General features: G+C 36.6%; 2 protein-coding genes and 1 long non-coding RNA gene across 3 annotated transcripts; 1 reads left to right on the top strand and 2 right to left on the bottom strand.

Annotated features, from left to right (window-relative positions):
- Positions 1-44338: 44338 nt before the first annotated feature.
- LOC135079242 (uncharacterized) lies at positions 44339-223450 on the bottom strand. Its single transcript, XM_063973836.1, has 7 exons — positions 223238-223450; positions 73151-73249; positions 70910-71262; positions 62073-62292; positions 61451-61625; positions 52935-53071; positions 44339-44595 (listed from the first exon to the last, which is right to left on the bottom strand). Exons 2-7 carry the CDS (start codon positions 73206-73208, stop codon positions 44396-44398), a joined length of 1143 nt encoding a protein of 380 aa, XP_063829906.1. The 5' UTR covers positions 73209-73249; positions 223238-223450; the 3' UTR covers positions 44339-44395.
- Positions 177642-178694, bottom strand: LOC135079509 (uncharacterized). The gene has a single exon (XM_063974166.1). It carries the CDS (start codon positions 178692-178694, stop codon positions 177642-177644), a length of 1053 nt encoding a protein of 350 aa, XP_063830236.1.
- A 9182-nt stretch (positions 223451-232632) lies between the features above and the next one.
- Positions 232633-234604, top strand: LOC135079084 (uncharacterized). The gene is made up of 3 exons (XR_010258725.1): positions 232633-232848; positions 233119-233305; positions 234227-234604. It is a non-coding gene; the product is annotated as an uncharacterized LOC135079084 (long non-coding RNA).
- The last annotated feature ends 53754 nt before the right edge of the window (positions 234605-288358 follow it).

Below are 288358 nucleotides of genomic sequence, written 5' to 3' on the forward strand. Positions count from 1 at the left end.
TGGTGGAATGTCGACAATGTAGGGATGGTACTCTAACCTGCGTCTGGTTCCCCGGTGATGGAAAGGGGCTGGTGGAATTAGGTCGTATAATTCCTTCGCACATTCTCCTTCACGGTTTTAGCAGCATAGTACAGGACCACTCCTACTCTTGCATGAACTTCAAATCTCACCGCTAATGGTAAAGCTAAAAAGTAACAACCACAACAATACACCGAAACGACAGAAAATTACCTTCCGCACCGCACTTCACATCCATCCCGGGTCTGCGACGATAGCGGCAGATGTCGTAAACTTGTCAATTATCACTCCCACCAGATAAGGGATTCGGAATCGCATCCCGGCTGCGGCCGAAACCGCCGCCGTACCGGATACACAAAGATACAGCCTAGGTAGAACAGCCAGACCGCTTTACCACTCAAAAGGGTGTCAAATGTGGAGATAGGTGCAAAGCTCAATATGTAGACCATAGCATCAACACAAGGCATCTGAATTTTTTCAGTCTCTGCTCTCCAGCATCAGTCATTATGCCCCGAATCAGTAGTAGTTTTTGCATTGGAAATGGCTTGCTTTCAGTAGTTTTTTGCTACTTTTATAAGGTCCATCGTCGTCATAGGTCATGTGTCTCTGGCAGTATACGAGTACCTACGCTATGTGAACTGGTGGTTTTATTACAACTGTGGCGGTGTACATCGCGTGTAACAGCTATATGAATTCGATGTATCCCATTTTATGGGCGCCGTCAAGCCTCGTCTCAACTCGCAGGGTTGTCACTAAAGAGACTCACTAAAACTAAGATGCATACGGGACATTAAGCAGCGGACAATCCTTTTATAATTAAGGATCTAGACTTCTTCTTCGTGTATCTAGCTCGTAGGAACTGGGATCATCGCATCATCACGATGGGATGTTGTCAATTTTGATTCCAGACTTAACGACAATAGCTCGATAACTTTACGCAACGACATTTACTGATGGCCTACATTACCTTAACATTCAGTTTAAAAACTAATCATAGAAACGCTTTCGATTGAAAAATTACTTACATATTAAGACTCTATTATATTTCCAGTTATTAATATTCAAAATGTGTCTTAAATTAGTTTTTTCATCAAATGATTTCAAGTACATTTTTATCAAAGGGGAAAATATTGTTCATGGCCAATCTCACTGTGTTTTATCCGGGTGCCCTCTCAGACGCATAACATTTTTCATCATAATTTAGTTTGGCATAACAGTATTTGCATAAAGTTTTTTCGCATAAACTTTGATATGCATAGTTTTCTAAATGCATAATTGTTTCTTAGGCATAATAATAACTTTCTCTAATTTTCAATACCATAATTTAAATAATCATAAATGTAAAGAACATAATTTTGATATTTCTAAAGTTTGTTTTTAATGAAATACGATAAGCATAATGTAATTATTTATAACATTTAAAGTTATAAATATCTATATATTATATAAAAGAAAGTCGTGTTAATAACTCAAGAACGGCTGAACCGATTTAGCTGAAAATTGTCAGGGAGGTAGTTTAGAGCCAGGAGAAGGACATAGGATACTTTTTATCCCGTTCGAAATTTAAAAAAAAGTCTGCTTATTTATTGCCATTAAGGCGGAACAAAGTTCGCCGGGTCAGCTAGTTGTCTATAAGAGCAACCAACATTGAAGAGTAAATAATTATGTATTTGTGATGTTGCGAACGATCCTCCTTCCACCTTTATAGGTAGGTACTCTTTCGGCCTATAGATTTGTAAAAACTAAATTTTCTGTGTCATTGTGATTTTTGTTCTTAATTTTTGACCTGTCTCTTAGAAAACATAAGCTCGTGAAAATACATTCTGTTTGATCTCGAATCCCTCTTATCTATTATAACGCACATATTATACAGTCCACATTTCTTTTACAACATTAAGCTTCCCTGGTCTGGAATTATGTAGATCTCGATTGGCCGTGGTCTCTTCCACGTGGTACTAGTCTGCCCTATACTAGAGTGTAATTTAAATAATAATAAATAATAATCTTTGGACAATTTCACACAGCGCCAGCTAGCCCCAAAGTAAGCAACTTAATGCTTGTGTTATGGGTGTTAGCTTAACGGATATACTACTTATATACTTTTTTTTTTTAAATACATAAATATTATACATAGTCACACCCAGACCCGTCAAAAAAATTAAAATTCATCATTTCAATTTCTGCCCGGCCGGGAATCGAACCCGGGACCTCTCGGCATAGTAGTCCGTTCTGAACCACTACACCAAACGGCCGACGGCATGCTTCCTTGCTGCTTGCTTGCTTGCTGCTTGCTTGCTTTCTGCTTGCTTGCATGCTTGCGCGCTTGCTGCTTGATTGCACGCTTGCTGTTTGCTTGCATGCTTGCTTGCTGCTTGCTTGCATGCTTGCTTGCTGCTTGCTTGCTTGCTGCTTGCTTGCTTTCTGCTTGCTTGCTTGCGTGCTTGCTATTTGATTGCATGCTTGCTGTTTGCTTGCATGCTTGTTTGCATGCTTGCTAACTTATATTTTATATGTATAACATTTTTATATTTCATATTTGTTAACATTATAGTATTTTGTATATTGTGAATGGTAATATTTATGGCATTGGTTTAGATGCCAATAAATGTTATGCCTAGAAATCGTTATTAAAAAAACACGAATACACAAAAAATATATTATTATTTATTATTATAATATAAGTGGTTATGGCAAAAAAAAATATGCCTTATGATTTATGAACGTTATGTATGAACGTTATGCGAAATGATGAGTATGCCAAAAAACTTTATGCACTCTTAAATTATGACAATATTTTTTATGCAACCGAATATGGACCCGTTTTATCCTGCCAAAATATAATTTAAATATATTTTAAGACCGCCAGCCCTGCTTCACTGCATATTGGTAACACATTTCGTTAAGCAAATACCACCGCGTATCCAAAGTTTACCGCCGGAGATTTCTTTGTTCGCCGTATATTACGCGGGCGTAAACGACTCTGTGTAAAGTCGACGTAATTTACGCTTGCATATAATTTGGGGATATATCTGCATATTATATTATATTGTATATTGGTTGCGATGTTTCGGAGGTGATAGGTCAATAAATAAGATGTGGGTGAATGGAGTTTATCTTATTGTGTTTGTAGGGTTACCTACGTGAGTGCGACAAACGTTACATCGAATTTTGTTTATTCGAAAACCTTTCTGCGAAGTTACTATACTGCGACACCTTGTTATATCGATGCCTTGTTACTGCGATGTTACGTTACATCGAAAAACTTTACTGCGAACGATTTTATAGTCGTATTTTATAATTTATTTATATTTATGTTTCTATTCTTATGTTATTTAATCAAGGATGTAACTGTTAAATATATGTAATAAGTAAATAAAATGTACTGTATTTATAATCTTATTTCATCTATAATTTTGTACCGCCCACTTTATTCTATGTATGTATGTATGTAATTTCATTTTTTTTATCTATCTGCTAAGTCAAATAAAGAAGGCTTCGCAGTAAAATCGTTCTCAGTAAAGTTTTTCGATGTAACGTAACATCGCAGTAACAAGGCATCGATATAACAAGGCGTCGCAGTATAATAACTTCGCAGAAAGGTTTTCGAAGAAACAAAATTCGATGTAACGTTTGTCGCACTCACGTAGGTAACCCGTATTAAACTGATGTAGCGGGCATAGAAATGCTTGTTCTGTGAGAATTTTAACTACTTGTTAGGTTTCATGAGATCCTACCTATTATACAGATAGACAGCGGAGGCCTACTTTTGTCTGTTTGTATTTAAAAGAAAAGTATTTATAAAGAAAGAAAGAAAATATTTTTATTTAGCCCAAACATCCTTGGACTACTTACAACATAGCTAAATTTGAACTAAAATGGCAGCCACTCAGCATGTGTTATGCTCTAGGTACTCTGATATTCTGTGGTAGCCATATTATGTGGATCGACACTAATATTTAAGTTTTACACAAAAAATAACACTGCACTTCAAGTGTGTGTTGCGTGTGTAATGTATGTATATGCATGCGTGTGTTAGTATTATTAATCCTACCTAGATCATATAAAAAGAACTAGTAGGTACTCATACAAGCTTTGCTTACTTTGGGATTAGATGGCGCAGTGTAAAATATCCAAGGATATTTATTTATTATTATTTATCTACTGAACCCTACATACACACTGTTCAATAGACTCCATTATTTCCTTTTACACGCCAAATATAACATTAAATCCGTAACATTATAAGCCGTTCAGCTTTTTTCACACGCAAAGAGCCAGAAAGGTGTTTTTATTCGCTAGTTCTCGGAAAAGTCTCGGAAAATAACGAAACATACTTCAATATCGTAAACTCGATGGAATTTCTCACAACGTAATCGGGTGACAATATACAATGTTCTTTTTGTTTACGGAATATTGAAATAAGGGGGAAGTCGTGTTGTCGCAAGGACAGGTGTTTATTCACTCCTTTGAATGTACCAGGTACCTACTTAGTTAAATTTGGGAAATAACGCTTCAGTTTTGTAAATAAAGAAACAAGAGTTTGTCTTAGAAGTTTGTCTATATCTTATCTACAGCGATAGGACTGCAGACTGTATTTTTTAGTTGAAAAATAACATCTATAGATGCCCTGCACTGTAGGGCTTAGGTACATTAGGTATTCAGCTTGCTGGGTTAGGGATTGTTCCCACGGACACATACCGTTTTTTGGAGGACCTGTTTTTTTGCAGGCTCCCGTTATTAGTATACGTGTTTTAATACTAACGTTCATATGAAGATCCCATTTGCAGTGTCCCGCAAAAAGCCGATCCGTTCGAATTTACTATAAAGCGAATTTCAAACAACGTGTGTTCACATGACCGTCCAATTACTGTATCCCGCAAAAACTGGATTGCCGTGGGAACGAACCCTTAGCTATAGGGGAGAGATCGAGGAAAGTTGTGACATTGTCGATATTTGGCAACCTTTAACTATCAGCGAGCTCGCAACAGCGCGTATTAGGTAATTATCATCTCGAGACTTGAACTAAAAAACGCGCACTGTTACGAGCTCGCTAGTAGTTCATCATCATCATCATCATCATTTCAGCCATAGGACTGCTCTGCACTGCACTGCTGAACATAGGCCTCCCCCAATGCTTTCCATGTTGATCAATTGGTAGCGGCCGGCGTTCCAGCGCTAGTAGTAAGTAAGTTCCAAAAATCGACAATGACACAACTCTTCTCGTGTCCCCTACGAATAGCCAACTTTCCCGCAGTTCAAACGTGACTTTTCTAATAAAATGTGACTGTAGTGGCGGCTTCAATTAGCCAACCGCTCGCCAATCAGTCGCCGTTCCGATATTTTCCCGAAAACAGCGGCTCCGAATTGAATGTTTCGGCGCTTTGACATGAAACAGCGTTTTTGCGTGGACAGTACACTGGAAATAGCGGGGTATCTGTAGATTTCGATAGTGGTCTCGATGTCAAGTAATGTGTACTTTAATTCAGTAACTGTTTACGATCGCTTTATTTTTCACTAGTTTCCCGCCCGCGGCTTCGCCCGCGTGGAATTTTGTCTGTCACAGAAAAACTTTATCGCGCGCGTCCCTGTTTAAAAAACCGGAATAAAACCTATCCTATGTCCTTTCCCGGGACTCAAACTATCTCTATGCCAAATTTAATCAAAATCGGTTTAGTGGTTTAGGCGTGAAAGCAAGACAGACAGACAACCAAACTGTGGAGTGGACTGTCGTCTGCGGTGTTTCCGGATAAATGCGACCTGCAAGCTTTCAAGAAGAGAGCGCATCTTCACCTTAAAGGCCGGCAACGCACCTGTAACGCCACTGGGTCTGCGGGTGTCTATGGGCGACGGTAACCACTTACCATCAGGTGATCCGTCTGCTCGTTTGCCTCCTGTCACATAAATAAAAATAAAAAACAGAGTTACTTTCGCATTTATAATATTAGTATAGATTTTCACCACCAGCTCATATTATGTTGTCCCGAAGTGGTGATAGATGGGTAGATACGAGACTTCAAATATTTTAATTACGAAATTGTAGTTTCAGAACTGTTATGCTATGCACTGAAAGGTCTCACAAATGAACATCCTGTTACAACTATTTTCAATTTTAATTAAAATTTGTAATATGCAAAATTATCTACACGTGAATGCTGCAACGAAAATAATAAACAACGATTTAGTTGAGAAAAAGTTGGACTCGAGCGCAAAGGAATTTTTAATAACGGAGCAAGCACATTTTAGTTTTAGTGTTTATTACTAAAGCCCGAAGTTGTGAACTATTTGTACTAATTACTTACTATGTTATTACTTTACATATTCGTGAATACTTCAACTTCATTAGATCGATCGTCACAATAATTTGATATTAGGCGTGAATATAGTTTGAATAATATTTCCCGTTTTTGCAATAAATTAGTGGTAGTCCTACACAATAGATGAAGATGAATGTTTATTTTGTGTTGCATATTTTGTAAATTTAAATTATATTGTAGGTACGAGTAAAAATAATAATATACACATAAAATGGACTAAACTAGGTGGTACACATAAAATACTAGGTGGACCGACGATCTGGTGAAGGTCGCGGGAAGAGCCTGGATGCGGGCAGCGCAGGACCGTTCATTGTGGAAAACCTTGGGGGAGGCCTTTGTCCAGCAGTGGACGTCATTTGGCTGAAAACGAAACGAACGAACACATAAAATGATCATTTTACAAAATAAAGAACCTCAAAAGGTGATCTCTTAATAAGAAATTCGTCCCAAAGTCAATAATAAATCGGACATTCAAAAGAGGTATTGTCAAAGCGAAAACCGACAAGATCATTATTTATCTTACAAATAGGATCCGCAAAGAGCCATCGTCAATATCTGAGGATCAAGGGCTTCTGTACATAAAACTTGTGTATTGTACTTGGGTAATGGGAATAAGCAATATTGGCACTTGACGCTACTGTTCTTTTGGATGTTTTAGGACCGTATTACAAAACAAGCTCAAATAACAATGCGAACAGCTAGAGACTGGAATTCGCTGCCGGCTGCTGTATTTCCTGAACACTATAATCCGGGCGTTTGCAAGGCGAGAGTGAATAGGCACTTACAGGGCAGATGTACCATCCTAGAATGCATCCCACTTAACACCAGGTGCGATTGCGGTCAAATACCTGCCTTGTCTAGCATAAAAAAAAATCTCAGTCATAGATTTTGTCCTTTGATTCGTCTGAATATTGTAATTAATTCAATCGAAAGTTTCTATTTAATGCTTGATACCGAATCAAGTTTTGCACTTTGTTCTATAAGACGCACCTTAGTGTTCTTGTTTCAGAAATAATCAAAATAAGTCTTAGGCTGGGTTGCACCATCTTACTTTAACTTTGACAAACGTCAAAAATCTGTCAAACTCCATACAAAAAGCACCGGATAACGTCATACTTACCGTTAAAGTTAGGTGGTGCAGCTCAGCCTTAGTATCATGCTAGGGTTTAATACCTCTCATATTTTCTTAAAAACTTTTTAACTTCAGTACTAGAACAAAAACAACAATTTTGAATTATTTGGGGTTGATTTGATTGCATGTACTTTACCTAAGATCTAATAATTTCATTTTATACACTTTTTCCCTAAAAAAAAAAACAGATTTGTACTAGCAGGTTTATTTTTAATTTAGAATTTATGTTCACAAATGCCTAACCCAATAGGTTAAGCCCGACTAAATCGCAAGTACTAAAGTATCAATCGTGCGAATCTAAACATCGGACTAATTATTGGGGTGGAAAAGAACGTAGTCGCAAATATGGCGGGGGACAGCCCAATTAGTGGCCCCACGTTCTCAATTAGCCCCGTCCCCAGCAGGGCGCCCACTTTGCCCCATCCGATAATACAGCTGAGGTCACTCGGTTTGGTATGATCGGTTTATTGAGTAATTTTTAAATTTATGATAAATATTATATTTATTTATTAGAGAATAAATTTTATAATATTACATTAACTTAAAATGACTAAAAACTAAAATTTAAAAATTACTAATGATAAAAACTATTTACAAAATAAAAAATACTTCACCCCCAGCGCCGCAGTCAGGAATCGTGCCCAAAAGGCTGGCAGCATTGCCACGTTGAATGGCCAGGCTAATCCTCTGATAAATATTATATATAAGTAAGTCATAATGTGGTATTAAAATAAAGTAAATACCTACCTGTACCGGAAAGCGCAGCGTAGGACGTCCACCCACAAGGTGGACCGACGACCTCGTAAAGGTAACGGGAAGGCGCTAGATGCAGACCGCCACCAACCGGTCATTGTGGAAATCATTGGGGGAGGCCTATGTTCAGCAGTGGACGTCATATGGCTGAAATGATGATGATGATGATGAAATACCTACCCATCAAAAGATTTTTTAATCATTTAATTCATATTATTTTTTAAACGACTCACGCTTTCCAAGCTTTCTGGAAAAAATAGCAAAAAGATTATTGTGCTTATTTTGTGTGGTATGCAAAAAAGTGTTCTAACAGTCTTTATCGTTGATTAGTATCGTATACAGGGTGTTATGTAAATGGGAATATGAGCCGACACTAGCCCGTGTTAACATGGGCATATAAATGGTATGGTGAAGTCAGAAATTTGATATCATGATTTTATTTTTTTAAATTTTCATACAAAGTAAATTTTATAAAATCCGATTTGTATGAAAATTTAAATAATTAAAATGAAGATATCAATTTTCTGACTTCACCATACCATTTATATGCCCATGTTAACATGGGCTAGTGTCGGCTCATATACCCATTTACCTAACACCCTGTATATGTTACGGTTAAAGTGATAAATGAAAAATTATTAATAATAACCGGTTATTATGAATAATTACCGACAGTCGCGGTAAAAGTGATAAATTAATCACATTTAACAGTGATTATTAAATAATTCAACCTTAGTATTAACAAATTTCATAAAAGAGAACAACATCTTGTGTACGTGCTCGTGTACAGCCAATCTTTTGAACGTTTTGATATCATATATTAATATAATTTGGCATAATGAGTTTGGAATGTTTACACTACAAAACAAACACGTTAGTAATTTTTAGAAATAAAAAAAATATTTACAGATAAAACAATAGCTGATCTTAAAACAACTTTTATTGAGTTTTTTAAGTCAAAAATTTACAGTTCAAATAGCAATGAACTTGTTAAGGGATGATATAATTTAGTTATCCAAGTTTTAATTAAAAAGCCTTAAAATTAAACTTTAAAACATCATTGAAAGGGTTTCAAAGTACAGGCTTACCATATTAATCTCTAAGAAAATTTTGTCGAACACACGTATGAATATTGCTAATGGCTACCTGTCCCCAATAATTCCCAAATAGCGGATTACAAACTTATCCATCCCAGCATAATAAGATATACATGAAAATCTGACTATGGGAGTACAATACATCATACTGTACTTATATTTTAGTTGCAAAATGACACCTATTACAAGGAGATAAGATGCCATAGTCTTAAGCTTGACACGCCGTTGTCTTGAGGGTACTTGCAAGTTCCCAGAACGACAATTATTAACGACTGGTCTTCTCGGAATCGAACCTGAAATTTAATATGCATCGTTAAAAATAGTGATGTTGATTGTTGACTGCTAAGTATATCGATAGTTTTGGGCATGAAGTGGCTGTATCCAGTCGAAGAAATCTATTTATTTATTAAAGACGCAAAACAAATTACAATAGGTTTCACAAATTGTATAGCAATCAGTTTTGGATTTATTTGATAAAGTACCTACGTAGCGAATCGATCACGATCGTAAATCGAATCGAACGATACAATGTGTACAGCTGTTGAACTTGGATGTCTAAGTTTAGATCTGAATCCTTAAAGGTTCAGCCAAAGCAAAGCGTGGTCTATGCATGCGCAGTGATCGTCATCGTCATCGTCATCACCGACACGAGCTGCACCATTTAACCAAACCAACGCGTGCAGCTCGCGTTGGTTTGGCTGAAGCTTAAATGCAATAATAATAATAAAGCCATTTATTCCATATTTCTATTTTTTACCTTTCAAATGTTGTTAAATGCAATGCAAAGTATAATCTATACTTATAATAAATCTGTAGAGAGGTCAATTCTGTACATGAAATATATTTTCAAAATAACTATCAGGGGGTGATTAGTGATCGATACTGATGCCAAAGATGCAATCAGTAAAATTTTTGTCTGTCTGTCTGTCTGTCTTTCTGTCTGTCTGTCTGTCCGTCTGTATGTTCCTTATAGAAACAAAAACTACTCGACGGATTTTAACGAAACTTGGTACAATTATTCTTCATACTCCTGGGCAGGTTATAGTATACTTAGAAATTCCCACGGGAACAGGAATTAGCGGAAAAATCCTTTTGTATGAACAATCTAAACCGCTTAAGTTAGACGCTTGAAATTTGGCATGCAGGTACCTTAGTAAACTTAAAGCTTAGTTACAACAGGATATTGCAAAATTCCCACGGGAACGGGAGTTAGCGGGAAAAAACATTTGTATGAAAAAATCTAAACCGCGTAAGATAGATGAAGGGGGTAAAACGGGATCCACGTGTACGAAGTCGCGGGCGGCCGCTAGTAAATAATAAACTTCATAGTTGTGTAATCTACAAAATACACAAAGTCATAGATTTCTACAGCGTTTTAACTTTACCACAGAATATTTAATAGTTTACTAAAGTCGTTATATTCAAAACTACACTTCCAAGTTCCAACTCGGTTCAAACGTTTATGTAATTGACTAGTTAAAACTACTTTAATAACCTCAGAAAACTCGGTTTCGTAGAGTTTTAAGTCTGGAATTAATATTTTGGAATCTGGTGTTCTAGTCTACATTTAAAATAGAGATTTTTTTTGGGAACTAAAGCTCAATCTAAAATAATGCTGAAAATGTAAGCTTAAAAACAAAATAATGCCTCACTAAGCTAAGCACGTCAATTGCATTTGATTGATTATGTTAAAGAGAGGTCTCCAAATTTTGCAGCTGATGGATCATTTTTGATTTAAGGCTGGTAGGTACTTAATTTCACTATTGACCCATGGAGGTCACCTGTACCCACATCAGACAAGCTTGAATATATTTTTCAGCAAAGACGCATATTGAACATCAATTCAGAAAGGTCTATTACAGTATCGATAAATCGTGTAGCGGAGTTTTGGGCTGACACTGTATACATTTGTTGTCGACACGACAAGAAGAAGTATCGATACAGTAATATTTAATGTGTCCATCACTAATGGAAACTATCAAATTCACGAAACTTGCTAAGCATCCGGGCATAAAGGACAGTAATGGCGATGTTAACGGGAACTTTTTATAGCACTTCCAGGAACTGGGAATTTATTTACTTTTTGTATAAAACCGCCGTTTATACGGCTACTTTGTTATTAAAAGGTTGAACACTTTTAATGTGATTTAATATTTCATTTGCTGATTATAGAGGCACATTGTTAAAAAATCATTAATTAAACTTTGAAGTTAAAGTTTTATAACTCAAAATGTTAAATGAGTCTTGTCATTAAATGTACTCGCTAGCGAGTGCGTCAAAGAATCTATGACCGATAGTTCTTGGAAGTAACCGCTATTTTATAATAAAATATTAAATGTATAATATTATTAATAGCATAAACTCCTCTATTTTTAGCAAATCTTGAATATTGAAATCTTCAAATATAATTATTTCTTTTTATATGTTATTAGCAAGCCCAAAGGGTTTATTCTGGCAATTCTTAGGGTCTGAAGTCTTTTTTTACATTTCCAGTAATGGCCCATAATCTCCTTGAAGTAAACAAAACACAATAATCCGTTTACCAAAGGAAAATATTTTTTAAGCGCCGATCTGACTGGTTTCTCTTTTACTTTGAGTGTTATTTATGTCAAAACTCGTGATTGTACAAAATCGCTAATCAGCTTTACTGAATCACTTCTGTCTGATGCTATAGATCGTTCTATGCACGAAAACGCGCCCCACCATTTTTCCGCTAATGTATGAGTGTTATCGGTACACGCTAAATTAATTATTTATTTATTTAAAGACTATTGCACACACAACAATGTTCCGTACAAAAAGGCGAGCTTAATGCCATACGTCATTCTCTACCAGCTGACCTTGATCCATGAGTGCACACGCACGCTACAATAATGACGCTCGGATTGCTCGGATCAAACTCCCCGCATTTCGCACTTCTCTCGACCAAAAATTGGTGGGGCGCGTCTTCGTGGATAGAACGCATACTTACGTTGTCCATTCCGGTTAGTTCCCCTATGCACCAGTTCTGCTATGCACTACTCATAAAATACAAAGAATGTAGCACATGGCAGCACTTTTTCGTGGGTCTTTTAAGAGTGATGCATAGCGGAACTAACCGGCTGATCGGTGTCTAGACCAGGGATGTTATGGATATCCGTAACCGTAACCGAAACATTCGGATATTCGAAATAAAAAAATATCCGAAACCGTAACCGAAACCAATGTTATAATATTATTCCTATATCCGTAACTTATCCATAACCGAAACTACATATACATAACATCCCTAGTCTAGAAGAGATTTATTTTTAGAGATAAGAGCAAAATTATGTCATAATAACTTTTAATCTTTAACTAAGTATCCTTAAAGTCTTGTTCTATTCTATTCTAAAAGCGGGATACAATGGGTAGGTTTCTTATTTCAAAACATGTTGGTGAACCCTCCAAAATGGCAATTAACATTATGATGCTGTGGAACCCTAAACCGAACTGACCACGACACATGTCGGATACTGAATCAGGGATTTGCGGACAAATCCCAATCTGTACACGGGAACCCTGCGGTAATCCCGGGAATTTAACCTTTGATCTACCTACGGTGTAGAAGGAATGCTTAATGATAAAAATAATGCATGCGAAACATTTTGGGGTTTAATAAAATTATGACATAACATACATTGTAGTTCTGATTCAAATGTTATGTACGCGTATATTAATTTATGAAGCTAGCAGCCAGACCAGATTAAAATATTTAGGTCCCATTCTAGGCAAAGTTACATCTCACCAAAAAAATTCTGTGAAAAACTAGCCAAGTCTCGATGGAGCTGCTTGTTTATCTCTAAAAAGTAATGAAATCTAGACAAAGTCGTGCCAAGTCTATGGTTCCTTACTGCGATTTCTTTATTATTGTAGTTAATGTTGTGTGACTTGGCCGTTGAAGGGTACAAAACCAAGTGCTCCATGACACCATTGCACCAATCTGTCGCCAGAACCGCCACCCATTGACGATAGAAAATTGCCACTTGGAAAACGTAACAGAAAACCTTAAAATACAAGTTTCAAGCAAAAACAAAAATTAACTTTATTGGCTCACCAAGCTAAGTGCTTTTTTCTTTATGCCCTAGGTATTTGAAAAAGACCGCTCATTCAACTTTATATTCGCTACAACACGAAAACGTTATTAGCCGTTATTGACCTTTATTTTTTTACACGACTATTGCACAGACGACGGCACGTCAACGTAACCACTGTGGGTTCTTGTGCAGTTGTAATAGGGGCGAGTTTGCAATAAAATGGGTAGCCTGATGTGCTGTCGTGTGTACGTCTTTTATATGACTTCTGTATGTTCATAACTCTAGCTAGAGTAAACACCCGCTGGATCAAACCTACAACCAATTGATGTTCTAGCGAAGTACAAGCTTACTTATTCTGTAGTTCTAGTCAAGTATGTGAACAACCAGACCAATATGATCTTTAAAGCTCATACAGCACCTTTATAGCACTCTAATAGAACTCCCCCATAAATCTTCTGGAGCCAATCGGCGTTTTTCAAGGTCCCGTAAATGAAGTTTCAATCTACACCGCTACATCGTCCCGTTTTTGTTTCCTGGAGAGGCCATTCGACCCTGGACCCTTTGTATCGGCGCTATCAATCAACGTGGATTGGATGCGACGCTATACACAGCTGCGGGAGAACAGCTAGTAAATGGTGAAGTAAAATTATCAAAGAAATAGGAAGAACAGTCATGTATAGAAATCTAACGCTTCTCTGCTTAATTGTTTATGCTAGACGGGGCAGTTATTTGACCGCAATCGCACCTGGTGTTAAGTGAGATGCAGTCTAGGGTGGTACATATCTGCCTTGTAAGTGCCTATTCACACTCGCCTTGAAAACGCCCGGATTATAGTTTTTTTATTGTGCCACTTATGTTGCTACAGAAACGTAACTTGGCGCAGTCAGGTAAAAAATAGAGTATCATTCGTTTGTCGATTTTGATTCGATAAAGTCGTACATTTAGGTACCGTTTTGTAAGGAGATACAACATTAAATCTTTCATAAATGTTGAGTTGAGAATCATGTCATGAATGCTGTGAGGTGACATAATGTTATTTTTATTTTAAATTAGGAAGATGAAAAACAGTTAATTAACATTTTAAAAATGGTACCTAAGTCTACCTTTGGCCATTGTTGTTGTGAGGAGTCAAGCTTTGGCTTCGACATTTACCAACATAATGGTAAAAGTCTTTTAAAGTTTAAAATGAGTTTGCTGTTCTATTTTGTCATCATGTTCTAATTCGGTATCACAAAAGCCAATGGCACTAAAGAAAAGTGTTAAATCGGCCAAAATTTTCGTCTAAGGCCCTAAAAGACCTTACTAGGAGCTTCTACGTAAGAATAAAGTAATAAAACGGGGTGGTTTGATCAGTACCGCCTTCTGGCTATCGCTCTGAGAGTTTTACTCCCAGAAGGGTTTTAGTTCGTAGTAAGTTTTATTCTAGATAGGCTGTAACAGGTTCTTACTACATAGGGTTATGTTGAAACTATTCATGTCCAAACGATGAAAACAGTGGAAAATACTTAGGACTGTCACCGATCATGCCATGCTGTCTTTTACAAAAAGTTTTCGTTTTACTTACTGTGGTTGTATGGTATAATTTGATTGTTTGCGAGATAACGGGTGGCAAGATCTTATCTTGCTAGGCAAATGCCTCCCCCAAGGATTTCCACAAAGACCGGTCCTGCGCCGCCTGCATCCAGGCACCTTCGCGCCTTCAGCAGATCGTCGGTCCACCTAGTGTGAGGCCTGCCCACACTACATCTTCCGGCTCTTGGTCGCCACTCGAGAACTTGTCTGCCCCAGCGGCTATCAGCTCTGCGAGCTATGTGCCCCGCCCACTGCCACTTGATTTAAGTGATTCTGCGGGCTATGTCAGTCACTTTGGTTCTCCTGCGGATCTCATTATTTCTGATTCAATCACACAGGGAAACTTCGAGCATAGCACGCTCCATCGCACTTTGGGTTACTGGAAGGATTTTGATGTCCCATCCCAACACAAGGGAAGACCCAGGGCCATGGGGAATCTCCCTGTGGCTTAACAGACCGCGTTCTGCCCTATAGCAAATTTTCAGGACAATGAATTGAAACAATAAACGCTAACATCCTACTGAAGTCAATATTTTTGTCAATTTCCTTACGAACTTACCATAATAAATTAACATTTTATTATTTTATGCTTCTTTAACCACGTTTATCTTTTAATTAAGCTTCGACCTTAAACTGCCGCTATATTTTTTCCCAGCCGTTATCCCGTCGCGGTCGTGCAAGCCGTTTCCCGGGCGTCGAACCTGGACCCTCGTATCGGTGTCGATCAAGTTATCGGGTACAGTTCTAGTTCAATGGGACGTAGAGCGAAGTTTATGGCTTTACTGGTTTTGTATTGAAGATTCAAGAGATTTTTTTGCAGTTTATTTGGTCAAAATTTAACTAGAAACTAGATTGCCAGGTTTGTGACAGTTTTTTCGATGGTAGGAGCGATTTTCAGTGTAATATGAATTGGATATTTGACACTAAGTATTTAGCGATAATTCCAAATCACATCTTCACTAATAGAACATTGTGCTGGTCTTAAAGTTCGTAAAAGCAATTGAGTAGTATTTTGACATAATAAAAACCTGTGTAATTAAAATAAAATAAATAAACAATCATTGTTTGTAATTATCATATTCATGATCATTTATTCCATAAACAAGAAGATATCGTTTTGAAAACTAGAAAAACATGAGAAATTCAAACAGATTGATATAAAATAACAAATTACATAACACAGCATAACTACTTGTACTATAAGATAAGCATTTAGCAAAATCTACACGAAAATCATTGTGTTTCGGTAGTAGATATTCCTAATATCTAAGAACATCGTCATTCTAATTGTATTTCTTTTACAAAAAGTCATCTTAATAATTGACAAACGCATTCAAAAGGGGATCCACGGGACAAATGTATAATTCAATTATTCATTCGTCTTTTGTTACTTTTTTAAAGGAGTATATTTTTAAGAAGCTTTTTGAAGTAAAAAGGGTTCAATATTTCATGAGACATAAAAAATATCATGAATATATCTTACACCCTAAGGTTAAATATATGCAAATGGCGGCGCTTTCTGGGCAAGTCAAGATTTCACCTAGACCATCAACGTCAGACAATAAGTTTTTGGGGTTCATTTGGAAAGGTTCTGGCGTTTTTGAGGGTTTTAAAATAATAAAAAAAACTTATAGAAATTAATATTCATGTTGTTCATCATCATCATCATCATCATCATCATCATCATCATCATCATTTAAGCGGTAGGACGTCCACTGCTGAACATAGGCCTCCCCCAATGATTTCCACGATGGCCGCTTGGTGGCGGCCTGCATCCACCGCCTTCCCGCTATCTTTATGAGGTCGTCGGTCCCCCTTGTGGGTGTCATTCATGTTGTTGCCTGGGGTAAATTAGAGAGGGTAGTGCTCCTGCTGTTTTTTGACGATAATGGTGATTATTTTTAGTGTTCGAAATTGTTTAGACGCCTTTGTGTATTTGTCATTACTTTTTCATTGCACTTGGAGTCATTACTGCATCAACGCATCATTTTTAAGTTGCATTTTAGCACCTTTTCCGAGAGATATGATCTAGAACGGTGGCACTAAAGCTTTAACCTAGGTGACCAATTTGACATTCGTTCGTTCGTTCCAGCCAAATGACGTCCACTGCTGGACAAAGGCCTCCCGTAAGGATTTCCATAACGACCGGTCCTGCGCTGCTCGCATCCAGGCTCTTCCCACGACCTTCACCAGATAGTTGGTCCACCTAGGTCGTCAATTTGACATTGTATAAGATACGAGTATAAGCCCTAAGGTTAACGGCATAGTGTCGAGCTGATTGAGGCATGTTAGACATTCAAACCAATTAATAAAGTTTGACAACAGAGTTCCAAAGATTGTAATCACAGATCACAGAAACTAAAGGGAGATGTGACAAGGGGGCGGGGCCGGTGTCGCAGCTATATGCCCAAAAATAGAACACATTGCTCGTGACAGCAATGATGACAGCAGCGACGCCATAATGTAAACAGTTTAAATTGCTTGCGTAGTACTAAAGATTATTCGAACGTTGAGTACTGATACTGGTAGCAGGTAGCGCTGGACGCAGGCTGCTGCCAATCGATCAACGTGGAAAGCATTGGGGGAGGCCTATGTTCAGCAGTGGACGTCCTATGGCTGAAATGATGATAATGAATGATGAGTACTGATACCGCAGTGATTTAATGAGCATATATTTTGATTACTTTGTGTGTGTGAATTTCTAATGCGACACTGAGTTTCGAACTCAGTGCATTAGTTGGCATCTTTCTATATCTCTATGATTGTAATCGATCTCAGCTATTATAACCCCACACGATAGCTATCATAAACCACACAATATTAGTAAATAACTGAATCAAGCAGGCGTTAATGTGGTAGTGCGTTTGATTGATACATTAGCCTACGGGCCCTCCTTATGGAAATCAATTCGGTCGTGATCGGTATATTTGTAGCCGCGTCATCAATCAAGTAAGATTGAGACCTTTTTCGGCGTACCTACTTCCTCGAATGAAACGGGAAGAGGAAAATGTACCTACCCAGTCTTAAGGGAAGACAAAAAGTTCGGATTACGGAGAAATTTTAGTAGCGATAGATTATGTTGGTTCTGGGATTCTTGGATGGCTCAAACTTGGAGTGCGGTTTTGTTCCCCAGTCGACGAAGCACCATGATGTCGTACCCTGCGTGCCCAAACAACTGCACGTAGGAAGATTTAATGAAGGCTACTGACAACGCCATTCTCGTGGCGGAGTTTTGGGCTGATGATGTGTAGGTTTGTTGTCGACACGACAAGAAGTATGTTGGTGAAATAGAGGTATAAATGATTTTTAACACGTCCGCATAAAGTTAGTCGTATTGTGGCATGCGCGGTGCGTCATACTTCGATCACACTAATATTATAAAGGCGAAAGTTTGTGAGTGTGTATGTTTGTTAAATCGCTCCAGCCGTTTAGCGATTTTAATAAAATTTGGCATACAGTTAGCTGACACCCTGGATTAACACATAGGCTACGTGTTATCGCGGGTAACACCGCGGAACACAGCTAGTTTCAAATACTCTCTAAAGTCACTAAAAAGAACCCCAAGCGCTATGAACATACCTCTAGTTTATGACAGCTTACAATGAACGTCTACAGACATCCTATGTCAAAAGAAAAAACAGTAGTATTATCTACGTAGTTTTTAAAGATCAGCACAGTACGATGCAATCAATAATGTACTTGAACGTATCTCTGATTCTATTGGTCGGGCTGTTTCCTATATTACTTATAAGTGACATATTATAATAGTTTCTTTAATATTTAAGTCTGTTGGCCGGTACCCATTACCCCCCATGCTCAGTTCGGGACAAGATAGTAAAATTCCAAGAACATTTACTTATGTGGGTCTCAGTATCATGGCCAACGTATAAGCCGTTTGTGGTAGAGACGCTTGGTCCGTGGTGGGTAGTATTCACCTGCAAAGGGAATAATATATTATGTGGTCTAATGGGTATTAAGGTACCATAAAGACCTTTAGTGATGGTTTTAAATATGCGTTCATTATTTACTTAATTCATACACATACAACAGATAGGTAAGTACTTATGCTACAAAATTCGGAATGTACTCGTAATTATCTCATGGTCACAAAAATGCGTCAAAGTTTTAAAATGATCATACCATAATTATAATCTAGAGTAATTAATTAAGTAACATTACAAATTAATGGTCCCAAACTAAATGCTATACTGTCCATGGCGTTTATCTTGTACATTTGTTACCACCATAAATATCTGACACTTTGCACTAAAGGGACGACGATCCTTAACCTCCAACTCCTCCTATTTTCTTCTGATTGATATTTTTGCGAGTCCAATGACAGTTTAACTTTGTCCCAGAGCCAGGACAGACTTGGCCTTCACTTTGAGTTTTATTGAATGTCAAGCTGTAAATGAATGGAGAAGTTTCGTGATGTTGAAAACATTAGATTTCACTGAATGGGATTAAAATATAGACCAAAACTAAAAAGCCGGTGAAGCTATTTTTGAAATCCATCAAGAAAATATGGCTGAGAAATTAATTAATTAAATTACCTCCATATTTTTGAAAAAAATTGGAAACTTGTCCATTGCAGTGATGAGAACTTCCTTCCTTTACTTACACAAAAAATGTGGGTCTCTTTTCGTTCACATTATTGAGCATTGACTTTCCGAAACAAAACCAAGATCCCATTGTCTTAAAATATTTCAATGCCAGCGGTTTTTTATCTATTTCGCGAAAAAATATCACGTACCACTCCCCAAAGGAAAATACCGTTTTATCTGTTAAAGATAAAAATTCCCGTCATAATGTGGTATATCATTTGTCATTTCTTTCCCTTTCAGTACGTGAGTGAGGGACGGAATGATATTTTGCAAGTTATTGCAGGTTTTTGTTTCGTGCACGGAATTTCTTAGGAGTTTTTTTCATTGAGTTGCGAAAACATTATGAATTCGTATTATATTTTTAGGATTTTATTGACTTCGGAATGAGTTTTTAAGATCCTCAGGCTCATATTTGCTCAAGTAACCGAAGTGTTTTCATATAATAATGTATTATTTTTGTAGGTTAAAGTTAACAGGAAAATTATCTTTCGATCTTTCGATCGTATGACATGCATAACAAGTAGGTACTTTGAGGGGCCAACATCATATATTTTCTTAATCAATTTTACCATAACTCGAGTCAAACTGAAGAATTGATGCCAATTTATTCAATTAATACTTATCCTTGAATCTTTAATAAACAAGTAGAGGTGCATTTTTGAGCCATGTTTCAGAATCCAAAGCCATGAACTAAAGGCCTTTACTACTCTACTTCAAATCTAGACACTGTCAAGTGTTATTTCCTAAGATATAAGAAGAAGATTTTTTTCTTATTGAAAAAGAAATGAATTGTTATAATTAAATTAATTTCTGGACTAACCATTGAACTTGGCACCCATTTAGATCTCACTTCTTTTGTCGTTGAAGTCAACAACCAAGGCACTTTGAACTTGGCTCTCATTTCACATTTATGTTTTTGATGTGATCTATATTCACGTCACATACTTTTCGTGAATACCCCAACGCACAGTATGTTATGAGACTGTATAATCGGACATTCTCATTTATTTGATGAACCGTATAGAGCTCAGTTATACAAACATGATAGTAAAACTCCCGTTTGAAAATTCCAAGTAGTTTTCGCGGTATGAAAATTCAAAGTTACCTATTTTTTTTCTTCAAAATTATGCAAAAATATTCTCACTCGTTAACTAGTAACATTTAATTCAGAATTGTTATAATACTTCATAGAGCTCTTAAAACTACACGTAATAAGCGTATTAACTGCTTCGTAAACGCATTCAGTTAATTAGGAAAAATGATTTTAGTGATTTTTGTTTTTATTTTTTTTCTCAATTAAACATTTTTAATTGCAAGATATAGTTTGATATTTAATCTAATTGTATAAAAAAATCAGCTTTAAATTCCGTGATATATTTGAGGAAAATCAAATTGAAAATATGCGCCATATAGAATTGTAAATTTCCCATCACTTTTTAATAGCAATATTTCTTTTGGATGTTTAAATATCATCAGCTCGATTGTACCAAATTAATGTATTGACATCCGATTTACATAGGTTTCAAATCGATGAGAAAATTATTAAAGGTAGGATAAATTCGACTTCCTAGATTTGTTTACATACTTTTTTAGTTAGTTACTTACACACAACTTAAGTTAATATAAGAGTGTTAAAAAAGAAAAAAAACTCGACTTGAGAACCTCCTCCTTTTTTTGAAGTCGGTTAAAAACAATGTGAATGTGACTTTTTAGAACCTTCAACACTATGCAGATAACAGGCGGGATTTGAAACTTTTTAGACATGAATTATTCCTTCCAAAATTGTCGACCTAGACGCGTAAAAATTTTATTAAGACGTTTTATGTTTTTTCTCAAATATATCACGGAGTTTAAAGCTGATTTTTTTAATACAATTAGATTAATTATCAGACTATATCTTGCAATTAAAAATGTTTGCATATATTAAGGTATAATTGAGAAAAAAAATAAAAACAAAAATCACTAAAATCATTTTTCCTAATTAACTGAATGCGTTTACGAAGCACTTAATACGCTTATTACGTGTAGTTTTAACAGCTCTATGAAGTATTATAACAATTCTGAATTAAATGTTATTAGTTGATTTAGTTTATAAGTTATAAACAACGAAAAATACCAACCATTCACTCTAATACGCCGAATATGCAGTCAATAAACAAATTGTTTAAAAGCCTTTAATCTTTCCAAATGTGCACATAAATGACAGCGAGGCATTTATTTATAAAGGCCGAAATGACCGTTGCACAGTATGTTATGAGACTGTATAATCGGACATTCTCATTTATTTGATGAACCGTATAGAGCTCAGTTATACAAACATGATAGTAAAACTCCCGTTTGAAAATTCCAAGTAGTTTTCGCGGTATGAAAATTCAAAGTTACCTATTTTTTTTCTTCAAAATTATGCAAAAATATTCTCACTTATAAATTATAAGTAACAATACCGTACTACAAACGTTGCTTATTAATTCAACTTAAATAACACTTAAATTAATAATTAGACAACTCTTACCGTAAAATCATTAAAATATTTATGTAATAAATAACAGTTACCTACTTATTCAAATGAAATTATTCAAACCTATAGATATTTATATTTGTCATCCAAGCATTGTAAAATAATTTTCAACGTAGTTTATTGAACTTATTGTTTTGACTTTTGATCTACTTACAAGATCTACGTTTCTGCATTATTTCGAGTTAATAATTCATAATAATAAAGTACCTTTTACTAAGTTGGAGTGTTTAGAACAATACAACACAAACGTCAATCATACTCAGTCTTAATACTATTGAATCTGAAGGCATTTGAAATTATTGTGAAAATAACAATAGTGATTTCGTAGATGTTACGGAAAGTTTACAAAATCAGTACTTTACATTTCAATCTGCTATGTTTTTTTGTAAGAAAAAGTATTTTTAACCTCAAACGCACCTCTACGTAATTTATGCGTAGGGTTTGTAAACTCTTCATAGCCTTGTTCTCCCTTATGAAAATTTGTCTTTACATAGTAAGGTAGTAATTTCAAAATGTCAACAGTCTCTCGGACAACCAAAATTGCAGGAAATAAAAAAAATCTCAAAAAACATAAACAAGAGATTTTTTATAAGACAAAGTACAGACAGACATGGTAGATAATTAAAATAATTTCATCAGTATTGTGACACGATTACTTTTGCTTCCAATTTTCTTACAATAAATTATTAATGGTCTCCTGCCACTAATGTCTTCAACCAAACGACCGATGTATTTTTTGAATTTTTAGACCACTATAGTCTTTTTCACCTAAGATGATCCGTATGACACTTCTAGGTTATCCATATTACGCATACTACATACGCAGAATATTCTTGAAAAAATATTTGTATTTTATTAGCAACATAATAAAAAAGAAATTAACTACTTGTCTTGAAATTTATAGTAAAATCTGAGTCTATTCATTATATTTTAATTAAATACGATGTAAAAATATTTTTTATTTAATGTCCGCAATGTGTGAAACGGAATAGATTTAGTGCTGGGGTATTTATTGTCTAACAAAATCGATTATTTCCGTGGTTCATTAATCGATTGTTGTGAATACTTAGTTATTAAAAATATCACAAAAATCAACTATATTTTTCGATTGTTGACTTTAATAAACGCATTGAAAATAAATTAATAGTTTTTAATTTAAAGAAATAGAACCAGTACTTTTTAGGAATCGTTTTTTTTAACATGAAGTCCATGGAATTTGAATATTATCAATAAAAAAATGTTACAATAATATGTGTAATTAAAAAAAACATGTTTTTTGTTAAATAACACCTATACAAAATATTTCTCTAAAAGTAGGTTTTACTAACTCTTAGAAAAAAATCGATAGATAAATCGCTATGGTTTAGTTATGTGACATCTCTATAACTTTCAAACTCGAAACGTCATACGAATCATCTTACGTGAAAAAGACTATAGGTACGTAACCGTGTTGAAAATTACTAGAGCGGCTGAATTTGACTGACCGTCATTTACGGTCTTACGGTCAAATTGGTCAAAAACAAATCATAAACTGTCAAAAACGGTCAATTTGATTTCAGTAATAGTTTAGAACTTTTTTAGTTTTTTCTTAGATTTTGTGATTGTTAAAAGTCTACAACATCTTAATTTAAATAAAAACGTGGTTTGTAGTTGTCTACGCCACAATGTATTAAATTATTATTCAATTATGTATTCAGTGGTAGTACAGTAATAGTGAGTCAAATTGACTGAATTTGACCGGTTATTTATGGTATTTGACCATCGTGACCGGTCAGATTCAGTCAATTTACATCTCTCTCATCATCATCATCATTTCAGTGCTGAACATAGGCCTCCCCCAATGCTTTCCTAGCCTGATGTGCTGTCGTGTGTACATAGTTGTTTTATTTTGAACTAAATTTGTAACTAGAATCTGTTCCTATTTTCTATGAATATTCAGTCAATTTACTAAAAGTTACCAAATATAGTAGACAAAGAGCGTTTTGCGTTAGAGAATAAATTGAATTGCATTTTGACGTTTCAGAGCCATTTGGAAATGCGCTAACAGTAAACTTAAATCTGCCTTATTTAAATGAAATAACATGTCAGCTGGATGCAGCGATAAATTTGGTTAATGGTTGCAGTTTATTTCGGTTTTATTTGCAGATATTTATTGTAATGGCTACTTGATAAACATGAAGCATGAAGATTTTTTATTAACTTTGAATCTGAAAATACTTGATTTAATCTATAAAAGCCAAAGGTCACTGATTGACTCACTCATCACGAAATCTCAAAAACTACAAGTGCTAGGAGTCTCAAATTTTTCATGGGGGTTCCTTTTAGAACGTAGGTGCTCACTGAGACGGGATTTTGAAAATTCAACCCCTAAGGTGGAAAAACGGGTTCCACCTCCACGCGTATGAAGTCGTGGGCGGCCTCTAGTATTAGAATAAACGTTTAATTTGACAATCGATCGAAAAGGGGATAAATCTGGCATTGAAGTACTACATCGAAACATAAAAACACTTCCCACTCCACTGTAATATCTGATTAAGTCAAAATATCGTAAAAAATCTCACTAGTTTTATAGAACTTTTAGATAACGATTTCTAACTCTGACTCTGCGAGCTAACTTTAAATTATAGTGATCGTTCATTAAATTATTCTGCAAGAAATGCAAATTGTATTATAAAAAGTAATCCATTCCAAGAGTGTCCCAAAATTAGCATGCAACAGTTAAAAAGGTATAAAACTATGAATAATGCAATGTTATGCATGCTACTGAAGCACGGTAGCATGCTTCAGTGCATTCGTGCATGTATTAGCATGAATTCGTATTTTATTTATCTGAAATAATCGGGTATTGTGTCTAGCCCTCTTATTTTCGCTTTTAACGGAAGGAATAATATGAAAGATTTATTTTTTTATGCGATATGTGGGGAGCCTTTAGGTATATTATGTAGTATCTTCGAAATACCTAGTATACTTAGTGGTAAGTATAGTAATTCTTCTTAAGTATATTGGGACTGTTTTATTGAGGGAGTCCTCTAAGTATTTTTGCGATTTTATTTTAAATTACCATTAAGTTTTTCTTCATTTGAATCATAATTATAAATAAATGTATGCCTTAACTAGGTAACTAAGTAATAAGCACACATTTATTAGTGATAACACCTATATGTACACTTAGGCTAGTTGCACCACCTTACTTTGACCGTAGCTATAAAGATAACCGTACCTCTAGTAGGAAAAACTTTCGAGTTCGTTTCGTTGCGTATTCAAAGTGTCATCGAAAAATTTTGTATGAAAAATTAAACAGCGCCCCCTATATTATAGCCGCCCTAGGGGGCGCTGTTTAATTTTTCATACAAAATTTTTCGATGACACTTTGAATACGCAACGAAACGAACTCGAAAGTTTTTCCTACTAGAGGTACCGGTGTTTTTTGTATAGAGTTTACCTGATTTTTGACGTTTGTCAAAGTCAAAGTAAGATGGTGCAACCCAGCCTTAGTATGCAAATAAACAATTTGGATTTAAATTTCAATACATGAGAATAAGAGTCTACCACACTCCCACCAGCACCGTCAACCACACGATTACGATACTACATACTAGTATTTAATATGGTCCTGGTCCCACCAGGTAACCTACAAAACCACTATGACAATATTGAAATCTAAATCTTAAAACAATGACTATTTATTATTACAAGAATTTAACCTAAATCGAAGTGTTTTCTTCAACACCTCGGTGATTAATTTTCAAAGAGGTAGAATCTGCCTGTCTGTCAAACGGTGTGAAGTGCCTTCAGAATATCTAGATATTTTCAAACGTCTTTGATCAACTGGAGTGTGATAAAATCTACTTAGTTCTGTATTGAAGATCATAAATTAACAAAGGTGAATTGTTTGTATTTCTATAAATAATAATGAAAACCTAGTGTGAGCAGGCCTTCCTAGACGATGGGAACAGGAAAGTTCTTGAATAACAACTAGGGACTAGAAGAAGTAATATAGAGTGTAGACCACCAGGTCACAAAATATAACAGAAGGTAAACTCATGTATGTACCTCGCTTTGCATACCTCTCTCGCTCGCACGCTCGGCCGTCGCGCTACGGTTGTCTTGTCATGTGTTGCGTTTATTTCGTTATGATAGAAAAATGTAACTCTTAATACTATGGAAGAAAGACAATAACAGATATCCACGTATAATTATGTAGTTATGTTTAGTACGTTATTAAAGTAATAGTTTGCAAACAAATACACGAGAAGGAAGTAGTATGTAGTTGAGTGGTTGACACTATTATCCAATAATTCCTAAAACCTCTTTAAAATAATTCGATATTCCTCATAATTGAGTTGGCTTTCAATTTGTCAACGTTAAACGAACTATTGAAATACAAATAAATACCTTACTTACCTCCCGGAATCAACTGGTAGTTTAAAAAACGAAAATTTAGTTTTTAATGTTGAGTGTAAGCAACCGTCTTAACAAATGTTATAATACCCCTTTTTTGTTGTTCACTCATTTTCGCACAAACAAAATAATTTCACAAACGCGTGAGCAGCGTCTCTCAAGCGAACGCAGTCGCGCCTCGCATTCGTCCAAGACAGTCTTGATAACGCGTACGTGAGCGGTGTCTATGTGTGCGTGGCTCGAGCGCGCTTAGTATGGAGTTTACCTTCTGTTATATTTTGTGACCAGGTGGACAGATGATTTGTAAAAGGTGGGATGCACCTGGATGCAGCAGCATATGACTGGTTGTTGTGAAAATCCGTGGAGTAGACCTGTCCAGCAGGGAACAGCTATTAATTTTGTTCGCATTTCATTTTCGTGGTTTGTAGTCATTTGCTTTGGTAATATTTATTATGAGAGTTTTATTATGTACTAGCTTTAGCTTTCCACCCGCGGCTTCGCCCGGGGTTTTCCCGGAAATGATTCGAATTTTTCTCGCCGTAAAAACCATCCTTGGACTTCAACGAACATTTAAAAAAAGAATCGGTAAAATGGGTCCAAAGCGTTGTTGAGTTATGCGCTTACCAACACATTTTGCGATTCATTTTTATATTATAGACTAGCGGCCGCCCGCGACTTCGTACGCGTGGATCCCGTTTTACTCCCTTAGGGGTGGAGTTTCGTCACATCTACCTGCATACCAAATTTCAGCCCGATCCGTCCAGCGGTTTGGGCTGTGCGTTGATAGATCACTATGTCAGTCAGTCAGTCAGTCTGTTACCTTTGAGTTATATATATTTAAATTTACAAGGCCATACGAGTATTGTCTACTATGAGTACATATTCTAGACTTTATCTTCATGTATCGAGCATAATTTTCGTTCCCCATTTATCCTATTTCGGTTCAATTCAAAATTCATAGCCGCACTTCCAGCAAACAAGAGCAAAATCCTGAAAATATCACATGACTGCTCCTCGTACTCGAGCTATACAGGCTGGTTTTGTAATCAGTATCCAAATTTTTAGGAGAGAATCAGAATCAGTAACTAAATCGATTTACGTAAAGAAAACGATAATGTATATTTTTTCATATTTAATTATTTTATCCGCTGCGCGCAGTTTCAAAACTGGCACACGTGTATAATTTGCTTCGTTCATAGAAAAATTCGTACACACAGTAACTGCAAAGCCTAATAGACATAAACCTAATAACTTAACCTTTAAAAATTAAGATATGGGCAACCGTGAATTAGATTTTAATTTTTTTTTGCAAAAACGATTAAAAATAATTGAGATAAAGTTGTATTATTAAATTGTGCTGTAGAGTTTAAAAAAAAAAATGATACTGATTACAAAATCACCCTGTATAATTTCGGAACTGCGTATTTATCTGCGATATTTACCCAGTCACAGGTGTTCCAGTCACGTGATATATGGCCGCGATTGGATCGGAATGTAGGTTTAGGTTTAAAGAACTTTATTCTCATAAGAAATTTACATTTCACTTATAATGAGATACTAAAATATTTAATAAATAAGTTACAAATTAGCCACTGGTACTAGTAGCTGCTAGCCTGCTATGTGTATCTTAAGTTTCTTTTTAAAAATATGTAAACTTTCACAATCCTTCAAGTCGTCAGGCAAACTGTTGAATAGCTGTGCTCCCTCAAACAGTACAGTTTTTGTTCCGTAATTGGTCCTTGGCGTTATTGTTTTGAGTTTAAATTTATTTCTTAAGTTATGTGTATTACTCTTTATGTTTATTTCTATATTAGTTTTAATAGTGTCAGTTATAATTTTTTTAATCAAAATGCATGTATTATATCTGTATAGCTGTGATAAATTAAATAATTTAGTTTTTACGTATAGTTCATTAGTGGGCGTGTGGAAAGGATAATGGAATAAGACTTTAACAATTTTATTTTGGGTTCTCTGTAATGGATGAATATTGGTTGGTGCAGCAGATCCCCAAATTTCAATAAGATAATCCAAATGAGATTTTACCAGGGAATTGTAGACAGTATGTTTAATTTGTTTCGGAATACAATGTGAAATCTTTCGAAGTGCTCCTAGTAATGATGTTAGTTTTGATTTAACATAGTCAATGTGCGGTCTCCAAGTTAATCTGTCATCTATAAGTAACCCTAAGTACTTTTCCTGGTAGGATCTTTTGATAGTTACGTTATTTATTCTCAGCGCATTATATTTGGGTATTACTTTATTTTTTGCAGATAAGATCATATATGACGTTTTTTGTGTATTAATTGTTAGCAAATTCTGCAGAAACCATTTATTTAGCAAGTCCAGGTCTTTTTGAGCGTCGGTGATGATTTCATGGATGGATTGACCAAAATAAAATAAGCATGTATCATCGGCGTATAGTGTGAGATAGCCGGTTAGGCCTATTTTATTGATGTTATTAACATATATCAGGAACAACAATGGCCCGAGTATGGATCCCTGGGGTATTCCAAATGAGATACCTTCAGAATTGCTCACGAAATCATCAAGTTTAACAATTTGACGCCTGTTTTGCAGATATGATTCAAATATATTTAGCGCTTTATTTCGGATACCTATGTCGTTTAGCTTTAGAAGTAGCTTTTGGTGACTTACAGTATCAAAAGCTTTTTTTAAATCAATAAATATACCTAACGCAATATTTCTTTTGTCAATATGAGTTTTAATTTTAGTTATTAGGTCTATGGCAGCTGTTAATGTACTTGATTTTGGGCGGAATCCGTATTGTTCGTCGATAAGAAAATGCTTTGAGGTAAGATAGTCATTAAGCCGATTGTACAAAAGTTTTTCAAATATTTTTGATATTACAGGTAACACTGATATCGGCCTGTAATTGCTGGGGTCAGTTTTTGGACCCGATTTATGTATAGGACTAACCTTAGCTAATTTAAGTGTATCAGGGAAAATACCTAGTCTAAGACAGGTGTTTATTGAAGATGCTAACTTTTCAACGATTAGACTCTTAATACATTTAATTGCTTTAGTGGAGATTCCATCTAAACCGGTGCTTGTGTTAGCATCCAAGTCATCTATTATCTTACTTATTTCGTCTGTACTACAAGCTTGGATTTCATTAAGCGTAATATCATGTGAGTGGTTTTGTCCATAGGTTAAAATATTTTCTGTGCAACTGTGATATTCATGTGGTATTTTACTAGCTAGTTCTGAACCAATTGAAGAGAAAAAACAGTTAAACAAGTTACATATTTCTTAGTATTAGTTACATATTTTGTTGTTTATACATGTGATATCTTCCACGTTATGTTATGTTATTTTATCATGTGTCTCTATTATTATGTTTCTACTTATTTGTGAAGTGAATTTGCGGCGTTATATTTTGTCAAAAGGAGAACACTTTTTTTTGTTAGTTATTTTTGACATCCATTTAAAGTTTTTTTTTTCATGATGAGTTCGAATTTCATAATATACAAGGTGTTTAGCGGAAAGTTAGACAAACTTCGTGGATGTATAGGTAAGGTCATTTTAAGAATACAAGTTCGCCCATTTGACCCTAAGTAATCTACTATTTTTAAAAATTGATTAGGGTTAAATGGGTGAATTTGTATTCTTAAAATGACCTTACCTATACACCCACGAAGTTTGTCTAACCTTCCGCCAAACACCCTGTATTTACGTACTATTCACTTATTTTTAATCTAATAACTATTATCCTTTTACATAAAATATAACAACGCAAGTTTACTTTGTGATAGATCTATTCTAAATCCACCCAAGCCAGACTAAGGACCCCTTAGTCAAAAGGCTAGCCGATCATAATAACGTAATATATGTCAGACGCAGTAACGAGTATCTGCCAGTAAGTACTTTAGTTCGCCCTTTAGTAGACCTTTCCTTCTTTGATATCCCTTTCTTGTGGAATATTTCTTTACTAACCCACAGATACCTGAATCCTAAAAAAAGTGCTCCTATTCCGAGAAATAGTTTTAAAAGAACTGACATTTTCTGTCTCTTTCTGTCGTGATATATGTGATAGAGACAGAGAGAGTCGATGTGTGGAGATGAGTTTTCGAAGTAGACACCCAGCTTAAGCAAATATCGAAGAGGTTGAACACATAGCACAGAATACAAACGAGACCGAAGTATTGTATTTACATTTCTCATCATTTGAGGCGCAAATCATTATTCGCAACGTTGCGTTATTTGAATTTTCACGCACATTCTGACGAATAAGGTGCAGGCACCAGTTTTGTAACAAGTTTATAAAATGTTTCTTACAATAGATATGAAATTGACCTAAATAACTAAAATAAATCTAAGACATCACGACAGTAGACTGGAATTATTCGGTGAATATTATAGAATTGTCCAAAAGGTCATAAAAGTATTGGGACTCCATTTAGGTACAAGACATTCAAGATAGAATCAAATGGCGGCGCACGATTGGGAAAGCCGACCCTACGTAACTGGATAAGGCGAGGCAGAAGAAGTAGGTGAATATTAATAAAAAAACTTAAAAATATTGCAACATAGAAGATACTCCAGCTCATCATCAAATATTTCGATAACTAACTGTTTTAGTAACTCTTTTATTAGGGTACTAGCTTTCCACCTACGGCTTCGCCCGCGTAAAATTTTGTCTGTCACAGAAAAACTTTATAGCGCGCGTCCCTGTTTCATAAACCGGGAAAAAACTATCCTGTGTCCTTTCCCGGGACTCAAACTATCTCAATGCCAAATTTCATCAAAATCGTTACTGTGGTTTAGGCGTGAAAGCGAGACAGGCAGACAGAGTTACATTCGTATTTATAATATTAGTTGCGAAGTTATGCTTATTCCTTAACGATAAATTCTATTTCTCACCAGCACTGGTGCGCTCACGTCAACATATTGTGTCCGTACGAGCGTAAATGATAAATGGAAATGTAATTGGCTGCGATACATTTGTTTGCCAGGTTCGATCGCTGTTTGTTTGAGGCTTGAGAAATAAATAAGGCAGCCATTATTATGCTCGTTTATTTATCATTTCATTGTCTTTTACACATAGGTAGGGGCTTTATTTAGTTGACAAGATAACAACGTCTAAAATTACTTACAATCTAGAAAGAAAAAATACTATTGGTACTACAATAAATTAACTTATTGCACAGTCAGAGTCAAGTAGATCGAAGCGTCTAAGATAGCCAAAATGACTGATAAGTATTCAATATTTCATACAACCAGTACCAGTCAAAGTAAGCATATTATTTGAAGCATCCAAAGTAGTCAATGTTATGATAGCAACACTGTTCTCAATTTTATATTATTATGATTAAATCTCTCTCAGTTTAAGAGTACTTTCCCTTCAGGTGGCATTACAAAATTCCACCCTGTATACTCTGATGTGTTATCTGTATAAAGTAAAAACAAATTACCTACTTTACTTCGTTCGCGGTTTGTAAGTGGTTCAAATTTACTTTAGCATAATTCTCTATGATATATCTTACGGTACATCTGCCTTGCTATAACGCGCGAAGTTCTAGCAATAAATCCCCGTAATCTATGTACATTTGTAGTACATTAGGAAAGTGGTGCAAAAAATAATATTGCCACGAAATAAGCAGCCGTTTCGAAAGTTTCAGACGTAATATACTAACAGGGTAATATGATATAACTCTGCTAGTAGATTGCCTACTTATTTTGCCACTTTGGGTGTAACTTTAACCACAGAATAAGTACTAGTACTTCTTTAATTAAATTCATATTAGGATGTGTTATGTAGTTGAACTGAACTATTCCGGTCTCTCGGTTCTACATGGTATTAATATGTATGTAAACTGAGAAGGCATTTTTTGTATTACTTTGACTTGCACCTTAGACTTTATGAAGCTAACATTTTCATTTGGATTTGATTGCTGCAAAATTATGTTTATTCTTAAATTCGTCTTTATCGAGATCTCGTGGAGCGCAGACGACTTTTTATAACACAAATAATTAAAATTGTCTCTGAAACTAGATAAAGCGACGCAGAGAAGAATGAAGCTCGTACCCTCATCTTTCAGCATGCAATAAAATTACAACTCGCACTTGACTTGTTTTTTTTCTTTCAGGTAAGTCCCACCGATCCCCGTTCCGATGTCACAGAAACCCATTATCATCGCACCTGTACGTGTCAAACGAGGCGTGGGAAACAAAATTGTGTCCAAATTCAATTTGTGGGCAGATGTGGATCCATTTTATGCTTCGACGCCGGCGCTTTAAAGCGGTAGGTGCGAATTTTTAAGGGAAAAGCAAGTTACGCTTTCTGAAAGCGATGTCCGTTTTATTGGCCAATGACTGTAAAGAAGCAAATCTTGTGGAAGCAAACTGGATTATGACTTACTTAGCAGCGAAAGCGTTGGACTTGAAGTGCAAGTTCTAGGTTCTAAGTACAACTTTGTATACCTTAATAGTAACATTAAACTCAAAGTTACTTTGCAGGTCATTTTAAGAGTTTAACTTTGACGTCCAATGTATTTACGAGTAGTAGTTATACAGACTGAGAGCGGTTTTGTACTACGTCAGCATTCGTAGAGCTATTTTGCATTCTCTGGTTAGTTTTCTAGACCCTAAATCTATATTTTGGCGGATTTGGATCAACTAAACAATATTTCAGTTAAATTAACTAAACAATATTTCGTTAATATCACTTTGTTTTCAGCTTTGTATACAGGAAGCGATCGTTTCAGTATCAAAACTTTCAAGACAGGTCAATAACGCTTAAACTTTGTTGACTTTTAAACCGTTACCTCAAACTTTTAATCCTTATCTTAACTCCGAAACACGGTAAAGCCGGCCTTTAACTGTCAAATAAATATAAACCAAAATGACCTCTTCCCCAAGTAACTGTAAGAGGCTATTCAGAACCTTGTAAATCTAGATCTAACGGTTAAGGGACCGTTTGCTGACGTCAGCATGGTCCTTTTTGTGTAATCCTGGAGAACACCTGACTGAGGACATAGGCGTTACATTGATCCCATTTTATTGGATGCCTTTTGTACACCGAAAGGGGCGGTGAGAACCAATATAAATACTTTTTATTGGTTCTGGTGAAGGCATTTGTTTTTAATAGCGTTACTTATATTCCTAGTTTTTTTAATAGTTTTATTTATGCAACAGGGTAGGTATTTGACCACAATCGCACCTGATGATAAGTGAGATGCAGTCTAGGATGGTAATGATAGATATTTTTGTCTTAAAATGTATGTACCTTTATGTAACCTACACCGTTACCACTTAGGCTGAGTTGCACCACCTAACTTTGTCCGTAACTATAACTATAACCGGTGCTTTTTGTATGGAGTTTGACAGATTTTTTACGTTTGTCAAAGTTAAAGTATGATGGTGCAACCTAGCCTTAGTCTACAATAAAGAATTTGAATCTGAAAAAGAGTGCTAATCATATAATTTATTTATTAATGAATAGAACAATTACACTATTCAAATAATTTCAGAATAACATTTAAATAACAATTCACTGCTGTTGATTGAACCTACCTATTTTAGTTTGGTTTCTATTCTAATTACCTAAGTAATCAAAAAACAAACTTAATAAAAAAATTTGCACATAAAACCAACTGTTTCGATATAAGCGTCTCTCTCACCCATATCACAGCTCCCAGATGAGTGAGAGAGACGTAATAGTCTGTTGTTAGTCTTGTTGGTCGTGCTGAATACATCTCACTTCAATAAAGTAAGAGGTAAGAGGCACAGAGGTTCCGCTCCACGAAACATACGTAAGTCGGTTATGTATTTGAACGTGAAGTTAAATTTATTTCGTATCAAAATATCGTTTCTTGTAATCTCTTGTAGAATTAAAATTCAAAATGATTAAAAAGTGAGTTCTAAATGAAAGAAATTTTAAGGACAGATTGCATGGATTTTAGCTGTTCATAATATTGTAGTGTCATTGTAGTGGAATCGTAAATTGCTTCAGTAACTAATTTGTTACTCATCATTTAATTTTGTTAGTCAGTACTCATAGAGGTAGCACCAGATGTGTTAACTCGGAATGGTGGAAGAGAGCAAGCTATATTTGGGACGTTTTAAAGTGTCGAAAAAACCCTAACTATTGCACAGAAAAATTAAACTTTCAGTATGTTTCTAGTTTCTTTTTGACAGTTTACGATCATTGCAAACACTTGTGAACCCAACTCATTCAACTTATGCTTCAACCACACCAACGCGTGCAGATCGCCATCGCTGGCGCGATCACGACGCGATCATAGGGAAATGACAGGTCGCGTGAACTGTCATGGGTCGCGCGACCTGTCATTGTCCTTTGATCGCGCCGGCGATGGCGATCTGTACGCGTTGGTGTGGTTGCAGCTTTACAACATTAATTTATAAACCTCGCGTTTTATTAACCGCCGCCTATCGGTGCAGTATTTCCTCCCGTATGTCCACAAGCGTGCAAGAGAAAGGAATCCAGCAGCGTAAACTTCAGTGGTCTTTTGTGTACCAGCTTTTGTACATGCGTGTGGCATGTCGTGAAATTTGCGAGAATATTCATTATGTTTACCGGCAAGAGCTAAACAGTTATATTTAGAGTTTGCATGATTAAGTTCGGTGCTTTGGTTTAACGAGTGTTTTTTGGAGCTGTGCTTGACAGTGTCGTTTCAAGATTTACTCGTATTCGTGCCTAAATGTGGTGAACTTTTCAGTTTGAACTGGGTTTTCGTCACATTATATTAGTACGAGTACGTCTTTCATAGTACATTGTTACTTTAAACTTCTTTCACGATACGGCATATTTATAAGCTGGGCTCAAAAGACTCATCATATATTAGATGTACTTGAGAAAGTATATTTGAATTTTGTATTAGTAATGTAGGGCTGTAGGCCCCTGTACTACGTCCTTAATACTATAGTTCTCATCGTTGTGGATCTGATAGTTTTAAAATAATTTAATTATTTATAGGTTTTATTATTTAGTCAGAGTTAGATACAGTATAAATAAATATTGCTTCTTCCTTTTAAATTTGGAAATCGCTAGATATTTACGCATCTGTTTCAGCAAATTGTACATACACCTTTACCATTCACGAGGTTTCAATAGCAGTGGATTGTACTTAATCAGAGTGAGAGGGTGTCACTAGATAACGAATCCAGTGGTCATACGAGGCGTTGTGCGCCCGTACGTGCCCCCGCATCCGATGGCTGGATCCAGTGATTACTCCACTCGTACCGTTTTACTGATTGCTAATGGACAGATGAATCGATCGGGAAGGGTTTCAGTGGGTTAACTGTAAAAAAAATAGTCACAGAGAGTCGAAAAAAATGTCACAAAGGCTAGAATGGAATGGGATAAACAATTGTCACAAAGGCTAGACTGAAATGGGATTCAAAATACTATATCGTTTGTTTATGGCACCCTTGTTTATGTTTTCTTCGTGTGTGCTGAGGGGAATATTATGATGTCAGAATTTATAAGCCGTAGGGGTCAGATACAGCAGATTCACCGTGACATATTGATCGATTGCCCTAAGCGAATTTCAAAAAATCGTCTCCTCAAAAAGTTGGGGACAAAGTGTTAGTAACATGGCACAATAATTTGATTAAGACTTTCAGTATATACCCAAACTGGTAATCAAATTTGTTTTTCAGTATTTTTACCCACCAGAGAATTGAATCAAGGTATCTAAATTAAAAGAGTTCTTAAAAAAAATCAAAAAAATCTGTTACACCACAGAAACTTGAGGTTTTATAGCACAGTACTTAATAATATTTCTTACCTACTAAGAGCCGTGCGAAGTTCTTCCTTACGTCTTATTTTCGCTAAATACAATTATTTCAAGAAAACCATTAAAAGTAGGAATTTTAGATCCGCTCCCGTTGGGAGTATCGATGCCATTAATTTGGCAAGGGACTTCTATCGGTAAGTGTAATTGAATCGACGTTAAAACCCTTAAGGATTCATGTTAATTGAGATATAATTTCACTCTGCATATTTTCTGGTGATCTGATCAAATTTCCGATATAAGGCGATTATCACACTGCGCCGCGCTCAGCCGCGGTCCGCGTGATTTCATATAAAAAATCCCGCACGCAGACGCGTTGTCAGTGTGTTGTGCCGCGCGTGTTTTCTATACAAACTGAGGACTTGCATACAATGATTAAATCTGTCGTCCCGTGTACCGCGGCGGAGCGCGGCGCAGTGTGATAATCGCCTAAGTAAGGGACTACCTCATAAAAAGGTAGCAGGAAGGCGCTGGATGCAGGCCGCTACCAACCGGCCATTGTGGAAATCATTGGAGGAGGCCTATGTTCAGCAGTGGACGTCCTATGGCTTAAAATAATGATGATGATGAGATCAAATTTTAAAAGTGTAGGCTACAAGTTTCTTGTTATTTTTTAAAATTGGTAATTCCATGGGCAAACTCATCAATTCATTAATTTTAATTACAAATTAAAAGTATTCTAATGAAAAAGGACAGTTAAATAAGAAGATACTTATCTATGAATTTTTTTTTATAATACAGACAATAGTTCGACTCTAATAAAACCAGTGTGAGCCGCAAGTAAACATCCGCACAGTGGGCCGGAAATTTTTTACCCCATCCAAAATATAAATTAATTGGAAAAACGTTTCTTCCGTTGAAAACGGCCGGACTGAAAATATAAAATGGGACCGTTTCAAAAGCGATTTATTAATACAAATTTTATTTAAACCCTTTGAGGGTTTACTAATTAAATGAGGCTTAATTAACCAGAGCGTATTAACTGTTTTATTGGCGTAAACAGAGTTAGGATTCGTTTAATGGGATACATTATTTACGTATGCGGTCGCCCTTTGTTACACAGGCCATTGCAGCAAAATAACGGTATCTAATTACAAAATAACATAACGTTATCGTTATGAGATTAGACTTTGTTGTTTTAACGTGTAACGGTATTTGAAAGTTATGTTTGGGGAGGTTTATATATGAAAATATTTTGTTACTTTCAACATGTTTATACCTAACTCTCGAACTAAGTACAAAACAGTAATAAAGTAATTTGCAACAAAAATTTACCTACATACTCTACTTTGGCTTTTAACAGAATATTTTTTACCATTGGTAACTCAATATCACTATGAACTATGCTATCGAATATGAAAATTCCTATGCGTTAGAATTTTTCATTGTAGATTGAAATGCACGAAAGAACATTTGAAAAATATTTTTGAATAAATTCCATACAAAAAAGCAATTGCCTATCTAGGCTATGCACGGGCACGGCAATCATTGAGAACTATTAATATTTCTAGGCAATAAAATGGTTTTTTTTATGAACCCCAGTACACGATGATGCGACTTTCTGATTGACTTTCTTTGTTTCGAATATGTCCAACAAATCTCAATTACGTCTCAATCGACCATCTTTAAAAAGAGAAATATTTTACTTACGAACTCACATGCGTACTCAAAAACCTGCTAGATTTTTGTCTTTTTTGTTTTTTAAATTAAATGCCTCCAATGTTTCAAACATTTTGGTTCCCAACAATTCGTCAAGCAACATTGAAGTGTGGTGGGAGTAGTTTGTAAGCATTCCATTTGTATTGCAAATAGCAACGTATCGCGCTGTAGTTAGTGATTCACGACGTCGTGTATTAGTTGTGTATTAAACTTGGCTATAAGCTACTTGTGGGCCAAGTTACGGAGGAATACGTTTTTAAACGATTAAAAATAACGTTTGAAAAACACTTCAAGTTATTATTATTTAAATTAGTATATTTGGGCTGTTATTTGCTTTTGGATGGATATTTTTAATATCTTGTTAAAATGCAAAACATCTTACAAAACTGTTTTAATAAGTTTTTAAGTAAATAATAAATAATAATAAATAAATAAATATCCTTAGACATTTTACACCGCGCTTCTAGTCCCAAACTAAGCAAAGCTTGTACTATGGGTACTAGACAACGGATATAAACATACTTAAATACTTTTTTTTTGTAAATACATTTACTTATTATACATAGAAAACAGCCAGTCCAATACAAACAAATATCTTCATGCACACAAATGTTTGTACTGTGCGGGAATCGAACCCGCTACCTCCGGAATAGTAGTCCATTTCGAACCACTACACCAAACGGCCGACGAAGTATTCACAGCAAATACTTTTTTTTAGAAATTGGGCCTAAATCTTTTTCCAAAACTTGCCAATGTGTAATTTCAATGTAACACTAAGGCTGAGTTGCCCCATCCGACTTTAACTTTGACAAACGTGAAAAATCTGTCAAACTCCATACAAATAGGCGATTATCACACTGCACCGCGCTCCGCCGCGGTCCGTGTGGCGACATATAACGAGTCCCGCGCGCAAACGCGTTTTCAGTGTGTTGTGCCGCGCGTGTCTTCTATACAAAATGAGGTACTTGCATACAATGATTAAATCTGTCGTCCCGCGTACCGCGGCGGAGCGCTTTGCAGTGTGATAATCGCCATACTCCGGTAATTGTTATAGTTATAGTTACGGTAAAAAGTAAGCTGGTGCAACTCAGTCTAAGAAAATTCGCTTTGTGTAACGTCACCTTATATTATTATCAAGAAATCGCTCCCATTATTGTGGTTCACACCACAGTTCTATCAAGGAAGCAAAGCTGCTTGCTTACCCATTTGCCGTCGTCAAAAGGGATACAATAAAGCGTGATCTGTATCTAGTTTAAGGACTGTCAAACTGTGTGACGTCATAATGTAATTAATAATGTCAAAATCGCTCTTAACTCGTACTTCACACTACAGCAGCATCAAGGCAAAGCTGCATCTTAGTGCAGCTGTTTGCCTTTCAAACAACCGCATTCAATACACCGTGCATTGGTAAAAGTATCAACTACACGCTTTCTATTAAGGCGACTTACATGTTTAACATGTTTGCTAATACATATATCAGAGACGTGTTGCTTGCATAAATTCTTTTATAAATTACTTCTGTAAAAGGAGGAAGTTAATACGGTTTGTACCATGTTTATGTGTTCAGTATTTCGTTTCTTAGAAGGAAATAGGATTTTATAGGATCACTCCGGTGTTCACCTGTCAGTCTTTAAAACCCCTTACTTAGAAGATGGAAAATACTCTGGAGTATAAATAATGAAAAAGTTTTGGACATGGCCTTTTTCCGACAAGTTCGTAATAGAATAGTCTCTTCTCTATCTTAAATTGTCTGTTCATTGGACATGTTAGTATTTATTTTTAAATAAAAGATACTAAGGCTGAGTTGCGGACCACCTTATTTTAACCGTAACAATAACCGGTGATTTTTGTATTGAGTTGGACAAATTGTCGTTTGTCAAAGTTAAAGTAAGATTAAAACTCATTAAAACTCATTTATTTCTGTAAATAGGCTTAAAAAAAGCACTTTTACACGTCCCAGTATTAACCCTACCACTGCTTCAGGACAATAAATGGGCCAGTGCTGAGAAGAAGCAGCGCAAGAAACTCAGTCACTATTGTCAGCCTCTTTTTCAAAGGTTTACATGCTTTAAAATGTACAAAGTTATAAATATTTATGCGAGCTAGGCAGTAACGTATCCCAAACATTTTTATCTTTTAAATAATCATCGACTTTATAGTAGCCCTTTTTCATTAAGGTACTTTTAATATGTGCTTTGAATTTATGAATGGGTAGTTCTACAACAGTTTGTGGTAATTTATTAAAGAATTTAATACATTTTCCCATAAATGAATTACCAATCTTATGCAATCTGAAATTTGGAACGGCAAGTTTATTTTTGTTTCTTGTATTAAAGTTATGCAAATCGCTCTTTTTCGTGAATTGCTCTATATTTTTGCGGACATATAAAAGGTTTTCATAAATGAACTGTGAAGCTACTGTCAGTATGTTTATTTATGTTTATTGGTGATGGAGATGGTGCAACTCAGTCTAATTGTCCCGGTAACCCCTCGTGGTAGGCTAACATGCTTGTGTTACGAGTAGGTTAAGCCACATAGTAAGTATAGTGGCGCGGTGGGGCTCGAACCCGTGTTCCTCGGATGTGCCTACCATGAGTTTACGTTAGGTGTGCTCGCTAGCGACTGTGTAAAAAAATGACATTTAAATGTATGACATATTGTGCAGCGCCCCTAGCGGCTACTTTCAAGAAATAAAATCTTCATAGAATTTTTTGACGTATTCGCTAGCGAGCTCACCTAACGTAAACTCATGGTAGGCACACATCTGTTTGTAGTATTTTAAAGAGCTTTGGTTTTCTGAATAAATAAAAATAAAATAAATCTCGATTTGGACAGCGCCGACACCATAGGGCTATGGTCGCATCACAGGTTAACATTTAAAGTAGTACAAACTGTACGTTTCTTTCCAACAATCCGCTTGCTTGTAACTTTTACTCATCGGATTTATTAGATTAGCGATGATATTTATTTTATTACCTAACTCGCTTCAATTCTGCTAATGGAATGATAACATACCTTCAGTTCAGTTTTCATTTAAATCTAAATATCTCGAACAAAAAATATATTACACGTGTTTGTATGCGAATGGAGCACGTGTAATTTAAAACAAAAATACTTGTAAAGCTTTGTTGTTTTACTTTGAACTGAATATTTTAGTGGGTATATATAGGATAGCATTGAATTCGAAATACAGTTGCTAAGTCTGTAATTATTAGACATTTTTGAGTAAATTATTTACACTTTGCTGGCAAAGGTAATAATTTAAGGAACAGTAGTTATTTTCAAGAGGTCACGAAAAAGTACCAACTGTCATTTTAAATTGTAATTAAAGTAGTAGATATTTTTTGTTGTACTTTAATTAATAACACTAATAAGGTGTGGTTTTGTTTGATACTGCCATATTTTTATGAGGAAAATAATAATTTTCATTACTGCATGAATGAAGGTGCTGTAAATAATTAAACAAACTACCTTAGTCGAAATATGTGGCTTGGGCTTGGCCGTTTCGTTACTAAGAGAACTATCTATCAGAAAAGTAATGAATAGTGAATATTTTTTTCACCGTACGGCCTTGTACTAATGTTGACTAACGTGTGGAGTTTTTTTGTAAGGGCTTGTAGAGTCAGGGCGTGTAGTGGAAATATTGGCTCTACATAAGATCTGATATTTTTTTTAGAAAGCGAGTGGCAAGATTTTACATGAAATGATTTTGAATTGTAGAATTCATAGTTCGCAATAGAAATTAGAAATGCTTCAAAAAATCACGAGCTTTGCTCGTACCAACAGGTGCGGGCGTAATTATAGCAATGTAGCCTTTATTCTAGGTTACTATGGAAAGTTTTGTAGATACCTACCTAATTCTTTCACTTGTTTATTATTCCAATTATTCCGATAATTCCAGATACTACTTAACTTATCACGGTAAAACTTTTGCCCTCAGATCATAGAAGGGAATAGATGTGAAACGGGGGCGTGGCGCGTGTCTCCGCGATATGCCCAGAAACGAACATCACCCGCGACGCCAGGTTAGTCGCGATTCAGTCGTACTGAGGAAATGTTCTCCGATATTGTTGGATAATGCGTCGTAACGTGCAATAACATAAGTGAAACGAAGAACTACAGGAACAATGAAGTCATTTACCACATGTAAGTATTGCAAATCCATTGGTATTTTGCTTATAAATAAAAAAAACTAAACATTTTTACGAACGAATTCAGTGCCGTGACATTTACTGCGATATCGAAATTAGTGGTGATAAAAATTCAAACACGTTGTACATTGACGATTTAGTTAGCAACCACTTTATGTCAAGCGTAACTACTGCGCAATGTATTTTATTTCTTCCGATATCCACTGACGCGTGAAAATACACAGTACGGCCGCATGTGCCGGTCGTAACATAGTGCAGGGCTCGTGTTCTAATACGGTTTCCTATTATCGATAAATAGAAGTAAATTATTAATAATAATAATAATAATAATTCATTTATTTCAACACACAGTCATAGGTTTAAGGTTACAGTTAATAATTATAATAATAATAAAATATTTAAATTTCATTTCAATTCACATTAAATTAAATTCAAACAATTCAAACAAGTCAATTTTTGCATTTTGCTATTTGTTCGTTAGTCAGTACATTAATCATAGAGCAATGATTAATGTACTGACAGTCAAATCTTGCGGAGAGTGCGTTTAAGATGATGTTGGGGCTGCCCCGGACCCTGCGCACTAGGGATGCGCACCGTTTCCGTAGCATCGTATAGAAACAGTCGACGCGCCACTCAGCAAACATCCCCGAAGCGCTGCAGTTATTATTTTCTATTTTCTAATTTTGAATGAAAAAATCATGAGTTGCTTGCGATTTTTAAGTTTTTACAAAAACAATAACAATAGTAGAAGGGATTAGTAACTGTCAACTATGTAATTACTATAAGAGCTAGTTGAAAGCCTAATATAGGCATTATTTTTGATAAACATAGGCGGTACGAATTTCGCCATAATTAAAAAGTTAATGCGCGATAGTAGTTAATAATAATTACAGTGATCCTGTTATTATTATTAAAGTAAATAATAATTATATTACCAATATTGTAAATACTGGTAAAAATCGCAAGTACCTAAAAGTCATGGGTTTTAAGCCCATGACTTTTCATACAAACTTTGTCAGTCTATAACTTCTATACTCCATCGATAACGACATTGAGCTTTGGTTGGGGTAAATTAATATAAGGTAACTTCATTTAGTCCCAATAATTGATTCTGAGTTTTTCGTCCATACAAAATGGAACTGATTCCTTTATGCAAAAATCGTTAAAGAACATAATAATAACGTATAATTATTAATAAAAAGGTTTTCATACAAGCATTTTTTAAACCAATTTCGAGCCTTGCCCCCAGGATTTAAAGTATCGATATCTTATCGACTCCATTTTATCTTTCTTCTCTCTAATTGCTTTTTTCAAAGTGTGCGTCACGTCACGCGGCCTTTGATTGGCCATAAGGCACGCCTTCTGGCCAATCACAGCGCTTTTAAGCCGGTTGCACATGTTGTCGTAGACTCTCAGTCGCTTTGTTTTTACACAGTTGAATGTGTGTGTGGGAGCTGTGGTGGGGGAAATGTGGGGACACTGGTTCTCGTTGTAGTTACGCGCGACTTCATATCTATTCTCTTTCTATGATCTGAGCTTTTGCCTAATAAATTATTTAGGAGTTCTTCTTAAGCGAAATAACTTTTGTATTGTATTTATCAGAAGAGTAAAGAAGTATTTACTCATAAAGAAACTAATTAGGTGGATAAAAGCTTGTAGTTACTTTTGGTATTTTCTTTCAAACTTGGTTAATCAAAATTTAAATTAGCTACTACTATTTTAGTTAGCGCTGTTTGTACATTATCCCAATAAAAAAATATTAAATTTTTTGACGCACTCGCTAGCGAGCTCACCTACGCAGCTACGTAAACTCAGGGTAAGCACTATTATAGAAGATTAATTTAAATAATGTTAATAGGTATTGGTTGGCAGGTAATATCTGTGAATCTTCGAATCTTCTTTCTTCTACTAGATCTTATACCTACTCAGGTTAATTACAAACAATTCCTTCTTTTTCTTTTCTCTCTTTTTTTTATCCTTTCTAGTTAAAAACTGGAAAATCCTTGAAATATTAATCTTCATAATTCATCTTTACTAGGTCATTGTCCTTCTGTAAAACAAGTCGACTGTCCTAAACCTACAAAAACATCGCGTCTAGGTCAACGAACTAATAACTCTGCTTTTTTTTATTGTAACAAAGTAGATGTCAGAAAAATACTTACCAAGTACTTACATTATTCTTTATCCGAAACTCGCTTGTAAACTATTGTTGTTTTCAGCCAGTAGCAACAAGAAAAAAAACTAATAATATATAATGAAATTTTATTTCACAGTAACTAATTATTATTAATAGTTTATTTTATCATCATTACATCGAACTTATTTACACAATCTAAACTTTTATATCACGTGGGTAACAACACAATGAAGTGATCGCGCGGGCCTTTGGCCAGTACCGTTACTTCGAAACAAAATAGTGCTGCTAGCAACATCACAGTGGGGAATAACGGTTTTTCCGTTATAACGATTAACAATAATAACGTTACTATCGTTATTGGCGACGACGGAATCTGATTTCCGCCGGCGTGGAGTTCCGCGAGGCTCTCTGGAACAAAAAGCGCTTGTTAGTGATGAACGAATTGAAATTTTTAAATGGGATTACGTGCTCCGTTTTGTTTTTAATTTCGTAGCTTTAACGTGGAAATAAAACATCACAAAATTCGACAAAACTATATTTAGTTCTCAGGATTTAAAATAGTGTGCTTTTAAAATAATACTTGTTTAAAATTAATTACTATAATTTTGATTCACAGCGGTTAACAATGTTTAGCATGAAATCCCGCTGTTTTGTTTTCATCATGATTTATTATTATGATGTCCTGATTAAAACTGTCTGTTTGTGGTCTCTCTGTGTGTGTAAGTGGGTTCTATCTCATTAATGTTTAGTTGTTAGGTTCATTTCTTGTGTTTAAAGCTTTTTAAGAACACATATCAATTTGAAGTTGTTCGATCTTTTTATTTCTCCTATTGTTTTTGAAAAATAATAGAACTCCAAGAATACAAGACAAACCTAAATAGGAATTCAAGAAGAAATGAAAACTTATACATAATTTTAGGCACTGTTCCAAAAAGTATCTTAAGGCAGTAGTTAAAAAAGTTGGCAAGCATTCTTCGTGATAATGATATTTGTGACTTTAGCGTTTCCTTCTAGAAAGAATTACGATGAATTCTTTTTAGATATTCAATTGGACGAAAGCAAGTTAGATAGCGAAAAGTTTATTGTCCGTTAACTGATAAAAGACCAGAATGGAGCGCCATTTCTAAATGTAGGTTCAACAATAACGTAGTGGGTGGAAGCAATTGTGAAAATTATTTTAGGAAAAATACTTCCATTTCAATTGAATGGCGAAACGTTTGCTGATAAACAAAATAACAGACTTCACAAATTGATAAAAAAATATAATAGCTCTATATCCTCCTGAGACCCAGACCCCTAAAAATTGTCGGATTGTCTTGAATTTTGGAAGGCAGGCTAAGTTTCATATGTACGTACAACTAACAAAAAATGCGAAAAAAAATCTAGCCCCCCTACATACGCCAAAATGGGGGGTGTCACCAGTGACACTACGGGTTTCAAAGACATTAAAACGGGCTTGAATTAATTAATATTTTAATTACTTCAGGTATGGTAAAATAGGAGTTTTTAGTTTCAAATTGATCTGCAATTGTTTAGAATCATAAGATTTACTTTTTAACAGCTTTTATTGAACTTGTTATTACAAACTTTAATTTAACTTGCAATAAATGTGTGAATGTATGTTTGAGTAAAATCTTAGAAGCTGAATTAGAGCTACTTCCTGCCAACCGATTGAGCTGAAATTTTGCATAGACATGTAACTCAGATGAAACTTCAATATAATGAGGTCATGGAGCTGATCTGATGATGGAGACGGAAGGTAGCCATAGAAACTCTGTGACTAAACCATGTAACTCTGTCGAGTTTTGACTCATTTGATTGGTATTGACAAGTACTCTGGTCTTGGATGATATCCAGGGTCTAATCTGAGGATGGAGCATCAATTTATTCATCATCTGTCTCATCAAAGTTGCATAACATTGACTTGACGTTACCATCAGACAATCCTAAAAAGGACAATATTTCAAGTCACAAGTGCCCAAAGTGTCACCAGTGACACTCGAATTAATTGACGAAAATACTTAATACAATAGAAACATTTTAATAGTTTTATCGCACAATCTGAGAGATATATTATCGTAGCACACAGAAAATACAAAAGAATACCAAAAAACTTGTTTTAAATAATATTTTCTTTTCTTGGAATGTGTCATGTCGGAGGTCGCGCGAATTCAAAATTTCAGTAAATGTTTGCAAAATCAAAACCCCTTTCGTGAGAGGCATAGTAATTTTTTGGATATGTGACATATTCCAACGTTTCACACACTTTTATTAATTTTCATAAATACCATTAAATGGCGCTGTAAAAAAAAAATATACTCAAGTGTCATGAGTGACACCGGGGGTCTCAGGAGGATATACTCTTCATACGAAAAGGCAAATTCATGGGTAAAATACCCATGGGAGAAAATATGCTGTACAGTTTTGTATAAATGGTTATAATAATTGAACTGTATAGTTCAATTATTATAACCATTTTTACGTGACAGTCGCACGGACCACGGCGCATAAAGTTTGCAACAAAAAAAGTGTGCTATATTAATTAAATTAATGGAAAGAACGGAGAAGAGAACATTAAAAATATATAATAATTTTACTCTGCACCAGGTGTTAGGGACAGGCAGGGAAAACTTTGCAAGTGAACTCTGATCACTTACTGAACTTATCATGTCTTTTTTCGGAAATGAAAAGCAAACTTTTTTTATTAATTTCTTTTTTAACGTTTCGATAAACGTAGGTACAGTCAATAGCTCATTATAGAGTATAAATTTTTATTACAAAATAACTTTTAAAATAGTAAGACACGGGTCAAAACGTGGCGTTTCGGCTGCTATGCTGCAGCCGTGGTCACAAGCAGATGTCAAGTCGTGAGTACATAATGTAACTCATTATAAAACGTCACGTTAAGACCCGTGTATTACTATTTTCGTTCAAATAAAACGCGAAAGTTTAAAATCTTATAAAATAACTTTTATTACTACAAAACATTTGTTACGTAAAAAGCACAGCGAAGTGATTCCAATCGAAAAAATATAATAGCATAGAATATATGTTTATATACCGGGTGTCCGTCTGCTCGTTTGCCTCCTTTCCCAACGGTACCTACTTCATTCTTTATTCTTAACCGTTTAATATTTTGCCAGTCACTACCTTACACCCTGTCTACTAAAGTTGTTTTGTTGTTTCGTAAAATTACAAATTTAACTAATTATCTTGTTTTCGACGTCCAATCAAGCGATGTTGTTATTAATCACAACCAGCGTTATTCATTACCAGATAACTAAGAACTAAGAATTAAACTAAGAACTAAGAATAATCAAGTCCAGACACAAAGTTCCAGAACTTCTGGATTTCAGATCATCCTCGATTACGGATTAAGAACTAAAATAACCGAAATTGCTTCAATATTTAACGAAAGTAATCCATTACGTTAGAGTTCAAAGTTGAAACTCTGTTAATGAGTTGTTAATTGAAATCTTGTACTAAAGCTGTTTAAGTTATTATACCGATAATATGTTAATCCAAATACCTTTAATATTGGTTTACGTTTTAATAAAATTGTGGGTAAAAATTTTACTTTTATTATTTTCATGGATTCAGAAAGTTACAAAATCACTGAATAAATGAATTCTTGGAAGCATAGAGATAAAAGGTGTTGTCGCGTACTCAAGCGAGATATTTGGATATTTTCAGCTGTGATTTTTTTGTGGTAACTACTTAATATCTCAGATATTTAAGTTTGTACCTTTATTTTTTTGGAAATAGGTATACACACACATAATTACATAAACACCCAAACAAATACATTCTTGATATGGACCATTGAAGTAATATTACTACGTATAGAACAGACATCGCGAACAAAATATGTGCAGTGCGGGGTGCGGGGCGGGAATTTGACGGACAGCTGTCAGTCAAATCCATGACTATCAAGTTTCATAATTTATGGCGATAAAATCTGCACCAGAAAATGTCGTACTTCATTGCTAGGATTGCGCGAATAGTGACGTTCCTGCGGTCGCCTCATCATAGACATTTTGAATCGATTTTGACAATAAACAAATCGACTAAATTGTGTTATTTATAATTTTCATGGTGCTCAATAGCAAAAATGTTCAGCTACTTACATTATTTTCTTTTATTATATTGTGCGTTTCCTGTAATGTAATCTAAGCTCCCCTCCCTTAGACTAATATTAGCCCTCCTAGACAAGTGACAAAACGTGGCAGTTGAAACGAAATCACTTCGCTCTGCCGTTTTTTGGTGTTAGTTACTTCACTCTGTGATGCGAATTTAAAATTACAACTGGCGATTCCGAATTCACAACTGAGGGGATTGTGGCTAATCGTGTTACTTGTGCTACAAGTACGTATGGGCTTCATACTGATGCTTAAGCCTTTAATAATTTTTCTTCCCGATTAAAATCTAATGTAATCGACAATCGCCTTGAGAATCGTTAACTGGTATTTTCTAATTCGATAAAAAAATGACCCATCTCTAGTTTAAAACTGTCATCCAACAGCGCACGAAATATCATGAGTTATAGATAATGATACCATTACAGAGGCGACACTTCGTTTACGTTTAGTTTCTGCCTATTGAATTGGATACTGTAAGGAAACATCGTCATCATCATTTTAGCTACTGGACGTCCACTTCTGAACAAAGGCCTCCTCCAATGATTTTCACGTCACCCAGTTGATAGTGGCCTGCACACAGCGTCTTCCTGCTATCTTTAGTCAGTCCATCTTGAGATTTTAGACTAATTCCCACTCGTCACGGTAGGGACAAAGCTAGGGATGACCCACGCCTCCACTCCGGAACCTTTCTGACGTTCAGTTATTTTATTGTCACTATTGTTAACTATTGAGCTCCTCAGCAGTGTTGCCAGTCGGGTCTAGTCAGAAATTACCAGAAATGTAAAAAAAAGTAACCTTTTTGAATAAAAAGTAACCTTCATACGGGGGGGGGGGGGGTGCGGAGCGATGATTGTGTAAGGTTGTTCATGGATGGAAAATGAATACAATTGATCATCTAAATTCGAAAAGTGACCAGTCGTATAAAAACGTTTCATGGATTTGCGTTTTATTATCGAAAAACATTCGCTAAAACTCATTTTTTTTAACAAATAATAAATCAAATTCAAGTTTAAATGCACTTTATGACATAATTTTTAAATTGTCACTATTAATATTTTTACTGAATAACCTGTAAAGTTAATTCTACAATTTCTGAAAAATCACCTAAAAGTAACCTTTTCATTAGTGTAACCTAAAAGTAACCACAGCAGTTCAAAAGTAACCTAAAAGGTTACAAAAGTAACCTTCTGGCAACACTGCTCCTCAGCGGTTGAGTACTCGTATAATAGCTGTACCTCAATTCTATACAAAGTGAGGTAGAAGTTACGGGACTATTCCCACCTCTCCTTTCCACCGCTGCATCTCCTGTGTAGCTAGCACTTAGATTAGGTTGATTTAAAGCCAAGGTATTATTTCAGTTTTTAGGTAATGACTTAGTGCATCTAAAAATAGAAAAAAGGTAAGTTCACTTTCTAATTTTTTTTGTTATGGAAGCAATAAACGTATTGAGTATTGAAATTTAAAAAGAAGCATCATTTTTTTTAACGTTCAAGTGTTCCTAAGAAATTTAAATGGGAGCTTTTGGTAAACTTTTTGATGACAACGTATTGCTTACTTTTTCAGCTGTCGAACGAATTCACTTTTATATTTATAGGTCGTGTACATCGGTAGATTTTGCTATATAAAAGAATCCATCCGGACTCAGAAATAAAAAAATTAAAATAGCTGTAATTTTTAAATAGTAGGGATAAAATGTTTTATCAGTAGATTTGTCGATAAAATTGATCATATTACTGCGCCCTAACGGGTCGGACACTGGTGACCAGACACACTGTATAATTATTATAATTTTAGCCTATCTCGTGAGCTAGGTGTCAATAATTAGGATGATTTACTAACTAACCAGTCGCATACGAACAACAGCAGTGAGATTCGAACAAGTTTGATCCATGATGCCGCACTATTGTGTGAGCCCACTCGTAACCCAAGCTTATTTAGCTTAATGCTTTATTTAACCTTCCTTTCGTATAGTAATTTATGAGTCAGTGTCAAGTCTGCGATTTTTAATCTTTGAAATTTTCGTAAAATGGCTGCCGCCGCGGTGCCGCCTTGTAATTGACAAATTAAAATTAAATTAGTGTTTTAAAGTGCATAAATGTACAACATAATGGTAAAAAGTCATTCCTTGATTTTTATTTAATATGTTTCTGGAGTTATTTGAACAGTATTTTCGTGTATAGGATGGTATAATTAAAAAAAAACAAAACTGCACCCAAGCGTGTTGTCACAGCAACCGCTGAGCACATACTAATTGAAATTCGGTCCACGGACCTATTTGCGTGCCAGAAACAATCTCGTTGACATGTCTTCTCTAGTACGTAGTAACATTATAACTCAATGATATGGACATGCAAATGTGTGTATTACCAGGCCTGTCCATCTCCGCGAGTTTACATCGAAAACAAATCACGCACGATGGCCCACCTACAGGATACTTACTATTCGACAAGGCCTCACATACGAGCGAACATTGACTCACGCACGCGTATTCTTGTGTATGATGGAAGAAAATAAAGAAAATGGTGTACTAAATACTGTGCAGTATTTAACTGCCTAAATAATAATAAAAACACAGAATGTACTTTTTTAAGTTGCCTTCTCCTGCCTGAGAGGTACATAAGTAGTTAATATTATTCATGATAATTCATGCTAAATCATGTATTTCCTCCGCCATTTTCCGCAGTTTGGCACCTCACGTCAGCCCTATAGCTTCGGCGCAGTGACGATCACTGACGTTTGTCAACAAAATTACACCATATTGTTAATGACATTGAGCATACATTTTTTTAAATACCTTCGCGAAGTAAAACTTCTGTCCGTAGTACTTATTGTTATTCTGTGGTATTACAACTTTTAGCCTGATAGTTACTTATATGTAGTACCTATGCATTATTATGAGAAATCTATTACCCCGTTCCGTCCAGTACTCAATTTATCGATTTTTTTATAAGGTCCTAATGATTCCTATCAAAATTCCAGTAAATACTTTAAGCTTTATTGGTTTCATCAGATTTAATTTTGAAAGGGTTCCACAATTTACCGGGGCCACACAAAAATCTGACCTTCTTTCTTTTTCCAGTCAGATTTATAGGCGTGGGAAGTCGACCCAAGTAATTGTTTGCTGTCATTATTCCTTATTTCTGGGGGCCTATTCTTAACTCTATTTTCGTATCTTCGACTTTTTCTGTCTCTTTCATTAACTAAGCATCCCTGACCGCAATGAAAAGAGACAGATAAAGTGTGAAGATAGATATGGAGTTGAATCGCGTTTGCTTAGTACCATTTCGGGAAATTAATATAAATAGAATCAGGATGTGTTATTTGTAAGATTGTTGGGCAATCTCCAGAAAATCAGATTTTATTTTTCAGCTGCAAAATCACACATATTTGGATTAGATAACGTGCAAAAGTGAAACATTTGATATGCCACTATCCATATTATGTACATTGTACAATAAGGGCTATACATATTTCACCGGGACACCATGGCGGCGCAACCAGTCGCCGCTACCAACTAAATGTATAGAGCTTTGCGCAACCAAACGGACACCAGGTGAGTAACTCTCTATAGAGCTGTATACATTTTGTTGGTAGCCGGCTAGTAAGTATATTTATTGGCAAGTATATTTCTTGGACCTGTCATTTTTAAACTATGACATTTTACGCTGCATCATCTAGTCCAAAACTAAGCAACATGTCTACTAAACCACAGTAAACTTAAACGTAGAAACACCCAGACTAATAAAAATAAGATGTTCTGTGTGGGAATCGAATCCGTGACCCCTGGCATATTAGTCCGGTATTCGAACCACTACACCAAACGTCCGTTTAAATTTGTATTAAGTGAATATCTGCCACCAGCGTATTCACCTGGGATTAGAAGGGTACCTTTAGATGCGGCAAGTCGTGGGCGATTTCACGCTGGAACTCTCTATAAAGACTTTCTGACCTTCGACCTACAAGCGTGACCTTTAGTATTAAAATTTGGAAACTTTTTCACCCTGTAAATTGTTTGCCTGTCAGTTTTAAGAATATTTTTCGGATATTTCAAGTTGCTACGTTTTTACTACTGATTGTGATGTTTTATTTCAGAGGTTATACGATTCAATTGTTAAGATAAGTAAGTATTATGCTCAATACTGAGAAAATAGGATAAGTAGGTAACTATTTTTTTTTGTAAATATTGTTTTTGCGCGAATTGTAGGCAAGGGGCATTTACCTAAAGTACGGCCAACGAGAAGCGATACCAAATGTAAACAAACCCAATGTCATGGGTGAACCCGTCTGACTTTGACATATCTTGGCGGAAAAACGAGACATTACGACAAATACACAAGATGGGAAGAGACAGAATATATTGTCAACTCGACAGCCGTACCTATCGTCCTTTTGTATCGCTGCTAGTTGGCCGTACTTTAAACTTAATAGCCCTTATTGTCAAAATAATTAACTTACAGAGACATACAAAGTGTCAAGCACGAAGTTGCTTGTGATAAATGCTACTAAATATGGTGAGGATGGGCTCAATCTAATAACGAGCGCATTATACGCTTTACTTTGATGATTGCCGTCACTGAGCTATTATATAAGAGTTAGGGATGTGCTTACCATTGAGCACATGCACAGAAACTGTGTGGGATTTCGCACCGCGCACAGCACAGGTGTAGTTGCCGGCGTCTGTGCTGTTCACTCGCGCCAGCCTCAGCAGGCTGTCCGCTCCTCCTGGCACTTGCTCTGTCTTCACGCTGGGGAAAGAGAAGGTGGAATTAGGAACTGAAATTGCTATAAGATGTCTATGTTACAAGAGGTAAAAACTACGACCACTGTGCACGTAGTTAAATAAATACTTGTTCGTTCCAGAAGAGGATTCTGGGGCTGGTTTTAAATCCTACTGTACTCGTATGTCGACCAACGATCTGGAGGTCGCGGGAGGTGCTGTTCGGGTGGAGCAGGACCGGTCTTTGTGGAAAACCTTGGGGGAGGCCGTTGTCCAGCAGTGAACGTCTTTCGGCTGAAACAAACGAACTGTATGTCGTCTTTCTTATAATGTCGGTACAGTACTACGATATACAGTTGCAAGCATAATAGCGCTTATTACAACAACTATTATGTATATTTAGATGAACACAATGTTTAGATGAATCGCCATCCCTTTTGAAATTAACGCTCAAGCACACATTTTCTGTTTGAAAAAGTTAACGTTAACCCTTCATTCGACGGAAATATTTTTTAGTTAAATTTATAAAACAGTTACTGATTTCGTTTCTTAGCTTGTATGGGACCCCAGAAAAAATACCCAAAAAAATCTAACTATTTCAATTTCCTGAAAAACCTATGTCCATTATACTGGACATTGCCAAGTTCGTAAGAAAGTGACGCTCTCTAACCATGTCCAGTATACTTCCCATTGTCGAAGAGACAGAAAAAAGAAACAAGTGGTTCCGTAATAAAATATTAATTATCATCATCATAATTTCAGCCTTATGACGTCCACTAATGAACATTGTCCTCCCCCAATGATTATCAGGTTGGCAAGTTGGCTAATAACCGGCCAATCTGATACTCATCCTGTAAACTGCGTTTTCCTGCTACCTTTATGGGGTCATCTGTCCACCTTGTAGGTGGACCTCCCACGCAGCGCTTGTCGGCACGTTGTCTCCATACTAGAACCTCGCTGTGGCCATCAGCCATTAGTTCTGCGTGATGTGTGCTCTGCCCATTGCCACTTCAGCATGCTAATCCATAATAATTTATCTGCGATTTTAGTTCTTTTACGGATCTTCTCATTAGATAATTCTTCAGTAAGGTGTTATCCCCTTTCTTGAATAAGGGTTCCACCACGCTTCTGTTCCATGCCTTTGGCGTTATTCCCTCGAGTAAGATAGAGTTAAAGATATAGCTGTCTATATTCATGCGCTCTATGCAAGAACTGATAGAAGAGCAGGGTGAGAAGGACCATTTTCTCATCAGAACCAGTATCTATATGAAAAGGAGTGGTTTTAGGCGGCACCAATGCTACTAAGGCTTGTCTTTTATACTTGAAACTCTGAAAAACGATACATAGTGAGGCAGAAAATATTTTTTGTGTGGATCCCTAAAATATTATTATGAAAACCCAAAAAAGTTAATTTTCTAATAATTTGGCAACGGGAAGAATACTGGACATAGTATTTAGCAGTTACTTTACTAGTAATTCGACGACGGGAAGTATACTGGACATGCAAGTTATAGGTGTCGTAAAACGAAAACAAAACTCTGTAAGACAATAAATACATTGTAAGTAACTTCACAGGTATGATATCTATAGTTTTCAATAATATTACAAGAATATAAGGCGTAAAATTATGGAATAAAATGCAATTTATCGAGAGCCCGCTCAGCGAGCCCTTCCTCCCCGTCATATTATTGGGGATTGCTCGCGTCCCATCGATATTGGTGCCTTGCTGATTTTTGGCAGCATAGTTAGATAGTTCAGGGAGCAAATAAACACATTAAGTTCAGGATGTACGGTCAATTTTTTTATGGAGATTTATTTTCGTTCAATGGGAAGTATATCGCACGTCGTCGAATTAAGGGTTAAAACATCAGCTACTGCCTTATTTTAAAACTGGTTTTCTTAAACACAGCGCATAAAGCCCCTTCCAGCTTTCTGTCTTTCTTTTAAGCCCATATTTATTACATGCGCAGTTTATTCTAGACATACCCCCGTCAAAGTGTTTGCCTCTTAACTTTCCTGGCGGTTTTGTGTTAAATATTTTAAGCGCCTACCGAACCATAAGGATGTACAGTCGATATCATAAAGAGTATAATCATGTTCTCATTTTTTTACGACTCTATTCGTAGTCATAAGTAGTAGTGTTCTCAAAAACTAATGTAAGATATGCTGCATCTGCTGAAATATTTACACTGATGCAGGTTGGCGTACCATCCCCACATTGTCGATATTCCACCAGCTCGCACTAAGCGTTTCGACGACTCGTTTATAATGCGAACAGCTAGGGACTGGAATTTGCTGCCTGCTGCTGTATTTCCTGAACACTATAATCCGGGCGTTTTCAAGGCGAGAGTGAATAGGCACTTACAGAGCAGATATGTACCATCCTAGACTGCATCTCACTTAACACCAGGTGCGATTGCGGTCAAATACCTGCCTCGTCCAGCATTAAAAAAAAGCGTAGGCTGAGACGTGTGGGATGTAGTTGGAGCTCATGTCTAGTTTTTATTCTATTGAGTGGGTTGTTACAACTGGCAGAGATCATGATCTTTATGGCAGACTTTATAGCAGCCATCAATATTACTGTCATTCCTTCTTTCAGTAATAGCGTTCTAAATCTCCCCACAGTTTTAGATGACATTATCAACCATCGTTCATTCATGCCAATCATAATTTACTTAGTTTTGGTCCGCTAACGAGTCGCTCTGCCCTAGCTAAAAGTATGACAAAGCTCAATTCAGCTAAACGAGTACCTGCTTGCACAGAATCATATTTTTCAGGCAAAAAGTTTCATCAAAATATAGGGTAATTTTGTTATCAGAATACTCAGAATCAGTACCTTAATCGATTTACGTAAAAAAAAAATATATTTTCATATTTTATTATTTTTATCCGCAGCGCGCGGTTTGATAATTGATTTGTTCATAGAAAAATACGTACTTAACTGCAAAGCTTAATAGACATAATGGTGCGCGAAAATAAGCCTTAACCTTTAAAAAATAAGATATGCCCACCCGATTTCAATTTTATTTTTCGGGAAAAATACACGATTAAAAACAATTACGATAAAGTTGTATTGTTAAATTGTTCTTTTTTTTTTTTTTTTTTTTATGCTTTTTTGTTCTATAGATCTTATTAGAAAAATTTGGATACTCATTGAAGTCACCCTGTATATTCTAACAAAACTGACCACAAAAAGCAAATGGAAAAGTAATTTCACACTATCCCTCGTCCCGTCCCTTCGAATAAGTACCGCACAATCGCAGCTGTGGCTTGGGTCTAAGGTAAGAACTTATTTTTAGTACTTAGTACACATGACTAGAGTTTTGAAACCTTTACATGCTTGACTATTTTTGACGCTGACTGTACGTGACGTGGAGCGTCTAGTCCGAAAGAACTTTTAGGTTTTAAGCTAACTTTTGAGGAAAGTTGAAGAAGTTTCAAAAGCTTATCTATGTCTAAAATAATATTATGAGGAGGCTTTTTTGTGTAAGCATGTGAGTGTAAGCTCTTTTACCGACAAAAAGTTAACAGATTCCCATTTCCTGAGTCACATTTAATTTGTTCTATTATTAAAGTTACCTACTCCTAATATCTATTTTCTGCTCAACTCAAAGGTTAACTATGGTCGAGAATGCCTTTGTGCATTAAGTTCGCCTTATGGCATTAAAGTTTTAAATAAATAAATTTACAGTGCCTATGTTAAAGACAAACGAATTTTTAGATTTAAAATAATGCAGTTTCACAGTTTCTTAAAGAAACTTACTACATATCTACGCTTAGCAGTTAAATGCAGTACTCTCCTCAACTTCGAAATTAGTTCTAAATCTTACTTTTTACAAACCTGTCAGTCATCATGTAAATGCTAGGTATCATGTAAATAATAGTACTAAAATACGAGTGTATTGGGATTTTTCATTCCATTTTTAGAATTTCCACTAATCTAGGTAATTTTTATTTCATTATGACGAACACGCTGGTTATACGTCAGCATTACAGGATTAGCTATACGAGTATATGTATATTTGTGACTTATTGCTATGTAATCCTGCTGTTCTGTATGCAAATGGATCGTTCCGCTTAATTGATGGGGTTCACTACTGACATTAACCCTAGGTGTTGCTGATGTCAGACATGCATTACAGCAAAGACAGACGTAACTAGACTAACTGTTCATTGTTCAAACCCCGTGCCCGTATGTGGTTACCTAAAATAACTTCCAATATATACTAATATTATAAATGCGAAAGTAACTCTGTCTGTCTGTCTTGCTTTCACGCCTAAACCACTGAATCGATTTTGATGAAATTTAGCATAGAGATATTTTAAGTCCCGGGAAAGGACATAGGATAGTTTTTATATCCCAGTTTTTGAAACAGGGATGCACGCGATAAAGTTTTTCTGTGACAGACAAAATTTCACGCGGGCGAAGCCGCGGCTGGAAAGCTAGTCACGTAATAATAAGTCTTTATTTATTCCACCAGGGACTGGAATTCGCTGCCTGCTTCTGTCTTTCCTGAACACTATAATCCGGGCCTTTTCAAGGCGAGAGTGAATGCACTTACAGGGCAGATATGTACCATCCTAGACTGCATCTCACTTAACACCAGGTGCGATTGCGGTCAAATAACTGCCTTTTTATGCTAAAAAAATGACACAAATAAACATAATAATGATAATATGAGGCACACAATAATGATACAAGCAAAAGGTGTTTGTATCAAAGAGGATACCCGCCTAGTATAATTATCCTAAGAGCGTGGTTGGACACTGATTCTCTGCGGGCTAAAGTTTAAGCGTGTGAAATTATGATAATAGCTTTTAATGCGTCTCATTAAATGGCATTAAAGATAGTTTGTTGACTACACCTTTGTGAACCCTGCAGCACATCTACTCGAGGTTGACAGCAATCACTAACATTGTAATCTTTAGGACAGCATGTCCAAATTAACGTTTTTATTATTAAAATGCTCCATAAAGATTCAATGCCTCTTGATTTCGACTATTAATGTAACAGATGAACCATTTTAATCACCACCGCTCCTGTATTTAACGAAAGCTAGCTAAATTATTAATAGATTTCAAACAATACAGGAGTATTGATTTCTTGGGACATCGTACCTTACAGTCGTGGGAAACGCCACCGGCCACTGTCTAGTCAAACAGTTACTATACAACACTTGGTTTGTCTTGCGCTAACTCAATGACGCTAGCGTTCAAGTTGAGTGTTGAGTTAATTCAAATTTGCGCTGTGGCGTTACAAAGTGGTACTATATTGGTTAAAAAAAAGTTTTCTTTATTATTTTTCTATTTAAAAACTAGAGCTGTCACACCATGTCTTACTACTGTAAACAAGTTTTTTGTAGTAGCCGTAAGACAGCATTACTGAAGAACTTTAGATGACATTAAATGTGTATAAAAATAAGCTTTTGAAGTCTTAGTTTGCAGATGAACATGAAATTAAATTCAAATTCAATAATTTATTTGCTAGAATACATTAGGTAAAATCCGTACAATGCGACAGTAACATTTTGGGGACAAAAAATATCATCTTCTTGACTTTTTTTCAAATTCACTCGGTCGTTGTCGCCCAACACCTTTGAAGAAGTACATTGACGAATCCTAATCTCTAAGCTAAAGTACATCATAAACTTCTACTATCATCATAATGAACAACTTTTGATAACAGAACAACAACAATTTCCAAAAAAAAACTCCAGTAATTATTTTCAAAAACCTCCTTCTCTTACATAAGTTATTCATAAAAATAACTACCCTCCGTAACCCTGTTCCTTTAAAATCACAGCCGTCCACCCTGAATAAACAATGAGCGCACTTTGACATTACTAGTTTATGGATGAAAACAGAATTGTATATCAACTGTATTGCGTAGTAAAACGTCTTCCCTCGGACTTAATAAACTTGTTCCAGGTCGTTCTACCGGGCAGGAGTGAATAAATTGACACTTGCGAATTAATTTCTTTTTGGGTTCCGTGTCATAAAATAAAAAATATACCCAAAGAGAATATACCTATATCGAAAACGTAAGGAAATGAAAAGCCCAATTGACAAAGGATCATGTGATTCGGAAAATATTAAGATCCTAAGCCCGCCCTCTATGCAAACCGCTACCAACCCGCCAATTTGGAAATCATTGGAGGAGGCCTATTTTCAGCAGTCTACGAGTCCTAAGAGTTTTCTAGTAGTAGAAAAGAAAGAAATACCAAAATAGTTCATTTGTATTTTTCCAAGATAGTAAATAATTATGAGAGTGAGTATTCATTCGAAAAAGGATTTTTTTATAATAAGACAAATATTTAGCACTATACATAAATAAATAGATTCATAAAGTGAAAATAAATAGATATCATTTATGTCTAACTAGGATACGGAACTCTCATTGCGCTAGTCCGACTCGCATTTGCCTATTTTTTTACTTTGATGTCATTCTAAAGTACTTCGCCATTATTTATTCAGTTACTTCCAACGGGAAATACGAGTTCTTTACTAGTAATTGCTTAATGTATATTTTATAGAATGAATTTTACTATTTCCCAGCAGTAAACAAACATCTGTGTTATAGAAGGTTATTTCACATGTTGAAAATTGAACTTAATTCCTTATGTTGTATGTTTAAAAGTTAAATCGATTGATTTCATATAACTGTTACTAAATCATACTTTTTTATGCAGGACAAGGTATTTGACGGCCAACGTACTTGGTTTTAAGTGAGATGCAGTCTAGGATGGTACATACTCGTATCTGCCCTGTAAGTGCCTATTCACTCTCGCCTTGAAAAGGTCCGGATTATAGTGTTCAGGAAAGACAGCAGCAGGCAGCGAATTCCAGTCCCTAGTTCTCATTATAAAAGAGTTATCGAAACGTTTAGTGCGAGCTGGTGGAATGTCGACAATGTCGGGATGGCACGCTAACCTGCGTCTGGTTCCCCGGTGATGGAAGGGGGCTGGTGGAATTAGGTCATGTAATTCCTTCGCACATCCTCTAAAGTGTAGCGTGACATTAGTGATAACTAGACCTCAAGTGGTGACCCCATAACCCACACAATAGAAGTATAATTTAGTTATTTAAAAGAAAGATGGGAAAAGTTGAAAAGATATTAACTTTTTGGACGTAATTCAAGTTATAACAACAGCCGGTCAGAAACAATCATCATTTATTCAGTATTTATTGAAGTACGAATTATTGTTGAAGCCATTCAAGATCAAAGTTACAAGTAATTTACATGTTTTTGCCTATTAAAAGCCTGTGTTACTTTAGAAATATCTAAACTTTCATGAAGTTTTGACTTGTTGTATTTTGAAGTTTCAAATTATTTGTGAGAGGCCTTAATAGGTTATTGTTTATTTACTTAGCTGTTATACTTAGGAATTTACTAGATAATATTATTATAATATTTACTAATTGTAGACTACTTGCAACACATAGTTCTGAGATTGGTGGATAAAGGACCTGATAAAAATGACTCCTATTTGACCATTGCAATTACTTGATTACCAAAGAAAAAGACATACGAACTAAAAAAGTGCTACGAATTACCTACAGGCCAGATTTACTCACTGTCTCACTGTTGAACATCGTCCTCCCTCAGTGATTTGTTAGCGGCCTGCATCCAGCACCTTTCTGCTACCTTTGTGAGCTCGTCTATACACCTTGTGGGTGGTTTTGTTTCATACCTGATCCCTCCTCTAGTAGTGTCAGCGTTCAGTGCCCTCCCTTCATGCAGCCAGTACCTCTAGCATGAACAACTTTCGTCTTCGAATCGTTTGCGTATTCGATAACATTCGATACTCAATCTTCGAATTAAACGATAACGTGACAATTTTGATTCTCAAAATAAGTTTCGTGCAACCACATCTCATACTAAGTTCACTTTACGACACGTTCACAAGGGCGCTGCTGTAGTTTTCTTACTAAGATTCGAGTACGCAGACGATTTGAACTCGAATGTTTTTCGTGCTAGCCGTACAGGTCAGCACAGCTGGTGTGCTCACATGACGCGCTCGGCAGACCAACGCAAGAGTGGATTCTGCTTCGTAGTACTTCTCTAAGAGTACCTTCATCCACCATGAGGTGGAGTCACGTTTTAACAGGTCATAAAAAGTATGTCAGATGACTACTGACGTCATTTGTTTCATACCTGATCCCTCCTCTAGTAGCGTCAGCGTTTAGTGCCCTCCCTTCATGCAGCCAGGTCAGCACAGCTGGCGTGTCCACGTGACGCGCTCGGTAGACCAGCGGAAGAGTGGATTCTGCCTCGCAGTACTTCTCTAAGAGAGGAGCACCTTCATCCACCACTCATGTGGTAGAGTCACGTTTTAACAAGTCATAAAAAGTACGCCAGATTATGTCAACTACCCTATTACGTCATCTGACGTCATTTGTTTCATACCTGATCCCTCCTCTAGTAGTGTCAGCGTTCAGTGCCCTCCCTTCATGCAGCCAGGTCAGCACAGCTGGCGTGTCCACGTGACGCGCTCGGCAGACCAACGCAAGAGTCGATTCTGCTTCATAGTACTTCTCTAAGAGAGGAGCACCAGCCTCGTCTACCACCCACACTTGGGGGGCTGGAACAAATGATGTAGTTAGGTTTTAGTTATTTAAGCGTTAGTTCTTTTTAATATTCATTTCTAAAATTATTTTGTGTGATTTGAAATACGCGTAGGTGAACTCCAGTAGAGTTTCAATACTTGCTTTTATGTATGATCATAAATAAACTGCACGCAAGCTGTAGAATATTAAAATAAGTGATTTTATAACATTTTGTGTTCATTTTGGGAGCCCAAAATAATTGCTTATGAAAATAGCTCCACTGAATTATTTTAATTAATTTCCTAATTAAAATAATTTAGTGGAACTATATTAATGGTCTTTATGGGAATTATCCAGCAGTGAATTTGTCGGTTAAATGAAGAAGAATAATTAATATTTGTAAAAAAATAAATCCTACTTGAATCTCATGAAAAAATATCTACTCATAGTAATATTTCTTGTAAATCCCAACTTATACTCACTGTTAATATGTAAATACGTCCTACTGACTCTCGGTGGGTGAGTGGATATCTGGCACTCGTAGACGCCTTCGTCATCAGGCTTCACTTCCCTGATGAGCAGCCTCCAGTTGCCAGGGTACCTCTTAGCCACCGACACCCTGTTGTCAGCCGCGTACGTGACAGCACCCACTGTGAGGAGTTCAGGCATCTCGTCTCTACCTCTTCGGCGGACCCATGACACCTAGGAAAAAGACAAGGTTAAAATAATTATTCATCATCATCATTCGCGGGTCAGACTGAAACTGAAGTCTCCACTGCAGAAAGAGCTCGTAGAATTGCTAAAATCAAGCGGCAGTGGGCGGGGCATATAGCTCATAGAGACGATGGACGTTGAAGCAGACAAGTTCTCGAGTAGCTGGAACGGGCTGGAAGACGTAGCGTGGGCAGGCCTCCTACTACAAGTCCTCTAGTTGTTCTATAAGATTCTTTTTGACATCTACAATTCTATCGTTTTTGACATTTAATTTTGACATTTAATTTTGACATTTCCTATAATTATACATATTAATGTTGTTTAATTTTTTATTTATTTTTCTATTTGTATTAATTTCTTCTACTACTTGACATTAAATTTGACATTTATAAAACTCATATCCTGATACACCGAGCAACTCAGACCACGGCCGCCGTCTGAAAATCAGCGTCATGTGGTATGCACTTGACACATGCTGAGACGGGGACCTTTTTGCTGCTGCAGCGCCGCCAAGTAACTGTCCCGATTAATTTTATATTTAATTATCATTCTTTTGACTGGTTCTGTAATGTTGACCGTTTGTTTTATGTATGTACTAGCTTTCCGCCCGCGGCTTCGCCCGCGTGGAATTTTGTCTGTCACAGAAAAACTTTATCGCGCGCGTCCCTGTTTCAAAAACCGGGATAAAAACTATCCTATGTTCTTTCTCGGGACTCAAACTATCTCTATGCCAAATTTCATCAAAATCGGTTGCGAGGTTTAAGCGGGAAAGCGTAACAGACAGACATACAGACAGACAGACAGACAGACAGAGTTACTTTCGCATTTATAATATTATATATAATATATAGTTGGGATGGGATGTGTATTCATGTGGCAGCAAAATAAACGTCATTCTATTCTATTCTATTCTATTCTACTAGGTGAAACGACGATCTCGTAAAGGTCGCGGGAAGAGCCTGGATGCGGGCAGCGCAGGAAAATTTTGGGGGAGGCCTTTCTCAATCCAATCTCAGGTCTGATTTTAGAATATTTTTCTCTTAGTCGCCTCTTACGATAGACTTAAGTGGGCCGAGGATCTGGTGAAGGTCGCGGAAGGTGCTTCGATCAAAGGGCAAAGCAGGACTGGTCGTTGTGGAAATCCTTGGGAGTGGGCTTTGTCCAGCAGTGGACGTCATTTGGCTAAAACGAAGGAACGCCTCTTACGACCTCAACGGTAAGAGTGAGAGTAGTCCTATTTTACAGACTATCTATCTATCTATCTATATAAATAAAAATGAATTGATGTTCGTTAGTCTGATTAAAACTCGAGAACGGCTGGACCGATTGAGCTGATTTTGGTTTTAAAATGTTTGTCGTAGTCCAGGGTAGGTCTAAACGGTGAGCAAATACGCGCGCGATATTGTTTTTCTGTGACAGACAAAATTCCACGCGGGCGAAGTCGCGGGCGGAAAGCTAGTAAGTAATGTAAGTATACGTAATGACTGCTCGTATGAATTCGTGGCTTACAAAATTTATCATACAGTCTATTATCTCTTTTAATCTCTCCACTAAACTATCAATGTACCAAAAGTGTACTTATCATACACAATTGACACCGGTCGTCGCAGTAATTCCAAATTTCGTTGTGCTCTGCAGATGGCGATACAATGTGTATTTTGTTATTTCCCTCGGGGCTAATTGGTGCTGCTGTTACCAAGTAAAAGTAACCATTATCGTTTATTGTTTACCATAAACAATAAATGTTATTTTAGATTAATTAACTTCCTAATGAAAGATGAATTTTTTGGTGTTTTCCTTAATGCTCATCTCTATTTTACGTCGTGGAATTATCTTCTCAAGTGACATCATGTGGAATAAACAGCTTTGGCTACCGTATCTTAGTTATTATAATAATATGTTTTATAATAAGATCTTAATTACCCGGGATAATATCAGGTACAACATAATTACCGTGTGTAATTTACCTCCGGATAAATTACAAGATTTAGCTTCATTTTAGTTTGTTTCGGTTTTCAGAAAAGTGCCTACCACACGTGGCGAAGAAACCCAATACTAATTTTCACGTCTCTTGTTCCTTTTTATCAACAAAATCTACGAAAAAAAATCGCGGTTTGCCAGCTTATACCTACTTATATCAATTTATTGGTGGTGTCGTACTGGGTTCTTATTATTATTCTATAGCACTACAAGAATATTTAAAAATCTTATTTGTCTACGGAAAAAACACAAAAATAATAATCGCGTTCGACACGAACTAGGCTTAGTGTGTGTTCATCTTAATAAAATTTAGCCTATGTTAGCACGAATCGATTTATTTATACCCTATTCATCAAAATCAGATAAATATAGTTTAGGCTCTATTACAGAGGAACATAAGTACGTACTCGTAAATAAAAACATTTCTACATACGTAGACGGCTAAAATCATAACCCTTCCTTTTGGATTCACCGTAATCTGGTAAAAAGGAGTAGTATTAGAGTACTCTAAAGTGCTACATAATGTGTGGGCGTTCAACTCGGTTAAGATCATCCTACGCGACGCGTTGGAACTCTTGCGACCGCAATCAAATGCGTCACGATTTTATCACTTCAAGAGACAAATTCTTCTTTACTTGATTTGCTCCATAATGTTGATTCTACTCGCTATTAAGATTCTTCTTGCGAATTGAATAAACTTTTTACGTTTTACTTTTTTACGCTGTCGGGTTCGAACTGGTCGTATCCGAGGAGCGCAGGCTTAAACCCTGTCGTTCGCTGAACTATTGTTGTGATCCACTCGTTACAGAAGAATATTTAGCTTTCCACAAAATATAAACTTTTTTTAGTCGACAATAGCCCAATGATGAAAGTATCGGACTAGCCGAATCGAGATTCGAGGAACGCTGGTTCGAACGTCATTCGCTGGACTTTTGTGGTGAACTCACTCGTAAGTCGTAACACAAGCATATTTAGCTTACCACGAGGAGTAAAAAGTCAAAAAAGTCAAAAGTCAAAATTTCTTTATTTCGTTTAGACTACTAAATAGTTCTAACAAATCGTCATTTTGCTCTTAAGGAGCCTCTACAAGTCTCATAATCTTTTTACCCTACCAGCGCTTCGAGACCAACATTTGGCAAGTGCTGAGAAGAAGCGCCGCAATAAACTCAGTCACCACTGTCTGCCGGTTAATATAAATAAATGGCCTCTAATAAAATTAAATGCCGGTACCGGTATAAATAAATGCCGGTTAATAAAAAAGGGACTATTCTTAATTTGTAGTCTTATAAAAAAGAATATTTAGCATAGCGCAAAGAATGACTTAAATTGCTTATTATAGTCAAAATTATCAAAGGAAACAAAATCAAATCCAAAGCCTGAAATATTCGTGGTAATGCCACAGATTACGCAAATTTCCCATTTGCTACATTCAGAAGCGGCCAAGTTCTAACTCTCAAAGGGTCTCTCGATTTCGAATACTCGTTATGATTTCAGTAATTACACGGAGAATGCCATAATTGGGGTGGGTTCTTTGTTATAAGTACACTGGAGGAAGATCCAGAAACTACGTTTATACAAAGAAATCATTAGGTAGCTACAACTTACTAAGTAGACAACTTACACCTGCGTATATTTCGGACAAATTAGCGTACCCTGAGTGGTTCAGTGGAACCATATTGTCCAAGCCAAAGCAACCTCAGTCTTTATAGTTTCAGGATCTACTCACGAATGCAGAGTAACTCATATGGTACTATGATTAGCACGAGCTTATAAGTAGGTACTCTGAATAGTTTTACAAAATCTAGCTAACAGCACATAACTGATTACATTTCTGTTGCAATAACGTTACTAATGATTAGTTGATTACTTAAGACACCAAGGTGCTCAGAATTAACGTGCTATTCGAATGTGCAAGCTTTGCCTAGTTTGAAGCCGGGCATTATGAGCTGAGGTATTTGTATTTAAATGTTATGAAACGTATGAGAATTTATGTTGATCATGATAGAGACCCTACTATTCACATCTTAAGTATTATAATTGCTCGAAGGATGCTTTAATTGGGGGTTCTTTGTAACAATGCCTCGCCATTATCGCTAGCTACTCTTATCCTGATAGCTGTAGTAATTATTGAGGTGAACAGTTAAATGGCATTTCACTGCACGCACCGATTTCAATGGGAACTTCGATTTGTCATTTGCTTTGATTGATTTTGGCCTTTATTGCCATGATAAACAGAGCTCTGATCATTACAATATTTCAAAAATATCAGTCACTGTTGAGAGCCCCACAAGGAGCAGTATTAAGGCCCGATTCGACCAAACTCCGAGAATAACTCATGGTATACTGTCTTAACCGGCACATTGCTAGTTTCAGTATAAGAAATACTTCAAAATGTGTGTTGAGATTAATATTGACTCTTGTTTGGTCGAATCCACCCTAAGCAAGTTTTATTTCACCCAGTTACTACGAGTTATTTTCTTAAGGTGCGTTTACTACTACGTTTGTTTTGCGACAGACATGATGGCCGACTTGCTGTCACTTTAGCTTGCTACATATTAGACAGACCGTCTGTGCTCGTCTAACTAAAGAGACAGATATACCAGTGCCAGTACAATTTATATGACATTGTTCATATTTAGACGGATGGATGGTCTAAGTGGAATTATCTAGTAGCCATTTTTATAAAAAAAAAAATACGTCAAAGGTTAAGTTTCTCGAGATAAATGCTAACAATTCCAGGGATGACATTAAAACATTTTTTGCTCCTCCAACGCTAAAAGGGAAATAAAATCTTCTCCCAGCGCTGGCAATTTTTCATGTTTTGTATCTGTTATCGGTATCCTGGTTTCATTTGACAAATGGCGTGGAAGGCGGCGGCGGCTAACGACGGGGCAAATTGTCTTTGGCGGGATGAATCGGCGGCTCTGGTAAAAACTGTTGTAAAAATGTATAGTTTCTCTTTGATCTGTTTTTACTTTTATTTAGGAGTTAGGATTTTCTATTAAGAAAACGGTTATGCCCGTTTTCACCATCAATCCCAAATTTTTAAGTGACCCCTATGACAGGAGTTTTGTTTTCATAGGAGTCATTTAAAAATTAGGCATTGATGGTGAAAACGGGCATTAGTCTTATTCGTAGGGGAGACCGAAAAGAGATGTGACAGAGGGAAGTTGTGACATTATAATTTTTGGAAACCTTCGAGTCTGGAATCTGCGAGTTTGCAACAGCGCGTATTTGTTAGCTCGAAACTTGAACTAAAAAACGCGCACTGTTACGAGCTCGCTAGTAGTTAATAAGTTCCAAATAATTGACAATGTCACAACTCTCCTCTGTCACTCACAACTCTCCTCGGTCTCCCCTACATTTGCGAGTTTCAGTATGAATAGTTAAGATAAAATTTTTGTTTTATTTTCAGTCATCATTTTACCCAAACTGAGCATTTTATTAACCTTTCTTTTCGCAAAAACATCTTAAAGTCGTTATCTGCAAATGTAATTTTTCATCCGTCTTGCGACTTTAAATACGCTGCATACTTTATTCCTCTCGAATGCGGGACGGTCGGTGTCGGTGTACTAACGATCGCAGACAAATTGTCGGTGAAGTGAGTCGGCGAATCTGGCACATGTCGAGCGAGCGTGTGACGCAGCGCCACATTATCTAGATTTTAGTCTCTGTCGGCGAAAAATTTAAAAGATGGAATTTTCGCTTGGAGACAGTAATTTTTACACCGACGTAATGGTACACAAGCTGCATGGTTTAATTCTTTGAGCTTCTTTGTGTTTAGTTTAGTTTTTGTCTGCAGTTTCTAAAGTTTTTAACAACTCCAAAAGACCAATTTTGATAAATTTCGGTTATGGAGAAATTGAAATGTGTTAAACTAATACAATAAGGCTAAGTTGCACCAACTTACTTTAACCGTAACTTTAAGAATGACCGGTGCTTTTTGTAAGGCTGGGTTGCACCATCTTACTTTAACTTTGACAAACGTCAAAAATCTGTCAAACTCCATACAAAAATGGCGCACTCAGCCTAAGTTGTTAAGATATTAGTGAAGGACCGATGTAACGAAAACTTTCAGTTTTTTCTTCAAACACAATTCTTTCTTACATAAGCGATGCTCTAGTAAGTGCCAAAATTTTATTTTCACATACAAAGTTAAGTTCCACTTAGTGCTTTACGATCTAAGAGTGGCTTGAAAATTTAACTTTAGTTTCACGAAAGTAGGCGACGAAAATACGCAGTTTATTTGAATACTTTCATCCTTTCAAAGTGACTTTGATAAATTCCCGAAACTTTCGTTTGGTGGCTAGGCACTAACAAAAAGATTTTAGTCGCTTTTAGAACATTAGGGGAGGTATTTTGTGTTCTTTGTTCTGTTTGTTAAACTTATTAGGCATCTATTATTTTGTATTTTCATATTGTATTGTGGTTATAATGAAACATTTTATAATTTGGTAGGGCGTTGATACGAAGCATGGGTAGATAAATGTCTTCTTTAGAAGTCAAATAAAGATTAAGGTATTTTTACTATATTTCAAGTGAACCACAATAGGAAAGGTTTAGGTCTATAAATACATACATATTCTCTTGATATAGGAATATAGAAAACACAATAGCATCATACTAGTCTACATAATATTTTTGTTGTATAAAATTTTATAAAAAAAATAAAACCGACTCCAAAAAACCTACACTAAAAAGTAGAAAAATAATTACTAATTACCTACTTATTTATTAGGACGAATTATTAATATTTATGTAGGTATACCATGATTGATACTTCTGGAGTCGGTGCCAAGATTATGAAACATGTAAAGTTTGCCTGCACCGACTCCAAAAGTATCAATCATGGTATACCTACATAAATATTAATAATTCGTCCTAATAAATAAGTAGGTAATTAGTAATTATTTTTCTACTTTTTAGTGTAGGTTTTTTGGAGTCGGTTTTATTTTTTTTATAAAATTTTACTTATTTCTTGCATTTTAGTTAACTAATTATTACCTTGATGTTACCACTGAAGGTAGGCAGTACATTGAGACCATATTTTTCATGTCTAGTGTAAAATAATATTCCCTACAAAATACAGGTTACCATATAGGAAACCGCATGAAACCACCCTTTTGATAATACCTATTCAACAAAAAAATAATCGTTCAAATTGGTTCATAATCGGCAGAGATATTTCGTATAAAAAAGTTCATCCCCAATTTTCCACCCTTGGGGGTGAAATATTTTCTTCAAATTCGCATGAAACCACCCTTTTGATAATACCTATTCAACAAAAAAATAATCGTTCAAATTGGTTTATAATCGACGGAGATATTGCGTATAAAAAAGTTCATCCCCAATTTTCCACCCTTGGGTGTTGTTTTTTTACTATTAAATTTAAATGGGACCACCCTTGAGGTATTACCTATACGCCGAAAAAAGATTTGTTCAAATCGGTTCATAATTGGCGGAGTTATCGCGTAACAAACTTAGAAAAAAAACATACGGGTCGAATTGAGAACCTCCTCCTTTTTTGAAGTCGGTTGAAAATAGCATTCATGTTAACATCGCATACTGTAAAATCTGTTGAACACACATCAACATTGAGTGACAGCGCACACAGGCGACAAAATTTTGTGGCCGCGTCTGTCACCGCGATTTGTCGCCCAGTGTGCGCTGTCTAAACTATAATTGCTGACGTTGTCTGAATCCAGCACATGTGGTCTCTCTCAACTTTTCCACTTCGCACGTGAATAGTTTATAATGCTTTTGGCTTAAGCGTCATACGTATGGTGCTTCATACAACACTTGTGTGTAGCACATGAAAGTTCATAAATTGACAGACATAGTGTGTGTTTACAGGAATTGCAGCATCGTTTAGTGACGAGTTCCCGCAATTGCATCGAAACGTAATATGGCTTTTAGATTCTGCAATTTCCCTAAAAGTTAATGCTGCATTTAGATACGGCTACTTATTTAGGTAGCCTAATTAAATATGAATGCACTATTTGTAAGTTTTCTAACTAAAGGGATACTCGGTTGAACGCTGAAAATAATGTAAACAACGCAAACTTAATAGAATGAGAGAGATAGCAAATTAGGTAGAAAATGCATGGTGGGAAGCCGCTTGCAACCTAAAAAGGAAATTTGTGTCTTAAAAAGTATTTTATTAGAAGGCAAAGAGGTTTGAAAACACTATCTTGCATAAAAAAACGATAGCAGTGGGATACATTCCCTTTATGAACAAATTGCTTAAGACATCTGTTTCAGGCCTAAATTGACGTGCGTCTCTTAAATAGGCAGCATTAGTTTTAAGTTTGCCTTTTCCTCTGCCTAAGTTAGGACACGAAACGTAGTCTACATCAATTTAGGTGTTTTTAAGTCCGCCCTGATGGCATTTTGATGGAGCCCTGCGATTGTAATCTAGACCTTTTTTGCCGCCAAAACGATTTTATAAATCGACCCCGCAGTAATTTGTAGTAATGGTTATGTTTGGACGTTCGGATACTTTATTTGCTTTTAATTGGCATTGCTATAAAATTTTGGTATCATTTTTGCTTGCTCTTTAGACCAGTCCAGTATTTTTTTTCATAGAACCCCATTTAGCATAAAATAGGTGCTACAAAACACTTACCGTTTTATCCAATAGCAGACTAATCCTACAGTTCAAATGTGCGTCTTCGCCCAACTGTACAGTGATTTTCGTTATGTTCCCTTCAGGCATATCTTCAAAGGTCGGGCCATACTTCCTATCATGGTCGAAGTATGTGTTCTTTAACACCACATGTGGCACCATTTCGACCTGCGGCTGTGACGTCACCGGCGCTGACGTAGGTTCTTGCGATGGTTGTGGCACTTTGAAAGATTTAGTGCTGTCGATGGTCGAGTTTCCTAAACGGAGTAGAACGGGTGCGGGGGCGATGCCTGTACTGAGCGCGTAGAATGACGTCACGGTTGTGTCTTCTTCAGTCGTTGATGAGGGGTTTTCTGGAAAAGAAAGATGTCATTATCATTTCTAGTAGAGGCTCGAGCTGCTAAAAACGTAATTATGTCTAATCTATTTGAGTTTGAATCACGAAACCATTGGAATTTGGGTTTCGCAAAACTTTTTTCACAATTTTCGCTCTTGTCACTTAGGAAAGTTTTTTGATAAAAAACCCTTATCTTGGGGGTTTTTATGTTTTTTTTTAACACAAAAAACGTTACTCAATTTATCAAAGTCAAACTAAATGACCCAAACGAAGCGGAGCAAGAAGATTGGACAATATGAAAATATTTTTTACGGGATAATTTTATAAAAATAATCCCTAATCATAACAAAATACTGTACACGATGAAAAACTGTGCTGTTTCGTTTAATTTAAAGTCAGCAGAGGTACGGTGAACCCTAGCGCCCCAGCTAAAATTAAACTTGTATTATGGCTGCCAGTTTATGAAGTCCAGGCTCCAGACTAGCATAATAGCGACTATAAACTACACAGCAAAGCTACACAGTGAATATAGAGTACCGAATCAGCAACGCCTTACGCAAATATTGTCATCTGCAAATGCAATGCAGTATACAGTTCGTATTAGAGCCAAAGCACACGATGCGTTGCGACGCCAAAATTTCACAGTATCGCGCGACGCGGCGACGCACCGCTCCTGTGCCCGCCACAGATATTTCTATTATCATCATCATCATCTCAGCCAAAGAACGTCCACTGCTGAACATAGACCTCCTCCAATGCCCTACATGTTGCCTGGTTGGTAGCGGCCTGCGTCCAGCGCCTTCCTGCTACGTTTACGGTACGATATTTCTATGTAAGGACTCTTTTCTACGACCATCCAGTTTTGCAAATCCAGTGATGCAGGATCCCGCAAAACTGGACTGTCGTGTGAACACACATAATGTGTGTTTAAAATTAGTATTACTAATTCAAATGGATGGGTTTTCTGCGACACCGGGATGTGTGAACGTTAATATTAAAACACGTATACACTGTGTAGGTTTGTTGTCGACACGAAAAGAAGAAGAAAACACGTATACATACTATTAAACGGGATCCTCCAAAAAACAGTTTCAGCAAATAACTTAGGTATCTCTGTGGGAACAAGTCCTAAGATGACGCAGTGACACCGCTCCTGCGTCGCACCATCGCCAACACATCGTGTGCTTTGGCTCTAAGGCAACGCATTAGCTTGGCTAGAAGTCATTACGGTTCATTCGTTGCAGATTTTTATAGCTTGTGCAGCTGGAAGCGACTGGAATAGCATTTACGGGCATTTACGGAGCGGTTTAGGAGCCACATAAATAGGTTGCCTACTTTGTTGAGACATGAGTGGCCCAGAAATTGTCAACAATTTGTACCGCAATACAAGTTAATCCATAAGTACGATGGAGACGTAAGAATTCTATATTAAAGGACTTTTTATCGTCTTATGCCTGTTTTCACCATCAATCCCTAATTTTTAAGTGACCTCTAGGGTAACACATAACAGGAATTTTGTTTTCATAGGGATCACTTAAAAAATAGGGATTGATGGTGAAAACAGGCATTAGGCTCGTAGGTACCTAATTCAAAATTACTTGAACTTAGTATTTCATTTACAATGGTTCATCATCATCATTATTTCTGCCACAGGACGTCCAACTGTGCCTTTGCCTATTCTGCCTGAAAGTGGTCCTCCCCTAATGTAATGTTTTTTCAGGCCAGCTGGTTCGTGGCACAATTCTACAATGGTTGAATTCCAGTATTTAGTTGCCAGACTGGTCTAGTCATAAGCTCCTGTCTCTTATCAGTCTATGCTTGAGTTTGGACAGAGTTTTGAGCGTCATTTCATGATTAATGTGTGACATTTGTTTATAGGTTAGGTAAACAGTATATCAACTTACCAGTAGCGAATTGACACACCACTATCTGTGTGAAAAAGAACACGCTCGCACTCCACATAGCGCCTGGACGAGGCCCTGCCCCGCTCGGGGCTTCATAATCTGGAACAAAAACAACGATCTATTAGTTCATTTGGCACCTTCGGATAGAAACAGTAGAGTAGGGGAGACCGAGGGGAGTTGTATATGTAATGTAATAGAGGTGAGTGGTAACAAAGTCAATTTCTCTGCACCTAATGACAGCCAACTGACATTTTCACGTAAAAGAGCAACGCACTCACTCGTGATGTTGCTAGCTCGATAAACTGTCATAGGTTTAGAAAAAACTATCTTTGTTACTTACAACTCGGAAACAACTTTCCTCGGCCTCCCCCACTAACTACACATTAAAGGTTCAGAGGGAAGTCAATTCATTGAACTTAGATCTCATTTTCCTTCTGATTGCTTTTATTTCGTGCGAGTCAGATTTCAGTTTTCCGGATGATTAAATAGGTCTTTATAGTAGTTGGGTCTTTATGGTCAGGCTGTAGGTAAGATCCTTGCTACACAGATGAGTATAGCAGTAAAAATGAGAGTGTACGAATACAGGCAATCTCGTTAGTTTTACTTAATAAGTTTGATTTTTACTGTCTACTTTAACCGTTTGCAATTATTTGGAACCCTTAACATAATTGTATCGTAAATAGGTTTGCTGTAATTTATAATCTCATTCAAAAGTTGCATAATATTCTCTAAGAAGGTGAATATCTATTTACTCGTGCTCCAAAGGTCTTGAAGCTGTATAAATTCCAAAACACTGACGTCAGGACATTCCATTCCCTCGCTATAAGCATTATAAAGGAGGAGCGCTTGTCGCGGATAGTTATTATGTAGCGAATATAATCTGAGCTCAGTGAAGTCACAGTTGCGTTGCCTCCAGCTAAAAGTATAATGTTGGCGCCATTGGGGGTGCGGGGGAGTCATTGTACGAGAGTCGCATGTTTTGTACTTACAAGTAATTTATAATTTATCATACATAAGAATGATTGTCTGTTCATCTAAGATAATGAATAGAAAATGGTAAACAGAGCAAGATTTAAATTGTGGTGCCTAGAAGTGTTTCTATTACGGGACTAAAGATTCAAAGCATAGTACATTAAAGTGTAGTATTTTTTTTTTAGATTCATAGAGAGAATTCAGAGACAACTTTTTACTTGCCTGAAAAGTATCAGAGTGCCGTTTACCTTGTGAAATTGTTGTTGTGATAAACAAATGATAAACTTATCGCAAAAGTTGTAATGATAATAGAAATAATATTTAACAGAAGTTTTGCAAAGATCTGCGCCGCAGGCCCATTTTTCTCACAAGTATTTTTTATTCTTAATAAACATAATAATTATTTATAGGCCTTTGAGTCAGCAGAACGAAATTGCTAATACTAATGTAGTAACGTAAGAAATTAGGGATTTTGCTTTAATGTTTAATTTCCTTACTTTGCCCAAAGATTTGTCAAAGAATTTTTACGGGCGTATAAGCACGTCCTAAACAAACTTGTTGCTTACGGAATAAGTGGGAAGTATTTTACCGTCGTTAATTTAAAATATTTTGATGTGTTTATCGTTATACTTTTTACGTTGAATAGTGCTGTTCTTTTTAAGTTTCATTTAATGGATATTTAGGTACTTTATTTTCCCAAATTTTGAGAAGATAGACGTGCATTTTGAGAAGACTAATTGAAATGTAAACAATTTGACATAAAACTTTGCATGATGATTCTGACACTTCAAAACTTTCAAAGGTTGATACTATAATGTTGTATCCCACTTGTCCAAATTGAATTCAAAAGATCTGAAAATGATACTGATATAACTATCATAGGGTAACTTATAAACTTATAAATAGGTAGTTCACAATATCTTAACAACTCTACAGATAGAATAGTAGCTCCTTTGTTACATTCATAACACCAGTAATACTTTCTTTGACAACTAGATAAGCTGAGAGCCTGTGTAATTGTGTCACGGTGGTACATTAATGTTATTCCGCGCCAAACTTCCGAGGTAGGCTCGCTTTAAGTTTATCTACTCATATTATAAGGCTGGTTGCCTGAGCAGGTTAAATATACCTACTTTCATACAGTTGATGACACAATACGTTTATCTATAACTATTTAGCTTTCCACCCGCGGCTTCGCCTGCGTGGAATTTTGTTTGTCACAGAAAAACTTTATCGCGCGCGTCCCTGTTTCAAAAACCGGGATAAAAACTATCCTATGTCCTTTCCCGGGACTCAAACTATCTCTATGCCAAATTTCATCAAAAACGGTTCAGTGGTTTAGGCATGAAAGCAAGACAGACAGAGTTACTTTCGCATTTAGAATATAAGTAAGATTAGTTAAATAAATAATAAATAAATAAATAAATAAATCTTTGGACAATTTCACACAGCGCCAGCTAGCCCCAAAGTAAGCAACTTAATGCTTGTGTTATGGGTGCTAGCTTAACGGATATACTACTTATATATATTTTATTTAAATACATAAATATTATACATAGTCACACCCAGACCCGTCACAGAAATTAAAATTCATCATTTCAATTTCTGCCCGGCCGGGAATCGAACCCGGGACCTCTCGGCATAGTAGTCCGTTCTGAACCACTACACCAAACGGCCGACGTTTAAGTGAAGATATTATAATTTATAAGCTTTCGTTATGTTTATTGCTTTATTGACAATCGTGCGCAATAAATGCCCTTACCACAAAAGACTTGAAATCAAATAAAAGTCTACAAGCATTACCATTCTCATGCCGCCAAAAGGACGGCTAAAGTGAAAAAACTTATAACGCTCGAATTTAAGTTCTCACGCGCTATAGGTCGCTCAACAAGAATTGAGGCCATCAATCTAAGCAAAGATTTGTATATGCGCTTTCTGTTGCAGATTAACAGGTGAGGTAGCTAGTGATTCGATATTTGAACTTGAATGTGTAATGTATTGTTTGTGTTCTTTACTCAAATATTACATCAATATAAGGACTTGTTCGCCTCAACTTTCGTTGAGCGACCTATCCTACCCTCCGGCGATCTCAAAGCTGTTCCCGTTCTTCTTAAAAACTCTAAACAGCTTTCATGTTTGTCGTAGCCGTGATGTTCTTATCTTGTTTGGGAGTTGGCGAGTTATTATCACAGTAGCCTGTATAAAGGCGAACTTTTATAAACGAGGTTTATAAAACATTGGCGGGAGGATAGAGTTACACCGGTGTGGTTTAGAATCTGTCTTTTTTATGGCGCGTATAAAATGTAACTGTCTCAAATATAAAGTTAAATTGTGTATTGACAACAGATTATTAGTTCATTTATTTGTTTCAATCAAAAGAAGTCCGCAGCTAGACAAAAACATCTCCACCAAAGATTTCTACACCGATCAATCCTGCCCTACCCGCATAGAGGCGCTTCCTGCGACCTTCACCCTATCGTCAGTCCACTGAAGCGAAATTCTTGCCCATACTACGACCGGTCAGAGATCGAAAGCAATAAATAATGTAACTGATACCATAGCTGATAGCAACATAATAGTATTTTACGTCAATCATAAAAATAACTTTTGTTACATTCGACAACAACATTCCTCCAATCATTAATTAGAAGATCAAACTTTATTGCAATCAATACTTATGAAACCTTATATTTGTTACAAAGGTTTCATTGATCATCGTTGTTAATTCTTCAAGGGCAGAGATACAGGAAAATGTTCTAGAAAAATATCACGAATCAATTCAATTCAGTATTGAAAATCTTAAAATACTTGGGCATGCGGAACAGTCGTTGTTACAATCTAAAAAAGTGGACAAGTACGAGTCGGACTCGCGTACCCAGGGTTCTGTACAAACTTGTAAGTACTACATAGTTTTTTCCTGAAATTAAGATTTTTCGAGCAAGAAAGGCAAAAAATTACAATAGGTGAATGGTGGCTCCACTTAAAAAGTTATTTTATTCTGTTTGGTTTTTAGTAGCTATGTTATGTTATAGCGGCAACAGAAATAAGCACATTATTTGTGAAAATTTCAACTGTCTAGCTATTATGGATCAGGAGATATTTACAGCGTGGTGAAAGTTAACGTCATATACGAGTAGTAGAGTCTTAGGCTGAGTTCCACCATCTAACTTTAACCGTAACTATAATTTTAATCGGTATTTTTTTTATGGAGTTTGATTTTTATTGTTATATAAAATGGTGCAACCCAGCTTTAGGATTTCCCGTTTTTACCCTTTGTGTACGGAACCCTAAAAACAGTTTTTCGTAAGGTCGGATGAGCTGAGGGACTTGTACCAACGTGTGCCGTCCTAAAGATTTTATGGGCAATATTTACTTTTTCGTTTTGTCGTAAATGTTGGAGTTTTTGCTTTTAGTAATTGAAATCCTTGAACGTTTGTCGAGGAAAGTGTGATACATTTTGGGAAACGTGTGTATCGTTTCAGATTTTAGGCTATTTGTATAAGTACGTAATTAATTTTGAGGTAGTAATTTCTAAGCGAGGTATCAAATGAATAATTGATTAGTGTTGTTACTTACCTACTTGATAGGCAAATCTCGATACTTTTTTAAATTATCAAAATATCTCAATAAAACTCAGCGTCGCGACAGAAAACCAGAACATCTTGATATTTCCAGGCAAATATCCTTATTTCACAAATTCTCACAAATAAACATCAAATGACGTATTTGAGATAAAATTTCCATTTTGATGACAACTTTGGCTTCAAACCACATATTATTCGATATCGATAGACGAATCACACAACGCTAGTGCTGACTTATTTATAAAGTAATACCATGTAATACTTACCTACTAAGTATATTTCATTAAATCAATATACGAGTAGGTACGTAAGGCACAACTCGGAATATTAATTTGATGCTTTGATTTTGGTTTGCTTATTGAAAACTTGTATTAAAGTTAACTTGTGTTAGAAACTACGGAATATTAATCAAATATTTTGACCTAGTGATGTATCTGTTAAAATAATTCGGTAGCTAAATTCGAGTGTTAGACTTGTGTCTCTTCTTGTATCTCAATACAAGAAAAAACTTATTTTTTTTTTAATAATTCTGCTTTTATTTAAGATATTGCAGGTTAACACTATCCTCAAGGCTTGCTTCCTTTCTAAGTATTTCCAATCAATATCAATCAGTGAATAGTAGTGTTTATCTATAACAATAGGAGAAAGACACTCTCTAATTTACCAGAGGCAAATGGAGGATTTGTCCTACACTTTACCAGAGGCAGATGTATGATTGAACTCCATTTCTCATACTTTGGGGAGGTTATGGCCACTGCCTTCTTTTTTTTAGTAAAGCTCGTAGGCTAATCTTTAATTCTTGCTTTCAAGAGGAAAGCGTATCTTCACCTTAAAGGCCGGCAACGCACCTGTAACGCCCCCGAGACTGCTGGTGTCTATGGGCGACGGTTATCACTTACCTTCAAGTGATCCGTTTGCTCGTTTGCCTCCTGTGACATAATAAAAAATCTAAATGGCCCTTATGTAGAAGACCGTATATCAGATGGACAGGACGTAAATACATTCTTGATCCTGTCCCAGCTAACGGAGACTGATACATAAACTACTTATCCAGGGTTCCCTAAAATTATTCAGCGGCAGACCACGTTTAAATGTAAAGCACAATAATATTATACGGTACCGAATACATGAATACATCGGGGACAGCTTCGGGCAATTTATCATAAGAATCTATATAACAACTGCTGGAGACATTGCGTTAAAGATTCTTGGGATATGGCTAGATATATTCGGAATATCTGAAATAGATATGAAAGTTCAAAGAAGAGGATACTATTGTAATACTTTGTCAATGTTATGATAGAAATGTGTATCTAAAAATAAAACGAAGTTCCGAAGAAATTAGAGAAAGTAAGTCTTAGCACAATAGTTACCTACTGTGTGAATCAGTATGTCATACACAGAAGGTTAAAAATATTATAGTAATAAAAAACGATCATATTTCATTTCTGGGATAAGGATCTGGAATTTGGGTTAGTGATCTGTAAACAAATGACGATACTCAAGCTAAACTTTTTCTGTCGTTGCAATAAGTACGCTGTTGATGTGCTCTTGTGTCGATGGTGCATGATCTCAGTTTTGCCTACTCAGGATCAAACTCACAAAAAAGTAATTTGTCTTTGTACGTCCTTCGATTCTCTCAACGAAGGTGTTTGCCATTCAAAAACGGCTCAAAGCTGCCCGTAATAGACGCACATGTCCCTTATTCACATCCATTCTCCCCAAAAACTGCCTGTATTTCACCTGTGACATCTACATACGGTAATTTATCACGCAATAGTCGGGTGTCAGGTGCAAACGAATGCCTTGAAAGGGCTGAAGTAGACTTGCTCCTTTTAGCATCGGTAATATGAGATCTTGCGAGGGCATCGATCTAAACTCTTGTAGCAGAGTTTTGGGCTGACACCAGTGTAGGTGTGTTGACAAGAAGAAGATCGATCTATGATATCAGGAAGAAGTGGGAATGGGTACTATGGGCAGAATAGAATGCTGGTAGATCTGACAAGGATTGGGTAAGAACAGGGATTAATCAACTGAGGCTCAGTGATAATCTACTTAGGATCACATGAAGCTAGGTGCAAAAACTCATTATTTTGGCATTTTATCGTAAAATGTCCAACAATGGACATCTCTCAGTTTGCTTGTATTATCAAAATCGTTGCAATAGTCATAGTAATTGCAATATGCACTTATGCAGTTGCATCATTGCTGTATTCCGGTTGTATCTTGCTTATTAGGTTTTGAACTCAATGTACTTTTCTAAAGTGACTCTATCGACGCAATACTGGACCACATTTGACCGTGAAGTCGTTGCATCTATACATTTTATGGCAAAAGTAGCATGTCTACATCATTTCCTGATATATCACGCAGTAGTCGAGTGTCGGGCGCAGACGAGCGCCATAACAGGCCGCGAAACGCCGATACGTTGTGAAATTTTACAATATGCGTTATGGTTGAACATCATGTAGGGTTGGTGCTATATCTTTTTATATTTTTCTTCGCTGATTTTTAGATATTGAGAAAATAATAGGAATGTATCATGAAAAAGAGATCCAACTAAAAATAAACCTGCAATGAGCAATTTCCTTTTGAAAGTGCTTTGTTCATTGTGTTTATTTATAGAAAAACAACAAAATTGAAGATAAAAGGGATAACAGCGCTTGTATCTTTCCATCGCGTAACGCCCACACAAAATGGTGACGTGAATAATTGACAACGTGTACCTGGCTTTGACAGGCTAATATCAGTTTTATTATAGCTTCCCATTAGTCATTGTCGTTGAAAGTCGATATTCTTTGTTCCCGATAATTATCAGCCATCAATACCGAAAGTATTTTTCCAAATCAGCTTTACGGAATTGTGTCTATTCTACCTCAATACGTCATTCGTCGAAACACATCAAAAGAACCGCCAGTCACCCAAATCCGCCATTAAAAAGGATCTGTTCCCCTCATCAGCATTTGTAAAGGTTTTTTTTTATCAGCAAACCGTTTTTGGGAGCCCTGCGTGAGCGTAATAACGGAATGCGAGACAGTTATTATTTGCTACGTCATGATGACAGATAAAATAATGACAACGTCACATTAGGCACGTTTTTGGTGGACGTACGCTTTTGTTGAAACTTTATTTGGTAAGTGATGGTTGGTAGATTGTGGAGTAATTCAATCAAATCGGCAGTAATAATAATGTAATTTGTGAGTGTCTATACACTATTTACAAAGACTATTTATTCATTTAACACAGGCTCAGGGCTTCGCTTACGTGGCTTTTGGTCTATCATAGAAATCCTATGATCGACCAAAAGATACCAAACAAAAAAAATGGTATTCCTAGAATGGCCCTAGGTTTGCTATATTTAGTGACCTATTTGGCATCTCTAGCTTAGCAAATTATAAAATATTTGCTATTAAAAATAAGGCCCATAATGTCAAGTAAAACGAACAAAAGGTTTATCCAACTAAAATCCCGCGTTAAAACCGCAATTAAAACTAACTATTTGCAATGTCACCGCGCCGTTTTCACTAACTCCACAATAGTGACGATACAAAAACAGTTAAGTGCTATTTGCGCCATTTTGCACTCGACTTTACACAGGTAATGGCGGGACTCTGACGCATGGAGGCGCCATTCAGCGTTCGCGACGTCATGACAGATAAGCGAATGGGGACGCTGAAGGTGGTACAAGGCATGAGCGCGAGCGGTTTACTGATATTTGGGACAACGTGCACCTACTTCAAGGCATTTTTATTGCTATGTGATGTCATTTTCACGCATGTCCATATCAAATATTAGATTTTTTCATCATCATCATCATTTCAGTCATAGGACGTCCACTGCTGAACATAGGCCTCCCCCAATGTTTTCCATGTTGATCGATTGGTAGCGGCCTGCGTCCAGCGCTTCCCTGCTGCCTTTATGATGTCGTCGTTAGATTTTTTACTTAGGGACATTATCATTTTATCATCACATACCATTTTGACATGTCAAAAGTCATAGAAAGTACAAGTCGTCGACATGATTCTTACGAAAGTAAGCCGTCGACACCAAGCCGCCGGGCTGTTGGTGGGCTTGATGTGTAGAGTCTATAAGCCTGCAACAACTGACGGTGAATTTTGGTACCACGTCTAAACCACCACTAACCCAAACGGCTCTAAAAAAAGATATGTGTCAGCCAGTTTGAAAGGTATCTACGCTACCTCTTGTCCCCTGTACCACAAAACAAGAAACATTATAAAGTAAAAGCTAGCGGTGAATGCAAATGTCTATATAGTTGTGTAATTGCCGATGCCATTGTGCGGGGGAAACTTTTTCCGACGATGGAAATGATACTTTATTACTACCTTTATCATTTGACATGCACGTTCGAGCAAATACATAAGGCATATCATTTGGGGGGTTAACGGACAATTGAACGATTCTACTTTTAGATGTGCTTCCCCTTATAAGGTTTTGAAAAAGAGTATACATTTGCAAAAGTTCGGTTTGGTTGGGACTGCATCAAATTATGTATATGATAAATGAAGATGATAGAGAAAAACGATTTTAACAAAATTTTAAATCGCTATTCTTGTAAATGGATGGAAGAGGGATTTGATAATTTAATTTTACATCAAAAACTCTTTTAACTCGTTTACCATTCCAACTAACAGTCAGCTAATTAAACAAGAGACTATAATCTGTATTATTTACGACTAGCTTTTGCCCGTGGCTTCACCCGCGTGAAATTTAGTTTGTCACAGATCGTCATAAAATATATTCTAGGTTATAAACAATAATACTGTAAAGTTTCATCAAAATCCGTTCAATGGTTTTTGCGTGAAAGAGTTAAAACATGTTGACATCCAGACATCCATACAAACTTTCGCATTTATAATATTAGTAAGATAGGTATCTATTGGTTCCGCCCAACCGATAACAAGGACAATTCAACAGCTAAAAAGGTTCTGTAGTTATCCTTAGGCGCCGAATCTCCCCCGTCACTCACTCAACGCATTAATCTAGTAGAAAGTCTCAAACTTTAGTCACAAAACTTGGATTTTTGCAACCAAAACTTGGCCTATAAAAACTCCGTATTAATGGATTTTTTAACAAAGCTATCATTACCGACCGCAAAAGTAACCATTAGCTAAAGTAAATTATGATAGTCCCATAAATATGTAAGGTTGATTCTTGAAACAATACTATGTTGTAGATAAGATAAATATTTTTAGGATTGTTTAAGACTTAGGCTGGGTTGCACCATCTTACTTTAACTTTGACAAACGTCAAAAATCTGTCAAACTCTATACAAAAAGCACCGGTAATAGTTATAGTTACGGTCAAAAATACGTAAAAGAAAACATAACATCTCACCTTATGAATAAAGCGTCTGTAGTAGCTCAATATCTATTGGTTTGTTTAATGTACGGGTAAAACGTGAATATTATTAATTACAATATTTACGAAATAATTTCGAGTTGAGAAAACGCTTGAACGTAGAAATGGAAAGTTGAGAGCTCGAGAAAAAACAAAAGAAAAACGATATTCGTCGATGAAAAAAAAAATGCAGGTTTCTTGGTGGTCAGTATCACGCGGTCAAGGAGGGCAGCGTTTATTTAATAAAACCTCTATTAATCTGCTTGGTCGCTTAAGGCCGTATACAGAAAGAAAGCAGGAAACTTATAAGCTCTTACCAGCGCTTGTCAGCGCTAGTCCGTTCGTTCACAAAGGAAGCAAGTTGAATGGCATTTTAGGCCGTATACTGAAGAAAGCTGGAAACTTATAAGCGCTTACTGGCGCTTGACAGCGCTGGTAACCCGCGCAGGAAAATATATGAACGCGCGCCGATCAAGACCGCGCCAGGGTTTGTCTCGAAACTGATTTTCAGCGAAAATTTTTAATCAATAAAATACTTAAGTAAACAATGTATGTAAATATGAAAACGTTCAATCGTTTTTATCATCCTCTTTTGCTAAAAGTAGTAAAGTAAAATACTTATCTGAAGTGTGTTACGACAGAAAGCATCAAATTCCAAGAGGTCTTCGGATTTTTCAAGTACCCTTGATAGAATATGGGCACAAGGAATGTTAAGTTAGGAATGCATACTTTGATAGCTGAGGTAGAAAGAATTTATATTTTAGTTCATATTTTTGTATAAAAACGTTAGAATATTTTGATGTTGGTTTTGGTATTGGATCAGTATTTGATGATACATAAATAAATTTAATCAAAATAACGTAATTGATTCAGAATTCTCATATTTGAAAATATCAATTCTCAGATATGAGACCCCTTGATTGAAAAATATCTTTATGCTTCTTGGACTAATTCAATTAGTTACTTCCAAATCTATACTAAGTAATGGTGTAAAGCTGAAGAGTTAGTTTGTTTGAACGCGCTAATCTCAGGAACTACTGGACCGATTTCAAAAATTCTTTCACTGTTGGATAATATGTACGCGATCTCTGAGTGCTATAGGCTATGATGTACCAAGGGCGAACCCGAGGCGGACCGCTAGTCGTCAATAAAGTTAAGCTCTTAAGTCGTATCATTGTCGTATTTTTTGAGAACCACTGGCTGACCCTAGGAAAGGCTTTTCTGCTGATTACACACGTTCGACCCGTTTCTTGTGCCCGGTACGCACTAATGGTGACCAGGTCTAGTTAATTGTTCGCTGAAAGGTATTTTGGATGGCCTTTATTGTAGGCCCGACCCTCCGTAATGAGAGATTGAATAATGGGCCGTGATGGACGGATGAAATAACTTCAAAAGGTTCCGAAAGGTTTAGTTTGGGTTAAGACTTGTTTATATTTAGAGATTCCCTTTTTTGGAACAGTTTTCGTAGTGGTCTTTGTTTGTAATTAAAATTGAATGTTTGGAGGTGTGGAATGGCTTTATCAACCTTATTCGAACAGTTTTTGAAGTACAGTTTTGAGTGTAACAGTGTTCTGGCCTTTTTTTAGTAGTATCAACATAAAAAGTGTCAAATTAGTTTAAATTGTACCCACATAACTTTTAGTAGGTAGGTACTTCTCATTTCTAATATCTAATCAGCAAAAACATACGAGTAAATGCCCTAAAACAAAGTTACTTAGAATCTCCAGAAGTTTCTATTTCGCTCCTGTTTAGTATTCTTTTTCAAATAATTATGACCTTAACAAACTGTTTGATATTAAAACTTTCAAACAAAACAACAAAATGCAAGAAATAACTCGTCGTTCGTCGTCGTTTCAGCCAAATGACGTCCACTGCTGGACAAAGGCCTCCCCCAAGGTTTTCCACAATGAACGGTCCTTGCTTAAGTGAAGAAATAACTTAACATGAATATTACATCGTATTTATTTAGCATACAACCTGACAAAATAAGAAAGAAAAAAGAAATTCTATCGACACCTAGGATGCTCGCCGAGATTGACTTTTATCTAGGCATTTTATCGATTGTGCACGATAAGTCCATGAATTTGTCGTCTGAAATTGTCGATAAGATTGATGCGCATATGAGCCAGGCTGATTTTCAACTTAAACTCACACCCGTATTTACAAACGATGCTTGCTTAAGTGAAGCAGCAAATCGAACGCATAGTTGAATAGAGCTCTGTGATTGGTTCGTGTATCACCCTTTGCGTTCACGCGCACTGTGAGACCTCATAGTAATGTTTGTGAATACGGGCATTAAATTTGGTGATTAAAATCGGTAACATAATACCAAAGGTAATTTATACCCTAACTAGATCATTAGATAGACTCAAACGTCTTATTGTAGAACCTGTTCGTTTAAGGTAATTAATTGCAAATCTGCGAGGAGCACAGCGATGAATGATTAATGGGCTCAGAGGGACCCAGTGCCTTTGGCCAGAGCTCGGGGAGGACCGCCAGGTAGCTAATGGAGTTATCGAGTAATTTTCGGCTTCATTGCTAGTTGCTAGAGTTGGAAAAGCTAGAACTTTACTATAGGCAGGCCTGTTCATCTCCGAGAGTTTGCATTGAAAACAAAACACGCGCGATTATCCCTCCTGCGGTACCTAATCGACAGGACAATCACGAGCGAGTATTGACGCACGCACGTGTATTCTTCACCCATTTGCACTGTAAAGACAGTAAACTATATGTAAAAACGGTGGTGTAATTAATACTATGCAGTATTTTTTAATTGCCTGAATAATAATACAACACAAAATATAATTCATGCTTATTCATGTATTTCCTCCGCCATTTTCCGCAGTTTGGCACCTTACGTCACACATCATTTTACCGAAGTCAGCCCTATGGCTTCGGCGCAGTACCGATCACTGACGTTTGTCAACAAAATGGTGCTCGACTCTTGAGACAAGCTAAATTACACCATATTGTTAACGACATTGAGCATACATTTTTTTTAATACCATTGCAAAGAAAATCTTCTGTACGTAGTACCAGGCTTGTTCATCTCCGCGAGTTTACATCGAAAACAAAACACGCACGATGGCCCACCTACAGGATACTATTCGACAAGGCCTCACATACGAGCGAACATTGACTCACGCACGCGTATTCTTGTGTATGACGGAAGAAAATAAAGAAAATGGTGTACTAAATACTGTGCAGTATTTAACTGCCTAAATAATAATAAAAACACAGAATGTACTTTTTTAAGTTGCCTCAAGACACTACGAAGTAAATAAGTAGTTAATATTATCATGATAATTCATGCTAAATCATGTATTTCCTCCGCCATTTTCCGCAGTTTGGCACCTCACGTCACATCATTTTACCGAAGTCAGCCCTATGGCTTCGGCGCAGTACCGATCACTGACGTTTGTCAACAAAATGGTGCTCGACTCTTGAGACAAGCTAAATTACACCATATTTTTAACGACATTGAGCATACATTGTTTTAAATACCTTCGCAAAGAAAATGTTCTGTACGTAGTACTTACTTATTATTATTCTGTGCTATATGACAGTGCTGGCCAAGAGGTCGACTGCGGTCTACCGGTCGACCGCGAAGACTGTTTTGGTAGCCCGCCAAAGTTAAATAAACTGAACAGAATGATTGAAAATGAAAAATGTTTTATTTCACTCTTCTAAACTGCATCTTGCAGTCTACCGCAAGAAATATCTTCGAGCATGGTAGACCTCACAGGTCAATAGTATGGCCAGCCCTGCTATAGGAGGTTAACTATGCATTTTTTTATTTTTATTTTTATCAACTACGAGGAAGCTCTTGGCCTGTATCTCACCTGATGGTAAGTGACGATCAGGCCGAAGGTGGAAGCGAGCTTCACCCGGAATCCTCAACCACGGAGGAACTGGCTATCTTACCTCTAACTGCCGGAACACAATAATGCTGTTAACATGTGATTGCATATAGTGGAATAATCAATTTTTAATCCCAAACAAAGTGTAATTAGGTAAGATATTAATTATAACAGATTGCAATATCATAAGTTAACATAGTTGATAGGTGACGTCAAAGCCATGTCAGCGCCACGCAGTTGAGATGACAGGGTTATTATGTTTTACCTTCGTATCTATTTCTAGACAATGTATTAATTTTGCTAAGTCCACTACATTAAACTTTTGTTTTGCACGTCTAAGATACATATGCCCGTTTTCACCATCAATCCCTAATTTTTAAGTGACCCCTATGGTAGTAACACATAACAGTAATTTTGTTTTCATTAACTAATGCCAGTTTTCACCATCAATTAATGATTAATGGTGAAAACTGGCATTCGTTAATGCAGATTTAGTGTCTATAACCTTCTACGATGAACTTGTAAATTCCAGTTTCTAAGCGAGTGCCTTAATAAGATTTTAAGCTCTTCTATTTTGGCTACAATTTGGATCTACATCAGACTGCAAATTAGGCGAGCAGTCTAGAAAACTGCACAATCAGGGTTGCCAATTGGGCTGTGAAATTTCGTGCCTACAACCCGTTTAGCTTACAGCGCGTTTATGAATACGCGGAGCTTAGCGCGGAGCGGAGATTAGCGGAGCGGGCAAAAGACAAATGCTGCTGGCTATGTGCTATTCGTCCTTTCGTTTTAGTCAAATGAAGCCCACTGCTGGACAAATGTCTCCCATAACGACTGGTTCTGCGCTCCTCATATCCAGGTGCTTCCCGCGACCTGCTACATAATGCTTTTACTACTTTGACATTTTCTACTTTGCTACTTGATTCTCAGACACTTTCACATAAATAAGTTTGAGAATGGATGGATTTTTGTAACTCTTTTACTTCTACGCAGAAATTACTGAATCGATGTTGATGAAACTATCATAATTCATAATGCTATTGAGTTAATTGGCCATTACATCAATAGCATTATTTTCATGTAGTAAATGACATAATATTTGTAATTTATTCTTGTAGAAATTATTTAAATATTTGTACGCTGACTAATTATACAGCAAATTTTGGCGATCTACTTATACTAGTTTTAAGACCACTATGTTTACCCAAAATTGTGCAAATAAATATTTGAATTTGAATTATATATTATGGTTTTTTTTTTATGTGACAGGAGGCAAACGAGCAGACGGATCACCTGATGGTAAGTGATGATAAGTGATGGTGTCAAGTAAGTCGGGTTTTCTGTGACAACCTGAATTTCACGCAACGGAAGTCGCGGGCAAAAGTTAGCACAAATTAATACTAATGATAAAGTGAATAACATTTTTACGCGATGCATAAAATATAATTTTCATAGAAGTGACGTCATAAAGTCGTTGGTATATAGGTTTCTTCCTAAGCCATAACATGGACGAAAAATGAGCACGAAAATCTATTTCACGGCCCACATCACGCCCGCTCCAGCGGCGTGTGAACTCGGCCTTATTCTGCTGTTGACTTATTATTTATTGCCTTTTGTTTTTAACTTGGCTGCCGATCAAATTATAAAAAGGCTTTTCCTTAAATAATGCGTATTTTGAGCACGAATTCATGAAAACATCCGCAAGTAACTCTAGGGTCTGTGTGTGTGGAATGAATTGCATACGCACAGCGTTGACTAGAGCTTTGTTCATGTGTCACCCGGTGCGTCCACGCGCACTGTGAGACCTCATAGTAATATTTGTAAATACGGGCGTTAGTATAGTGGACGAACTATCCAAAAGCAATGTGACATCTTCAGTAGTCATAATAAATGCTATTTTTCAACAAATGTGTTTAGTCTGGACTGTAACATGATAGAATCACAGAGGCAAATGTCATTTAATCTTCTCAAATGCTCACTTAAAATGTAAATGGGCCGGTCACGTTAGTCGCATACCTCAAGACCCCTGCAGGGTCCTGGAACGAAAAAGGTGAAGAAAATTACGCCTTTCGTCAGAGAAAGTACCACCATTATTTGACGTTATGACACGCGGTATAATTGACATGACTGTGCCAACAATTCTTACGCAGAGCATGTCAGAGAAAGAGTGTACCGAAAAATGTTTTAGTTTTGTCTTTCGCCCGTATTCACAAACATTACTATGAGGTCTCACAGAGCACATGGATGCACAGAGTGACACACAAACCAATCATAGAGCTTTATTTAACGCTGTGCGTTCGATTTGTTGCTTTACTTAAGCAAGCATCGTTTGTGAATACAAGCACAGAATACAAGCTTATATCTCTTTCCTAACAATAATGAATTCGATTTGATCATTATACTTACTTATGTGTTTGGATTAAAAAATAACATAAGGAATCCATAAGAAGTATGATTAAATTATTTCATTACTTTTAAATGAAACGACGCGTATCTACATCTATCTATATAAATAAAAATGAATTGATGTTCGTTAGTCTGATTAAAACTCTAGAACGGCTGGGCCGATTGAGCTGATTTTGGTTTTAAAATGTTTGTCGTAGTCCAGGGTAGGTCTAAACGGTGAGCAAATACGCGCGCGATATTGTTTTTCTGTGACAGACAAAATTCCACGCGGGCGAAGCCGCGGGCGGAAAGCTAGTCTTTTATAATTATGAACTTTAATTTGACTTCAGTCTGAATATGATAAATGAGAATGCAATAAATGATTTGAATGATTTGATTTGAATATTGTCCTTGCCAAGTTGAATAATAGCAAACGTGGAGTTAGTTTATTTTACCGGAGTAACTTTAAGGGTAGATTGCACCATCTTACTTTAACTTTGACAAACGTCAAAAATCTGTCTAACTCCATACAAAAAACATCGGCTATCGTCATAGTTACCGTCAAAAGTAGGTGGTGCAACTCAGCCTAAGAGCTTTTTTATTGTCTGAATTAATTACTTTGGTCAACGTTGGAACGAAATACTCGTAAGTAAGGTTTTCTGTAATTGCGTAAGCGCTTTAATCTTTTTTACAGAGTGGTTAATTTAATGTATAGTTGTTTGTCTCTGTGTTATCTTTGTGGAATACACTCCACATGACTTTACTTATTTAGGTAAATTTCATAATTATTCAAAACTAGCTTTTGCCCGCGGCTTCACCCGCGTGAAATTTAGTTTGTCACAGATCGTCATAAATTACGTATAGCCTTTATGTTATTCTGGGTTATAAACAATAATACTGTAAAGTTTCATCAAAATCCGTTTAGTAATTTTTGCGTGAAAGAGTAACAAACATTCATACAAACTTTCGCCTTTATAATATTAGTAGGATAAATAATAACTCTCCTGGCGCACGCAAAAATGGTCGGGTAAAAAAGTGCTCTGTACTAAGCTGCAGTAGTATTTCGTAGCAGCGATCGCCGCCTACGCGCTACGAAATTAGATGCTACGCGAACTTGCTACGGAATTCTTGTCTACGTGCTACAAACACAAGATGCTACGAAAATGCTACAGAACTGATCAATCAGAGGTGGAATTGTGTAAACTGTAAAGCAATCGTTCGTATCATTTGACAGTTCATAACGTACGACAAAGTCAGTTAAACAAAGCGTTTGAAAGAATAATCGTACGTTATGAACTGTCAAAACATAACGATTGCTTTACACAATTCCACCTCTGATCATACTATAATTAATTATTTTTATTACGTTTCAATGCAATTTTAGATCCTATATGAAAGATTTTCGCTTAAAATTTTCTATATTATTTTATATCTCTGTCCTTTTTATTCTTGCCGGAAAAGGCGCGAAAAAACTAGTGTAGATATCATATTATGATATTAAGTTTACCAATAAAGCGTTGATGGTGGTGCTAATGATGATTGCTTACCATCACTTCACTCATAATCTTATTTATCCCCTCTTATGTAAGAAAATGTAATAACATTCTTGTTTGCTTTTAGTACTGTACTAATGAATAAAGTTTTAATCTATCATAAATCTAGAATTTATACATCTCACATTCCATTGTGGACAGGATAGGTACTTAGAGAGAGCAAATTATATTCGACGCTATCTGACATTAACGAATATACGTCTTAACTCAAGACATAGGCATCATATCCAGATAATAAATGTCATATTATAATGCAATTGGCGGACTTGTTCAACTGAATTTATGGAATAGTCGACACGACGATAATGCGCGTATAAAATTTAACGTCTACCACGAAATGTGCGCGTTCACACAAATTATGTTCCCCTCGCAGTAAAGAAACTCATCCGAGACCGAATGGTGGTTATAGGTACCCGATTGGTTCACCCTACGGCATCCGATGGAGGATAGTTTATGGAGATAAGCTAGTCCATTAAATTTTGACAAAATTAGTAACTCTCCTTTATAACATCTCATCTGTGTCAACTGTTTGAAGGCAAGAATCAATAATTCAAATCGATCTAGAACCAAAAACGTTGTTTTAGTTGATTTTATACTTCTTCGTTGGGTATAAAAACTCAAACCAATATTCAGATAAACAACTAACTTTGCTTTGTTTAGATCCGGACTAGAGGCGCAGTGTGAAAATAATGTCCAAGGATGTTTATTTATTCAAAAACGAAGCAATCCAGCACTTTCACCTTCGACCTTATTATTTATTTATTTATTTAAGGATAATACACAGCACAATATCAATCTATGTTAATAATGTTTTTAGTAGATTTTGTAGGCCAATTATGACTATCCAACATTAAACATTTCTACATACCTTCTCGAGTGACAACATTATGGATTTAAATTTCCTACTTATTTCCATCTTGAGAGATTCATACCAAGAGCTTCATGTGGAGATTTTTTTTTAAAATTTGAAGAAAACGACGTTGACGCTAACTTGAACTTTCAATGCTTACGTATGGTAAACTTTACAGTTGAAATATCACAAACGTTTGTAGTTGACTTATCACTGGTGTATTTTCGTTGAACTAAAATCGTTGCGTGTATTATTTAAAATGCCAAAATTGCAACATTCAAAGTACTGGCTGTTCTCACAGCTCTGTGTCAGAGCCATTAGAGATATCTATAAAACCGGCAATCAAATTCCGATCCACCGATTTCTGACCCAAATTATGATGGCAGTCTGTAACGACCAGTCATTGACCGATGGTGCTCTTGACTTACCGATTTGCTTAGGGTGATTTGAACGTATAGAAAAAGTGTGTGTCATTTGATACTTAGGAAGTTGTAGCTTATTGATAAAACTTGGCTGAAGTACTATGTAAACTTAGTCTAGAATTACCACTTTTCAGATATTTAACTGTTTTTACTACTTTTACTATGAATCATACATAACTAAGCCTTGTCATATTTCTTGTCATCATCAGTGTTATGATTTATTGTTTGACTATAATTTAAAGAATTTCATAGTTTTACACCCGTATTCACTAACAATGCTTGCTTAAGTGAAGCAGCAAATCGAACGCACAGCGTTGGATAGAGCTCTGTGATTGGTTCGTGTGTGATCCTGTGCGTCCACGCGCACTGTGAGACGTCACAGTAATGTTTGATATTACGAGCGTTAGAAGTTACAAGTTTTGAACAGTATTGTTCATAACATGTAAGTACATATTCGAATCTGCATCATATAACTACCTACCTTCAGGAAGCAGCGAAGCGATCACGAAATCAAATCTCTACCGTATGTTACCCGATAATCAATCTCACACCAAACATTATAGTATAAACCTATATTAACAAAAAAAGCAAAATCACAACCAATTCCCTTTAAGCTCCAATTTCACACGCTCGCCTGAACCAATACGAAGGTGATATGCAAAACAAAGGCTAGGATTCAATACGTTTCGGGCCTTAAGTATCAATTTCGCACAATATCCGTGCTGCTCCGTTCGTGCCTCTTGCTTCCCAATCTCAAACGAACCACATCCGTTGTAAAGAAAAAAGACTGAGTAAGCCCCCTTTCGGAAAACTAAAAAGTCTTTTATTGTGAAGAATACAAAGGGTTTCATACATTAGGTTATTTCAGATACCTATGGCAGTTTAGTTTGATTTCAGGGTTTTGAACTCAATTGCTGTCACACGAGATTTTAAGTTATTTTATACTATATGAAAGTGACAAAGCAAAATGCCTCATAAGCGACCGTTGCAATTTGTGTACCTAAGTTTTACGATTATTTATACATAGTGGAACTTGTTTTTCATGCGATTAAACGACCTCTGGAGATCCGTTCTGAGAGCAAAAATTGTCGTTCTTGACAGTACCCACCCCCCTCTCCTAAGCTAGAATTCTCCCCTCTCCTAGGCTAGAATATTCCCCTATCTTGGACTAGAATGCCCAAAAGATGGCTACGCTCGTAAAAGTGGAGTACTGCGCGAGTAAATCCTACAGAATGAAAAAAAAAAACTGAGGGTGATTTTTCTCTGTAATATTTAGGTAACCTATCTCAAAAATATGCGTCTTTTTACTTTCCCATTTAGATATAGTAAATAAATCTTAAAATCTAAAATTAAAAGTAAATGTAACACTTTTGCAGATAATGTAACTGTAAAATAAAGGAAAGCTACTGTACATTCTTATAGTTTTCTATAGTTGGCAATCGCTGCCGGCACCAAACTGGTTTCAGATCTTCTGCTATTCAGCCTTTTGAACGAGATGAAGTTGCAATGTGAGAATTTTGGACTGAAAGCTATTTTCGTTCTTACACATTATATCAAAAAATATTTCATGAGTTACTTGTTTTACAATTGAGAACGTTTATTTCTAAAAATAATCTTATTTCGTTTTATGTAACAATGTGTTTGTGTAAAGATAGGTATACAGGGTGGAAACGATAAGTGATCTCACTCGGTTATTTCTAAACTATACAAGATATCGAAAAACTGGTTACTGATCCTGAAAGTGCTTCACGAGCTCTTTCAAACGGTATCAGTAATAGGTTACAGAATTAATTGGATCTATCCGAAAACTCAATGTTTTCAGCCTCCATACTAAATGTATGCCAGCTACACATTATTAGAAGTGGTATTTTTTTTTATTTAATAAACACTTTAAATGAACTCGTAAATTGCATTCTTATTTAAAATTATTTATGGAAAACATTGGTTTTAGGCTTTACTTGCTATAATATTATCAAGACATGAGTGCCATGACTGTGCCAGTACTAAATGTATGGAAGCTGGAAACTTTCAATTTTCGGATAGATCCAGTTTATTTTGTAACTTATTGTTGGTACTGTTGGATAGAGCTCATGAAGCACTTTCAGGATCAGTAACCAGTTTTTGGATATCTTGTATAGTTTTTAAAATTACGTGGTTTTACTAAATGTATGGAAGCTGGATACATTGAATTTTCGGATAGATCCAGTTTATTTTGTAACCTATTATTGGTACCGTTGGATAGAGCTCGTAAAGGACTTTCAGGATCATTAAACAGTTTTTGGATATCTTGTATAGTTTAGAAATAATCGAGTGAGATCACTTATCGTTTCCACCCTGTATTTACTTAGTATTTTTAAACTTTCGTTGTATTACTTCTCTTTATTGATACTTTTATAATCTAGTGATTGAAGAGTTAGAGGTCCTGGTTTGAATTTCACGATTTTAGCCAAAAAAACAATGTCTGTATTTTGCAGTTTGGATAAGGAGGTTTTGACTATGTCAGACGCCTTATAGGGGCTTATAGACTGACATTAGTAATTACAAAACATATGATAAAATATTTTTTTTAAGCAGAACAAGGTATTTTTGACCGCAACTGCAGCTGATGTGAAATGAATGCATACAAATATACTAATTAAATTTTAATTAAAGTTCATTCACCATTATGTTATGGAAAATCCTGCTTTATTGCTTTGACTATAGGCCAGAAAATTGGAATACATCCTATTATCATTTGTAAATTAGCTCGATGATAGCGATTAAAGTTAGAGAGAGGGTTATCGATGTTAATGTTATGAGCTCGGTTTAATCTATGGTTAATTTATAGCTCCATTATTGTCCGGGCCCGATTGTGTGGGATGTGTTGTTCAAATTGTTATAGAGATAATAGATATTCTAAGGTCGTGTTTCATTTGTTTACATGCTTTAAACGATAATTTTATTGCAGATAGACAACGTTCTCAAAGAGGAGTTGCTAAAATTTTAAGAACAATCTTTCGCAATCTTTAACAATGACGAATATGAATAATACAATAAAATATTTAAAAAATTCAAACATTTTTGGAATACAAAAACATCGTAATTTTTGTAAAAAAAAATTTTCTACAATGCACCTCTGAGACTGCATCTCGATTGATGGTAAGCGATGATCAGGCCGGAGGTGGAAGTGAGCTTCATCTAGAAGCTTTTTAGTTCGCGTTCTGTAATTTTTCCTATCAATTTTTAACTTTTATGAACAGAAGAGTAATTTCAGTCTCATAATTATCAAAATGAGGTAGTCACGACAACAACACGACCCCATAAAGGTAGCTGGAAGACGCTGGATGCAGGCCGCTACCAGCCGGCTTTTTTAGAAATCATTGGGGGAGGCCTATGTTCAGTAGTGGGCGTCCTATGGCTGAAATAATGATGATGATGATGAAAATTATCAACATTATTCGTGGTTTAATAATTAGTCATGTTGGTGTTTATGAACATTATTACCGTCGTGAAAAATTGACGTTTAACTGGCTCAGTAATATGATACGACAAGCTCCCATGGCAACGGGAGACAGCGACATATCACCCACTTAAGAGGAAGGGGGGCACTGTATGATGACAAATTGTACAATCCGTTCTAAGGAGAGAGGGGCGGCTGCGATAATGAGCAAGGCGCACGGTAGAGCAGAGCAAGATTTGTGTTTGTGAAAACTTACATTAAAAAAAATAAGAATTCCTTTAGCTTCAACAATATAAAAAATGATAAGTTTCCTAGGATGTTACAAATTGTCTAAATTGTCCCGATTTTGTTTTGTCATGTGAAATAAAGTATCTAATATTCTGTTCCATTCTATTCTAGGTAAGATCCCGAAGAAAACTATGATCGTCAAAATGTGCAGAATACAACACACGTGGTATTTCTGCTTTGTTTGGTAAGTTTTTTACATCCGACATAGAGACAAGAAGCAAAAAACTATACATGTTATTTTTATTGATTCCAAATAACATCTCGACACATTTTTTTTACGCCTATGATCAACACAGTCACAGTCAACTATACACACAAAATAGTGTTTAGATATTTAAAAATGTAGGAGAAAAAAAAACTGTTTTAAACATTGTTTTATTCTTATCAAAACCTTCCAACATGAGCCTACACTATAGCAACGGGGTAGACAGAGACACATAGCCCACTTAAAGCGAGACTGAGCTGTTGACAAATTGGAAATAAAAAGAGATCCCTAAAGTAATGAGAGTAATCCGACTTATGTAAACGAGGAGCACGGTAGAGCGATGCCAAGATTTTTTACTAAGCTGACCCCAAACTGCGCAATGCTTGTACGAGTATTGTGGTCTGGATGAGGGATAATTTACATTACAATCGCTTCATCTGATTCACAAAAAAAGCAGCATTCACGCTTTTGAATAACCCTTGTATTCGATAATTAGCTATTTAAATTGGACCTCAATTGGCGCGCGAATATTATTATACTTAATGACACATCATAGCCCTAGAGGGCATTAACCAATATTGCGTCCGTTATAATCAAAGGAACTAGACTATTCCCACCTATCGTTCCTACCGCTGCAACTCCTTTGTAGCCAGGATCTACAGCTTGACCGCCAATAAAAACCCAACCAGTGAAGGTCAAGTTTGTCCCGCGAGAAAGTTCAATTGTTATTAGACCCGTAACGAGGAGGAACGAAGTTCGAAGTTAAGGTTCGTATTCTCTCCAGTGCAAAGCGGATGACAAACAAAGGTTTAGAAACCGTTAAGAAAAGAATTTTAGTGCATAATCAAAGGAAGTCTCTGGTTCTTCACTGTCCTCATCCAGGTGCTTTCTGTGACCTATAATAGATTATATTGATCCAACGAATGGGAGGTAGAGACAAGCGCTAATTATTGCACGTTTTATGAAGTGCGAACAGTATAATAATGTAACGAAATATAAAAATGCTCTATGTTTTAGTAGTCGTTACCTTTTGATGCTAATGGATGACTGTCAGGGAAAATGACACTAGCGTTCCTCTGACAATATTGTAAGGGTTCCGTTTAACTTTATTACGTCGCTCATCTGTCTGTCACTCTGTCACACGTAATTTTTCTTAGAAAGTTCGTGATGGATAAATTTGAAATTACTAAAGCAAGAGGTGTTAATCGTAATTAAATATAATGTTATGCAGATAATGTTATGTGGTTTAAATAGCATTTTCATAACACACTAACTCAAAGTCAAAGTCAAAATTTCTTTATTTGTTTGGACTAATAAATAGTTCTTACAAATCGTCATTTTGCTCTTAAGGAGCCTCTACATGTCTCATAATCTTTTTACCCTACCAGCGCTTCGAGACCAACATTTGGCAAGTGCTGAGAAGAAGCGCCGCAACAAACTCAGTCACAACTGGAAACAGTTCTTTATAATGTTTCCTCCTTGTATATCGACATAACTAAATCTAATCAAGTGATACGTGAATGTACTGAACTCTCTAAACACAAGCTACACGCACTTGGCCAATCTACATTAACTGAAGACGCTCAGTGTGGCCACACCCTTAATCCTGTTCATCCTACCGAAAACGGGTCACAGTAATTTCAGCACTGGCTTATTTGAATGTATGTTTCATTCAGATCTCGCGGCATTGTATTGAGTGGCCCTCATTCCTTATCCATGCCACAGTGTATCGGAAGTCAGTAGACTCCATGGATAAAGCTCGACAAAGGCCTCTCCCAAAGATGTCCAGAATGCATTTGGTGGCAATTATCACAGGTATCTGGAGGGCTGACTACTTGAGATACAGGTGTCATTACCTAGTTCAGGTATCAGCCCATCATAGCCAATATTTTTTTTAGTCTAATGTAGTTTATGTGTGTGTGTATTTTATAAAGTACTAGCGGCCGCCCGCGACTTCGTACGCGTGGATCCCGTTTTACCCCTTTTGGGGTGGAGTTTCATAAAATCCTTCCTTAGCGGATGCCTATGTCGTAACATCTACCTGCATGCCAAATTTCAGCCCGATCCGTCCAGTGGTTTGGGCTGTGCGTTGATAGATCACTATGTTAGTCAGTCAGTCAGTCAGTACCTTGTTTGTATAACGGTTATGGTGAGAAATAAACGATATCTCTGTACTTTGGAAGACACATAGAGCTTGTCAAAATTGTTATAAATTGTTCCCAGTCAAAAATAATTGGTAATTTTACTCTAAATTTCACACTCACACTTATTATTATTTGCTTTTTTTTTATGAAAAATTACCATCTTGGTTTATGTTTCAATCACGTAGAGAGGATGAAAGAAACTGAACCTACTCTTCATTGCCTATTTTTACTATGGCCAAGCTTGGCGTATAATCAGGAGCGTGTATTCTCCAGACGTTTGTAATCTGTGTAGTACTCGTGATCTCAAATTTGTGGATATTTGTATAATTTGTGAAACTGTTTGCTTAATCCTTTATCCTAAATCAGAGTCCATATAAGACGATAGATGAAAGGTGACCCATAGATTGATTACTGTCTGGTCTGCTGGTTTACAAATTGTATTGTTCTGTGAAGACACTAACTAACCAGCTCAATGTTAAAATATGTTCATTCATCTATCTATACAGTGTGTCCGGGCATGTAGTGATCAAACGTTAAGGGCGTAATCTATGGACAATTTTATCGATGAAAATACTTCAAAGGACATCATCCATTTTGGTCCAAAATCAAAAGTGCCGGCCAAAAAATAAAAGTGCTGTATTCTGATAGAATACATCCGCCTTAGCATTTATTACTATGGCACCAAAGCTGTAGCACCACTGTGCATCGTAGTATTTGAGTTCTAAAAATATATGAAACGACTGACTTTGATCTCAAATATTACGACGCACTGTGGTGCTACAGCTTTGGTGTCATAGTAACAAATGCTAAGGCGGAGGTATTCTGTCAGAATACAGCACTTTTTTTTTATTGGCCGACATTTTTGATTTTGAACAAAAAATGTATGAATCGTCGATGAATTTTAGATCTCAAATACTCGACGCACAGTGGTGCTACAGCTTTGGTGCCATAGTAACAAATGCTAAGGCGGACGTATTCTGTCAGAAGACAGCACTTTTTTTTATTGGCCGACACTTTTGATTTTGAACAAAAAATGTATGAATCGTCGATGAATTTTAGATCTCAAATACTCGACGCACAGTGGTGCTACAGCTTTGGTGCCATAGTAACAAATGCTAAGGCGGACGTATTCTGTCAGAATACAGCACTTTTTTTTTTATTGGCCAACACTTTTGATTTTGAACAAAAAATGTATGAATAGTCGATGACTTTTAGATCTCAAATACTCGACGCACAGTGGAGCTACGGCTTTGGTGCCATAGTAACAAATGCTAAGGCAGACGTATTCTGTCAGAATACATCACTTTTTTTTGTTGGCCGGCACTTTTGATTTTGGACCAAAAATATATGAAACGTGGATGATGTCCTTTTGTTTGTAAAACGGGATTCACGCGTACGAAGTCGCGGGTGGCCGCTAGTTAAAATAAATAAGTTTTCTCTAGTCGTTGGAGCAAATTTCACTCATAACAGAACTCTACCAGCACTTTAAACTCTTTGTACGTTCTGATATTAAGTTTTTTTTCTTTAAAACTATTTTTTTCCTTGGCTTCCCTCTCCCGTTTCTACATTCTAATTTGCTTTATTGACATGGAAATGAAATCGTTGGCAACCTTTTAAGTTATTACTCTACTCATGATACACACACACAATACAGTCTCCAAATACAAGACAAATCCAAGGAGTTAAAATGGCAATAATTAGTAGGTACCTTGTAAAGTCGTTTTAAACTCTTTATAAGAGCACACTTACTTATACCAATAAATAGTAAGAACAGATCTAGTGTGTATCATGAGTTGAGTCTTATTTTAAAAGGATGCCAACGATTTCCATTTCATCTTATTTCTTCTTTCCTTGACTTTCCATTAACCTTTAACCGACGACGTGCGGTCTCACAGACCGCTCCGGTTTTTGAAATTTCTGGATTGCAATGTTCTACTTACTCCCGTGTCCCGAGCGTCTCAGTACCTTCGAGTTTAGTTACCCATACGCCATTACAGGTAGTGGTTACATCGATGAGGGCAGTTTTAATAAGATAATTCGATTCAAAGTTCAACAGCGGTCTGTGGGACCGCACGTCGCAGACTACGTAACATTTTTGTACTATACTAAAACTTGCGTTTTTGTTTTAGACGACTGATTTTGTGTAAAAATGATGGATCCTGGGCCATCACAACCCAGAGAAAGACATTTCCTACTGATATATTGATATTAGGACATAATATTATGTAAAAGATGGTAGTCTGTAAAAAAATACCGCGGAACGGGTGGTAAAGCAAACAGTGACATTATTATTGGCTCTGACATGCCAAATCAGCCTGATGTCATTGCACCAGCTGCAAAAACGACGTACATTTTAGTCCACCTAAATTGCAAACGAAATTATCTTACAGGTGTTACCTATGCATACCGAAAATGCTTGGCATGCGGTAAAAAAATATGTCCAGATTATGCCTAATGTTTACCCTACGTCAATTTTATTTTGTTCATGTAATGTACGTATCATTTATTTTTATTTTATTCATTATGTTCACTATATTTAGGAAGAAGTACAGTTTTTCTTGATTTGGTTAAAATTTACAAGTTTTAGAGGTATTATTGAGCTCTTGTGTAATTTCAATGAAATTAAGGGTCAAAAAAGTATTAGCCATATGTAAATTAATAATATACATTATTTCCTCAAAAATTATTAGTACGTTCATTTGTAATACTATAATGTTCTCAAAAAATATAAAACCAATATACTTTTATACAAAAAATGATTATTTTTTGAGTAAACAGTATAGCGGTCTCACAGACCGCACGTCGCAGACGACGTGACAAAAAAATCACGTCGTCGGTTAAAGGTTAAAATTACATCGCCGAATTTAACGAGTAATGTAATTCGACTATTCTTCGGAGTATCGATGTCACTATTGCCGTTATTCCTTGATTTCCCACGGCGAGAACGATTAATTCCTCCGAAGGTCTTCAGGGAAATTTATTTATTACGTATTACGTCTGTTCCAGACATCGTCGACTTTTGGCAACCCTAAGCTATTTGTTTTCCTGATTGTTTACTGTTCGGTGAGGGAAAGGTTAATATTGTATCACGTGTTAGACATTTGAAAGGAAATAAAGACCAAATAGAACTGCTTACCTAATATTAGGAAATAGAGTACAAAAATCCTGTATGAGGCTGCATTTTGCTAACGTATTTTGATCCTTATTGATGAGTCTCTGCACCAGTCATTCCATTTCGTATTGATGTATTTTACGTATTTTCTCGAGTCGGTGTACTGACGATTTGGTAAAAGGTCGCGGGAGGTACCTAGATGAAAGCGTTGTCTTATGTTTAAATTGCAGTCGTTGTCATATGTCTAGCAGTGGAAGGCATTAGTTTGAATCGAAAAATTATTATCTTCTCAACACAAAGAAATAAGTTACTTTTTCTTTGATATTTCAAATATTACCTAACAATAACAGTAATAACGACTTTTATCTTCCAGTTAAACGACTCGTGGTCAGCTGAAGCATATTAACTGACAACATAAAAGGCACAGTCTCTCATAACGACCCGTTTAAGCGAGCGTGGCAGTTCATATCTTTTAATTGATATTTATACCTTCCTCATAAAAGTTATGACACTAAAATACACTTAATATCAATGGATTTATAGTGTACTTTAGCTTGGTGACTATTATTTTATAACATTTATAAGTTTAATTTGAAAGAGGAAATCATTATATATGCGAAAGTTTGTCTGGAAGGAGGATGGATGTTAATCATTGAAGCTAAAAATAAAGGACAGATTTTACAGTTACTTTAGAGAATCACACCCGTATTCACTATCATTACTATGAGATCTCACAGGGCGCGTGGACGCACAGAGTCCCAAAAACCTATTCATAGACAATACTTGAGTGGCGGAGTGACAGACACGAACCAATCACAGAGCTCGTTTCAACGCTGTGCGTTCGACTTCGCCTAAGCAAGAATACGGGTGTAAGTTACTTAACAGAATTAGACATAGGCTGTAACTCAGATAACAGACAAGAGTTGCTAGAAATATTTGTATTTTATAGCCTACATAAAACTATTCTCCATTCTTCAGTCAAGGTCAGATCTTGGCGTGCGTATAACCCATGCCCAGACATGGTATGTCCCAGACATCGACCGGCAGACGTCTCTCCATGGTACCGTGGTTTACGATTACAATAAATCATGAATCGCTATGTTTTATTGTCGAAAAAACCCGGCTACATACGGATATTCAGTTACGACTTTTAATGGCGGCTTAAAGGTCTGGAAAGTGGGAGAACGATTCATTTTATACGATTGGAAAAAGGTACTTTCACCTTTCCTAAACGAAAAAGTTTTAAGTAAACCGGTTTTATGTGCCGCGTGCGGGATCCGCTTTGTTACAAAGACGTATGGGACTTGAGCAATTTTCTTTTTTCCTGGTCAAGAAGTTCTTTGACCATAGAGATATAGAGAGATATGCCAACTAATGCGCTGAGATCGAAACTCAGTGTCGGATTAGAAATTCACACACACAAAGTAATCAAAATATGTGCTCATTATCCACTGCGGTATCAGTACTCAACGTTCGAATAATCTTTAGTACTACGCAAGCAATGTAAACTGTTTACATTATGACGTCGCTGCTGCCATCATAGCTGTCACGAGCAATGTGTTCTGTTTTTGGGCATATTGCTGCGACACCGGCCCACGGTGGATCGAGCCCATACAAGGTGTTGGACATGGTGCTTTAAATGCAACTACTTAAAACAAGATTGATTTGCATATAAATTGAAAGATGAGACTTCATTCTATCAAATATCACTAATATCAAGTCATGATCTACTATCATAGTTATGTGGTGCGACCGTAAAGTGAACAAAGTCAAAATCATGGATTTTCTGACTTCTGTTTGTATTGTCAATTTATCCAATTTCGTTCACTGGTTTTATGTTATTACTTATTAATGTATTATCTTATACCTTTATCTTAATCTGTGTGTTAAAATGAGTGCCTAAAAAACTTCTAGCTTGGCTATTTTGACGTATTTTTAAAAGGTATTTTTTTTAATGAAAACTGCGTGTTTTAGTTGACATCTTGGGCGATCTTTAACAAACCATGAATGAGAGATGATAGATGACAACGTGGGCGATATTATTACTCAGTTTTTAGACCCTTATTCATCCCTATTTTCGAGAAAATCACAAAAAACTAAATAAAAGCGCCTCATTTTTCCGCATAGCAAAATTAACTTAGGTAAAATTCGTTACACTAAAATAATGTCAGGTAAACCAAAGATGTTTATTTTGGTTTATGAGTTGTTTATCGTGTGCAATTCAGTAAAAATACTCATTAAAATGAAAAACCTCAAGTCAAATAGAGATTTGTATGCATTATTAAAAACCACGATGAAAGATCGCGCTAGTTCTTTAGCTAGGATACTAGAGCTGTTTTCGCATACACTCTCTTCAGATAAACAGAGGTAAGTACTAACGTAGTTAATACTTTATGAACATAAAGAAATACTATAAAACAGATATAGTAAAAAAATCATATTGTCATCATCTCAAAAGATTGTCGTTGAATTTAGTACATACCATACATACATTTTGTATGTATTTTTTTCTTCATTTATGATTGTGTTAGGTAGGTACTGAGTTACACATTTTATTTATCAGATAACTATAAAAAAAAAACAATAATTTCATTGACATTGTTTGTCGCAAGAAGAAGTAGTGTCATTATAATGAGCACCAGTTTTTAGCTACAAACGTAGATTGGCTTAGGCAATCTGTTGATTGGAGTCAGTTTTGTAGTCCGCTAAGTCCCTATAAAATTGCATTAGTATGTATCTAACAGCTAACAGAATATAAAATCAAGCTCGACAAAATCGAACAAAGTGATTGTGTGCAATGAAAAATCAGGCGTTTGCAAAAACATTTCTTTCATAAGTTTAACACTTAATGAGAATAAATTTAGAGTATTGTTAGATTATGTATCTAACAGTTAACAGAATATGAAAACAAGCTCGACAAAATCGAACAAAGTGATTGTGTGCAATGAAAAATCAGGCGTTTACAAAAATATTTCTTTAATAATTTTAACACTTAATGAGAATAAATTTAGAGTATTGTTAGACTATGTTACTCTTTAAATATGGAAACAGACCAAAATGAGTGAGTATTTGCTTTTAATTGAACAATAAATACAAGTTTTTCATCACTATATTTTAAGATTTTTTTTCACTTATATTAATTGCCATCTAATAAGTAAAATCTATCACATTAGAAAGATAAACTTGTCAACCTTACACTGTAAAAATTTGAAGTTACTACGTTGACGCAATCTCATTTTATTTTAAAAACACTGAGTAAGGAAGCGATGTCCAACGCTTTGTATGGGCTCGATCCAGTGTGCGGCCCCGCCCCCTTGTCACGTCTCCCTTTACTTTCTATGATCTGGTACTTCGACATATTTTATTTACTTATTAGGTATAGCATTATTCTTCTTAGTCGGGCACTCTTGTCAGTTGTCTTGGTTGCGCTGACGAGGTACACGGTGGGGTGTTAGATGCCATCTCCGAGGGTAGCTCTCCTGGCGATGTGCTTTCATTGTGGACTCAGTAGCCTTTGTGATGGTCTATCCAGTCATAGTATTATTGGGTAGTATGAAACTCAAAACTTCCGGATCAAGAGTGTCTAACCACAGAGGCGACCATCATAAAGTTCCTATTTATTAGGTCACATGAGAGTTTCCCTGTGATGTATGCCATGCATAAGTTCTCGTACTACCTTCAATTCCAATTAAACTGATATAAACCCAATCGACCGTATGTTATTCTAAGTTATTAAATTGCTGAATTGTTCTCTCGAGAATTTGTTAATTAAATCCAGTTTACCGTACAATATTTACCCACATCAAGGCCTACGCAATCATATGGATATACTGCGTTTCATTTCACATAAAGGGCAATAAATAACACACGTTTGTCACAAGATAATATAATTTAATAGAGAATTCTGGTGAACGAAAAGAGCATAGAAGCCGAAACGTTTCTACTTTTTTAAAAACTCATTGGATTTGTCACATATTTGGGGAATTTAATACGTATTATGAGTCTTATTTTCCAATAATTTCAATATAATTATGCCATCCCTAAAAAAATTACATCCTCATACAAAATTGTCATCAGGAATCGCCCAATTCGTATGGGGGTGTCATTTGTTACTGTAGAAAAGTTGTTGCATTTGAGCAGTAGAATAAATCCTTCTTATTTGATCACCAATAAATAGATCAGCCTGTAAATTCCTTGTTTTCAAATATTTTAGGTATTATACACTCGAAAATTCTTATTTACTGCTGAATCTTGAAACTTCCGTGTTGAAGTTGACGCTGGGTTAGGTTTTTAGACTCGTTTAAGATTCTAGAAAAGAGTTAGTAATTTAAGAGAGGTTTTTCATAAATTTGCTTCTATACTTTAGTCTTTCACATTTGAACTCAGTATAATTTGGATACCTCGGATAGTTGGAGTCACACAGGTCGGGGTCAGAATACCGGAGTTATTGTGCCGTGAAATACACACTGTAAGTAAATTGAGTTTGAATTTTTGTCCCTGCGGCAAAATTTGCTTTTTTGCGCTTTATAATTTAGCCGTTTTGGTGAGAGCATTTTATTCAACTGTTTTGTTGAATGTGGAATTTTTTTTCAGGCTCTTTTGTGTGAAATCAAGCCCATATATTTTGTAATATCTCACTTTTAAATTGTAGGTACTTTGATTTGAAAGTTTTTACGTTACTTCATAATTTGTTTCTTTTTTTTCACATATTATTATTATATTGGGAACACCAGAGCTTAGTTAATTTTAGTTTTAAGGTCATTAGTACATGTTTTTATTTCTATTTAAAATTTTCCATGATATATTTTCATATTAGTATTAACTAATTTTAATAGGTAATTGTTTAGTAACTTGGAATTTGCTTCTAAATAATATATGTGATTGGCTGTAATCAATTTACTAATTAGCAAACGATATTATCCACACTAGATATAGTTAAATCCAAAAGCAGATTAATCAGATCGTTGAATGTTATAACAGGTTAAGCCATGTATTCATTAGGCAATATTTGTTGATAAACACTGTTTATAAACTGTTCATAAACAATGTTTCATAATGTTTCATCATCTCTGTAAACAGTTTAAAAACAGTCCATAAACATAGACAAACAAATGTAAACATTGTTTATGATACATGTTGCCGTGCTCCCCGTTATGAGTGGAGAGCAAGTGTGGACGGCCAAGTTTCAGAAACCTATGTTTATGGTAAACTTGTTTCACATTAGTCATAAACAGTTTTATCAACAAATGTTGCCTAATGAATACATGGCTTTATAATGTAACTAGCGGCCGCCCGCGACTTCGTACGCGTGGATCCCGTTTTAAACCCTTCATCTATCTTACGCGGTTTAGATATTTTCATACAAATGTTTTTTCCCGCTAACTCCCGTTCCCGTGGGAATTTTGCAATATCTGTTGTAACTAAGCTTTAAGTTTACTAAGGTACCTACATACCAAATTTCAAGCGTCTAACTTAAGCGGTTTAGATTTTTCATACAAAAGGATTTTCCCGCTAATTCCTTTTTCCGTGGGATTTCCAAAGTATACTATAACCTGCCCAGGAGTATGAAGAATAATTGTACCAAGTTTCGTTAAAATCCGTCGAGTAGTTTTTGTTTCTATAAGGAACATACAGACGGACAGACAGACAGACAGACAGACAGAAAGACAGACAGACAGACAGACAGACAGACAAAAATTTTTCTGATTGCATTTTTGGCATCAGTATCGATCACTAATCACCCCCTGATAGTTATTTTGAAAATATATTTCATGTACAGAATTGACCTCTGTACAGATTTATTATAAGTATAGATAATCAGTAAAGCGTTGCCGATAGTACTCTAATTGGAATAGGGGCTGAAGGGGTGTTTAATGTTGAATCGGTAAAATTAGTTGCTAGCTTCTGCACGCGGCTTTTCTCGTATAAACGGTATTTTCATGTAGTATGTCATAACAACTCTTTATGTCATTATGGGCAAAAAAAAAACTACAAAGTGCAATCTATGATAAAAAAAATTATAAAAATTTGCATAATAAATTTTTCTTCTTCTTTCAATGTTAGGTAGAGGCGTTTCATTTTACTTCAGCAAAATCATCATGTCACGTGTGAAGGCGATAAGACACAAAAGGAATTCTTCCAAAAATACATTTCACAAAATTAAATAATCTATGTATAAAAAAGCGAAAAGCTAACTGACTCACTCATCACGAAATCTCAGAAACTACAAGTGCTAGGAGTCTCAAATTTTGCATGGGGGTTCCTTTGAAAACGTAGCTGCTCACTCTACTAAAACGGGATTTTGAAAAATTCATCCCTTAATGGGGTGAAATGGGTTCCACGCGTAAGAAGTCGCGGGCGGGCGGTATATAAAAAGAGTGAGGGAGTGAGTAATCCTCAAAGTCCTCAACGACTTGATAGTGAAGAGTTTAAGAATAAGTTTTAAAAAGATAGGTCTCACTAGGCGAACCTATTTCAGCGGATAGACTTACAAATCTCAATATATTCGCACAACGATCGCGACGATGCGAGCAAAAAACCGTGTTCGTTTCAGCATTCGAGAACATTGCACACCTGGGCCCTCTCTCGGGTAAGTTACTAACGCGTGCGATTGAATTTTTTAACATTTTCCGGTTTTAGATGGCCGTTTCTAAAATAAGGTTTGCTACAAAAGAGGAGAGTGCAGTGGGCTCGTAGTTGCACTTGCAACGAGTTTTGGTGAAAATCACAAAGGATTTTTTTTGAAGGGACGCGCGCTGGTAGCTTGACGAGCTTTTCCAGCTTCACCGGGCAGAGTGGCGAGTACAGAAGGTACTCTAGCCGTTTGGCGATCGTCGGTGCGCGTGCCGACGAGGCAATTTACGCCCGTATTCACAAACGTTACTATGAGGTCCAACAGTAAGCGTGGATGCACAGGGTGACACACGAACCAATCACAGAGTTCCATTCAACGTTGTGCGTTGGATTTGCTACTTCACATAAGCAAGTTTCGTTTGTGAAAACGGGCGTTGATACTTTTTATTTTATTTTATGAAAGAAAATAAGTATGTAAGTAAACTATTTTTACCAATTTTAATTAAGATTTTTAATTAAAACCGTACATTCCAATTTTGTTTAAAAATTTCCTATAATGTAATTGTTATCAAAATAGTATTTAATTGACTGTTTAATATTACCTTACATATCATTTTGCCACTAGCTTAAAAGTAAAACTGTTTGTCCGACTGCTGCTGTAATTTACTTTTAGAGTTGTGTTATTATTTGGCAGCTGCGATACAAGCGTGAGCTTAGTGCAGAAGCCGCTGAAAATGTTAAGTCTGTACTACTTAATAGAAATAAAGCTATTATTTATTTAAACTTCTATATTGGTTTCTAACAGTTTAGAACGTTTATTTTGACGTGCTTCAACAAGGTTAATTTGGTAGCGGTCACTAAAGTAAAGCAATCTATGGTATGGAGCCATGACCATTTCAACTACATGTAGGCTGAGTTGCACCACCTTATTTTAACAGTAACAATAACAGTGACCGGTGCTTTTTGTATGGAGTTTGACAGATTTTTGACGTCTGTCAAAGTTAAAGTAAGATGGTGCAACTCAGCCTTAGTATCATTTGTCAAAAGCAGCTTGTACTTCGGAAAGCACGTGAAAAGCTGGATCCAGCTAATATGACACTTGATATTATTTGTTAACCCATCAATCTCCAAGCGGTCGAATATGGCCTCCTCGTAACAATTGATTAATATCTATTTTTTCTCTATTCGCGGGGCTTAAAAGTAGGCGCACACCGTTGATTTTTCGTCGGGCGATAGTTTAGTCGGGCAGTTGATCAGTATGGGCATGTAGGTATGGGAGAGCGCACACTACGCCGATTCGATTTGGCCGATTCTTCATACAAATTAAAATCGGGCACAACTATCGGCCAACTAATAATCAACGGTGTGCGCCTACTCTAAAGGGCTACGTATAGTTAAAGGTCTTAAGACGCCTTGCCATACGACTACCCCTTTAGCCCACTAGACCCACATAGAGAAATAGCCTAAGCCATCCCACAGCTTGAAGACTGTGACTTGCAATAGGACAATTATGGACTTACTTTTGTATGGGTCGTATACAGGGTGGAAAAGATAAGTGATCTCACTCGATGATTTGTAAACTTATACAAGTTATCGAAAAACTGGTTACTGATCCTGAAAGTGCTTCACGAGCTCTTTCAAACGGTATCAATTATTATATTACGGCTAACATTTAGTATGAAAGATTTTCGGAGAGATCCAGTTTATTCTGTAATATTATTGATACCGTTTGATAGACCTTCATGAAGCACTTTCAGGATCAGTAATTGGTTTTTTGATATCTTGTATAGTTTAGAATTAATTGAGTGAGATCACTTATCGTTTCCACCCTGTAGAAACTTATTAATCCAGATTCATAACTCCATTGTTTTAGTCGACACAAGTCTGCTAAAAGTTCAATGATCCGAGATAATCGAATAACGGATTTAAGCACTCGATTCAAATTCGCTGTGAGTTAATCCGTAAAGTTTGTTTTATTTTAATGTTGTTTGTGATCGCGTGAACTCATGAAAACGATAAGATTACTCATGAATAGAGTTATTAATTTATTGATGTAATACACTGTAACATTTTTATTGAAACCCTGGCTCCTAAACTAGTGTAAGCTGTATTTCAGGAGCCAGTGTCTTAGGCTGGGTTTTTTATATTTTTTATTTAGTGGCAACCAAACCTCTCTGGGAGGTTTATTTCTGCCAATGTCGAGTGAAAAATTGACATAATTATCAATAGAGCTTGGGTGTTTCAGTTCTATTAATTTTTCATTGAGTCCGTGGAGTTAAGTATGCAAACAGGTTTCAAGACGCCACCGGGTCCAAAGCGGGTTGTTCATACGACAACCCACTCGACACTCGATGCGCGCTCAAATTCGAAGTGTTTCAATGTTTTTTTATAATTTATCACTTCACTGCACTTAAGAACACAAAATAACACCAAATTTGTACACTAAAGTTCATTAAATAATAAATTGAAACCATTAAAACAGATTGACCATGCTTCCCGTTCAACTAATAACCTTTACGGAATCCCTTAGGCTGGGTTGCACCATCTTACTTTAACTTTGACAAACGTCAAAAATCTGTCAATCTCCATACAAAATACACCGGTTATTGTTATAGTTACTATCAAAGTTAGGTGGTGCAATTCAGCCTTAGTAATTATAAGCAACTTAATAATTAATTATAAGCAATTTTTACTCGCTTTTATAATACTACGAGTTTACTCGCGTTAAATTTTAGGTCCCCATTTCATCATTTGGGGGTGATTTTTAAAATTCCTTCCTTATTGGATGTCTACTATCTGCGTGCCTTTTAACGCAATCCGTTCAGTGGTTTGAGCTACGAGTATGTTGTTAAATCAGTGACACAGTAACGATTGCCTTTTATACAGGCTGTTATTTATTTGATCAAACAAAAAGAATTAATAAAATTGTACTATTGTTCGAATGCTGTAACTTTCCCGCGACGTTTAATACATATTCGTAAAGAAACCTTCATTAAGAAAATGTCATCAGCTGTCAGTTTGGGGACGATATTCTTTTTTTTGGGGAATTTTATATTGATCCTGTAGAACTAAGCAGCTGTTTTTTGCTTAATCAAAGCAGCAACCTTTTTTTGTTTGATCAACTATAAAAATATTGAAAATATGTGAATTCTCCGAGTTTATTCAAAAATCATATTTCACACACTCGAGTTCGATCCGGGCTCGGCATCGGAAGGATGACTGATATTCGAACCTTTTCACACCCCAATAACTTCGACCTGAAATACTAAATGTCACTCCAGGAAGGATTATCTGGAAAATTGTGCAGGTAAAGGGCTAGGGTAGAATGGAATGGATTTGAAAGAAAAGAATGAACATTAAACATCCAAATGGTCATGTAAAAAAAACAAAAAAATCCCCAAAAAATCTTATACTGTAGAATATTATTTAATAAAAGAAATAAAGTAACAAAAATACATAATATACGAGTAGTTAGGTAGTATAAAAAACATGCGCAGTCTCGTATGGTACCGATAGTACCTGGCTCTAGGAGCGTGTAGGTATGGCGATTACCTATACATATAACCAAAAAACTTACATAAATAGATAAAAACGATGCCAAAAATATAATCTCCGATAATAATCAAACCGCAAGCGCAAATGACTTAATACCTACTCGAACAATACCTAAGCTACTGCCTATTTGATAGGCTCTATTATATTTATTTTTTAACATGTTCCGTGCTGTCACTCCAAATAAACTTTTGATTCATTTAGTTTGCATTTAGCTCAAAATTGCGTTTAGTATTTCAATATATCGTATAATGTAAATATAAACGAAAAACCCGAATCCATTTTTTAGCACCTTTCACTCGGTTCGTGGAAAATTATTTTCTCTTTCAATGACTTTCACCTTCCAGAAACCGTAAAAGGAAATAAAATTAGAAAACACATTAAATTACTAAAGGGAGCGAAAGTAATCGTTTGAAAATCACGATATTCCATTAAGCATATTCCTTGCCGACATGTTTTGGCACTCACTTTTGTAAATTTTCGATCAGTCGGTTAAATATGCGGGGAGAAATGTGAGAGAAACAATGAACATTTTGTGTGGTTGAGTGATTTGCGTGTAAGGCGCCATCTTGAGATTCTGAAACGTTACGTCATTCATTAGTAGGCGTAAAGGCGGATTTATATTTGTCTAACGCCCGTATTCTCAAACATTACTATGATGCCTCACAGTGCGCGTGGACGCATAGGGTGACACACGAACCAATGACATAGCTCTATTTAACGCTGTGCGTTCGATTTGCTGCTTCACTTAGCAAGCATCGTTCGTTTGTAAATACGGGCGTAACGTGTGGTGTCGAGACAAATCAGAACGGAGTGGGAATTCTTCTACGTAAACAGCTTTAAATCATAGAACTAACCGAGGACCTTTAGGGTTACAAAAATTCTCTAGGTTTCTACTTATGTTGGCACTACCAGCTAAATTATAAAATACCTTATGTAATTTGGATTAGGACGATTTTACAATAAAAAAAAAACGATTTAGTAGTTAAACAAAAAAAAAACAATTTACTAGGAATTAGCCTCAAAAGTTACTCACACTACCTATAGAAGTATTTTTGAACTAGGGATCCAACGCTAGAAGTTTTCAGTTTTATTTTCAACTTCGTCCAGCTTAAAACTCTAACGTGACCCATTTTTTACATCCTTCTTAAAACTCTTGCCAAACTTTTAGTACATTGAAGATATTTGGCACATCGATCTTTCACGACGAAGTATAATAGTATGAAACTTTACGAAAGAAAAAGGAGACGCGACTAAAAGTTGTTGACCTTTTTCTAGGGATCGATGGTTCCAAGGTAGAGTACAGTCGACAGCATATTAGAGTTCAGATTTAGTTGCAAAATCGCATCTATTACAATGACGTAAGATGCCCCAAGCAGAAGTTTGATGTGTCGTTAGCTATACAAAGTTTGAGTTGTGTAATCAGCTCGCCTCGAAACGTTTTAGAACTTCTTCGTCTACCAATGAAAAACTATTTAGTTGTAGAAAACTATAGTACTGTCGTATTTAAGATGCGTTTCTTCAAGCAGGAAGATTTAATGAAGGCTACTGACAACGCCATTTTGTAGTGCCAGTAGCGGCCTGCATCCAGCGCCTTCCTGCTACCTTTATCAGGTCGTCGGTCCACTATGTGGGTAAACGTCCCACGCTGCGTTTTCCGGTACGTGGCCTACATTCCAGAACCTTGCTGCCCCATCGGCCGTCAGTTCTGCGTACTATGTGCCCTGCCCACTGCCACTTCAGCTTGCTAATCCGTCGGGCTATGTCAGCGACTTCAGTTCGTTTACGGATCTCCTCATTTCTGATTCGAATTCGAAGAATATTTACTTCTTGAAATACGTTATTGTTAGCTCACCAAGTTTTCATGCTTTTCCGTTCTCCATGTTCTGAATAAAAGTGTATTTTTCCCCGTACCAACAAATACACGATAGCTTTTACTGTTTCAAAAATGGCGGTACATGGCCAGTGTATTGTTCAATGTGTCTGTCCCCACTGTCAACTTCATTTTTCCTATCTCATTCATATTTTTGGAGGGGGCTTGGGGGAGCGCTCCATGTAAACGACCGCTCACCCTGTTAAGGCTCCCGTAACGTATGTTATAACGAATTTTCCGGGATACACCGCATTTTGTAGGGTTGCCATAGATATGTAAAATGTTTTAGAATATCAACTTTGAATAAGTAAGAAACTAAGTAAATAAGACAAAAATCTTTAAGTACACTGATTCCAAAATCATAATTACAAGGAACTAGTAAACATTTACTATCTTATGTCCGCGGCTTGACTGCGGTTAAATTCAGTTACTCAGTGAAAGACTTGACTTACTGTGTTTTGGCCAATTATTCGTTGTAAACTTTCTTCAAAATCCGTTAAGTTTTTGTGTGAAACAGTAGCAAACATCCATCCATATTCACGAAGTTTCACATTTTTAAGGAGGAAAGTTTACAGTAGGATTGTTTACACAATTTTAACAGTTATTTTACAATTGAAAGATATCACAGCTCAATGTGCCGTCAGTTACACAACTAGCAACAACCTATATTGTCTAAAGTTCCAGCCCTACCCTACAGTACTCTAGGGCAGGGAGCCGATCGTAGATAGGACACGGGTTTTATAGTTTATACGTCACACTGACGCGTAAACTGCCAACTTGAAGTGACTTGTTCGGCTGTTGTTGTCTTTTTGGGAATAACCTGTAATTTGGATATTTTGATAAGTTAGTTAACCCTAAAATGTTTGTAGAGTTACTACTATGAACCTTACTTACAAATAAAGAAAGGAATTTGAAAGAATGTTATTTTAAAGCCTAATAAAAGTATCACTTTCTGATAACTGATTGACGATGATTAAATTAGAAATTGCTTCGATAACTTTGATAACCACTATATTCAATATTTTTATTGCATTCCATGATGTACAAGTACATGGACTTAAACAATTTACTGGTATTCTTGGACCACTGGTTTAGATAGCCCTTAATTTATGTAAAATCTGGCTTTATTTTACTCAAAAACACTACATTACACTTAAGTTTAAATTTTCTTGTCTTTGCTTGAGTTGTGTGTGATTACAATTTGGCAATATATTCCACTATCACTGATAAGAGCACATCTATATATCAGATCATATCGCTGATGGTTCACAGCTATTATCTGTGTAGTTGGTAAAGTTTTCGGTCGGATATTACGAGAAGGGCGCGATGTATCACAGAATATCATACAACTGTAATATGCTGCCATTGCTTACAGTCTGGTGTAAATTATGAGGTTTGATGCAGAGATTTGTAGCGACTATGAGACAGGGTGAGATTATTGTGCTTACCATGAGTTTACGTTAGGTGTGCTCGATAGCGAGTGCGTCATAAAAATAGCCGCAATCAATATGTCATACATTTAATGTCATATTTTTACGCAGTCGCTAGCGAGCACACCTAACGTAAACTCATGGTAAGCGCACTGGCCGATTGAGTGAGAGTGTGTAAAAAGGGCAGAATAACAAGCTGAATGATTACATTTACTGATTTAGTATTACTTATATCAATTTTTCTATCTTAGACGAATTAAGATACTTCGAAAGGCTTTCAGTCTGATAGAGCCATGCCATACGGTAAGAACGGCCATGTCGCCTGTTCGCCATCGCCTATCCATTTGTGTTCAAACAACAAATCACTCTTTAAAAAAGTGGAAAACAGTTATGCTTATTATTGTTATTCTGTCTAATGGCTTCAATTGTGCGTATTTGAAGCAACACTTATTCTTATAGTGTCAACCCCATACATCCAAACATGCGATAATAATTACAATGTATTATTATGGTTATTAACACTAGAGTTATGGTTATCCTTATGGTTATTAACGACTGTTCTTTTGGACGCTGATAGACCTCAGGGTCATTCCCTGCAGCAGCCCTCGCTAACGTTGAAATATGTCATGTATGTGTTTTGCTAATTATCTCTCTCTACTTAGCAAAAAAACAAAGAATGTCAGTGACACTATTTACTTCTTCATCATCATCATTTCCAATGACTTTCATTCAACCGGTTGGTAGCGGCCTGCGTCCAGCGTCTTCTTGCTACCTTTATGATGTCGTCAGTCCACCTTGTTGGTGCTATTCTATTTAGTACTTCCTACCAGCCGCTCGATAAAATATTTAGGCTGAGTTGCACCACCCAACTTTGACCGTAACTACGACGATAACCGGTGCTTTTTGTATGGAGTTTGACAGATTTGTGACGTTTGTTTAGTTAAAGTAAGGCCTGTTATACACGGACAGCTTGAAGCAGTTAGTGTCGGCAGCTTCAAGCTGCTACTGCATAGCAAACTACGGAAACAGTTGTAACTGCTCGAGCGGTTCCGTGTATGTGTGTACATAGTGTACTGTAGTTTGCTATGCAGTCGCAGCTTGAAGCTGTCGGATAATAGCTGCTTCAAGCTGTCCGTGTATGGCGGGCCTAAGATGGTGCAACCCAGCCTTAGAGAGAACTTCTAACCCTCTAATGACTTTAAATTTTAAGATTAAGTACTTTATTCACCCCGGTATTATCTTATCTCGTTAATAACCCCGAGAACAAATGAAACGTTTCAAAAGTCGCCTTATAATTCTTGTGCAATTCGAAAGCACTAAAACCGAGATCTGATCAAGATATCAAAAACGTGTCCGGAATAATGATCTGTGTATTACGTAAAGGAATATCAACTCTAGGGGAATCGCCATGAAGTAGAATTTTCTTTGTTTGGATATAAACCGAATGTAAGTTATCGTCTTGTTGAGTTTGAATCTAATTTCATTGTAGTAGATGTACCTAATTCAGGTAATTGCTATCAAACAGTGTCAGTAAAATTAATTAAGTTCTGAGGGAATGTAAGTCTACAGGTACAAACATTGAAATTGAATTGAAATTTTAGGACTCCTGAAAAAAATCACTAATCATTCTACATTATCAAAAGTTCTACACCTTTGTTAAGATTTAGATATTTAATCATAAGGGTCAGTCTTGCCACGTGGAAAATGTTTATACACAAAAACAATATTATTTCAGCGTACAAGTATTCTAAAGACCTTTTTTCATAGTCGCTAATGCTTATCTATGGCAAGGGACATTAAAAACTAGTGATTTTTCTTACAGACCCCTTACACTCTCTTCCACCTTCGGCCTGATCATCACTTACCATCAGGTGAGATACAGGCCAAGAGCTTCCTCGTTCTGGATAAAAAAGAAACAAACTTTAACTGTAACAAACGTCAAAAGCCTGATAATCTCCATACAGAAAACACCGGTTGTGGTTATAGTCACGAATAAAATAATGTGGTGCAACTGAGCCTTAGAAGTTTGATAAATTTCTCTAGGTACGTGAATCTCTATCACTTTATGTAATAGTACCATCAGTTAGATAACAGGACCGTCTTTGCCAAGTTTGAACTGTAGTGTATTGCGGGTGTTTTCTTTTTACTGTATAAGTTCTACCTTGAATGTATCCACCTTGAATAAACAAAGTCTTGGAAGTAAAAATCACAGTAGATGTATCTTTTGTTTCATCTAAAAGTCAAACACGAATCTATTGTGTTGGTTACAGTTAGTCGTTTGACTCTTTTTTTCTTTTACATTATAATTGTGTAAGTTAAATAAACTGTTTAGTTTCCAAGCTAGTCTAAAAGAAAGAGTTTTAGAGTATGTAAAATCAACAGTATATCAGGTGGACCGACGACATCGTAAAGGTAGCAGGAACGCGCTGGACGCATGCCGCTACCAACCGGGCAACATGGAAAGCATTGGGGGAGGCCTATGTTCAGCAGTGGACGTCCTGTGGCTGAGATGATGATGACAAAATAGCGCATATTAATACTAGATGCATAAGATCCTTAGGTAAATTTAGTTAGTTTTGAAGGATATAAACTTTTAATAGTATAATCCAAACCCAAGGCAAAAAGACATGATATAAATTCATGAACCCAACTTTTAGGCTGGGTTCGACATATTACTTTAACTGAGACAATCGTCAAATATTAATTTTCAAACTCCATACAAAAAACACCGGTTATCGTTATAGTTACGGTCAAAGTTAGGTGGTGCAACTCTGCCTTAGATTGTAATTTAGTAAAGTTGGAGATTTTATCATACTAGCTCATATTTGCCGATTGCTAACACTCTGACTAAATTGATTTACCTATGCTATGTGCCGGTTAGATTTCCTTTATATTGTCACGGAGATTGTAATCGAATTAAATCTTGAACGCACTTTATTAGATTAACCTGGTTCCTAGAAAGGGTGCAGTTCTCGTATGGTAACGGATAACTAATTATTCAATAGTTTGTGACCTTATTATATGAGAGATTGATTTGTCAGATTATGAACATTTTTATTATAGATAGAAGATTGGAAGTGATAACGAATACATCCCCTCTTAACTCTGACATCTAATAATGCAGTCACACACCAAATGTACCCACCGATATGACGCGTCAACTTTTGACATGCAGTCAAAAGTCACCGAAAGTACACATGATTCTTTAGAAATAAGCCGCCGTCACTGAGCCACCGGGCTGTTGGCGGGCTTGGTGTGTAAAATCTTTTACCCTTAAAAATAATTTGGTCCAACAAATAAATATTAATAATTTTTACCAAAAATCCACACGGTAAAAATCAAAAGAAATAAAAATAAAATACAAAAATCTTTTCAACAGCGAACTTCCGTTTGATACAGGTTTCGTGTTGCTAGCAAATATTTTTCGACTAAAAATACATATTGGATATTCGAAATTTGTAGAACCATATTTTTAGGAGTTTTTTTATTTATTTGTTTGGGAGTTTATTTCTCTTTTTATTTATTTTCGATCACTCCTTTGAAATTGTATACAGTGTGAACAAAAAAGCCTGCCGTTTGTTCACTATTAAAAATTCACTCCGCGCAATAACGTCAATAGGTACCTACCTAACTGTGTCTCTTTTTGGTTTGAAACAATTATTTTGCGGTAAAAAAATCTGTGACTACGGTAGAAAGAAAGAAAGAAAGAAAGAAAGAAACATTTATTGCCATGGACATCACAAAAGAGGTAAAATAAAAAAAAAAGCAAATAAGACAGAGGTGACATAAAACATACAATGAAAGAGCAAGTAAACTAAGCAGTGCCACCCTGTCGCACAGCGATGCCCATCGCAATGGGACCCCACTCAGCATATGCCGTGGCCCCCGGTGAGGGAGGCGTTAGATGTTGGCATCTTCAAAAAATTTATTTGAACCTACACGATAGAAAAAGAAGAAAAACGTATGTAACGAGCTCTATTCAAATACTCAGATGCTTTAGCTGTTTGCTTTTACTTTGGATGTAAATTATTAAAGACCACCCGCATGAAATTTATTTTGATCGTCATAAATTATAGCCTATATTATGTTATTCTGGGTTATAAAAAATAATACTGTAAAGTTTCAACAAAATCCGTTCAGTAGTTTTTGCGGAAAGAGTAACAAACATCCAGACATCCAAACTTTCGCAGTTATAATATTAGTAGGATAACTAGTGTATAGTGTATATGTATACATATACTCAACATCAAATAAACCGCACCTTCCGCGACGCGAACTTTAACGATTTTCTTCTGACACAATCATGGTGACCCAACAATATTGGTGTTATTTGAAAGCCCAATAAATATCCTTAAAGAAAAACACATTTAATTTCTTAATAAATGATTAACATATACCATAAATGTGACTTGTAAAAATACCTCACTTTGGGCCCACCTATGGGATCAATTAGAACAATTTTTATGGTTATAAAACCAAATAATGATCTCACGTGTCCTCTTTAACAGATGGATAGCGATTAATCCCAACTTAACAGTTTTATAGCCATAAAAGTTGGCTCTAGCGTAACTACCTATTTTTTGAAGAAGTGACTCTGGATCCTTCTAAAGACACATTTTTGGGGTAAAAACCTTTCCTTTAATGAAATGAAGGTTAGAACTAGGCTTTTAAATGGTACCAATATTGGTGGTAAGTGGGGATGCATACGTTTGAAAATGCTTGTCGCGGAAGGTGCGATTTATTTGACGTCGAGTGTATATCTATGGCACACGAGCGCTCGAGCGGTGCGGCGCCGCGTCGCGCGATACGTCGATCGTATGCTTGGGCTCTTTATTATTTCAAAATTCCTTATTTTTTATCGAAGGAGATTTTTCAGGAGCTCGATCGCAGCAATTACATGATTTCTAGGAATTCATACTCAATCTTTACTATTAGTTAAGTAAGTTTCTATAGTGTGGATTGTAATAATTGAAGAAGAAAGCGATTTGAGACTAAAAAGAAGAAATTAATAAAATGTTTTTTCTGTTCTTATACAATCATGTAGTATGTACGTACAGGTGTATTATTAATAGGTAAGTAAGTACTATGTACACGTGAGTCTATTTACCTTCGTGATAGACTGACAGGATGACAGGTCTTAATAATAAGTGTCAGATATTGGATGATATGAATGAAACAAGAGAATAATAAGAAACACCAAATAATGCTAGGAATTCTTGAAAATTAGGTCAATTGAGGCACCTGATATACGATATTTTCCAAAGACTACGGTGTTATTGGAATTCAAAGTTATTTTCGAATACATACAATATTTTCCGTCATTTGATACGCCAAGGCTCTTTACCTGAAACAAAAATAGAAGCAGTTATTATTATTAATCAAATTTTGCATAAAAATATACATAAAAGACTAATGGGGCTAAATATTTTGGGTCTAAGGTGCTAAGTGCTTTTCTCTGACCTAACGTGGGGTAGGCAAGGAAACGCGAAGTGAAAAATTACTGCATAAGTAGTTTTATCCTTCAATACAGAAGGAAATCTTTAGTTAGATATAGAGTTCTACAGTAAACTGTACGATTTAATAATAAAATAAAATTGAAATCAGTAGCATACTCGTATCAGTTTTTATAAACCGATATTTTTATAAATCAAAACTTGCAGGGCAGATGTGTACCATCCTAGACTGCATCTTACTTAATAACACCAGATACAATTGCATGCCTTGTCTTGCATAAAAAAATGCAACTTTTACTCAATAAAACGAATGTCCACCATGCTTAGTGATGTGACCATCATATTTTCTCCCCCTGATTTTAATACAGGATCATCTTTTTCTTTCGTCTGTTTTAGTACAGAATGCCTCTCCAAAGCCTGATACAAAGCTTCATTGTTAACCCCATTCTAATCACTAGTATACAATCTCCGTCCAAAGGAAAAATGTCCGTGCTTTTAAGCGATTTTGTGAAAAATATTGTTGGCAGGTAGTTGCTAATTGCTCATAAGATAGGCCCCCTTAATTTAATTTATTGTCCGTGGTGCATAATCTTTTCTTAAAGATTTTAAACCTTTGTTTGTCACCTGTCATCCGCTTTGCAATGGAGGGAAGTCGAACCTTAATTTCGAACTCCTTCTATGTTCTTCTGACTAATTTCGTTGCGGGTCCAATGACAGTTTAACTTTCCCCCGGGACAAACTTGACCTTCATTGGTTGAGTTTTTGTGGCGGTCAAGCTGTAGATCCTGGCTACACAGGAGATGCAGTGGTGGGAACGAGAGGTGGGAATAGTCCCGTTTTGTATACAATCTCAATACCAACTCCAAATCTTTCACTAAACTAGTGAGACGAATAATGCCCATACATCAAAAGTGCCCCGAATATATTATCCAGTTCTGGAACTGGTTCAGCACTAAGTACTTTATTAACTGCTCGAATAACGTTTCATACGGAAACTTCGTATATTGTTGTGGTATCCAGTGAGCTCGTATAACTTTAACAATGAGGTGACTTAACTGAACTGTAAAGAGCATTACTGCTTAGTAAGCAGATAGGGCGAAGCCAGAAAAATATAAGAGGTCTAACTGTTAGGGTTGGCAACCCTACTGTAATGTATTCTGTATATTATACAGGGTGAGTCAACATAAAGTACACAAAAAAGCGTCTTAAACATGGTGAATTAGTATGAAGTGCACAAACAAAAAGTGTTGATTCTATTGTTCAAATACAACAACTTTTACTTCGGACTTAACATAAAATAACATAAACTTTCTTAAACTAAATAACTGACTGCTGCTTACGTTGTGTAAAGGTTTATTTTCTTTATATTTTTACGCCAATCTCATGCAGTACCTATTTGTAGTTAGCGCCGTCCAAGCAACCTTTCATAGTCTCATCTAAACTGAATTAATATTAATCCTATAAAAATAAAAGCCTAAAATACAATATTTTATTCCAACCCTCTTTGATGTTTGGACCATGCAAAAAATCCACTATATTTTTTGCACGAGTTTTTTTTGTAGTTGTATTCTACAATATTTTCATTTTCGAATATACATAATTAAAATGAATATACAAGGAGTTGGCAGCCCTACCGGTTATACACCTAAATATCTCTTCATTCATGCATTCACGAGGTTAAGCTCGGGCTGAGAAGCACGTAAAGGGACAAAATCGAAAGTATGGACCATACGTATGAATACGATAGTGTTATTGGTGTATACTGTTTGTATAAGTGACGTTTAAGTATTGGATAAGGGTATTTTTTATGTGTTAGGATTTTTTAAAATACTTTCTCGTATGTTAATTTGCAAGACTACGACGTGTTTGATCTAAAGATAGATAGAGATATTATTTTTTATTATTAACCTAGCTAGAGTCTAGGTTAATAATAAAAAAATCTAGATCCTAGACTATTAACAAGTCTATAAAAATACACTGGGATTTTTTATCAAGTAGAATGAAAACAGAAAAGGAACACCCTGTATTAGTGTACATGAGCTCAATAGTCTAATGCCCGTTTTCACCATCAACCCCTAACTTTTAAGTGACCCCTATGGTAACATTTAACAGGAATTTCGTTTTCAAAGGGTTCACTTAAAAATTAGGGATTGATGGTGAAAATGGGCATAAGTAACCTATAAAACAAAACGCTCAATTCGAATCTCAAAGAAAAACTACCTCCAACAAAATAGCAGGTATACGTAGCTTGAAATACGTCAAAACGAATTCCAACAAAAGGTGAAATTCAAACAATCTGCCCCTTTTCCAATTTATTCCCATGTAGAGTCCAAAGCACATTAGGCTTTACATTTTTGTTGCAAAATAGCTCTTATTGCTACGAGATAAGGTGCCACTGTGTAAAGCTTGATGTGCTACCGTAGAACGGGACACGTATTGAAATACTGGAGCCGCGGAAGTTCGCAACTTGGCCTTTGTTGGCCGTGCCTGTCTTTCCCACGACGAGCCCATTTATAGGTACCGAAAGTCAGCGGTTCTCAAATTAATAAAAACAAACCAGGTTTATTGATTAAGGGGTCAAAGAGTTTATGCAAAAATCCGAAGATTTAAAATATGGAGACAGGCTGTGCTGAACTCTTAAGTACATTATAGGCTTAAGATACTTTCAAACTTGGTAACTTCTTTTCTATTTTTGTTTATTGATAAACAAGCATTACTCAGGCTCTAAATGAGAAAACATGTTAATGGTTATAAGTTTTCTAAAATGTTTGTCTGCATAGTTTTTACACTGTATTGTTTTCATTGTAAAATAAAAATAAAATAAGTAAATAAAACGGATTGACTCGATTACGAGTGAGTGAGAGATGCATTTGCTGCTAGACCCTCAAAGGTTAACCAAAATGGTATAAAAAACTCATAAAACTCATTATATTTTTACAAGTAGGCTTTTAAAAATCACTTTTACACGTCCCAGTATTAACCCTACCACTGCTTCGGGACAATAAATGGGCCAGTGCTGAGAAGTGCGGTGACATATTCACAATCGTAATTATACCCCGTGTGCGATTTAAACGATTGTGTCAACTAGTAATACCAGTTCGCACTAAGCGTTTCGACGACTCGTTTATAATGCGAACAGCTAGGGACTGGAATCCGCTGCCTGCTGCTGTATTTCCTGAACACTATAATCCGGGCGTTTTCAAGGCGAGAGTGAATAGGCACTTACAGGGAAGATATTTTATGTACCATCCTAGACTGCATCTCACTTAACACTAGGTGCGATTGCGGTCAAATACCTGCCTTGTCTAGCATAAAAAAAATAGGTACGTAGATGAGCGAATAGTTATCAAATTGAATTACATCTACAGTTCCATACAGACACTAAATAAAGTTGGGGTCCCTTCACACAGATAATATGGTTCGAACTCAAAACAATGGAGCCGATCGAAAAAGGTTAGTATCCACTGGCCCACGTAATGACAGTCCGTACGCAGGATCCATCCTAACTGGATATTTTTCGGGCACCATTAATAAAACTCTTACCTCACCCGGTTGATAATTTTTCAACCAGGATACCCTGGTACGGTGTATTTTTCTCGAATAATTTTCTCGTTTTCAACTTGATCTGAAGTGTCTATTTGTCATTGTTGGAAACGTGATTTGAAAGTTTATTCCGAGAGGAAAGGGCTTGTTTCTGCCATTTTTCAGAAGCACCAGAATATTTGTGGTGTATAGAATTCTGATCACATTGTACGGTTCGGAGCTTAGGCGTAAGTAACTGGGAATTCTGGGAAAAAGTCGTACGGCCTTTTTGTTTTCCGCTTTGTGCTTTTTATGGCCGTTTTCACCATCAATCACTAATTTTAAGTGACCCCTATATACATAACAGGAATTTCGTTCTCACGGGGATTACTTAAAAATTAGGGATTGTTGGTGAAAACGGTTTATTCTTCTATTCAGTTTAAAATAAGTTATTTTACACAACCCTAAATGGATTGTAATTTGAACCCTTCACTGGTTCGGGTCAATAATGTCTATTTCTAAGAAGAAGCAGTTTGAAAATTGCATGTCTATTGTCAGTATTTCCTTTTATTAAAAGTATAAATAAATATAATTTGCTAGGAGTATGCCCGTTATACAAAACTAAATACATAAGATACAAAGCTTTTCAGACAAAGTCATCGACGATGAAACTAAAATCCTTTAAACCCGGAGTTTGCTCCGTGCATGCTCTTTCAAATGCTTGAGCATCTATTGAGTGTCGCGGAACACACTTCTACCGTACTCCTTTGAGCTCGTTATACCACTATGTTCGAGGTATGAAGTAGGCTTGTTCAATAAATATGTCTATAGTGAGTTAGTGACAATAGTCCAACGGTGTCGGTGTCAATGCGGCTCGATGAGCAGGGTACTCATCTAGCCGTGTAGCATGTAATGTATCAGCTCGCTATGTAGCTCGCGCGTGGTTCGCAGTGAGATCGCAGCGACCCGCCGAGTGGCGGTATCACTGCGAGCACAAAGGCGGCTCGCAGTAGGATCCAGGAGCTCGCAGCTAGATACGCGATGACCGTGGACGAGACGTACTCACTTGAAGGTTGGATACGTTACCTGCTACGTTACGTGCTACATGGCAGGTTCCTGTCAGCCGCTGGACTATTTGTGGTGAACTCACTCCTAGTATAGCACAAGCATTCTTAGCTGGAAGGGTTAACTTGAATTACTAACATTCCCGACATTATCTAACTACTTGGCTCTACTACAGACTCAACCCGATCTCTATCCAAATTGAATCCAAAAGTTGAGCTTGATCTTAATAATCATGCCATTTTCCACTTGTTATTCAAATGTTAACTTTCAAGTCATTTGACAGCATAAAAACTAAGGCTGGGTTGTACCATCAGTGTTACTTAAACTTTCACAAATGTCAAAAATCTGTCAAACTCCATACAAAAAGCACTGGTTATCGTCATGGTTACGATCAAAGTTAGGTGATGCAACTCAGCGTAAGATAGTAGTTAGTAGTTTAAGCCTAGGCGCAGACCATCGATTTTTCGTCGACCGGTAGTTATTTTAGATGATTAGTATGGGCATGTATGGAAGTGCGCACATTACATGGATTTGATTTGGCCGATTCTTCATTCAATTTAAAATCGGGCACAATAATCGGCCAACTAAAAATCGGTGGTCTGCGCTTAGTCTTACCTTTTTAGTGTTACTACCGTTAGGACATTATTCTACAGCACCAAAACGCCCAAATAAAAGTAGGATTTACACCTTCTGAATCTTCTCGTATTGCCTACGAAGTCGACTTTGAATTTGCTCAACTTTCTATTCAGAGAGCTCTTAAAATCTCCGCGTTCTTTGGCGTCTGTCACTTAATTAAAACGAGACCGTTATCTCGTTTCTTTTTCTCAAATTTTCGAAGTGCATTAAGAAAATTGCATTTAAAATGTAACGTTGGAGTGCGAAATGTATTTAAACGAAAATTTTTGGGGAATTTTAAAATAAAACTTTCTTTCATTTATGTTTAGACGACTAGTTAAGGACTGTGGCATGTAATAGGAGAGATGTGTCTCTCATCATCATCATTTTAGCTACAGGACGTCCACTGCTGCATAGGCCTCCCCCAATGACTTCTACATCGCACGGTTGATAGCGGTTGGAATTGTCTCTATTTTATCTAAAAGTCACAAGGTAGAGTCATTTTGAGATTTTTTTAAATCAAGTAAAAATTATCAAATGAATAACAACATCATATAATTAAATTGTGCAAGTGATATACAACTTTAAGATTCTGTTTAGAAAAAATATTGAGAAGTTAAGATTCAGCATTCAAAGCTTTCTATTTACAATCAATATTCTTAGTGCTAATGTTATGTGTTTTATATTTTAATGTGTGTTTAATATTAAAATTCTTTAATGATAAAAAAATTTAATTAAACTTTATGTTGATTTTCCCAAAACTACATACAGCACATAGAATTAAGAAACCGGGTAAAACTAACCCGGTTACAATGTCCCCGTGATATAACTTTGTTATACCCATAAGAACCGTATTCGACACGGCTTATTGCCTTCATAAATAATTCAAGTTTGAACGTCTGATGTCCTATTCTGTGGCAGGATGGATCGTCGTACACAAACGAGGGAAATGCAGTGGATTTGGTTATTATAATTTGAATTATATTTGATCAGGTTAAGGTTCATCTATAATATATAAAGCTCGATTATTTATAATCTAAAGCCGGGTTTTCACAGTACGAGTTTGCTCGGACCGAGTGGACTCGTACGAGTTAGGTCGTATAGGAGTACACTCGTATAGTGGTTTTCACATAGAGTGTTCACTGCGGTCCGAGTGGCATTCGTATCCTTCCATCCGAGTTGACGTCGAGTGATTTGCTGCTGATAGGTGTAGAAGTTGTAGCAGATATGTTAATAGAACAAGTTCAGAATCACGAAAGGGAAAAAGAACGAAGAAAGAGACAAATTTGGACCCGAAAATAGGTTTTAAGACGTAATGAATTTGGTGCATCAGATAATTTTGCGTCTTTATTTTTATAATCAATTAGCATCACATTCCACAACACTTCCTCCGCTTCATATAGCTCCACAAACCGCAAAGTATCGCGTTCACTCCACTTTTTCTTAGTTGTCGCCATTTTGTTTTTCTGAAAACCATCCGAGTCAACTCGAAAAGTTGAGTAAGATCCGAGTCCGCTCGGATTGAGTACCGACGTCCGAGTGCACTCGGTTTTGGTGTTTACACGATACGAGTAGCGTCCGAGTAGTCATCCGAGCCGACTCGGTCCGAGCCAACTCGTACTGTGAAAACCCGGCTTAAGGCAACAATAGCCCAACAGTGAAGGTGTCTCAAGGTGGACCGACGACCTGATAAAGGTAGCAAGAAGGAGCTGGATGCAGGCCGCTACCAACCGCGCGATGTGGAAATCATTGGGGGGAGGCTTATGTTAAGCAGTGGACGCCCTGCGGCTAAAATAATAATGATGATGATGAAGGTGTTGGACTGGCCGACTCAAGATCCAAGAAATTCTGGTTCTATTGCACTGTTAATTAATATATTATTCAACTTAACACGAGGGGTGAACTTATTAGTTTTTTAAAACGTTTCTTTTGTGCCATTGGCTTCAACTATGGTGCCATGTGCCATGGGTTTTGTCTATCATACATTTTATGGGAACATCAGGCCTCCTCAACCTATCTGGCCGGCGTTGCGATTGTAGGCCAAATCTTCATTGCTTCTGATAAATTAGAGAGGGTCATGCTCCTGCAATGGAGACAATATGAATTGATGATGATGATGATGATGCAACATGTGTAACTTGCTATAGATCGTTTCATCCACGAAGACGCGCCCCAGCATTCTTCCGCTAATGTTTGAGTGTTATCGGTACACGCTAAATTATCCATGAGTGCACACGCACATTACAATAATGACGCTTGGATTGCTCGGATCAAACTCCCCGCACCCCGCGCGTCACTCGACCAACAATTGGTGGGGCGCGTCTTCGTGGATGAAATGATCTATAGACGATTAGCGGCCGCCCGCGACTTCGTACGCGTGGACTTTGTTTAATTACTAATGATGTTGATAGATGGCGTTTCATGGCTTCCCCCGCATGAATATTTACGAATGTCAAAAATGTTTATCCAGCGCTGTAGATTTTTTAAAATGGCGCTTTTTACCCACGTCTTATTTATTTATTGAAATTTAGTTTGTCACATATCGTCATAAATTATAGCCTATATGTTAATTTGGTTTATAAACAACAATACCTACTGTAAAGTTTCTACAAAATCCGTTCAGTAGTTTTTGCGCGAAAGAGTAACAAACATCCAGACATCCACACAAACTTTCGCATTTATAATATTAGTAGGATAATATTAGTAGGATACTTCTGCTCCATTCTTAACTGTGGCTCTATCTACTTCGTCTCTATGAATAGCAAATTTAACCGCGTCTGCTACGTAGAATTTAAAATTGTCAAGCGAATGTCGAGTTATCTTGCAATAAAAGAATAAAGGAGGTTGGATAACTAATTGAACGTCGCGACGCTTTGTAGGTTTAGATATTTCTATTTATATTTCTAAAGAAAAGGCTAAAGATGACTGGGAGGCAAACATTTTGTAATGGAGCCAGAAAAACAGTATTGCTCATTAGAGAAAGAAAGAAAAATGTTTTGTTTATTATAATAATATTTGCTCCCAGCAGGATTTAAACCCACACACAATCGGAGACTATATTCTTTGTAGTTGCTTGATTTATACAATCATGTATCACCGATATTGCAGTCACCTACGTGAGCTTATGACAATATAAACGTAAGAGGCATTAGGTACTTTGTAGACTTGGAAAGTGGACAAAATTGACGAAAGACTCAGGCCTATTTGATGGACTGACGATCTAATAAAGGTCACAGGAAGCTGGATATAGGAAGCGCAGGACAAGTCGTTATGAAAAGCCTTGAGGTAGGCCTTAGTTGCCTTAGGGTGGATTCGTCCAAACAACAGTAAATATTATAATCTCAGAATAAACTTGTCATTTTAACATATGTTCCCATACTGAAACTTTCAATACGCCAGTTATACCAAGAGTTATTCTCGGAAAAAAAGTTTGGTCGAATCGGGCCTTAGTCCAACAGTGGACGCCCTTTGTTTTTTTTGTTAGTTAATGTTATTGAAATGCACGGTTGGTAGCGGCCTGCATCCAGCGCCTTCCTGCTACCTTTATCAGGTCGTCGGTCCACCTTGTGGGTGGACGTCCCACGCTGCGTTTTCCGGTACGTGGCCTCCATTCCAGAACCTTGCTGCCCCATCGGCCGTCAGTTCTGCGTACTATGTGCCCAGCCCACTGCCAGTTCAGCTTGCTGATCCGTCGGGCTATGTCAGCGACTTTAGTTCGTTTACGGATCTCCTCATTTCTGATTCGTCTCGTAAAGAAACACCGAGCATAGCCCTCTCCATAGCACGCTGTGCAACTTTGAGCTTCTGTATAAGGCCTATAGTGAGGGGCCACGTTTCCGAGCCATAAGTCATCACAGGTAACACACATTGGTTGTAGACTTTCGTCTTCAGGCACTGGGGTATTTTGGACGAAAAGATGTTGCGTAGTTTCCCGAAAGTTGTTTTAATTTAATCAAAAGTTTAATATTTCAGAAATTAGCACTAAGGTGGGTATTAATCCGGCTTCACAGACACGGGGGCATCGTTATTCAGCGGAATGACGTCACGGATCGGATTTGTCAATGGAACGAACGGCCGGAACACCCGGCGTTCACGCTTCCGGAATATACGATCAAGTTTGTTTTAACACGGGGCTTTCGTTCAGATTTGTATTTGTAGTTAATGGGTTCAGGTGTATTTTAATGAATTTATATTTGTGGTTGAATTTTGTTTCTATATGTATTTTCCAAATTAATTTGTGAATAGGTGAAGACTTTTATTATGAAGAGAGTTGAAATATTTCAACATTATTCTTTCAGGCAAATTCGAAACGGGAATTTATTAGTGAAAACGAGGAAGCATTCGGTTTTCAAGTAACATTTACACAATTTTCTATTTGAAAAAGTGACTAAGTACATAATTAGTTGGGGCGCTGGCATTTTCAATGCATAGAATTCTAATAATCTCGTAAATAATGCTACAAATGTGTGTTTATTTAATAATCTCTTTTATGTTCACGTTTCTCGCGGTGTTGAGGTTGTTCCATCATTCAAATGATAGATTAGACAAGCCTCCGTAATAAATCAACTGGTAGGTATACTTCTTATTTTGCCTTGTCTTGACTAATTCTTGACTAAGATTGAAGGATTAGCTCAAATTATTGTAGTAGTATGCTGCTTATTTCATACAACGCTAAATTAACAAATTCACTCTATTAGGGTGAGTTGCACCACCCGAGTATGACGGTAACTATAACGATAACCGATGTTTTTTGTATGGAGCCTTGACAGATTTATGACGTTTGTTAAAGTTAAAGTACGATGGTGCACCCCAGCCTTAAACCCGGATGTGACATCTGCATTCTTCGGGTGAGATAAGTATTTCTGATTAGAGTTAAGTATGTATCTGATTTTAATATTATTTATAAGTCCCCTTAGATACTAATGAACAACCTACTCGTACAAATAAAGGGGCAACGTCTTTCCGCCTTAAAGCTGAAAGCAGTAAAATTGTTATCCAAACCAATTTAATACTCCATATTATTTTAATTCAATAATACCATCAAGGTTCAGTTACTAATGAAAATCCCATAACCCCATGCTATCCTCATCCAAAAACCTTTTTCTTTCCGCCCAAGAGAACCCAAACATAAATAATGTACAGTTTCAAAGCGTTCCCGATTGCGCCAATCTACTCTATCGTATCATAAAACAGTTAAATGTAGTAAACAGAGCCACAGTACAGAAACGCCCCTCATCTTAGCTAATAGGCAACGTGATCCGACTGTGGGTCCACTCCGGTTTATTGCAAGTTTATTTTCTATTTCCCAGTCTGTGACACAGTAAAAAGAAACAGTAAAACGTCTTCTCATTAGTGAACCAATGTTTTTTTTTTGCTTCAACGCAACTAATACACGAATTTTTGTAGGAAATATCCGAGATTAATCAATAATTTCGTTCCAGAAGTCGTTAATTCTCCCATTCATCGGCTCTCCAATAAATATGGCTGGTCTTTTTTCATTTTTGCTTACAATTTTTTGAACTTTGTTCATTATTTTGATCTACTATTGGGTTGTCAGTATTGCGATTATGGAACCAACTCATAGATTCCATAGTCATAATGAAAAAATGTTTATTCACCCGTTTGTAGGTAGTAGTTTGATGTTAAAAATACGGCATATGCTGAGTGGGGTCCCGTTGCAGTGGGCATCTTGTTGGTGAATGGGTGGCACTGCGCAGTTTACTCTTGTTTTTATTTTTTTCTTCTTCCATTATTATGTGCCACTGTCATGTCCATGTAACTGTCTGTATTTGTGTGATGTCCATTGTAATAAATGTATTTTTCTTACTTTCTTTCTTTCAAAAATAGTTCGAAAGTCACAGTGGTGTTGTTTAGATTTACTCTTTCCTTTTACTATGGTATGGACTATGAGAGGTTAGTTGAAGGAAATGGAAGTGGTTTAGAAGGTAGCTTTGTTACTTTATTACTGGTTTTATGACCTGATGTCGATTGATCTCTGCTTTTATGGTATCGATGCGACTTTGTCCAGCGTTATCTAAAGTATATTGCAATCCACGTGGTTTCTTCGTGCAAACACTAAAAAGAAATAAAGATAAATCATTTGATATTGCTTTCTTTACGTCGAAAACAATTGCAACTTATTGATTGTATATTATTAGAATTTAACGTATTTTAAACGCCCCTAGGACTGTGGGTATCTATGGGCGACGGTAATCATTTACCTCAGGTGACCCGTCTGCTCGTTTGCCTCCTATCATATAAAAAAACTTCACGAACAAAGTTTTCAATCATTTACTTTTTCCAAATTTTATCAACTCCGCCCCAATTTTGATCCACAAAATTGAACGCATTTCCATTTCGGCCGAAACTTCTTAAAAATTCCAACCATCAACTGGAACACAGATTGGTTTAATTTCAAAGCAGCAAACGAAAAAGAAATAAACGATCAGAAGATCAATAAAATAAAAGGGTTTAGTTTTATTAAAGCTTTATTCTGTAAAATCACGCGAGACGCTCATTTCAGTGGCCAATTTATTGCATACCCCAGCACTCCAGGTGAAAATGTACCTACCTTTATGTAGGTAGAGGAGACTAAGGAGATTTGCAACAGAGGATAGTTGTGACATTGCCGATTTTTTTGAACTTACTAACAATTTGCGAGCTCGTAACAGTGCACGTTTTTAGTTCAAGTCTCGAGCTAACAATATACACGCTGGTGTGTGCTCGCTGATAGTAAATAGGCTTCCAAAAATCGACAATATCACAACTCTCCTCGGTCTCCCCTACTATGTCGTAAGAGAGTTCAAAGAAAGTATGCGGAAAATGTTCCGCGACACGCACTTTTTCATAGTTTCCTCGTATTTAGGTGAAGTTATTGTTAGGTCATTCGTATTTGTTTTATATAACCGCAATCTCGACAAATATGTTGGTGTGAAACCTAGTAAGTACCTACCTACTGTATGAAATAAAATATAGAAGATAGGATCAGTGAGAACAAAGGATATAGGCATCCACAGGGATGTTGTAATAACCTTAGCAAGTTATTTAAATAATATTTTTTATCTCGGACACAACCACAACGTACTTTTTCGGCGTTTATTTTCGTATTTTTTTTTATTTAGAAACAAAAATCTGTAGACTCTAGGTTTGCACTTTTTTAGTTTAAAAATTTTTGAACTTTACATAACATTTCGCTCCTTAGGTGGTTTCAGAGATGGTGGTTTGTTTTATCAATATTTTTGCATTACGATCTGTAACTATTTCAGTGAATATTTGTTCTTTATTACGATTGTGATTACGATCTAAGAACTTAATGGCCCTTAAAACCATTCTCCCTGTAATATTCATGAACAAAACCAAACTATCACGTTCACGTGTGCATATTATCAGGAAATGGAGTAATCTTGAGCAAATGACTGTAGTCGCTGAAGAAGTTCCTTGCACAGCTGACATCAAGGATAAGAGTAAAGGATTGGCTACACTGGATGCAATCTGCGCTCAGGTCAACGTGAACGCCACCCGCATCATGTATTGTGAATTGTGAAAAATCTAAAACGTTAATTAACGGTATCGTTGTGGCCAATGAGCTGTTGTTATAGTGAAATTGACGTCACACGGGCAAACGTTGGAATAGAGAGACTCACGGTGACGACTCTCCGCGCTTTCGTGCTAAGTGATGAACTGCATTTAAAAATAAGGCAATAATAATTTGAAAATTGAGTATTCAGTGTTTTATATGAGAATAGATTTACCGGCTTCTAACAGTATGAACAACTTTACTAGTCTCTATACATTTTGTATTGATTCGGTCTGGCCGTCCGAGCAGAGAACGCTAACCGCACTGCTGACAGATTGCCTTGTCACGACCGCTCACTCGCCGCATTTTTTCAGGCGTTTTTAAGTGTGGATGTGGAATATGTGGTCGCTGCATTCAGCTTCTAAAAAGCTAAGAAGCGTGACGTATGCTGTGGCTCTACATGATGTGGGATTTTTTTTCGTCGTTAGGAAAATGCGTAAAGTTGCATACCCACCAGCCACGGGGGCAGTTAGTAGATTATTTGGGGCTCACACTACCAAAAGAGTAGGGCATACCCACTAATAACCCGACTGGACTGTTTCCGCCATGAGCCATATGAGCGGGAAACGCAGGACATCGCCATTGGCTGTTGCCTGTAGCATTGCTCGGCTCGCTTAGTGTAGCCGCTGGGGATCCGCGTTCACTTTGACCAGATCGCAAAACGCATCCAGTGTGTCAAGCCCTTAAGACTAAAAGTCGGCAGTAAAACCGAACGACGCTACTAGCTTAATGACGAGAGCGTTAAGCACGTAATACAGTACGAGGGTATGTGCACCCGGGTTAAAGGTTAAGTAAAAGTAAAAAGTGATAGTAACTACACCATTTTATGGCTGTCTTAAGACTATGTTAGATTAGGCTCTTACTTTGGGTAAATGAGACATTATAGGCGATCCGGTGGCTTACTACAAGATAAAAGTCAGAAAGTTCTTAGATATTCTGAGTATTTTAATAAAACTTGTTAAGGGTGGATTCGACCAAACAAGAGTATTTGTCATTTTGACATATTTCTCATGCAGAAACTGACAATGTGCCGGTTATACCAGGAGTTATTCTCGGATAAAAGTTTGGTCGAATCGGGTTTGGTTTTAAATGTCTGTCTATGACGTTTTCATTCTAATCTTTATGAATTTTCTTATAGAGACTGGTGAGGTTTTGGAAAAGGGCATCAGCAAAATCAAACGTTAAGATTTGTTTAGTGATTTGGGGAAGTTATCATTTCTCGCGTTAGTCGTACATGAATATTGCATTTTAAGCTATTGGGAACAAAATACTTTAGTGATACTAAAAAACACGGGACTATTCCCACCTCTCGTTCCCACCACTACAACTCCTGTGTAGCCAGGATCTACAGCTTGACCGCCACAAAAACCCAACAAATGAAGGTCAAGTTTGTCCCGGGGGAAAGTTAAACTGTCATTGGACCCGCAACGAAATTATTATGCTCGTTGTTGTCTCGTCCTCGATGATGAAAGATAACTAGTGTAGTCCCGGCTTACATCCTCTGGCGTCACACAATTTTAAAGCTAAAATAAAATATTTCTGAACGCAGTCGTACCTAGGTCCCACCACGCCATCTATACCTGTCAACTCATTCGGTTTTCCGTGTTTAATGGCGTCACGTTTGCGGTCGTGAAAAATTTGTTATTTAGAGTGTTTTTTGTACTGAATATTCGAAATAATGGAAATAAAAAGGAAAGGAGAACATAAACTTCCTCTACTGAAAAAGATTCGACGGTTGGAAAAGAAAATAATCAGTTTACCGGAATCCGATGACGAAGGTGAGGTTATGAAAAAATGAAGAATCTGTTCGAGGCTCTGGTTTATTGGTAATAAACTTACTTATAGCAACCATGGGGGTGTTCTGTGGGAACACACGAGGTTGGCGATATAAGTAGAGCACTTTTTTTGCGGCGATGTACGCATTTGTTGCATGACGCAATATGGCGGCAAGGCACGCTACGACAAAACAATACTTGTCTATTTATGCAACCACTGGGGTGTTCTGTGGGAACACACACGGTTGGCAATAATTACCAAGGGCATTCTTCGGGAATGCACGCAACTTTTATGCATGACAAGCTATGCAACTATGTTTTCTATGACGGACGCACACGTCGGCAAACCTCGATGCATCCGGAGGGAATGCATGTAAATTTCGCGGTACAATGCAGCACAGTACCGGGAGCTTCCATTCAATAGTGTTTCTTTTACAGTTAAGGAGATTGAAGGTGAAATTGAAAGTGAAAATGATCATCCTGAAACAGAATTCCTTGAGGATCTTATCCTTGACAAGGATTACAACAAAAAGGAGGAATTAGGGGATGAAGTACTGAATATACTAGGAGTGGCTCCCGCTCCAACCCCTAAGAATGCACTTCTGCTCAAACAAATTGCTGAGAGATGGTGCGAGATCCTGGAGAAAGGACTGAAAAAAGATGAAAAAGAAACAGTTACAAAAGACAATCCAGCCTTCCAGAATGTACTCAAGATGTGTGCTCAAAAACATAATAAGGAAGTTGCCGCTGCTCTAAATGACAGGGCTAAGAGAAGGGATCAAGTAATTGAAACCCGACAGAAACAAATGTCCACAGCCTTGGCCTGTGTAGGCCATGCTGTACAGATGTGTATCGGAGATCATTAACAACTAAAACTGTATTAAGAAGCTGAATAAAGCGGGTTAGCAGCTAAGTGATTTTATATGTTCCGGAAACCAATCGATGTAGAAACTCGGCACTCTCAACAATAAAATATAACAATCTAAGGACTCATTACTTGAAACTGAGAATGGAGATTATTTGTTTGGTAATAATCTGATTGAAAAAATAAAAACTGCAAGGGCAGTTCAATAATCATGAAAGGAATTAAAGGTGATAGTGAATGAGAAAAAGAAGAACTTCATAAGGTGACCTGAAATCAGTGCTAAGAACGAGAACAATCGTGCTTCAAACTGGTGGGGCCCTCCTCGGATGTGATCACAGAGGTTCCAGAGGTCAGGCGGGCCGACATACAATCGTCAAAACCAGCCAGCAAGGAGACGAGGGTAAAAATAATGCTAAGGTAGGCAGAATCAGGTTTTATTCTTAACAATTGGAAGCAAATCACTAGTGATCCTGTGATATTATATTGTGTCCAGGGTTATAAATAATTACCTCAACAGGGGTCTCTACCCCTAAACAATAATTTGCTATTGGTAGACCAACGGCAGATTAAATTAAAATTTAAATTGTTACTCAGTACGAATGCCATTGAAACATGATGGTTACAAGTGATCGATTCTGTTCTCCAGTCTTTGTTATAAGAAACCAAATGGTACCTATGTTTCATTTTGAATTTGAAAAACTTAACACTTTTGTGAATACTGATCATTTTAAACTAGAGGATTATCGCACAGTATGTAAGCTTATACAGAATAATTATTACCTATTTAGTAACTTTAGATCACAAAGATGCATATTACCTGACTAATATAAATGACTGTTGTTAAAAAGTATTTAAGGTAAAGTATTTATTTATTTTTATGAAGGAAAACATTACTAGGTAAATGTTGTTGGACTTTAGAAAATTACAGCAAATTACAGCTGCTCTATGAGAGAAAAGTTGCATTTCAATTATTTATAATTGACAATTATCTGGGTATTGGTAAAGACTATATATTATGTTTTAATAATATGAACATGATTTTAGATCTTATCCACATAAAGTTTTATTGTTAACAAAGAAAAGTGTGATCTGATTCTCAAACAGTAACGGTAACTTCAGTAAGGTTTCTTTAATACAGTACAAATGACATTAATGTATATTATCTAACTAAAAGAAAGTAAATTCTTTAAATTGATTAAAGAGTTATAGTCAAAGGTGATGTTCACAATAAGTTCATGTGCCAAGTAAGCTTGAAGCTATATGTCTAGCCATAAAATATGGTATTTTATACACCAAATAATTAACTAAAATTTCTTGCAGTTAAAAAGTATAATGATAAAAATGAATACAAAATTTCTTTTAACAATCAATGTAGAGAGGCGGAGCAATAGTGTAAATGAATCTAAGAATACTATTAGAAAAAATACTTAAATATCCGAGATATTTAGTGATGCTTCTATGACAGTATGGGGAGCTTCATGTGGTACAAGTCTTACAGGCGTAGTATGGTCAGAGGACAAACTAGGCTCTCATATAAATGCTTTTGAGTTAAAAGCTGCCTGCATCAAAGTTAACAAAATACCAAATACTTCTTAGAATAGACAATGTTACTGCTATCCATATGTATAAACAGACTAGGTGGTATTCAATATCTACATTTACATGGCCTTGCAAAACAAATATGGCAATGGTGTGAATTAAGAGATATTTATAATCAGTTTATGTACATAAACACCAAAATTAATGTAATTGCAGTTTTTTGAATCAAGGAAACCACCAGGTAACATAGAGTGGGAAATTAATTACATTTTGAACAAATAACTTCAACCTTAGGAACACCATCCATAGATCTCTTCGCAACAAAGACTAACAAGAAATGTCATTGTTTTGTATCACCGAGTCCTGACCTGGATGCATTTGCAATTGATGCATTTACACTTTGTTGATATCAACTGAAGTTTTATATTAGTTTCCAACATGATCCTTAAAACCGTGGAAAAAAAAAAAAAAAAAAAAAAAGTTTTCAGATAAAGGGCATAGGGGTAGTTCCATATTGGAACACCATATTATGTTCATGAGATAGCTAGTTCACAAACCATCAATTTTGAAACTTACTAAAGATTTACTTATATTACAAAATTCCAAAGAACCACACCCTGTGCACAAGAACCTAGACTGATGGCAGGAGTATTATCAGGCAGGCTTTCATAAAATCTGGAATCAGTGAGATTATGAGATCCGAGATCATGTCAGTTTCTATATCTGTTAATACATTAAAACAATACCAACCATGTATTGTAGCATGGACTAAGTATGCACAAGAATTATGGCTATTAACAAATAAGCCAAGCTTTCCAGATGTTATTACTTATTTAACTAAAAAGTTTCATGAGGTATTGTCATAAGGTAGTTTGAATTATATTAGATCAGCATTGTCATTAATTTTATAGGTACTCACCTCGACGAAACAGATGAAAATATCAAAAGATTGTTTAAAGGATTCTCTAAGTTAAGACCTAGTGCTCCTAAATATAATGATACATGGGATGTATCCACAGTTCTTAAGTATAGGTATTGAAATGGAATATAAAAATAGACTGCTATATTGTAATTTTAGCCACATGTCAAAGAATGCGAACATTACATTTAATTGAAATAAACAACATAGTTATTAAGGATGATTGTGTAACAATTAAAATTGATAAATTAAATTAAAATTAATAAATTTATCAAGACCTCTGGTCAAGTCTGATACGTGTCAGCCATTTACATTACCTTTCTTTAGGGATAAAGTAGAGATCTGTCCTGCTCAAGCACTTAGTGAGTAGTTTGGTGCAATAAAACATCTTAGAAAACCACACAAAAAGGTTTCCTCCAGCACAATCAGCTGTTGGATAGAGAAGTGCATGACAGAAAGTGGTATAGACACATCAATCTTTACCATACATTCATAGCATTAGGCATGCTACAACATCTGCAATGTTTAAAAAAAAAAAAAAAAAGGTGTTAATATTGATGTTATACGGAGAACAGCTGCTTGGTCTGGGGAATCCACAAACAGTATTTTGAAGGTGTTACAATAAACTCATTATAAATAATAGTTACTTTGCAGTGAACATTTTTAGAAATTAATAATTCTATATGAATGCTATTTAGCTCATAAGAAAAATATGTCTGATTAAGTAGTGATAAGGGTAATACTTACTAATTAATGAAAGTTTGAATAAAACAATACTTTTTTTACTTGAACATGTTTGTTTAATTTTACAATTTGAACATGTTTGTTTAATTTTTACAATTTGAACATGTTTGTTTAATTTTACAATTTGAACATGTTTGTTTAATTTTACAACTTTTATCTTTGAACATCTACACTAGTTATCTTTCATCATCGAGGACGAGACAACAACGAGCATAATTAATAGTCAAACGAACTTACCTGTACGTGAAGTTCGACTGTAATTATGCGAAGTTGTTGTCTCGTCCGAAGATGATGAGTCCCACCCAAACCCTTGGTTATTGTAATAATTAAGAGTAAGTAATTACAAAACGCCCCAGTTGTAAAATTAAACCTAATTACTTTAAACTTGAATGAGTTGACAGGTATAGATGGCGTGGTGGGACCTAGGTACGACTGCGTTCAGAAATATTTTATTTTAGCTTTAAAATTGTGTGACGCCAGAGGATGTAAGCCGGGACTACACTAGTTATCTTTCATCATCTTCGGACGAGACAACAACTTCGCATAATTACAGTCGAACTTCACGTACAGGTAAGTTCGTTTGACTATTAAATCAGAAGAATAGAGGAGGAGTTCGAAATTAAGGTTCGACTTTAGTGATACTAGTACAAGTCTTCGTGGTGGAAATTGCGAGCTAAAGCTTCATGCTGAAACAATTAGGCTGGGTTGTACCATCTTATTTTAGCTTTAACAAACGTCAAAATCTGTCATACTCCATATAAAAAACACCGGTTATCGTTTTAGTAACGGTCAAAATTTGATGTTACAACTCAGCCTTATTGTTGTGTATTTACCATGATTTTGTTAACCTTATATCATTCAGATATTCAATTTATAAATGAATAATCAAATCCAAAAACTCTTGAATGACAAACATTGATTATCGTCTCGAACATGAAACAATTTGTTCAGCAAAATGGCCTGAAAACTGTTTACGGATTTCAGGATTCAATTTGATTATTTTAACTTCAGCCGGCCCTTTCTACAAACCTAATTTGAAATTCGACGGGCGGATGCTAACCTTATTATTTAAATCATTTTTCATTGAACGACAACAATAAGCTGTCATTTATTGTCATTGAAATCGGTTCAGCCCATTACGTTTCAATGGATGCCTAGGCAAGTTCATTTGTATTCTGATTGGTTTTGTAGCTTACCATTTGCTGGAATTCTAGAAAATGTAGGTAACTCTATTTTGTAATTTAAGTCACTCATCTTATTTAAGCTTAGCTATTTACTAGAATCTTATTTCAAAGGTATTTTGTGAAATTCTCAATCACTCGTTAAAGCGTATTTATGCCTTAAGTGTATTTTTCTTCAACTTCATTGTAGTAAGTAAACAACTTACGAACAAAATTTTGGTTTCAAATAGACAGATACAAATAAGGCACACGCATCCATTTATAAATGATCACACATCACAAAAGATATTCTCCCAATGGGAATCGATTTTGCAACAGTTGGCTGATTTTTATCTAGTAGTACACGATCTACTGCTCTTCACTATGCATCGTGTGACTTCAGGTCTAGCGCATAGCTGAGTGAGTGCCTGAGTTATAGGAGTAGCTCAAGAAGGGTGTATGTTTACATATGACATGTCAGAGCGTACAAATCAGAAGCTCATGAAGTGTCACTGACGTCATTGACGTCACAAAAACACCCACTCGTGTTGCTACTGTGCCTTATGGCTGATTTACACGTATTAAGTAGATAAGTAGGTAACTAAATTTTTACTTAATTTTTCTGTCAAATTGGTGGGCGGGGCTTGTCACTTGACACGCAGACACGTTTTGACAAGCAATGAAGAATGTTCACTAATTTTGTTTTTTAGCTTTCTGTATTCTCTGTTAAAAATAAAAAATACACGTGAAAGAATTATTTCGATACGTCAATTAGTTTCCAAGATATTGAATTTTAAAAGTGCGGGCGGCGGCCGGCCCGCCATTTTATGCGCGTGACGTCATATTACAGTGACTGGCTCATATTTGTATGGGTGGAATCTTGCAAGCTGAATTAAGACCCACTTCCAGGCAACCGATTAAGCTGAAATTTCGCAAACACATGTGATTTGGATGACCATGCAATATTATGATGACATGGAGCTGATCTGATGATGGAGCTGGAAGGTGGCCATAGGAACTCTATAATAAAACGACTTAAATCCATCGAGTTTGGGTTCGTTCGTTTTGTATTGACGAGTACTTTAATTCTATATAGTAATCAGGGTCTAATGATGGAGCTGGAAGGTAATTCGCAATAAAACGACACAATCGCATCAAGTTTGGGTTTGGTTGAATTTTAATTTCTGTGATGGGTCTGGGTGTAAATATGTATAATAAGTTTGTATTTACAAAAAAAAATGTATTTAAGTATGTTTATATCCGTTTTCTAGTGAGCGGATACTGTGAATGTACGTCACGCGGGGTCACGTGACCGTCGGCGGCACTCAATATTTAAGCGAACTTTGAATGCCTATAAAATCATAACTACTGGGTATTTTTGAATGAAATAAAAACTAATGTATTTGTAAATGTAAAAGCCTAACTGTAACATAGGTTTCAAGTGATTTTGCATACCTAGTAACATTCTCAATTTTATAGTAAACAAGAGCTTGACGTTTGGAATTAGGTTAAAATTTAGTTACGATGCAACGTCTTTCCGTTCTATAGGTACATAGACAGAACGCACCCATTTGATCACTTAAAATTAAAATTTAGTTAAATACTTTACTACGTATTACGTGTAAATCAGCCTTTAGGCATTGACTTAGTATTTAAAGCGCTAAGCCTTACAAACTTTTCGCTTTTCATACGAAGCTCTTACTCAGTCAATCCAGATATAACTGAATGAGACTTGATTCAGTTACAATTAAATAGGTTAAAAACATCTGGTCTCGGGCACATAAACTATCTTTTGTTTGTGGAACTTCTGCCGTTTCCCAGGGGCTGTTTTATCTTTGTGTTTATACAGTTTAGTGTTGTACTTAACTGATGAATTGATTTGAAAAAATAAAAAGGTATTTTTTGTTTAAGTTTTGTATCGAACATACGAGTAAACACAAGCTATTGGATGTACCTCTACTAATTTATTGAAAATAAATTAAAATAATTTCTTTCTTTTCTCGAAATGTCGAATTTTTTTATACGTTCAGTGCTATTAACAAAGTTTTTTTATAGTAATTATTTCGCAATTGCAGATATCGGTTCAAATTATTGCAGCATTGAGTCAAAATGACTTAAAAAACACACAGAGAGCATGCTAAGATGTTCTCGGTCCAAATAAATAGGTTAGAAAAAGCCAATGGTGGCTCATAAAATCTACATCAGTATTGTCTGTAGAAAAAATAAACATCTGCAAAATAGTCGATAACTCAATTTTACGTTACCTACTACAGCCCTAATCCCCACGTCACTTGTTCCGATTGGCAGAACAAATAAAAGTACCACCTGACAAATAATACCGCAACGTACTATCGAGATCCACGAACCAGTATTAACTGGTTTCGAGATACTCTCTTGAGTGACATAGTGTACTGTGGGAAGAGTGTTCCCACTTTCATTAAAGTAAATTTAAGAACAAACACACAAAGAATTATGTAATCGTAAATGTCAAATTAACTACTTATTTCTACTGCTAAGGGATCCCTAATAATCAATCATACGACAATAGTGATCCAGTTTAATGTCCTTAAACAGCAGTAGGATTAAAGTGAGACTGGGGCGTGTAGAAGCGCATTTTAAAAGCTTATTTCTACGAAAAAAATATTTTATAACTTAATAAATTCGAAAACTTTTAACTTAGCTTTTACACCGTCTCTCAACCTAGTTTTCAAGTTTAGAGACACAATAAAAATTGTGTCTTGTATTTTATCTGGCAAAGATCAAACTTGCAACCCGTAGTCAAATTACAATAATAATAATATTATTATGGTTAAAATTGAAATGAAAATAACTAAATACCCAACCTAGTCAAAAAATAACAGTAGGCGCTTCTGCGACTTCTTATTTTAGGTAATAATCGACCTACTTCGAAGGTGCGATAGGGATAAATACGTTTGATCGCCGAAGAAGAATTGTGTCAACTCTGTCTTTATAAGGTAACTAGGTAATTTGGGAGTGTGTATGAGACAACGTTGTACGCATGTGAGTGAACACGATGATCAAAGTAATATAATATAAAATGAGTTATTATTTTTGTGTAATTAAGTGACAGGATATCGTTTGATGTTTTATGAAAATTGTTATTTTTTTTTTTGAGAGCGTCAAATTATTGCCTTTAACCTGGTTAATAAAGCACACACATTAAAAAGTAGAAAATTATTTTTCAATATGTAAATGTTTTGTTTTTGGGAAAAAAACTTTGCCGAAATCTAATTCTCTGGATTACGTTCGCATATTTTTTTAAAAACAATTCCCGTTTCCATACTGTTGTTAATGAAGACTTACAAAAATAATGATATGACCGTTACCAATATTTGATCTTAAGACGTCTCATTAAAGGTCATAGCTGACTTATCAACTCGGAAAGGGATCAATACCGTATCGCGTTTCACAATGTGTCATCGCCTTATTAGTGCGTTTCTGTATGGAGTTTCATACAAAGAATACTGACCGCCGCGAGTTGATACGGTTACGATCCCTTTTCGGTTTGATAAATATGCGAAGTCCTTAAATCTGACACGTGTTTTATGATAAAATATTGATTACATGCCAAAATATTGGGAGAAATGGCTCTAAAACCATTAATCGGTTTCATTTGACTTCCCCATCCAACGTTTGCTTAACCTGGGTTTAAAATTACTCAAATTCAAACTACTTAACTGTTTAATAACATTTAGATTGAGGGTAGTAACTTCCACACAAACTTGCAAAGCAGGATTGAGTAATTACGCGTTATTTGTGTTTGGCAAACATTTTGGTAGATTTGAACCGAGCTTTGTCACTCGCTGGTAAACTGATGTACACACAAACATAACATGTTATGATTGACGCAGTAACTTGGAACTTTTGGTGTACATTATTAGTTATACAGGGTGTCCCAAAAAGTAGTGTCAAGCCGAAGCCCAGAGTATACCTATGTTCCGCGATTTTTGATAGTTTTCGAGTTATGATTGTTTTAAACTGTTCTTAGGCACTTTTTTGGTCACTGTAGCGCGAATAGTCAAGTTACATGCCTGATTTTTCATTATTATTAGATTCAATACTAGGCCTAGCTGATTCAGAAGTATTTACATCCATAACACGAATGTAAACTAAAATCCTGTATGTTGTAAAAAAAGCATAACTCGAAAACTATTAAAAGTCACGGTGATTTGGGTAGCCCTAGTGATGCTCTACCTCTGGGCTTCGGCTTGACATTACTTTTTGGGACACCCTGTATAAATAGTGAATTAATTTAACTGTAACAGAATTGAACTAAGCGGACTTGAAGTAAAACGATTACCTGGATAATTGTTTGGTTAAATTAAATAAACGTTCAAAATGCATTTTCATGTTCAAACATAGGTTTCCGTACGTACTCGACAGAGAATATAGCGTTTTAAAAGCTCGTAAAGAGAAATAATTTGAGTACCCAGTTATTTGGGTAGTACTAATTTACCACTAATTTCTAGACACGTGCTCTCTAAAAGAAAACATCACACAAGCTCTGAAAATACTTTGGTTTAATAAACTGGTAAATTAGAATATTAACTATGGAAATTTATTTCCGAGAATTTGCAGGAGGAATCATGTTAATTTGTGTTTATAACTGTTTTGAAAATATTTCTAAATATTTAGTCTATGTAGGTAGTTCATTTGAATTTTATAACCATGCTATTTTAACTACTAATCGAATTATAATGCCTTTTAATATTTTTACAAGAGGTAACTTTATGTGCCCCAAACTGTTCATTTGGTAACTTCTGTCAATTTCCCTAATTCTTACTGTCAATTAAAACCAGAAGAATGAGTTTAATTCCCTGGAAATACTCCAAAGCCGTACTTACTACCCGATTTCCTCAATCAAGTTAATGGGAACCGATGAATTTCTGAGAGCATCGATTAAATAGAAAATCGCTACTTCTTCCTTAGACTCGGGAAACTGATCAATCATACGTTTATTGACAATGATTATGATCGACTACATTCAATGAATCGATGTATAGAGTTTTGTTAGGAACTTTTGGAAATGAGAATACAGGGTGGAAACGATAAGTGATCTCACTCGATTATTTGTAAAGTAACTATACAAGATATCGAAAAACTAGTTACTGATCCCTGAAAGTCCTAAAGAGCTCTTTTAAACGGTACCAATAATAGGTTAAAAAATAAACTGGATCATACTAAATGTATGCCAGCCACACAATATTAGAATTTAGAAGTGTATTTTTTTTTATTAAACAATAAACTCTTAAAATAAACTTGCATTCTTATTTAAAATTATTTATGGAAAACATTGGTTTCAGGTTTTACTTGCTATAATATTATCAAAACATGAGTGCCAGGACTATGGTAGTGCTAAATGTATGGAAGATTGAAATATTGAATTTTCCGATAGATCCAGTTTATTCTGTAACCTTTATAATACTGTTTGATAGAGCTCATAAAACACTTTCAGGATCAGTAACTAGTTTTTTGATATCTTGTATAGTTTAGAAATAATCGAGTGAGATCACTTATCGTTTCCACTCTGTATTTTTAGTAGATATAAGTACACGTGTACGAATAACTTTATAAGAGTTTCTTTTGTCGGTGGTTTTGTTTGAAGTATTATTATTTTGATCTGCTTTACGTTAGAAGAAATCGTAGTTTCGTAAAGGAATATATTTTTTCCAGAAATAACAACTTTTATCAAAATACACATGGCTTAAATACTTTTCGATTCGAGTAGATATGATTTTTATGTAAGTGAATTATGGTAGAGCCTTGGTGTGCGGTTTATTTTTTAACAATAAATGCCAATTATTATAAATGATTTATGTATGTAATGTGTCGTTTTGTTGTCGAACAAAGGTTTTATATTTCTTTCTTCTCCTTTCTAAATATATTTCTTTTACCTATACTCTGTTCACTATTAGGTAGGCTCATTGGATTTACTTCAACAAAATCCTTCACAATAACAAAAAGTTCAGTTACGTCTCACGAGTCCAAAATCCTTGTAATCTCACAATATTTAATATCGCACCGAACATTTTTGTATTAAAAAGGTAAATGAAAATCAAACATCTGCCCGAGCTCACCGTGGAGGTAATTAAATCATTTCACCCAACAACGAACGAGAAGGGTGGCGTTTTAAAATTAATTTCACAAACTGTTTAATAGAGTTTTATAACTTCTTTTTCAATTTCCACCTAATTCTTGGAACACTATTACTTAGTTCGCAACTGACGTAACAATTGGATTGGAATAAAAAAACTCAAATTTGAATAAAACAATTAAGGGTATTTAGAAGTTGTCTAGAACTTTTGCATCTATTATTCAATTGATGTCTGATTCGTTTGTTGATGGCAGTGAACGTTTAAGAAGATTATAATTGTTGTATAGGGAAAGATTTAGCCTCAATCGCGTGGCAAGTCACCAATGCGCTGAACCGACCAAGTGAAATCGGCAGTGGGAGACGGCGTATGTGACTGCAGACAGTCTGCCAACAGAGAGAGATGGCGGGAGATGTCGCGAAGAGTTGTATCCTCTACCTACAACCGATGTAAACAATGCCTCAACGTGACTACGAGCGCTCTGCCAAGAGCGAAATGAATGAGAAGAAGAACATTTAGCCTCCCCAACCCGTCTGGGCAGCGTGAGCGGTGTAGACCAAACCCTTTATTTGCCTCTGTTACCTAAATTAGATCATCCTTCTTTTAATCATCATCATCATCTCAGCCATAGGACGTCCACTGCTGAACATAGGCCTTCCCAATGCTCTCCATGTTACCCGGTTGGTAGCGGCCTGCGTCCAGCGCTTTCCTGCTACCTTTATGATGTCGTTGGTCCACCTTGTGGGTGGACGTCCCACGCTGCGTTTTCCGGTCCACTTCAGAACCTTGCTGCCCCATCGGCCGTCAGTTCTGCGTACTATGTGCCCTGTCCTTTGCCACTTCAGCTTGCTAATCCGTCGGGCTATGTCAGCGACTTTAGTTCGTTTACGGATCTCCTCATTTCTGATTCGATCTCGTAAAGAAACACCGAGCATAGCCCTCTCCATAGCACGCTGTACAACTTTGAGCTTCTGTATAAGGCGTTCTGTGAGAGATATCCTCCTGTAGTAAACATTAAATGATCTAATGATAATGATGACTGACAGGTAGGTACATTAAGATTCAATTCCTATCAAAGATTACATAAACAAAAACAAGTCATTAGTCAAGATCAAAAGTTGAATAACAAAAACATGTTTCGTGTTTCGTGTTTCATATCAGTATTATTATTTCTAATATGAAACTGTATACCAATAAAGCTACCTCATTAAACCTAGATTTATGTAATCGATAGCCGTCCTAATAATGTATATTCAGAATATTATTATAAGACCTATTAGTATGCTTCAGAGGTTTAGTGTTTCAAAACCCTAATCTAGATCATCTCAAGGTTCCTTTAACATTCAAAGGTGATTTTAGTGAGACTTTTAATCGGTGGAATAACGTTCCAGCTACATAGCTGGAGAGGACTGTTTGGGCAGTAATTAGAGAATGGAACACTTATTTGCCTTGTATGGTGCAATTTTCGTTCGTAGCCTTCAGTCAGTTCAACCGTTCATCTCGCCTGTATTTTGACAAAATAAACTGAAAAAAGCAACCCCGTTCCTTTTCGACTTTAAGAGTCAAAGGTAATGGCGATTGGTATGTCAAACCCCCTTTTAAAGGTCGCGTTGCTTGTCGACTTAATGCTTTCCGATTTTATTATGATGCACACGACGGGGAGCTCTTAAAATATTGGAAATGGATGTCACGCGGAGTCGAGTGGAGTTATTAAAAGTAGTGCGCCATTATAATTTGGCACTGAGGGATTTATCGAGAGATTTTGTTTTTGATGACATACTTTAAGTGACAAACAAAAAATACCAACCGAATTAAAAGCCTTACACCCGTATTCACAAACATTACTATGAGGTCTCACAGTGCGCATGAATGCACAGGGTGGCATATGAACCAATTACAGAGCTCTACCCAACGCTGTGCGTTCGATTTGCTGCTTTACTTAAGCAAGAATCGTTTCTAAATACGGGCGTTATTGAAGCCAGTTATTCCTTTTTGAATCAGTTCCTTTTGTAGTCATAACTGTTTAAATTAAATGTCAGTTATTAAAATTATAGTCTACTAAACCATTGCAACTGAACTGTAATCGTATAAAATAAAATATATTTGTATCTTTCAGTGACAAACAGCCCGTGAAATTAGCTTCTGCACTAAGTAGGATTATGCTTTGGTCAAAGGATCTAATTATTTTCATTTGTATTCTACTAAAGAACTTGATAGGTTAGGCCATAAAGGTTCTTGTGAAGCGACTCACTGAACATTATTTTATGAACGAGTCCGAGAAAAGAGAGATGGTGAGGTCCGTAAGGGCAGTGTAAACTGGACATTGCCAGAATATGATGCTAGTTCACAAAATAGTTCAAAAAACATTACTATGAGGTCTCACAGTGCACGTGGACGCACAGGGTCACACACTAACCAATCACAGAGCTCTATTCCAGGGTTTCCCAATTTTTTTTGCCAAGGAACCCTAATTGATTAATACTTTTCCTAGCGGAACCCCCGTACTACTCCGCCCGCACGCCCTGCCCCTCCCTTGTGCGTAAACAAGTTGGTGCGAGCGAACAACGTCGGTCACGAAACGTGGGATAATATTTTTTACGGAACCCTTGCGGCCTTTCTACGGAACCCCAGGGTTCCGCGGACCACCATTCGGGAACCGCTGCTCTATTCAACGCTGTGCGTTCGATTTGCTGTTTTACTTAAGCAAGTATCGTTTGTGAATACGGGTTTTAGTGTCAGTAAGTCAATAATTCAGTAGTTGAACTGCTAGACCAATAAAATGTAGTCTTCTCCTAGATGTTTAAAGTAAATTTAGCTCAAACTGGATGCTATTTATTCCTGAGCTATTAACATATCCCAAAGGACGGTCAAGGGCGCCATCATGCATTATGGGCTGTCTGCATTACGCTGGCATTGCTCGGAAACTTGGCAAACATGTACAGGCATTGGCCAAATGCGGTCATAAAATAGTGCTAAAGGAGTCTACATACTAAACCCGCCGACAGCCTTGCTTGTTGTCGGCGGTTTTATTTTAAAATCAACTAAAAGTCGGTGGACTCGTCTTGCCCGGCAACTTAATAATAATAAACAGGTCCTCGCTCAGCATATGCCAAGGCACGAAGTGCCTCAACGCTGATATTCGGCGAGCACCGTTTATAGAGTTTAGCTTGCAGCAACATGTCTGGTGCAACTTGCATAAGTGCTCGTTGCCCGATAACACTTGAGAAGAACACTATAATTATGTCACCGGTTGACATAGTCACGGTAATACTATCTATACAGTATTCCAACTCGGCCATATTTTTGAAATAAATGTCAACAGTCGCGCGGTACGTCGCAGTATGACAACATGCGATAGGGCTGCCCACCTACAGTACCCAGTTTAATTACATCTGCCTACTTACAATTTCTATCTAGTTTTGTGATTGTACTTTTTTATTTAGTTAGACAAACAAAATACTTTGTGAATGGAATAGGTTAAAAATGTGTGTTGTTTTGTGATTAGTAGATTTAATTTATTTAAAACTACGTAAATAATTTTGAAACTTTAATAATCATAATGATCTGTTACGTTAATTTCGGGCGAGCGAAGTCGTGGGCAAAAGCTGGTTTAATACAATATAATTTTCATTTCAAATCAAACTGACTGAAAATGACAAATTGACTAGTTTTTGAACAATTTGACCGTAAATGACGGTCACTCAAATTCAATCAGTTTTGTCATTTTTAACACTTGGCCACCGACGTCCATTCGGCACATTCGCGACACTCCCGACTTTTGCATACCGAGCGCATACCGAGATTTGAATTTCGAAAGAAAGTTCTCGTTTCGTCTGTTTATATGAAGTTACAATACTGTATGATATTATTACCGTGACATAGTGACAGTAGCATTGATAGATGTGATACTTGACAGCAACTGCCAAAAAAAGAGCTGATGTCGTGCCGCCGACATTTCTTTTTCAATTTGACAAGATAATATTACGAAGTCGGTGACTAACCCGCCGACAAAAGTCGACGGCTCATGTCAGTGTATAGATTACCTAAGAGCTTACTTAGAAATCGATAAGGAAAATACCTATGTCGTGGAAGCGAAACCTTGCATGCATAGTGTATCTGGCACAAAGAAAAGCTTTTGGTTTACATTTTTATAAATATGTATAGCTCTACCATAACTTTTTTACTTTAAAGTACTTTTGTAAGGACGGGTTTGCTGACTGAAAGAATAATATGAAATTAGTTGATATAATATGTTCGTGCGAAACTAAAAATAAAATCATCATCATCATCATTTCAGCCACAGGATGTCAACTGCTGAACATAGGCCTCCTCCAATGATTTCCATAATAACCGGTTGGTAGCTGCATCCAGCGTCTAAAAAACTAAATAAGTAATTGTATTGTATTAAAAATAATAATAAAAATGTTATATTTTAAAGAACATAAGGAAAATACTCTACATTAGCAATAAAAAGTCGATCCACTTTTACTGTGTAATAAAACAAATGCAAATACGAATTGTGAGACATAAAAGGCAGAATACACTTGAAAATGAAATATTGTTTATGTCTATGTTTGATAAAAAAATACCAAACACAGATCTGTGTTTGGTATTTTTTTATCAAAATCACAACCTTATGATATTTTTTTCACCACAGTGAAGCTTTCTAGCTAGTAAATGTCAATGATAAATGATGAATAGATATTATAATATTTCAAACAAAAAATATAACAGTAAATCATACTCATAAATCTTCGAAAAAGAAAGAAGACTAACGTTTATTCTTTTGTGAAATACCTATGTAAAACTTCGAAATCGTCAAAAGTCAACGCCCTAACATTATTTTAATAATTTCTTGGCTTATTTCGTCCCTTAATAAGTCCATTTCCCTTATCGCACAAATAAAACAATGTAACAGCGTTTGTCCAAACGTAAAATATCCCATAACTACAGCATTGTCATGGGTCACACATAAAACCATGTATAACGTAGACCCATAGACATAAACAATATTTCATATTCAAGTGTATTCTGCCTTTTATGTCTCACAATTCATATTTGCATTTGTTTTATTACACAGTAAAAGTGGATCGACTTTTTTATTGCTAATGTAGAGTATTTTCCTTATGTTCTTTAAAATATAACATTTTTATTATTATTTTGAATACAATACAATTACTTATTTAGTTTTTTAGACGCTGGATGCATCTACCAACCGGTTATTATGGAAATCATTGGAGGAGGCCTATATTCAGCAGTTGACGTCCTGTGGCTGAAATGATGATGATGATGATTTTATTTTTAGTTTCGGTACAGTATAAAATTTCTATGTAGGCAAGCTTTTTTATTTTTATTATTTACACCTGTAACATGTCCATGAAAATAGCCAATGTTCATACAAATACAACAAACATTATAATTGTATCGCGCGGGATTCGAACCCGAGAGCTCTGGCGCAGTAAACAAGTTTTAACCAAACAGCCTCTGGTGAGGAAAAATTTTTATTCAAATGGAAGAGTCTTGAAAAAATTTAACTCAAATCTTTTCAATATTTATGACTGTAGAGATTTTAATTAGAATATTTATTAACTCTCCGCTCGTTCCCGTGAGTTCATGTCCAAACTAGTTATTAAAGTTCCCAGTTAAAGTCCTATCATAAATTTTAATCGTCCAGTGCTATTGAAACCAGTTAATTTATTACAGAGAAAACATACTTCAATGCAGTAAGCTATGTCTTACATATAAAAGTTTAAAGTTCTCGATTGACTCTATCTTGCATTGATTGTCAGTTATGATAAAGTTTGGCTCCTCGATGTTATTTTCTAGATCAAATTCGACTAAATTAAGAATTATTTTCTGGAGCAAATAGTCTGTTCGATTAAATTAGTGACCTAAGTCAATCCTAGTTCAATTTTATTAAACGATCAAAGAAGATTATTTTTGAGATAAAGTTATTTAAGTTTTAAATTTAAATGAAATTAGAGAAATTCAAATTCTGTTACAAGAAAATCGAAGACATAAAAAAAAGAAAATAGTATTACCGCCCGTATTCACAAACGATACTTGCTTAAGTGAATCAGCAAATCGAACGCATAGCGTTGAATAAAGCTCTGTGAGACTTCATAGTAATGTTTGTGAATACGGGCGGTAATACCATAGTGAAATCGTAAATACCATTATAGTAGATTACTTATAAAATAATGCTTTTGTTTTACTTACTAACATGGGTGTTAACATGTTGGAATTTAATTTTTATTTATTACTTAGGACATTCTTTAACTTTCTCCATTGGGTCACCCAGGCAAGAAATTACGGAGCTCCAGTACACAATATGAATATTAAGTTACGAACCCGACGCTCGGAAAATAACTCTTTCAAAGTGAAAATTAATCTTTGTAGTTCGGACACAACATGGTTTCATTACAGAATAAATCTTTAAGAGTCGCTGCAGACCACAGACTTTTTGTCGGCCGATAGTTTGCTTCGGCTGTTATTCAATATTCTAAATCAATATAACTCAAAGGTGACTGACTGACTGACTGACATAGTGATCTATCAACGCACAGCCCAAACCACTGGACGGATCGGGCTGAAATTCGTCATGCAGGTAGATGTTATGACGTAGGCATCCGCTAAGAAAGGATTTTACGAAACTCCACCCCTAAGGGGGTAAAACGGGATCCACGCGTACGTAGTCGCGGGTGGCCGCTAGTGTGCAATAATTATAAACATGTATTTTTTTTTTTATGTGATAGGAGGCAAACGAGCAGACGGATCACCTGATGGTAAGTGATTACCGTCGCCCATAGACACCCGCAGACCCAGGGGCGTTACAGGTGCGTTGCCGATCCGAAATGTCCTGGCAGTCAACGATTCGAGCTGCTCTCCGTTCAATGCGGTCCAGAGGGAGAAACTGGTACTGGGGCGCACCTGCCCAAAGATGAGAACAGTATTCCATATGAGGCCGAACCTGCGCCTTGTAAAGTTGCAGACGATGGGCTGGAGTGAAATACCGTCTCGATCTATTGAGCACACCAAGCTTCTTCGAAGCTAATTTAGCCTTACCCTCTAAATGACCACGGAACTGGACTTCGCTCGATATGTCGACACCAAGGATTCCGATATTGGCTGAGGCAGTTAGGGGAGTGCTCTCGAAACAGCGGGATACGACAAACGGCAACTTTTTGGCGGTGAACGCGCAAACTTGTGTATTGTAAGAAAGTACAGATTTGGCATCGATCGATCTTATATAAATTAGAAGCTGATCTTAATCCCTACTAGGTATAGGTAATATTATAAATGCGAAAGTAGCTCTGTCTGTTTGATACGCTTTCATGCTTACGAGATCACTGAGCACATTTCGATGGAAGGTATAGAGATAGTTTGATGCCCGTTTTCACCATCAATCCCTAAGATTTAAGTGACCCCTATGGTAACACATAATATGAATTTTGTTGGTATAGGGGTCACTTAAAAATTAGGGATTGATGGTGAAAACGGGCATGAGTCTCGGGAAAGGACATAAATACAGTTCGTAACTCGGTTTTTGAAATAAAAACGCGCGCGATAAAGTTTTTCTGTTTCAGACAAAATTTAGCCGGTGAAATCGCTGGCAAACCTTAAAATTTATCAAATGGTAGCAAGAATAATTATTCGTATTGCAAGTATCTACATCTATTGCATGCATCTCAGTTCAAATATTATCTTCTGAATATTAAAAAGAAATAGTAAGTATTGGTATAAAATGGCAAAAAAAGGTTTGTATTACTGCATGAACGCATGCGAGGGTTTTTCTACTCGTACAAAAAGTTGAGGATAAAAAGGAGTTCATGCATGACTGACAACGAAAAATCTTATCTGAGATCAGTCCCGGGGTTAAGTACAGTCTACAATAAAAAATATCTTTACAGTTCTTTAATGCTTCATTAGAGAGCGTGACTGAGCATTAGCGGATTGGTTCTATAAATCCAAAATATGACCAAAAACTACAAAATTATTAAACACTAGCGGCCGCCCGCGACTTCGTACGCGTGGATCCCGTTTTACCCCCTTCATCTATCTTACGCGATTTTAATTTTTTCATACAAATGTTTTTTCCCGCTAACTCCCGTTCCCGTGGGAATTTTGCAATATACTGTTGTAACTAAGCTTTAAGTTTACTAAGGTACCTGCATGCCAAATTTCAAGCGTCTAACTTAAGCGGTTTAGATTTTTCATACAAAAGGATTTTACCGCGAATTCCCGTTCCCGTGGGAATTTCGGAAAATCCTTGTTGTAACTAAGCTTTAAGTTTACTAAGGTACCTACATGCCAAATTTCAAGCGTCTAACTTAAGCGGTTTAGATTTTTCATACAAAAAGATTTTCCCGCTAATTCCTGTTCCCGTGGGAATTCCTAAGTATACTATAACCTGCCCAGGAGTATGAAGAATAATTGTACCAAGTTTCGTTAAAATCCGTCAAGTAGTTTTTGTTTCTATAAGGAACATACAGACGGACAGACAGACAGACAGACAGACAGACAGGCAGACAGACAGACAGACAAAAATTTTACTGATTGCATTTTTGGCATCAGTATCGATCACCAATCACCCCCTGATAGTTATTTTGAAAATATATTTCATGTACAGAATTGACCTCTCTACAGATTTATTATAAGTATAGATTTAAAATAAATTAAGTGTTCAAATCTTTTCATCTTAGCTTAAATATTGTAGAATTAAAGTAAGCCTAGGCGCAGACCATCGACTTTTAGTTGGTCGATAGTTGAGCCCGACTTCAATTTGTATGAAGAATCGGCCGATACCAAATCTGTGTAATGTGCGCACTTTCATACATCTCCATACTGATTAACAGTCCCACTCAACTATCTGCCAACTAAAAGTCGGTGGTCTGCGCCTAAGCTAAAAGTGAAATCTTGCCAGAAAAGTAAAAATTGCTGATTGGATTTTTTTACTTGTGCAAAAAGTGAAAAATGGAGTTTAAGCGACTGTAACGTAAAAATCTTAGCCAAGATTGAATCCAGGGTTAGGTACAGTCGACATCTATAATATCTTTGCAATGATTTTTATTATTTTTCATCTTCAAAATGACGTTTACGGGTTCTGAAATTCTTTTTTTACATACACTGTCAAAGCAATTAGCGTACAGGAAAACGCGACGTAAATTTCAATCCCCATAATATTTCTGTTTGTTGGGGCCTTAATTATTGCACCTTGATCGCCACATTATAAACACAAAGGTACTTAACTTTATTTTATGAAAATGTGTAAAAAACAATGAATGGGACAAAACGTCCCCAGAACCGTAGCACTTTAATAGGTACCTACCTTATATGATAGATAATATTAAAAGTGATTTAAGTGTATTTTTTGAGGGTTGATTATGATTTTTTATTTATGACATAACTTTTTTCTGAGACATGTCAGACTTGCACGGAGTCCATACAAAATGTCCCATTGTTTTTTATATTTTTATTATAAGTTCTTCTATAACGATGTCGACTGTACAAAAGAATTGTCCTACTTTCGAAATTCTTTGGAAAGAGTCCAGTATTTTAAATCGGATTCTTAATAAAATTGAAATTGGCCGAATGAATAGTCTAGACCTTCAGTTTCTCTTTGCTGAAAATAACTTACCAAGCTTTACAGTAATAAAGTTAAGAAGACAAATATTATGACTTTATTTCTTAAAAATCCAGTAAGTACCACTAAAAGATAAGTGGGTTCTTTAAAAAACGAGTAGATTTAACTTCTAAAATTGATGCAAATTCTTAAGAAATTGTGCTTAAAATAATATAAATTAATGATAAAATAATTTGATAAAATAATTTGAAACCAACCTTATCTACTTGTTATAATATCATCAAAATTAAACCTGCTAGCATTTAAAGATTCGGGGTTAAGTTTATTTTGCTTCTTTAATTTAAGAAGATTCACACTAGAAAATAACACAATCTCAAATATCAAAAAATACTTAATTAACTAACTAAACTATTAGTAAACTTTATTTTTGAGCAACAACTCAAAAATAAAGTTTAGTCTTCAATGCAGCTCCAATGAAACTCCCTTTGTGTAAGTACTACCTTCCAAAATTTTGCAATATCACCCAACATCGCTGCATGGCTGTTGACCGTAGCTGATAGCTTTGACATGGAAGTCTACCAATATACTGTAGCTGTGGACATACATGCACTGTTTACTCTGTAATACTTGTAATTATGCACTGGAATGACCGGCAAAAAGAAACTCTAAAATGTAACATGATTCTAATTGCAAGCAGTAATACATAGTTATTGGAAAGAGACTTACAAGGTGTAAGTATAAGACTACAAATTCTCAAGCATTAAACTCGAATTACTGTCTCGAACTTAAGTAGCGATCTCAATATCAATGGATCATTCATTATCCAGGAACGAAAACTTTAATGCTTTATTAAACTCTGTGATTCGCCCTTCGAAATTACATTATATTTACTTGTAGTAGCACGTAGTAGCACGAGTTGGTGCTGCCATCTACACACGTTCAAAGTAAACTAAAACAAAAAACTGCCTGCGAACACCGCTCCTGCGCTGGCCTCATACACGTTTTGTGTCGCCGCCATCGCACACGTATTTTATTCGTTTATTTGAATCTTTGAATAAAAGTGATAAATATGGGTAAAAGACGTGACCACGACAGTGAAGAAGATCATTTGGCTTATAAAATAAGAATACTTGAAAGGAAAATGGCCAAAGTGCGCCGTAGACGACGTAAATCATCTTACAGTTCAAGTGAAAATTCCTCATTCTCGGAATTCATACCAAATTCCTGAGTTGGATGACCATTCAGTGTTGCTGGAGGCTTCAAATATTGGAGGTATTAATTTGGATTTATATTTGGTGCTAAAATGCAGTGTTATGATTATTTTCGCGCTCGGTCACGTACGCACGTCGTCCCCGTGACCTTGACCTACTTTCTTGACCGCATTTCTCCGGTGTTCTATTTTTAAATAGTGCAATGAATATATTCTGTAAGGATATATCTACCCATAGTATACTTCAGTTCTATCTGTAAGGTAGATCGCTGTATAGAGGGAGCACATACTAACTAATAATGAGTCCAATCCGTGAGATTGTACCTTTATTAATTTTTTTTGGAATACGTTGGTATATCAGATTGGTCTGTATGGTCAATCGTTTACCTGCCAATATTGAGGGGGTTTTTGAACGCAGTTACAACTACCCACTTCCTACATCTTCATTTCCTTTGCAACAAACCTGTTGTTTATTCGGAAGCCCTGCCTGAAATTATTTTTACGAACGAGTCAAGGAAGCCTGAAGTAATTGAGTTACATCCAGAGGCAAGTACATCGGTAGAATTCGCTCCAGAGGTACTATGCTTATTAAGCGATGCGCCTGAACAAGAAGATGTATTTGGCCCCATGTTATTGACATTCACAAGGATATCGCTAGCCGCTGAACTGAGATCCTGATGAATGGACTTAAAGATGAGTCCAAAAAGGAAATCTTGAAAGTACATAAAAACCTGATAACTTGAAACAAGTTCGCGCTCCAAAGTTTAATTCTGAAATTAAGGCATTATCAAGTGGGATTGCATTATATCCGAGAAGCAAGATGTATTGTCTTGCACTAACTCATATCGCCAATATTATATTGACATCTGTTCTCACGGATCTGAAATCTTCTAGCTGCAGTAATGACTTATTACAGTCCCTTGGTAACACTTACTTTGTAATAAAATATACACTATTTGAAAACAATGACACGCAAAAGATTCTTGTTGGTTGCCTTAACAAAGATGTAAAAGACAACATCAAAGAGGCCAAGCATGATCATTTGTTTGGTGATGGCCTGCAAGATGCGTTCATCAAGGCTATATTTTCTAAAGCAGGTGCAGAATTACGACCTGTCACTTCAAGGCCAAAACCGGCTTCAAAATCTAATCAGCGACAGGGCGAAACAGCTGCGTGATCTTTAAACTGGAGGGGTCCGCCACCGCCACCACCTCCCCCTCGCCGCGCAGCAGCGAGGCAGAGCTCGTCGGCTGGTGGGCGCAGGCAGCAGCAGACAACACGTCGGCCGAGCGACAAGCGGAATGCTCGCTCCGACAACAAGACTTCGTGTCGCGCCGAAACCTTCACAGGCTGGTAGATTGAAATTCTTTTATAATAATTGGTCGCAGATTACTATGATCCTGTTGTTTTATCGTGTGTTTTTTCTGGCTTGCGTTTACCAATCTCAAAATGAGATTACACAGGTAAACAATATACCGAAGAACGACGAACATCGGCTAAATGCTCGTAATATGTCATCTGAAATTAATAATTTAATTAAAATAGGTGCCATTAAGAAATGGACACCATGTTAGGGTCAGTTTCTGTCAAGTATTTTTCTTATCCCAAAAAGTAATGACCAAAATAGATTCATACTGAGTCTTAAAAATTTGAATACATAACATGCTCCACATTTTAAACTTTAGGAGTATGGGATTGAAATGAAGCTCATCAATATGAACATGTGTTCTATCGACCTCAAAGACGCGTACTTTTCCATTTCCATCCACGAAGCTTTCCGAAAGTACCTACGTTTTCAATGGTTAGGAAAATTTTCAAGTAATTCCATTTAATTTTGGTCTTAACATCGCGCTATAAATCTTGCAACTTAAAATTGACCCACTTCCCGGTTTCCAATCGAGCTGAAATTTTGCATGCATGTATAAGTTTGATGACAATGCAATATTATGATGTCATGGAGCTGATCTGATGATTTTTACAAAATTGATGCGTCCTGTCACGCAGTACCTACGTAGTATCGATGCTTACTATCTGTTATTTAACTAGATAACCTTCTTTTACTGCATAATTATTATTCTTACTTAATACCACAAAATGCCTGTTGAAACGGCTATGTTTTACTATTAATAATGAAAAAAAAAAAAAGAGTTAGACCGCCCAGTCGAATTGCAACATTCCTGGGTTTTCAATTTAATTCTATTAATCAAACTATCAATATACCGGTTGATAAACGAAAGAAGATAAAAGCAGAACTTAACCATTTTCAAGGCTTGAAAAGATGTAGACTTCGTTCTTTTGCACATCGCTTAGTTTTACTAGTATCTGTGTATCCAGCAGTTTAGTACGGTTGGCTGTACAACAAAAGTTTCGAAAGAACAAAGTTCCTTTGCTTACGGAAGAATGAAGACTACGATCAAGTTGTTTACTTACCTGATTCTTTAACTGAAGACTTCAAATGGTGGTTACGTAATATAGACACATGTACTAGTCCTATTCGGGTTAGTGATTACAAAATAGTAATTTTCTCGGATGCCTCTCGTACCGGTTGGGGGGCTCCTTGTTCTGATCAAAGAGCTAGTGGTCAATGGACTCTCGATGAACTTGAATCATCATATTAACTACCTAGACTAGAACTCACTGCTGCTTTCTTCGCTTTAAAAATATTCGCAAAACGTCTCAAAAATTGCGAAGTTTTGTTGCGTGTTGATAACTCTACAACCATAGTCTATATAAATAGGATGGGAGGTATTCAATACCCTCATCTGAACAACATTAGCAGAAAAAATTGGCAGTGGTGGGAAGAAAGGGTTGTTTGTGTTTGCGTCTTAGATAAGTTCTCGTGACAATTATATTGCAGACTACGAATCACGCCGAATTCAAGCTGATGTTAAATGGGAAATTGCGGATTCCGCGTATAAACTCATTTGTAGGACTTTTGCGGATATGGACCTGTTTGCCAGTTGCCTTAATAATAAATGTCAGAGGTTTGTCTCATGGCATCGGGACCCAGAGGTTTACCTATTCTGTATATCTATCCTGGTCCGGGTTTTATTTCTACGCATACGCAAGGTTTAGCAAAAGATTATTCTCGATAAAGCGAAGGGAATTGTGGTGGTTCCACTTTGGCCCACCCAACCTTGGTATCCCCTATTTAAGAGCATGATGGTGTACGAGCCCATAGAATTGTCTCCAAACTTACACATATTATCATCTCCTTACAGTGTGGAACACAAGTTACATTGGAGCCTTAACCTGGTTGCCGGCGTTTTATCAGGGAGGCCATGTTAAGACAGGGAAACTATTGACGTGATGCTGGCATCTCTTACAAACAATACCTTAAAACAGTATAATACTCACTTTATACAATGGTTCTATTATTGCCAAGATAAACATATCAATGCATTTTCTGCATCTGTTAATTTATTTTTGCAATTTTTTGTTGTTTTATTCGATAAAGGTGGCAAATACGGAACATCCGCATCCAGCTCCAGTATTGGACCATTTAGGCAGTTTATATCCAAATTAAAATTTGTCTTTTGAATGTTTAACTAAAAATATGCACATTACTAGCTCTAATAACTGCTCACCGTGTCCAAACGCTATCGTTGAGTAGGCTTTGTAATATTAGAAAATTTTACTCTATTAAATTTGTGATAATTATCTCAAATCAAATCAAAACCTCTGGAATTAATAGGATTCAACCAACACTCTTCATTACTTATTATAATGAAAGACCTTCATGTCCAGCTAGAGTTTTAGATAGTTATTTGTCTGTGACAGCTGATAAAAGACCGTTGAGTTGCAAATTTTTATTTATTAGTTAAAAAAAAATAATATTAAAAACCTTACAAAAGCATAAGTTCCCAATCTTTAAGCCGCTGGATTAAGGTTAATCTGGGAGAGAGCGGAGTTGATATAAAACAGTTCAGTGCTCATAGCACAGGACATGCGTCGACTTTAGCTGCAAAAAGACTTGGTGTCAGTTAGATCTAAGAAAACTGCAGGCTGGACATTTAGTTCCAGTGCATTCGCTAGAGTTTATAATAGAGAAATATCAAACAGTACAGAAGTATTTGGCATTTGCGCGTTCTCTTTATGGTATAGCCTCAACAATATCATTTTAATTATTTAATTAATGTGGATTGATACATAACATTGATTTATAAGTCCTGGTCTAGATCATTATAATTCATTGTAATCAATGTGGATTGATACATAACATTGATTACATACCTAAGAGTGTAATTTATTGTTATTTTTTGCTGAAATTTTTATAATTTCAAAATACATCAGATTGACAAGAAAATGGATGGTAATATAACCATTCCATTTCCGTTTGGGTGCTATTTTGTGCACTTTAAACATCTACAAGTAAATATAATGTAATTTCGAAGGGCGAATCACAGAGTTTAATAGAAAATCAAACGAACTTACCTAAGTGACGTTCGATGATTATTAAACGATGTGATTCGCCCGAAGAAATTACATCCCTCCCTATCCCTGACACAATCGTGTCTTGCCCAGGAAGCACAAAATAGGTGTGGATGGGCCGACAGGTCTCAACGTGTATGAGGCCAGCGCAGGAGCGGTGTTCGCAGGCAGTTTTTTGTTTTAGTTTACTTTGAACGTGTGTAGATGGCAGCACCAACTCGTGCTACTACGTGCTACTACAAGTAAATATAATGTAATTTCTTCGGGCGAATCACATCGTTTAATAATCATCGAACGTCACTTAGGTAAGTTCGTTTGATTTTCTAATTTACTTATAAAAAAATGACAAAAATGTATAAAATATGAGGTTGGTAGCGCTGCCAATATCCTAATTGACTCCAAATTAAGGACTTTGTTTTACTCAAAATTGACGATGATAATATCGTGTTCATCTTGATTTACCAGTTTAATAATTACAGGAACAACAAAGTTTCCGTACTTATTGGACGCTGGAACAAGGGCACATTAAGGGCCAAACACTGGCATCTTATTATAATAGCGATAAGAGCGGTTTTTCAACAAAATGTGTAACTCAATGGGCTGTGCCCCGAATTTAAATCCAAGCTTCGCTAAATATTGTCTTTCTCAGTGATGATTTATTAGATGTTGTTAGCGTAATGAAATATTTGATGAAAAATATTCCAAAGGCTACTTCTGCCAGTATTTCATTAACAACCCTTTGTTATGAAAATATAAGAGTATTTTTTGTAACAAAAAGGAAATAATGTAGCAGTCTTAGTTGGACTGCTTTGAATGTTTAGCCAAGCTATTGCTACTGTATCCATCTTCTGTACCACATTTAAAGCAAACAAATGATGATTCTGATTCTGATTCTGATATTTCTTTATTGGCTACTAAGTATATTATTCTCTTAATTAAAATTATATTAAACAATCTATTAATTAGGTATGATTAAAAATAATACTGATTGCGTGCTCAAATAGCTCATAGGATGTTTTCTATCTCGTATAATGTATCATAGTACAAGCTTTGCTTAGTTTGGGACTAGCGGCGCAATGAAAATTGCTTAGTTTTTTATTGCTTAATAGTACCTACATATTTACAACTGCTCCATTATTTAGCTTCATCTCTCCAAGCAAAACTGACACTTGCTTCTAGTACCAAGCAAATGTTTAAAGCAGTGTTTTCGTAAAACTAATTAGCGAAATTAATTAAGAATAGCCACAAGCAACCGGCAGCAATGAGTTCAGGGGCGTAGCTACCGCCGTATCAATGATACGGGGCCCCGGGGACAGGACCGAAATTTTTCAGATTAGACAATAGATTAGGAAAGTTCTATAATTTTTTAGTTATTTTTCTTAAAGGGTCCCTTGATCTCATCATCATATCAGTCATAGGACGTCTACTGCTGAACATAGGCCTCTCCCAATGATTTCCATAATGATCGGTTGATAGCGGCCTGCATCCAGCACCTTCCTGCTACCTTTATGAGGTCGTCGGTCCGCCTTGTGGGTGGACGTCCTACGCTGCGCTTTCCGGTACATAGCCTCCACTCCAGAACCTTGCTGCCCCATCGGCTGTCAGTTCAGCGTAATATGTGCTCTGCCCATTGCTACTTTAGCTTGCTAATCCATCCCCTTGATCTTATGATTTTTTATAGATGGGGCCCCCAAAAATGTTTAATACAGGGCCCTACTAAGGCACGCCGTTGAATTAGTTGTTTTATTCAGAGACATTGTTCTACGTGTCGACGGCAATAAGCAAGGCTTGAAAGGCTCATAAAACCTTGATTGCATTAATTAGTGCTGATGAAAATGTTGCCGCATTTTGGAATGTTTTTGTAGAAAACTTTTGGTTGGGAATGAACGACTTTTGTTCAATTGGTTTGGACTTTCGTTTGTTTTTATTTATGGGAATGAAAGTACGATAAATTAATGATGACAATGTTACAGTTTTGAAGCTTAGTTGCTAAGTGAGCGATGAAGGTTTCTCGTATTTCTTAAATCTGCTACAATGTGCCTTTTACTTTTTAGACTTTTACATAGGCTATTAAATATTATTATCAAAAGTTTTAAAGTGCTCACTAAAATCAATTTTACTAATAGGAGAGGTAGTCGTTTAAAGAGTTTTCACAAGTCATAAAACCCATTTTATTTTTGCAAGTAAGCTTTTAAAAATCACTTTTACACGTCCCAGTATTAACCCTGCCACTGCTTCGGGACAATAAATGGGCCAGTGCTGAGAAAAAGAAACACAAGAAATTCATTCACTACTATCAGCAAAATCTTTTATTTTATTTAAATTGCGATTTCAAAGCAAATATTTTACAAATTAAAAACAGCTTTCAATAAGAAATCCGATTATACAGAACACACAGTTCAAAAATAAATAAAGCACTAGAAATTGTAGCTCAAACGAAAGGGATTAATTTTGTTTATGAATTATTTATCAATGTCATTACTAAAGCATCCATTTTATTTCTAAAAACAAATTCGGTCTCTAGCGATCGTTTTTTGTTTCACTTATTCGGAGCTCGAGAAAAGAAAAAATATTTTTCCCGCGTTCAATTGTTTCCCAGAACGTCGATATTATGATAGGTGATAGCACAAAAGGTGTACGTCATCCTCCCTCAGGTTACGATGTAGCCACTTTGATGTGGCACGTGACCAGGTTACAAGTACATTTGGCGGATGAAATGGATTTTATTTATTAGATGGCTCGTTGGGCTTTCAACCCACAGCTTTTCTTCTTGCAAAAATTATGCCAGTGTGTGGAGTTTTAATCCTATTTATTTTACACGGTAATTGGATCTATTTGGTTGGAATAACGGTGAGTGGAGAGCTAACTAGACATAAAAGTGAAAACTCTACGCAGAACTGAAGTAGGGATGAGCTGGCCACGTTAGCAGAATTCATACGTTGCGTATTATTGATGCCTACTTGAAAATTGTGTAACTATTCACGAACTAAAGCACAGAAATTATTATGATTATTCCACTTTCAGTAGATTTGAAGCAAAGCCATGAAAACATAGTAGAATAAGGTGTATTATTAAATCCATAATCATATGTTACACAATAAATACGTATTAAAACTAGGCCAGAACCTTCACCGATTTTTTAATTTACTTCCAGCTAAAATTGTGTGCCGACATAATTAGTCAAAATGAGGGCTTACATACTAAATAATCTACTACGTTTCCACTAATTTACTACCTAAGACCATACGGTACCTTGTAATACTAATTTATTGTTTTGAATAACTTTTACTAAGAAAAAGTAGCCTTTTCCTAGACACGCTACGTAGCTAGGTTGTAAGTTTCATAACTCTACAGCACATTATAATGCAAAAATGGCTCTTTATTCTTCGAGCAATAGGACGAAAAAAACGTCTACCTATATTAAAATTTTGCACAGGCTTTAACTTTGTGGCTACGTCCAGACATTGAGTTATGTGTTGGGTCCAAGTTGGCCTCCAATATCCAATTATTGGAACAAAGTGTGTATCAAATATTGGCTCCAACATTTCGCACTAGCTCTTCTAGCAATCATTTGTTTGTTTATTTACCCTTTACTTCCATAGTCTTGCCCCAAAATACAAGCTAGTTAGGGACATGATGGCGCAGTGTTGTGTCTAAAGATAAAAATATTTATTATGATTCATAAAATCAACTACAATGAAATGTTCTGAAATAAAATTTTCGTTCTGAATCATTTCACGCGTGAAATGGTTTCCACGAAACATCGCTGTTTTACTTTTAAAAAAAGATTACTTAATTTGTAGTGTACAAATACCAAATATTCTTTGCTCTTTCTATTTTAAAAATCTCTGCACATTTTTCTTCATAATATTTAGCCGTGATATTTTATTTTAGGGAATGCTCAACTGACAGCGAGGATTTTAGAAGAGCAAATCTGCGAGACCCACATCTTTCAGGATTAGATCCCCGGCAAAGATTTAACGGGTCGTATAATACACATTTTTAAATAAATTACAGTCGAAATATCAACATTTAGGATAAATAAATATCAATTTATACGTTTCAGGATTAGAATATGAATTAGAAAGTAAAAACTTTTGAGCTGGGAGAGACTAGAGAATCGTTCAAAATTGTTTATTGTTAGGTACCTAGGTCTTGAAATGTATGATTGCTTTCGGAACTATTCCCACCTCTCGTTCCCACCGCTCCTGTGTAGCCAGGATCTACAGCTTGACCGCCAATAAAAACCCAACCAGTGAAGGTCAAGTTTGTCCCGGGGGAAAGTTAAACTGTCATTGGACACGCAACGAAATTAATCAGAAGAAATATACACTCGTCGTCAAATAAATCGCACCTCCCGCGACAAGCACTTTGAAACGTATGCATCCCCACTTCCCACCAATATTGACACCATTTAAAAGCCTAGTTCTAAACTTCATTTCATTAAAGGAAAGGTTTTTACCTTAAAAATGTGTCTTTAGAAGGATCCAGAGTCACTTCTTCAAAAAATAGGTAGTTACGTTTGAGCCAACTTTTATGGCAATAAAACTGTTAAGTTGGGATTAATCGCTATCCATCTGTTAAAGAGGACACGTGTAATCATTATTTGGTTTTATAACCATAAAATTTGGTCTAATTGATCCCAGAAGTGAGCCCAAAGTGAGGTCTTCTTTCAAGTCACATTTATGGTATATGTTAATCTTTTATTAAGAAATTAAATGTGTTTTTCTTTAAGGATATTTATTGGGCTTTCAAATAACACCAATATTGTCGGGGTACCATGATTGTGTCAGAAGAAAATCTTTAAAGTTCGCGTCGCGGAAGGTGCGGTTTATTTGATGTTGAGTGTATATGCTTCTCTTAGGGGGGTGTACCACAATAGTCCATTGGACGGGGGGGTTTGAACTTCAGATTCTCGAATCAGCAGTCCAATACTGACACCATTTTATTTGTATTTGACTGCAATCGCGCCTGATATTAACTGAGATGCAGTCTAGGATGGTACACACAAGTGCATATTCACTCTATCTAACCTTGACGAGGCTCTAAGCCAGTTGGGCTATTGTTGTTTGCCTTTCTCGTCTTATTAACTTGCCAAAATTAATAAAATATTCAATTTCCACGACAAAAGTGCCAAAGGTTGAGACATTTTTTAACCCTCAAAAAAGCTTGGAACGCAAGCTTTCGTCTTTCCACCCACATTCGTCCGTACTCTCTGAATTATTAACATAGCGTCCGTGTTTGCTGCGGGGTTAAAATTAAGGCTCTGCTGGATTTCATATATTAATGAAGTAATTTTGACCTAATTGGTCTACGTGATAACTAGGGTTACAACACGAGGCATGTAAATTTTATCGATACTTTTAAAGTTGTGTTGTTATTTTGTAACTTCACGAACTGCTAGCTAACTCGGGAGTCATTGTCTTATCATCATCGTCATTTCAGCCAGGACGTCCACTGCTGAACATAGGCCTCTCTCAATGTTTTCCACAATGGCCGGTTGGTAGCGGCCTGCATTCAGCTCCATGCCGCTACCTTTATAAGATCGTTGGTCCAAATTGTGGGTGGACTATTTGTAGTTCATTGTCTTTATACGTATTTTTAACTCCAAGTACCATTGTTTCTTTTTCAGATAGTCTTATTATGTAATTTCCTTCCTCGCAAACTATATTCTGAAAATTATTTACGCTACAGGAAAGAAACGAGGCAAATCGATCCAGCTGTTATCAATTGATGTTCTGTTGATAACATATTTTATTTTACTCTTGAAATAACAGGATAAAAAGATCATTTAATTTAGATCCTCAATTAATGGCAGATAAACAGACAAGTCGATTCTTTTCTTAGCTCAGATTTTTTTTCAAAGATAATAAACGTGATTGTCCGTTCGATTCAAAGAAGCATCTTCAGCAGCCATTTCACGCACGTGCCAAGTCCTGACACGAGACTCGTGGCCATAGTTTGTCACACCCACACACACATTAAAAGGAATTACCTAAGCAAGTATTACCTTACTCAAACTCGTACGCCTCGTCACTTAATGAAAGGAATTGACAACTTTCACCCTTCAAAATTATTTGCCAACAATGGGTTTACAAACAGTTAGTTCTTCTAGCGGCTGATGAACTAAGCTGTGCTAGTGTCGCGGCAGCCATAAGTAACACAGGATTAACAATATTGCTAAAATATAGTGAGTACACACGGTACATGGCAATTAACAGGAGTAACATATACTCACGTCTGCTTCAAGCCGTGAGTACATGTAACTCATATAAAAAAATGTTGCATTGAGACCCGTGTTTCTCTATGTTAGGTGAAATGGAACGCGAAAGTTTAAAATCTTATATAAATAACTAGCGGCCGCCCGCGACTTCGTACGCGTGGATCCCGTTTTACCCCCTTAGGGGTGGAGTTTCGTAAAATCCTTTCTTAGCGGATGACTACTACGTCATAATATCTACCTGCATGCCAAATTTCAGCCCGATCCGTCCAGTGGTTTGGGCTGCGCGTTGATAGATCACTATGTCAGTCAGTCAGTCACCTTTGAGTAATAAACACTCTGTAAAGTTATCGACACTCGTCGATCCCTAGATAATGCCGGCTCACACTCGTACGTAGTTACGGTTTCATGTATAATTTTCCACAATAAGATTTAGGAGTGGCGCGCTGATTTATAGTTGCAAGTGTAATTGCTCTCTTGGGGTTGCCAGCAAAAACTTGTAGCGTGATTTTAATATCATGCTCGGATGGAAAAGTATATTAATTTTCTGTTTGTTTTGATTTTGTTTACGTCAGAATAAAATTAAAACTAGGTAGGTATAAATTTTAAGATCAAATTAAATTTTAGCCTGCTTAATTTAAAAAACAATAGTAAGTAGGGTCTATTTGCTACAAAATAGCTGCACACACGTATTTTATTTTATTTACTATTTTTGTCGTGTGATTTTTTGCTAGACACGATTCCTCTTCCTTTTGAGACAATCAATAAAATTGTATTTAACTTAAGCACAAAGTTTTCACCAAATTGAATTTTGCTAAAAAACCTGATAATCTCCACGATAGAGACCAACTCACTGAAACAGACCAAAAGACCCAACAAAGACCACTACGGCCTAATTTTCTATCCTGCTTCATAATCGATAGTTAATTAACTTAATTACAGACCAACGTTTGAAGCTATCAGTTGGTTTAGAGTTTCGCGTTAATTTTGAAACTCTGTTAAAGATAATATTAACCTTGTGGAAATAAATATTCCTTATTAAAACCCGCTCTCAAATAAGACGGGTAATTACTGAGACTGTAAACTACGTTGCTGCTTATTCTGTTAGGAATTCTGCAGAACTTGAGCTCCGTTAAAGGAAGATTTTTGGGTTATGTAATTCAAAAGAATAAAATAATCTTGAGGACTCATCGGATTACAGGTTGTGCGACATAAAATATGATTAAGTAGGCGCGCACATCGTTGATTTTTAGTTGCCGATAGTTGTGCCCGATTTTAAATTGTATGAAGAATCGGCCAAATCGAATCGGCGTAGTGTGCGCACTCCCATAGATGCCCATACTGATCAACTGCCCGACTAAACTATCGGCCGACGAAAAATCAACGGTGTGCGCCTACTCTAAAGTAAAACACTATAACATTTGGAGACACAATCGTCTGCTCGTTTGCCTCCTGTCACATAAAAAAAAAACTAATGATTGGGGTACTAGACTAATAGGTCAGCAGTCTTCCCATAACATAGAAATGTCTGTATTTTTTAACAAAAAAAGTATTTCAACAAGTTTTTATCCGCTGTTTGGTACTTAGGAATTAAAAGCTGTGCTTAGTTTGGGACCAGATGGTGCTGTGTAAAAAGTAAAGCTGAGTTGCACCACCTAAATTTGACCGTAACTATAACGATAACCGGTGTTTTTTGTATGGAGTTTGACAGATTTTTGACGTTTGTCAAAGTTAAAGTAAGATGGTGCAACCCAGTCTAAGTGAAGTAAAATAAACAAGAGTAAAGTTAAATAAATCATAAACGCAGTAACTTAAATAGTTGACTAAACAACTCTGTTTTGTTATGCCTCGCGTGATTGTTCACTTCCAAACTTAATTCAAATGTTTGTTTAGTAAACACTCCAAATAAAGAGTATTTAACCCCACGCGACCAGTATGATTTATTACTCACCAAACTATCGATTTGCAGGCACATTCTCATGAAAGTTTTCGACCGTATTAAGATTCTAATCGGCGCGTTAACGCCATCTGGCAAGGAGAATATAAGAGCCAAAGCACACGATGCGTTGCGGCGCCGCACCGCAAACGTTTCGCCGTATCGCTCAACTCCGCGTCGCACCGTCGTGTGCACAGACCCCGCTTCGCTTCGGTAGGAGGAGAAGATTGGAAAAGAGTCAGGCGCACTTGTTTTTCTATAGAATTTGACAGCGGCGGGGTGCGGAAAAGAGCAGAGAACTGCGGAGATGTGCGGTGCGGTGCAGTGTTTCATAGATAGCAATACAGGTCAAACCTCTCCTCTCGTATCTGCACCGCTACGCTCCTCTTCGCTCCGCTTTGGTGGAAATAGCCTGCCAGCTTCGCCCCACATCTCTCGTCTCCGCACCGCTCCACTTTGGTGAAAACCAAGCTTATGACGACGCAGCGACACCGCTCCGGCGTCGCACCACTGCCGCAACGCATCGTGTGCTTTGGCTCTTATTTGGAACAATATTTGGGGTATTTTACCCTTCTGCGCGACAGAAATAGGGTAACGGTTATTGGTTCAGCGACTCAACCGCCCATGACCTCGTTGGAAATATTTTAATTACCATTAGCTTGAGAGGAATTTGCACTTTTTGCTCAGTGTACGGAACACAGGAACGTACTTATGCCCTGATGAAAAAATCAAGCAAAATGTATAAAACAATTTTCTTTGGGTTTTAATGATTCGTTACTGTTAATCCTATTAAAATCAGTTTAGATACAAACGTTTTAATTATTTTTAAGTCTTATTACGTAAAGAAAATCAGAAAAGACCAAGAACTTGGTCCGTAAGCAACGGTTTTTTTATTTATTTTTATTTATTTATTATTCATTATTGAGCAATTACATATTTGATCCAAATAGCGTCCTAAATCCTCTTTAGGTTTGTCTAGACACTATTATTCTCTATACAAATAAAAACAAACGTTTTAGTATAAGCATTCCCAACTTAATTTTAGGTTGCTTTAGGTAATAATACTCAGAGAATAATATCTAACAAAACATAATTTTGTGCGCTACTAAGCCCTCACGTGTTCCTTTTCAACAAACTTTGAGATGTTTTAAATTCCTGGCTTATAACATAAGCTGACGGTTAAACAAGTTTGAACTCACAAGTTACTCCCAAAATTTATTGAATCGACATTACCATGGGCAAAAATAGAAAAGAACTGATATTATTTTCCATTGTATTGAAGAAATGTACCTGAAACAAACAAAATGCCATAATCAGTTAGTTGTATTTTTAAAGAATATCAAATAAGGATGATTTTTCACTTCAAAAACCAATTAGGTACGTCAAGTGCGATTCAAACCCACAAAGACATTGTTAATCCTACGTAGTAAATTGACTAACTAAAAAATTAAAATGGATTTGAATTACCATATTTTATAAATATCTCTTATCGATATAGTAGATCAAGAAATAGATAACAACACAACAAAATTGATAACGAAGCGGCCTCAATATAATTTAATTCTACTTTTACTCCAATAAAACGGTCAAATCAGCTTATTCCATTATCCATTTTCATTCAAGTCACAACCAAGTCCTTGTTCTCACACTCCCAAACGATAACCCCAAAATGCTGATTGTAGCAAATCATAACTCAAGTGGGATCGAGTCCGGTCGAACAGACCGTCATATAAAATTTATAGAGTGACAATTTGGTGTCAGCGGTCCGCTGCATCTTGGCTATTTCGACGGTTGGCTATTTCAAAGGTGACTATTTGAGGGTTGAATTAGTTGGTTTGATATTGCAAAGTCTGTTTATAGAAGTTATTTTCAGCCAGACTGGACGGTGGACGTTCTGATGCAATGTATAAATAGGTAAGCAGATTTAGAACAAATTATTCATTCATTGTGAGGAAAGGAAGGAGGGGGAGGGAATCTTTATAAGTCAGTTTCAGAATCAGTTATTTGTTTGATTCCCAGGTGGGACATGCATTGTGTATAACACTTTTTGTAATTATGCTGTCGGTTTGGTTAGGACACACTAAACTTATTCTCAGCACTAGCCAAATGTTGTCTTTAGTGGTGGTAGAGCAGGCTATATCAGGGACCTGTTGTGGTGGTGTTTTCAGGGGATACTTAAGGGTCTTCATAATAGTAAAGTGTATCTTCGTGTATCCACGGAAGACCAGCGTCGTGATGTTCCTTACGACACCTCGACATAATGCTGAGTGGATACCGTTTCGGTGACACGCACATTACCTACTTTATTTAGTTTTACTTTTGTTTATAATTTTCTTGATGTGATTTGTGTCGCTGAATAAAACATTTTCATTAAAATTGAGTCAACTTTCTCAATGTGGTGTGAAAAAGTGTCACGAGTTTAGTGAGAAATATCTTAGGACAGCTCTTCTACGTCTTTAATACTAGAAGTTATAACAGAAGTACATAGAAGTCATAACATGGTACTCAATTAACCACATTCTATTATTTTTAGATTAATCACACACACCTATTCTATCACGTTTTTTTATTCGCCTATAAACCATTGGGTTTAATCAATCATTGAAACACATTAGAACTTGCACCGAATGTGTTCCAATTCCAACTATTTGTCGCGATAAATTCCAATTCCAGATCAAAGGCGTGGAGGCAAAAACTAATGCGGTTCTGTGATGAATTAGGAAGCGGGGGAACGAAGTTTTTCCCGTAATATCCATTGTGCAACGTAATTAGATGGGAAGACAGAGAAGTAATTTATTTTGTGATTTTATTGTTGTCTTTCAGATGATCTTGTCGGTTTTCTTTTTTGCTGAGAGGTGCTTTTAAATTCTTTGAAAATTGTTTTCCAGAGACCACTTAATCTAAATGTTTTATTTGGAATTGCATCCAGTAATGGTTAAGCATGAATATTATGAATAAGCCATATGAATAAAGAACCTTTTTATTTATTGGTTTTGTAGCTAAGGTACAAAATAGCATTTTATAGTGCTTTTACTTATAGCATTTACTTATTTATTTTTGTTACCAGGCTCTCGTTGTAATAAGTATCTACTTGGGGAATAAATAAGGCATTATCAGTAAAATAAATATAAGAAGGTAGGTACTTTTGTTATTGGTTTTAGTAGACACTATTAAGAATACGAAAAAAAAAACAGAATGAAATGCTCTACATACACGCACTACTTACTTAGTAGGTTGGTACTATAAGATAAGTCCTATCGATCTATCGGTCGCACAGTATCAGTCCATCGTTCACTCAGTTGACCGGCTGTAAACGGACATTCACGCTTGATCGCATGTCAGATCGTCCGTCATACTAGTGATGTAGCATGGCTGCGGTGTTTATCGATATCGATCTTTCGGCGCGTCCGGGCGTTTAATCATACTCCTACCAGTGCACTTTTTTCGTCGTCTCACGCTGTTGCGGCATTCCAAACTGTCACGATAAAAGAGTTAGACTCTACAATTTATCTGGCCAGACAGCGATAGCGAATGCTTTAACGATCGGCCGTAGTCCGTTAACATATTTGGATAACCTATAACAGGGCATCTGCTTATGGAATATTTGTTCAGAGCTTAAAATTACCAATTAACGTTGTTATGCATGAGACTGAAATAAAATACTTTATGTCAGGTGCAAAAAGGCGCTAGAGGCGGGCTGTGCTTCCAATCGGCCAATATATAGAAATCATTGCAAGAGGCCCGCGTTCAACAGTGGAGGTCCTGTGGCTGAAATTGTGACGACGATTTACTTAGTTTCTACTACAATCCAAGAAAATACCCAGTACTTGTATAAATAGAAACACCGTTACCTATCGATAATTTTGTGCGTAACATGACTACTCAGTACAGCGTATCTTGGACGATATCTGATTGGTTTACCGTAAATACTGTAAATAGGGCCACGATAACTCAATCCCAAGGGTCCCGGGTTGCATAATAGCCTTTGATGCCTAAGTCTCTAAGATGCGCTAGAGTGGGTTTCCCTTGTGGCAAATATATAGGCCGAGTTTCAATCCATTGACGATGTTTCGTTTCATAAATGGAATTGGAAAGTAAAGGCAACTTTCAGCGTACACTAAAGTAAGTGTTGTAACGATTAAGACGCGCTTTTGATGCTTAAGTCTCTAAGGCTGAGTTGCACCACCTAACTTTGACAGTAACTATGACGATAGCCGGTGTTTTTTTCGGTCGGCCGTTTGGTGTAGTGGTTCAGAACGGACTACTATGCCGAGAGGTCCCGGGTTCGATTCCCGGCCGGGCAGAAATTGAAATGATGAATTTTAATTTCTGTGACGGGTCTGGGTGTGACTATGTATAATATTTATGTATTTAAAAAAAAGTATATAAGTAGTATATCCGTTAAGCTAGCACCCATAACACAAGCATTAAGTTGCTTACTTTGGGGCTAGCTGGCGCTGTGTGAAATTGTCCAAAGATTTATTTATTTATTATTTATTATTTTTGTATGGAGTTTAACAGATTTTTGACGTTTGTCAAAGTTTAAGTAAGATGGTGCAACCCAACCTAAGATGTGCTACAGTGGGATTTTCTTGTTGAAGATATATGGGGCCGAGTTTCAGTCATTGAATGTTTTGTTTTATAAAAATGGAAAGTAAAGTCTACATACTTCTTTATAAAGAAGTTCCCTTAATCCGTCATGGTAAACTTATTTATTAAGCTTGGGTTACGAGTAAGTTTACTACAATAGTCTGGCGGTGGGGTTCGAACCCACGTTCCTCGGTTCTCGATTCGGCCAGTCTGACATCGACGACACCATAGTCGTTTCTTAGATTAGATTAGAAGTACCTATCATAGCTTCTTGACGACGACCTTGAACGAAAGCTGAGAATATAACATAGGTATTTGTCGGCTACTACCAATTAATTAATTAATTAATCCTTTTGTCCTTTAAATTTTAACCAACCATTGAAACTTGATATCTTTATGCCACCATCGCGGCCGAAAAAATTGCCCATTTTTCTAAGAAACTGCTTAATTACTTGATAATGAACACAAGTTTTAAAGCTCGAAAAGTTTTATTTTGTCTTGAGAGAGTCATCTGTGAGAGAGCGCGCCGAAATTTTGCGAATTAAAGTTTCTTTTTAAAGTTTTTTCTTCACTTGTTTATGATGCTTTTCTACCTACTCGTACCAGTCTTTTTTGAATTGATTAAAAATTCAGCTTCTTCAAGATTATGTAATAATCTATTCTCAGTTATTATGTAAAAGTTTTTGTGTATTTTACTGGATCAACACTGCTCGAATTACAAAAGCTACGTTATGATGTTAAAATGCCAAAATTGAATTATTTCTATAAATGACCTACACTGAACTGTCCCACCAAACTGGAGGGGCGCCACCATCGTTCAACTGTATAGTTTCCAATATGGCAAAAATCGGAACCAGCGACCCGGTATTGACGGTGGCGCCCCTTGTCAATATCACGCGTGGGACAGTTCAGTGTATTGGGCCTTTATAATCGATCGCAATCGATGTAACTATATTGAAAGACGTCAATGCTAGAAAACCCTATTTGGACGCGATGTACCGTCTGAGGTTGAATTACTAACATAATTGTTGGTTGTTGTTAACCATAAATCAAAGAGAAATGAAAAACGAAATCAATACCTATTGTGAATCGAAGATACACAAGTATTATTTTCGCAAAAATCGACAGTAGCTACAATCGGTAGAATGTACGTAATTTCAGTTTTATTATTTTTTCCCATCATAAACCCAATGACAAATATACCAGGCGCACGCAACGCAGGCAATAACTATTGTTTCGAGTTCACAAATACGCAGTTGCGGTGCAGTACCCATTACAGGGGTAATTTGTTTCTCGAGTTTGCCAGGTTTCGCCGATGTTGCCAGTTTACCCGCTACCCCTGTGTGCGGGAACTTTTTCCCCGCAAACTCCAGTTTGTTGGTTCTCGCACAAAATTAACATTTGCCGCCATGTTGCGTATTTGTATTGTAAAACGAACATTCGGAGTTTGTTTTTGAAAAGCGCAACGCCCTCTGGTGGTATTTTAATATGTGTCAGCACACAGACGTGAATTAGTATATTTTGTTTGGTTAACAGTTGGAGAAGTCAACATGCCCTGTTTGTATGTATAGTCCTATTGTGACAGTGAATTCACTGAAAATTTGACGGGAAACAGTATAAATATTTAGTGTATACTCGTATCTACTTAGTGTATGCCCTTTGAAACTTAGAGCAGACTTCTAACGGTGTGGTGGTTGGGATGACGATATGACGCCTAACTATAATGCGACAAGGCTGTCATTTGGAGATTTGAATAGAAATTTAGGCTGGGTTGCACCATCTTACTTTAACTTTGACAAAAGTCAAAAATCTGTCTAAACTCCATAGGTACTAAACACATCGGTTATCGTCATAGTTACGGTCAAAGTTATAGGTGGTGCAACTCAGCCATAGAATGTCACTGCCGAAGGATGGAATGACAGTAATATTAATGTCATTATTACTAGTGACTAGCTTTTGTCTGTTACACAATGTCTTTATCCATCCATATTATGTTCATCAGGGATAATGAAAAACTTCAATGGTGAAAGAATTTAACAAATCGGTCCAGTACTTTCGAAGCCTCTTGAATACAAACAAACAATAAAATCTTTCTTTACAATATTAGTGTAGATGTGACTGGTCTGCTTAAGATTTATTGTTTTAAAATTATAAATAACTTGAAAAAAATCGAACTGCGTAAGGTGGGAATTGAACCCACGACCTTCGGCTTGCCGAGCGACTGCTTTGAGATGCGACTCTTAACGCTAAAAATTAAATAACTACTCGTATTTATAGAGTTGTTACTCAACTTATATCGGTGTTGATCTTTGATAGTTCAGCTTATAATTAATAATCTCTCAACTATCTCAATGAATTTAAGATCTAAACTAAACCGCTGAGCCACGCTTGTCTTATTTCCACATAATCTAACCACGTCTATTTACACGAAGCTCAGTTTCGGGCTGTTTTATGCGAACAATTTTCGGTTTTACAACTATTTTCGAGAGCTCACGCTTTGCGGGCAAAGTTTAACTTGTCCGAAGTTCGAATGAATGATGAAGATGGAGCGATACAACGCGCTGATGTTTTTATTAATTTTAAAAATAACCTAGTTGGTGAGAGAAACTCTTTGATGGATTTAAACTTACAAGTTTTAAATGCAAGTAGATTTAGCTGTACATTTTTGATGCTAAATATAATGAAATTATATTCCCGTCATTAACTAAAAATAAGTATGAATAAATAATGACCGACCTACTTTCTATGTCCAGCAGTGGAAAGTTTCAGCGATTATTTATTGAAAATTCCCCACCGAAATTTTAGCGGCAATTTTATTGAAAATTGTATTTTTTTGTATTTAGGACAATAAGGCTGAGTTGCACCACCCAACTTTGACTGTAACTTTAACGATAACTGGTGTTTTTTGTATGGAGTTTGACAGGTTTTTAACTTTCTCAAAGTTAAAGTAAGATTGTGCATTGTGCATGTGCAACCAAACCTAAGATGTTATTACTCTTAGAACAACGTTGTAATTATAACATTGTACTATACCTACTTATACCTACTGTTGGAGAAAATGATAAATAATACTTGGTGCTAGAACCTCACCTTGGTTACGTCATGGAAATATACGTGTAGGTAATTTTTTACTACAATATATTGATCTGTCTGTGTTTGAACTAGATTTCCTAGGTCAGCTGTTAACTTACACACCTTGTGTAACTACCATGAACTTATTATAATTTCATGTTTATGGTTTGACTTAGCTATAATTTTTCTCCATCATTTACTTGACGTTATGAATGTTTAAATAGGGAAAAATCAAGTGTATCTATCAGGTGGCTTTTGGATAAGTACCGACCACAGCGCGGCGTTTGGGGAAAATACAAAGTATCATGATTAGAGTCTTATTTTAAAAGGATGCCAACGACTTCAATTTCACCCTGTAGGATAAGATCCAGGGATACCATAGGTTTTTTTTTTTTTTTAAATCAGTGCTATTGTTATGCACCTGCAATTGGAGCTAGTGGAGTACTCCAATTGCAGTGCGGTGATTTAGTTTGTGATTTTTATTGTTGTAATGTGTTGGCTGCTTATGTTTGGTTGAATTCTTTTAAATGATCGACTATATTGGTAATGTAGGCTTTAAAACTTTTTGCTGTATCATCTTTTCTGATTATTTCTGAGAGATTGTATGGATCGATGTTTAACAAACGGGATATCATTTCATGATTATATCGGGCTGAAGCAAATCTAGGGCACTGTGTTAAAAGGTGTTTCCAAGTCTGTGGAGTCTGGTCATCGCAGGGACAGCGGTCATCTGCGACGATATGGAAACGATGTAGGTATTCCTTATGATAACCGTGGTTGGTTAAGACCTGGGTGGTGGCAAAGTCCGGCCGAACGATCTTTATGAACTCCTGCAAGGTGTTGTATGTTGGCAGGAGAGATCTTGTATGGACGCAGGTGTTCGGGTTCATATACAAAGTTTTGGCCGATTCTTTGCATTTTTGCCTATTTTGATGTTTAACGAGGCTGATGGGTACTCTTTGGAAGTCTGGTATTCTGCGCATTCTTGCAGCAGCCTTTGCTGCCAAGTCTGCTTCTTCGTTGCCATCGAATCCAGCGTGGGCCTTAATCCACGCGAATTCGATGGTATAGCCAGATGATCGGGCTTGGTGTAAGAGTTTATGGATGTTGACGGCGAAGCGGTTGTAGCTGCTGCCGTTTCGCAGCTCTGTAAGGCCAGACTTGCTGTCAGAGAGTATGAGTACATCCGTGAGGTGGTGGTCAATGATGTGTTTGCAAGCCATTTGCACGGCAAGCATTTCCGCCTGAAATACCGAACAGTCGTCATGAAGCTTGAACTTCTTGATGACTGATGGCTGAGTATTGGCGGAGTCCTTAACGACAAAGGCAGCTCCAACTCGATCGTCAATTTTACTTCCGTCCGTGAATATAAGCCAGGTGTGATTGGCGCCCGCCTGAGTGAGCTCGGGTGTGGAGGTGATTTCCTCGAATCGTATGCCAATTCTGTCAGACGGGTGGAGTAATTTAGACGGAGGACATGGATTCTCGAGAGAGATTTCATGGGGCAAAAAAGATGTTACGCCGGAGAGTTTTGAGGTTTCCACGTCAGCAACCATGGCAACTTTTGCTGGGAGCGGAGTGAGCTGTGCAAGAGATATTGCAGCAGCGGTGCTAATCGTTCTGAATCCTCGAATGATTTTAATGGCGAACAGCCTTTGAACAGAGAGGAGACTCTGGACGATATATTTGTTTGATGGCTGGAGACCAGATTCCTGCCCCGTAACAAATGATAGGCTCTATTACATGTTCGTAGATTATCCGAACGTTGTCTGAGTGAACGCCCCAAGTGGGTCGTATGAAGAGGCACAGTTTGCCATAAAGGGCCTTTACCTTGTCAACTATATAATCCACATGCTTGGTGAAGGTAAGACGATCGACAAAACGTACGTAGACTTTCTGGTGAAGGTCGCGGGAAGAATCTGGACGCGGGATGCGCAGGCTTTCAACCTTAGGGGAGGCCTTTGTCCAGCAGTGGACGTCATTTGGCTGAAACGAATAAACGCAAACTTTCTGTGACACTGGAATTTACGCAGGCAAAGCCGTGGGCTAGACCTAGTCTGAAATGTTTCGTAACACAGATTTTTTACTCTGTGCGGACGGCATACGATCGATATGGAGGGAGGTGGTTCGCCTCATCATTTATTTAGAGGATCGTAGGGAAAGTTGTTATAATGAGGAGAATGAGAAACGAATATAAATGAACTGCTAAACATCTAAATTGTAGATATCTCTATAATTACTTACGATAGGAATACGAACTGTTTAGTTGTTTGCTTTAAAATGTGGTATATAATTCTCCAAAAAGTTTTTGACCACTCGATGAACCGATGATCTAGACTGGTCTCTCACTCAATGGACCGATGATTTAGTGAGGTCGCGGGAAGCACCTGGATGCAGGCAGCGAAAGACCGGTCGTTGTGGAAATCCATGGGGAGGTCTTTATTGTCCTTACTTTAGTTCAAGCGAACGAACGAATGAATAAAAATGTATCGTTTAAATGGTACATAATTGGTACGTTTACGAATGGTATTCTGAATATTAATAAATCAAACATTCAATTATACACATCAAAAAGGAACTTTTAATTTTCCCTGTCTGCTTCATTTTACAAGTTTCAAAGGTGTTAATAATTTTCAATATCCTTTATATTACTTCTTATTAAATGTCACATCACATTCATTTTATTTATCTCAGCTTTTCCTCCTACAAATACGTGTAATCAGATTTAATACTTACTTGACGAGACGTTCGTTCGTTCGTTCGTTTCAGCCGAAAGACGTCCACTGCTGGACAAAGGCCTCCCCCAAGGATTTCCACAAAGACCGGTCCTGCGCCGCTCGCATCCAGGCACCTCCCGCGACCTTCACCAGATCGTCGGTCCACCTAGTGGAAGGCCTGCCCACACCACGTCTTCCGGCTCGTGGTCGCCACTCAAAAACTTTCCTGCCCCAGCGGCCATCAGCTCTACGAGCTATGTGCCCCTTTTTTTTTTTTTTTTTTGAAGGGACGCGCGCTTGTAGCTTGAGGAGCTTTTCCAGCTTCACCGGGCAGAGTGGCGAGTACAGAAGGTACTCTAGCCGTTTGGCGATCGTCGGTGCGCGTGCCGACGAGGCCGAGTGTGGGCTTCGCGAAGCGAAGCCCACACTCGGCCTATCGGCGGCCAGGCTCATCCGCGTCGGTCGCAGACCGACGTTCGCGATCGGGCCGTATCGAGCGCATAAGGCGCCCGATCAGTGGCGAACCCAACTAGAGGGTTGCCCACCGCGGTGTTGGACCAAAGTCCAGCCTACGGCGGGCTCACTCTAGTGGGCCCGATCGAGGGGGACTACGGACGCGGCCTGAGGGCGCCACGGTAGGCTCGGACCTCGGCTCAGGCCGTGTCCGGGGGACGGATTGGGGAGAACCGGCCCGGTACATGTCTGTACCGTCCGAAATGGAAGGCAGGGCCTCGTACTCGCCGGCGAGTACGGTGTAACGAGCTACTGTGTTGTGGAGTAGTTGGCGTGCTTGTGCCCCGCCCACTGCCACTTGATTTTAGTGATTCTGCGGGCTATGTCAGTGACTATTTGACGAGACGAATAAATTGCAATTTTAATTTGTAAATAAGTAGAAAGAAAAATATCGATAGCACTATGAAATCTGCCAACCGATTTATTTCTTTAATTCACTTCTCGTCTCGCAATTTCAATGATCAGTAGTTTCTCATTAAGTAGGTACGTTCGAATTTGCAAAGATTTGTTAGCTGACAAAAGATATTCCTTTGAAGAAAATAATTACTTAGAAAGTTAGTAATTTATAATTGTTTTGAATTAATGTCTTATTGTGTGCTCAGAACAATAATGATTCGTTAGAATATTGAGTAAGAAGTTGATCCAGAGTTTACATTTTAATTCTTTTCCAACTATACTATTACAAAGATATTATAAAGAGCTGTGGTTTTCTGAATACAGAAAAATAAAAATAAAATAAATAAACTATTCTAACATTGAAGCCTAAAATATAAAATTCACAAAGGAAAAAACCGAACCATTCTCACAAAATCGCAAACAAAAAATGCTTACGTACGTTCTTTACGTGAAAAATTTGTCCTACACAAAGACACGCCTGTCACAGTGACACATAAATCACACGACAAAGTGCAGGTTTACATTATTATTATGTGGTAACGTGCATTAACGTGGCAGGCGGAGGGAATGAAACGTATGTACTATTTATGTCACTCAATTGAAACGGTATGTCGAGTTGAAACGTATTTTTATAAGTAATGCTCTTTGTGAAATGCGGTGGAACAATTTTTTCTCATATGTTTGCACGTTCACTCTGGTTCTCCTAGGAATCTCCTCATTTCTGATTCGATCACGTAGGGAAACTCCGAGCATAGCACGCTCCATCGCCCTTTGGGTCACCTTGAGCCTTCTTATAGTAAGCGACCACGTCTCAGCTCCGTATACCATCACTGGCAACACACAATGGTTAAACACTCTTGTCTTGAGGCACTGCAGAATCGCTAAAATAAAGTGGCAGTGGGCGGGACACATAGCTCGTAGAGCTGATGGCCGCTGGGGCAGAAAAGTTCTTGAGTGGCGACCACGAGCCGGAAGACGTATCGTGGGCAGGCCTTCCACTAGGTGGACCGACGATCTGGTGAAGGTCGCGGGAGGTGCCTGGATGCGAACGGCGCAGGATCCTTGGGGGAGGCCTTTGTCCAGCAGTGGACGTCTTTCGGCTGAAACGAGATGTGTCCATTATGAACTTTTGAGTAATGTCTACGATTGAAACTGAGCCTGTTGAAATTGAAATAAATACAAGGACACGTAATATTTTGTATTCTTACAACATACAATTCGTGGCTTTATTATTAGTAATTCATAAGTAGAGATTTAGAAGCCCACTCTTGTTCTTCCCGTGATAGTCCAGTCAATGAATAGTGGTTATGTCTCTTGGTCGCATAGTTTGCGATGACTAAGTGAAAAACTGAAAAATGAGACCTTCAAACCCTCCTCTCCCCGCCGGCTCAAGGACTAAGAGCGGGGACTTTTGCTATGTTCACCTCCTAACTAGTCTAAAATAAAATCACAGTGTCAGAAATTGTGTTCCACACCATTTCCCTCTATAATATGTAGTTTATTGTTTGGACTATGGATGTTTTATAGAGACTACTTAAGGGGAAAATCCACAAACATCAAGACCCTAACCGGTTTGACAGTGACGATCGTGCTCCTGTAGCAAAAAAACAGACCTACCTGATGATGACAAGGTTTGAATGTTTTCTTATAAAACAAGTCCTATTGTAGGTATCCCTACTCCCAAAAAATAATACCCAGTACATCTAAAAACTAATATAATGCAATAGCTCGTTTGTCCATCTGAAAAGCACCATCAGTTCGTGTAACAACCATGTTTATCCTCCATTAACCTTTATTTATACGTGTAATGGTCACATATTGTATGTCTAATAGGTTGTTATTACCACATAAGATGTATCATAAGAGTATCCATCTGAGGTGTTGACCCCTGGAGGCTAATGTATAGTAATACATTTGAATAGTAGGTCCATTTTGTACTAAGCTAGTTCGTGATTAATAAGGAAATCCTCAATCTGGTTCATCATCATCATCATCATTTCAGCCACAGGACGTCCACTGCTGAACAAAGGCCTCCCCCAATGATTTCCACAATGGCTGGTTGGTGGCGGCCTGCATTCAGCGCCTTCCCGCTACCTTTATTTATACAAATCTGGTAACGGACAAAAATAAGATTAATATTTTTTTTTATTTTGTAGTTTGTAGCCCTATTTAAAAAAAACTTACTGGACTAACTTCGATTTACGACTTTACTCGCGTGGGTTTTACTAATTTCCAGATTTTCTTTGGATTTTATTTGCGCAAAATCTAAAATATTTTCGTAAGAGGAAAATAAGTGAAGATTTTACTTTATATCAATTAACAGCCATCTGCCACACAAAGTTTCGTCAAATTCGTTTCGTAGAATGGTCGAAAACGACTGACAGTTTGCCAACATACTCGTACCATTTTAGAATATAACTTTTTATAAATTGATCAAACCCTGAATCCAACTCTCTTATATCAAACTATGTATGTCAATGAGTATAGATCGTGCCATCCACGAAGACGCGCCCCACCATTCTTCCGCTAATGTTTGAGTGTATCGTTACACGCTAAAACATCCATGAGTGCACACGCACACTACAATAATGACGCTCAGATTGCTCGGATCAAACTCCCCGCACCCCGCATTTCCCTCGACCAAAAATTGATAGAGCGCGTCTACGTGGATTAAAAACTCATTAAAACTCATTAAAACTCATTTATTTCTGCATTTACCACTGCTTCAGGACAATAAATGGGCCAGTGCTGAGAAGAAGCAGCGCAAGAAACTCAGTCACTATTGTCAGCCTCTTTTTCAAAGGTTTACATGCTTGAAAATGTACAAAGTTATAAATATTTATGCGAGCTAGGCAGTAACGTATCTCAAACATTTTTATCTTTTAAATAATCATCGACTTTATAGTAGCCCTTTTTCATTAAGGTACTTTTAATATGTGCTTTGAATTTATGAATAGTTCTACAACAGTTTGTGGTAATTTATTAAAGAATTTAATACATTTTCCCATAAATTAATTACCAATTTTATGCAATCTGAAATTTGGAACGGCAATTTTATTTTTGTTTCTTGTATTAAAGTTATGAAACGATCTATATCGAGGTTTTAACAGAAATAAAATATAGATATTAATACACACATCAATCCCACTGGATCAATACTTATTGTGGCTTTGGTAACAATAGACAGATTATAATCTGTCTTGGACGTAGCTTAGTATGATTATCATTTATTCCCAAGTTTCCTGGAAATCTTTCATCTGATAAAGATAATATTAAGTAGAGGGATATTGATAGATTACGGGATCTTGTAATTGAATTTTCTTTGTTGTACGGTACCTTAATATCTTCTTCTACGTGAACGTACGTAGGTACCTAATGTAGGTAGATACAACATGTAATTTCTGTATCCCAGCTGAAGTAAGTTGAATTTGCAGCCTACTTTTATATGCTGAGAAATATATCTAGAAGTCACGATAATCAAACGGTGAAGTGGTTGGACTGGCCAACTCGTCATCCGACGAAAGCGAGTTCGAATCCCGCTGACGGTCGAATATTGTGGTGAGCCCACTCGTGACACAAGCTTAGCACGAGGGACTAACGGGACTATTAGTATTTTTTGCTTAAACAAAGTACTAATACTAATGCGTTGTATGTGGCTTCGACTCTTGAGTCTTCGTTTAAGTTCCTTTCAGCATCATCATTAATTCATGGCATTTCACTGCTGGAAGTAAGCTTCCAAGATTTCTCTAACTTTTTTTCTGGCTCGTGAGATCATTGGTCCATCAAACAATACGCCATCCTTGCAATGTATTATCTGAGACATATTTTCTGCTTGAGTTACCACACCTTTCAACGATCCTACAATAGGTCATGTACTGCCACTTTAGCTTGCTACATTGATTTATATCGTTGAGTAGCAGGCTATTGAACAGAGGGTAGGTAGTTGACAATAATAATCTTATATCAAAGAAGCGTTTTGCTTTTTCTAGTAAATATAGTGCGCCATACAAGGGACAAATGACCACTACAAATAGCGCACGAATTCTGTCGTACATTTCGCACGATTTTGGCACACTGCACGTTTAGAACGGCTGTGTTAGAGCAACAAGCAATGTATTAAAAATTCCGTAACTGTAGTACCCTAATCACTTGTTGCAGAGCTTCGTGGCAGTGAGGCTGAAAAGGTTTCCTGTTATTAACTCGACTCTCCGGTGTTTACACAAAAAACATACACTATCATGACGTGTAAAAGTGCTTTTTAAAAGCCTACTTGCATAAATAAATGAGTTTTATGGGTGTCTTTTATGTAAAAACTACAATACAGGTTGTATTGTGTATTTAGGTAAAATTTAGCTGTTTGAAGCTAGCAAAAATAGTCATCATCATCATCATTTCAGCCATAGGACGTCCACTGCTGAACATAGGCCTCCCCCAGTGCTTTCTATGTTGATCGATTGGTAGCGGTCTGCGTCCAGCGCTTCCCTGCTACCTTTATCAGGTCGTCGGTCCACCTTGTGGGTGGACGTCACACGCTGTGTTTTCCGGTACGCGGCCTCCATTCCAGAACCTTGCTGCCCCATCGGCCGTCAGTTCTGCGTACTATGTGCCCTGCCCACTGCCACTTCAGCTTGCTAATCCGTCGGGCTATGTCAGCGACTTTAGTTCGTTTACGGATCTCCTCATTTCTGTTTCGATCTCGTAAAAACTACAATACAGGTTTTATTTTGTATTTAAAATAGACATTTAGGTAAAATTTTGCTGTTTGAAGCTAGCAAAAATAGTATGTGATAATATTTTCAAGGAATTGTGTCAGAGGTGACTAACATTTTAAAAACATTATAAATTATAACATTAGCTCAAACTAAGAAAACTTGTAGCGTGAACTACATTAAATTGATAATGATAGGTGATAATGTCGTGTTGTTGTCGAAATATTGTCGTGATATAGGGGAAAGGGTAGTATTTAATGAAACGACCATATCCGCCGAGTAGCTTTATTGTCAGTACTAATTATATTATAAGTTTTTACATGAAAATAATTTGTTGAAATATGATACGATGACCTGTACAAAACTATTTATAAGGTATATGAATCAGAAGTAGGTACACGACACAACGGCACTTAAGGCTGAATTTACAACAAAAATTTATACTTATGCTATCGTCTGTTCCTAAATGAGACAAGTTAATGAGTTTGTAAAGCAAAACCGCTCAAAACACAAACAATCCGCGTCAATTAATCGCGGTTGCGAATCGAGTTACGCGAGCAATCCTGTTACGCGTACGTTATATTGCATTACAGCGGAATCTGTTCGCATACTAAGTTAAGGTGCGCACTAATTAGGGTGTTCGCGTGTATCAGAACATTATTGATGCTCAGAAGATTAAAACACAAAAATGTTACAGTTTACACCAAAGTGTATTTCAGTTAATATAACCATATTTTATCAAAATCAGTTTTCATATCATTTTTAATGCATTACAAATGAATTTGTTAGCATAACAAGTTAGGTGAGCACTAATTAGGGCGTTTGGTTGTATCAGAAATGTAAACAAAAATAAATAATATGTCAGTCAGTTCAAGGAGGTTAAAAAAAACTTCAACCACGTGTATTTCGGTTTATAAAAAACTTTTCTCAAAAAACATGACTTTTAATATCATTAAAACATGGATTTCCCGTGCAATCCTGTATCCAAAGCTACCCTGTATCAATCAAGTGCTATGAGTCCCCTGGTGTTGGCATATTTGCAGCGGAAAAATGTAATTTATCTAAAATTAATTTTATAAGGTATTTAAAAACTAACTGTGTTAAAATAACTTATCTGTAAGGTATAAAAACATATTTCATTATTGGATTGAGTTTTTGTGGATGACAGGGAATAGGTAAAGAAAGGGTAAGCACAAAAGATTATTGTTATATGTAAAGTTATATGTCGTTGGTGTATCTTTTTCAATAAATAAATAAATAAATAAATAAAAGATCCTAATGGATCGAAGTGCACCTTGCTAAAGCGTGACTCCTTATTAACGTAAGAATTTTAGGTATCATTTTTGCTTATACAAAATTGGATCAACTTTTACATGTGAGAACGTAACAGTAATTTTTTGTAACTTTAAAATACATCACTAGTGCCAATAATAGGTAGATACCATAGAGATATAAGAGAGATGCCAACTAATGCGCTGGATTCGAAACTCAGTGTCGCATTAGAAATTCACAAAGTAGTCGAAATATGTGCTCATTATCCACTGCGGTAGGTATCAGTACTCAACGTTCGAATAATCTTTAGTACTACGCAAGCAATGTAAACTGTTTACATTATGACGTCTCTGCTATCATCATTGCTTTCACGAATAATGTGTTCTGTTTTTGGGCATTTTGCTGCGACAACGGCCCCCAAGCTTGTCACATATCCCTTTAGTTTCTGTGATCTGTGGTGGATACGAATGAAAAATTGCCAAGAAAAAATAAACCTTGTACAAGGTAAAGGATCAAGTAGATCATTACATTTTCAAGTCCCTTAACAATGGCAGCTATGAAGCAGCTTTATTAGCGACGTAATGCTGTGCGTGCAGCAGCGGTCCGTGATCATTATGCTTTGTTTCCTACGAAGAGCACGCTACGTGCCCTGTCTTTCACTGAACAAGGCAATTTATTTGTTGGACTCAGCCTTTTTTGCTGGCATATGTTATTTGAAGGTTTCGTACGTTACTAAGGTCTCCCCCAAGGATTTCCATGCGACCTGCGCTGCCCTCATTCAGATACTTCCCGCGTCCTATACAGTAGATTGTTGGACCACCTAGGGAGTCTGCAAACACAAATATAAAAAACATAAATGCACGACTGATGCCAAGTATAAATAGTCCTTCAAACTTTTTCCGTATTTTAATTCAAGACATTACAGTATCAAAATGCTAATGACCTAAATAAAGCACAGTCAAGCATTTTCAGAAGTACCACTCCCAAAAGTAGGTACTTCATTATGAACCTATTTATCATAGCTCGCACAAGTACCAGTGAAAGATATACGGCGAGATGAGTTGAGACGCTTGTCAACGACGCGACGTGTCAATTATTTGATTAAGATCTTGCTTGTTTAACACCATTCAAACATGTTACAAACAAATACGCTAATGTAGAGTCACCATAAGAGTTAGAGGCGTGACGTAGACATCTCAGGTCAGAGTACAATTACGAGTAATTTATTTATATACTAAGAATGCTCCGACTCCGCTTGCGTTAATTATAAATTATTTTAAATTCTCCTAAATTTTATCTCAAAGCAAAAGTATCTAAGAGCACGAGAGCAGTTAAGTCCACAAACACACAAAAAAGTGTTTTTTTATCGTATGAAATCAACCATACAAACCAAATTTGTGAAACACGAAATCTTTTATAACAACAGCTGGTTTAATGATTACAAAAGCTTAAACTTGATCTTGTTTTTCCATTTGTTTCAGATGGTTATTCACAAGAACGCAGATAAAGGTGCCTCCTACAAAAGTTCGTGATCTTCCAATAAAGGTATTCAGAAACTATTCCCATAACAATTCCTTTATTTGCAGCTAAAACTCTCGTTAAAAGTTGACAAGGCATTTTCTTTTCAAGGTCAGCCTTAGTTAGCTTTAGTGAGCTTTGGCTATTAGTGAGACAACTTTGTTATGCTCAGAACTTTGAGATGTTAAGGGCTCCAAACATGCTTAAAGGTTGTAACACACTGGATCTGTGTGTGTACTTCGTTACGTCATGAAAGTTGTTTACTGTGGCTCATTAAACTAAAAGTAGTTGTTTACACAGCTGACACACTGATCTATCAGCACACAGCCCAAACCAACCAACGAATGGCATGTAGATAGTTATTATGAAGTAGGCATTTGCTTAGAAAGGATTTTTCAAAATTCATCCTCTGACCTAACATAACGCACCTACGGTGCAATAACGTCACTTATGCAATTTTTTTCAAAACTTAACTGTATCAAAGTAAACCATGTAAAGAGGTAAATTTTGAGTATTTTCTCATAATCAGTTGTTTTGAAAAAAATTGCATAAGTGACGTTATTGCACCTTAGGTGCGATAATATGTATTCACAAACAATACTTGCTTAAGTGAAGCAGTAAATCGAACGCACAGCATTGAATAAGGCTCTGTGATTGGTTCGTGTGTGACCCTGTGCGTCCAAGCGCACTGTGAGTTCTCATTGTAATGTTTGTGAAAATTGTGAATACGGGCGTGAGACTCTAAGGGAATGAAAAAGAGATTCAAAGTTTGAATGGAGTAACAAGAGATTGTAGTCCACACGGGTGAAACCCCGGACGGAAAGCTGTATGTAAGAGCTGGTTCAGACAGCTTCAACGCCCATAAAAAACAACCAGCGAAGCCTAATTAGTCCCAGGTGTACCTAAGCTAGACTGACATTGGACCCGCAACGAAATTAATCAAAGGAAAATTGGAGGGATTTACCAGTAAAAAGGGTTCAATTTATCTGATTGAAATTCAAAATATTTTAGCAAAAATTTTGCTACAGCGTGATAAAGTACCACCTAAATCAATTCTTAATTACAAATAAATTTCTAGAATTCTGTCTGTACAGACTGTGCTGTGTAAAAAATTAAAGAAAACTTTACTTTTCGACGGTTTGCGAAAATTTGCTTAACGTTTTTAGTTTGCAAGGAAATCCATAAATTAAAGCGAAGTAGAGTGTAGCTCAAACATTTATCTAGAACAAAAACCCCGCGGAGAGTGGCGTTGTCTTATTTTAAGCGTTTTTCACTAAAACGAATAAGCTTGACGTGAAACTGTTTCAATTTGTTTTAAGGAAAACTAGATTGTTCCCGCAACTCAACCCACGTAGATTTTGATGAAAAAGTAGCGTAACTAATTTTATTGTAGCTGTGCTTTTCTGATTACATAATATTCATAGTTAGAAAAATATGTTACTTGTAAAAGACACCAATTATAATTAAATAGGAATTAAATACTATATGGAGTGAAGCTTGGAAATCACATTCTGGTATATTCTATTTATTTATACATATTTTATACTAGCAGCCACCCGCGACTTCGTACGCGTGGACCTCGTTTTACCCCCTTAAGGGTCGAGTTTCGTAAGATCCGTTTTTACAGGATGTCTACACCCTTTAAAGAACCTACTGCTAAATTGTTTTTCCCATGAGACTATAGACGATACCTAACTGTTGGAATTAAGTTAAAATCTTGATACTTGATGATTTTCTTGAATGGAATAGTATAAATTGGATCAATGATTAATAGTAACTATATCTCTTGTCTGTGGTATATTTTTATTTTACTTATCCCCTTTTTTCCTGAAGGAAAATAGCTAATAAGCCGAAGCCAAGGAAAGGCAAACCGAATGTTATTCCTACTAATGACTTGGGGTTTATTTGGGGAGCAAATAATGAAAAAGGTTTTAACGAAATAAAACTACCTATTGTTGAAACGGACAAAACATTTTTATTCTTTCAGGTAAAATAATACAAGTTTCTTTTTATTTTGGTGCTTTGAAATTGATATTATTGTAATCTTATTCCTTGTTTCTCACTGCTACTTTTCCCACATCAATTTTATTCCTTTTTAGATTGGTTTTTGTGAAGGTAGTAACTAGCAACCTCCTAGTTCTAAATCTTGTGATGTATTTTGACTCTGACTAAAACTTTTATGGGCCCTGGCCTGAAATAAATGAATTTTATTTTATTTATTTATTTATTTAAAACAAGAGATAATAATTAGGTGCCATGTATTTATACTCGTAATTGTTATAAAAACGTGTCGTGAGCCATGACATCAACTATCTCAACCACCAAGTAAAGCTTCCGAAAAGTGTTAAAGCTCTTTCTCAACCACCTAGTACTAAAGTTTCCGAAATGCATTAAAGCTTGATTCTTACACTACATACTGTTTTCAACTAACGACGTTATTTATTTTAGTACGCTCAATAACGTCACTTTTGATTTATATGTGTGTGTAACCAAATATTTTATTAAATATTTCGCACAACACTTTACCATCGGTGATACACAGCTGAGATTCTGCCTCACCGCACACGATACAGAACAAAAGGTTAGAAATACCATAACTGAAACATTCCAAACATGTTCGCAGGTAATTTCGTGCGAGCTTCAAATATCTCGGGATTTGGCTGATGTTATTATCATTTTAGGAGTCTAATTTACAATATTTATTACATTCTACAGTATTAGACAGTACATCTACAGTATTGGTTTGGTAGGATTCTAATAGTGTTGAAACTCAATGAAAATTAATATTTTGGACTAATTTCAGACTGCGTAAATCATTTTGGTTAAACGTAAAAGATTATGCACAAGATGGCGTAATTTTAATGTCAAGCATTCTGAAATAGGTCCGTGATTTTAATCGTATTAGTCGATTGACAAATTACGATTTTTCAGGATTGGTTCTTTAATTTATGTAAATTTACAGCAAGTGAACAAATGGCTTCATTGTAGTAGGTATTAGACAGGCAACTCCTAACTACTAAGTGGAGGTACATAATAATATATTTTTAATCAAGGCTTGTCACGTAAGTTGTTTAACACCTACAATCCTTCTTCTTCTTCTTATTCGTTACGCTCTTGGCAGAGCGGTCGTGGTCACGTTGAGGCGTTGTTCACATCGGTTGTAGAGGCGGATACAACTCTCCGCACGATCTCCCTCCATCTCTCTCTATTGGCAGACTGTCTGGTGCAGTCACATAAGCCGTCTCCCACTGCTGCTTTCACTTGGTCGGTCCAGCGCATTGGAGACCTGCCACGCGATCGGGTTCCTTCGACTTTTCCCTGGACGACCAGTCGTTCTATGGAGTTGTCATCCCGCCTCGAGACATGTCCGAAGTATTGCAGTATGCGCGACTGTACTACGGTTGATAAACGCTGAGTGACACCGAGCTCCTGGAGTATGGACACATTGGTACAATCCTACTAATATTATAAATGCGAAAGTTTGGATGTCTGGATGTTTATTACTCTTTCACGCAAAAACTACTGAACGGATTTTAATGAACCTTTACAGTATTATTGTTTATAACCCAGAATAACATATTTATGGGCTATAAATGATGACAATATGTGACAAACTAACTTTCACGCGGGTGAAGCCGCGGGCAAAAGCTAGTACTTACAATAAAATTGTCGTCCCAAATAATATAGGTACATACGAGTTCACGCAAATTGTTTAAGAATTTGGTGTTTCTTAAGTGAATTGAAATTCTATAGACATAACAACTCGTCTCCAAGGTTGTTAAGCTCACACAAGATGGGAGTTAATTTTCGTATTCGAAACAAAATAGGGCTCCGCGGGAAAATTATTCTCCGTAGGTACATTTTGTAAAGTATAGTAAAGGCTACAGTTTTCCCCTGGCCTTTAGCCTTAGGCTCTATTCTGGTTAGATGACGGTGAAATTCTGTATTTAGTATTGTTAATTCACGTGAAAATTTCTAAATTTATGCCTCAACAAGGATACCTTGAGATAAGGAGGGTGCGTTCGCCCTTCTAAGGCTAAGAACTCATGGCGCGATTTTCACCCGCGCCCGCGGCGGTTGCGGGCCTGCAGCTTCTGTAAAATGCAGATAGGTACTCGTACTTACTTATGTAAAAACTAATGCACAACTCACGACGCGTTATCGGGTCCCGCTCGGCGGTTTTCACCCGCGCAAAAACCGTCCGATCGGCGGGCGACCATTTTGTACCAGTGATTTAGCACGCGCCGCGATTTAAAATCGCGCCGTGAGTTCTTAGAATAACCGCGCAAATAACAGCTCCCGTGAGTTCTGAAATAAAACCGCAATTCCACAACCGCCGCGGGCGCGGGTGAAAATCGCGCCGTGAGTTCTTAGCCTAACAGAGTCTTACATAACCTATATAGTTAACTTCACAGCTGAAGGATTCGTTAATTACTTCATTCGTACAAAGATAATAATCGTCAAAATAATCAAAATTGTTGTAATAAAATTGTGTTTATTTAAATGTGATTCTGAACTTTGATTGTTACTAAATTTGACCTATCATAAAATAAAAAAAAACGTTGTAAAAATCGTAATAAAAAAGAATTTTTAATATCAAGCTTTTTCATTTGATACACAAAGGGGGCTAAGATAAAATATTTAATCCGCGATCTTGGAGCGGTGGCCATGTTGAAATGTAAGTTATTAAAAGCTTGTAAAAAACGTAAAGAATAAGTAACAATTTACAAGTAAGAAGGTACCTTGAACTATCTTTGAGGTCATTGAGCCATCAAGCAATCTTATGTCTAAAATCTTTTTACTAAAATAGTTTATTTAATTACCAAAGTTTCTAACCTTTAAGACTTCTAATCTTTGTAGTACTTACTCATTGAAGAAATCTGATAGTTAAGATTAACTCGGGTTCTAGAATAACTTCATCAAAGAACTTTCGAAGAGGTTAAGTATTTAAGAGGTGCTACAAATTACCAAAGTGTCACAGTAATTTGGGCGCTAAATTGGCTGAAATAATTAACTGCCTCTTAGGCATTGTAGGTACTTTCTTAGTTTTAGTAAACGGTTAAATTGAAAGGTCTACGAAGTTATAAGAGTCAAGTCTTTTCTTTTAAAAATCAAGGAATTCATTCATACAAATCTCTTTTGTTTAAGAATCAAAAATGTAAAATTTCTTAGATTCAACCGTTTAACAAGTATGAAAGAAGTATTTTACCCCTAGTAGTAGGTAATATTGATTTCGAATCAAGCAAAATATGATGGCAATACGTAATTGTAATAATAACACAAAATATATTGGATGTCACTAGTGGAATTGATTAAAAAGGTCTTCTTAGTTTGTTTTTTTTTAAGTAAATTGTATTTTTACCTTCAAGTAGGTATCATCATATTGAGCTCAAGCAACCTTTTGCGTCTATAAGTTAAAATAATGAGGTGAAACTGTGACTTGAGATGGCAAAGTGGCCTCCAACACGGCCCCCAATTTATTTTAGTTGGCAGCGTATTCCTATACGAGTACCTTATTAATCACGTACGTCCCATTAAACTATTTGTGTACAGGGTTTATGGAACAAAAACTTCTTGTGGGTTCAACCCATGTTATTTGAGATAAAATCTATACTAAATACATGCGAAAGCTTATGAGGAATATTACTGCTTTTGGATTTTAACCTTTTCAATGTTACGCAGCCAGTTTATTATTTTTATTTTTTCCCATAGAATTAACCTCCCTTTGGGTTGTTTGGAAGAGATCGCTTCCTAGCGACAAAACCACTAAATCGTGCCCTTAAGCCTAGGCGTAGACCACCGACTTTTAGTCGGCCGATAGTTGGGCCCGATTTTAATTTGTATGAAGAATCAATCGGTGTAATGTGCGCACTTCCATACATCTCTATACTGATTAACAGCCCGAATCAACTATCGGCCAAACCGGCCAATTAAAAGACGGTGGTCTGCGTCTAGGCTAAAAGGTATAACCTTTAATTTTTCCAGTTGTGTGTGTTGTCAAAGATTCTATCTATCAACATTAGAATAGAACATAGGCATATTTATCGACACTGAAAAAGTATTCACCAACATTCCAAAAACCAGTCTTAACCAATACCTACCTAAGAAAGGCCAAACTATCTGAAGTAACTTGAAGTATTACATTTAAGTACTTCAGTCAGTATTAATCAAAAAGCTCGTGGTAGCGTGTCAATACTCGCCTCCATTACTAAAGGCTTCACTTCAACTATAGAACTACGCCGTTTGCTAGAACGATAGTTGATTAGATAGGCAACTATTATTGCCTGACGAGAGAGGCCAGGCAAGCCTCTAACTGTGACATATTAAAATAAATCTAATCATTAAAATCAAAAGCAATAACATAGCTAAAAAATCTTGAAAGCAAAGATTAACAAAAGCTTTGAGAAACAACTAAATCGTGAGTCCCTTAGCAATTGTAAATAAATTTGGGTCTTAGAGCTTAGGCCTCTCTTCTGTGTACCTACCATGAGTTTACGTTAGGTGAGCTCGCTAGCGAATACGTCAAAAAATTCTATGAAGATTTATTTCTTGAAAGTAGCCGCTAGGGGCGCTGCACAATATGTCATACATTTAAATGTCATTTTTTTACGCAGTCGCTAGCGAGCACACCTAACGTAAACTCATGGTAGGCACACTGATGACATAATGACAAAAAGTTTCTGGATCTATTTAACATGCTATGGCTAATGACGACTATTCACGTGTACAGTTCAGTCTGCCCTTTTGCTGGTTAAGCTATTCACTTTTACAATAATTAGATGGTGGCTGAAATTATGTTCTTGCGCCTCAAAGTACTCACAGCACCCCTTCGCTTGTCTCGAAATGAAAGGAGAGACATTTATAGAGACTTTAAAACTTTCAATACCATTTAAAAAATTGATTATTGAAGTTCCATTTATATCTTTAATCTTTTACTATGTGCAACTGTGATCTGTCTGTGATGGTCGTTCTCTTTGTACAATGGCCTCGACAAGCGATAGTTCAAAGTCGCAGACAATTCCACGGGCCTGAACTAATAACTGGAACTGTTGATTTAACGAGGGTCCACACTAGACAGGCAGAATTAAAACGTTGGAGTGGAGTTGGGAATTTCGACGCTTTGAGTAAGAGGTTCCAAACGATTTGCGTTTAACTTTAACCTTTAACTAACATTATTTAGGAGGAACCCGCTATAATTACTCCGCATTCTAAACACGGCTCTCAACGCAACATTTTTTATATGAGTTACATATGTTATGTACTCACGACTTGAATAGAGTAGAATACACTTTATTGATCACAGTAAGCACACATTTTTGGCATTAATCCTTAAACCAGGCTAAAAAAAATCTATCATACAATCACAGCATAAAGTTCAAATTGATTTGTGTGCTATATGGCCACCAGAGCCTGGTTAAGGTTTAAAATACATACGAGTCTACAATATGTACCATGTAGTCTGATGTGTTGTCTATTGTATATGAAGTAAAGTAAAACAAACGTACAATCGATATTACCTTTATTTAATCAATTGTTCAAAAAACGTTAGACGTAACAACGTACTCTAAAGCAAAGTAAGAGCACGCTACGTTGCGCATCTTTTGAACAGCATACGATAGTAAAATTTGTGGTAAAAGTAACTTCTAATAAATATAGATCACAAAGCTCCAAACGATTGTTTTTGTAATGACCTTAATTTAAATAGGTAAGTATACTAAAGTTCTTCGCATTAAATTCTGTACAAACTGTGAGCCAACACAGCCTTGTAATTACACTTTTGTTCAAGATTCTACTAGGTACTTGATAAATTTACTGAAGCTCGTTCTCTACAAGGGTTCTTTACATCGTGTACTCATTATGTAGCAGATCGTACCTATCTCCACCTTATATATGTCTATATGTACCTACCTACCTACTTATGTTAGTACTCTTTAGACTATTTCTAAGAGAGTAGGTACAACGTTGTAAGAAAATTGTATCAAGTGATAGGTTAAGTGATTGTCATTTGTTCTTGTCTTTATTGTACTAATGTTACTTATATTTTGTTTGAATTTTAACGTATACCTATTTTATCTACTTACTAAATAATATTCAAACTTTCTGTCTACCGAAATTTATATTCTTATAGGCCTAGACTCATTTAGGTCGCTGCGCCACCTTAGTTTGTCAGTTACTTCTCTCTACTAGCCAACTAATAACAATAAGTCAAACAAGGAAAGCAAGACCGTGAAATAGGCAACTTTGATCTTACGTTTGTTCAAACTTAAATTTTGAACTCTTTGATTTATTTGACCGATTATGGAACCTAAAATCATTGTTATTGATAGAAGAACAGGAAGAAAAATACTAAGCTCTCCATAACGAAATCAATATTCAATACCAATCGAAGAAAGCAATAATGAAATACCAAGCCTAATACGAGTTCCACTTTACTACACCGCCAATTTCTTAGCGTAATATTTTCCCCTGGCACATAATCTAAATTAAAGGGACTTGATGTTGCTAAATTAATTGACCGATTACAACAAATGGCGGTTAAGTTTCTTATTACTTACTTACTGCAAAATTAGACACGCAAATAGAAGTAGCGAACAAAGAAATCGAGTAATAATAGGTAATTGTGGATTATACCAAGGATACTTGTTTTTGCAGAGGTTGAAAACTATTATAAAACCTTACCTTTTAGAAGAATATTTTTGTAGTTTATTCTAGGTACGATATTTCTAATACTGCTAGGGTTATTTTAATTAGGTAGTTTAAAAGATATAAAATAAAAGAGATGTATTTTTTAAATAACAAAACCATCTTCTTTTTATCAATCGCATTCTAGGAAAGTCTACTATAGCATAATTATGTATTTATGTAATGTAATGTATGGTGTAATAAAACAGGTAAAATGTTTAGTTCGTGACAGGGTATGACACTAGTCATTTCATAGAGCGGCTAATTGTTTTGTTACAATTAAATGTTCTAGTCTATACTGACCTTAATACGAGTAGGTACTCATTGATTAATATTTTGAGTGTTCAATCTTATTACAAAACTAGCGGCCGCCCGCGACTTCGTACGCGTGGATCTCGTTTTACCCCCTTCATCTATCTTACGCGGTTTAGATTTTTTCATACAAATGTTTTTTCCCGCTAACTCCCGTTCCCGTGGGAGTTTTGCAATATCCTGTTGTAACTAAGCTTCAAGTTTACTAAGGTACCTGCATGCCAAATTTCAAGCGTCTAACTTAAGCGGTTTAGATTTTTCATATAAAAGGATTTTCCCGGTAATTCCCGTTTCCGTGGGAATTTTGGGAATTCCTTGTTGTAACTAAGCTTTAAGTTTACTAAGGTACCTACATGCCAAATTTGAAGCGTCTAACTTAAGCGGTTTAGATTTTTCATACAAAAGAATTTTCCCGCTAATTCCTGTTCCCGTGGGAATTCCTAAGTATACTATAACCTGCCCAGGAGTATGATGAATAATTGTACCAAGTTTCGTTAAAATCCGTCTAGTAGTTTTTGTTTCTATAAGGAACATACAGACAGACACACAGACAAAAATTTTACTGATTGCATTTTTGGCATCAGTATCGATCACTAATCACCCCCTGATAGTTATTTTGAAAATATATTTCATCTACAGAATTGACCTCTCTACAGATTTATTATAGGTAAGTATAGATATTTAAATAATCTTTTGAACACAAGTCGCTCTCATCTCTTAATCTTGAAATCGATTTAGTAATTTCGTCTCAAGTTCCAGTCTGTCTTTGATCACTTAATTGCAGCTCATCATTAAGATAACGATTTCAAGATTACGTCCGATTCGCCTCAGCTTCTAATCACAAAAGGCATTCTAATGAGTTCTGAAACTATAGATGAAACGACTGTCTGAAAATGAGAGAGAAATGTTTCACAATGTCCTGTAACTTTCAAATCTACATTTCTAAATACTTTGGCACGCGCAAGTTGTTAGGATTTTCAGTCTATATATATTTATTGTCTGATCTAGACAAGTTAAATTAAAAATTAAATGTGATTCCAAACTTAGCGTAGATATATTTTCTGAAAATAAGCTTTCATATTATGAATGATGTCACTGTGCTAAGAGCTTGAAACTATGGCATCTTATTTATTTGTTAGATGCCTATTCTACTTAGATTAATAAAACCTAGATGGATAGCGAGTTAAAGGAAGGTACTTCAAACTACACCAATGGCTTAGTTTTTCCCATACATACTGACAGTTCACAAAGTCACTATTGAAAATGTATGTAATATGATAAATTGGATGACATAATAATATGATGTTTGTCTCATTAGATGAAATACTGTCCATCTAAAGCTAAGCTTTTTTTGCCACATGCGTTTTAATATGCGAGTTGCTATGTTCTCTCGTGTATTGCCACTGGTTTTTGAGAGTTCGAACAAATAGACCAAAACGAGTGCGCTTACTTTTTGTGTATTGAAACACGAATTTGCCAATGCCAAAACAAGCGTAAACGTGCACAAAAAGCTAATATGAATCCGATTTGATTGAGGAAATTCAGACATATTCCAACTTTTGTTGACAGACTATTCAGCCTATCATAATGAATGCAAAATTTTTGGAATAAACCAATACGTAGTGATAGAAAAAAGCTACAAAAATGACTTTTCCTACAGCAGTAAGTCTGTCACTTCTGTCATCACCATCATCATTTTCAGCCATAGGACGTCCACTGAACATAGGCCTCCCATAATGATTTCCACAATGGCTGGTTGGTGGCGACCTGCATCTAGCGCCTTCCCGCTGTCTTTGTGAGCTCGTCCGTCCACCTTGTGGGTGGACTTCCTACGCCCTGTCACTTCTGTACAGCAATTAAATGCCAATATAATCCAATTAGTGAAGATTAAATAGGCCTAAGGCCTGATTTTTCAATAGCCGGACAATTTTTAACTGAAGAATAAGTGTGGCATATTGACAGTTCTATTCTTCAGTTAAAACTTATCCAACGATTGAAAAATCAGCCCTAAGTGATAGAACTTATCTAGTAACATAAGAGAATTATTAAAAAAAAAATAGTTTGGAGTATAACATACAGATTTCCTTCCACAGATAAATACAAAGCAAAAACAGGCAAGTGTATTTGATTATATTATTTCTTACTAAACTAGCATATTATTCATCTAAAATGATGTGACACGTTAGTCACATAGTCACATGAAAAAAGTCAAATTTTCAGTAAAGGAAAAATGAATAAATAACATGTTTAATCAACCATAATCCTGATTTGTGTTTCATAGAGTTTTCGCTTTATCTCGTTCCTTCGATGAAAACCTTCGTTTGAAATTATTTCATGCCACACGCTATGTATTCGAACCAATAATGTGGGTTAGATTTTTTGTTTTAGCAATTCTGCGAGCTATGTCGGTTACTTTGGTTCTCCTGCGGATCTCCTCATTTCTGATTCGATCACGCAGGGAAACTCCGAGCATAGCCCGCTCCATCGCCCTTTGGGTGACCTTGAGCCTTCTTATGAGGCCCATAGTAAGCGACCACGTCTCAGATCCGTATACCATCACTGGCAACACGCATTGGTCAAATACTTTCGACTTAAGACACTGCGGTATTTCGGACGTGAGTATATGGCGAAGCTTCCCGAACGCTGCCCATCCGAGTTGGATTCGACGATTGACCTCTTTCTCGAAGTTGGACCTACCTAACTGGACTGTTTGTCCCAGGTATACATAATTGTCAACAACTTCGAGTGTAGAGTCTCCAACCTTCTCTTTCTCTCTTTCTCTCTCTTTCTCAACCTTCTCAAATCAAGTGGCAGTGGGCGGGGCACATAGCTCGTAGAGACGATGGCCGTTGGGGCAGGAAAGTTCTCGAGTGGCGACCACGGGCTGGAAGACGTAGCGTGGGCAGGCCTCCTACTAGGTGGACCGACGATCTGGTAAAGGTCGCGGGAAGAGCCTGGATGCGGGCAGCGCAGGACCGTTCATTGTGGAAAACCTTGGGGGAGGCCTTTGTCCAGCAGTGGACGTCATTTGGCTGAAAAGAAGAAGAAGAAGATTTTTTGTAAGTAACGTAATATTATTATTATTTATTATGCCATGGAGCTCTTATTTGTAGGTCGTTCTTTTGTGAAAACTAGGTATTGAAGGTTAGTAACAAATACGTCATATACAATACTAGCGGCCGCCCGCGGCTTCGTACGCGTGTGTCCCGTTTTACCCCCTTATGAGTGGAGTTTCGTAAAATCCTTTCTTAGCGGATGCCTACGTCATAACATCTACCTGCATGCCAAATTTCAGCCCGATCTGTCCACTGTTTTGGGCTGTGCGTTGATAGATCACTATGTCACTCAGTCAGTCACCGTCAACGTAAGAGTATAATTGAAATTGGTGATATTTAGGATTTATGGTAGAGACAAAGATAAATCTAAACAGAGAGCCTGGGCCATGCCTCTGGGTCAAAAACTGGCATTATTACATATTAGTCATATAACTAATTTTAAATTTTAAACTTGAAGAAAATACATATAAGTACAATGTGTGATTTTAACGTTTTATGCATTGATTACCTAATTAATCACTTCAAGGGCTACTTTATTGCTTAATATTAGAATATTAGAATTGAGAACCTCCTCATCAATCATTATCATTCATTAAAAAAATATCATCATTTATTTAAAATTAAAAAGATATTTCCTTTTTGACATTTGGCTTACAAACGAGAGACCCTCAAAGTGAGGTCACCTTATGCGTAACAAAATACATTTTGCTTAACATTTTTAACTCGTAACAAAACTACTATCGTGTTGTATGACTTGACACGAGTGTATCTGACGTCGTCACGACCCCCGTCAACATGACGGAATCCGGGTCCGACAAATTGGTGTTGTGGCATTTATGACGTAGTCACGAATATTGTGAATATTTTGTAGAGGAAAACTTTTGGATGAGGCGGATTCTTATTGTGTCAAAACTTTGTTCAAGAATATTGACTCCATATTTATAGACGAGCTCTTTTGGGTAACATTAAACACAATGCGGCACACAGGCTTTAATTTAATTAATCTATGTACATAATAAATATGTTTTTGTGATGTTTCTCCATTAAAAATAGTAAGGAGCAGGTAGGACTGTGAAAAAATAATAAGACTGAATGTGAAAAGAAATTTCCTTATTGTAGGTCCATTGTAAATGATGTAACAAATTAAATATCAACAGCTTTAGGCTATTATAATAATAGTAAAACTTCATTTAATTTTTTTCAGACTCGTTTTGTAAGCGCGGAAACTTCATTATAGCGTAAAATTATAAAAAATACGTTTTTTACCAAGATCAAACACAAAAAACATACTCAACTAATAAGTTGATTTGAAATACACTCGACATCAAATAAATCGCACCTCCCGCGACAAGCACTTTCAAACGTATGCATCCCCACTTCCCACCAATATTTGGCACCATTTAAAAGCCTAGGTCTAAACTTCATTTCATTAAAGGAAAGGTTTTTACCCCAAAAATGTGTCTTTTGAAGGATCCAGAGTCACTTCTTCAAAAAATAGGTAGTTACGCTTGAGTCAACTTTTATGGCTATAAAACTGTTAAGTTGGGATTAGTCACTATCCATCTGTTAAAGAGGACACGTGTGATCATTATTTGGTTTGATAACCATAAAAATTGGTCTAATTGATCCCAGAGGTGACCCCAAAGTGAGGTCTTTTTTTAAGTCACATTATTATGGTATATGTTAATCATTTACTAAGAAATTAAATGTGTTTTTCTTTAAGAATATTATTTTATTAGGCTTTCAAATAACACCAATATTGTTGGGGCACCAGGGTTGTGTCAGAAGAAAATCTTTAATGTTCGCGTCGCGGAAGGTGCGGTTTATTTGATGTTGAGTATATAACGAATCCTCAAGTTGTGGATATTTAAAAAAGTACTATTCAATAAAAAAAAGTTATATCAAATTCCTGAAAAAATAATCTTTTTGTTACTTTAACCTAACCATAATCCTTTTAATGCCAAAGCAAAACAATATTTCTAGGCGCAAACTTTGAGTAGGTAAACTCTATATGCCTCGTCAGAGTTTTTAATGAATTCATAACTTCTCCAAGGCAAAGTTACCGTTCAGCATATTAAGTGAAAGTGAGCAAACTTTGGGTTTACACTTAATGTCGAGTAAGCTGAGCAAGTCGCCCGATACAGAAAATGTTTGGGATTACATGTTGGAGCCAATGTTTGGAGGTTACACGTTTGAGCCAATGTTTGGAGGTTACAAGATTGGGGCCAATGTTTGGAGGTCATATTGGAGCCAATATTTGGCGTTTGGTATACGCAAATATGTTGGAAATTAATTCTGATGAGGTATTTGTTAATTTATTTAGACGAGTGAATATTAATGTTTGAACTAAACTTTCGCGTATTTCAACATTTTTCAAGTGTCTCGATTGTGATCGATGTCTGGCGACTGTCTTTATTAAGTGTTTAATACCATTGTCTTGCAAATTTTGGCCCGTAAGAGATCATTCAGTTCAAGCAATTTCAATATTTAAACAAAGTAAATTATTTTTTCCAATTAAAATACTATGCCATACTATAATACAGTGTGAGTCACGTTAAAGTGTACATATGAAAATATATGAAACTAGACCTATTTTTATCGATAAAAAAGAGGTCAAAAAAATTTTGAGATTTTTTTTTAATTTTTATAGAATTTTTTTTTCTTCCAATTACTTATTGTAAAGAAAACGTAATAACTTTTAAACTAAGCGGTATATCCTGATAAAAGAAAAACAGTAATAATGCTAAATAACTGGCGATACTAAAAAAATACATGAAATACCCAGAAAATGCCAACAAATAATAAAAAAAATATACTTTTTGAAAAAAATCTGCTTAAAAATTCGTATTTTTTTTGGTTATTTGATAAATTTCTCCAAAAAATGCCCCTATAACAGGTGGTTTTTATTACTTTTTATTATTCTCTATCGTATTACTTTTGTAAAACGAAAAATCGCATGAGTCTATCCCTATCACAACGTTTGCAATGTTCGTTTGAACTAAGCCTCTCCGGGCGCGCCATTCAACGCTTCGTTAACAACGAAACTGAAAGTGACTCTAGATTTGTAATTTTGATAAAGACAAGTTAGATTTCAAATAAAAACAAAAGATTTCGAAGTAAAATAATCATTTTAGTTAAAATTAAAATTGTCTCTACCTGTAGCGGAGAAAAATGTGGTGGCAGGCCTTTGTTCAAACGATCATAGCAAATGATGTGATAGGGATAGAGACATGCGATTTTTAGTTTTACAAAAGTTATACGATAGAGAATAATAAAAAGTAATAAAAACCATCTGTTATAGGGGCATTTTTTGGAGAAATTTATCAAATAACCAAAAAAATACGAATTTTTAAGCAGATTTTTTTCAAAAAGTATATTTTTTTATTATTTGTTTGGAGTTTTTGTGTATTTTATGTATTGTTTTAGTATTGCCTGTTATTTAGCATTATTACTGTTTTTATTTTATCAATATATACCGCTTACTTTAAAAGTTATTACGTTTTCTTTAGAATAAGTAATTATAAGAAAAAAAAATCTATAAAAAATTTAAAAAAAATCTCAAAATTTTTTTGACCAATTTTTTGTCGATAAAATAGGTCTAGTTACATCTATTTTCATATGTACACTTTAACGTGACTCACACTGTATATCCCTGATATTAGACGACACTCATCACATTTTCCTAATAAATCCTTTTCGGTCTTTTAATGCATACCTCAACATTTACAAAACTGGTTTGTTCAAACTTTTGGGCAAATCGGTATTTATTTCAAACATTTTCACATCCCGCTTGAAGTGGTTACGTGCGAAGAAGAACACAAGACATAATAACCATACAAACAACTATAAATTATATAATTCACAAATAATAATATATCTATGAAGATGAACCTAATTAACGTATTATTTTTTTAAATATTTTGTTTCATTTGAGTTTAAACTAGTGTGATACTTAAATGGTTTCACCTTACTTCAAATTAAAATGAAAAGAAAACAATAAATGTAGTATTAAATACACTGAAACAAGAGACGAATGAAGAATGGAAACACGCATTTAATTACAAGAATAATTATAAATAATTAATTGTAAGAAAATTACAGCAATTTCACTCAGACTACCAGTGTAATTTGAAACAATAATAGGTATTATGATTTTAGGGCAATTTATTCCAGACAAACTATACTAAATACATCTAGAAAACGTTAAAAACGTAAAATTAAAACTAAACTTTAAAAATTTGTTTATTTATATAAAATTTTGTGATTTATTTTATGAAGACCTGTTCAGTACTTTTACGTGAAAGACTAACAAACATCCTTCCATCCATCCATCCTCATAACTTTGACATTTATAATACATATTAATAAGGGGTAAGATTAATAGGATATAAATAGGATCTCCAACATGCGGTTACGCGAGTCACATAACTAAACACATCTAAGGAAATACCTTCAAACTGCTTGAAAGTTAACGTTCGGAGTGGGTACACAATTATCTGACGAATTACAGCGAAGTTCCAGAGATATTTAGGGCATAATATTAGTATAGTGGGTTATAACGGGTGGTATACGGCTTCCTTGGTGGAATCGTAAAAACTTTGTTGGTAGATCCTTAATAATGTACAGAGTTTTTGTTAAGTAACGCCTACACATGAAAATTTCTCACGTTAGTATCGAAGAATAGGAGAAGATCAAAGTCGTTTTGTAAAAGCCTTAGGGTGAATTGCACCAACTAACTTTACCGCAACTTTGACGATAGCCGATGTTTTTTTTATGGAGTTTGATAGATTTTTGACGTTTTTCAAAGTTAAAGAAACATGGTGCTACCCGGCCTTAGAGTAGGCGCACACCGTTGATTTTTCGTCGGTCGATAGTTTAGTCGGGCAGTTGACCAGTATGGGCATGTTTGGGAGTGCGCACACTACGCCGATTCGATTTGGCCAATTCTTCATACAATTTGAAATCGGGCACAACTATCGGCCTACTAAAAATCAACGGTGTGCGCCTACTCTTAGTGTAGAACTGGACATCACTAGGTAGATGTCCCAGATATGACACTGACAGGAGGGCGCTATTATCAATACTAGGTTATTATTTCTATTTTGACACGACGTGTCCTTGGACTATAACCACAGAATAATAATAAGTACTAACTTGTCATAATTGTAAAGTCAAACGAAATACTTACCTACGAAATGTGCCTTTTCATTTCATTTTTCCAAAAATATAACATTGTGACATTACATTATTTATAGCCAGGATAAATATTGTATTTGTATTGCGAGTAAGTAAAGTATAATTTAATTTGAAACATTAGAATGATGTCAAAACATAGCTCAAACACAAACAAAGCAACTGTTTGCGTAAATATGCTAAAAACGCCAGTAAATAAGCAAAACAATTAAATCATGGCCTCGCGCCCGAAACTTCGTTTGGAATTAATAATTTTCATAACTTCTGCTTCCCTAGATGGCTGCTTAAATATTTAAAGCTGGGAATGTTTTATGTGTTGGCCCAAATCTGGAACATTCGGCGATTTATTTCGCTTTTAAGCCCGCATTCATAAATTGAGACGGGTAACACGAAATTTTCATTTTAGTTCGCCGCCTGAATGGACGTAAACCATATTTGCAGAAGTTGTGGTTTTGGTTGGGTTTATTTTCTACATCTCAGCTTTTATTTTATTAACTAGCGGCCGCCCGCGACTTCGTACGCGTGGATCCCGTTTTACCCCCTTCATCTATCTTACGCGGTTTAGTTTTTTTCATACAAATGTTTTTTCCCGCTAACTCCCGTTCCCGTGGGAAATTTGCAATATCCTGTTGTAACTAAGCTTTAAGTTTACTAAGGTACCTGCATGCCAAATTTTAAGCGTCTAACTTACGCGGTTTATATTTTTTCATACAAATGTTTTTTCCCGCTAACTCCCGTTCCCGTGAGAATTTTGCAATATCCTGTTGTAACTAAGCTTTAAATTTACTAAGGTACCTGCATGCCAAATTTCAAGCGTCTATCTTACGTGGCTTAGATTTTTTCATACAAATGTTTTTTTCTCGCTAATTCCCGTTCCTGTAGAAATTTTGCAATATCCTGTTATAACTAAGCTTTAAGTTTACTAAGGTACCTGCTTGCCAAATTTCAAGCGTCTAACTTAAGCGGTTTAGATTTTTCATACAAAAGGATTTTCCCGCTAATGCCCGTTCCCGTGGGAATTCCTAAGTATCCTATAACCTGCCCAGGAGTATGAAGAATAATTGTACTAAGTTTCGTTAAAATCCGTCGAGTAGTTTTTGTTTCTGGAACATACAGACAGACAGACAGACAGACAGACAGACAGACAGACAGACAGACAGACAGACAGACAGACAAAAATTTTACTGATTGCATTTTTGGCATCGGTATCGATCACTAATCACCCCCTGATAGTTATTTTGAAAATATATTTCATGTACAGAATTGACCTCTCTACAGATTTATTATAAGTATAGATGAAATGACTGAGCAAATCATAATAAAATTTTAAGTTTTAAGTCCATAAAACATTAAACTTTTCTGGGTAAAAATGATTTAAAGAAAGGTTTAGAAATGTTTGGCCTACAAACAGACCTTGCACATTTAATTTTATTTAATACTTTTAAAAATAATCCGGAAAAAAGCTCTATTCTCTTGTAAGGAATAGTTCACCATTACAACCATTTCAACTACAACTAGAAAATCATCTTAAAACAGAGATTTTAAATCAAACTAGTCACAGTGTATTATCATATTATGAGGGTTGATCTATTGACTATTTGACTGATTTTGACAAACGGGGACAAAAGTGGTACAAAACGCTTATAAGAAATCGAAAACTTACCTACACATAGCAGATCTATCGAGCAGACGTTTGCACATCTTTATGTATGAGGAGCAACTCCCAATTTTTCTTCGCCGGCCCATTTATTTGACCATAAAAGCAACCCCTGCAAGTTTGTACCTTGTGCCATGAACGAAATAAGTGGAGCGGTACGATTGATGCCTTCTTCTTCTTCTTCTTCTTAGTCGTTACGCTCTTGGCAGAGCGGTCGTGGTCACGTTGATGCCTTCGCGGGACTCAAAATATTGGCTCAATGAAAAAGTTAACGAGCAGCTACATCAAATATAACTTAAAGCAAACCGTGATTCGGTATTGCGATGAAAAAAGCATCAACAGCCTTTTTTGGGCGGGTTTGTGTCTTTCCTGTTCTGGTTGTTTCTTGTAAGCATTGTATTGTAGGCAGCGGAGGACGTTAGAGCAAAAACAAAAATTTAGTTTCGACGTGCACAAGGTGTTAGCTAATTTAAGATAACATGTAGGCTTTTAGGAAGAGACTTAAGTACTATAATATCAAGGAACGATTTAAGTTTTCGACCGAAGGAAACCTACTTATTAAATTTTAATTTAATTCAAATGTCTTAAGAAAGTGTGAACACAGTTAATATACGAGTACCTAAACATAATCTCCCAATATTCATATTCATCTTGCAGACTTTACCTTTTGCTCTATTAATAAGTAAATCTGTAGCGAATTCCAATTCGACCTGTCAAAGTGCTTGAAATATACAGCAAGCTTATCTGTATAAATCCCTATTAACGGTATAGAAACATGGTCTCAGAATTTGGAGTATAATATTTATCAGCACCACAGAGAGGTTCGTGGCGTACTTGGAATTTCACTTATTGCCAATCCGTAGAATGGTAGCGGCTTCACAGGGGTATAAACTATCGGGAGAAGCAATATTAAGACCTAAATTATATACATTATCAACCAGCATGAAAGCAAAATGTTCATTACATAATATAATAAATCTTCTTAGTCAAGGCGAGAGTGAATAGACACTTACAGGGCAGATTATGTACCATCCTAGACTGCATCTCACTTAACACCAGGTGCGATGGTGGTCAAATACCTGCCTTGTTATGCATAAAATAACCATTGTATACAATTTAAATACAATCAGCTGGTCTAAGAAAATACTTGAAGCTTTTTCAATAGGTAATTATGTATAATTACTACGCCAAGTATTTTCATAGTTGTTGAAAACTTCATATTATAACTGTTTTACGAGTAAAAGGCAGGTCAAATCTCATCGGTCTCTTCGTATAAAAACGATTCACTATTCAGTTCAGTCATAGTACCTAGTTTCCTTTATAACTTAACTACATTGAGTATCGGCCCTCATCAGAAATGCATCAACTGCACCTGAACGAATGCAACAGGTCATGGTTTTATTATTATCAATTCGCTATCGTTCCTAAAAGGCTGTTAAAGTTTGCGATTGAAAATGAAAAATACTGCCATTGTAGTCTACTTTATGATTTCTCAGTAATACTTCATTATTTCTCCCGTTTCTTTGAATCATCATCATCATCAACAGCCCTTTACAGTCCACTGCTGGACTATGAGCCTCCTCCACTATAGTAGAGGGTTTTGCCATAATCCCCACGCTTGGCAGGCGGGTTGGAGATCGCAGTTTAAAAGATTTATTTTTGTCAGAGAGCGCTGCTGCCCGTTCTTTGAATAACTTCAATAAAATAATTAGACACTGAATTCAAAACAGTGCTCAACGATTAAAACGTTTTGTGGAATAAAAACAAAATGTAAGGTTTGTCAAATATGATCTTAAAAACCAATAATTATTAAATTCTTGAATTAGAATACTAATTAGGTCCCAGCTAGAATCATCATTATCAGATCATTCAAGCTGGATTGCACCATCTTACTTCAACAAACGTCAAAAATCTGTCAAATACCTAGCATACAAAAAAACCGGCCAAGTGCGAGTCGGGCTCGCACACCGAGGGTTCCGCCGTACAAACGTAGCGGTTTACAATTTATGACGTATTAAATCAAATTACTTACTTGATTCCGTTGCGAGTAGTGGCGAATTTCAAAATATGCGGTATGATTATTTTTTATTTATTTATTTTTCCTGATTTTTCCTATATTTGCATTATAGGTAGGTACCTACCTCAGCGTTTTGAATTTTTGCGTTGATTTAGAATTTCTCATAGTTTAGAGGCAATTAGATTTAACCCTCGCTGTACGAGGTGGGGTGTGACACACCCCAATCCTTTAAAAATAGCCACAATTTTAAAAATTTGCAAGTGCTGAATTTGAAATTCTCAGTAGCTGGAATTAAGACACTGCTGCTTCGATCAGCGTTGCAAAATCAGTCCAGCGGTGACTACCAACTGAGTTACATGCCTTTAAAGTGCGTGTGGGTGTCACACACCCCACCTGGTACGGGACGTTGTTAAAAAGTTTAAAAAAAAATCTAACAGTTTTGGTGTAATTTATACAGGGTGTTAGGTAAATGGGTATATGAGCCGACACTAGCCCATGTTCACATAGGCATATAAATGGTATGGTGAAGTCAGAAATTTGATTTCACGATTTTAATTTTTTTAGTTTTCATACAAAATAAATTTTATAAAATCCGATTTGTATGAAAATTAAAATAATTAAAATGAAGATATTAATTTTCTGACTTCACCATACCATTTATATGACCATGTTGACATGGGCTAGTGTCGGCTCATATACCCATTTACCTAACACCCTGTATATTTTTAGCTTTGTCAATTGAATAAAATTCAATACAAATAATATTTTTCGTTATTTTTACGGTATCTGAAATTTTCAAGCACTTTTAGTCAAATTAGATGACTTTTAGTGCGAATCTGGAAGTTTAGTGCTGAGATCCGAAGATGTATGTGAACAAATACTTATGGGCTACAATTTAAACTTGGTGATACAATTTATGGGCTACTGAAATGGAATAACATATTTTATAAATAAATAAAATTGTTACGCTCCCATTTTATGCATTGAGCATACTCATTTTCTTTCATCAGAATTGTGGTAAATTGAAAACCGATGATCAAAACAAATTTATACCCTTCCAGTTTTTAATTTACTTTTAAATTATAGGTAAATACTTGTACTTTGATAAATAAAAACGGTTGTCATAATTAAAGACACTAAATAAAAATTATACATAGGAAACTGACTCCTAAATTACAAGAACAACGGAAATTGTGTCTTTTTGTTTTTTTTATGATAAAAATGTTATAATACATATTTTCAGCTCAGAGCATTTCTTAAACCTAATTAGCATACGTAAATAATCAATATTAAATATTAAATTCCACCTAAAAAAATGTTGAATGAAAATTTGATCACTTTGTATATTGGGGTGTGTCATACCCCACCTGGTACGGGACGTAACTTTTAGTCACCTCGTACACGGAGGGTTAAGAAGTGTTTGATATTATGAATTTCAACTTTAATATCTCTACGCGTTCATGTGAAAAAGGGTAGGTAGTAAGTTTATAATTATTAAAAAAATATTTTGTCATGTAAGCAAAAATAATATTTTAAATTTTATATAACTTCACAGGAAGTACCTTGTAGGTTTTGATTCCCTAGCGTGTGACGGAAATTCGTCTAAGGTGTCGGTATAAACTGCTGTATCTTTTGATCGCGTTAACTTAGAAGTTTGATTTTTTTACTTCTTAAAGGGACAATAGATCTAGGTATTTGGTATAAATTTCAATTTGATACCTTTATTCGTTCGTGAGAAATAAGGTAGTAAGTTTCATTTTATTAAAATATTTTTATTATATTATATAACTAAAAAAATGAAATTTTCGCAATTTTTCCTATATTTGCATTATATGACAATGCTTTATGCCAAATTTCAAGATTCTGAGTTTACGGGAAGTATCCTGTAGGTTTTGATTCCTTTGCAAGTGTCGAAAATTTGTTGAAAATATCGACATAATCGGCTGTATCTTTTGATTGGCTTGGCTTAGAAGTTTGATATTTTCACAGCTTAAAGGGACAATAGACCTGAGTATTTCATGTGAATTTCAGCTTGATACGTTCACGCGTTCTTGAGATAAAGGGTCTTGACAGACGGACGGACAGACGGACAACAAAGTGATCCTATAAGGGTTCCGTTTTTTCCTTTTGAGGTACGGAACCCTAAAAACACCAATTCTTATTATAATTATGGTTAAAGTAAAATATCAACTCAGCTTTAATTTACAAGAGCGTGACCCTCTCTCTCTAATTTATCACGGGCAAGGAGTATACGCAGGTCGAATCTTCGAAAAAATATCGAATTGTACGCCATCTTACTGACTTACAAACGTCAAAAATCTGTCAATCTCCATATAAAAAAAAACCGGCCAAGTGCGAGTCGGACTCGCGCACCGAGGGTTCCGTACAAACCTGCAAGGTTTACAAAGTTCGTTCATTACGACAATCGAGTCATAACTATGGTATTTTTATTGCAAAATGAAATTCATAACATTACAATGGGGAAAGTAACTACTTAAAAGGAGAATGCCCAAAAGTGGTATCGCTCGAAATCTAATTGTACATTGAGGGTACCACACCGTAAATTCCTTTCTTCATTTGTAATGATTTGCGAAAGTAGTAAGAAATTGTAAAACTTCCGGAATAAAATCCGATTTTAATAAAAAGTATTGTAACAATGAGCTGCAATCAGCAACACCTATCACCGAGCAACGACACTACGTAGTTCGCACGGTTGTCAATAGATGGCGCTGTTCGTAGTTAGCTCGCGGTATCATTTGATTTTTTCCTGTCCTTAAGTAGTCAGGGCTAACCACAAATCCCTTTCCCCTTGCAAAATGGTATAAATAACATTGGTATGCACGCAAGATTATTTTGTGTTTATGTTACGGTCAAAGTGATAAATGTGAAAATTATGAATAATCGCCGGTTATTATGAATAATTACCGAATGATTTGGTAAATGTGATTAATATGAGGTCATTTATGTGTGTATAAAACTAAATAGGCGGCTTAGGGGTGGCCCAAGGGCCACCCCCGCCGCACCTTAACCTATTTTTCACTTTAAATCAAAACATTATGTTATAGGCATCATGGAAAACTAATATTATGCAAGAAACACTCCAAACTCATTATGCCAATTTATATTAATATATGATATCAAAACGTTCAAAAGTTTGGCTGTACACGAGCACGTACACAAGATGTTGTTCTCTTTTATGAAATTTGTTAGTACTGAGCTTGAATTATTAAATAATCACTGCTAAATGTGATTCATTTATCACTTTTACCGCGACTGTCGGTAATTATTAATAATAACCGGTTATTATTAATAATTTTCAATTTATCACATTAACCGTAACATTTATATCTGATCCTTATCAAATAACGCTAGCTTTGGCGTAGCTAGGGTTTTTTTTTAGGCAGGGTAACTATCTACAAATATAAAACAAGTATTCTAAGGTAAAACCTGTAGCTATGCCAATGGACACCATTCATTTCACTTAAACCAAAATTACGTCAAAGTCCGGAGTTTTATAAAAAAAAAATATGCGGTATGATTATTTTTTATTTATTTATTTTTCCTATATTTGCATTATAGGAAGGTACCTACCTCAGCGTTTTGAATTTTTGCGTTGATTTAGAATTTCTCACAGTTTAGAGGCAATTAGATTTAAGAAGTGTTTGATATGAATTTCAACTTTAATATCTCTACGCGTTCATGTTTTTCCGTGGGAGAGCCACGCTTCGGCATGAATGGGCCGGCTCGACCGGAGTGATACCACGGCCTCACAAAAAACCGGCGTGAAGCAGCGCTTGCGCTGTGTTTCGCCGAGTGAGTGAGGATACCGGAGGCCCAATTGGGGGGGAATGGGATTTAAAAGGTTGGCAGCGCACTTGTGACTTCACTGATGTTGCGGGTGTACATGGGCGACGGCAATTGCTTACCATCAGGTGATCCGTCTGCTCGTTTGCCTCCTATCACATAAAAAAAAAATGTGAAAAAGGGTAGGTAGTAAGTTTATAATTATTAAAAAAATATTTTATGTCATGTAAGCAAAAATAATATTTTAAATTTTATATAACTTCAAATTTATCATTTTCGCAATTTTTCCTTTATCTGTACTATATAACGTTGCTTCGTGCCGAATTTCAAGATTCTGAGTTCACAGGAAGTACCTTGTAGGTTTTGATTCCCTAGCGTGTGACGGAAATTCGTCTAAGGTGTCGGTATAAACTGCTGTATCTTTTGATCGCGTTAACTTAGAAGTTTGATTTTTTTACTTCTTAAAGGGACAATAGATCTAGGTATTTGGTATAAATTTCAATTTGATACCTTTATTCGTTCGTGAGAAATAAGGTAGTAAGTTTCATTTTATTAAAATATTTTTATTATACTATATAACTAAAAAAATGTAATTTTCGCAATTTTTCCTATATTTGCATTATATGACAATGCTTTATGCCAAATTTCAAGATTCTGAGTTTACGGGAAGTATCCTGTAGGTTTTGATTCCTTTGCGAGTGTCGAAAATTTGTTGAAAATATCGACATAATCGGCTGTATCTTTTGATTGGCTTGGCTTAGAAGTTTGATATTTTCACAGCTTAAAGGGACAATAGACCTAAATATTTCATGTGAATTTCAGCTTGATACGTTCACGCGTTCTTGAGATAAAGGGTCTTGACAGAAGGACGGACGGACAACAAAGTGATCCTATAAGGGTTCCGTTTTTTCCTTTTGAGGTACGGAACCCTAATTACCGATCATTGTTATAGTTACGATTAAAGTAAGATTATGCTAATCCTTTACAGGAGCGTTAACCTGTCTCTCTATAATTTAGCATTTTTTTTGTTATATCGCCAAACTAATTTTTCTGCATAACCCGAAGGTAAACTGGATGAGAATGCCTTATGGCATTAAGTTCGCCTAATGTTAATAATTTGGCATTGAAGTATAAATAAATAAATCTTCGAAAAAAATAAACTAATTATTGTTTTGTAAAATAACCTACAAGTTTTAGGCTGAGTTGCACCATCTAACGTCAAAAACTCCATACAAAAACCAACGTTATTATTAATTTTTGTTATAGCTACGGTTAAAGTAAGTTGGTGCAACTCAGCCTTAGAACAGTTAACAGACAGAACTCAAAATATGAACTCATAACGCTTGAGCATCACTGATTACATAACTACAGAACTGATGCCGCATCATTACGAAGGCCTTTACGGCAATGGCGCCGCCGTAAAAAGCAGTTTAGTATCAATCGGGCCCGGGCACGGGTCGTTAGGCAATCGACTGAGGTAACGGAGTATTACTGCTATTATTGCTACGGTAACGTGGATGCTGGAACTCGGGGAACCTTTAAGTTACAGTAACGGCTGGGGCGGGGCTGTATTATTATTATTGGATTTTTTGAGCCTTCATTTACGCCAGCTCGACCAGGTTAGATCTATTGTGGCAGCCCTTGTGTTTAGAGTTCACTGCTTAGTCCCGTTGAGTCTATGCGGGGCTTTAGGTGATTACTGTAATTTAGAGCACGCAACGTAAAAAATGATACAACAAATTAATAATGTGAAAGGTTTGTTCCAGCGTTCCTACAGAACACTTGGCATTTATGTTTTTCTACAAGCCCCAGAGTCCAAAAGGTAAGGGGACATGCAAAGACAACTTGTCTTCCCAATGAATATAGGTCAGAATTCAATAAAACATTTCATTTGACACACTGGTAAATGCCCCCGAATCATTAAGAAATATTTTAACAATAAATTCGCACTTGACCGTCACTAAACGAAATGATCAAAAGCGATTACCACAGATTAAGAGTACAGATAATACCTAGTTCCAAAAAAAAACTTGATGTAATAACCAGTATGGACATGTATGGAAGTGCGCAAATTACATCGATTTGGTATCGGCCGATACAAATTAGAATCGAGCCCAACTATCGGTCAATTAAAGTCGGTGGTCTGCGCTTAAGCTTACCTAAACACAACAACATACTCGAATGTGTAATAAATTAATATTACTTTTCAAACATTACGTTTCAAAGTGTTTTCAATTCTCCTTACTCAATACGAGGTCCATTCGGGGAAACCCCATCATAATATATGCTAAAACAGTGTAATCTATTAAGCTACTAATAAAAAGGGCCTTCTGAGAACACTTTTACATAAAAGCTAGGTAAATAAAAGCTTACTAAATCCATTTTGCGCAATAACTGTCACTCGGTTTCCGATAAACTTTCTAAAACTTATAGAATTACTACCGAAGTTAAAAGTGATAGTTTAATTGCTATTTCAGGTTAAACAAAGTTAGTATGAACTACTTAGGGAATTGAATTAAAAAGTTTAAATAGACATCACAATCTCTTGTAGAACTATCTGTTTATTAATCTTTGCACTAAGCGTTTCGATGACTCTTTTATAATGCGAACAGCTAGGAACTGGAATTCGTTACCTGCTGCTGTCTTTCCCGAAGACTATAATCCGGGTCTTTTCAAGGCGAGAGTAAATAGGCACTTACAGAGCAGATATGTACCATCCTAGACTGCATCCCACTTAACATCAGGTGCGATTGTGGTCAAATACCTGCCTTGTTATGCATAAAAAAATCAATTTACAGAGCAAGGAAAATACTTATGAAAAAGGACAACAATAAGACTCACCCCAGACTACAGATATTTAGTCGGCCGATAGTTTGGTCGCTTCTAATTTGTATGAAGAATCAATCAATATTAGTCAAGACAAAGTCTTTGAGAGAGCAACTTCAAATTGCCCCACTTCTTTTCAGCACCACAGCCATAATGTTGTATGTAGGACAAGCGAATAATAATAATAATATGGTGGCAGGCTATTTTTTGAAGGTATAAGTGGCATAAGGAACCTAATAAAGATTTTGAAGAAAAATCCAAGTTTCTTCAATGTTATTTTACAAATTCTACATGTTTTAGATCTTCTTGCATGTAAAGAAGCTACAGGCAATCGAAAAGTCACGTGACCTAGCGACTTCTAACCCTTGGCGAAAGAAAACAAAATATTTGCATCGCAAACGACTCCGAAACTCGAATACGTATCGTTTTCACGTAACCTTTTTAGTGAAGTGTTATTATTTGGGTAGAAATGGGCGACTAGAAATTGGTTATTTGATATCTGAAATCTAGAAAGTTGAACTTTAATATAGAAATGATAAATTAACCTTTTGATCCAATTCTAAAAGGAATCTAGAAATTCTATTACAAATAATTTAATTTTCAATTTCTAGTTGAGATTGAAATATTTTCTGTTAGATCATATTTTAATGGACCCTATTCAATTTCAGAAATAGTTAACGTGGACGAAAATCAGAAGTTTATTTTATTTCAGCCTATTTATTTACCTAGTTTATTTTGAAATTTAGAATTTCAGATGTTTTCCAGACAACCTAACAACCCAAATGCTTCAATCGCATTTTAGTAATTAATATTTATAACAAAGTAACTTAGAAATTTTACTAATGTTACTGTAATTGTATTTGTTTTACAGAACTCTATCTAAGCGTTACGGAGCTTTTTAAATTTTAATTATTTTAAAAGATAAATACACGCGAATCAAATGATCCCTATTTTTGTGTTTGATAATTTAACGATCTGCTCTTAACTAAAATTAATAAAATCATATTTCATTTGCTAAAATTACTAGGGTGTAGGTTTACAGAGTAATGCCCGTTTTCACCTATAGGGGTCACTTGTCACTATTTGTTTGTTACCATAGGGTAACACATGACAGGAATTTTGTTTACATAGGGGTCACTTAAATATTGGGGATTGATGGTGAAAACGGGAATTAGTCTCTAGAGAGTTTCAATAGAAAAGCCAAAATTACTTTCGTGAATTGTATTAGACAATCGTAGCTCGTAAAAACCAACTTGTCCTTCAAAAAGCCCCTCAATATTCTATTCTATTCGAATAATGCCCCATCAAACAAAGCCACCAGCAAATATTTTATCTCTTCACACACAAAAAGTGAGTTCTCTCCACATATTACGCAATCCTCACTTTTTCCCCATTGCCGTAAATCTCTAGATCCGAGGAATAGCGCATACAAAATCCCTTTTATCCAAAACAAAACTGTTTACTGACCCTTTTTTATCAGCTTACCGTATATCTACCTCGTATTAACATGATGAACACGGTTAGGCAAGAAAAATGGTTTAAGCGCCCGGTATTCGGGTGATCAAATTGTATTAAAAGCCCTAACCTATTTTGAGGTTAAGGTTGTTAACAGCGATACGTTTAGAGACAGAGCTGGTCCGTTAACGCGTTTTTACTCACGCGTTTCGAATCGCGGATTTGAATCAGTACTATAGGTTCATAAAATATACATAATATTCTGTCCATGTGTAAGTACCATCTACAGGCAGCAGTTACGCTAGTCAACATACATTTCTTCAGTTGACCATGAAGCTTACACTTTTGTGTTACATTTTGTGTTTATTCGTTATGCAGTAGACTTATGAGTAAGTACCTACTTAAAATATCTGGTAGAGGGTATTACGTGTGATAGTTATCACAATTATGTAAATACTTGTCTCTATGTAAAATAGGTTAAGTGTTACTATATTCTGTCAATTTTTATTCCGATCGGTAGGGCAAAGGAAAGTTAGCCTTATAGCTAAGTTAGCTAAAAGCTAAAATAAGTGGACACATTTACCTACTAATGGGAAACAGAAAACAAGAGTTGCTACTACTAATAAAATAATATTTTGCCATGCAGTGGCATCAAAAGCCAGTGTTGCAATGGCATATGCAAACGTTTGGTTTGTGGAAGCACGTCAGAATGCGAGCTAAAGTACGGGTTTGTCATACAGAGCTTAGAGTGGTTTAGATGGGTTAAGCTCTAACAAGGAAAATATTTACTTTGACGTTTATCAACTACTAAATAACTACTTGTAAATGCGCACTAAAATACCATTTAATTATTTTGCACGGATAAATACTTATAGGCTAGATGTTTAAAGTCTCAGAAATTGGGCCTTTGATTAAGAAAATTATTTAATAATTAATGAAGATTTATTTGGGTTAACGATTGAGTTGTAGAGTTTTTAATGGCGTGAAAATACAAAACAGTTTATGTAGTTATTGCAATTTTCGTATAAATTATTACTCTGTGAGTTTCTGACTCTAGGACGTGAATTCTTAGTAATTTGTCTATGTTTTACTTAGTATTTTTACCTTCTTAACCACCGCCGAATATCTATGTAATCTAAACTTTCCGTTTTGTCAAAAGGTATCAGACCTCTACAATTGACCAACATAAAGGTCAACAATTGACCTCTACATTTTATTGATTGTCATTTGATTTCAATTATGTATCAATCTTCTTTGACATTTTTCTCCTTTGACATTTTTTCCTTTGACTGATCGTTGTTTCAGCCAAATTACGTTCACTGCTGGACAAGCTATCCTTCGCTGCCCGCATCCATATGCTTCCCTCAAGCTTCAGTACCACTAAATGTTTGGAAAATTTGACTGCGATAGTAATTTGTTTTCAATTATCCCGCTGCCAGTCAAGCCGCAGCCCAACGTATGTGCGCCCATCATGTATAATGTGCCGTTTGTCCTTGCGAACTCGGATAGAATACTAATATCATTGCCTAATGTGTATTTATCTTCTGACAACTGAACATATCAGATATGAAAGACCATTTATTTTGAGTGAACGCTTGATGTAATCATGGCATATTATACGACATAATACGCTATTTGAGTGGCATTTCACGTATCAAATATCGCCTTATTCTTTGTCTGTCATGAGGATTGTTACACGCTGGTTTCAAGTTTTATGAACCGCTTTTATTGTGTGTACGACTTGGTACCGTTTAAACCTTCCCTGGACTAGAACAATTAAAACCAAAATAAGTCAAATCGGTCCAAACATTCTCGAGTTTCAGCGGGACTAACGAACAGCAATTCATTTTTATGTCATGACGTAAGAGTAGGCGCACACCGTTGATTTTTAGTTGGCCGATAGTTGTGCCCGATTTTAAATTGTATGAAGAATCGGCCAAATCGAATCGGCGTAGTGTGCGCACTACTGATTAGTGGATTTATTAGATTATTCTTCAAGGATAGAGTTGTACAAGTTGGGTTGATAAAAGCTAAAGAGTTTGAATCATAGTTTATTGGATTGGAACATACTTAGAGTAGGCGCACACCGTTGATTTTTAGTTGGCCGATAGTTGTGCCCGATTTTAAATTGTATGAAAAATCGGCCAAATCGAATCGGCGTAGTGCGCACACTACATGAATAACTTCAAAAATGCACTTGAATCAGATATGATTCAAATTCTTTAGCTTTTATCAACCCAACTTATACAACTCTATCCTTGAAGAATAATTTAATGAATCCGCTAATCACTAGTAGTACTTAATTAAAATTAAAATATGACACTAAAATATCCCAATTTATTCCGATATGCAAATCGCTACCAGTCAAGCCCCGTCCTTGTCGTTTGCCGTGTGGAAGCGCCACTTGTCTTCGAAGCTGACGTCGGAATGCTAATGCTGTCGTTCTATAAGTCCAGTGACACCTCTCGGCTTAGAGATTGGAGGGGTGAAATCCCTTTGAAAGGTTTGGGTTCGATTTCTAAGTAGAGCATTATTATAACATAGTTTATGTACAATAATCTAAAAATATTTTTAAGGTTGAAAATCAATTATGGTGTCTTAAAAAAATATACATTTATCATTCTAATTACAAAGCTAATTTATAAAAATTACAGTAAAATCGTAAAATTATTCTTGATTTATTATTTATGAAAAAAGTAGCTTTTGCCCGCAGGTTCGCCCGCGTGGAATTCAGGTAGAAATAAAAACCGATAATTTATACTTAAAATATTTCTCAGTTCTCAGTCAGTGAGCTAATCGCTAGCAAGTGCATATAAAGCATTGTGGGAGGCTCATGTTCAACAGTGGAGGTCCTATGGCTGAGATGATGATGATGAGTGCGTATAACATACCTATACCACATATGCCACAGGAGGTTTTGCGTGAAAGTGCGTCCAAAAACATTGGATTTGAGGGAAAAACCATCCATCCATCTTCACAAACTTTTACTTTATAATATTAGTAGAAAGTTTGATAAGGACTCTTTCTCACTGAGATATTTTTATTTTATTTTATTAGGGATAACAAACAATTGCACAAACAGATTTAACAAAATGTCTTACAAACAGATATCCCGGTTACTGCAAAAACTCCCTTTGCAGTGTCCCGCAAAAAATCGGTTCGTTCGAATTTCATATATGCAATGTGTGTTCACGCGACTAAATTTCTTGAAAGGGATAGGGCCCAAAGTAGGTACATTAAAGTTACTTCACGCGGATATCCCACGATGCAATTGACGTAAACGCCATCGCTCTCAGTCAAGGCACATCCCGTCAATGTATCACATGCTCTCGCGTGGGCGGGACCGGAATATCAACGTCGTCATACTGGCATTAGCGGCTGATGTACGACTTGTATCATATTGATGGCGCCGTAAAACAATTTGTGAAGCGTAAATAAATAATTTTATTTAGTGATGTGTCAAATTATTGATAAGATCTTTGATATTTTACTGATGGCTCTTTTGTGTGGCTCCAATGACACTTCGAAACACAAATGGTAATGATATACAGGTGCTTGATTAATGAACCTAATGACACCAAGTCATAATGTAAGTGGCAATTGAATAGTGGTACTAACCACGCTAAGGTTTTATGAGAGCAGATTGATTTCAAAATATTTCGAGAATCGTAAAAACTAAATCAAAACAGATGATTGAAACTTACATAAAAAGTAATTAACATTTTCATTACATGATATGTAACAACAGTGATAATTGAAATTTTCCAATGTAAGTTTCAAATTGCAATTCAATGTTTATTTGCATATTAAATGCTCACTGTTATAACAGTAAAATAAGGTAACTTATAATTTAGATAGACTTAGTCGCTACCAATTAACCAATCTGGAAATCAAGGCCTATGTTCAGCAGTGGCTGTCCTTTGGCTATAATGATGATGATGATAACTTATATGATAATGACGATAATAACTTAAATACCGCATAGATATTGCTGGACATGAGCGTAGCAGTTTCACATTTCATACATTACAAGTTAGTTACTACAGTTCTCTTGGTATACCTATCTAATAATCTAATTTCAGCTTTTACACGTTACATCTTAAGCCCTCATGCTTCTAACTATTCCTTTGTTCCTAAAATCCAATATAGCCGACTTTTCTAAGAAACAAAACACACATCTAATTTCTATCTCACGATCAAACCCACCTACAACCCACTATGTGGTAAGTACTGAGTACTCCCTGGGGTGGGTTGAACTGCTGTCGGACCCGTTTCAAAATTAATCAGAAGAAATTCGAAAAGGAGTTCGAATTTAGGATCAGCCTTCGTTCCTAAATGGACGACAGGTGGCGCAAATATTATTAGATATTGCCGGTTTATCTTGGAAATATGACAAGGATAAACACAACGAATAGATCCCTGAGGATTTGTAAGACACCTATTACCAAAGAAGATATTTCTTGTCTTTTATAAAAATATTCAATGACCTTGAAGGTATCCAATGTCAATATTTTTAATTAAATTAAAAGCAGCAAGTGATGTCTTTAAATACTTTTGTTTCACTCTTTATTTGCTTATTTATTTATAAAATTTAATGCACACTATAGGTGCCTATCATTAGTACAAAAGATGAACTTTATAGGTACTATGATGTGTCTTTCTCTTCACATTAGGAAATTAGAGTGGTATTTTTCTAGTCGATCATTTATAGTACCACATGGGTACTTCAAGTATTGCCACCAATACTTTATGCTTCTAAAAACGGGAATTGCGGTGAACTCTCCCATATTTCCCCAAAGCCTGTATCTCCATACAACCGAGCAACCTAAATCAATGGCTTGTACGACGTATGCCCATGGGACAACACACGACACGCCACGACTTTTAGGGGAATCAGAAACAGGACAATCTCCCCAGTGGACACTGTGACCTTTAGAAATAGGATGAATGTAGCGCGTTAAGGGTCAAATTGTGCGCACATTTTCTACTTACGCGTACATTTTTTCGCCGTTTACTTATGCAGTTTAATGTGCGAGAATTTCAGTCGTAAATGCCTTGGAAAATATTGGGCAGAGAAAAAAGTTCTGGCGTCCAAAAAAGGTTTTGTATTTTATTTAATGCTCATGAAATGAAAACTCGTTCTAAAAAGACAAATGAAATAATGAAAAAGCATTTTATGTGTCAAAAACGAGCATCAGAGCATAAAACGCAATTAATTCAGACATGCTTCCGAGCCCGTGAAATAGCATTTTTATGAAATTCACGGAATTTTTAAAATATAATGAAACACGTTTCATTTTTATTTTATAAATGTTGGTTTAATTGAAGATCAAAAAATAATTTTGCAGACCAAAAAAAGGGATAAAATAAATTTTAATGACCATGGAAAAAGTCGATTGTGACTTGCTACTCTATAACCTTCAATTTAATTTTAGATGAGATAATTTGCATTAGCTGTTAACCTAGAAACATAATGTAGAGGACTGTTATTGATCACAATCTCACACACTGATGTGGCCTAAAAGATACAATGATGAAGATGGATGTCGAAACCCTTGAGCATTTGACCATTGCACCAAAGTCATATTGTAAAAGTTAGGATTATCAATTAGAATAAAAAATGTTTTTCATTATTCAAGATTAGAGATAAATAAACAATAATAATAATAACGTCAAAGAAGGATACCAATATTACATGTTATTAGAAAATTTAAAAATGTTTTAAAACCATTCTGATTACTTCTATTGTAATTATGAAAAATGTTGATACGATGCTTGTCACAATTTGAAAAATGTGTTTGCAAAAAAATAATTAATTTGTGCCATATTACACGAAAAATAGCCGTCAAAAAGAATAAATTCCAACCACATTGTTGTTACAACGGTCGACGCACAAAACACCTCATTTAAATTCAACACAATATTTTACACGGGCACCGACACCCGAATTAATTAGGAAAAACCCAACTAACCTGCAAAATGGGAAGGTCATCGTTGGTTGTTTCGGCAGATCGGGGACTGGGAACCGGCCATAACCGTCCGGGTACCAACAACACACGCACACAACCACAATGTAATCACCACACCACTTATCAATCACACGAATAAAGTTGCTATCGTCTACGAAGTTGCCCCCTCGTAGCACTCGTAGCACATGGCAGGCCGACGTAGCGCGTAGCGTCCGCCCCGGTGCTCGTAGCTCGACTGACTACGAATAAGGCGGGTGTCCACAGCGCAACTCGCGGCCAAAGTTAATCTTGCAAATAGCAAGAAACTTTTCGGAGCTTTCCCACGGATGTAATAACGGCGTTGTAAACTCTGCTTTACGATTGATGCTCGCTTGTTTCGGGCATTTTAATGTAGCTCTCACTACGAAGTGGTTAAAAAGCAACATTTAGAGCGAAATGTTGTTCTGAAATGGTTGAGAGTTAAGCAAATGCTGATAAAATTTCCGCGAAACACGTTTAGTTGAAAGGATTTTGGGGCTGTTTTTTATTCTAACAAAGTTAGTGACGCAAATAAATAGAAAATGTTAATAAATTTACATCTCTTTGATAACAAAGTTTTCTAAAACTCACTGATGCCCAAGATAGCCTTTATCAAAATTACTTCCCACACTTATTGATATGACTTGGAAGTCATTAATTATTTGATTATACATCTAAATTATGTAGAACTTACGAGTGCTTATGGCTAAAAAGAGGATAGAAGACACATGCCCGTTTTCACCATAAATCCCTAATTTTTAAGTGACATAAGGGTCATAAAAATTAGGAATTGATGGTGAAAACGGACAACAGTCTGTTAATCATTGACTGACATACTTTTAATTAAGTAACTGATTAATGATAAAACTAATTAGTAATTTTAAAATTACCGTTGCTTCCAAATAATTCCAAATCTCTGTGTAAACCAATCCCGTTATTAAAATTCAACGACGACCTAAGTAAATAAAAACGTACTTAAAAATACTTAACCCTGAAACGTGGTTGGATTTGTATGGAATTAATGATATCACACTCGGACGTGTATGGGTAATCGCGCACAGGGATTACGTAAAAGGCTTAAAATACTTAGGGTGTAATAAAAATGCTTGGATTTTTCGCTGTGTTAGATTTTATGATGGTCTGATCCCTAGGGCGAGCGTACAACATTCAGTATTAGCGTTAAAAGTATTATGATCTTTATGACAAAGATGTTAAGAATATTATCTGCATCAATCGTTCGTTCGTTCGTTCGTTCGTTTCAGCTGAAAGACGTCCACTGCTGGACAAAGGCCTCCCCCAAGGATTTCTACAAAGACCGGTCCTGCGCCGCTTGCATCCAGGTACCTCCCGCGACCTTCACAAGATCACCTTCACAAGTGTTTAATTAATTTATTTATTTTATTAAGTGGTCATTTTCTTTTAGTAGTTTTTAAACCTTGCCTGTCGGCCTTGTCGGCCGTTTGGTGTAGTGGTTCGAAACGGACTACTATTCCGGAGGTTGCGGGTTCGATTCCCGCACAATACAAACATTTGTGTGCATGAATATATTTGTTTGTATTGGACTGGGTGTTTTCTATGTATAATATGTATGTATTTACAAAAAAAAAAGTATTTATGTATTTAAGTATGTTTATATCCGTTGTCTAGTACCCATAGTACAAGCTTTGCTTAGTTTGGGACTAGAAGCGCAGTGTAAAATGTCCAAGGATATTTATTTATTTTATTTATTATTTATTTAAATCTTTTAAATAGCAATTTATTGAAAGATAAAAATGTTAAATAGGCTTAGAGATTCCTCAGATTACCAACCGGGTTATGTGGAAATCATTGTGGGAGGCCCATGTTCAGTAGTGGACGTCCTGTGGCTGAAATGATGATGAGATGCCACAGAGTGACATGCGTGACTGAAATAGTTATTTATTATACGATATTCCGGTGATGAACATGTTTTTTGTAGATGGAAAAGTATATATTTCAACAGAAGTGACCGTAAAATGTATAATAGCATTAGCCTAATTTAAATGGGGAAAATTCCAAAAAAAGCTTAATCAAACATTTAATACAATAAAAAATGTATTTAAACAACCCAGTTAGTTATTTGCGCCTGTCTCTCGTAAATTAATTACAATAAGTTAATTAATTTACACTCCGTCCCGATGTTAGGATATCCTCAGGGTTTTCCCGATATGATTTCTCTTATTTTCAGTGTATTTTTATAAATATGCTGCCTTAGACATTAGACATTCTCACGTCCGAAATACCGCAGTGTCTCAAGAAAAAAGTATTTGAACACCATCACGTGATGGTATACGGAAGCTAAGGTCTGTTATAATATTAGAACATAATTATATCTGTTATAATATAATATTTGGCCCGACATACCTCGCACTGCATGTGAAGGTGAGCCTTTGGAAGATGGCGTAGTAAATAACTAATTAATTTAAACCTTATTTTCCTATGTATTTTTCGATACTTTAATAATCATTCTACGCAGCGGAGAGGAATTTCAGATATCAGATATCCCTGAAATTGGTCCAGTCATTCTTATTCAGTTTAACATAATTAATAAAATGTTGGCTCACAAAAATCACAAAAACATATTTTGTCAAATGATAGAAAAACAAACATTGAAGCAAAAAGTATGTTACCCACAGTTACACCAAATGGCAATGCCAGATTTTGTATGGAAAGTGGCGTCTTTTTTTTTTCGCGCGGCCATCGATCAAACTTTGTTTTTTGATTACAAAATAGTGTAATAAACCAAACTTACTATGGCATGTATACCTCTAAACTCAGTCTGAACTGAGTTACGAGCATTAGAAGTTTGATGATTTTCATACTAGATTTGCTTTTTGTGCGCAAGTTTTGTAAGAAATTGCAACAAAATATTGCGCTGATTCTGCTCCATACTGATGTCTGGAGCATTTAATGGATGGTATTGTTTGTTTACACATACAATCTCACTAGTTTGTTGCAATTTCTTACAAAACTTTGCGCGCAAAAAGCAAATCTAGTATGAAAATCATCAAACTTCTAATGCTCATAACTCAGTTCAGACTGAGTTTAGAGGTATACATGTCATAGTAAGTTTGATTTATTACACTATTTTGTAATCAAAAAACAAAGTTTGGTCGATGGCCGCGCGAAAAAAAAAGACGCCAATTTCCGGCATTGTCTTTTAACTAACAGTTTCCAAACAGCATTTAATCAAGCAAAGCGTTTAAACACAAGCAAACTTATTTGCATCTGGTTCGTGTAAAATAAATTAAAACAAGTTAATTACTTACGCGCAGGCCGCATCCCTCTGGAAGCGTCTCGGGGGTGTAACGCGATACGTTTAGAATTTTATTAACCCTTAATTTGAATTTGTCCGGTAGGGCGGACACTAACTTTAGAAACCAAGTAGGGGGTGTTGTAAATGTTATTTTTATTTTATTCTTCAATATTATTTTTTTATAACCTCTGAAAAAGTTTGTAGAAAGTGAACTTTGACGTTCGCAACACTGTATCTGTCAGTCGCGAACAAAATGTCAGCGAAGAGACAGTCATCTGTTTTCGATAAGGTAAATTATTTTTTTTTTCAGTGTTTTGCTGTTAAAAGCTCATTGTTTTTGCAATTTGTTTAACAATAATACGTGTATGATAATGTTTAGCTGAAATTCATAACATTTTATACATGTTTTGGTGTTTTTTTACTCGCTTGATCTCTTTGTCCGGCACAGCGGACATTGTCAATTACTCACTGATATTCATAAAACAACTTTGTCCGCTGTGGCGGACATAGTCAAATTTAGGTTGTTTTGCGGTTTTGGGTGTTTTCTTATGTTTTTTTTTGTTTTTCATTTGTCTGAGGCATGCGCGTACTTCAAGAACATTGGCTTTAGTCCCTAGAACCCGCTTCCTCAGACGCAAGTGAGAAATCTGATACCGATTTTGAAATGCTTGATAAATGTGCTTCTACTAACTCAAACTATTCTTCACCTGCACCCTCTATCGAAATGATAATGATATGATCTCTCGCTAATATAAATATTAGCTTTAGCTTCTCTTATAACGTTGCAGGTATTGTCAAAAAAAGACAGTGGTGTTCTACATAAAGTTACAAACGCGCCTTTGCTTTGTGATGGGCAAAAATGCAAGAAACTGTTTTTAGATTTCCATACCAAATGATTGTTTTATGTGTTCGTTTTTAATGTTACGCTTAATTACTTACTTAATTTTTCTTGCCAAAACACCAATTTCCAAGGTGTTTTATTCTCAATACAATAAAAATTCTTAATAAAATTAGTTTATAACGAAGTTTTTTTATTTATCCCCTATTTGCCAATGTCCGCCACGGCGAACATTCAAATCTACTCGTTATTTATGACGTCTTTGGCAGTGTCCGCTGTGACGGACACGAATTTTCCCAACTCTGGGAAATGCAGGATTTTTTTTCATATTTTTTTAAAAGTTCTTAGCATACCCTCGATGCCCTACATTCATCAAACTCATGTATTTCCATTTTTTATGTCGTTGCCAAATGAAGGGTTAGAGTAAAAATGATCCGCAGGAAAAGTGAGTGAGTTTCTATTGATTTTAATACCAACATGATGTTTTTTTTTTATAAAAAAAAATCAATAAGAATAGGATAATAATGAATGATTGGTAATAATGCTTATAGCAGGTGTTGGAAACCGGTTCTTTTATATTTTGTCTATGTTTTTATATTTTTGATATCTTTTGTTTTGGGTTTGATTATATTAATGTGTAATGATATATGTCTGGGCATTTACGAACAAATAAAGTTCCTTAATTTTTACCAAGGCTTTGTTTTCCGCCCGCCCTAGCAGCTGTCCTATATAGCAGGTATATCATTTACAAATTAATTTTAGTGCTAATTAAGATTATGTGTAAATATGTGTTCGCAATAAGTCTTATGTAATGGTTTTCTTTATTTCAGATCGGTTGCTGGTTGCTGTGGAGATAGTGCCGTTTGAAACTTATTCGTGAACGCTTACCAGTAGTAGTGTATGGAGTGCTGGTTAATAAAGGTAAGTGTTTTTAATTCATTTCAATTTGAAAGCAGGCAAAAATTGGATCATAGATAGCAAATTAGGTACTCTTTGCGATGAATATTTATTTTTGTCCTAAGATAGCTGCATTTATACATGAACACTTCCAAAGTATAAAATAGAGGCCCCAGTACGAAGATGTATTACTATTTCCTTATACTATGCCATAAAGCTCGTTGCTACTAAACTAATTAGATTAAAACGCGTGCATAACATGCGATGAGGTGCTAAACCGGCTACATTTTCCCATTACACAACCAATACATAAGTCTTGATAAAACCTTTTCTATTATCTTATGCTGGTAAAATAATTATGACAGTCTTAAAAACGGTTCTTATTACTAAGTAAGAAACAAGTTTTGATGAAACCGTTTGTTTTATGTGACTACTAGCTTCCGCATTTTCGTGTTTTAGGCGTACCATTGTATAGTAAAACCGTAAAAACTGATAAAACACGAATAATTCAATGTAAGTTTACAGGAGACACCGGTTGAAAAAGAAATTATCTTGAAAATTAAATCTTATTTAGATACTAGCTTTCCGCCCGCGGCTTCGCCCGCGTGGAAATTTGTCTGTCACAGAAAAACTGTATCGCGCGCGTCCCTGTTTCAAAAACCGGGATAAAAACTATCCTATATCCTTTCCCGGGACTCAAACTATCTCTATGTCAAATTTCATCAAAATCGGTTTCGTGGTTTAGTCGTGAAAGCAAGACAGACAGAGTTACTTTTTCATTTATGATATTAGTATAGATTGTTGTTCTCCATCTTAACGCGAAATACCACAAACTGATATCTCAGAAACTAAAACACCTCCAAACTTGAAATTTGTCGGGTAGGTTTCTTAAAGAGACATCCGCTAAGAATGAATTTTACGAAACTCCACCCCTAAGGTCCTTTTCACACGTCCCGGTTGCCGGCTAACCGGCGCCGGGTATCCGGTGGTGAAGTGTATGGGCATGGTACGTAACTTTCACATGTTCCGGCGTAATTAATCCGGCATGCCCATACACTTCACCACCGGGTACCCGGCGCCGGATAGCCGGCAACCGGGACATGTGAAAAGGGCCTAAGAGGATGAAACGGTAACCACGCATAAGAAGTCAAGGGCGGCAGCTAGTGTAATATGTATAAATGTTTATTAATTAGTAAAGTTATCCCAATAATAATTGTTTCAAAAAGTTATTTATATCCAGAAATGCTGGAGTCTCGAAAGGATTTAAATAAATTACGTAATTAGAGAAAGCAATGAGCAAATCCCTCGGGAGTACACAAATAGAAACGTCCCAAGCTTACTCGTATTATGATTAATGATTCAGGGTATATCGGGACGACTTCAATTAATATTACACGAGTAATATGAAAGAGTAATTAGCGCAAATTGATGTATAATTGGAATAAAGGGTCATTTGAACACAGAGCGTTTTAAGACAAGTCTATGTATAAAAGATATCTGCATTAGCTTAAAAGTACCTGTATCTCACTACATTGTTTCCACTATTGCAACTCGAGTATAGTAGATTTTACAGCTTGAGAAGGCCCAGAGAACGAGAAACGTTCATTTTTGTCAATTTATGAGGTCCATCATGAGTAAGTAATTACATAAGTAAATTAATTAATAGTTGTTTGCAATAAATAAACAAATACTACATAATACGAGTATTGTCTTGACGTAAATACCTTCGTTATATCTTCGAATTAGAATGAATAAAAGGTACATTATTCTTACAAACAGCTTATAACCCAAAAAAATAATGGAGTAAGTACCAAGTAAGTGATATTCCACGCACGGCACCATGAGAAGGGGTTTCCATCAAAAAGTCAATATGAGCGGGCGCAAATAAATCTTCTTAGATAAAGAAGGACTGAGCCTCTCTGATGTCGGTCACTCACTTTTTATGTGCCCTTGGAGTTTCGTGCGATACATACGGATATCTAGGATGTTAGAATTCAAAAAACAAGAAAGGCTAAGGCCCTTTGCTCTACCTTGGCTCTCGAAATACTGAGTGAGATGACCGATTCTTGTTTTTAAAAACTTCTTGCAATGAGTTTTATAAGTTTTTAATGAGTTTTGTTTATGTGAGAAACTGAGAATATAGTAATTTGTATCGCACAAATTTTAATAGTCCCTTTACCCTTCCTGCTAAGCTAAAATAATATGCTTGCATTACGAGTGGGTTCACCACAATAGGCCAGCGGCGGCGAGGTTCGAACCAGCATTCGTCGGATCTTGAGTCAGTTAGACCGACACTTTCCCATTCAGCTATTGTCGCAAAACAATAACGCAACTACGTGCTAAATTATTTCAAGGAATACTTTGTAGATGGATACGACCTGCAAGCTTTCAAGAGGAGAGCGTATCTTCACCTTAAAGGCCGGCAACGCACCTGTAGATAACGCCCCTGGGTCTGCGGGTGCCATCAAGTGATCCGTCTGCTCGTTTGCCTCCTGTCACATAAAAAAAAAGACAAAAGAACATCACAACTGTATGTCTCAATATACATATAAAAGTAACACATCCGTCCAGTACGATATATGTTCTGATATATCTCAAGAACTGCAAGTTGAAGGTGCAGTAGCCAAAATATGATAAGGCGCTCGCTGGCACCGGACTGTGGGATTTGTTCTTTGTTTCTGAAAGTGTTGGATACGTGCCTAATTTTATTTGTTTTGAAGCTGGATGTGAAATGCTCCTCAAGATTAGGGCAAGCTTCTATTTCACAAGATTGGTGGTCAATATAACCTGTTTGTTGGACAGCTACAAAATTTTTGGCGGTTTTAGCACAGAATAATAATAAAGTACTACGTACAGAAGTTTTACTTCGCGAAGGTATTTAAAAAAATGTATGCTCAATGTCATTAACAATATGGTGTAATTTAGCTTGTCTCAAGAGTCAAGCACCTTTTTGTTGACAAACGTCAGTGATCTGTACTGCGCCGAAGCTATAGGGCTGACTTCGGTAAAATGATGTGACGTGAAGTGCCAAACCGCCAGAAAATGACGGAGGAAATACATGACTTAGCATGAATTATCTATCATGAATAATATTAACTACTTATTAACCTCTCAGTGTCTTCAGGTAAGTTAAAAAAGTACATTCTGAGTTTTTATTATTATTTAGGCAGTTAAATACTGCACAGTATTTAGTACACCATTTTCTTTGTTTTTTTTCCATCATACACAAGAATACGCGTGCGTGAGTCAATGCTCGCTAGTATGTGAGGCCTTGTCGAATAGTAATCCTGTAGGGTGCCTTCGTGCGTGTTTTGTTTTCAAAGATGAACAGGCCTGGTTTTAGTTAGAATCAGAATGCTTTGAAAAAGGTTTATTAATACTCGTACTCAACATTTTATTGCATCCATTATGTACCTAAAATTAGAACATTATGGGCTCTGTAGGGCATGGCATTTAGGAGAGAGGAGGACCACTATTATTATGAACCTAACTTTTACTACCTACATAGAGTTGATAGAGTGACTTTCAAACAGGATGAATTAATTGTGTTGCTTTTAACAAAGCAGCGTATCACAGATTATGTAACCTGTAGTTGTATTTACAACGAATAATTTAATAAGTTAAACACATTAAATTCTACCTAGCATTTTTGATTGATAGCTGCCATATTTATTATGGCTTATAGCGTAAGCTTCTAACTAAATATTTGAGAGGTTTCAACCAATAATAACAGTGACTTGAGTCTACACTCAAGTATCATACTTGAGCAGCCGTTCATACTACAAGCCTAACGCCCGTATTCACAAACGATGCTTCAAGCTTGCTTAAGTGAAGCAGCAAACCGAACGCACAGCGTTGAATAGAGCTATACTACCCGTTCGCTCTAAGTTTGCCGGTCCGTGGAATGCGCGTCCCCTCCCCCAAACGCAATTAGTTAGTGATTGAACGCAATTAATGTGTCTTATTTTACGCAAATACACAATTTTTATCAATATTAATAAATAAAAAATATTTTCAACATAGTTTGCTATAGTTATAGATAGACGCTTCCCTTCGAGTGATGTCATATCGCCAGCGGCAAACTTATCGCGAACAGATAGTAAGTTAGTTCGTGTGTCATCCTGTGCGTCCACGCGCACTGTGAGACCTCATAGTAACGTTTGTGAATACAGGCGTAAGGTGTAGTTTATCGATATGTTTTGGACACAAAAAGTAAAACTCTTGAAAAGTAAATTTATTCATGACGTCCAGAAACATTTTACCGTTGTTTTTAACCTCTCGCACATTCAACGTGGTTTCCCGTAATTAACCACAATGCAAACGAATGAACGCTTTCCAATTAAACGCAAATCACGAATCGCAATACTTGGACGAATAAACCACTGGACGCGTAACGAGTGACGTTTTCGTCTTTACCCCGCTAGCACTTACCAAGGCTAAATTAGCCATGGTAAATGTTGTCAGGTTGTCACTTTGTCAGTATGACGCGAGCTCTCGAAGAGTAAAAATATCACGAAAAATGGGTAAATGCGCCGTACTTTATTGCAAAAATTATTCCGGTCACACAAGAAATGTTTCTTATCACGCGTAAGTACATTTTAAATCTATTATAGTAGCTATTTTTTCGTAAAATAAATAAAATTTGATATGTAAACAAAATATGATTACGTCATTTTAAAAAGTACTCATTGTACATGTAAATGCTTAAAACATGTAGCATATTTAATTTAGTTGGATTATAGGTTTCATTCATTCATTCACATCTCATTTTTTATGACGTGAAGGGCTTGAAAAATGTCGATAAGTTTATCGATATACCAAACAAACTGAAACTGAAATTATTCAAATTAATTTTAGATTTCCAGTGGATCCAAATAGAAGGAGAAAGTGGATAGAGGCAGTCAGAAGACAAAATACGTGGATTCCAACTAAAAACCACTGCATTTGTAGCATTCATTTTGCGGAAGAATGCTACAATGCCAATTCTACGAAACAGAGAAAACTGCACAAAGATTCTATACCTACATTGAATTTGCCTAAATTTGTAAGTACAATCATTATCAAATTTTATTAGATATTTTATCTTAAAAGTCAACTAATTCACCAAAATATCAGTAGACACAAAACATTTATGGTTCAAATTGTGTAACTGGTATGGCTCAAAAGATAAGGAGACATATAAAGTGCCCTAAAGGGCTACCTTTTTTAGGGTTCCGTAGTCCTGACAAGGAACCCTTATAGTTTTGCTATGTCTGTCTGTCCGAGGTTTTGCTTGGAAACTATTGGCACTAGAGAGCTGTAATTTTGTGGAGGTATGTATATTAATCACGCCGATAAAACAGTAAGATAAAATTTTGAAAAAAAAAATATTACGGTAGCTAGTTGCTTTACATCTAGGGGTAGGTACATGTAAAGTGGGGGTGAATTTTTTTTATCTTCTACCTCATCGTGTGGGATATCGTTGGACAGGTCTTTTAAAATTGCTTAGGGGTTTCTAAGGCTATTTTTCCATTTAGAGATCTGTTTGCAAATTATTAAAGTTTAAAGTGCCAATTTTTTTTCGAGTCCCCTCTAAAAACTAAACCGTTAGCTTGAAAAATCTGGGAAAATTCGTAATAATAATTTATTTTATGAACTTTCAAGGAAAACTATAACGGTTAAGATACATCAGTTAGTTTAGGAGTAATAGTCATTTGACTCATGTATTATACTTAACTAATAAAAATTCCTTAGAAGAAAATACAAAAAGTTACTTTAGATGAAGTAATTGCTTGCTTCTAAAATATATTGTGTTAACGACGGACAACAACTACGGAACCCTACATTACGCGTGGCCCCCGCCCGACACACACTTGGTCGGATTTTTTTTTTAATTATCTTTGACATTCATAAGTGCCAAAACACTGGTCAAATTTGAATAAAATATTTATGATTTTGATAGATTTTTTTGTTTTGATAATTTTAGTCACATGAAACATAAGATGATGAGATCGACATAGATGGAACATACAAAACAAGCATACCAGTAAATGTAAGTAATAATTACACCTTTTTTGAAATATGTTGTACATCAAAATACTGGTCAAATTTGAATAAAATATTTTTGATGTTGATTGATTTTTTGGCTCTGGAAATTGCTCTGGAATCAATGAAGTTAGGATATACCGACGTCTTCAAAACCGAAATAAGTACTGGGAGGTCTTCTCGAATGACCTAAACATAAGAATATCAACAACATTAGATAAGAATTAAATAATCTCAGATAGTGCATCCGTACTGCAAGCGCTACAAAGCAATACATTGTCATAATGTTATCAAATTGTGTTTCATGAAATGTATAGAAATAGGCTTTTGATGAAACTTTTGTCCGTGACGTGAGACAGATTATAAATTTAACATTTGTTGAGACCAAAAGCTAGTTAGCAGTCGATCGTAACAGAATATTACTTGTTTATTGCTTTACGAATTTGATAATGATAACACAGCAAAAAAATATTTCACCTAGTTACCTACCTATATGAATAATTTGTAACATTATTTGTACCTATGATTTACCAATGGCACTATAATAAACACGATACAATAATTAATTATAGTCTTTCAATTAAAGAAACTTAATATTAAATCAATCCATAATTCATTTATATCTCGTTAGGTTCATTCATTCATTCATTTACATAACTATCGATAAAAATTTACGATCTTTTCCCAGCACTAAATGTCATTATTTGACAATTGTCAAACCTCTCCCCCCGCAAAAAGTGGTTGATCGTGTTTCCTTAGAAATCTTGTAGGTTTCGTGTCCAGTGGTTTATTCGTCCAAGTCGCAATATTAACGGATTATACATTTGTAATGAAAAAGCAAGTAAATATGTTTACGACAATATTTCTCTTAATAAAATTCGCTCAGCTACATTTTTGACTAATTAAAATCAAGGAAAGAAGACTACTAAAAAGTAATCCTTTAGTAAAAGATTAACCTAGCCACATTTTTACGCCCGACTGATAAAAAATCTTCTTTATTAATGTTATAAACAGTTTGTTTGTTTGATTTAATGCTCTATTCTCAGAAACTACTAGTTCGATTTCAAAAATTATGTTTGTGTTGGACAGCCCATTTATCAAGGAAGACTATGTACAGATATTTTTGTTGTAAAATCACCTATATCACAAATGAACAAGACGTCACAGTGTTACCTTAAATGTGCTATCAACTGCACCATCACACTACGACCAATAGAAGCAAGCATCAAAGAATGTAGCAAGAATGAATGAATGAATGTTGCGTAATCGGAAAAATTAGTCAAACGATTCAAGCCAATGTCACCGACTGACTCACTCATCACGAAATCTCAGAAACTACAAGTGCTAGGAGTCTAAAATGCATGAGGGTTCCTTTTAGAACGTAGGTGCTCACTAGACTGGATTTTGCGAAACTCCACTCCTAAAGGGGTAAAACGGGATCCTCGGGTACGAAGCCGCGGGCGGCCGCTAGTTATTTCTAAGTATCTTTTCTTCGTCTAAGTACAGAAAAAATATCAAGTTTATCTAAATCCTTTTTGCGGAAAAGTTAGGGTACTCAGTGATTATCACAATTTTATAGTCTGTTAAATCATTTGTTAAAGTGGATAAAACGATTTATCACAAAGGTATTTAAAAGAATCCCTGAATCTTTATCTTATTAGGCAGCTAATTTGTACAACCTAGATAAGGTCAAGCCGTAAACAAACTTCACAGGCACAGTAGAGGTAATAAGCAGTGACCTCTCTTACTTTACCTCTTTACCTTAAGGCCCAGAACAGACGGTGAAACGCAACTGCAACGAAACTGCAACGTTCTGATGATTCTTATGAATGAAACTGAAACTGAAAGTATCAAACTGGTCGCGTCATGTGTGGTCTCTCAACGGACGCTATGGCAGAAACTTAGATGCAACTTAAAAGTAACTACAAGAGGCCTTGTAATTTTTGATGCGCAATAGAGTAAGCTATACAAGCTAAATGGTTGAATAATATTTATTACTTCCTAATTAAGTAGCCTCAAATACAGCAAAAAAGCATTATAGCGACTAGCTGATGGTAAACTTTATAAAAGGTTTACAATTTTGTTTATATTATGTATGCACAAAGGTTCAAATGCAAGATACAAAAAATAGTATAGTAAGCACTTTGCAAGACAGGTAACTTTATACTAGTTTTTGCCCGCGACTTCATCTGCGTAAAAGTCGAAAATGTTTCTACCACCGCAGATGTCATAGCAACGTGAGCTACTAGCCACGCGACCGGCATTAGAAGAAAAATCTAAAAGTTGTAAAGTATACCAACCTAGTGCTGCAATATACTTGAAAAGTTATGAAAATGACCTACTGGATCAATTTCAATTCTGCTCCAGGGTTTCTGATAGCCCAATTACTCTGAAGTTCCCCGAGGATAAGTCAGTCTGAAATATTTTCCATTCGAATCAGTTTTCCCTCTTAGTAAATAGGGAATATTTTTTACTATGTTTTATCAAACATACAATCTACTTAGCGCAGGTGGTTCCACGCAAAAACTGTTTTAATATGTTTCACGCACTCTATTTTCTGTTTAGTTTTTACATTCGTATTTCTATGTGTAATCTCATAAGCTGTTCGAATATTAATATTGAAAATAGGATTTGTAGAGAAATAGAGCAATAGTTTATTTGACGATAAGAAATGTTATCCATTATTTATTATGCTACACTAAGTAAATCTTTTATTTATTGCTTTTCAGTGTACTTTTAATAAAATAAAAAATTTATAGGTCATCCTTTCGGAGCTGCTGCCTTAATTTTTGTTGCTGTATGTAAAATTTACCTTTTATTATTTATCTTCTTACATTGTATTATTATAATTTAAAAGAAATCAATCACGTTGACTTTTGTAAGAGCCCAGAATTTTTTTTATGCATAAAAAGGCAGGCATTTGACCGCAATCGCACCTGGTGTTAAGTGAGATGCAATCTAGGACATATCTGCCCTGTAAGTGCCTATTCACTCTCGCCTTGCAAAGGCCCGGATTAAGTGTTAGGGAAATCTTAGTCTGACCGAAATATTGTATTACAAGTCTAAGGAGGTTTCATTAAGCCGATGGACTAATTTGGTTACGTCAGGCACCTAAGCGGTTGAAGTCTGACAACATTATAACTACCCCACACAACAATAAGCAGATTACCCCTAAATGTTATACCCCACGGATAACTTGGGTCAGCATGTTCTAAAGTAATTAACTTGTTTTAATTTAATTTACACCGGCAGATGCAAATAAGTTACTTCGCAACGTTTAACCGTTCTGCTTGATTAAATTGTATGAGCTAAATTATGTTGCTTTGAAATAAAGCCGTATAAACATAGCTAAATTAATATATTAACTGTTTGTTGTACATAATTAAGCATAAGTAATGGATCATACTCAATCATGCGAAAATTATGTTATTACGCTAGATGTAATCGTATCATAATGTATCGATTTTAATTAAATTCGAATTTTGAAACAAGTCATAACAAAGCGGTTGTATTTACAAAACTGATGACCTTCACTTTCACAGACAAAATAATAAAAATAAATAATAATACGTAAATAGTCACTGTGTTACCTACTATTTCTTAGTTTTTAAATTAGCAACTGTTCACATTGCATGCCGTGGCAGCCTTTAATTAAGACAACACTTAGATCTAAGCACTTTTAGTTATAGTAATTCCATGTATGCGTGTTTGTCTTGTTGGTTGTCCTAATAAATAAAATAAAATAAATAAATAAATAAATAAATAAATAAACACATTTTACGTCAATTTATTGACAGGTCAAGTTTTATAATTATTGCAGCTCGACATTGAGTCAGTTAAACTGACATACATCCAAAGAACTGACAGTGTCCAATTTCAACTTAAGATTTCACACTCGATCAAATTTTGAATACTCGTCAGTTCAACTCATCACTTTTTATGTGACTTTTCCTGTGTTGCGGATTTCAGCACGCGTGCGAATCTGATCTCTCTAACTAATCTGTGTCGTGCGTATTAATCATGCTGCTGTGTAGCCCGCGTAATAAGAAATAAGGAACGCGGGGATGTTATGGATATTCGTAACCGTAACTTTCGGATATCCGAAATGAAAACAATATCCGAAACCGTAACCGTAACCTTTTTAAAAGTTTCGGATAGTTTCGGATGTTGCAGTTTAAATCGTTTTTAAAATATATAGCATTATATGTACAAATACAAATACAAAATCATTTATTGTGAATCATAGGTAAAATGGTGACATGTAAAAGCATAACAGCCTGATTTATCTTTATAATGCCATCTAGTATCAATTTGTATTTTTTTATTACTTTTTATTCGATGTAAAGTGTGCGGTCATGAATGAACCGTGTTGGACAACTATTGTAAATTGCAAGATATCTGTGCCGTAACCGTAAAAAAAACTTTCTAGTATCCGAAATAAAAAAATATCCGTAACCGAAACCGGTATAATATTATTCCTATATCCGTAACCGTATCCATAACCGAAACTACATATCCATAACATCCCTAAAACACAGGAAAAAGGCACTGACTGTGTGTGCCTAGCGTAGTGCCTTTTTGACTTCAATTTCTGTAGTCCTGAAATTGATTGATGGAAAAATCCGTAAAGGCCAAGTTTAAAAATCCAAACAGAATTCACATTTCCTTCTTTGCCGTCAAAACCATTTTCCAGCGTGTCGCATACGCATCAACACGATTGCGACCGCCGACGTTCGCACATTCTGTAAAATGGGATTTGGTGCTGACACAACTAGGTCAGAAATACGTCAGTCGTTAGTTTCAGTATAAAAAATGTAGTTTGACGATGTGATAAATGTTTTTTATAGGATTTTAAGATGGATAGAATGTATAGATTCAGCGCGTCAGTAGACATGTTTGATGACGAAGGCAGTCTTGATAACGATTCACGGTGACTAATATTTAATCGCACATTGCAATATACTAGGCTCGGCCAAATACCAAGAGTTAGTGACTTTGAAAGGTTTAGGTAAAAATTAATTAAAAATAAAATTTTCTTTGACGTCAAAAAATTTGTTGGTAGGGTGAGAACGTAGTAAATAATTTATAATAGCAACTCAAACTTTACCGTTTTCGGATGCAGGCCGCTACCAACCACGGTTGGTACGCACGCGATGTGGAAGTCATTGGTTGAGGCCTATGTTCAGCAGTGGACGTCCTGTGGCTACAATGATGATGATGATGAAGATGAACTCATACTTTATACAAAAGGGAATTCTTAATTGCCATGACCAAGTATCTCCTCAAAGAAACTTGATACCACATTCTTTAGACCCAAAGCGCAGATCCGCCGAGGCGTCACCCGATTGTAGAATACAGCGACATCCGCAATAAAGTAGCTCGCGGTACAAACAAGCCGCTGCGAGCCCCGGCGGCGGCCTTTTACTACTATACTAATTAGTAGCAGATGGACTGATTGTAACTAAATTCGAATGATTGAAACAAGTCACAACATGACGGTTGCATTTACAAAACTGAAGGTACCTATTAGCCCTTTCACAGACAAACTAATCAAACAGATACATATTTTTAGGGTTCCATGCCCAAAGGGTAAAAACGGGATCCTACTTCTAAGACTCCACTCTGTCTCTCCGTCACCAGGCTGTGTCTCATAAATGGTCTCAGCTAGGTAGTTGAAATTTTCACAGACGTTGTATTTCAGTTGTCGTGACAAATAAGAACTAAAAACAGGACAAAATAACCTTTAGTTTAACTCAGACTTTCGTCAATTCTAATTGCCATGACAAAGTAGCTTTTCAAAGAAACTTGATACCACATTCTTTAGACCCAAAGCGCAGATCCGCCGAGGCGTCACCCGATTGTAGATACAGCGACATCCGCAATAAAGTAGCTCGCGGTACAAACAAGCCGCTGCGAGTCCCGGCGGCGGCCTTTTTATGACGCGTCGGAAATAAAGCCGAGATATTCTTCCGTAGCCACAGATTTGGTGCAAAGCATGGGAGGCAGCGATGGTGGCAACACTATTTCAAACCAACAATCGTTTCAGACAATAAAGGCCTATTCAAACCTGAGCGATATTCGCTGCCGCTGTGGGTAGAGGTACATACCGCGCGGGTTTCGCTCAGGTACCTATTTAGTATCAAGTATCGCGGCTAGAGCGACCTGAGTGATATTCGCTTAGGTATGAACAGTTATATTACCGCATACCCACTGGGTTTTCTCTGCCGCAGACGGTAGCGAATACCGCTTAGGTCTGAATAGGCCTTAAGGCAGCTTACTTATAAACTTGACCTTCATTGGTTGGGTTTTTGTGGCGGTCAAGCTGTAGATCCTGGCTACACAGGAGTTGCAGTGGTGGGAACGAGAGGTAGGAATAGTCCCGTACTTATAACGTTGTTGTGAATCATATAACCCTTCAATTACCAGTGAATAGAGACGCAATTGAAATTAATTGTTACCGCGGTCTCATGCGACCACTGAGGCTGAGTTGCACCACCTAATTTTAACCATAAAAATAACAATAACCGGTGCTTTTTGTATGGAGTTTGAAAGATTTTTGACGTTTGTCAAAGTTAAAGTAAGATGGTGCAACTCAGCCTTAGAGCTCCACGGGATAAGGTGTTTATTTTGCATAATTGCAGTTTACCTTTGCAGTGGATTCTCGTAGGTATAACACGTGACGTTGTACGTATGTATGTTACCTGTCAAAAGTTCATACTAAAATGGCTAACAATATTATCTTTGTATCTTGTAACTTGTACCACTGGACTTGATTCTCCGAAGAAAACAAGACAAAATCACAAAATGCTTCCGCATTTTCGTGTTTTAGGCGTACCATTGTATAGTAAAACCGTAAAAACTGATAAAACACGAATAATTCAATGTAAGTTTACAGAAGTCACCAGTTGAAAAAGAAATTATCTTGAAAATTAAATCTTATTTAGATACTAGCTTTCCGCCCGCGGCTTCGCCCGCGTGGAATTTTGTCTGTCACAGAAAAACTTTATCGCGCGCGACCCTGTTTCAAAAACCGGGATAAAAACTATCCTATGTCCTTTCCCGGGACACAAACTATCTCTATGCCAAATTTCATCAAAATCGGTTCAGTGGTTTAGGCGTGAAAGAGAGACAGACAGACAGAGTTACTTTCGCATTTATAATATTAGTATAGATTAGCTGAAGAAAAATGTGTAACTGAGCTGAAGCTTGCAACTAAACGCAATGAAATTTGTTTTCTAACGTCATCATTTCAGCTAAAGGACGTCTACTGCTGAACATAGGCCTCCCCCAATGATTTTTGTTTCTGGTTTGGTTTTGGTTGGTAGGGCCTGCAAATTTTTTTACCAACTCATTTTTATTACTTTTTTTTTGTAAAAAAATGTACATACCAGCCAATGTATAAAAATTAGCTTGTAATCGTCCAGTATCTTTGCCTACTGGCTATAAATAATAGGCTGGCAATATTTCTAAAACACAACCTTTTATTACAATAATATTGTGCGAAATAAACATTCTATTATACAAATTTCTTAACTAAACACATACAGACTAGTTTAACTTAAAAAGTAAGACTGCGATGACGGCAAAGGTCATACCTATCTAAATATTTACACTTCTATTTCAGATCAAACGATCGATTCAGACTCACTTTTAGTTCGTACAAAGCTACCTACTGCTACATATTAGACGAATTCCAGCCAAATAAGTTCTGCACTTAATCGAATATCTGTTTAATTTCCCTCGGGGAATTCCCAAATTACCCGCATGGTCCTAGTACATCAAAGTGCCCATCCAGAGAACATCCAACTTTGATGTGTGATTGAGTTATTAATGAATTCACTAACTATCACATCGAACACTGAGTGATATCTATCTCATTTGATTCTAGTAATAATGCTTCAAACTAGATTAAGTAGTTAATACTTTTGCGTCGACAAAGTTAATAAAACATTGAATAAAATTATGACTTAGCGCAGACATCCTAATTGATATTTTTTATACAGGGTGTTAGGTAAATGGGTATATGAGCCGACACTAGCCCATGATAACATATGCATATAAATGGTATGGTGAAGTCAGAAAATTGATATCATAATTTTAATCATTTTAATTTTTAAGAAATCTGATTTTACAAATTTTATTTTGTATGAACATCTAAAATATTAAAATGATGATAATTATCAAATTTCTGACTTCACCATACCATTTATATGCATAATATGTTAACATGGGCTAGTGTCGGCTCATATACCCCTTTTACCTAACACCCTGTATATGCCTATTATTTTTCAATATTGAAAATTATTTTATTTTATTTATTTATTATGGCATACACAAATCAAGGGATACAACGGTAGTTACAAATAATATTGCAATTATTACAGAATTATTGATAAAAACACGAACAATTTAATTTATTTCATTATTTTGTAGCTCTACGGAAGCATACTTTGCTATCTTATACATATGAAAATGTACTGCGTCATTTTGAGCTCATCATCATCATTTCAGCCATAGGATGTCCACTGCTGAACATAGGCCTCTCCCAATGATTTCCATGTTGATCGGTTGGTAGCGGCCTGCATCCATTTTGAGCTTCTATGATACAATAAATTTTATTATAATATATTAACTTTTTTCAGTCACTATAATTATGTATAACTTATTTCTTAGGTAATTGCTGCTTGATTGATGCGAGCGGCGCAGGAGCGGTCTTTGTGAAAATCCTTGGGGGAGGCCTTTGTCCAGCAGTGGACGTCTTTTTAAGCGAACGAACGAACGAATAATAAGTGATCATCAGGTGATCCGTTTGCTCGTTTGCCTCCTATCACATAAAAAAAAAAAAAAAAAAAAAAGTTTCTCGTATAGAGGCAACGTTTAATAGACTAAACTTATCAATAAAAAACTTTTTCGTTAGACTAAATTCCCTCGCGCCGCCATATTAGTCCTTCCAACTGTCACTTCAGCGAGTTGATAGCGTAGTTCAACAGAATAATTCCCTCCAATATATTTTTATGGCCTTGTGATTGATCGACGTGTAAAATTGGAATACCAAATGGCTCTAAATCTGTCAACAGAGTTTTATTATTCCAATTTCATATAGGTATTGAACATGATCCTAGACAGTGACAAATACATTAGATGCTGTTATAAAAATTCCCTCGTTTTATGTATCAGTTTTAGCATGGACTTTGAGTTTTATTGGCCATATTATACTGCTAAATAACAAACGTTTGTTACGGTAATATATTGACTGTGTAATTTTGTTTTACAGCTTGAACAACTTAAAAATGTTCCTGTAATTTTTAGGTAAATAAACATCATTATGTACAGTCACGGAATGAAAAGGTTCGTCAGTTTTCAAATTGATTCCTTCAACGAATCGCGAGCACATATTACCTTTTGAAACTATGTTACAGAATAATCTCGAGTTACAGAAAATAATCTTTAACTGTTCGTCAGTAAAGTCCAAAATTATTCAGATCAAAGTTGTTTGACGATTTATCTTGTCAAGAAGATTATTATGATTGATAAAGTAAAACCTTCTTGTTGGTTCAACCTGCCATTATTATTTCTATTAAATAAAAAAAAACTATTGTCAATTGGTCAATGTCATCATTGCATTGCACTGATGGGATAGAAAAATAAACAAGCAAAACCTTATTCGTTAGCAAACGTCATATTTATTTAAATGTTAGCAGCACTGTTTCTTGCACTGTTATGTTGGCAGGCTTGACTCTTACAGTACCTAGTGCAAGCGAAAACCGACACTAAGGTGACGAACCTTTTCATTCCGCGACTGTACATAGTTTTAGACAATCTTTTGAAACAAAAGGTTATTTTTTACATCACCACAGTCCATTGCTGGGCATAGTCGTCCCCCAATTCTTACCCATACTGTATACTCTATCTTCAGCTCTTTGCATCCTTCTGCATGCGATATTTCGAATCGTCACTTTACTGGGTCAAGGTCAACTTCACTTGATGCTTACATTTAAAAGCGAATGTCTTTTAGAGCCGTGCTTTTAGGGTCCAAAATATCTTACCCCCGTATTCACAAACATTACTATGAGGCCTCACAAGTGCGCGTGGATGCACGCACAGGGTCACACACGAACAAATCACAGAGCTCTATTCAACGCTGTGCGTTCGATTTGCTGCTTCACTTAAGCAAGCATCGCTGTGAATACGGGCGTTAGTTTCTGTATAGCCGTTACTTTATGTTCTGGCTGTTCTTCAAAAACTGCTTTGTAACTTAAGTTTAATTAAACCGAAACCAGTGACCCGATTGTGAGCAATCACTTCCCTTCGACGAACTCCATTAACCATGCGGTTGCTGCGGTGCAAAAGTTGGTAAGGAAAAAAATATTTATTAAATATTACGAAAATAGGTTGATTATGGACCGTTCAAACCAACTGGCACGTTATTTTGGTAACTTCCTCTTCCCACCCCACACACAAACACACATACACAACACATCTACACTTTTACACACAACAGCACACACCCTACATCCATCCCTGATGCCTTTTCGTCTTCTTTGTACTTTTCATATTTCGATTTATTGGTTCCTTAAATAACGCTTCAGCTTAGCCGTACTAATTCTACCTATGTTAATCGTTATTCTTTCCTCCACAGGACAGGCAATGCCTAGTGTGGAGGTCTGTCTTTTAGTTATTGTTTTGTTTGATTCTAATGGCAATAAATATTTTCATTTTTTCATTTTTCATTTTCATTTAACAAGTTAGTGAAGGGTTGAACATAGATGTCTCTATCTAAGTAGTAAGGGCGTGCCCTTTAGAGCTACTTAGTGAAACGGTCCAGTATCGTTTTGCAAAAAACAAAAGTCAGCTAGTTATTTTCGAGTTTTCCTAGATTTGAAGTTTATTTGACTCTATTTGTAGAGTGGAAAGTGAATTTTAAAAGCCCTACAAGTTGCTTTTGGCAGCCAAAATTAATCTAATTTCAAATTGAGTACAAACTTGGATTGCATTAGATTTTTTTTCTTTATTTTAGTTAAGTTTGCGTTAAGTTGTAAAAATTATATTTCACTAAATAATCGTACAGTACATCATATTAATCGACTTCAAAAGCATTAATAAAATATAATATTGCTTTATTGTTTTTGTGCAAATTGTGTACTTACTGGATTTTGTTCTGAGACATCCAGGCCCCGATTTAATTTAATTTCGGGCGTGTAGAGAGAGCCTAAGCTGTGCTAGTCTTAGGAAAATGAGCGGAGGATGTAGGCTAAGGATGCGTTGCAAGTTCATTTTTACAAGCTTTATATTGACTTCACTTGTTAGTATGTGTGGGACAAATCTTGCAACTGAATTTAAGACCACTTCTCCTCAACCGATTGAGCTGAAATTTGGTATACTTATGTAAGTACGATGACAATGCAATGTTATGGTACCATTGAGCTGGTCTGATGATGGAGTCAGGAGGTGGGCATAGGAACTCCTAAACGAAACGGCGGAATCGCATCGAGTTTGGGTTCGTTGGATTTGTCTTTTCGAGCAGTTTAGTGCTAGATGATGTCCAGGGTCCTGATGATGGATTAGGGAGGTGGCCATAGGAACTCCTAAACGAAACGGCAGAACCTCATCAAGTTTGGGTTCGTTGGATTTGTCTTTTCGAGCAGTTTAGTGCTAGATGATGTTCAGGGTCCTGATGATGGATTAGGGAGGTGGCCATAGGAACTCCTAAACGAAACGGCAGAAACTCATCGAGTTTGGGTTCGTTGGATTTTTCTTTTCGAGCAGTTTCGTACTAGATGATGTTCAGGGTCCTGATGATGGAGTCAGGAGGTGGCCATAGGAACTCCTAAACGAAACGGCGGAATCGCATCGAGTTCGGGTTCGTTGGTTTTGTCTTTTCGAGCAGTTTAGTGCTAGATGATCTCCAGGGTCCTTATCATGGATTAGGGACGTGGCCATAGGAACTCCTAAACGAAACGGCAGAAACTCATCGAGTTTGGGTTCGTTGGATTTGTCTTTTCGAGCAGTTTAGTGCTAGATGATGTCCAGGGTCCTGGTGATGGATTTGGGGGGTGGCCATAGGAAATCCTAAACAAAAAGGCAGAAACTCATCGAGTTTGGGTTCGTTGGATTTGTCTTTTCAAGCAGTTTAGTGCTAGATGATTTTTTTTCGAAGGGACGCGCGCTGGTAGCTTGAAGAGCTTTTCCAGCTTAACCGGGCAGAGTGGCGAGTACAAAATGTACTCTAGCCGTTTGGCGATCGTCGGAGCGCGTGCCGACGAGGCCGAGTGTGGGCTTCGCGAAGCGAAGCCCAGGCTCGTCCGCGTCGGTCGCAGACCGACGTTGGCGATCGGGCCGTATCGAGCGCATAAGGCGCCCGATCAGTGGCGAACCCAACTAGAGGGTTGCCCACCGCGGTGTTGGACCAAAGTCCAGCCTACGGTGGGCTCACTCTAGTGGGCCCGATCGAGGGGGAAAACAGACGCGGCCTGAGGGCGCCACGGTAGGCTCGAACCTCGGCTCAGGCCGTGTCCGAGGGACGGATTGGGGAGAACCGGCCCGGTACATGTCTGTACCGTCCGAAATGAAATGCAGGGCCTCGTACTCGCCGGCAAGTACGGTGTAACGAACTACTGTGTTGTGGAGTAGTTGGCGTGCTTAAGGCAGTGATGTCTGTGTTCAGAAATTCGGTAATAGGATCGTCCGGGTCGTCTAGGAGATGCCTAGGTCGTCGGTATTGGGCGGCGACGTATTTCTAGGGTGTGTACGTGGCGGCGCTAACGATAAGAGGGTTCTTGTGGTTGATCGCTTTATCAAAGTAGCGGCGAGAAGCTTCTTTCATGAAGTGATCATGTGATCATCGATGGGATCTCGAAATCTCTATGGAGATTCGTGTTACGCACGAACCACGGTGCATCCGCGGCTCGGCGTAAGAATTTGTTTTGGAGGGTCTGGAATTTCTTAAGGACTGTGCAGGAAGTGTGAGCAAACACCATACTGGCGTAAGTCAACACTGGACGGATGCAGGTTTTGTAAATTGTCAACTTATTTCTAAGTGACAATTTACTTTTCCTTCCAACTAGGTGGTAGAGTCGGTGGGTGTAGTGGTTCGCACGGCTCAAGACGCGTCTGAGGTGCGGAGCGAAAGATAATCTCTGGTCGAGGGTGACACCTAAGTACTTGGCCTCACTCTTCAAAGGAATAGTTCATTTGGTCAAATAAGGTGAGATGGGTGGGGACATTAGGACGAGTGCGAACCGGAGGACGTTTCGCAGACAAAGCCCTAGAAAAGTACACTGCTGCACTTTTTTCGGGATTTACCTCGATACGCCACTTCCTGAACCATTCACCTAATTGTGTGACTGCGCATTGGAGCGCCAAGATGACGTAATTCCGATTACGTCCGGACTTGTAGAGTGCGGTGTCGTCCGCAAAGAGGGCTAAATCCGTATTCGGATATTTGGAGATGTCATTGACGTACAATGAAAAAAGAATGGGTGCTAGATGATGTCCAGGGTCCTGATGATGGAGTCAGGAGGTGGCCATAGGAACTCCTAAACGAAACGGCGGAATCTTATCGAGTTTGGGTTCGTTGGATTCGACTTCTCGAGCACTTTGGTGCTAAATAATGACCCAGAGATTGAGATACAACTAAAAAGTGTAAAATAAAATTTTAATAAAAAAAACTTTTTTAAAAACAAGCTTTATCCTGAAATGCAGTTTTACTAAAAGGAAAAAAATAATTGTATGCTTGGTTCAAAGAATTTCGAAAGCTTGTAGCGCAAACAGAAAAAAAGAGGAATAAATTCCATGCGCGATACAAGCTTTTGAAATTCTTTGAACCAAGCATACAATTATTTTTTTCCTTTTAGTAAAACTGCATTTCAGGATAAAGCTTGTTTTTAAAAAAGTTTTTTTTATTAAAATTTTGTTAAGATTAACTTGCCGTGTAGGGGACACCTAGGAGAAATGTAACAGAGGTGAGTTGTCACAAAATCTCTCGGCTCCTATGACAGTTAGCTAGCTGACAATTTCACGCAAACTGTGGAGTCTCGAAAGAGCAACGAATTCGCGTTGCTAGCTCGATAAATAGTCTTAGTTTGAGAGAAATTGACCCACCTCTGTTACAACTCTCCTTGTTCTCCCTTAATAATAAAACAAGGATAGTGTGTGCATCAAATTGCACACTGTGGGTTTATTGCAGTAGATGTAGGTAGTATGTGTCAAGTCAGTGAGGTCCAAGCTTTAAGCTAGATGAATTTTCAGGTGATTCGGTGATAGACAAAAAATATAATTCATTGTTCAGTTTCATACATTATTAACTTCTCAGTACGGCTAGCACGAAAAACTTTCGAATTCAAATCGTTTGCGTTCATGCTAGAGGTACAGCAGTAAAATCCTCAATTTTCTAAATTTACTACACTAATTGTAAAAAGAAAAAATTTGATTGTTTGTTTCTTTATTTTGTATTAAATAGGCTCCGAAACTATTAGAATCTATCACAATTTTTAAAGTTCGCCGGGGTAGCGAGTTTTTTTATAAACTGAGAGAATAACCATTTTCGTTCTTGTTCCAGTTTTTTGGCGGGTATGCACATATTGACGCAAACAATCCTTCAGTTAGAAGTATCGATTGGTAGCAGGATTTGATTTGAGAAATTTCCAAGTGTGTGTTACTACACATAGACACTTCGTTTCTCAATTATTAAACAATTTGTGTAATAAGGCCCTTGCGTTTGCCCCTAGCTATCAGATGCTACACAAGTTAGTTAATAAATTAGGCTTAACAAAATCGCCTTAAATAATGGCGAGTAATTTTGGTGTACAGTATCAAGCAGCCATTTCTGAACGTTACAGAGCGAGGTTTATATAGACCACTTACGTCACAGAAACTGCAAAACAAAAACTTTAACAAATTTATACCGTACCCTACAAGTAACTATAAAACAATCTTAACATTAACCTTGCTTAGTCCCAAACATCATAGATCTTTTCTGACTTATATGTTTTGTTGAAGCAATGATTTTGTTTAGGCGCAGACTAAGTGCAGACTTTTAGTCTGCCGATAGTTGGGCCTGATTCTAATTTGTATGAATAATCAGTCGATCTCCATACTGATTAACAGCCCAACTCAACCACTGCCAACTAAAAGTCGGTCTGCGCCTAGGTTTAACGAATAGCTCAGTCAATCTAAATTTCTGCTCTCATAAGTTACGAAGTTATTATTATTAGCAGTAAAACCTACAGTTTAAAAGACCATTTTGACTTTTGTCCAACATTAAGACATATTTGGCAAATGCTCATGAAAGCACCGGAAGCAATTAAAACATCGCTGTCTGACACTTAAAGTATTTTTAGAAAATGGGCGCAATTTTATAGTCTGGCATGGCAAAAATATTTCGTCATTAATTTCCTTATGTACTATGTTATTCCTGGAAAGAAAAAATACATACAACTTGAAGAATTATATTGCTTCAGGCTAAAGAAGTTTGAAAGTAAATAGAAAAATCAATATCTCTGCCTTTTAGAGACACCTATATTATCACAGCACTTGACCACAATATTTTTTTAATTGGGCCTTTTCAGTTTTCACTCTCTTTTATTCTATTTATCAAAATACTTGTATTATATTCTCCAGCATGTTTTTTTTTATTGTCCAATATAATATTTTTGTTGCTTTCATACCAATGATTGATCTATCATATTACATGCAGTACCGCGGTATCTATAACCCTAACTAGCTTATGATATACCGATACAGTGCATACGATCATTATGGGGTACGGGCCATAAACAATGGGCCGGGTTCCGTCGGTACTGATTTATTAAAGGCAAATTGTGGCTCGCGGAATAATAGCCGGAAGTGACGTCGTTTACCGAGGTAAGGCGCGGTACTGGAGGTAGACGTACAATTCTGGATGCGGTAGTTTTGATAGAGTATCGTTTTCAACTTTGATGATATCTACTCGTATTGCCTTATCGCAACTTTTGTAGACACTTACCTAAAAAGAGCTATTTAATATGTTCTTTCCCTCATCAGTCAAGTTGGCGCATCAGTAAAGTGATGACAATATTATTTATTTATTTATTTAAAATCTTTATTGCACACATAAAAAACAGTGATACAACAGGCGAGCTTAATGCCATGTGGCATTCTCTTTCAGCTAACCAGAAAATTAGACAAAACAGAGTTTAGTAGGCGGTGCAAAATAGTACAAATACTTAAAATGTATACTAATATTAATAGCTAAGACAGCGGTAATAACTGATGAGCGCTGAAGCGGTATCTAAGGACTATCTTATTTGCATACCAGGATGGTGGCATAGTTCCTTATTTATCTATGCCACTGTAGAGAAAAGGTACTGGTCGGCTGTTACTTGCCAATGGTGCCTAATGTTATGTTAACAACGGTAGCCTGTATTAGAGTTTTCATGTTGGAACTATTTACGTTGAAATCTATACTAATATTATAAATGCGAAAGTAACTCTGTCTGTCTGTCTGTCTCACTGTCACGCCTAAACCACTGAACCGATATTGATGAAATTTGGCAGGGCGATAGTTTGGGTCCCGGGAAAGGACATAGGTAGGATAGTTTTTATCCCGGTTTTTGAAACATGGACGCGCGCGTTAAAGTTTTTCTGTCACAGACAAAATTCCACGCGGGCGAAGCCGCGGGCGGAAAGCTAGTAATAGATACTTCGACTCAGACTATGTTGCCACATTTATTTAGCATTTCTGGCTATATCGTTTATTTCAGTTCTTTACAATTCAGTTGTATACCCTTTGCATCAAATTGTCACGTCCATCTAATTTCATACCTCTTTGTGCCTTCCGCCAGTCTGCGCCACACCTCGCTTACCGTTTAAAGCTTGTTTACACCGACTTCACCGTGCTGCCTCAAAATATTGTTAAAGACTTAATTTTGATTCCAAAATTAGATGAGATTGGACTTGTTATGAGTATTTTAGCCGGCTTTGCAGAGAATTTTAATTAGAAATTCACTGCTTATTGTTATTGTAGCCGAGTGACGGATGAAAGGGATTTTGAAAATAATCTATTGAGGGTTTGCAACTGAGCGTTGAGTGCTAGTAGATCGCTGTTTTCATACAATTTTCAGGTAAGATTTATACAAGGTAAAATAAACTTTTGACAAACAAACAAACATGAAAATAATATCGACATGAACACATCTATTCATACAGTCCTACCAGAACGCTTCGAAATAAGTTTAATGGCTGAGATTAACGCCCTTAATCACAAACATTACTATGAGGTGTACAGTGTGCGTGGACGCACAGGGTGACACACGAACTAATCATAGAGCTCTATTCAACGCTGTACATTCGATTTGCTCCTTCACTTAAGCAAGCATCGTTTATGAATACGGGCGTAAGTCAGGTTGCCAGTTATTAAGTATTTTCATTGACTAAAAATACCAGGGGTTTGTAAAAAGAAACATTCAGTTATCAAAGTACCACTATTTTACCCGGTATCGGTATTTTTCCTTTCAATACATTTTTATGAATGTTTCATTACAAAACCAAAACTCTATTGGACATTCATTCGCGTTATTTTAACCACTGCGTTCGAACACGCGTCGGCAATTTCATTTGAACTCAATAGCTGACTGGTTAGTTTTAAACCCGCATCAAAATTGTGTTTGATAAATCATGAAAAATGCACCGAATGTAAATTGAATTTTTCAGTTGACTGCCCATTACACTTTAGATACATTTTTGTTGTATATTAACCTCTATTAATAACCAAATACGTCTCGTCATCTGGAGTTAAAACGAATGAACCGTCATATTAGGCAATTATTTTTACACTGATGTTTGAGCAACGGGACTATTACCACCGCTGTAACTCCTGTTTAGCCAAGATCTAGAGTTCGACCGCCAATAAAAACCTAACCAGTGAAGGTCAAGTTTGTCCCGGAGGAAAGTTGAATTTTTTTTGGACCCGCAACGAAATTAATCAGAAGAACATAGGAGGAGTTCGATGTTGACGTTGGACTTCCCTCCATACAAAGCGGATAACAGGTGGCAAAACAAAGGTTAAATAACCTTCATGAAAAGATATAGGCACACTACGTACTGTATGAATCAATTGAGGCCTATCTTGTGATGTATTACCTGCCAATAATAATGTTTCACAAAATCGCTTCAAAACACGGAAGTTGATTTTTGAGTAGGTAATACATACTTATTCATAAGTTTCATATTTTCCATAGCAGAAGCCCTGCTTATGTCTGTTAGCTTAACTAAATTTTACTAAGCAAGCCCGAGTAAATACTCATTAGTAAATAAGGCCATAAGACTTCGACTCTGCTTAGTTATCATCCTCTTATACTAAGTTAATTAAGTACTTACCAAATAAGTATGTCGGTAAAGTTATTCTACCAAAATGGTTGATATCTTATTTCTTTTAAGGATTCCTTTTCGCGTAATATTTATTCATAATTATGCGAGTCTTACAGCCTAAGCAATTAATTCGGAGTAAGCTGGTGATTTATATGTACAGAGGTTATGAGTTAATTAACTGTTGGGTTTATTCGAATTAACTTGTATTGTACACAATTTTGTGAGAGCATTTCTGAAGTAGATAAAGATTAATTTCGCGCAACTTTTGTAGTCTATTTGTAGTGATTGACTAAATTATTATATTTTTATTTTTGGAACGAACTTAAAGGCACTAAAGAAAGATAAACTACAGAAAAGAGGGGAAGAAGAAAATATTCTAAATTTTATGCTTATTTTAAACTCGCATTATTTTGAAATAAAATAGAAACTGAAAGTAGCAAAAATACAACATTTATGAAAACTTTAAAGATCGCTGAATAAAATGAAAATTTAATTCGAAACTAAAATTACAGTCGTTCTTTTTGAAATAGTTCTCCCCAGAATGCAGTCTGAAAAGTTTATCGTACAGTCAGCAAACAGTTGTCAACATGCACATTTTACTTTTGGGTCTTATTCCTGAAAGCATAAGACTCATCTGACAAAAGTATTTCAGATGTTAATTGCTGACTGTACACACGATAAATTTGTCTGGCCCGTTATCACGTGGGGTTTGTTTTATTTGTACTTAAAGTATCACGTTTCTATTTCGGAAGTTTGCAGACATTTTACAGACTTCGGTTGTTAGTGTTGATTTCATATTTCTTATTTAATGTTCTCGATGACATCGCTGAACTGAATCAATTGGATTGTCCTAAGATATTCCTTATCTTTCTTTAAATCTGTTGTTTTTTTCTGGTAACTACCCCAAAAGTACCAATAAAGCTAAATTGCTGGAGTCTGCTGGAGAGGGTTCACCACAATAATCTTGCCGTAGACTGGAATCTAGCCTGGTGATTCTGATATTAGTACCTATTGTTTCATCATAAGTGTGATTATAAAAATAAAAAGAGAGTCAGAGAGAGTTTAATAGCATTTTTGTTATTAAAACAAAATCGCCGAAAACAAAAAGATAGTAAAAAAATATTGGCGTAAACCTCCCTTAATCCTATCAAGCAAGATCACCCGCTAGTTTCATCCAGTTTCTAAAATGGTTGTGAGTTGCCAAAAAGTACTATTTAAATACTTGTATTCATGTTAAGCAGTCTGCAAGATAAGTGATGTGAGGTAGTGATGGGGTAAGACACGGCTACACTTCAAGGGGTGCGATGGTGAGCGACCTCCTCGTGGTGCACCCTGGGCAACGTCCGCGTGGTCTGTTCACGCGGGCGGCTAACTTCTCACCTGCGCGGCAGGTCTCGTCAACTCGGCGGGTCTGTCGGGCAACCCGTAACCCACAATTGAGTGGGCCGGGGGCCGTCGAGGCATTTGCCCGGGCCACGATGCAGGGGACATCTTTAAAAACCCCCACAGGTGGGGGCTGGCGGGGCGTTTGCCCGGGCCCATTCTTTGGAGGGCCGCTCTCGGTACTTCTCTGATCAGCAGAGCTGACCGAGCAGCGGCATAGAGCAGACCGTAACCCGCTACGGCGGGCCGGGGGTCCTGTTATACCAGGGCCGCGAGGAGAAAACCTCTATAAAAAACAACTGGAGGAGGGGACTGGGGGTTCCCTCGAAGCCAGAGAGGCTTGCTCGTGAGCGAGCCTCTAGCCTGAGGCGGAGCTGCGGACGAATGTCCAACCAGGACAATAACTCGCGGCTCCGTTTCTTTGGGCTCTGGTGGAAACCGTCGGGTTTTAGTGGGTAGGCCCCGCCTTTAGTGGGTAGGTGGGGAGAGTCCCACATAACCCACTGGCCGTCCCCATAGACCAGTGGGTATGCGCAAAGCATTTCCCGACGAAAAAAAAAAAAAAAAAAACGGCTACACTTCAAATTAAATGTAGGTGAAAAAGATAAAACTAGAAGTCTGCTAAAACCCTTACACGAAGATCTTATATAAGATTTAAATTACTTTTAACAGACTGTTCGTTCGTTGGTTCGTTCGTTTCAGCCAAATGACGTCCACTGCTGGACAAAGGCCTCCTCCAAGGTTTTCCACAGTGCACGGTCCGGCGCTGCCCGCATCCAGGCTCTTCCAGCGACCTTCACCAGATCGTCGGTCCACCTAGTAGGAGGCCTGCCCCCACTACGTCTTCCAGCCCGTGGTCGCCACTCGAGAACTTTTCTGCCCCAACGGCCATCATCTCTACAATAGACTGTTAGTATGTCTTTATTTTATGAATTAATTCGGGATAATAACTTACTGTTGCTATAAAATGGAGAAGTTTACGGCATTTACTTACTTGTGTGCTTTCTGATTTATTCATAGTTATCCGTATAATTACTTATTACTGGCAGAACACTTGCTCATTTCACGGCTGTGTTTGAATGTCAAGTGCTAATAAAAATCTGAGTACTTTAATACAACAAAAATATTACCGAAATACTAAACGGTGTGCCTCACTAACACCGTTGAGCTTAAAAGCTCTTAGTTCGGGTCAGCATATCTTTGAAGCCTTGACTACAAACTTATACGCGTAATGTAGGGTAAGACATACGAGCATTATTCATAAACACGACAGGGTACAAGATATTCCTTGCCTTATAAATAAGCGTTTATAAAAAAATTTCATATTATAAAAACAGTGGAAACTAAGCTTTGCTTGAATGAAATGCTGAGTTGCAATTTTGCTTAAAACAATGTATAAGCCAGGTATTTTTTTTCACACCTGATGTTAAGAGTACATGCTATTATGGTACATACCTGCCCAATAAATACTTATTCACTCTGTCCTTTAATCCGTGGCACTATTTTATAGTAAACAGCGAATATGTTTCTTTCTTTCTTTCGATTATGAGTTTGAGTCCGTGAACGAATAAAATCTCCAAAATGCTCATCAAATTGACTTGTTGGACATTTATATGAAAGTCCTTTGGCTTATTAATTTGGTTAATTCCTCGAATGCGCTGCAGTGAAAATGCGGAGTCATTTTAACAAAATAATTTCCATACCATAAGCGGCTCTAGGGACACGTTTTAATACATTTTCCCGGAAAATTGAGAGCTTTTTGTCTGATTGGTGGAATTTTGTAAATCTGTCCGTGATTTTTGTGAAAAGAAATTATAACGCTTTAATAATACGATGGACTGATGGTTGATATACTTTTTATAAAAGGTTTATAAAAGTGTTAGAGAGACAGAGTTATGCCTAGTGTTTTTTGATCACTATTCTAAAACTCATAAATTATTTGTTAACCTCAACTTATAATACATATTATATGTAATATCTTTTCTCTCTTTCAATGGTAGGTACTTGTACATTTGGAAATCTTTATATTTTCTTCCGATTAATTTCTTTGCTAGTCTAATGACAGTATTATTTTATCCGGGGACTGAATAAGCCTTCACAGGGTTTTGGCAAGTTTTAGATAGGTACTGAAAAAATAAGATATAGTTTTAATAAGTTATTAGTATTTTACTAGGTACTGTTTAACTTAAATACAAAAATATAGATTTCATTAGGTAGTATATTAAAGTCTATAGTAAAACATTTCGGCTCAAATTAAAAGTTTAAAGCTAGATTCAAACTCAACCACACGTCATAAATCTGTTCTTGAGTATATGTAGATTAATTTACTCGAGTGTCATTTCGTAATACGGCCTTCAACCTCTGATCCTGATTATTTCTGTTTTCGCTGTATTGCTTATTTCTACTTACGTTATTACGGCAACCATGTTACGGCTGACATATAATATTAATATATGTTTACGCATGAGGTTATATGGGGTACTAGCTTTCCGCCCGCGGCTTCGCCCGCGTGGCATTTTGTCTGTCACAGAAAATGTTTATCGCGCGCGTCCCTGTTTAAAAAACCGGGATAAAAACTATCCTATGTCCTTTCCCGGGACTCAAACTATCTCTATGCCAAATTTCATCAAAATCGGTCCAGTGGTTTGGGCGTGAAAGCAAGTAAGACAGACAGAGTTACTTTCGCATTTGTAGTATTAGTATACATTGCGTATGATAACTGCTCTCGATAAAACGCGGTCGGAATACAAGAGGACTGGTTCTAATGAAGGATGAGAATTCCATCAACATAATTATGCGAAGACATCAAACCAACGTAATAAAAACTATTACGCACAAACATTACTATGAGGTCTCACAGTGCGCGTGGACGCGTGTCACAAACGAACCAATCACAGAGCTCTATTCAACGCTGTGCGTTAGATTTGCTGCTTCACTTAAGTAAGCATCGTTTGTAAATACGGGTGTTAATCTTTCAAATAGTAGTGTAATTTTTATAATGACAACAAGGCAATTTTATTACATAATATTTAAAGCAAATAATAAAGCTTTTTAGAAAGAAAGAAAAATAATTTATTTGGTTCAAAATACACAGTTTACTAATACAAAATACAAATTTTAATCATTGTTTAAATTAACAAATAAATATTAATAACATAATTAACCTTTTCGGGTAGCTGAAAAAGGTGGACTGTTCATGTTCAGTAGATGGATCAAATTAAGTACGACCCACATAACTACTGTTTGACTCATAACAACATGTCTGCATTATACAACGTTTGCTGTAATATAGCAAAATTAAGCAAAATTAGTATGTCGCTTTAGGTTTTTAAACGTAACAATTAGAAAACATAAAAAACAGTAACAATTATAAGGCACTATCTTTACAGGGTGAAAACGATAATTGATCTCACTCGAGGATTTGTAAATCATACAAGATATCGAAAAACTGGTTACTGAAATAGAAAGACACGGGTCTTAAATACGATATTCTGTACTCACGGCTTGACATTGCTGGAAAGTCTGGAAACATTGAATTTTCGTATAGATGCAGTTTATTCTGTAACCTATTATTAAAACCGTTCGATAGAGCTTATGAAGCACTTCCAGGATCAGTACCTAGTTTTTTGATATCTTGTATAGTTTAGAAATAATCGAGTGTGATCACCCTGTATACACAATACCGCAGCTTAATCTAAAAACGCGTCAACTCAATTTGAAATCAAAACAACAACACAGCAACATAAAATTTAACGCTCAAACGAATTGCTTCAAAAATTGTTTTGGCAAAATTAAAAGCTATTTACTTTCACATAAAGCCGGTTATGTAGGTGTGTATTATGTATATGTATACCATTGGCGTTAGTCCAGCCCGGTCTGGTCCAGATCTCATACATAAATTACAGATTTCTACAAATGTATACCCTGGGAACTCTGCCATATCGCATGTAGGACTTCTCAGATGTAAGACGATAGTATCAGTTTGACTTTGAACTAAAACATGGATAGAAATACGAGTTGTACAGGTATTTAAAGTTTTGTCAACTTAACATGTTTTCTTTAAGCTAAAAAGTTCACGTCGATCATAAAATAACGAGTATTAACTACGTAACATTCCTATTATCGCGAGGTTATGGATCTCTCTCGTTAAAGCTTCAATCATACCAACGCGTGCAGATCGCCATCGCCGGCGCGATCTTAGGCCAATGACAGGTCGCGCGACCCATGGCAGTCCGCGCGACCTGTCATATGATCGCGCCGTGATCGCGCCGGCGATAGCATAAGGGTTCGGCCAAACCAACGCGATCACACCGCGATCAGCCGGCGTGCAGCGATGGAGACCAGACCTAAATGCATTGATCGCCATCGCTGCACGCCGGCTGATCGCGTTGGTTTGGCCGAACCTTAAGACCATCGCGATCGGCTTGATGTGCTTTCGGCAGCACCGAAGCATACATAGTTTCTTTTCCAATTGATCAGGTTAATTCAAGCCTGCAAAGTTGGATCCAAGCTGAACAAATTTATAAATAGTATTTTTCAAGATCTAATGGTATAAATTCTAACGTTGAAACCGAACTTTCCTAATAACACTCAAAATTACTAAATATTGAAATTCAAAGACACAATCTTTTCTTGAGTCCAGTAAAATACAAAACAAACAAAAACAAATCGTTGCTCCAATATCATCAACCGAGAAAATGATGGAGTGTCTGAAATGAAATCACAGCGAAAAGGCAAATCCAAAAAATATTCCTTATCGTATTTTTGTAATCCTTTGAGGATTCCGATCATGTTTTTATGAAATCAACAAGATACACAAGATGGAACCATAATATGGATGTATATAGGCCGCGCAAATTTTTATATTTTGTATTTGTGTCGGTACTTACCTACACTGATAATTTTGTAAGATAAAAATTGACTGAAAAAGAGATTGCTATGTCAGTAACAAGTATCACAATATTATTTTATTTGCGAACAAATCGCTAGAAACAGAAAGAAACAAACTTGGCGTTCAGTAGTTGGGTTTTTATTGGCGGTCAAGCTGTAGATCCTGGCTGCACAGGAGTTACAGCGGTGGGAACGATAGGGGCAATAGTCATAATAGAAACAGAAAAAAACCATAGTCACATAGAAACTTCGATGTCAATGTTAATCCGCATTTTGCTTTGGATTGTGGGTGGAGATTCTGCTACATACAGTGTTGTTAACATACATTTATGTATGTGGAGATTCTGAATAGTAACGGCGAGCCTAACAATACATACTTAAGTCTACGATTCTGGTCTGGTAAACAAACACCATTGTTCTGACTGACTTAATATCACTAGAATGTTTGCACTATGTGCTTTCTAAAGACTGGCTTCTGTGTTCTGAAATTTCCATACGTAAAAATGATAGGGCTCTGTTAGGTACACTGTTGGAGCCTATTATCTAGCAGTGGTTTGAAGAAGGCTAATAGAGCTCTAGGGCTCAGTGACATGTATTAGAGATTATCTATTATCCCTATCCTTATTATACAGGGTGTTAGGTAAATAGGTATATGAGCCGACACTAGCCCATGCTTTTTTTTTTTTTTTTTTTTAAAGATTATTAGTAATTTGTTATTACACAAATTACTAATACTCCCGTTAGCCCCTCGTACTAAGCTAAATATGCTTGTGTCACGAGTGAGCTCACCACAATAGTCGAGCGGCGGCGGGGACCGAACCCGCGTTCCCCGGATCACGAGGCTATCGTGGCTTCTGAAAATTGATATCTTCATTTTGATTATTTTAATTTTCATACAATCGCATTTTATCAAATTTATTTTGTATGAAAATTAAAAAAAATATAATCAAAATGAAGATATCAATTTTCTGACTTCACCATATCATTTATATGCCCATGTTAACATGGGCTAGTGTCGGCTCATATACCCATTTACCTAACACCCTGTAAATTCTCCAACCAAATGATATCTTTAAGTTCCAAGAAAAAAAATGGCGGCTAACAATTAGGTCAAATTAAAACTTAATAGTTACCAACCTCAAATATACATTTATTAATAAGCTACCCGCAGAAAATGTATTCAATTACCTCCCACCAACAAACCTTAAGTGATAACTGGAAGACGGCAAACTTCGCCGAAAACTTTGCGCTTGCAACACCAAACAAATGCAGCGAATCAGTTGGCGGAAACTTCTCGAAACATTTAGTTAATCAGAGTAGAGTATTTGTGGTCGAGTATGCCTGTAAAATTACTCTAAAGCTACTGAGGCTTGCCTTTTTAGCTGAAGAGGTTCTTACAAGAAGTATACTTACTTATGTATTATAAGTGCAGAAGTGTTTTAACAAGTTAAGTTTTTCACATGAAACTGCATTAAAGTTTTGAGTAAAAGTTAAAAAAAAAATTTACAAATTCTTTTGTTTGAGGTTAAGAAGGTTTAATGTGATATAATGCCTTTAAGTAGCTTTGCGTTCTTGTAAATTATAGATAGGTATTTTTACATAGGCTTGTGATAAATTTGGAACGCTAGTCTTGACGTGACCGCGTTTATCGAACAAAAATATGTAAGTAGGCACTATGTTGCATTCTTTTTTGTACTCGAATCACTATAATTATTAAAACCTTAGCATATCACACAGCAAACTTAAACAACAAAAGATAGCCAACTTCACAAAGCATTACAAATGCAGCTGGTTTGGTTGGCTCCAACTCGGCGGAACAAGTTCCAACATTTGTACCAACTTCTAATGAGGAACTTGAGGATCATTCCATGTTGAGGATGTCGCGACGCCGAGACGGGGCTTTTTATTTGTTCTGTTGTTCTTTTTTAGTAATTGGGATGTTATGATGCTGTTCGACGAATTTCTGAACTAAACAGCTTTCTTTCTGTTTTATGGAAATCTTAATAAACAAAAAAGGTCTTACAAATAAACGTCATAGATGATAACAATTCTGTTTGGACCATAAAGTAAATAATTTCTAAAATTCAAGCATTCACCGAAAGTTAAGACCTTCAGAAATGATGTAAAATACACAACAATTACAGTGGTTTTAAGTTGCAAATACATTTAACGGTCCACTAAAGTAAAATAGAGCCAATAAAGTAGAAACTAGTCAATATTTAAGCGTAAGACAAGAACTTATAGAGAAAAAGAGCTGTACCTAAGTAGTCAATTTATTTAGCCCGATTCGTACAAACTTTTATCCGAGAATAACTCCTGCTATAGCTGGCATATTGACAGTTTCAGTATGGGAAATATGTCAAAACTGACGATTTATTCTGAGATTAATATTTATTTACCCTTGTTTGGTCGAATCCACCCTTACAAAATGAACCTTAATTGCATTGCTTCTAGAAAAATTTAATAACTGCTCCTTTTAAAATGACTTTGCCTACAACTTGCTAGAAAATTTACTAACTTGATAGCACGTAATGGGTCTCTTTTCAAACTTTCTTAATATCAAACGCTAAGCGTTTTATAGAAAACATAATTATCCAAAACAGGCTATTTTGCTGTACTACCAGTAGAACATGTTCCCGCCAAACAATGGAAGAACAAACAAACTCCATTCAACGTTAAAAAGATTGTTTTAAGGCCTGCAAACATTCAAAAGAAACTCTGCACGTTGTTTATTTAATACACCGAATGACCCAGTCGTACTGCTGGCGAAATATCGAGGGTTTATTATCGATAGATCTATTGAGAGTTACTTATCTAACTGAAGAGAATGGTCTCAGAATATGTCGATAGTACCTACCTATTAAAAATATTGTGTGGTTTGAAAAAAACTTTCACATGAATGGTTAGATAAAAGTTTTCAAATTATCTTCCGATCTTTTTTATATTTTTTTTTCTTTCCAACAATGTATAAAATAATAATCATATGAAAACTTTACATGTACAATAATTGCTTATTGGTATTGCCAAATATATTTTTAATTTTGTAATTGAAAATTATGCCCTGAAAACACGGTGGTTGCACATAAACACTGTGGTTTAGTACGCAGTTACAACTGCCTATGTCGTCTTTATCATAATTTCTAGACGACTTTGCTACAGAAATGTACAGTCCGAGGTGCTGACAACCGCACCTTTTTTCGACAATTTTGAATCATCTTTTGTAGAGGAGTATAGAGAAAACTACATTTATCGATAACCAAACAGCCACCACTGCACAGTAAGTTCCACGGCACAAAATTAGAAAAGTTTCCGCCTCGTTGTAGGCCAATATGCGGCTTCACTAACAAGTATTTAAATATTAAGTTTGTTTATCAAGCGATAGCCTGGCCTTATTCTTTCTTATCGGAGGTTAATAAGATAAGGGTCTCAGTAACAGTTGCTGAATACATTATGCTTTGTTTGGCTGTAAGCGGTAACTGAAGTTCTACCCTTAAAGTATAGGTCCCTCTCACCCAAGCACTTGATTCACTATATGGATAGGATTTTTGCGGATAGGGGGGAATAAAGGTAAGGCCTCAGCCTCGAACTTAGCGGGTAGCGGGGCGGCGGCGGCGGCGGCGCGGGAGGGGCAGGATCTTATGAGTAAAATCAAATAGACCGGTTCTCGAAAACAGCGGCGCGGCAGCGGCGCCGGAGCGGGCAACGAGCGGGCAGCGGCGAGGGAGCGGGCAACGAGCGGGCAGCGCACTCCTTCTTTTGCCCACAATAAATCGAGCGCTAGGAATAAATTTGAATCGAAATAAAATTGTCGCCGTTGTTCAAACATTTCGTTTGCGAATAAAAACAAATATCTCGACAACACAACCCCGAACACAACACTTCGCCGCTAAAGCGCCGCGCAAGCTGCCCGCTTGTTTCGAGAACGGGTCTGCGTTGCCCGCCCCGCTCCCGCGCCGCCGCCGCTCCCGCCCCGCTGCCCGCTAAACTCGAGGCTGAGGCCTAAAGGGAAAAGATCCCAATGGGTCGACGTGCTTTGCGCTCATGCGCGGCCTTAAATAAGATAAGATACTTCTGGCTAAAGTTCTGTAAAACTAAAAGAAGATATAGATGAAGTATACTTACAACTAGCTTTTTTGGAGTTTAGATCTTATTATATTTGTCGGCTCGTCAGGGATTCGAACCTCAGATATTGTGGGCGAAATAGGGCATCGTGCAATGAGAATGAGACTTGTGTTCGAACACTTTTAATAATCGTCAAACAGAGTTCAAAATCAGCACTTAGTTCTTAGTATTACAATCTAGACTTCGTCGAGCGATAAAATAGGCACTAGGTGAAACGTGGGACAGTTCCGTGACGATGTCTTCTCTTGTCGGCGTCCGGAGCGAAAGTGAGTTCGATCCGTCCCGCCGTGACCGTTACGACTCTGTCGAAGCGCGCCAAAGCGGTGTTGCGCCGATTCGCCGCTAGGTGGCGCACTTGCGTTTCACTTTAGTGTCCGTACTCATGACCGTCTGCGACATATTTATATTCTATAACGATATTTACGATCTATCGATTTTTAGATCTACACAATATTTTTCCCTAGATCATCCAAATATATGAAAGGTCAGGAAAATGTATAAAGCAAGTGGATTATGTGGGGCTCTCCCTGCCAGAAGGAAAAGATCTACCCACTAAGGACTTGAAGGTATCCTCCGTAAGCCTTATGAGTCAAGAACGTAGAACATCACCATCAGCAATAAGAACTATCATTTTAGTGCTCACCAGTTGGCGTCATAATAAAGTCATTGTCTCTTACTAGTGGCGAAGACAGTGGCGCCAACAGTTGAGCTCTGAAGCGGTAGGCAGGGTAACGTATCCAACCTTCAAGTTAGTAAGGCTCGTCCACCGTCATCGCGTATCTGGTTGCGAGCTCCTGTATCCTACTGCGAGCCGCCTTTGTGCTCGCAGTGATACCGCCACTCGGCGGGTCGCTACGATCTCCCTGCGAACCACGCGCGAGCAGCTCGCAACGGGCTCGTGCCTATGTACTCACTTGATACAGTATCTGATACATTACATGCTACACGGCTAGATGAGTACCCTGCTGTAGGAGGATTAACGTACATTGCTCTCACCGGGATGGCGCTACTGTAGAGTAGGGTTATAACAATCGCTAGAGGTGCCAACTGTTTAGTGTAACAACAATAATAGCCCTCATTGCCTCAATTGTTTAGGCGTGAAAGAGTAGGTAACACATAACTTTCCATACAGCCTTCCTCACAAACTTTCATAACGTTAGTAGAAGTAGATAAGTAGGTTAACCTCGCTTTTGTATGGCATCAATGTGTCGACATCAATTGTATATTTATCCGCCGTTTATTTCGCCAATAAAAACAAATAACGTTCTTTCATTAATTCCTTGACATGTTCAATGGACATAAACAATGGGAACAAACGAAACCAATTTCCTAATGCATCTTTTGTATTCTTTCAGCTTCAGTTGATCTTCCTTTTTATCTTTCATTTTCAGCTTAAGGTGCGTTTTCGTTTACATTGACGTAATATGAATACAAAAAGTTTAAGAACATTGGTAGTGTGATTGAAAAGATAATACCTAATGCCGGCGGAATTTGAATTACTGTAACTATAAAAAAATACAGTAAATAGGTACTATAGACAATAACTAGTCACTCTTTATTGCACACCACATAAAATAGACAAATAAAACAAAACTTAGGCCTTTATCGCATATCACCTAGCTCTTATAGACAAAACAGCACTTAGAAAAATATGTTACTTTTTTAAAAACATAATAACAATACAGCGCGATATTTTTTTTTTCAGTGAGACCGCACCTTTACATCAAGATGAATACTTTTATTTAGCAAAAGTTTGTTACAATGTTTATTAACTACCGCCAAAGATATTGAGAATTTTCCCCACAGACGTTAATTTGCTCAAGACTTTTGCTCGTTACCAACACGCTAAAATGTTGCTTTTATTACAATACTTTCATATCAACGTATTTACGGAATGCGTGTTTTTTACCAGGAAAAAATAACTTTTGCTAGAAGGTAGTGAACAGGCTTGTGAGTTACTTGATGGTTTAAATGATCACCCCCTAATCTGTCTGGACAGCGTAGGGAGTGTAGGTCAAATTCCTCATTTATCTTTGGAAAATCAGAGAGAACCACGAGCCGGAAGACGCCACTCAAGAACTTTCCTGCCCCAGCGGCCATCAGCTCTACGAGCTATGTGCCCCGCCCACTGCCACATGATTTTAGCGATTCTGCGGTTATGTCAGTCACTTTGGTTCTCCTGCGGATCTCCTCATTTCTGATTCGATCACGCGGGGAAACTCCGAGCATAGCACGCTCCATCGCCCTTTGGGTCACCTTGAGCCTTCTTATGAGGCCCATAGTAAGCGACCACGTCTCAGATCCGTATACCATCACTGGCAACACACACTTGTCAACGACTTTTGTCTTGAGACACTGCGGTATTTCGGACGTGAGAATATCGCGAAGCTTCCCAAACGCTGCCCAGCCCAGTTAGATTCGACGATTGACATCTTTCGGCTAAAACGAACGAACGAAATCAGAAAAAGTCGTGCACCTTAGCTGTGCCCGCGACTTCGTAAGCTTGAAATTAGTTTGAATAATATTTCCCGTTTTTGCAACATTTTTCTTTACTGCTCCGCCTCTATTGGCTGTAGGGTAAAGTAATCTGGGGGCACGGCAGTGCCCCCACCAAGTCGAGCAAAAAAGCGGCACGGCCGTACCATCCTTTTCTCGAAGCAATTCAGGCCATTTTCGACCGCCTGTAACTTCGTTGTGGATAAAACTAGAAGGCTGAATTTTCATTAGCTATGCAGGCATTGTAAAGACACGGTATATTTAAAATTTCATTCAATTTGAACCAGTAGTTTAAGAATTATAACGGGTCAAAGTTACTTAATTTTGTCACTCACTGACTCACTGACTCACTGACTCACTGACTCACTGACTCACCGATCATCAAAACTCTAAGGCACTTCTAGCAGACCTAGAAGCTTCAAATTTGGAATATAAGTAGTGTTTGGTGTATGAATCAAGGAAAAACTAAAATATTTGGGGGCACGGTAGTGCAACCGCCAAGTCGAGTAAAATTTTTCAATTTCGGTCCAGTTTTCTAGATACATAACTGCTGTCTACAAAATACAAAAAGAAATGATATTTGGGGGCACGGTAGTGCAACCGCCAAGTCGAGTAAAATTTTTCAATTTCGGTCCAGCTTTCTAGATACATAACTGCTGTCTACAAAATACAAAAAGAAATGAGATCCCATCAAAAACAATACTTATCTTGTCAAAAAAACCAAGTCTCGCAACTCAGTTGTTCTACGGTAAAAAGTTGTGAGATCCATGTAATACCAAGTCCAGGCCAGGAAATCTTTAACGTTTTACATAAATATATTGACTTGGCCATCGCATGAAAACACGTGTAAATTAAATTATTTAGTGCGATGGCCAAGTCAATAATTTATGTAAAACGTTAAAGATTTCCTGGCCTGGACTTGGTATTACATGGATCTCACAACTTTTTACCGTAGAACAACTGAGTTGCGAGACTTGGTTTTTTTGACAAGTATTGTTTTTGATGGGATAATTATGTATAGCTTAAAACCTTCCTCGATAACCAAGCTATCCCACACAACAATATTTTTTAAATCTGACCCGTACCTAGTTTCTGAGATTAGCGCGTTCAAGCAAACAAACTTCAGATTTATAATTTAAGCTTTTGCCCGCGGCTTCACCCTCGTAAAATTTTGTTTGTGACAGATCGTCATAAATTATAGCCTATATTATGTTATTCTGGGTTATAAACATTAATACTGTAAAGTTTCGTCAAAATCCGTTTAGTAGTTTTTGCGTGAAAGAGTAACAAACATCCAGACATCCAGACATCCTGACATCCACACAAACTTTCGTTCATTCATTATAATATTATATAAGTAGGATTAGTAGGATTGATTATTACAAGCTTTACCCATGCTCAACGTAAGAAACTGTCAATTTCATATTGTAGCGAAACAGATCGTCGGCACTAAGCGGATTTGCATATAATGTTATTAACTCTGTAATAAAATTGTAAGCCGGATTAAAACGTGTAGGCTTTTGAATCGAATTACCTTATATTATCTTAGTCGTTCGTGTTTGACTTTCTAGAAAAGTGGGTTGAAGATTACAAGCTTTTAACAAGCACCATCTTACTTTTATTTTAACAAACGTCAAAAGTCTATCAAACTCCATAAAAAAACACCGATTATGGTTATAATCTAAATAAGATGGTAACCTAACTTTAACGATAACTATTTTTGATTTTGATTTTGTATGGAATTTTACAAATTTGGTGCAACTCAACTAAGAAGTTAAAAGATATTGTAAAATACGTTTTTATAAAAAATGAATAATAAAAGAAATATAATAAGCATACTGGGTCAAGTAAAAGATGAATCAGTAACTTTTGGGTAAGTACTGAATATCAGTAATATTTAATTTTATCACTTGCTATTGATTGATAAATATGTATTAATAAAAAGCAGTTCTGTTCTCATTGTGGACATTGATCTGAAAGTTAAGCATCTTGTAAAATTTAAAACATACAGATGGCTTATCAAAAAATCGCATTGCAAAATAAAATTCACATCGACAGTACACAATCGGCTTAATTTTTAATATAGTTAAAAACAGAATTGTCGCTGACACAATTACGCCTCGGGGTATTGAAATGATTCAAAGGTTTTTATCCCGTATCAATTTATCAAAAGCGAAAATCCAATGTACATTGATATACAATGTTCCATGACATACATACATCAGGCTTAACACAGGAGAATCTTATGTGATTGCAATAAGAGCGATATTGTAACAAATATTTTTTATTATTTTAAATTTAAATATCTTTGCACATTTTACACTACGCTTCTAGTCCCAAACTAAGCAAAGCTTGTACTACGGGTACTAGACAACGGATAACCAAGTCAGATGTGACGTTGACTATACTCGTACTTATCAATTTGTGTAATATCAATTATGTCCTCAGTCCTCATCAGGAAGTCGTAGTGTGGGTAGGCCCCCCACTAGGTGGACTGACGATCTGCTGAAGATCCGGGAAGTACCTGGATGCGGGCAGCGCAGGACCAGTTGTTATGGAAATCCTTGAGGGAGGCCTTTGTGCAGCAGTGGACGTCATTTGGCTGGAACGAATACATCAAATTAATGATGTTTTAAGGAACCCGTATTTTAACAAAACACTAATTCCTACATCACCTGTATACTATGTACAGTCACGGAATGAAAAGGTTCGTCAGTTTTCAAATTGATTCCTTCAACGAATCGCGAGCACATAATACCTTTTGAAACTATGTTACAGAATAACCTCGAGTTAGAGAAAATAATCTTTAACTGTTCGTCAGTAAAGTTCAAAATTATTCAGATCAAAGTTGTTTGACAATTTAACTTGTCAAGAAGATTATTATGATTGATAAACTAAAACCTTCTTGTTAGTTCAACCTGCCATTATCTATTAAATAAAAAAAACTACATTTAGTAACATTGCACTGATGGGATAGAAAAATAAACAAGCAAAACCTTATTCGTTAGCAAACGTCATATTTATTTAAATGTTAGCAGCACTGTTTCTTGCACGGTTATGTTGGCAGGTTTGACTCTACCTAGTGCAAGCGAAAACCGACACTAAGGTGACGAACCTTTTCATTCCGCGACTGTACTTCAAACTCCTCCTATGTTCTTCAATTTAACTTTCCCCCGGGACAAACTTGACTTTCACTGGTTGGGTTTTTATTGGCGGTCAAACTGTAGATCCTGGCTACACAGGAGTTGTAGCGGTGGGAACGAGGGGTCCCGTACATCACCCGTATATGAATAAGGTTTTTTTTTCTGATTGTTCATCATCGGTATTTTCCTTACAAAATATGCGATATCCATACTAGAATCAGAAAAATAATATTGTGACCAATATTTATCGTACTTCTCATTAGAAGGAAGCGAGTTGAGGGCTTCAATCCCAACTAATATTATAAATGCGAAAGTAACTCTGTCTGTCTGTCTGTCTGTCTGTCTGTCTGTCTGTCTGTTACGCTTTCCCGCTTAAACCTCGCAACCGATTTTGATGAAATTTGGCATAGAGATAGTTTGAGTCCCGGGAAAGAACATAGGATAGTTTTTATCCCGGTTTTTGAAACAGGGACGCGCGCGATAAAGTTTTTCTGTGACAGACAAAATTCCACGCGGGCGAAGCCGCGGGCGGAAAGCTAGTATAAGATAACTAGCTGACCCGGCGAACTTTGTTCCGCCTTAATGGCAATAAATAAGCAGACTTTTTTTTTATTTCGAACGGGATGAAAAGTATCCTATGTCCTTCTCCTGGCTCTAAACTACCTCCCCGACAATTTTCAGCTAAATTGGTTCAGCCGTTCTTGAGTTATAAGTGGAGTAACTAACACGACTTTCTTTTATATATATAAGATATTGTTTATTTCCCTCTTCAATGTCTGTGGGGCATAAATAGAGGCGGAAGAAAATTGTGATAAAAGCTAGTATTATATTATCTGTGATAAAAGTAAGCTGACGGTTTAAAAAGCCTTACTTAATGACTATTAAGTAGGTATTTGTGAATGAATGGTTCACAACGTAGGGTTTTTTACTCTCGTTTATATTTAGGGAGTTCTTAGACAGAATATCTGGCTAGATGCCATTTTGTGATATGAACGCGCAAGCCGGAAGCAAAGCACGCACGAACTGGCACATAACATCCGGTCTTTTGTTTCCGCTGTATATTGAGTACCTACCTACATACAGTTTCAAATATTATATTCAACTTAATGTCTATTGATATCACGATGTGCAGTCGAAAACACATCACACTACACATTTTTGTTGCGTAACACTTACACACACAACCACAACTACATTAAGGCTGGGTTGCACCATCTTACTTTAACTTTAACAAACATCAAAAATCTGTCAAACGCCACACAAAATACACCAGTTATTGTTAAAGTTACGGCCCAAGTTAGGTTAGGACAAACGTCAAAAATCTGTCAAACTTTATACAAAAACCACCGGATTTCGTTATAGTTACGGTTAAAGTTAGATGATGCGCAACTCAGCCTAAGATGTCACTGTATTTAGATTGATGTGCTGACGTTTGTTTAAACTAAGGTATAATAACTTATACACTGTAGAATCTTATGTAGTTGTATTAAGTACGAGTTTACAACAAAAATGTTTATTCCGGTATAAAAATACGAGCAAAATAAATGCAAAAAACATGAAGAACGACCTTCCACCAAAATATGACTGAATCAGACCCCAAATGCTTCCTTGAAGGGGAATTTACATGTCAATAGCTTGAGAACGGGCCAGCGATAGAAATCACGTCGTTATCTCTCAAAAAGGAAAGAGAACACCGGGTATGAGGGAAAAAAATATGGAATGAAGGTTCCGTACATTTTAAACAAAGTGGTGCTTAAAGGTACTTAGGTATCTTTGAGTTTCCGTTTGCCAAAAAAAATAAAGCTCATAGCAGATTATCACGGAAAGGGATCAACACCGTATCGCTTTTCGCCAGCTGTCAGCGCCTTTCATCATCATCATCATCACCATCATCATCATCATCATCATCATCATCTCAGCCATAGGACGTCCACTGCTGAACATATGCCTCCCCCAATGCTTTCCATGTTGCCCGGTTGGTAGCGGCCTACGTTCAGCGCCTTCCTGCTACCTTTATGATGTCAGACGACATAGCCTTTCGCGCGCTGTCAATTGCGAGGCGAGGCGTTTACGTTACAGTGCGGATAAGTGTCCGTTGCAGTATGGAGTTTCATACAAAGAATACTGACCGCCTCGAGTTGATATGGTTACGATCCCTTTCCGGGTTGATAAATGTGCGCGACGTCCTTAAAAAGGGAGCCTCACACGCGGTTGGTTATAACGATATACGACTTTTCTGCCGCAGTGGCTGAGATTTATTTTCAGCTACTATAGAGGTCGCGAGTTCAATCTCGTACAAAATAGTGTCTCTTTGTTTGTTTGTAGCCGTTTTCTGGTAGTAAGAGTAACTAGTTTTCAATTATGTTTATTCCAAATGTAATTCCATTTATGCTCCTCATCATCATTTCAGCCACAGGACATGATTTTCAGATTGTTCGAAAGCGATCTGCATCCAGCGCATAACCATAATAAGGTCTTGTATTTACTTAGCTCAACCTTCCTTTTATGCTCTAGCTCAGCGGTTCCCAAACTTATTTTGTCTACTGCCCACTTTGAGAATAAATTCTTTTTAGCGCCCCCATTTGTAGTCGAGTGGCGAGTGCTCAGTCGGGGTCTAAGAGTCCTCCTAGTAAATTACGCCTCCCAAGCCTCTACACAACGTCTCGATTTTTTTTTCTGGGTCTCTTACCGCCCCCCTTTAAGCCTGCAGCGCCTACAAGGGGGCGTTATCGCCCACTTTGGGAAAGACTGCTCTAGCTCAACTAAAGGGGCGTCCACCCATTACAAGCCCATGAATGCATATTAAAAAATTAAAAAACATCAAATATTTTTGCGTTTGGAGACACAATGCTGTTATAAAATTAGGAGAGATCTCCAATGGTTTGTTTACGGCATCAACAAACTATTATAACATTATCCCAAAAAGAGCTTGACCTATAAAATAAGAAGAGCATCGCTCGAAGGCAGATATAGCCCACGATAAGCCTTTTTATTAGCTACTGACCCCTAAAAAGGGAAAAGGGCCTCCATGAATACCGATTCGGTGTTAGGATCCCCTACATAAGTTTAAAGATCTGTACAATGCTTATTTATTATCCGTTTAGTCCGAATCTTGTTGAGTTCCTTTGTGCCAATACAATGATGGACGCTTTCGGATTTATCTTTTTATGTTTGTTCTCGATTCTCTTCGTTATTAGTGTTGTTGAGGAGAAATGGGATTATGCTTCTATTTTTATTGTCTTTGAGAATTGAATGTAAATTTTTAAAATAATTTGAAATAATCTAACTGTCTAAGGTGGGAATCGAACCCACGACCTTGCCTGGCGAAACTGTTGCTCTTCCGTCTGAGCTACTTAGACACTTTATGAAACTTTTTTTTTACTAAATAAAACACCTTTATCCAAAACCACATTATACTATGCATGTATGTTATATCTAATTTAATTATAACCCTTAGGCAGTTCTAGCAATAACTAACTGGACTGGATTCTCAAGGTTTTTTTACCTTTTTTGTAGAATGTAATCAACTTTACCGACTGTTTACAATAATCTTGTTATTTCTTTGGGCGTTGAAATTGAATTTTAAATGAAAAACACGTTGTTTTGACTACCAACCAATTTAACATTAGGTTTGTTTATGTTTATCCTGAAGAATTGTTTGTTTCCAAAGGTTATCCAAAATTTAGTAAATAAGGTCGTGGTTAATACACTTTGATCAATAACTCAATAGCTAAGTTATCAAGTAGTAGTCAGCAAGGTCCCATCACGTCCCATTAAAGGCAGTTAATTATCCCAAGTGAAATTCTTACGATCATTTCATTTAATTTTGATAGGATCCAGTGGCAGTGGAACGAAGTTCGTTCGTTTCAGCCTAATGACGTCCACTGCTGGACAAAGGCCCCCAAGGTTACGGTCTTGCGCTGCCCGCATCTAGGCTCCTCCCGTGACCTTTAACAGATCGTCGGTCCACCTAATAGGAGGCTTGCCCACGCTACGTCTTCCAGCCCGTGGTCGCCACTCGAGAACGAGAAAAGACCCTTATTTTTCCCCAATTTATCACTTAACAGTTCCTGAAAAACCGCAAATAAATAAATAAGTTTCCCAACAACAACATTAATACAAACGCCTCCCTGTATCCCGACATCAAAAAAATGTCACAAAATCAACACCGAATTGAGATCGAAGAAGAGGTTTTGATTGTGATTTTCCGGAGAAAGGTCACGTACACAAGTTTGGCAGCGGCAAACGGGCATCTGCTTTATTTGCCACTTCTATTCTCTATGGTGTAGAGTCGAGAATGGCTTGGCTTTTGAGTAAAAATGAGTTATGTGGTGGCATACTCCAAGGGCTGAGTAGAAGGAATCAGCTGACAAAGCCCGCCAAAAATATGTTTCGTCTATTTCTTCCTTAAATTACTTGTTTATAACGATAAGGTTGTGTTGTCAAAAGGATGGTATTTGCGCTTTTGATGTTTTCTCTGCACAATATAAGGTTTGAGAGAAAAAATAAAGTAGAGTCATCGGGATTGATGCATTATTTTTATAAGACAACAGTAATGAAGGAAACTTAAGGGTTTTAACTGCAACTGCATACATAAGCACATGCACACTCGTAGGATTTAAATAGGTAGATACACAAGTACTAAGCGCCCTAGCAGATATTCTACTTTAAGCATCGGTGATAGTGCGTTTTATCGATTCTATCGATCAGCATCGTGATTTCGCGATTGCATGCGTTCGGATGTGGTATCGGTACCTATAGCGTGTTTTAGCAACTGCTGTCGCTGCGTCGAGCTGACGAAAATCAGCTCATCCGCTGTAGCGTTGCAGTTTTGGCTGTTTTTCACAAATTAATTTTCTTTCTCGATATTCTGATTTTGGATACCACTAGCGACATCTATTGGCGTGATTCAGAACTAATTTGCAATAGATGGCGCTTTTTGCTCAGTTAATTGAAATATATTTTGATGAAACATTTCCCAGTGTTTTTATATTGATTATTCTATTTTTCAAATAGAATATTTTCAGTGTTCTGGAAATTGTTTTCATCATGGTTTTATTAGTACAGTATTTACTTTTTCAAGCGGCGAAACGAAACGTATCGCGTTGTCTATGACTAGCGGCTGTCAGTGGAGCTGTCAAATCACTTAGGAATTTGTCGATCGTGCGCAACCGCAATTTGATTATTTTCAGGAATGTATATTCCTTATGTTTCAAATCGTGTGATGCAGAATGCATCCACGATAATTTATTAATATAAATTAAAAATAATCACACATGAGGTAAGTTCCCGTCGGAGAATTTATTTATTTTTCGTGATTGATATTTTTCGTATTCCAGTACGTGGGATTTCATGTGATCGTTTCTTTCAGAGGTTTCCTAAACGTTATGTTGGACGAGGGCTGGGATGCTGAAGACTGTGAGTGAAGCTCAGATTAGCGAACGGTCTTCGTAAGTATTTATTTCCCATTGCTGGTTTTTTTTCATAACCTAATGCCACGTCCCACATGTGATGCTGACCCTCGTATTTTTCGTTTCAGATGCGGGATTTCATATTTCACAATTCTATAATTTAAACACAATATTTTGATGATATTTCATATATTTTAATTTCTCTTCATTTCGTATGAAATATTTGTCCTTTCTAAACTGCTGATCTCTTCGCATTTCCTCCTTGTCATCAAACCTCTGTCTCTGCAAGAGTTTGAACGCTTACCTGTCGAAGAGATGCAAGAGCTTCATCTGGCACTGCGCGCTTGAGGCCGTGGAGGACGCTGCTTGGAGCCTAAAAGTGTGCGAGACCCGTTGGACCCCGGAAGAAGAGAGGAACGTTCAGGGTAACGGCTTATAACCGCATGGCTTCCAAGGTACTCACTTTTCCATCCTTCAAGTAGGAGTCTTTCCGACCTGACATCGTGCAGTTATCTTAACTATTAGAGTCTTTTAATATTTAGGCTGAGTTTTAAGAAATTTGTAGTGGCAATAATATTCACCAAACCGAACCTAATTAACGACCCTGAATCCCTTGAGGTTGGCACTATCTATTACAGTGGTTATAATATCTTAATTGTTAACTGTATACGAGCATACGAGATAAAAATAAATTGTGTCAATTGAGAGGGAGCTGTTTTATTTACATTTTCTAATTTCACACAAGGAACGGTAACTTATATAAATTTCTGCAAGCCGGACAACCTCTTTTTCACGTGCAGACAACTCACCATCTTCTCCGTCTGCACCGGTGGCGGTTCAACTCCAGTCACCAAGCCGCCAGGAAAAAATCCTTTCTTGCAGTGGCGCCCCTCTTTGGTGTTTATTATTGCCACCCTTTTTGTAAAAGGTTTATGGGTGGATGGTTAATAAAAGAAGCGACATTGGTTGCTGACTATCCTCTCATACACTTTTGTTTAGTTATTTTATTATTGTAATTAGGGAATTTCTCATGTTGTGTGTTGTGTTTGTCCTGTATTTTATTTTTGTGGCCCACATTTTGTTAACAACATAAACTTATAACCTATTTAAAACAGAGCGTACTCACTCTTATTTATGAGGAACTACATAATGTTTGGTTATTTTGTTGAGTTGAAACTTGTTTTATAGTTGGGACAAGTAAGTAACATTTTTATTGTTAGGTTATCAATTTAGTATACCTACACTGCTTTTGTGTTTCTTTATGTAAACATATAACCCGTTACTTACTTTAATTTTAATTAATTTTTCAAGGACAAACACTTTTGTTGAAATTTAAAATTAGTTTATGTAATAGGATAACAAAGTACCTATTTACCTGTTATTTTGTACTAAGGTAACAATTTCCTTTGTGTCACTGCGGACATATAACATTAATTTAAAGTTACCTAGTACATTGTTTTTTTTGGTAATTATTTACATACTTGTTTATTACTTGTATTTTTTTTAAACAATAACATTATTGTTGTTATTGTGTGTTTTAGAACATAAGTGAGAGGTTTTATCCAATCTTGTAAGGTGCCATTCTCAACAAATTTGACAATTTAAATTCATTTTCATTCAAAAAATTTTAAATAATATTTTTGCCACTTAGTTTATTTTACACATAGCTTTTTACAATGGATACCAAAACGGTTTACTACCATTCATTATTACGCGACGAACTTATTTATGAGATAACTGTTCGATCTGAGTCTCCGGAAGATACAGTTCCCAAAATGAAAAAACAACTTAAGTCATTGTGTTCTGAGTTTAGTCCTGAGGAAATTATTGATGAAGAACTTAAACCTAGTGTGGAATTGCCCAATATTTCTGGCAAGTTAAAGGAATTACAATCACATTTAGATAATTTCAAGAAGACTAAGGAGCGGTATCAGCTGACTCGTTCGAAGGCTTTGTATTGCCACTTGCTTCACCGACTGGATAGGCTAGCAGCGTGTAAGGAATCTGTTGACGCAGCTATTCATGCTAGTTTAAAACAGAAGTTGAACATGTGCCTTTCAGTTTTAGAAGGCTTCGTCACAAACAAGTCAGATGGGGAATCTAGTTCCAATTTACAGTCAGACGATTGTAGGGAAACTGTTGTTGTGGACCAGTCATCGAAGGTTAATATTTTAAATTGGAACATAAAGTTTTCAGTTGATTCCAGTGTGCATTCCTTTTTGGAATTAGTTAATGAACGCGCGACGGCTTTTGGTGTTTCTGATAGTGTTTTATTTAAGTCGGCGTTTTGTTTTTTCCATGATCAAACACTTTTATGGTATAGAGGTGTCAAAGATCAGGTCTCGTCGTGGAAGGAACTAAGTGAATTATTGGTTGAGGAGTTTGCACCTGCAGATTATGACTATAGGTTAATAGGAGAAATTCGTTCTCGTACACAAGGTCAGGATGAACCTACCCACATTTATTTTGCTATCATGAATGGAATGTTTTCGCGTTTGAAACGGCCATTTTCTGAACAAGATAAGATTGAGATCTTGTTACATAATATTAGGCCTATCTATGCTGAATTGTTAGCTTTACACGACTTCGACACTGTTGCTGACCTCAAGGATAAATGTCGTAAAATTGAAGTAAGACGTCAGCAAACTAGTACCTTCAATGAACCATCTAAACAGCCGTGTATGAATCCAGAGTACACTTACAAGGGTAAATCACCAAAGCCTGTTACTGCTGTCACACAACCACCCTTTTCTGACAGTAAACCAACTTCTAACAAAAAACTCTTATGTTTGAAGTGTAAGGCAAATACACATAGTACAAAATACTGTACGGATAAACGGTTGTTATGTTTTAAGTGTGGTGAAGTAGGGTACACTACTAAAAATTGTGCTAAGTGTAAGAGTGCTACCAATTCAAAAAACTAGCAGGTAACCGAAGTAATGTTATTTCAGAAGATGTCGAACCTTCTGAAAATAAACAATGGTTAGACATTGTTGATTCTTATTTCAAAAACAACAACGTTACTTCGGTTTTGTTTAAACCTAATATAAATGATGTTCGGCCATATTTGAACGTGAACATTTTAGACATGACTGTTTGCGGACTATTGGATTCTGGAGCTGCAATTTCAATTATTGGTAACGGAGCACACCAACGTTTCATTGATCTGGGTTACTCTTTGGATGAGTCGTGTGCATCAACGGTTACTGTTGCTGATGGGTCTTTCTGTAGCACTATAGGAACCATCACATTACCTATTACATTTAAGGACGTCACAAAGGTAATTACATTTTATGTCATTCCTTCAATTGTCTCTGATGTCATTTTAGGAGTAGACTTTTGGAAAAAATTTAAATTAATGCCAGAGATTTTTCAAAATAGCGACGTTTTACCTGAAAATAAAACGTTTATTAAACATACTTACCTTATTCGAAGCCTTTATAATGAGAGTAGTGTCTGTCTTTTCCTGTTTGAGTACTAGTTTTGACGTATAATCTGCCCACGTGACTTCCGCTCCGGTCCCCCACCGCCTAAGCACGCCTCAATTAACGACACTAGCGCCACCAACGGTAGCTCGAAACTAGGTTTCGATATTCTCGCCATTGTGTTTTATGACACCAGGTAGATTTAAAAAGTAGGCTTCGAATAAGGTAAGTATGTTTAATAAACGTTTTATTTTCAGGTAAAACGTCGCTATTAAACAGTACTGTACCGTTATTCGAAGCCTTTATAATGAGAGACGTGTCTATTATCTCCTGGTGGCGCTGTGTAATCGCCAATGTGATCAATTGAAGAATAAGACATTGATCAGTGAGAAATGTTATGAATTAGTTAGAACTTTAGCTTATCTGTCTACTGAGTGGTAATGTACTGTGTGTAGGTACATTATAATCTGCATCTGCATCTCCGTAAATACACGTCTAATGCATCGTTTATTAACAACTATGTAATAATGAACTATCGGTTACTTTACGTCATGTAAAAGGCGCAAAAGCTACGTCCACCCTCACTCACAGTATCAGACCGTTGGATGAATTTAATAAGCTTCGGTAGGAGTGAATAATTATTAGGTATGGATAAGAATATTCACTGGTACAGTTAAAGTCGCTTGCCGATAGCGGGCGTTTGATGATCTCCAACATTTCCCACATTTAGGTATCAGCTCAGATTTTAATATTTATAAACCTTTACAGGACCGTAGCCTAGGTGGACGGTGTAATGAATAGGTGACAATAGCTAGCCGGCTATGTATAGGTACGATACTTTTGTATTGCCTGAGTATTCCGCGTTATCGCTGTTCGCTAGGGATAGCGAAGTTTGAGTCGGAATTGATAAAATTTATAATACAGACTTTCCTAGTACAAACTTAGTAAACTTTGCGGTTTACAAACGTCGGTGCTGTGGTAAGACTGTGCGACCATTATCTTTAGGGCTAACGGTGATAACTTGTCAGCTAGATCAGCTTATTGACGGTTAGTCAACCAGCTTAATTCAGAGCAATCTTAATATGTAATTATGTATTATTGTAATTACAATTATGATAATAATGTTATAGGGCTGAACAATAGTTTCTTTGCATCAACACAAAAACTATCTTTGTGTTGGAGTCCTTTAACCACGAATTCTATAAAATCATAATAACATCATTCTACCACCAATAGTAGCGGAGCATCAATAAGAATGTTGCGAAAGCGGGAAAAGTTATGCAAACGAAGTCGCAAGCACAGCTAGAATTAAATGATAGTTTCGTAGCCGATCTAAACCTTATCAGGTTTCATCAAGGCCCTTAGGGTGGGCATCGGATTTAATTTCGAATGATTTATTTTCATCACCCTGAATGCCGTTGGACGATCGCTCATTTGCACGATGTAATAATATTTATGTAAAAATATTTATGTAATGATGTTTGTGTAACACTAAGTTTTATATCATCGCCAAATGTCACTCATGATTCATTGAAGTGTACATACCTAAGTTGCCAGTAGGTAGGTAAGTACTAATTTTTGTGACAATAGTCAGCAGAGACAAATTACTTTATTGACCTAGCGAGTCGGGTAGGTATTAGAATATTTCACGAGGCTGTTGTACTTAAAACAAGTTAACTCGTAAACAGTTGTGTGTGTGCCACAACATTTTGCTTGTGACTACCTTCATTACAGTATAATAATTGATGGATTTAAATCACATCAAATACGAATTTTGTAAATTGTACTATGTAGGTAGGCGAAGGACTTTCGGCCCCAAGCAAAGAGCTTAAGAGTGCGGCACATTATCCAAAATTAATTCCAACCATGTTTATGTACTTCTGTGTGACCCTAAGGTCACAGTGATAATTGGAAAAAACAGAGTTAAATTACTTTCTTGGACTGAAGGTTTTGATTTATTCCCTTTAACTCCTCGTAAAAGTCGTTCATATTCATACGACAATTTTTATTGAACCACAGAGGTGCACAAAAGGTCGAATTAACAATATGACATGGTGTCATATGACATTAATAATAAATTATATTTATTTACTTAAATTAAGTAGACAAGACGTAGTCATTGACACTATAATGGGGCACACGGAAAGTTCAGTTAAGAGACTGAAGACTTGTGTGACTTTTGGTATGCAATCTTTTCTCCAACGAATGTAATGGCTTGTGTAAATGAGAAAATAACAAATTGTAGTAGGTAAACCTGCGCGGTTTAATATATATTTAGTAAGTACGGTTTACTAAAGTCACTGTTTTCGTTGTACAGTGAAATTCAATTGCGAAATGCGTTACCATGCAGCGTGTCCAATTTGTTTTAAGCTCAGTAAGCTTCATACTTTTGGTTATTGTGGATCATAAGTACTTGGTATTGGGTGCCATGAGCGCCTCAAGTTGGCGGTTAAAATGCTCTTTGCCTCACGCAAATCGTGAATTGTAGTGTTATAACATGAAAATAGCCAATGCTTTAGGATTTGTAACGTTACGTGACTTGATCTGCATGTTTTTGGTAACCGAGACTCGGTTAGACCATTTTGTATTTATGGAGTTCACCTTTTACTGTTACTAGTTTGTAAGACTGTTATTATTTTGTTTATTTATTTTATATAGGTAAGGACCGACTTCATTGTGTTTATTATCCAGACTTGTATGCTTTTATTACAATAGGGGCATGGGTTATATCTGACCCCGAAGCAAGGATGGGTCCTGAGTTACCCCAGAATGAAGTCGTCCAATAGGTAAGGGCGCGAATGTCGCGACTCTTTCTGTGCGAATCAATTGCCGTCAGAACATTTGCATGAGTCTGTCGGTGTACTATAGGTATGTATAGGCAGAAAAATACTTATTTTAGTATTCAGTACTTTGTGGTACCCGCCAAGCGTCTATGGATGTATAACCTTATTTAAAAGACTATCAGGTCAATAGTTGTAACTTTACTATGCAGAGGCTGCATAAAGGCTTAAGTTTATTTAATTTCTCCAGGCGTTAACTGTTCGGTACCAAAAATTCAGAGCGCATAGCTGCGGCCCCGATTAATTAACATCCTTCAAGATTCTGAAGGTTTAGGGCGATGCCCTCGTATCATCTCGGCAGTAATAAAATAAGCCAAACTGACACGAATCGAGTCATTTTTGCGTAATCTCATGATCTCTGTCTCCACCTTTTACCCATGGCAGGTCTTAAATAGCTTACTTTTGTCATGAAATAAAGCATTTTAATTAGGGTTCCATAACCCTTGAAAATTATGAGGATTTGGGGCGATGCCCTCATGTCCTCCCGGCAACATCACTTTAATTTTGCCGTGCAAAATAGAATTTCAGAACCTTTTATAGTTATGCGGATTTAGGGCGAAGCCCTCATGTCTACCCGGCAACTTTACTTATTTTCGTTTGCCGTGGAATAAGGCGTTTGGGTTCTATAACTCTTCAAAATTATGAGGATTTAGTTTAGGACGATGCCCTCATGTCTTTGAACCGCAAATACAAACGAGCGAGGTTGCTTGGCTCGAAATGTAATGATCTGAGTCCGATTCTCCTTGGGTAATCTCCTATCCCAGAGGGATGAGGGATAACATGAGAGTTTAGAGCGATGCCCTAAGATCTCTCGACGTAAATAAAAATGAGCGAGGTTGCTCGGCTCGAAATGTAGTGATTTGAGTCCGGTTCTCTTTGGGTAATCTCCTATCCCAGTGGGATGAGGGATAACATGAGGGTTTAGAGCGATGCCCTAAAACCTCTCGACGTAAATAAAAATGAGCGAGGTTGCTCGGCTCGAAATGTAATGATTTGAGTCCGATTCTCTTTGGGTAATCTCCTATCCCAGTGGGATGAGGGATAACAAGAGGGTTTGGACCAATGCCTTACTAAGACCTCTCGACGTAAATAAAAATGAGCGGCGTTGCCTGGCTCAATATGAGACTCCTTGAGTGTTTGAGTTTTCTCCTATCCCGGTGGGATGAGGGAGAAAAGGTTCTGGCTCCTGGTTTTTTCCCTGTTTGCTCCAAGAGAACTTACCCTCGCTACAGGATTATGCTGCTGCGTTTTGGTTACACTGCCATCTAGCTTGCCGAGTAGCCAGTTTGAGTTTTCCACTGTAGGTATTTAGCATAAGGCGAAATCTCAGATCGATCTGCGGAGCAGAGTTGCGATCGTATTGCTGCCGAAAAATTTTCCAGACGCCGCTAGCATCAAATAAACTGCGTATCAGGCTAAATAGACGATGTTCATCCTTCACCGTTTATTACACAGACTCACTGTTTATCTACACAGTAACAGCATAGCGTTTTCCTGAAATCATAGTTTAAGAAAACCACAAAGGTATTATCATACCTACGTACCGTATCCTAATAGGACAAACTGCACACTTCACTCTTGGGTTATAAGCCATGCGTTAGACTCCCATAATGGCGGTAGAATAGGTACGTCGGTACGCTACCCTACCTAGTGGAAGTTTTCATACTTTCCCCGGATGCATATTGATAAAGGTAGTTTACCGTTTATTTATTTTGTTGATTTATAAATCAACACAATCCGTCCGATGGAATTCGTATGTCTGAAATGGTATTGGTAAGTTGGTACTTACAGCTTATTGTAGCAAGCAATCACATCTTGCGACTATCACATTACACCACACCTTTGATTTGACCTCTACGCCAACTCTTGCTCCTCTTCTGCACGTGGACATAATATTTCCTCTTTCCTTTTGAAAATAAAGACATCTAACGGAAAACCCTTAGGAACAAACACAGCTAAAAAGGAGTGTTATACCGTTAGGAATGAACATTGCTAAAAAGGAATATTAGTTTTAAAACACATCTAACGAAAACCGTTAGGCACAAACATTGCTAAAAAGGAATGTTAGTTTTAAAACACATCTAACGGAACACGCCGTCAGGTACGAACATTGCTAAGAAGAAAAGTTAGCTTAAAAACATATCTAACGAAAAACCGTTAGAAACAAACATTGCTAAAAAGTAATGTTGCTTTTAAAACACGTCTAACGGAATACCGTTAGGTACAAGTATTACTAGAGAAGAAAGATAATTATTTAAAATTACACTGAGTTAGATTGAATGCAATCTACCCCCGAACGGTAACACCGTTGTAAAAATAAATTACACTGCGAAATAAGTAATCACAGTAATTTTTATAAGTTTTCAGCCAGTACATAATAATTTAGAAGTACTTACATTATGATGGTAATATTACCTGAATCACGTCACGACTAGTACCTGTGAGATGGGTCGCGAACTAGCGGAGCTAATTCTACGACCGTCTCGAACGGGAACTAAAACACCAATGGCGAGAATATCGAAACCTAGTTTCGAGCTACCGTTGGTGGCGCTAGTGTCGTTAATTGAGGCGTGCTTAGGCGGTGGGGGACCGGAGCGGAAGTCACGTGGGCAGATTATACGTCAAAACTAGTACTCAAACAGGAAAAGACAGACACTACTCTCATTATAAAGGCTTCGAATAACGGTACAGTACTGTTTAATATTTGTTACGTAGAGGCACCTAAAAATTTTCTTAAAACTTCATCGAACATTGACAAGCCTATCAATTTTATTCAGTCTTTTGAAAACTTAAACTTTGAACAACGTGAATTGGCAGACAGGATGATCAAACAGTTCCATAGTGTTTCTTTTGAAAGCAAGGGCTTAGGTAGGACGGATCTTATTGAGCACACAATAAACACAGGCGAAGCTTCACCGATTAAGTGTAGGCCATATCCCATGTCACCTGAGAAATCTAAGGAGTTACATAAGGAGGTCGATAAGATGCTGGAGCTAGATGTTATTACACCTAGTGAAAGTCCGTGGAATAATCCCGTACTTATGGTTCCTAAATCTGACGGTTCATGGCGATTTTGTTTAGACTGCCGTAAACTTAATGCAGTCACTAAAGGTGATGCTTACGCTATCCCGTACATACCTCAAATTTTAGACAGCCTTAGAAATGCTAAGTACATCAGTTCTGTGGATTTTAAATCTAGTTTCTGGCAAATTAAATTAGACGAACAGTCACAAGAGAAAACTAGTTTCACTGTTCCAGGGAGAGGCTTGTTCAAATTTAAGGTAATGCCATTTGGTCTTTGCGGAGCACCTGCTCGTCAGCAAAGATTGATGGACATGTTGTTCGGAACGCCTTTTTGTAGTGACATAACTAAAGGAATGATCTTTTGTTACGTTGATGACGTCATAATAGTTGCAGAGGACTTCAATACGCACTTATTATTACTACAGCGACTGCACCAACGTATCCAAAGTGCAAATTTGACGATTAACTTCGAAAAAAGTAAATTTTTTAGACAGTCGCTGAAATATTTAGGGTACATCGTTGATGAGTATGGTTTGAGGACAGACCCAGACAAAGTGCGTGCAATTCTTGATTTCCCGGTACCAAAAACTTCGAAAGAGGTTAAAATGTTTATTGGCACTTGTTCTTGGTACCGTCGGTTCATCCGGAATTTTGCATCCATTGCTGCGCCTTTGAATGCCCTCACCAGTACTAAGACTAAATTTTTGTGGAACCCAGCTGCACAAGAGGCTTTTGAATCTTTAAAAAATTGTTTGGTCTCTGCTCCAGTTTTAGCATGCCCAGATTTTGAGAAGCCCTTTTCTGTTCATTGCGATGCGTCAAGTTACGGCATAGGTGGTATGCTAACCCAGACAGTAGACGGGAATGACCATCCTATTGCATATATTAGTAGATCACTTAATAAGAATGAACGTAACTACAGTGCAACCGAAAGGGAAGCACTAGCGGTAGTTTTTGCGGTAGAGAAATTTGAACCGTACCTAGGCACCAGACCATTTAAGGTTATTACGGATCATGCTTCCCTTAAATGGTTCATGAACTTAGAGAACCCGACAGGTCGTTTAGCTCGTTGGGGATGTCGTCTGTCCCAATACAATTTTACTATCGAGCATCGTAGGGGGAAGGATAATGTTGTCCCAGACGCTCTCTCGCGTTTATTGAATGTAGATGCTATAGATACCTCAGTTTCAGTAGACGTTGATGACGAGTGGTATAATAAAGTGATACATGGTTGCACGGCTTATCCAAAGAACTACCCCAACTATCGCATTGAAAATGGGAAACTGTACAGGCTTAGTAAAGGTAAATATACCCTGACACAGGAGTTTGACTGGAAAGAAGTTGTGTCCAAGTCCAAGAGGAAAGCAGTCATCGCCGAGAACCACGAACCTCCGACTTCAGCACACTTTGGTGTATTCAAAACACACCGAAGATTGAGCCTGAGGTATTATTGGCCGGGGATGTACCGCGACGTCATGGACTTCGTAAAAAATTGCACAACTTGTTCCGCGTACAAACACAAGACTACCTTGACACCTGGACTCATGGGTCAGCCTAAGCAATGTTTCAGACCATTTCAAGCTTTGTCGATAGACTTAGTCGGACCTTTGCCTAGATCCCGATCAGGTTACATTCATCTGTTAGTGGTCACTTGCTGTTTTTCAAAATATACAATGCTATTTCCCTTGAGACGCGCGACTAGCGCAGCTGTGGCCAAGGCGTTCGAGAACTATGTTCTCCTGGCTCATGGAATTCCTGAAACCGTAATTACCGACAATGGGGTTCAATTTACGGGATCGGAGTTTCGTAGCCTGTTGGAGAAATATAACGTCCCTCGTGTACATTACGGTCCTAGATACACGCCACAGATAAACTTGGTCGAAAGGTATAACAAAACAGTAATGACTGCCGTATCTTCGTACGTGAAAGAAGATCATAGAACCTGGGATCTCAATTTGTTTAAGATTCAGTTTGCACTTAACAGTGCTGTGAACGAATCTACCGGATTTACACCGTTCTTTTTGGTTCATGGCAGAGAACCTATAATAAATGGCTCCTTTTATAAACAAACGGACGATTGCGAGTATGAAGTTGCTATGCCAAGAGAAGACTATGCAGGGGAGTTTGGCGTCTTGAAGGAAGTGTTCGAGAAGGTACGTTCGCATTTACTGAAGGCCCACGCTACGAACACCAGGTACTACAACCTCAGAAGACGTAACGTCAAACTTTCAGAGGGTCAGGAGGTGTGGCGCAAAACGTACATTCAGAGTGACGCTGAGAAGTTCAAGGCTACCAAGCTTGCCCCAAAGTACGAGAAGTGCATTGTCAAGAAGGTACTATCTCCGCTTGTTTACGAATTAATTGCTCACAATGGCAAGCCTCTCGGTACTTGGCATATCAAGGACATCAAGGTTTAATCCTTGTCTTTTGTTTTCACCCTCAGTTCGCCGAATAGTTATTTTTTTTTGCCAGGGTTCTCAGCCGTAGGACTTGTTTCACAAGTGTTGTTTGGTATTCTACCAACAATGACGCCAAGGCTACTTTTCCCTTTTAGGGAAACCTTTAGGTTAGTTTTTTTTTGTGATCGCCCCATTTAGGGTATGCGATTTATTTTTCTTTTTTCGAGTGGACAAGTATCTGCTGTAGACTTGCCTCGTGTTTTTTTTTCTCTGTGACTTTATAGTCCAGATTTTTGTTTCCAGGGATGACATCATGTGTTTTGAGCACTATTCCCTGTGGTTGTGTTTTGTTGCGATGACGTCCAATTATATTGTGATCAGCGACGTTTTGTTCTGCGGTTTATAACCCAGGCATTTTTATGTTATTTTAGCAAATAATGTTAGTTATGGCCGAAATAGCCTAACAATGTTTTGGAAAAAGAACGAGTAGAATTGCATGTCAAGTTCTACTTTACTGGGGAATTCGAGTACTACTGGTTCACAGTTGGAACTTTATGGGGGAATTTTGGATGCTCGGACAGGAGAGATTTTTTTTGGTTGGTAGAACATCAGTCCTGGTAGATGGATCATTTTGGTTTGGTATTGCTTTTGTGAAAGTTTAGTTAAAGTTAGTAAGTTAGTTTTTTTTTCTCAATTGGACTTTTTGGGGGTCTTTCTGGTGTAAAGATTCACTTATTTTTTTTTCTCTTATTTTCAGTTTGTAGTTCGCTGAGGGCAGCTCAGATTCTTTCTCCGTGCGAATGTCTAGGGGGGAGGGTATTGTAGCGTTGCAGTTTTGGCTGTTTTTCACAAATTGATTTTCTTTCTCGATATTCTGATTTTGGATACCACTAGCGACATCTATTGGCGTGATTCAGAACTAATTTGCAATAGATGGCGCTTTTTGCTCAGTTAATTGAAATATATTTTGATGAAACATTTCCCAGTGTTTTTATATTGATTATTCTATTTTTCAAATATAATATTTTCAGTGTTCTGGAAATTGTTTTCATCATGGTTTTATTAGTACAGTATTTACTTTTTCAAGCGGCGAAACGAAACGTATCGCGTTGTCTATGACTAGCGGCTGTCAGTGGAGCTGTCAAATCACTTAGGAATTTGTCGATCGTGCGCAACCGCAATTTGATTATTTTCAGGAATGTATATTCCTTATGTTTCAAATCGTGTGATGCAGAATGCATCCACGATAATTTATTAATATAAATTAAAAATAATCACACATGAGGTAAGTTCCCGTCGGAGAATTTATTTATTTTTCGTGATTGATATTTTTCGTATTCCAGTACGTGGGATTTCATGTGATCGTTTCTTTCAGAGGTTTCCTAAACGTTATGTTGGACGAGGGCTGGGATGCTGAAGACTGTGAGTGAAGCTCAGATTAGCGAACGGTCTTCGTAAGTATTTATTTCCCATTGCTGGTTTTTTTTCATAACCTAATGCCACGTCCCACATGTGATGCTGACCCTCGTATTTTTCGTTTCAGATGCGGGATTTCATATTTCACAATTCTATAATTTAAACACAATATTTTGATGATATTTCATATATTTTAATTTCTCTTCATTTCGTATGAAATATTTGTCCTTTCTAAACTGCTGATCTCTTCGCATTTCCTCCTTGTCATCAAACCTCTGTCTCTGCAAGAGTTTGAACGCTTACCTGTCGAAGAGATGCAAGAGCTTCATCTGGCACTGCGCGCTTGAGGCCGTGGAGGACGCTGCTTGGAGCCTAAAAGTGTGCGAGACCCGTTGGACCCCGGAAGAAGAGAGGAACGTTCAGGGTAACGGCTTATAACCGCATGGCTTCCAAGGTACTCACTTTTCCATCCTTCAAGTAGGAGTCTTTCCGACCTGACATCGTGCAGTTATCTTAACTATTAGAGTCTTTTAATATTTAGGCTGAGTTTTAAGAAATTTGTAGTGGCAATAATATTCACCAAACCGAACCTAATTAACGACCCTGAATCCCTTGAGGTTGGCACTATCTATTACAGTGGTTATAATATCTTAATTGTTAACTGTATACGAGCATACGAGATAAAAATAAATTGTGTCAATTGAGAGGGAGCTGTTTTATTTACATTTTCTAATTTCACACAAGGAACGGTAACTTATATAAATTTCTGCAAGCCGGACAACCTCTTTTTCACGTGCAGACAACTCACCATCTTCTCCGTCTGCACCGGTGGCGGTTCAACTCCAGTCACCAAGCCGCCAGGAAAAAATCCTTTCTTGCACCGCATATGTGGGAAAAACTAACTTACAACTAATTTTCATAATTTTTGAAGTTATAGTCACCTACTTTCTACCTTCTAAAAAGGTACCAACACAAAGTATAACCAAAGTATAACAGTTTTATTGAACTAGGGAATTAGTTTTGCGTAGGCGTTTGCTAAATTTAGCCGACTTTCGGGTAAGTCAACCTTACTTTTTATAAAGTTTTCACCCCTAATCCCAGAGTGATTGAACCCTCGTCCATCAAACGATAGCGGTAAGAAGTTAAAGAGTTGGCCAAATTAACGGGCACTGTGACGTC

This window comes from Ostrinia nubilalis, chromosome 16 (assembly GCF_963855985.1).
Source record: "Ostrinia nubilalis chromosome 16, ilOstNubi1.1, whole genome shotgun sequence".
In the NCBI taxonomy this organism is placed as follows: Eukaryota; Metazoa; Arthropoda; class Insecta; order Lepidoptera; family Crambidae; genus Ostrinia; species Ostrinia nubilalis.

Bases quoted from the DNA above. Each gene is read 5' to 3' on its own strand.
- LOC135079242 (XM_063973836.1), bottom strand. From the start codon at position 73,208: ATGTGGAGTGCGAGCGTGTTCTTTTTCACACAGATAGTGGTGTGTCAA. The intron at 71,263-73,150 runs GTAAGTTGATAT...TTTCTTTTCCAG, and splicing joins GGTGTGTCAATTCGCTACTG to AAAACCCCTCATCAACGACT. The intron at 62,293-70,909 runs GTAAGTGTTTTG...TCTTTTTCCTAG, and splicing joins GTCTGCTATTGGATAAAACG to GTGTCATGGGTCCGCCGAAG.
- LOC135079509 (XM_063974166.1), bottom strand. From the start codon at position 178,694: ATGGTTGCTGACGTGGAAACCTCAAAACTCTCCGGCGTAACATCTTTT.